Genomic DNA, 288,358 nt, shown 5'->3' on the forward strand with positions numbered 1-288,358 from the left:
CTTGTTGCGGTTGTCAGCAGAGGGGCACACGAACAAATTTTGTGGAGGTTCCGTTTCATTTAGGACATTTGAAGCACACGGTTGAACGAATGAAGATGCTGAAGAATAAGTTGTTTGAGTGGTGTTATAAGTCGCTTGAGTTGTGTTATAACACATGTTCGGATGCTGTGGAAAAATTGGTGAAAGCTGATAATATCTGGCATTCCTCATCACATTCAGTATTTCTATTTTTGCGTAATGTACCTTAATACTTTTATGAATAAATATTAATGCTGTTACTGAATATTATTTCTTCCAGATACCTTGCAACTGGAAATACCTTTCGCTCATTACATTACGAATATCTACTGGGAGCCACTACAATCAGAGAAATTGTGAAGGATACATGCGAGCAGTTGTGGCAATGTCTACAGCCTGTTCATATGGCAGAAAAAACTGAAGATGATTGGAAGATTGTTGCCAAACAGTTTTTAGACAGAACTGACTTTTCAAATTTCATTGGTGCTATGGTTGGGAAACATGTGAGACTGAAGACGCCTGCTGACAGTGGCTCAGAGTTTTATAATTACAAGAATTATTTTTCGACAATACTTTTGCCCGTAGTGGACGCTGACTATTGTTTCACTGTGATAGACGTGGGCTCGTACGGAGCCAATGGGGATTCTAATGTCGTTAAGAAATCCAACTTCTATCAAAAACTGAACTCTAATCAGTTAAACATTCCAAATCCTCAAAACTTACCAGAAGACGAGGAAGGAGAGCCTCAACATTTTAATTTTGTAGGAAATGAAGCATTTGCACTGTCTAGACATATTCTGCGGCCGTACTCGAAGAAAAACCTGACAATGAACAGCTTGTTTTTAATTATAGACATTGTCGTGCTTGTACAATGGTGGAATGTACTTTGGGGATTTTGGCTAACAAATGGAGAATATTTCATCGACCTATGGATGTGGATGTTGGTTTTTCAGACATAATCATGAAAGCATGTTGTATTCTGCATAATTTCGTAATACGAAATGACGTTGTACGAACTGAGGGCGAGTTGTACGAATGCCTTCTGCAAGGCTGTGAGCCTCTAGGAATAAGAGCTTATGCATGTGGTACGCAGATAAGGGATTATTTTGCAAACTACTTTGTGATTCCACAAGGATCAGTATCTTGGCAATATGAAAAATTTAAATTGTTGTAACTGTGATGTCTACATGAATGAATAAAGTAAGTGAACCATGAAATACCTTTGTTAGTCTTTTCTGGTCCAGGCAATTCAGTCCAGTTCTGAATTAGGCTGCAGCATACTTCTCCCCATAGTTTCTCTTTCAAATTGCTATCACTGTATTCTTTTAATTTCCTGTTGTAGAGAGTTGGTCGCTTTTCTACTTCTGCAATTAGTCTTTCTGAATCGACAACACAACTTACAATGTCATCCGTAGCGCAACTCCCGTTATCACACATGCTGCTGACGCACTGAACTTGCGTGTATGCAACACAGAGCGAGAGCGACCGAGTGAGAAATCGCGTCGCTAGTGCGCGCGGGCCCATGCCAGTGCCTGTGAATCATTCCACACCTGCGACAATCGCGTCGCGCGTGAAATAGGGCCGGTTGCGTCTTTTAAGCCGCCGCTACTTTTTTGTCGCACGTGCGCTCGCACCTATTCGAGCCACTGTGTTTCATTCTTGCGACAAATAAATTGCACGACGGAAAATCGCCAGTGCGCGCCTAGCCTAAGGGCCCGGGTTCGATTCCCAGCTGGATCGGCGATTTCCTACGCTCAGGTACTGAGTGTTGTGTTGTCCTAATCTTCATCATTTCATCCCCATCGACGCGCTAGTCGCCGAAGTGGCATCAAATCGAAAGACTTGCACCCAGCGAATGGTCTACCCGACGGCAGGCCCTAGTCACGGGACTGTTTTTAGCTCGAAGGGAGGCAATGGTATACCATCTCCACTAGGGCTTCGCCTAGAACGGTGATGAAGGATATCTGCATCTACTTCCCCGCGTAATGGACTACTCCGACATTGATCTCTGTCGTGTTCCGATATCGTGAGGGTTATCCAGCCTCGGATAGGGTTGTTGCAACTGAATGTGGTCAGCCTACTCACGCTTTGTGGCTACGTAATTGTTATAATTGCTCATCGACGTATTATAACCAGCCCTGAACGGTCCCATACTGTGTGGAAACTGCGCGTGGCTTACATTTGGGTCGAGGCCTTCCGGTATGGCTGTGAGTGACTGCGACGAGCAGTCGACGCGGGCGCCGTCCGGCGGGTGGCAGCTGCACTCTGAGGGACACGAGTAGCCCTCCGTTGGGACCACCAGAGCCAGCAGCAGCAGCAGCAGCGGCGGCGCCGCGGCCACCGTCCTCTCTGCCAGGCGAGACCGCATGCTCGCCGTCACTCTGCTCCTGAAACAAAGGTGCGACACTCTCAAAATGGTCTCGCCTTGGGCAAAACAATTCTCTCCTCTTATACCCAGTCATGTTTCACTGAAATTAGACCATCATCAGTGTTTTTTAATTTTCTGTCTATTAAACAACAAGAACAATTACCTTTACTTTCTGTACATATACACGTTGTCCAGGACGTAAGGTCAGTATTCAGTGATACGACAGGAAAGATCATTCGAAGCAAAGAAGTATAGTAAACATGCACTCTCAAAATACCCGAACATACCTTAAGAGCAGAGAGCATTTCATCTTTGATACTGTGAAATGTACCTCTTCTACTGCAAGATCATTGCTTTCCATTTTTGAGGGATGGTACTATTGAGCAAAACAATAAAAAATAGTCCAGTAAACAAGGGTTCCAACGTGCATACCCTGTGATAAATGGATTGTCAGACCATGATGCACAACTGATTAACTTACAAAATCTAACAGGGTGTACAGTTTGGAAACCATTAAGTAAAAGTATGAGGTCGCTCAACTTGGTATCTATAGAGCACTTCAGAGAAAGCTTAAGAAATGTTAATTGGGGAGATGAGCCAAATGCTAATGACATATGCAACATATTTCTTGATAAATTTATATCCCTTTTTGAACATTGTTTCCCAAAGAAAATTACTAAATGTAATATCATAAACTTTTCAAAGAAACCTTGGATTACTACAGGTATTAAACTGTCTTCAGAATGAAAAAGAAAACTGTATGAGACAGCAAGAACTAGTAAAGATTCAGAAGCAGTTTTACACTATAGATATTATTGTAACATACTGAGAAAAGTAGTAAGGAAATCAAGAAATATGTTTGTTAGAGAAGAAATTAACAACGCCAGCAATAAAATCAAATCAATATGGAATGTTGTTAGAAGGCAGACAGGAAAAGTAACCACTGGAGTAGGTAGTACTACTATTACAGAGAACGAGACCATCCTAACGAACAGTACACAAGTAGCTAATGTATCTACCATTTCTTAAGTGTAGGAGAAAAAATTGGTGAGAACAGTTCAAAAGAAAAAGCCAGGGAGTACATGGAAGAGTCTGTTTTCACAAAATTTAGTCAGATTAAGTTTCTCCTAACAACCTCTTGTGAAATAAGTAAAATTATTAAATCTTTGAAAAATAAATGTTCTGTTGGAGTAGATGACATCTCTAATAAGATATTAAAACAATATGGAGCATTGACAGCTGATGTTCTGAGTCACATATGTAATGCATCGCTAACTCAAGGTATTTTCCCAGACAGGCTAAAATATGCCATTGTCAGGCCTTTCTACAAAAAGGGGGACACTTCAGATGTCAATAATTACCGGCCAGTATTCTTGCTTACAGTATTTTCAAAAATCTTTGAGAAAGTAATGGTATATCTAGTAAATCACAGTTTGGATTTCAAAAACGCTGTTTCACTGAGACAGTAATATACAATTTGACTGTGCACATAATAGAGTCTTTAAATAGTAAAATGTCACCAATAGGAATTTTCTGTGACTTGTCCAAAGCATTTCGTGGTGTGAACCATGTCATTGTGTTACAGAAATTACAATTAAATGGTATAAATGGAATAGCATATGAGTGCTTTAAGTCATACCTACAGAATCTGAAGCAAAAAGTTTCCTTATATGGGTCAAGTGATTTAAATAAGTTTGCCACTTCATCTAACTGGGGTAAAATTACATTAGGTGTTCCACAGGGTTCAATCATGGGTCCCCTTCTGTTCTTGATACATGTGAACGACCTCCCTTCCTATCTGAAACAGGAAGCTGAACTGGCACTGTTTGCTGATGGTACAAGCATCGTTATTAATCCAGTAAAACAGACTCCAATTGAAAATGATACAAATAAACCTGGCCAGAAAAATCACTTGCGGATTCTATCGTATTTCTTAATGAATTCTAAATGTCTGGCCTCAGGTGTGTCATGGAATTTCTGTAGAACGTCTAAGCGCATATGTTTAGGAATCACTGGTAGCCACCTCTTTCCAAACGGATCAAAGTTTTTCCTGCAAAGTAATCCATTAACTACCTGAAACTGTCCTTTCACATCCTCTGACCGATTTAAGGCAAGCATAATTTGAAATATCTTTGCGTCCTTCTTCTGCTCAGCAGAGAGATCCTGGATTGCAGCGAGACAGTCACTATCTTCATCAAAGTCTTGATGGTCTTACACAGCGTTCTTGAGAGACATATTGGTGTTTTCTTCCACTTTTGTATACTATGATAATTTCATACTTTTGAAGACGTAGTGCCCACCTGGCGAGTCATCCTGTTGGATCCTTAAGACCTATCAAAGAACAAAGTGAATGATGGTCTGTAACAACTTTGAATGGCCTTTGATAGAGATACCGCCGAAATCTGCACATGGCCTAGATCACAGGAAGAAATTCTCTTTCTGTTGGTGAGTAGTTTCTCTCGGCTTTTGTAAGTGTCCTAGAAGCATAGGCTATAACCTTCTCTTTTCCATCCGAAATTTTCACCAGGACACCACCAATCCCCTAGTAGCTGACATCTGTGTGTAGTTCTGTAGGTTCTCTCTCATCATACAGACCAAGAACAGGATCAGACTTCAGAGCTTCTCGCAGCACATCGAAAGAATCTTGTTGAGCACCACACCAGACAAATTTAGCATCAGCTTTTAACAACTCTTGGAGTGGCCTGGATTTGATACAAAAGTCTTTGATAAAACAACGGTAATAACAACATAATCCGAGGAAGCTTCTCATATCTCTAATACTTTTAGGAATAGGAAATTCCTTTATAGATCTCACCTTTTCTGGGTCTGGCCGCACATCTTCGTTTGACACAAGGTGTCCAAGTATTTTGATTTCGTTTGCTCCAAAGAGACACTTTATTGGATTAAGTTTCAGTCTGTCTCGCTGGAGACACTTAAGAACGGCCCTCAGTCTTTTTATAAGTTTATCAAATGTCTCTGAGAGCACTATAATGTCATCTAAATAACAAAGACACATCGTCCACTTCAGGTGCCTTAGAAGATTATTCATAATTCGTTCAAAAGTTGCTGGTGCATTGCACAAACCAAACGGCATTACCTTAAACTCATACAGGCCCTCAGGGGTGATGAATGTAGTTTTCTCACGATCAGCCTCATCTACTTCGATTTGCCAGTATCCTGAGTACATGTCCATGGTTGAGAAAAACTTAGCTCCCTTCAGACAATCTAGTGAATCGTCAATTCGTGGAAGAGGATAAACGTCCTTTTTAGTTTTCTTATAAGCTTCCTGTAATCAACACAACTGCCATCCTTCTTCCTGACGAGGACCACTGGTGGCGACCATGGGCTCTGCGAAGGCTGAATGTTGACATTGTTCATCATTTTCTCTACCTCGTTGCGAATTATTCGAGGTTCCGTTGCTGACACACGGTATGCTCTCTGGCTTATTGGTTGATGGTCTCCAGTGCTGTGTAACTAAAGGTTAAAAGTCCTTTAGAATCAAGATTTGGTCAAATGATCGAAAACGCTTTGTTTTTCGCTGAAGCTCTGGAGACGTCACAGACTGGGAGTAAGACGAAGCTATACATGTGTTACAGGAGTGTTAGTCGAAGTCACTAGGCTTTTCCGTACTTTTCCTGCAAATAGTTTAGCTATTTAGTGATGGAAAATGCTTTTACAACTTTTAATTAACAATAGAAAGGAATTTTGTGAACGCTGATAGTGGAAACCTTACGAACACTGATGCGCATATCCTCCACTCATTTAGAGCGGTGATATGTGCAAGGACGGTCATTCTTTTCCTTGCTACCTGCAACATCATTAAACCAGTTCAAAACGAAGGAATTGTGTAATTTTGGCAAATGGGCCCGTATCTTATACAAGTACGACCCAAGGCACAATAAAGTTATTCTCGGCAAATATTAGTGCTGATTTCCGCTATACGAGATACACAGGAGAGATACTGCCAGCACCATGTGTTCCGTGGCGCAACGAGTAGCGCATGTGACTAGAGATACGAAAAAGCACATATTTGAATCCTGGAAGAATCGTAAATTTTTAAAATTTTTACACGTGATATGAAAACAGCGTTAGCAAGAACTCATTGTAGCAGTTGTTTCGGTGGTGGAATGTAATGTATATAGCTTCACGTTAATCTTAGTCTGAGAACTGCACGACTCAGGGTAAATGCATCCACTTTGCCTACTTTGCTTTTTGCTTACAAACAACTACTTTTTTTTTAAGCATTGCTAGTACTGAAGATAACGCCATACTCCCCCAGTACGACGAGTTGTAGGACGATGAGGTTTTGTTTGTGGAGAGATATAAAGCGTGTACAATGTGAGGTAATGGGCGAGTTGTGGCGCTCTGGAAATATTCAAAGTTCAGAGTTGGCGGCCACCGCTCGGGCCGCTAGGCAAGCCGCGGCTCGTTAGCAACGGCGTGATGCCGCACCACGGCCGGACCACTTGCTCCACCGGCCGCGTGGCTGGGAATTCTATAGGGACGCTCAGTCGGTGAAGGAGACACGCCGGGAGCGCCAAAGATAGCGGACTTTGTGAAACCTTACTGGCAGTCATTTCACAGTTCGTATAGAAATTAATAGTAGCCAAATGAATCATGGTACCGCAAAAAGAAACATGTAGATTATTTGCACGACGATTCTGATGGTGTAATCAGATTTTCAATATCTTTATTAGTTTAAAGTTTACTATCTGACGGTAAATTATACAAGTAAAATCCAGTAATGAATTTCCAAAACATAAACGCTTCATCGGATTTTGTTGATTTCCGTGTCTTTAGAAAGCTATCAGTGTAAACCTAAATTGGTATGAATTACAGGAGTTATTGGAGGTCAAAGTGGCCGATTACTATTGATCTCGTCAGGCCATAAGTACTCCACAGTTACACGAAAAAAAAACGGTAGCAGCATGCTTATAAATATATTTATTCATCTATGTCTTTGTTTATATCCGATATATACTATTCATGAAGAAATTGGTTAAATATTTACTCTGTTTTAGAAAGCACAGAGACATTAGGCTACTGGCCTACCTTTTGTTCTATTCCTTTTATATATGTTTATTTAGTTTGTTTATGTACACTCCTGGAAATGGAAAAAAGAACACAATGACACCGGTGTGTCAGACCCACCATACTTGCTCCGGACACTGCGAGAGGGCTGTACAAGCAATGATCACACGCACGGCACAGCGGACACACCAGGAACCGCGGTGTTGGCCGTCGAATGGCGCTAGCTGCGCAGCATTTGTGCACCGCCGCCGTCAGTGTCAGCCAGTTTGCCGTGGCATACGGAGCTCCATCGCAGTCTTTAACACTGGTAGCATGACGCGACAGCATGGACGTGAACCGTATGTGCAGTTGACGGACTTTGAGCGAGGGCGTATAGTGGGCATGCGGGAGGCCGGGTGGACGTACCGCCGAATTGCTCAACACGTGAGGCGTGAGGTCTCCACAGTACGTCGATGTTGTCGCCAGTGGTCGGCGGAAGGTGCACATGCCCGTCGGCCTGGGACCGGACCGCAGCGACGCACGGATGCACGCCAAGACCGTAGGATCCTACGCAGTGCCGTAGGGGACCGCACCGCCACTTCCCAGCAAATTAGGGACACTGTTGCTCCTGGGGTATCGGCGAGGACCATTCGCAACCGTCTCCATGAAGCTGGGCTACGGTCCCGCACACCATTAGGCCGTCTTCCGCTCACGCCCCAACATCGTGCAGCCCGCCTCCAGTGGTGTCGCGACAGGCGTGAATGGAGGAACGAATGGAGACGTGTCGTCTTCAGCGATGAGAGTCGCTTCTGCCTTGGTGCCAATGATGGTCGTATGCGTGTTTGGCGCCGTGCAGGTGAGCGCCACAATCAGGACTGCATACGACCGAGGCACACAGGGCCAACACCCGGCATCATGGTGTGGGGAGCGATCTCCTACACTGGCCGTACACCACTGGTGATCGTCGAGGGGACACTGAATAGTGCACGGTACATCCAAACCGTCATCGAACCCATCGTTCTACCATTCCTAGACCGGCAAGGGAACTTGCTGTTCCAACAGGACAATGCACGTCCGCATGTATCCCGTGCCACCCAACGTGCTCTAGAAGGTGTAAGTCAACTACCCTGGCCAGCAAGATCTCCGGATCTGTCCCCCATTGAGCATGTTTGGGACTGGATGAAGCGTCGTCTCACGCGGTCTGCACGTCCAGCACGAACGCTGGTCCAACTGAGGCGCCAGGTGGAAATGGCATGGCAAGCCGTTCCACAGGACTACATACAGCATCTCTACGATCGTCTCCATGGGAGAATAGCAGCCTGCATTGCTGCGAAAGGTGGATATACACTGTACTAGTGCCGACATTGTGCATGCTCTGTTGCCTGTGTCTATGTGCCTGTGGTTCTGTCAGTGTGATCATGTGATGTATCTGACCCCAGGAATGTGTCAATAAAGTTTCCCCTTCCTGGGACAATGAATTCACGGCGTTCTTATTTCAATTTCCAGGAGTGTATCTAATAATGTGTGTGAGAGCGTGCTTATGGTCCAGCCGTAGGAATATTTATTTAATGTCTAGTTATTTAAATGTAACTCCAGTATTTCGTACGTGTTTAAATATGTTTGTGAGTGTACGTTGGATTGAAGACATGGCGCGAGCGCTCTAGCCAATCACAGCGCTCGTGAATGGGAAGACTGGATTGAAGTTCGGGAGACCAGGACACGAGGTAGTTCTGGAGAGTACCGCACAGGACACGGGAGAAATGCTGGACGCGACGGCGCGAAGGACGCACGGTCGCGGGAAAGACTTGGAGAGTGTGGAGCAGTTTGCGCGTGGTCGCGACAGATAGAAATATTTCTTAGTGCTGACTTGTCCAATTGTGAGATTTCCGTGGCTTCTACAGTGAAGGCGTGGTGTGTGTTTAGAAGCGAATAACTCGCGAGCTATGTTGTTGTTCATAACTACACTCCTGGAAATGGAAAAAAGAACACATTGACACCGGTGTGTCAGACCCACCATACTTGCTCCGGACACTGCGAGAGGGCTGTACAAGCAATGATCACACGCACGGCACAGCGGACACACCAGGAACCGCGGTGTTGGCCGTCGAATGGCGCTAGCTGCGCAGCATTTGTGCACCGCCGCCGTCAGTGTCAGCCAGTTTGCCGTGGCATACGGAGCTGCATCGCAGTCTTTAACACTGGTAGCATGCCGCGACAGCGTGGACGTGAACCGTATGTGCAGTTGACGGACTTTGAGCGAGGGCGTATAGTGGGCATGCGGGAGGCCGGGTGGACGTACCGCCGAATTGCTCAACACGTGGGGCGTGAGGTCTCCACAGTACATCGATGTTGTCGCCAGTGGTCGGCGGAAGGTGCACATGCCCGTCGACCTGGGACCGGACCGCAGCGACGCACGGATGCACGCCAAGACCGTAGGATCCTACGCAGTGCCGTAGGGGACCGCACCGCCACTTCCCAGCAAATTAGGGACACTGTTGCTCCTGGGGTATCGGCGAGGACCATTCGCAACCGTCTCCATGAAGCTGGGCTACGGTCCCGCACACCGTTAGGCCGTCTTCCGCTCACGCCCCAACATCGTGCAGCTCGCCTCCAGTGGTGTCGCGACAGGCGTGAATGAAGGGACGAATGGAGACGTGTCGTCTTCAGCGATGAGAGTCGCTTCTGCCTTGGTGCCAATGATGGTCGTATGCGTGTTTGGCGCCGTGCAGGTGAGCGCCACAATCAGGACTGCATACGACCGAGGCACACAGGGCCAACACCCGGCATCATGGTGTGGGGAGCAATCTCCTACACTGGCCGTACACCACTGGTGATCGTCAAGGGGACACTGAATAGTGCACGGTACATCCAAACTGTCATCGAACCCATCGTTCTACCATTCCTAGACCGGCAAGGGAACTTGCTGTTCCAACAGGACAATGCACGTCCGCATGTATCCCGTGCCACCCAACGTGCTCTAGAAGGTGTAAGTCTACTACCCTGGCCAGCAAGATCTCCGGATCTGTCCCCCATTGAGCATGTTTGGGACTGGATGAAGCGTCGTCTCACGCGGTCTGCACGTCCAGCACGAACGCTGGTCCAGCTGAGGCGCCAGGTGGAAATGGCATGGCAAGCCGTTCCACAGGATTACATCCAGCATCTCTACGATCGTCTCCATGGGAGAATAGCAGCCTGCATTGCTGCGAAAGGTGGATATACACTGTACTAGTGCCGACATTGTGCATGCTCTGTTGCCTGTGTCTATGTGCCTGTGGTTCTGTCAGTGTGATCATGTGATGTATCTGACCCCAGGAATGTGTCAATAAAGTTTCCCCTTTCTGGGACAATGAATTCACGGTGTTCTTATTTCAATTTCCAGGAGTGTAATTACGTGTAGCAGGAATCTATTGTTTCACTGTTGTTTTATTTAATTGCTCGGCCATCGACACCAGTACGTGTTTTGCAGAAATATACAACATTCTCAAAAGTACTTCTACTATCGTACTCATCACTTAAAGTCGTTAAGATAGTACTTGCAGATTTTACTTAATTGCAATCTTCCATTTATAAATTTATATGTTACTTTCATAATTCGCAACTGCCGAGTGATAGAAACCTTCGACCATTCGGTTCATGTGTGTATTCTAATTGTATACTGTAGGCACAGCAGTATTTGGCCTGTAATGCGGCAACTACGTATCCCAACCCGTAGACAACGAAACCAGCCAAAACTTTTGATATTGCAACTCTGAGTCGGAGGGAACGTAGTTAAGGATCACCTCATTCCATTTCATTTATGTTTTTGAAAGCACGCAACAACATGCCAGTAGCATAAACGTGAGGACTGTGCCATTTGTGAGTGTAAACAAACGTCAGTGTCTGAAACAGACTTAACTTCAGCTTATGTAAGACAATGAAACTTCGAAAGCTCAAACAACAAGAATCCTACTTGCACGGTAGGTGAACGTAAGGAAAACATTGTTTCTAATTAAGTAAAAGTATCTGATCATATTAAATAGAAAATGTCTTTTTCAACGTGACGTGTGTTAACAACTATTGCAAATGTAAGCGTATGATAACCTCAAGGAAAATACAATAATACTCTCTTTCTAATCGGTGTTCTTAAGTACTGCAATAATGATTTGGTTTTCATATGGAAGGAATGTGGATTTGTTTTATGAACAAACTAAAATAGCCGGCCGGAGTGGCCGAGCGGTTCTAGGCGCTTCAGTCTGGAACCACGCGACCGCTACGGTCGCAGGTTCGAAGCCTGCCTCGGGCATGGATGTGTGTGATGTCCTTCGGTTGGTTAGGTTTAAGTAGTTCTAAGTTCTAGGGGACTACGACTTCAGATGTTAAGTCCCATAGTGCTCAGAGCCATTTGAACCATTTTGAAACTAAAATATAATTGCAGGCAGATTCGAATCAGTTAATGGCTTTCACCTTTTAATATTCGACAGTCCAGCCCTCTACCAACTGAGCTAAAAGTGATGTGCAAGGAAGCAGCTATAACGATAATTTTTACTAAGAGTTTAATTTCATCGACTGACGCTATCCTTCTTTGTAACAGTGGGAATGCGTATGTCGGAGGTAAATTAAGTTAACTTCAGAGTGCAAGACATTTTTAATTAAACAAGGCAAACTGGGTATCGACGGGATGGCATTTTACCGGTGCAGTGCAACCAACTTATACTCTCCTTCTCATTCTCTGAAACACTCAAAACAATTTTTCAAGAGTTTTATGGATGTATTTGAAGAGTGTGGTACTACACAGCATTTGCAATCCAATTTCCCAAACGTAAAATCCGAAACGAGACACCACGGTGAATTAGCTTTATGACAATAGGAGCAACAAGCTAGCCAGTGACGTCACAGGCATCACAAGACTCGAATGGAGCGTTTTAGCTGGCTTTCAAATTATTTTAATTTCATTTCCGTTTTTAGAAAAGAATACTGAAATTCAAGAAGGAAGAAAGCATGTTATGAATATAAAATGACATAATTAGCTATTTAAGACGATTTCCAGAAAACCGTCAAATACCCTATTCTTTCACATACTTACGACCTGCGTATGTTCCGGTACTAGTTGTTTCACTATGGTACAATTGTGCCCAGGCTTGTTTTCCTCTATATTCACTTTCCGACACTTAATATTAGTCGGTGGTAGAGAATTGTTTCTACACTTACCCCAGTCACTAGTTCCAGCCGTTGATGCTCTTCGCACTTCGTTTTTGCTGACAGGCTCCCTCCCAGCTTGCTACTGACCTCACTACAGCAGTTAGGAAATTAGTTCCCGAATTTCCCGTCCATAGCGCCACTTGTCGTTGGTATTAGCTTATATTATTTATCATTAGGTTTTTATGTATTACTTACTACTCTGCTTATTCGCACTTACATTTTAGTTTATGCCTTATGACAACTGTAGATGTGTAAGTGTTTGTTTTATTATTTTATCCTACTTGGCTTCACCCTGAGACCAACGTTAAGATATGCGCATCATTAGTTGATTAGTTGCAGTTCTGGCATGATGTTTACCCTTGGTATTTGGCTTCTTTATTCAATTTTTGTAAGTATTTACGAGCTCCTTTTAATTAATGTATTCATTAGTGTATTACTTATTGCCTTTGTACATTTTTAGGATCACAGCTGTACGCCGCATGCGTCTTGTTGTTGTCATTCGCAAATAATGTGATAGTTATAACTATGTACCATATTTTATCTTTAGCTTTTAAAAATCTTTAAACTTTTCTTTCTTGATTTTAATAATCCTATCTAAATTCTACTTATTTGTGGTATATTTTTCTGTAAAGCCTTCTGAAGAAGGGCATTAAATGCCTGAAACCTGCTAACAAAACAAAATTCCTTGTATGCAACTGGTTGCTGATAATTCCGATATATTAAGATAATTTGGACAAATAACTTTCATTTACAACAAATTTGAACAAATTACTCATATCACTGACATAAGTACTACGTGTTCACTTCCTTCTAGTACATTTACGATTTTGATTATTGGGAAACTTATGGTCTGTTGCCCTTATTGCTATACTGCTGTGTAATTTCTCCAAATTCCATTTAAAACTACTTCAGACAGTATATCAACATAGAAGAGAGAAAATATTCTGCAAAAGAAGTCAAAATACATTTTTGTGAAGACAGAATTTACACTGGTACTTTAATGTTTGTAAAAATTCTTTGTTTAATATAAGTAATTTGGACGCTGTTGGCCATTTTTAAAGTTTATACTAACATTTTGTACAATGCTATAGACCATATTCCGGTACACAGTTTTAATTTCTCGCAGTTATTCAACACAGAAAAGGCTATGTTTAAAGTTAGAGAAACCATTCCAAAAGAAAGGAGGGTTCAGATGAAGTGCTTGTTCGTAACGAGCATGGCTGGGGAAAGGAGTAGTCCGCTTGCCTGGTTTGAGAACAGTAACAAAGTACCTGACAGGTAGTCGTTTACAGGACAGGTACGACACCAACAACCACTCAGAACAAGACTCTGGTCACACCTTGTGCCCTGTGCACAGCTGTCATAACGTTCTGCTACCTCAGCTGCCGGGAACCAGTCAGATGCGGACGAAATTTAGCGATTTGCAACATGACTATTCTACTTCATTCTTATACTCTTTGTTTCTCAGTGTGGTACTATTTTCGCGGAAGAGTGACGTTAACCGTGAAATAGATTAGGAAAATGATGAGACTATTATGATCCTGCAGAGGGAACTCAATACTGCGCGCTACCAGGGAACGTACTCAGTAGGAACCGCACAGTTGCTGCTACCCGAGCCGTATTATCCATTCGCGTTACGGCGAACCGACAACATTACCTCCCATCCCCTTCTTGCATGCTCAAATTCAGTCTCTATGTTAATCCGATCCAGCTATAACTTTAGCTGCTTTAGTGGAATCATGGGAAATCTAAACCTGTTTTGCCGCAGGCGACTTGAAACCTTAGCTTCTAAGTTTAGTATCTTAGCACTGCACCGTCTCACGAGATAGGTAACAAGAACATTTCACAGGAAACCTCTAACAAGATTGTTGCCTTCGCTGACAACATTCAGTACAGATGAATACTACGAAAACAATGCAACAATGAAACGTTTTTCTGTCAATAGACAGAACATAAGCAATTTCAGCGTGGACTTCTCGAATTAAGGCAAGCGACGGTATGACAACAATTAAGCAGTATACTTTTGAAAAGTTCTTTACATAAATGTGACTCACGTAGTATCAGTTCGGCAATATTTTGTCGTTAGAAGGGCGACAGTGTCTGTTTCACAACAGCAAGCAAATAACCTTAGCTACAATTAAGTCAGCTTCATAACAGTCATACGTAACACACATCGAACAGATTGTTGTCATCTGAGAGGATGTCAGGCACCATGCACTAGTATCAAGTTCTTCAGAAGATTTATTTCTGTGAAATGAAGAATGAGAGAAAACTGTAGATAAGATAAGCGGTGTGCCAATGACACAACTAGCTCATCTAAATCCACGCAAATCTCAGCATTCATAATGACGTTTGCACATCGTATCAATTCCAGTAATGGAACCAGAAATTTGCTGTCTTCTAGTAAGTTGCGAACGATAGCGAAAATCCGCTATTTAGGAAGTATCTTCCCACAAGAGATAAGCATTCCCCCCCCCCCCCTCTCCCCTTCAAACTAATGGAAAATATGTAGTTCTGCAGATAGCAGGAAAAGAGTAATCTCACTGTTTCCGGAACAACGTTATCCGTGCAGTTAGATTTTTCTAGCAAACGAAGTTTCCCAATTTCCGTTCTTTCCCTAAGTCATCGAGGACACATGACTAGATGATGCCTTTGACAAGACCGATATTTTTTCCGCGACTTTCTCATGTGAATAAGAGCTATGTTAAACTCTTACTTTTCTTTTGTGCTAGATTTTTCTACCTCATGGCTTTGAAAGTTGCCTGTTCATTCGCAATTTCATCTTTACCTACTATATTTTGGTTTTAGTAGACCGCTACCGTCATCTCTGCAATATCCTTTCTTCCAGGAGTGCTAGCTCTGCAAGGGTCGCAGGAGAGCTTCTGTGAAGTTTGGAAGGTAGGAGACGAGGTACTGGCGGAAGTAAAGCTGTCAGGACGGGGTGTAAGTCGTGCTTGGGTAACTCAGATGGTGGAGCACTTGCCCTTGAAAGGCAAAGGTCCCGTGTTCGAGTCTCGGTCCAGCACACTGTTTTAATCCGTCAGGGGGTTTCATATCAGCGCACACTCCGCTGCAGAGTGAAAATCTCATTTTGGAGATCTCTGTAATACTTTGGTTACCTCGACTGTACTCAGCTTCGACTAATGCGAATAAGCTCTTTGAGCAATGTATTTGCATGTCCGCTGAGATACTTTCGCGTCTTGAGAAGGCCAGTTTCTCTTTTAGTCAATGGAAAGCCTTTGCGATTTAGGAACGACGAAGTAGCCTAGTTTGAAAGACCTTCCGCCATTCTATTCCGCTCTGTGCTTGTTCTAGTGCTGTTCGGTGTCCTGTGCTGGTTTGAGAGAATCCTGGTCTGGACGGAAGACTAGATTTGTCTGGTGTCGATCTGACCTGTTTTGGAAGTGCTTCATGAATGAAGGAACTGGGTGAAACTATTTGAATTGGCTGCCGTTATGAAGCTTAGGGGAATTAGGTAATCTTGGAATTTTTTTGCTAAATTACTGCACAGTGTATTCGCTATTGCTTTGCGATAAGGCGTGCGGCGGTATTCATCCACGTGGCGAAATGGAGATCCACAGGTTGCTCAATTTCAATTAAATGGAAGCTGACAACGGTGACGATACTGTCCTTTCAATTTGTCGTGCTGTAAAGTCGAAGTTACCACTCTAGCCTGAATTTTAAGAGATGCTATCTTATTAAAAGTTGTATAATGAGAACTTAGCATCCGTTTGCTCATTGTGAAATCGTGTATGTCTTGCTTTGAGGACGAATTTAGGTTCTTAAATTAATTCCATCGTTTTGATAATAATGCAGGCAGATATTAATAAACTTCTCTCTGAATTATTTCTGCATAAACCCCCGTATGATACGGTGCCCTGCTGCTACGGGGTCATGTGCCTTCAACATGTTGATTACAATGATTACCCTTGAAGACACTGATATGCCAGAGGTTATTCACTAAAGTAAGGTTGCAAGTGCGCAACCTCACAAATCATATTTTCTTTTTGTTGGAGGTTAGATTTCAGGAGCTGAAAGATAGGTTAAGGCTAGAGTTCCGGCTTTGCGTGGTCAAATGGTTCAAATGGCTCTGAGCACTATGGGACTTAACTTCTGAGGTCATCAGTCCCCTAGAACCTAGAACTACTTAAACCTAACTAACCTAAGGACATCACACACATCCATGCCCGAGGCAGGATTAGAACCTGCAACCGTAGAGGTCGCGCGGTTCCAGGCTGTAGCGCCTAGAACCACTCGGCCACTTGGGCCGGCTGTTGCGTGGTCACTAAATGTGTTACAGAGAAAACTGTGCACCTTACTGAGATGTTATATGGAAATCTTATTGATAATTTACGTGTTAATTTTTGATGATGCAGCCGGCCACTGTGGCCGAGCGGTTCTAGGCGCTTCAGTCCGGAACCGCGTGACTGCTACGGTCGCAAGTTCGAATCCTGCCTCGGGCATGGATGTGTGTGATGTCCTTATGTTAGTTAGGTTTAAGTAGTTCTAGGTTCTAGGGGACTGATTTTTTTTTTTTTTTTTTTGATGATGCGACACAGGGTGTTCATATATTAAGCTAGTTAGACAAAAGTAACCTTTAATTATGAAAAAGATAAATAACTTACAGAAATGTTTAACACAGCACTGAATGCAGTATTCTTTCAAGTCTTGTTTACAAATGTTCAGTATGGCTACATTTTGTAACACGACAATTGTCCCATCTGCAATCAATTCCCTGTCAAGTCCCATGAAACAAGTCTTGATGTATGGGGACAACTGACTGTGTTATCCGTTTTCGCAGCTCGTCGACGTTTCCCGGAAGCTGAGGGACAAACACACTGTCTTTAATGTAACACCGAGGAAAACCACGTACGCAGATGTCCATTTGGATTAAATCAGGTAATTGTGATGACCAGGATGTTGTTCCACCACGTACAATTCTAGCTGGCACGTTCCTAAGGACAAACGCGACAGCCTCACAATCATAACGTGGTGGCGCGACATCTTTCTCGAAAATAAATTCGGTGCCCTTATCCTGTTGTAACTGCTGCGTTAGATAGTGGTCAAGCACGTCCAGATACGATATGCCAGTTACAGCTGACTCGGCAAAAAAGGACCATAAACCTTGTTACAGCTTACAGAACAAAAAACATTTACCTTAGGCGAGTCCCGTACGTGTTCGATTACGTGTCGTGGTTTCTGATCACACGAAATCCGGACGTTATACCGATTGACATTAGCGCAGGTGTGGAAGGTGGCTTCAACAATGAACATAATTTTGTTAAGAAAATCGTCTTCAGTCTGCATTTTGTTAAACATGTCTACTCAAAAATCACTTCGTTTTTCTTTCTCACTTTCTTTCAAAGCTTGCAACAGTTCCAGTTTGTAGGATTTGAGTGACAGGTGTTACCACAATACCTTCCAATCTTAACACCAAGCATTTGTAGTTCCCAACCTGCGCGTCTCTCTGATTTACCCGGACTATGAATGTAGTTCAGTTGCTGCGGAAGGAACTCCTGGTCGATCCTGACCCAACTTCCTATGTGATACACAGCCATTTTCTGTGAAACGATTGTATAAATTAATAATAGTTTGTCTCTGATACGGTGGCTTGCGATATTTAGTCTTGAATTGTCTCTGAACTGTAGTAGCGGATTTGTATTTCATGAAACTATGAACACCACCGCGCATTTTATGCACAGTTATACGACCCCACGATGACTATCAGAATAAATTATTCGACCATGCCACCTAGCGGGGACGTCGGAAACTAAGAATGTTAGGCGGGAATAAATTCTACATTCAGTGCTACATCAAACATTTCCGTAAGTTATTTACACTTTTCACAATTAAAGCATACTTTTATGTATCTAATTTATGAACACAGTGGATTTCTTTCTTGCTTAGAGCCAATGATGTCAGAGGGGACCGCCACCTCTGGACGCACTGCTGGGTGCTATAAGCAGAAAACAAACACTTACAGTATTTAATTTTTCACGAGTTTCTTGATGAATCATTACGTACTGCTTAGGATTCAAATTATAGCTACGCAAAATCCAGTTCCAGCGTGCATAAATTATATAAGTGTGTGTTTGTGTGACTATTTTGTTGACTGTTGTGGGTCAGATTTATTTCCATTTACATTCTGCGGTTTAAAGATTCGCGCTTAACGCGTAGCTTAATATTTCAGGGATTTTCTGTTCACTGCACATGGGGGTAATTCACTTATTATATCACGAACACAACTTAGTTACAACAGACGAATGACTGGGACCGTATCTTTTGGTTAAGTTTGAAAACCAAATAACACTGCACTTCATAGCAACCTTGCCATGGCGTTCTCGAAATCCTTTCAGAATGTCTTTGTCATTCCTTGTTTCTCAAGATATGATAATTCATTGACTATATGAATGAGTGGTGTCTGTTCCTTCGGACAACTCCGAAAGAAGAGACACCAAGCGTTCATATAACTGATTCTCCTTAATGGACAATGAATCCACCCTCTTCAGTGCGGATGCACAAGTACGTTAAACCTCTGCATTAATCTCAAAGAATAAATCATGGAGAACGTGGACGGAGCCAGCGGATAGGAGGCGCTAGATGGGAAGGTGGGTTGGCCGAGATATTACACGCAAGTCGGCTAAATACTATGTGCGGATGCCGCAGTGGTTAAGGTAACTGGCTGACAAGCAGGCAAACCCGGGTTCGAATCTCGGTCTGGTTCATATTTTCACTGGTCGCCGCTCATTCTGCATAAAGTCCCCGTGCAGCTGCCATCAATAGTTCCTTCCCTTTCCCTTACTTTCTCCCCCTCCACCTTCCATTAACATAATAATTCACTGACGCAAGCCGATACTCTCAAAGCCGAGCCTGAGTTCAATAACTTGTTGGTTCCTATCCCACATAAAAGCCAGTTTTAAGGTGGGTTGGACGTTATTACACCGTCAACAATTGAGTCTTCGTTATCGAGTGGTCGAACAAGGTAAATCAAGTAGGATAAAGTGGAGGCGAACCACTTCCTGCAGAACTGTATATGGAATGGATCAGCGAGTCATACCTTCTATGTTTCCGGATACCAATACGAGAAACATTTTCGTCGCTATCACAGAAAAGTTTCCGGAATTGTTTTAAAAACTCTGAACTGTATGAACTATCAAAATACTCACCTACAAAATATATTTTTTATAATATATTTTTATGTCCTTAAGTAAGAAACTTCTAATTTACGGTAAGTGTCGCTTTTAAGGATATTTTCCACACATTGTTCGGCTTTATTCCAGAAATTCGAGTGCTTTGATGTGTCCCATTACTGTCACTCACGACGTCAGGAATAACGAAATAATTTGCAACATGGATTCAGTAACCAGCTTAACTTCATATCATATTCCCTCATATCAGTTTCATTCTCATCAAGGAGATTTTAATTTTTGATTGCTTACTATCACGCTTCTGTCTCGTGGGCCCCTACCACCACGGCACAGCGCGTCCCCAGGTTGCGGATAGGCGATACGGCCTTCATATATGAAGGGTAGCTGCGAATACAAAAAATAAGCAGTCGCGGACAGCCGGTGGGGAGCAGGCAATGGCGTGATGAACCATCCTTGTTTCTTCTTCTCTTACTATCAAATCTATTCATCAAGAATCAGCAACATTAATGGGCATGGGTCCCTTTGAAGTAAAATATTCCTGAGGTAAACTAGGTTCCCATTCGGATCTCCGGGCGGAACCTACTTCGAAGAGATTCAGGTCGAAAGGAACTTTCAGGTTGGGAACATTGAACGTTAAAAGTTTGAACAGGCCAGGAACATTCCAGACCTTATTAGACGAATTAGATAGATACGATGTAGACGTTACAGCTAATCAAGAAACTCGGTGGCAGGGGGAGGGTAGCATAAAGAGGGGTAACTATATATTTTTCTATGGAGTTTCGGAACAGGTTTCGCAGTATAGAGAAAAGTGCTTCACGCAATCAGAGATATAAGGTTCATTAGTGACCGACTATCAGTTATAGTGTTGTCCGGCAGGTGGAATAGACTAGTAGTAATCAATGTACACGCACCAACTCAGGACACTGAAGAGGTTGTTAAAGACGGCTTTTATGAAGAACTAGATCAACTGTGGGATGAGTTCTCCTAGTACGATACAAAATTAATCATAGGTGATTTTAATGCGAAGACAGGAAAGGAGGAAGCATTCCGGCCTACAATTGGGAAAGAAAGTTTGCATAACATTTCGAATGATAATGGCACAAGGGGGGTTAATTTTTCTGTTTCAAAAGGCATTATTGTTGAGAGCACATATTTCAAAAGGAAGGACATTCATAGAGCAACTTGGGTCTCTCCAGATGGACACACCCGAAACCAAATTGATCATGTTCTTGTAGATCGGAGATGGCACACTAGTATAGAAATGTTAGGACTTTCAGGGGGGCAGACTGCGATTCTGATCATTTTCTTGTAGTTGCCAAAGTTCACCGACTGCTATCTACAGCAACATCAAGGTGTCACAATGCAGAACTTGTTAGGTTCGACACTGACAAGCTAAATGATGAAAACTTTAGAAGGAGGTACACGATAGAAATTTCAAATAGGTTTGATGCTCTCAGGACACACGAAGATCAAGACGAGTATGTAAATAAACAGTGGATAACTGTGAGGAAAAATATCAAAGAGGCAGCGAAAGTCACAATAGGTACAATTAAGAAGAACAGGAGAAAACCGTGGTTTGATGAGGAATGCAAGAAATTGGTAGAGGAAAGGAGAAAAGCGCGATTAGATTGGGATGGAATGGGAGACAGAAACCCAGAAGAGTTCTTGAACTTGAGAAGGGAAGTTGGTCGTAGGCTACGGGCAAAGAAGAGGTATTATTTGAACAATTAAATTACAAAAATGGAAACAAACAGTAAAACAAAAAAAACATTAGGGAACTTTACCTAGACATAAATGGGTATAGGAAGGGGTTCAAGGCTAGGACAAATGCACTTCGAGGGAATACTGACAGACCCCAGTGCTATATTAAGCAAATGGAGGGCGTATTTTGAGCATATATTAAATGTACACCAGGAAGCAGGAAATGAGCAGGCGTACGAAATACATACAGCAGAACCCCAGATACCTCAGCCAACGTTAAAGGAAGTAAGAGATGCAATCAACAAATTGAAAAACCATGAAGCACCAGGATCAGATTGCATAACTGCAGAATTAGTTAAAAATGGGGGACAGAAATTGGTGGAAGTAGTTCACAAAGTGATAACTAAAGTATGGAACTCAGAGGTGATACCTGAAGAATGGCAGGAGTCGATTCTGATCCCAATTTTTAATAAAGGTGACAAAATGGATTGTAGTAATTATAGAGGTATATCGCTATTACCAGTATGTTCCAAAATTTTCTCGAATATTCTGCTAAGCAAGCTTACACCATATGCAGATGAAATCGTGGGGGATTACCAAGCCGGCTTTCGGAGGAACAGATCAACTATAGACCAAATATTCACCCTGCGTCAAATTTTAGAAAAGAAATGGGAATACAATAAACCAGTTCATAATCTTTTCATAGATTTTACAAAAGCATATGATTCAGTATTGCAGTCAAAATTGTACAGAATGCTTTTGGAACTTGGAATACCAAAGAAGTATGTTAGACTTATAGAAGCGAGTTTGAAAAACACAAAAGGTAGAGTATGTGTTGGGAAATTGGAGTCAGAAAAATTTATAATAAAGAACGGACCGCTACTTTTTAATCTAGTCCTAGAATATATTGTACGAATGGCAGCAGATAAATCAGAGGGTGTGGAGTTAAATGGAAATATTAAGATATTAGGGTATGCAGATGATCTAAACATCGTTAGCAATAGGAAACAATCTGTAACAGCAAATGCGAATGCGTTAATCAAGGCTAGTGAAGATGTAGGTCTAAGGATAAGTGAAGACAAAACTAAATACCTGGTTACTACTAGAATGCCAAGAGCAGTAGATCGTGAAATGTTAAGAGTTGGAGACATGCAGTTTGAAAAAGTGAACGCATTTAAGTATCTAGGCGTGGACATCACTTCAAGAAATGAGATTGAATCCGAACTGAAGAAGAGATTACGGGCGGGAAATGCATGCTACTTCTCACTGAATAGATTACTTTCATCACGGATATTGTCTAGGAATCTAAAGATTAGAATATACAAAACTATTATTCTACCAGTTATGCTGTATGGGTGTGAGACTTGGTCTCTCACTGTGCAAAATGAAAAGCCGTTTCGAGTATTTGAAAACAAAATTTTGAGGAAAATTTTCGGAGCAAAAAGGGATGACATTAGTGGAGAGTGGCGAAAACTGCATAACGAAGAGGTTCACGAACTCTATTCAAGCCCTGACATAATCAGTATTATTAAATCACGTAGGCTGCGATGGGCGGGTCACGTAGCTCGAATGGATGAGGGCAGGGCAGCGCTCAGAGTACTGGTAGGGCACTTAGTGGGAAAACGTCCAGTGGGGAGACCAAGGCGTAGATGGGAGCACAATGTGAAGGCTGATTTGAGGAGCCTAGGTATTGAAGGTGAACGGAAGGAAATAGCCCAAGACAGGGACAGATGGCGAAAATACGTTGCTGCGGTAATGGACTATCGAGTCCGGTGTGACAAGTAAGTAAGTAAGTAAGTTACTATCACGCTTACTCAGATCGTATGTGATAGTGTGTGAGTGATGACGTATAAATTTGTATGATTTGTACCTTCAGAAATAACATTATGCTGTTCTTCTCGCTTTGAAACTATTTTTATTTACATATTGGGCATTTATTGTTTCTAGCCCTTAAGGGGGCCAACGGCCTTGCCGCAGTGGTAACACTGGTTCCCGTCAGATCACCGAAGTTAACCGCTGTCGGGCGGGGCTAGCACTTGGATGGGTGACCATCCCGTCTGCCGAGCGCTGTTGGCAAGCGGGGTGCACTTAGCCCTTGTGAAGCAAACTGAGGAGCTATCTCGATTGAGTAGCGGCTCCGGTCTCGGAACCCGACATACGGCCGGGAGAGCGGTATGCTGACCACATGTCACTCCATATGAGCATCCAGTGATGCCTGTGGACTGAGGATGACAGGGAGTGCGGTCTGTACCGTTGGGTCTCCATGGCCTGTTCGGACGGAGTTTAGTTCTTTAGTTTTAGTTTTTAGCCATTATGGAAAAGCGTAAGAAACATAAATGTACCCACAAGGCTAATCCAGAAAGTTAAAATTCTTTACGAAACTGGCTGCAGTTGCTTGCAGATGGAGAATGGTAATTCCAGTTGGTTGCAAACAACTATAGGGATTCAACAAGGCAGTTGCCTTTCTCCATTACCTTTTATTACTGTTATGGATGAAGTGATGAAAGAACTAAAGCAAATCAATAATAAGGACATCAACGCATTTGCACTTGCAGATGATGCAGCAGTTTGGGGTAATACAGACGAATAAGTCCAGGAGAGGCTGTGGAACAGTATTGGCTATCTTAAAGGACAGAAACAGGCTCTCCTTCAGTAATACCTTGTTGTTGTTGTGGTCTTCAGCCGGAAGACTGGTTTGATGCAACTCTCCATGCTACTCTATCCTGTGCTAACCTCTTCATCTCCGAATAATTACTACAACCTACATTCTTCTGAATCTGCTTGGTGTATTCATCCCTTGGCCTCACTCTACGATTTCCCCACCCCCCTCCCCCCACACACACATACACTTCCCTCCAATCCTAAACTGATGATCCCTTGATGTCTCAGAATGTGTCCTAGCAACCGATTCCTTCTTCTAGTCACGTTGTGGCACGAATTTCTTGGCTCACCAATTCTGTTCAGTAGCTGCTCATTATTTACATGACCTACCCATTTAATCTTCAGTATTCCTCTATAGCACAACATTTCAAAATCTTCTATCTCTTCTTGTCTAAACTGTTTATCTTCCATGTTTCACTTCCATACATACCTACACTCCATAGAAATATTATCAGATAAGACTTCCTGACACTTAAATCTATACTCGATGTTAAGAGATCTCTCTTCCTTGGAAATGCTTTTCTTGCCATTGCAAATGTATATTCTATATCCTCTCTACTTCGGCCATCATTAGTTAAATTGCTGCCCAAAAATCAAAATTCTTCTACTAGTTTGTGTCTCGTTTCCAAATCTAATTGGCTCAGTATCACCTGATTTAATCTGAATACATTCCATTATCCTCTTTTTGCTTTTGTTGATGTTCACGTAATATCCCCCTTTCAAGATACCGTCCATTCCATTCATCTGCTCTTCCAAGTCCTTTGCTGTCTCTCACAGAATTGCAATGTTGTCGGCAAACCTCAGAGTTTTTACTTCTTTTGCATGGACTTCAACTCCTACTCCAAATTTTCCTTTTGGTTCCTTTATTGCTTGCTCAGCGTAATCATCAAATAACATAGTGGGTAGGTTACAACCCTGTCTCACTCCCTTCTCAACCATTGCCTCCATTTCAAGCCCTTCGATACTTATAACTGCCTTTCGTTCCCTTATTTTACCCCTGCCACGCTCAGTATTTCGAAGACAGTGTTTGAGTTAGTATTGTCAAAAGATTTGTCTAAGCCTACCAATGCTATAAATATATGTTTGCCTTTCATTAACATACCCTCTAAGACAAGTCACAGGGTCAGTATTGCCTCTCGTGTTCCTACACTTCTCTGGAATCCAAACTGGTCTTCACCAAGGTCGGTTTCTGAAATTTCTCATTGGGTTGTTCGAGTAACGGTGCTACCTACAAAGAAAAGAAAATTAATTTCACTGCTGCCTTCTGAACTGTTCTTTTTTTCCTTAAATAAATTATTTGACATAGATCACAAGGAGGGTTTTTGTGCAGCTGTCCACACGACGAAAATGTTGGTGTGAAGACATCATAAGTATGTGGATACAATCGATAGCAAATAACCGGTACCGTACACCAGCAGCGACTTCGTTCGTTCATCTGCCTGTTTCAAGAAACCATTTGTGGCACAGTAAATTCTATTTTATTGAAACGGCCTTGTTCAAGAACGAAGTTCTGCTCTTATATTGATTCAAATCAATTTATTAATCACTGTAATCTTAACTAACGCTGGACAGGCCTACTCTTTCCGTAGAGTGAGAGTTGCTGTCCGGCGAAGTTGTTTTCACATGTGTGGTGTTCACTGTGCGATCTGGACTGAAATAATCATTATTCTTTCACGTATTCAATACGATAAATTGGAATGTTAAACCAAAGTTAACTACAAGAAACATATAAATTTTTTGGTCGCAGCAATAGTTGATTTATGAGAAAACAGTGTGAACAAATTCTTGCACAGTGGTGTGATATACTGGTAGCAGAGGCTTTCATTTCTGTCAGCTGTCACCCGCGAGGAGCGATTTATGATCATCCTGCAAGTGAGAGGATGGAAAATAGAGCTGTTTATTTAATTTTCTGTTTTCTTATTTTTTATCATATGTAGCCACAACCATGTGGTGAACCACTGAGGACACTGCACCCATTTAAGAATTTGGCTTCTCAATAGTTAGGTAATTTAACAATTACGGCAATATGAACGACACGACGACCTGTCTGATGAACAAATGGAAAATAAATCTGACGGCCAAGATCATCATTAATATCACCATCATTCGGAGAGAACACGGTTACAATTGACAGTTGACTCGTGGTAACCTAGTTTTGTGACATTATATACTAGCCAGAGAGGATTTATGCTACAATTTCTTTTCTAGTGAAACCTATTTTGTTAGTAGATGAAATTATGAGGTGTTGTGTGTCCATCGTTGTGGTTGATTTGAGCGTTGCACAATTGTATTCAAAGAAATGTTCTAAACACAACTAACAAGCTTCCAACTTAATGGCTGGTAGTTGTTTTTATAAATTATCTTTTTCTAATGACTTAATCGTGAATGGGACATTAACTGCGAGTCTTCCTTCCTCATATTTTTTATGATCAGTTGTTACTGCAATAATAATTATTACAATAATTTATGTTAATCGATAAGGGTCATAATCTAGATCTTTCTATATACGAGATAAAAACTGATTCGCAAGTATAGTTGAAGAGGCAAGCGAATAGGCAGCTGTTGATCTGTGTTTGTGGACATAGCTGGTCTAAATATCTTTTTTCAACTCAACGATATGTAACTGAATTTTGTTGGCTTTGATAAAGTGATATACGCAGAACATTCAGAATAGAAAAGGCGTAACATAAAGTAAAAATAAGTACCTTCAGAGGAAATAATTAAAAAATAATCGCTGCTGTACAGTCTGCACAAAGAGCGTGAATAGACCGCTGATTTGTGGATTTCAGATTTCCATTTTCGTCTAAGATGAGACGCAGTCTCTGCCTAGGCAGTTTGGTTTCTATACCTAGTATTCTGCAGACTGCCTGATCATATGCATCGGTAGGTGCATAGTCTTCAAATGTCATCACTTTCCCACTACCCCCAAACAATTTGCATGTGCTCTATGGGGGGAAGAAACTACTAAGACTGAGAGAGTCTGTGATGTTATTTCAGTGATTACAGTAAAAAGTCAAATTTACAAAGAACTTCGCCGTATGAACTTACTTGTCAATATAACATTGCACCCCCTGTGTCCTGGATACATGCTCTGATTTGGTTGGGAAGAGTGTCAGAAAGCCATTGTATCCTCTCCTCAGGCAAACTCTTGTAATTGGTTCTTGATGTCTTGGATACTGACACTGGAACATAGTTGACGTTCGAGCTGGTTTCACATACGATGTATGTGGAACAAATCTGGGGATCTTGCTGGCCACCAAAATATCTACAAAATTACGCAAGCGCTTTACAGAGACACCTGCCAAGTGTGGACGAGCATTGTCCTGTTGAAAAATGGCATCGCCATACAGTAAAATGAGAGGTAACTCATGAAGAAGCAGGACGCCAGTGATGTATAGTAGTGCCCTCAGTCATCACCAGTTGTGACCTTAAGTCATATCTTATGGCTCCCCACACCATCATGCCAGCAGTAACAGCGCTGTGCCTCTCCAAAACATTGTAAGTAAGGGGCCTCTCCCCAGGTCGGCCCCATACACGCCAAATATCTTCATGTGGGGTAGTGCAGAGACAGAATTCATCACTGACCACAATGAGATGCTATTTATCAGCAGTTCATGCTTCCTGGTCACGACACCACACCAAACACAGTCGTTTGTAATGTAGTATTAACAGCAGTGTACACATGGGACGGTCATTTTCTAGTTCGGCTGCCACTAGTCTCTGACCAATAGCGTAGGACGTAGAATGGTGCAAGGAATCCATTACTTGTTATCGAATGGCTGGCGTAGATTTAAAGCGGTCGCGATGTGCCTGGTGCACAATACAACGATCCTCCTTTGTGTGTCCAGACGCTGTCGATCAGAACCGTGATAATGGGTATGACATTTCCATGAGGGACAACATTGGGCCACTCTAACATTCGGATAGCCCACAAATCTGGATACTGCACGATTAGATTTACTGGCCACATGGAGACTCACAATGAGATCCTTTCCAATACACTGCCTCACATGATTATGAGGCCATCTCCATTTCTTTCACAATGATCACTCAATACCGCATAGCTTTCACGCCCTCTATATACCGTACCAGTCCTGGTAAAATATCTAAATATGATCAACACTAACGCCTTCTGTTAGCTGTTCTACTGTTCACTAACCATTTACGTACCCATCTCTGATGCGTACATGTATGAAGCAACAGTGGTACATGTATGAAGTAACAGTGACAGTCGAGGCTTCAGTTTCTTTCAGACAGTGTATATTTGAGAAAGCAAGATGTTACTTGAATCGTTTTAGGTACACGACTTTTAGAAATTTTGGAAGTTTCCACAGCGCTGCAGTGCACAACGGTTTTCTTCTAGGGCCTCATGATGAGGTATTTGCAAAGCATTACTGTGTCACTGAACAAACCCATGACAAAGTAGACAGTTCTTTGAAGCTTCTCCATTTCTTCCTTTAATCCAACTTGGTAGGAGTAGAGGGACTACGGACACACTGGTGCAATGATTTAAAACCTGTTCACTAGGGACTGCACATTGTCACTCCTTCCCTTGTTTTATGACCCTCATTCACACTCTCCCCTCGCACTCGCCTCTAGCCCAATTACCATACATGTGTACAGTGGTCGAGGATAATTTATTACCCTGAAATCCTTATCAGGACAATTTATTACCCAAGCAGAATAATTTCTTAGCTGATGCAGCCAAATCATGTTTCTGGCTGATAGCTGGATTAATTATGGTAGCCCAAGTGGAGTTCTTATATGATAGACGAACCATGTTGGCCATACACATGTGTGAATTAACTGATGACTAAGATCCTGGCTCGCCTCCTCCAAGGTTAAGGAGTCATTAATATGGCAACAATAAGGCAGCACACTTGTGGGCTGTTCGTTATTATTATAGACTAGTGCATGCTAAATTCAGCTCACATGTATGTGTGACAGACTTTTATAAACAAAGTTCACTCTTACTATATAACACTCACTCTTTGAGGGTGTTGTGATTCATGTGTACTCTTTTCCTATGTAAAGTTACACTATGGAAATGTGGCATTCATTTCTTTAAACAAATTTCCTTGTAATATAACCAATTACACTAGGTTTGGCTGAGAGTCTGGAAAATTTGTTTGTTGACAGGATGACTACGGTGAGAAATACTTTGTGGTCACAAAGAATAAAGATGTAAAATGTTAATTTAAAAAGCTTTAAGAGTTCAGAGGCATTACATTTTAGCAAACACCTGTGACTGGGGAAGATCTCATTTTAATAAATACAAACCATTAAATTTCCTCCACAGGTAGGTATCTTTTGGCAGAGTGTATAAAAAATACACATATATTGGTTATTGTAATAGACAAATTTGATTACAGAGCTCTGATCATGTACAAAAATATTCGATCCTGTGTCAGAATTAAATTTTTTGTATCATATTTATCGAAAGACATAATATTTTGCGCACAAAATACACATGGCGCTGCAGTTGTAACATAATCGTTCTGTAGCAGTAAAAAAAAAAAAAAAATATGCATGGACAACGCATTGTCGCTACTGATAATGTTGCATTATGTGACTGATTGGTTGTGGCATACTCGCAAATCATCTGCACTAATATAAATGATCTGGTGGATAACATTGGAAGCTTAAAGAGTATGGTCGTGAATGTTTGTCTAGAAGAAGATAGCAACTGCAGAAGACAGTAGCTGACCTGCAGAGCATCGATAATTAGTACAGAAACTGAGTGTAAGTAAATGTAACCTACTGCACATAAAGAGGCCAATAAATGCAATACTGTACGACTATGCTATTGAAAACAAATCGCTAGAAACAGTAGCAGTTGTAAAATACCTGCAAGTAACCATACAAAACGAGCTAAGAGGAGTGACCACATAAATAAAAATGTAGGCAAAAGCAGACGAAAGGCTCAAATCCAGTGTACTTTGTTTGAAAACATCACCCACACATTCAAGTGAGCTTGAACTGCCATCCACCAATCTGTAATAATAATGGACACCACACAAGCTTGCTAGACTCTCCTCCATATTGTATCACGTAATGTAAGGTGCAGATGTGTTCTAAGCCGTGTTTCCCCTTAGGAAAGCCGGAAAGTGTTGGAATCCTTTAGAACTGTCAAGAGTGGGTGGGCATGTGGCATCATATAGGCCAATATCTTTTGACCAGCTGACACCTTGGTCACCATCTTGGATTGTGACATCATAGTTCCGCCGTCTTTTGACCAGACGCCGTCTTGGATGCCTTCTTCGCCATTATATTGATGTCCTTTTGTTCTTGGGTGAGGGTGAGATAGTAGCTTGGTCATCAGTTAGGTCTATGGGAAATGTGAGTGGTTTGCCACAATTAATTCAGCTATCAGGCAGGGAGACGAGAATATGGTTGCAGCAGAGTAATAAATTATCCTACTTGGGTAATAAATTTTCTCAGTATGGTTCCCAGTGTAATAAATTATCCTGGACAACTATTTATACAGAAGGCAATTGACCTAGAGGGTGACGGTAAAAAGTCAAGAGACAGGGTGACAGGTGGTGGTTCCTACTGCAGAGGTCGTCATTGCAACTGTACATCTATAGTCTTCACACTGGTAGGGTCGCAGACTGTCAAACAACATTCTGTCACTGGTCGAATGAGGAACCTCCTTGTAGAGGTACACTTTCTTACCAGATTTATATGGTTTACCTGGAGAGAAACGTATTGATGCTCACACCTTGTTACTGGATCTAGTGACTAGTATCAGATAATGTGCTCATTGAAGAACTGGGTGTTATTGAGTTATTTACTTCGATTAAACGGCCTAGATGGTTCTCCACTATGCATCTCACAAAAACTGATCTCCAAAAGTGAACTAGCATACCAGCTAGAGGGCACATCACATGGTGCCAACAGTTTTACGTTTATTTCACAACTTTGCTTTTTTTTACTTTCTTTTCACTAAGTTTTTCCTTGTTTTCATTATTTTACTCCACTAAGAAGGTATTAGGGACTATTTTCTAAAAAAAATCCGCATTACTTGGACCTTAATTATGTGAATGTAGTGAACCAATTTAACAGAATAGTCATGTACAGTTCAAATTTATATATTTCATATATTTAACTTAATGAGGTACCCTGCACTCATTCATCTCACACCTTCTTTCTTTCCTCCAACCTTAATCCCATTTAGTATGGGAAAATTTGATAATTTCTATATTATTATTAACTTTGTGTTCGGATGTCTCCTGAGCCGCCAAGATAACATAAGGGAGGAATGTCGCATTAACACCTATCTGTGAGTGATGTAAACTTTATTCTATGTGTTATTGCATTTTATTTGATTGTGTATCGCATTTGCTGAAGAGGAATTTGAGGACCAGCCTTGCATTAGCATAAACGAGTGTGGGAAACCACCTAAAAACCACAGTCTGGCCGGAGTACCAGATCGCGCTCATAAATCCCCCGTGCGGATTCTATACGAGTCTAACTCAGCTCCCTGAGGTAGAGTGATGTGCGGTACGTTATGCAAGTAAGTTGACCCATTCGTTTCACGACAGTTCAAATAAATTACTTCGTGATGGTTCTCATGATTAAGATTCAGTTAATGGTTTAAAATCACAGTGTTCGAAAGAAGTCGCCAGTAAATTTCCTCGTGGGCGCAACTAAGAGATAAAAATTACAAACCAGTAATCATAACATTGGTTTGCTGCAGAATCCTTCAAAATATTCTCGATTCGAATAATATAAACTCTCTTGAGAAGGAGAAGCAAATGTCTACGAATGAGCACGGTTTTAGAAAGCTTCGTTCGTGCGGAACTCAACTTGCCCTTTTCTCGCGTGGTATGTCGGGAACTATAGATAAAGGACAACAGACAGACTCCATATTTTTAGAGTTCTGAAAAGCGTTTGACACGGTGCCCCATTGCAGGCTGTTAAAGAAGGTACGAGCAATTGGAATAGTTTCTGATATATCTGATGGACTAGAAGACTTCTTAAGTAATAGAAGCCAGTAAACTACCCTCGACGGCGAGTATTCACAGAAACGAGCGTATCGTCAGGAGTGCCCCAGGCAAATGTGATAGGAACGTTATTATTTTCTATACACTTAAATGACCTGGCAGACAGGGTGGGCAGCAATATGCTGTTGTTTTCTGATTGTGCTGCGGTGTACGGAAAGGTGTCGAAGTTGAGTGACTGTGAGAGGATACAAGATGACTTAGACAAAATTGCTGGTTGGTATGATGATTGGCAGCTAGCTCTAAATGTAGAAAAAATGTAAGTCAGTGTGGATGAGTAGGAAAACGAACCCGTAATGCTCGGGTACAGCTTTAGACCTGTGCTGCTTGACACAGTCACATCGTTTAAATATCTGGGCGTAAAGTTGCAATGTGATATGAATTGGAACGAACTTGCGAAGATTGTGGTACGGAAGGCAAATGGTAGACTTCGGTTTATTGGGATAATTTTGGAAAAGTGTGGGTCATCTGTAAATGAGACCACATATAGAACGCTACTGCGATCTGTTCTTGAGTACTGCTCGAGTATTTGGGATCTGTACCAGGTTGGATTAAAAGAAGACTTAGAAGAAATTCAGAGGTGGGTTGATAGATTTGTTACTGGTAGATTCGAACAGCATGTAAGATTTACGGATATGCTTCGGGTACTCAATTGAGAATCCCTGGAGGGAAGGCGACATTCTTTTCGAGGAATATTATTGAGCGAATTTAGAGAACCGGCTTTTGAAGCTAATTGCAGAACGATTCTATTGCCGCCAACATACATTTCGCGAAAGGACGACGAAGATAAGATACAAGAAAAGAGGGCTCATACGGAGGCACACAAACAGTCGTTTTTCCCTCTCTCTATTTTTGAGTGGAGCAGGAGAGGAAATGACTAGTAGGTGGTGCAGGGTAGCCTTTGACACGAACCGTATGGTGGCTTTCGGAGTATGTATGTAGAGGTAGATGTAGATAACTGCGAAATGTGTGGTAGTTGCTGATCCTTCCCGTAACGTTACTTCGAATTTTATAAAGCCTTTTACTCGTTATAATCTTTTAATTTCCGCATATTTCTTCATGAAACGTCCAAAACGTCACCTACAAGCATTCAGTACTTGCACTGTATGAACTGTGGGGGCATTTTTATTCTGAAATGAGCAGGATACGAATGTCTCTAGTGTTTAACTGCATTCATCAGAGAGGATTGCCTTGTTCAGTAGCAGTTGTATATTTGATCAATGTCCTGTTATTACGATAAGGCGTGCAGGCACTTTACACATGATACTGATTACGTAAGATGACAGATAAAGATTTGAAGAAGAAGTATTGCGTACCGTTCCTTTTACCAGTCTCCGTTCAGTTGGTCAAATGTGGTAACACATCAACATCAGATATTATAGCACGAGAAAGTGACATACTTTTTTAAATAGTTACTCTTCTGGTTTCCGTCTGACGTAACCACAACATGAACTGAAGAGAATCGCTTCCCCGGTGTCTGCGAATGAATACGATATCGCAGTGAGTGTGTTATTCCGATTACGATGCAATGCTCCTTTGGAATTGCATGCATATCCAAAGGAACATTGCATCGAAATTCGGAATAATACAGGCATTGCGATATCGTATTTATTCACCGACATCGGGCAACCGACTTTCAAATAAAATGTCTCCCCTGTACTGGAATATACACAATGGATTTACGAGTACAGGCTGTAGATGCATGGTTGACGACATATGGAAGTTTTGGTCTGGCAGTGAGTCCTGCTCGGATAGCCAAATGGCAAGGCAACGGCTTGCGGTAAACTGGAAATCCGGGTTCGAGTCCCTGTCTGCGACCAATTTTTAATTGTCGTCATTTCATTATACAGCTGATGGTTATCCATATACGCACTTGCGAATACAAGTAAATCATAACGGCTGTAGTCACCGCAGCGCCTGTTCCTTGGGACACACATGCATGTACATTGCATTGTACTTCGGTACAACGCAGGCACTGCAATATCGTATTTAAATGATTGTCTCGGATTACGTTTAATTATACTTCATAGAAATCTACATGTACTATTACAAATGGCGACGCAGTTTTGCAAAACATGAAGTATCTTTTGTTTGGATCTGAATCCCTCTCCTCCCCCCCTCCCGAAAAAAAAATCGCTTTTGAATGTTCCTGAGTGTACACATTTCGATTCAAATGAACAAGAAATATTTTTTGTCATTAGCGTCACAACACCTTTTTGGGTTTGAATGGAGGTTCGCGGCGTATTTCTTTATAGTTTCTGTACCCAGAGGCTAGCCAAGAATAGCACAGAAGGAAGTTTCATTTGGAGACGTCTCAGTGTTTCACCCTACCAGAGTCCGCCTCCGTAGGGTAGCGCTAGCATTTCCGCTTGTCACGCAGGGGGCCTGGGTTCGATTCCCGGCAGGGGACTGGGTGTTGTGTGTCCATCATCATTGACCCGCAAGTCGCCGAAGTGGCGTCAACTAAAAAGGACTTGCAAATACGGCGGCCGAATTCCCCTGCATGGGGCCTCCCAGCCAACAATGCCATACGCTCATAAGAATCCTGGAGAAGATCCCAGCAGGAAGGCCAGAACACAGAATACTGAATAAGAAACTTAAAGAGCGACACCATAAAAATCGCCAAGAAGCTTTTATTTTCAATGTTGAATAGAGGTGTGGCAGTACGAAATTATTCGTGAAGACTATGTAGAAAGGTTGTCTACAGAAAAGTATCATTGCTGAGTAGCTGTAGAAAACTGTAACTCGACTTGGAGATAAATGCCACTTGGTTTAAAGACTTGGACTCGACTTAAATGCGCATCAGTGTAATATAATCTGTATTAAAGAAAAAAATATTTCTCTGTACCGTTATCGACACGGCTCCTGTCATATCGGTTTAGTATACAGCAGAAGCTGTTATGGAGAGACATGAAAAAACACGGAGGGGTAAAATCGATTTTAGGAATGATAATTAGCAGAGTTCAGTGAGTTGACACAAATTCTGAGGAAAGGAGATCGTGTAGGAGTCTGCCCCTCTTGTTAAGAAGTTCTGTACGAGTGTCTGAGAGGCTCGACAGCCGGTCGTGCGAGAAGACTTGTGGATGAGCTTATGACTATATGAAAATGTTATACTAGCGAAGAGGAAACTGAAATGCGAGTCGGTGGACGGAAGACGACACTGTTCTCGTGAAAAACTGAGGAGCTACTATAGTTTCAGGGAACCACATTAGAGATAATCTTGATCATGTTGAGCACCACAGCTGATAGATTTGAATGCTTAATGAAAACCACTTCAGCTTTATAATATACATTCATTGGGCGATGGGATGTTTCGTTCCTAGAGCATCTTCAGGTTGCCAGTTTTAGTCTTGTCCGTAGAGCTGCAAGGGCTGCCCGTTTTAGCAGATCAGGCTGACAGGAAATAATCTCGAGCAGCCCTTATTGTGCGATGAGCGGTTTCGTTCTTAGAACATCTTTAGGTTGCTCGTTGTACCAGTTCTAGTCTTGTCCATTAAACGCCAAAGGTTGCTCGATATTATTTTCTGTCGGTCTTATCAGATAAAACGAGCAGCCCTTGCAAATGAACAGAAAAGACTAAAGCTGGCAACCTGAAGATGCTCCAAGAGCGAAACAATGAATTATAAAGCAGAAATGGTTTTCATGAACCATTAGCATTACAGATCTACCTCTAACTACGCCTCAGAACAAACTAAGACAATATAACACGCATACAGAGTCATCCAGGAAATTTCTCTTCACTGAGAATGTGGTGATGTTATTGAATCGAATATCTTGGAGATGTTTCTGGATCCACACATTACTGACACTGAATATATTGTTAGTTACCTGGATTGATTGCTTTTCTTGGTATTTTTCCCATTCAAGTTTCAGAATTGTCCCATTCTCTTTCTTTCTCGCGCATTGGAGCATGAGGTCAAACGACACAGTCACTCCTCCCTCAGGTATTCATATTCTTACCTCATTTCGTTTTCATACCGTACCAAGCGACCTACGTGAGAAATGTAGCATACAGATAAGTGAAAACTGTCGAGACGATTATTCCGACAGGATCATATCGCAGCAGCAGTGATCTGCCAGCGCGAACTACTTTACATGTGTAGACAACCTAGTTTGATATACACAAATCCAAGGTCTACCAATGGTCAGTGCAACAATAGAGCAGAATGGTTTTAGGTGGGGCAGTATGAGACGGTTAGTTAGATTAACTGTAGATCCCAAAAAGGAACACAGCCATATCACCGCTGAGAAGCTGCAGCAATGACGAGGAGGCTGTCTTTGGTTTCATAAGCGGGGGTTAGGGTGAGGGAGGGAGCCAAACCGACAGCGCCCGTTGGAGTACGCACATGTAGACACCTTGCGAGAGGTTTGGCTCATCGACGCATACACCAAATTCCCATTTGTCATTAGAATGCCGAATACAATAGAAACGGAAGGAAGAAATGTCTTGCGGAAAATATTTGTCGTTTAAGGAGTCCCAGAAACAGTCGTTTCGAACTGTTGTCCTCAATTCTCATCTAGTATGTTCCAGAATTTCTGCTCTCGAAATGGCGTAACGTAACTGGCAACAGCAACGTTCCACACAACCTCCAATGGTGAAGCCTAGTGGTTTGTCCACACCATTAAGGTGCAGTTATGGGACATTATGTCAGTCACACTCAGTGCCCATATCCGCTTTCCTGGCCTTGTATAAAACCACACCAATCGAGGGACGCACTCAAACAGAACTGCTGCACAGACGACGACCTTGGGCACAGAATTGTGGGCTTGCACCTTTGTGAGTGTTCGAGGATGACTACCAGGCATTATTATAGGCGACTGCGGAGGACAGATGTTGGAAGACAATGGCCCCCTGCTAGTATGGAATGCAAAATGGCTGCGCTCACAGCCAGAGAGATCCACCTGCAGCTAACCACAATCGGCCCTAGAGAGGGATCAGTCCAATTTTAGACGCCACACAGAGACAGGACAAGAACCAGAGGTCCTGTGACGAAGAAGCAGGTCCAATAAGGAGTGGGACTCCTCATCTCTAGCACAAATAAGTCTGTGAGAAATGGAGATGATTGTAACACCAGCACCAACTGACTCCAGTATTATGACGACGACCCTGCCTCAAACAGAGGATATAGCGTAACTGCAGAGCTGAGCTGACATCGAGATGGACATCAAACGCCCAGCTGGCCAACCCACGCACATCCTACCAGCACGGCGATGCTCCTACTGACGATACACACTGGACCCCCAGTTAAAGGAGGGGGGCACATGCTATATCTGTGTGCTCAGATTGAGAAGCTGATAGTATGTAGTATATGCTATCAAAGACATCCTGTGCAGCTGGTAAGAGGTGTCCCTGACCAGTCACATGGGCCTGGCGTCTGACATCATGCTGGAAATGAAACAGGCCAACTTACCAGCATGAACTTACCTCATATCGTGCTGTGCTCTAGAATCTACTTCGTTGATGCTGTGCTTACGTAAATAGGCTGCTTATTGGATCTCACTTATATGTATTGCAAATAGATAGACGCTTATGTACTTGAGTGATGCAGACTACCTGGATTTTTCTCTTGGTGTGCATCTACAACATTACGACTACCCAAAGCTGACTGGTTTTATGAATTTGCATGTGTAACAAAGAGTGTTTGGTGCAGTTTAGCAGGTAGAACACACAGGAAGTGTAGTCCACTCATGAAGAGATAGCTTATAAAACATGCTCCTATGGATACGTGAGTATCACTACTCAGTCCAGGATATTCGCCAGGTAAAATTGACAGGAAATTGAGAAGGCCCCAAACAGCAACGTTCGTCATGGATTCAGCTAACAAATGCGAAAACTTCACGTAGGTACTCATTCTACTCCGGAAGCAAATGCTACAGAGAGGCGTCATGGAATTTATTGCTAAAATTCCAAGTTGATGGATCAACTGACATATTATTACTTCATCAGAAGTAGTATCTTTATGCCGATTCTTGCACAAAGACCATTTTAGAGAAAAAATTCCATGGTGCAAACCAAGAATCTGATTTTGCAGTTTTCACCAACCAAAAAATTTATCTATAACCACAATCAGAAATTTTTATTTGTAATTAACAAATCTGATAAATTAAATTTTTTGAAAATAAGAACCATCAAAACTCATTTGCCTATAATGAAATAGCCAAATTCTCATTTACTCATGCAAAAATTTGCAAGTATAATAAATTTTGTTTTATAAATAAGAACCATCAAATCTCGTTTTCATATAACAAAACACCATATTCTCATTTTCACATACAAATTTAATAAATTGTATTGTTTATAAATGAAAACCATCAAATCTTACCTATCTATATTATCGATTGAAATTTAAATTAAAAATCTCAAAGGTACATTTTTAACTGTAAACGTTTTAATAAAATAAAAAAATAAAATTTTATATCTTTATTTTTATAATAACAAATCCAGTGAGTACCAATATCATCAGGTGAAATTTAAATTAAAAATCTCAAAGGTACATTTTAACTGTAACTGTTTTAATAAAATAAAAAATCAAATTTTATATCTTTATTTTTATAATAACAAATCCAGTGAGTACCAATATCATCAGAAGTATTTTGGTTTTCTATCCCACATTCTAAATTTTTGGGTTCAATAGGTAATTCATAACTAACTACAAAGCCACAAAATGCTTAATTTTTAGTTGATTGACTAATTCTTCTATGTCAAAAATCAGATAAAGGATATGAAATTTTTCAATTATTTCTTTGAAATTTTTGTACTCCTTTCCTTTCTTTTCCATTGATAAATTGTGTCTTTTTGTTCTCCTAATTCCTTATCACCTTTTCTCTTATTTATAACTGCATTTGCAATTGCTGCAGTACCACCAGCAAGTGAACCAATAGTTGCTAAATATGGTAATGCAGCTAATAATAATGGTTAAAAATCCACCTTCCTGTTTTGTTTCTTTTTTGTTTGTTAAATACTCAATAATCTTTTTCACAATATGAAAGTATGTTCAACTGAAAAGTTATTCATTTATATAGATTAAAAAATAATAAAGAATTTCTTATAAACCATAATCCATTTTTATCAACATTTAAAGCCATTTCTAATTTTCGTTTTTATCCTAATGAAGAATTACTTGCATGCATTCATTTGTTTGCAGATAATTGAAGTTTTTTATCTGCTTCATATCTTTTTTATAATTCTATATTATCTGTGTAAAAATCATGCTTTTTACATTCTTCACCTAATGGATTAATTCCTTTATCATGTCTAATTAATGTTTCTTCTAGTTTTGTTTCTGGACCACAATAATTATAACCAGGTAAATGCATTTTAAAGGGTAATTTGTTAATTAAAGTATCAATTAATTCTTTCCATTATTTTCAATTTTCCAAAATTTATGTGGTAAATTATTCAAAAATCTAATTCAATAAGGAATTCCTTTTGGTGCATTAATAATAAAATCACTAAATTTATTTGTTAACATTTGTGTTATTCCTACTGTTTCATTATGATAATTTTTATTTTCAGCTAATTCTTCACCATGAATTACTGTTAATTATCAATTAATTGATAAATATCATCAATTCAAACATATTTGATTGTTTTTTTAAATATTTTTTTACCAAACTTTGAACAACTTTTTCAGATGAATCATTTAAACTTCGTTCTGAAAAATTAGAAAAATAATCTTCAACAATTGCTTTAATCACATTATTATATTTATTTCCTTTACTTGATTTTATTTCATTTGCATTACTTTCATTATATAAGCATTAGATCTGAATAAAAACCCTGGATAATTTTGTAAATCAAGACAATCAAATTCTGTATTTAAATCATGCCTGGTTATTTGTTTCCTGGTTAAAAGTTTCATTAACCCATCTGTTCCTTTGTATTCTTTTTCATCAATTTTTAATTAATCACAACTGAATTCCACTGGTAGTTTTCCAGTATATACAAATTGACCAACAGGTCTAAATCCAAAAACATTATCTTCACTATGGTTAACGAATTCTAACATTCTATGACTTATATTTTTATGTTAATTTTCTTTCTTTTTCATAATTCTCTAACAGACTCTTTAGTTTTTAAACACTTAATGAATAATGACCATCAAATTGTTTAATTGATAGAATATCATTGAAATCTTCTAAATAATGCCATTATAAAGAACCATTTGTTTTTAAACTTATCTATTATTATCATTTGCTTTTAAATCTTTTTCTCCTAATCCCTTATTGCCTCAGTTACCTGTATCAACAGTATCAATAACTGGTTGATCTTCATTTTTATATTTGCACATTCTGTTCTTGGTTGTTTTTCCATTTCTTAAACTCTTCTTTTAATTGTTCCTCTACTTTTCTGCTTCATTTGCCATTTTTAACAATTTCTGTATCGCATTTTGCAAATATTTACTAAGGATAAAATACAGTAATGGTTTTTCTATTGTACATTTAACATTTATTTTTATCATTTATGTTCGAAATTTTAAGTTTAACATTTACATTCAATGTTTATGTTTAATGTTTAACATCAACATTCAAAAATTCTACATCTTTCTCAGTGTTTATCTTCATTAATGTCTATTGCAATAAAAACAAATTTATCTTTATTCCAACATTTATTATATATTTCTTGAAATTGATCAAACTTTAAATCAGCACCAACAAATTCATGTTAAATATGACTTTAATTTGTATAATCTTGTCTAAAAATCTTAAAAAAGTCAAAATTATTTCTAACTAATGTTTTGGTATTTTTGAATACAATGGCTTAAATAAAAACAATCTATTCCTTTGTATTTTCCTCTTGTAAAATATTCTCTAACTAAATCTTGATTTTCAAGAATGAAACCATCAAAAACTACAACTGAATATCTTCACATTCATCTAATGGAATGATTTCATCATTATTTTCAATGAAACTAACAATTTTTACATTAATTTTATCCTAATCTTTTCATATATTTTTATGAATTCTTGATATTTTGGTAGATTTAAATTTTTTAAATAAACATATAAATGATTAATTTTTTTCGAAATTTAACCATCCATTCATTTGAAAACATCCAGGTGCCAAAATATAATTATCAGTCATAAATGTTCTTTTTCCACAGCATCTAGGACCTGTTAATATACACTGAATATAATTTGGTAATAATTAACATGTTTATTTTTTTAATTTCTTTTCTGGAATTCTTATTTTTGGCTCCCAATCTGTCATTTATTTACCTAAGTTTTACTAATTTAATGAGTAGCTTATTTCAATTAAGTGATAATTCATCTGTTCTGAAAAAAAGATTAACTGTTCCAATAAGAGTAACTTATAAAAGCGTTTCACTAGTTGGTTTTTATTCAACTATCTGAACTCAAAGTATTACGTAGAATAATAATAAACTGTACTGTGATGGAGAAACACTAGAAATTCGTAATGTTAATATAGTTTGAAAACCTTTGAAGAATTCATTAATTTGAAAACTCAAAATATTAATATTAAAGTAGATAAAATTTTAAATAGATTTGTTATCAAATATGATAAAAAATTGTACATGGCTATAAAAGAAAATAATATGCAAATGTGGTAGGATTTAATAATCAAACTATTGAACCAAATGAAACAACTGTGCTAAAGATGTTGCTAAAATGTTTCCATTTGAATTAATTAATGTAAACTTTAATTTGGCTGATGGAATATTTGTTAATCATAATGATAATTTTCATAGAGAAAGTAACATTATTGCTTCATTTAAACCTAATTCTGATTTTGGTGGTCCAATAATTCATGAACCAAATCACCCTATAAATATTTTCAATATTTGATACTGGTACTATTCAGAATTGAGAAATACCTATAACTGATGAATATGGTAATTTAATTGACTTCAATGGTGCTTATGTAACAGTTGTTTTAGAAATGAATGATCAAATTTTTCCCTTAATAAATCATGAATGAAATCGAAAGTTACCAATTTTACTCATTTCTGGTTAATTACAAAACAAAAGATAATTTAAATCGTCTGGTGATAAAATTTTATTACTTTTAGATGAGAAATGTAAAATTACTCTTTCAGAACATTATACTAAAATGTTTACAAATGATGATGATAAATTAGATAAAACTGTTTAATAACATTTTATTTTTCATTGTAGAAAAGAAAAAACAAATAAAGATTGTCCAATTCGTGTCATTGAACTTGAATAAATTTTTTAAAAAATTGTTTTTTTTAATTAAATTAAAAATTTCCTTTACTAGAATTTTATAAGTTTTTTAAATAGCTCAACTTTGTTGTTGATTTTTGGTTGTATTTATTTAGAATTTCGTTAGGAAATACTGCAAAATTAAAATCTTGGTTTCCAACCTGAAATTTTTAACCCCAAATTCTCTTTGAGCCGTAACTCTCATCGATATTCGACTTTCAAAATACATCCCAAGAAGACTATAAAGGTGAAATCAAGCTCATATGGAGGCTTTACCAAAAGTCTTACTTTCAGTGCACCATTCATGACCAGAGTGCGAAAAGAGAGATACGATGGTGCTGCATGTAGTACTCGTCTCCATACCTAGTATGGTAGCTTCAGAGCTTGCAAAGGCTTCAGAGTCTTTGCATCAAACATCCAGAGATGAGATCATGTCATAGGGAACAACTTCTGCTGGCCAAAATGTTCACTGATACTTCTCCGTGATGCTAGGAATCTGTTTATTGAATGCACTGGCCCCTAGAGCGAAATTTCACTGAATCAGCAGGGACTGTTATGTAAGTGTGCTACCAACACTAATGAGTGTGTCAAACCAGAGAAGGATATTTTACAACCTCGATCTACCCCCCTTTCACACGGAGATGACTGGATGATTTGTAACACATTGGATATGAGCACTGCAGAGTGCCTATACCCTGGCACCATTTAGGGGCAGAACCATTACAAAGGCACCTAGTGTCGCTCATAAGCATGTTGGTGAACATGTTGTCTTTATGAATGATTTGCTGTGTGAGGACTCTATGCTACTCTCAAATTACCATAGCAGTTTTTCTTGACAGTGGTGAAAGTTACAAATTACAAGTAGAACAGAGAAGATACGCACTGTATGGAAAATTAGCTCCTGTCAATGTAGTATAAAGCGCAATTTAGGTTTTGGACCAAAGTTTAAAGTCATGTGTTTAACAATATAGTTTCCTGCAACAAGATTTCGCCACGAGGTTTCGAGACTACTGCAGGTTATTTAATACTTAGACTACATACCGAATACATGTCGCCCCTTATATCAGTTATCACGGGAATCACTTTGTGAATGAATGGACAAAGCATTGAACATTCATCAGTAATTCGAAAACTAATTGACTGCTATATTCCGTGGAAAAGTAAATTGAGGTTCACAACGAAAAACGAAGTAAAAATAAGCGACCAGCAAGCAGTGTGGAACAGTCTCATCTGCGTCTTATGTTACCTATGTTTCAAAATTACTTATAAATATTAGAGACAGAAATGACACCCAAAATTTTCGGCGCATATTTTGCTGGACGTTTTTAAACAAGTGGAGCAAAAATCATTATCGTCTTATTTTGAAATCAACTGCTGGATATGAAGTCTACTGCTGGATATAGGTCTCCTCTAAATTTTATCGATTGAGGTGGCACAGTGGTTATTACACAGGTCTCCCATTTGGGCGCATGTCGGTTCAAATCCCTGTATGCCCAACAAGATTTCGATTTTCCGTGATTTCTCTAAATCGCTTAAGGCTAGTGTGGGGATCGTCCCTATGACAGAGCACAGCCGAATTCCTTCCCCATTTTCACTTGTGCTCCTCTCTAATGACCTCGGTATTGACGGGACATTAAACACTAATACTCATTTTTTTCTTCCAAACCTTTCGACACTTTACGATCATCAGCGACACAAGTTCATGCTCCTTCTGCATGTATTCCAATGGCTTTATGTCGGTCTTTCCTTACTTCTTGGAACCCGTTAAGGAATCTCCTTCGTCTACAAAGCCCTTATATCCTCTCTTGAGGCAAGCAAGGCTACAACTGTTGTAACTGGTTCCTGATATACTGGATATAGGCACTTGGAAGGAGTCAATGTCCGAGCTGTTTCCACACATGTTGCACCAGGGGCAGATCTGAGGATATAGTCGGCCACAGGAGTACTTCAACATCATGCAGACAGTTCATAGAGACAAGTGCTATGTGTGTGCGAGCATTGACCTGTTGAAAAATGGGCCCACGATACTGTCGCATGAGAGTCAACACATGAGGACGCAGACATTGCAGGTAATCTATTATTTCTTTTCGGATAGCAGGTGCAGATTATGACGTGATAGGTGCACTGTACGGTGATACTCCCTTCTGATGGTCAGATGGTGTCGATTGGGACGTTAACGATGCGTATGCGTGCACTCACTTTCCCATGCAGTCCAACATCGAACCATCACCAAATCCGAATGTCCAATAAATCTGAATTTTGCACAATTCGACCAGCAGGCCAAATGGAGACCCACGATAAGGCCCCTTTCACTGCCAGGTGGTGATAAAGCTGTCTTGCACAAGTACGCGGCGTCTCCGCCTTGTTTACAGTATTACTCATCTTCTGACTCTTTTCATTCCTCTTACATACCATAACAAACCTGGTAACAACACTAAATGCGAACAATAGTAACATATTCCGGTGGTAGTTCTGCCACAGAGAACAGCATCTCTAACATTACTTTACGTCTGACTGTGTCTTCTGGGCGCTTCACTGTTTTTGTCAGGCATTCTAGTTTCAGTAATGAATTGTGAAGCAAGAATACACTAATATTTACACAGTCAAATCTTTGGAAATCGTTAACTGGCTATAAGCTGCTTCATCACAAAATTAACATACAAGTAACAGTGCCAATTATTTTGCTGCTAATCACGATCCTACGAAAACTGTGTAAAACTGCCTTCTTCAAACTATTTATGTACCAGGCGATGAAACAAATATAAACGTGTGTAGTGGATGTATTTTTAAATCATGAATTGGTCTCATGTCCACATCCACAACAACCACTGCCCCTCTGTAATGTTATTACGATAATAAAATTAATATAGAATGTACGAGTACGTTTAGAGGGAACTACGTCCCTGATAAAATCGCGTGCATTTACTAGGCCCAAGATATAAATGGCAATCTAAATCATTGTAATGTTTCGCTTCTTTTTTCGGTGGTTCTTGACGAGATCGTAGATGAAGATTGTAGTTTGCATTACTATGCTGGAGCACGTCTCGAACTGTTCGAACATTTGACGTCACAACTCCAGAAATCTCGAGCTTTACTCGAGCTTCCGGTCGTACGATTTAGCAACTTCTGTTGCTCCTTTTTGTGTTATGTTTCATAGCGTCGATAATACATTATGATTTTTAATCATAAAAATAACCATGAAACACATGTTGCGGTATCTTACAGATTGCACGTCCTATGTAAACACAACCACAAATAAACAAATAAATAAATAATCACAATCACGATTCAATCTAATTCTCGAGCTTTAGTTCCTCCTGTGATCTAGTGACGTCTTTTAGTACTATTTCCGTAACAGATTTTGCCACTGTTATTTATTCTTCCGATCGCATTTGCCATTACATCAATATGATTCATTTCGATTATTAATTATTCCATTCTCAATTAATTTTCTCCCTGTTTTATCTGACTACGGTTTATTTTTTGATCGAAATGCTCGTTTGTAACACATCTGGTAAATTATTATGGTCTCTAATAACTAAATAAAATATTGCATTGGGTGCAGAGTTGGTGAATAGTTTTGAAGAGTAATTCTTCCACCTTTGCACGAAAAAAATCCATAATTGTTTATGTACAGTATCCATAAATACTGTATGAGAATGTTCACATGCAACAGGAAATTGAACGGTGGTTGGATTTGTTGCCATTTCCACCTAAGTTTCACGAAACTGTCAAGTTTCAAGCAGAGCTGTAGCCTGAGCTTGTAACAATATTTTCCTTTCCACGATCACTTGCTCTCTAGCCGAGTGAGAAAAATGTCAAATGATAGTTCGAGAACCTTTTGATACTGTATCAGAATCTGCAGCGTATCGGAAAATCACGAGCTCGTTCCAACGTGTACATCGTATGCCCAGCCCTAATAATGTGTTATTTTGTATAGAGCCGGTGAAATGTAAAGACGTGTCTTGTAGGAGAGAAAGACTTATTACGAACTGCTGAGAAAATTGTAATAAATGTGAGTACTGCTATAAAAAAACTAATCTGCTATTACAAAAAAGAGCTACTAATTTGTCTAAGATGTAATTTATTCCAGAAAGATTAATATCTTTACCACTCACCGATTTTTTTGAGACAGAGGTAAGGTATGAACAATCTTTCGTTGTCACTGTATTACCTCTTTTCTAAAAATAAGTCGTAATCACGCTAAAGGTGGTTATTATGATTACTAATTTAAATTCATAATTTTACCAGTTGCGATTTATCTACTTGGTGTTCTCTGTGTATCACGAAATTATAAATTATATAATAAGGTTTAGATTCGTGTAAGGAGATGAAGTAGTGTGTATTCCGTTTCCAGAGCACTAAAAACCTCGCTGTTGAGACACGTAATTTCACACAATTCTGTTTCAATCGCATGCATTTTTTTGACAAAACTCTGCTTTGCCGTAACATTTATTAAAGCCCAGGGACAATCGATGAATTCGATGGCTTCATCTTTTTCTCTCACGTAGCTATTCTTATGACATGTGATCATTCATGCATAGATGCATTTATCCCACAGGTCTCTGTTCGGTCTCATGTGGTTCACCAATCCGTTCCGTCTGCTAGATGGAGAGGGGAATCCTACAACCCACCTGAAATTCTCAAAAATTTTCAAGTTGGATGGCTGTGGAGTTCATGCATACAGTAATCATAACGTCGGTCAACGTCGCTGGCAGTGTGTATTGGGCAATGGAAAATGAAGTGAGCGTATGGCATCGTTGGCCAGGAGGCCCTATCTGGGGAAGTTCGGCCGCCACATGCAGGTCTTATTTCAGTCGATGCCACATTGGACGACTTGCGCGACGGTGATGAGGATGAAATGACGGCGAGGACAACACAACACGCAGTCCCCAAGTGGAGAAAAATCTCCAACCCGACCGGGAATCGAACCCGTGCCCTGTTGCATGGGAGGCGAGCACGTTACCACCCAGTTAAGCGGGCGGATATTGGGCAATGTTATCTTGGAAGATGGGATGCTTGTTATGGAATTAAAATTGAGACACCTTAAAACAGATTAGGCGTATGGTACTGTCTAGCATGAGAAGGTGGTAATTTTTTTTTACACAGTGTCCTGTTATATCGTATTCAAATTTTTTTACCACCTTCTCTGCTAAATAAGACCATACCGCCTAATCTGTTTTTATGTATTTTTCCCATTTACAAATTCTGAAGATTTAGTAAATTGAAGGTGGAGGGGGAGATACACAATACATAATATGTATCACTGCTGCGGATTCCTCATTGTGTCTGCTCTTCGGACATGTCCAAGAGAACAGATAACACATCTTCACATAAATTCAGAAGGTGCCTCGAAAAGGCGAAATGCGTCAATAAAGCTTCTACTGTTGTTGCAACGCAGACTGTTTTTCTTACTGAATATATATCACTGAGGTTGGTGCAGCATGGCCATGCAGGAGGACGATTTATATAGGTCACCTAAAGTTTCTTTGTCAATAATGGGTTTGATTTGTCCTTAGAGTAAAAGTAGGACGAACGGAATACAATGAAAGTGCGATTCGCAGCATCACAAAATATATACTTCAAGTACTCAGGCGAAATCCTTGAACGTGCAGGCGGTGGTAAAATGGGACAGACATTTCTCATACAAGAAATTGGAGAAGCGTACCGGTAAAACCTATAATATGTACAACAAAAAATGTATGATCGTCCACATGAAAATCAGGCAGTGTAACACAATTCCGAAGGCTAAAGGCTTCACACTCCAACGAAAAGGTGATGTGGAAGATATTCTAATAGAAGAACGCAAAATTCTAGGAAATATAGTTGACCGCAAAAGAACATAAGATTGATACAGGCTACAGTTCCAAAGAGTAACCGAAAAAGTATCGAAACTCGTGGTAGATATCAGTAGAAGACGATCGAAATTGTTTGGGCCTATCCACAAACTACTAATAACAAGAGTAGCTCAAAAAATTTGATGTACATAGAACAGCTGAAAACCATGCTCTGGATCAAGCAGGTCAAAAAGGATTTATAAAAGGCACATATAAGCCCATCAGATATCATCATCAGAAACTCATACAGACAAATAATTAGCAAATGGAAGTACTTCCGGAGAATGACGTCACCAGCGGATGAGGGACAAAGTGGACAGGACAAAGCAAATGAGTCCGTGGAGGAAAAAATGAGAGCTGCTTGGAAACTCCACAGGATAAAATGTAATACTATGCATGATCCGATAGGTCCTATCGCACTCTATATAGACAAAGTGAAAATGGCTCAGCCGTTGAAACGTGAAAGCGATTAGAGCTACTACAGAACAAAAACGTTATCTTTCCATTACACCGACTTCCGGCTGTATGTCTCACTCGCTGTCTCTGACACGTTCCCGAGGTGTAGAGAGGGAACAAGGTGACTCACGCCTCTGAGTCTGAATGACCCAAGCTAAGGCGTGATAGGAGCACCGAAAATATCTCCAGCGACATGCCATTCGAACTGCAAAAATGGACACTCTTCTCACAGTTACTTTAGTGTGTAAGGAAGCTGAGTACTGTCTGTGGTAAGTGACCTATTCACTAGCAGTAATCTCTAGTGCAGCTTCACGCCGGACTTTATTAATCACTAATTTCGTTTGAACAGCGGCGAGATAACGCTCAAGTATGTGTGGCTATTACGTGCGAGAATGAGAACAACCGTCGAAGTTTGTGGGCAATAATTGCGTTGCACCTGACAAGGAATGGATCCGTTTTAATTGTAGATACTTCGCTGAACGATTCGGGCTATTCGGTAATAACTGCAAGAATTTGTTTTCTGTTTACTACATAATATTTTTTGCCTGTAAAGTTGCATAATGACTGGAAGAGCCGGATATTGTACTGGAGAAACAGGTGACACGTCTCACACAACGAGACCTAATGCCGAATTACATAAAATAATTCATGTGGGTAAGTGCGCTCTCTCTCTCGGACACACACACACACAAAATGGTTCAAATGGCTCTGAGCATTATGGGACTTAACTGCTACGGTCATCAGTCCCCTAGAACTTAGAACTACTTAAACCTAACTAACCTAAGGACAGCACACAACACCCAGCCATCACGAGGCAGAGAAAATCCCTGACCCCGCCGGGAATCGAACCCGGGAACCCGGGCGTGGGAAGCGAGAACGCTACCGCACGACCACGAGATGCGGGCCACACACACACACACACACACACACACACACACACACACACACTTGCACTCAGACGTACATGTAAAAGTGCTCTCGGAAAGAATAACTATATTTTACTGTAGGAAACTCTAGACATTTCTGTTTCCACGCAAACTTAGCCTATTTCCCGTGACGAGTTCACTCTAACAGAAACTGTGTAAAAAATAAACGAAAACTCATGCTAGACAAGCAAATTGGCCCATTTTTCTCGGTGAACTGTTATTCAGAACTCCTTAGAACGATGGCTACATAGCCAGTAGCCGTAGAATAAATGAGTATTTCAACGTACCTTAATCAAAACACATTATTCGAAATAACGACGGTCACATCTGGAACACAAGGGCTCGTCTGCAAACACCACACTCGCACTTTATTCGCAGCACGTTGTAACGTACTGCAGTGAATGGCACACCGAAAGGCGACGACACAGAATTCTCGCAAGGAAACGCCCTACCACTGCTGTCTGCAGTTCCGAACACGTACCTCTCTGGCCGATGACCGGCATATCGAACACTCCAGGAGATAAAAGAGTTTACTCCTTATCTCACAGATAACTGCTGCGACGATATCTACCCTGCGTTCTTGGTATCGCCGGTAGTATAGTTGCGTGTAATCCACTTCTGCGTGTTCGGCAATCCACAGCAACAGCTCAGCGGCTGCAAAGGTGAACCGGTTGGAGGAGGAATGGAGGCTCAGCGTGGCGTATTAACTGTGTGAAAGATACTGTATTGCCAGTTTGAATGTCGTATGGGGAAGTAAGCCACATAGTGTGCTAGAATTTAGATTCAGATGTACAAAGTGAAAAGGCAAATTATGTAGAATAAGTATTCAAAAAGCGTAGATTATTTGCCAGGTCCATTTTAGTAGGTTATGAGTCTCTGAAGAACACTGCCAGGAATGTTATTATGTCTGTTAAGTCTTGAAAGCTGCCTGCAACACACGAGGTGTGACTATAAAATAACGGCACTGATTTTGTCACAAAGTAAGTACGCATGCGCCGAAAGATGGACGACCAATAACTGCGAAGCGTGAAGCCTTCTCAGTCGAATGCGGCATTCCTGGCGTCTGTAGACCACCGTGGCCGTGGCCTACTTTTGTGTAAGAGCTCTTATTTTGTTTTACCGGAAAAAATGATAAATGTAATAATTTAGCAATGAATTGTCGTGATGTTCCCCAAGAAACTTGGAGAACCTGCTCCTGGAACCTATATTTCACTAAAAGAAAAGTATGACGAAGCCTTCTTATAACGTACGCGAGTTTTTGAGTGGTTCAAGCGTTTCCATGATGGTCGAGATGACGTTGAACATGATTCACTCCCGGGACGCTATTCAACATCAAAAACAAATGAAAATATCGAAAAAGCGGGTAATCTGATTCAATTTGAGCGTAGGTTCATTCGATCTATTGCTGAAACTGCACTAATTTGCAAACAATGCGTAAGGCAAATATTACATAACCAGTCTAAGTGGGCTGCTTCTGATAAAAAATGGTTCTAATGGCTCTAAGCACTATGGGACTTAACATCTGAGGTCATCAGTCCCCTAGAACTTAGAACTACTTAAACCTAACTAACCTAAGGACATGACACACATCCATGCCCGAGGCAGGATTCGAACCTGCGACCGTAGCGGTCGCGCGGTTCCAGACTGAAGCGTCTAGAACCGCTCGGTCGCCCCGGCCAGCGCTGCTTCTGTGTTGGCAGCGCTGTGTAGCGTTTTGCATTGGATCTCTGACTGTGCTTTCTTTGCAAGAGACTCCGTGCATGTTTGGACTCGTTGTTGGAAGTTAATCGCCAGTAGTGTTGGGCAGTTGGAAGTTAGTCGCCAGCAGTGAGGGAAATACTGTTGGGCACGTGGAGGTGAACAGCCGGTAGTGATGGATGTGGGGAGAGAATAGCCAATGGTGATGAAGTTTAGAGGTTTGAAGTGTTAGCTCGAGCGGACGATCTGGACGTGTGTCCGTCATGGAAATGTAATTTGCCGATGATTATTTGATCTTTTGGAACTGGATGTCACACACGTTTATATATTATATGATTTTTGAACTGGTTGCCACATTATTAAGGTAAATACATTGTTCCCTCCGCAACGAAATCTTTCCTTTGCTAACCACATCCCTATTAGAAGTTGGTGCCTTTAGTAGTTAGAATCTTTTAATTATCTGGCAATATCGACGCTCGCTGTATTGCAGTAGTTCGCGTAATGAAGATTTTTGTGAGGTGAGTGCTTAATGAAATGAGAGTAATTAATGAATAAGAAAAGTTTGAGAACTGTTTGCAGGGCAAGTTCATTAGGTCAGCGTTGTAAGGATAAAGACTAGCAAAGTGACACTTGCATTCAATTTCACTCAGCAGTATAAGCAAATATTTTACTAAGAAGTTTCAACAGTTTAACACGAGAAAAGTGTGTGCGAAGCTGGTGCCGGAAATTCTTACGATCGAACAAGAAAAAGCTCGTGAAAATGCTTCTACTGACACTTTGAATGCCAATGGAAACTCTCCTATTTTCTTGGAAAGAGTGACAACATGTGACAAGTCGTGGTTTTTCACTTATGATACAGAAACTAAGGGCCATTCCGTGACATGGAAGGGCCTAACTACACCGAGGGCAAAAAAAGCTAGTATGGACAAATCAAGATTCGAAGCGATGATGATTGTTTTCTTCGACGTTCATGGAATTGTGTATCTTAACTGGGTTCCTGAAGGTCAAACTCTTAATAAACATTACTACCTTGATGATCTTGCTCAACTCAGTGTGAAAATAAGGAAAAAACCACCCGGATTGTAGAGGAACAAATCATGGGTTCTGCATTATGGCAACGCACCGGCTCATACAGCACTGTGTGCTAAGAGTTTTCTAGCAAAGTACAGCATTCCCGTGTTAGACTAACCACCTTATTCGTATTAACAGAATCTTCCGTCGGTTCTTGATAGAACAACATTATAATAATAAACGAAAAGCACCATATTGTAGAACAAAAGCAAACTGGTGCTTTTCACCTTATTCGCCTGAATTATCAACGTGTGACTTTTATCTACTTCTCCAAGGTCAAATTTGAATTGAAAGGAACAATTTTTCAGTGCGTTAAAGCAGTGAAAGTAAAAGCACCACGCGTCATCAATGAGCTCGTAGAATAGGGCTTCCAGCACTGTTTTCATCAATGGAAAATTCGCTTGGAGCATTGTAGGGATAGAAAAGAGGAGAATACTGTGGGTGTCAATACCTAAATATGTACGTTTCTGGAATAAGATGTTTTACGGCATTAGTCCCGTTACTTTACAGCTACTCCTTGTATGTCAACTTTCAGCGTCTGCTAAGTCGCGAGCATTTGTCCTAAGATAATCTGCGCCCATTAATCGATGTCTACAGTGAAAACAGCACCGCCTGTGCCAGGGCAGCTTGTTCTGTATTCGTTTGGGAACCAAGGGTCTTCGTCTGTGGCTCGCACGATGTATGTAGACGGAGAGGATGGCTAGCGATTGCAGCTTGTTTGTATGTGAACACTTGGAATGAGATTTGCTTACTACGGGCTCTGTTTATGAGCTACAACTTACGAGGTAAAGCACCGCATAACGCAGCTTGACGTTTTATATTAGGACAAAGAATTCACATCAGAACCGGTCCATTAGATTGACACTATTGAAGATGTTTTGCACCGTGGCTCATCCAGTCTCGATTTACATGGACTAGAATTCGTTTTCTGCATATTATTGATCTGAACCATAGGCGAGCCATATAAATCCCTTCTTCATCTGACAGTTATTAGTATTTTCATTGGTTTCTTGAATATTTAATGGGTAAATTCTTTAATGTGCAATGGTGTAGCATGCTAAGCGATTCATGTAAAATTACGTTCTTCCGTGTACTATCAGCCGTGTTTTCAGACGAAATAATCAGTAAATTACACACGGTCGCTCTGAATTTATTTACGCTCCTTTCCATTGTTAAACTGACAGCATCCATTTAACAATTCTACTTAGCAAGCCATGTGTTCACATTCTCCGTAAATTGTATGGTACTAGGGGTTCTACGATGATCGTTTGCCGTCAGGAAACGTATTAATTGACTGAGAGTCGCTTACACAGTCGATACTCATTTATTCAGCAAGATTGCTAGATGCGTTCTCTCAGGATTACACCAAGGTCTCTTCCGAGCAGTTATTGATACCCACTGTCCATTCAGTGTCCCTCTACTATTTAGTATTTTCAGTCTTTGTGTGGTAGAGTATTTAAGACACGATTGTGAGCCAAGCATGCTCATAGCAAATGTTTCGTCTTGGTGTAGCATTTATACATCTCGTAAGCCAGTGATGAATTAACTGAGCCGGCCAGTGTGGCCGAGCAGTTCTAGGCGCTTCAGTCTGGAAACGCGCGACCGCTGCGGTCGCAGGTTCAAATCCTGCCTTGGGCATGGATGTGTGTGGTGTCCTTAGGTTAGTTAGGTTTAAGTAGTTCTAAGTTCTAGGGGACTGATGACCTCAGATGATAAGTCCCATAGTGCTCAGAGCCATTTGAATTTGATTAACTGATAGGAAACTGGATCATTAAGGCGTATTTAAATATTTATTTAAGTCCACTGATTACCGTTGCGGAGAATAAGTAATCCCAGTGTTAATTTGTTCTTAATGTAAGGTAGTCTCGACTCACAGTCTACAGATCAGAATTAAAGCAATTTTCTGTAGACATTCTCACGTATATTCAGAATTTAACAAAAACCAGTGCACTTATAAGCTGTTTTACATGGAAAAGCCACAAAAGCTTCGCAGCTGTTATTTAATTATCAAGGCGACAACGAAATACAACTGGTTCTTATTTTACTTGGTTTCATTGTACTTGTCACTTACATAGAAGCCTCCTCTACACCCTTAGCCATTTCCTTTTCTCAATAGTTTAATAAACAAGTAAGTATTTATTTGAACACATATAATTTTTAATCCTTCTTTTTGATCTATTTCGATTTTAATTTTTCCCTTTTTATTCTTCCGAGCGTTTTTTCCACGAGGGACCCCAAAAGTAACCTTTTTTGTAATTTATTAGTGAGGGATGAGATTTTGTTATATACAAAGAAGTTTTAACCAGTGATATAGCTGACACATGGCACGCCCCATTCTTGGCAAAAGAAATTAATACGTCACATGCATCAACTCTGGACTGAGGATATTTTTGTGATTGGGTGGAAGTCACTGAGTTACGCAAGATTCAATACTTGTACATCTGTTACTTCTCTTTTATGTTAAATGACTAATAAACATAAATAATAATTAATTATGTTTTGCTAATGGCATATCTTTTTTAGTCAGTCATAGTAGATATACAGCAACGGAGGACATGCTAATTAATGTGTTTAGAAACATTATTGTTTGTCTGCAAATATGTTTTATTGCAGATATGTTTTTCTGCAAATTTTCTCTCCCTTAATTTTAGGAAAACGTATCATGTGTAGTTCTGCGCATCAAAGAATATAAAGTATAAAACCAGTTATTCCAGTTTTTGGATATACATATTCATGAAAATTTTAAGTAAAAAAAATCAGAGTTGCTTAACAACTCAGTTCATCTATGTCAATACTTTGTGTTACTGGTAGCCCTGGAGAGAGACAAATTAGTAGGTTACATCCTGTGCTATCTTTATTCAGTAATATCATACTGAATTGTATTCTCCTGTTATCCTCCATTGCAGAAAAGTGTGCCATAGAAATCATATTTCATGCTCAATCTTGATCAGCTTATAGATAAACTGCTTTAGACATTGAGTATTTTAAGTACAGCATCACAGTAAGTAGTTTCTCTCATGAAAGTTGTAAATAATACAAGAGAACCACACAAGTAATAACATCCATAACTAATGCATGTAAGTAATTGCATCCACAATCAAAATACTGGAAGAATAAATGATGTCTATTACTCTTCATAGAAAATGACTACTTTAAAACTGGCTGAATAATGAGACAGAGAAAATGGTTGATCAGTACTCCATGATATTAACTGCCTGGCAGGTAGTACAGCTAAATTTGAAAGTAAACTAAAAAGTTCCTTTTGGGTAGTTCCTTACATTCCTTAGAAAATTTTTGATTTGGAAACTTGCATATTATTTAGTGAAAATGTGATACATTGTTATCTGTATTATTAGACTAAATATCGTTTCTGTTAATAATATGTGAACTCATCTGTACATGGTCAGCTTTCAAGAATGACGTTCCACATCATAATGATATATCGTGCAAAAGGATCCAAGGATCAAATAACTATCTTTTTCTTTTTCAGATGCTTTGTATGTTCGACATTTAATCCGTAGGTCACAAATTATCCATGTAGTACCCTTGAGGCTATTTTTCTATCTCGTTTGGTTGTAGGCTAATTTACACTCGATTCTCCCAAATAGGAGACCATTGTTTGGAGCGGTATTCAAAATTAAGACTGGCCAACCTGTTTTAGGTTTCCCGCTAAGTAATTTGAGCTGAATTCTGTTTTTTTTAACAACAAAATTGTTGTTTCCTCCTCCAACTTATCTAGTGCTCTAATGATTTTGATCTCGACAGGACATAAAATTCAAATCTTCCTTCAAGTGTAAGTATATAGTACAGTACTTGCCTAAGTAGTTGTCTTCAGCTCAGAGATAGCAAGTTCGAGAGCTGGTGGTTGAGGACGTTTTCATGATCAGTTTATGGCGACAAGCGGAAAACAATTGTGCCGTTAAGAACCAGGCCGCAAAAAGTTTCGAAAACACGTTTTAATGTCATCTTTTATGTGTTGAATCTATCGATGCCATCCGTCTGCTTTCGCTCATGATTGACCCATAACATCATCAAGATGACCTACAGAGACCACTGCTCGAAATCAAATCCGCATGAAATGCAGGTCATAATAAGAACTACAATATTTTAGATGACAGAATATTTGCTGGCTACGTCAAATATCTACCGAACTGACGAATTTCAATTTAACCTAGACCTCAGACAAAGGCACTACAACCGAGAATTCTAACAACCAAACTGTCTTCTTCCAGCCTTACTTAGACTTTGGGTTACGCTAAAGATCAGAGAGCCACTACAACCTACATTCCAAAAAAATAATATAGGAGCAATAAAATGTTACCAGTGTACTTCACGGATCAAAGCCAATGTTCACTTTCAGTATGTACAACACATACATTCTACTGTGGCGTCTCTGTGCAGATAGGAAAAACGTGTTTTAACCTTTCACCTTATATTACTAACAGAGAAATTTACTTGCTTTGTTTTTACGGCAGAAGCGCAATGCGTCGCTAAAGTAATCTCGAGAGACCTGCCACGGTCATTACGCTGCAAGTGTACAAAGTAATATTATCCTTCGAAGTATTTGGCCGTTTGGAACCATTAATAATACTACTGATGTTTTCCCCATCGGAATTAGCAAACGCAGGTATGGCTTGCAGGAGGCATAGCGACCGTTGTTCTCATAAATAATGAGCAGAGAAACCAGCAGCAGTTTGATGTTATATCCGGTTTCGTCCGTCACACGCGAGCATCACTTCGCAATCGTTGCTCTGATGGTGGCACGTTAGGAGGTTAACATTACCGTTCAGCGCCAAAGTGAAGCACAAAGACTGTGGTACAAACTAAAAAAAAGGCAATACCACATTACGTAAAAAAACTTAGCTCTATAGAAGTTTAACGTTATCACAGGTGGTTTAGGTGTGAGCTAATGAGGTTTCTATAATAACAACGATAAAGGAAGATACATATGCTGTGATAATCGTGGAGATCCCGGCCCGCTCAGCCGGTGGTGGCAAAATCAGCAGGCAGTTTTCTCTTTTTTTCTTTACTGTTATTTCATTTCCCCACGTCTCATATCGGCGAGGTGTGGGGCTTGGCCTGTCAGACAACCCGCTATTCATCCAATTGACAGCAAGAAATTAAATTAGACGAAGGAACAGGAAACAAGTAGCGGAGATGCTTACACTGAATTTAAAATTTTTTAAAGATGGAAAAATATTATGCAAGTTTTTGGATATAGGATAGATGACTTCTTGCACTGGTAGTTAAAAATAGTGTAATAGAAGGTAAAATGAAACACATTAATCGCACATTTAAAACATTTAAAACACGTTGCCAAAACAGTGATGTCTGAAAGAAGCACTTTCCTGTCACTAGAACCCGGAAGGACCTGCCATGGGAAAAGTTTGGCTGGTGAGGAGGTTAGGAACGTGATGGTATAAGGATGGTGGATTCGTGCATAGCAGCGGTGGGGTAGGAGTAGTTGGTGTGCCAGAAGAGGAGTGGACTAGAAGGGGAGGCGATTGTTGCATATGCCTCGTGGGGGCAGTGTGCAAGAGGTCGAGCGGTCAGGATTTGAAAGTGGGCGTCCAGGGCTGCCGTTAAATAACAAAACATGAGTTTAGGTACAATAAAGAGAATGCATTTCGATATCCGGTGTACAAGGGGCGTGCCTAGGGTCGGAAGTTAGCAGGTTTAGGCCAGTCTAGGGGGTCGAACAATTAATTGAAATGGGCAACGGAAGGAGAAGCGGTTCATGTTAACTTACGTTGGTGGCCGGTCGTGAAACGCAGAGCCAGAGGCTCCGCCTTCCGAAAAGACGTCTGTTATGCTCGAGGTCTGGATTACAAGAGAGAGAAGCAACTGTGTTCGGCACCGCAGAACACTCCAGCGTTCACACACATGATCGGTATCCTGCGCACGCTATTGGCTAAAACCAATGGCGTGAATTCGCTATCGTTTCCCGCAAAATTTACAATTTAGAATTACGGTGTTGATTCTTGGAGCTGTCGATAGTATCTCAAAAAAATATACACTCTTTTGTCAAAAATATGTATACAATTTTCTCTGTGACAGTGTGACCAAGACGGAATGCTATGAGAGAGGTTTCAGGCTGCTTTACATGCATCTCTCTCCAGTACTTGAAACCAGTACTTGAAGCGTCAACTTCGATTCCAAAATTTGTTTTTCACTGAGACGGAAAACGGTTGCTGCCATTTGAATAATGTTTATCACTGCTTCCGATACACATTCTGTTGTCGTAGGTCATGTAATTTTGAGTTAGATTAATGTACGAACTTTTCCTTTTTTCAGGCTACTCGCTTGCTGAAAGATGTACATAGTAGACATCACATAAAACGTATTTCTGGTTAACTTGTTTACCAATTTTCCCGGCTAGATAATTCTGAAACTGTTCTTCCTCGTGTGAAGTCTTATCTACTTGTGTCCAAGTTTTCACTCACAGGAACAGTTGAATCGTTGTTGCCTTGTGACTCATCACAAGTCCGCCTGTGTTCTGGGTAGACGATGAGGAATTAAGTATTCTATGTCTGATAATTGCCATCACGACTGGGACGAAAATACTTTGACAGCAATAAGCTGCAGCAATAACCGGAAACGAACGACTCGAAAGTTACAAGCGAAAAGCGTTCTGTTACCTCTGACAGTGGAATACTTGTACTGTTGTTGCTAATATTGTAGGATAGGCAACTTTCATAGGTGGCAGCGTGGATAAAAGCAATAAAAAATGTCCGGTGAACGTGTGCTCTAATTTGTTCAATAGATGAGATGTGTTTCACATTAGCGAAGATGAACAAGTGCTCATAGGCTCTTCAGGTATGCGTTTCAGAGCCCGTATTTACTGAACATTTTTTTTCGTTTTGGTCCGTACTACCACTTCTGAAAGTTGCATACCATACATACTTAGTAATAACACTACCTGTACATGTATTCCACTTTCAGAGGTATCAGAATGATTTTTTGCTCGTAGTTTTCGACTCGTTCGCTTCCGAGCCAGTGACCTTTACCTCAAAGTGATACATTTATCCGTTTCCATCACATTGAAAGTTTATAATATCATCATGGAATCACCCTTTGTATACATATGCAGAGGGATGAAAAAACAAATGTAGCCGGCCGCGGTGGCCGTGCGGTTCTAGGCACTTCCGTCCGGAACCGCGTGACTGCTACGGTCGCAGGTTCGAATCCTGCCTCGGGCATGGATGTGTGTGATGTCCTTAGGTTAGTTACGTTTAAGTACTTCTAAGTTCTAGGGCACTGATGACCTCAGATGTTGAGTCCCATAGTGCTCAGAGCCATTTGAACCAAAAAATGTATCCACTGTTTAAAAGTCCATAACTGGCAAACTAATTGACGGAGTTGTCTCATATTTGGTAGTGTGATAGTTCGTAGTTCCGGCAATCGCCACACAAGCGTTGTATTGCGTTGTTTTGTTTTGTCAGATGACAGTCGCCAGATAGTCAGTGCTTTGTTCTTAATTGCACCGAGTAACATGGCTGGCGCAAGGCTTACATTCGATGAAAGGAAGTCAGTTTTGAAGTGGTATTTTAAGTACGAAAACATTAATGAGGTTCAACGGCAAAGGCGAAATGAGTATCAAACAGAGCCACCGACGCGTTTAACGATTCGTCGCATTCGAGACAAATTTGAAACCGAAGGCTGTGTTAAAGGTGTATACAAACAACGATCTGGACGACCTGTAACAGTAACAAGTCCAGCTAACTCCCGTCGTGTGTTACAACAATTCAATGGATCACCACAGAAGTCTGTGAGACAGTGTGCCCGTGTAACTGGAGTGAGTCGCTCAAGTGTTCGGTGAATTTTGAAGACAGCAAAGTGGAAGTTCTACATCCCACGATTGCTACACGCAGTGAACGAGGACGACCCAGATCGTAGAATGGAGTACTGCGAGTGGCTTACTAACATGGTCCGCAACGATGAAGAGTTTGCAGAGATGATTGCGTGGTCTGATGAGGCACAGTTCAAACTCAATGGTACAGTAAATCGCAACAACTGCATCTACTGGGCCGCCGAAAATCGGAACGTCCATGTAGACAAAGCCGTGAATCCGCCAGGAGTAAATGTGTGGTGTATGTTGTCTTACCGGGGCTTGATTGGAGCATTCTTCTTTGACGGCACAGTTACTGGTGAGGTGTATCTTCAGAAGCTTCAGACATCCATTTTACCTGCCATTCGAGACTTGTATGGAGACGGAAGAGTTTACTTTCAACAAGATGGTGCCCCAACCCACTACCAAAATCGTGTTAGGGCGTAACACAACGAAAATCTACCAGGAAGATGGATAGGCCGTAGAGGTGCTGTGGAGTATCCACCACGTTCCCCAGACCTAACTCCTCTGGACTTTTACCTGTGAGGAACACTAAAGGACGTCGTTTATCGACAAAAGCCACGCACATTGGATGAATTTCGAGAATCCATCGTACATTCATGTGCAAATATCCAACTGAACACATTGCAGTCAGTAGTTCGTGATGCAGTTCGGCGGAATCGTTTGTGTGTGGATGTTAATGGTGACCATTTCGAACACCTACAGTTATATGTTTAAGTTGCACTTTAACCTACACTTTCACCAAAAATGAGACAACTCCGTCAATTAGTTTGCAAGTTACGTACTTTTAAACAGTGAATACATTTTTTTGGGCCCCTCTGTATTTACAGGCGATGGTGCCTATAACTTTGACCCTCTGTAACGTCGTTAGATGACATTTCCGGATATGTGTTCCTATTCCAAATATTATTTATTCACAACCCTCTACAAAAATGGTTCAAATGGCTCTGAGCACTATGGGACTCAACTGCTGAGGTCGTTAGTCCCCTAGAACTTAGAACTAGTTAAACCTAACTAACCTAAGGACATCACAAACATCCATGCCCGAGGCAGGATTCGAACCTGCGACCGTAGCGGTCCTGCGGTTCCAGACTGCAGCGCCTTTAACCGCACGGCCACTTCGGCCGGCCATCCCTCTACAAGTCCTAAAAATTTGTAACCTAGAATTTCTGAACGCCCTGTATAAGTTCATTGTTAAGTTATTCAGAATGAGGGAAATGTTTATTTGTTTCACGTAGCCCAACAGATCCCTACGGAAATGTATCTTTCCTTAAAATTCGATGCAGCCATATTTTGCAACTTCCCGTAATCATTTCGCCTTGTGGAATTCGAGAAAACCTGCTACCACCGTCTGCCCTTGAATCACAGTTTTCTACACAACACTGCGGCATTCTTCAACACAGACAAGTTGACCAGAGCTCCAAGCGCTAGTAGAAAGCTCTGATGCTCAAGTCGTTACAGGCTCTGAAAGCTGGCTAAAGCCGAAGATAAGCTCAGCCGAAATTTTTGCGAAGAACCTAACGGTGTTCCGAAAGGATAGGATAAACAAGGTTGGCGGTGGTATGTTTGTTGCTATTACAATTAGTTTACCTTGTCGCGAAATTGAAGTGGATAGTTCCTGTGAGTTAGTATGGCCAGAGGTCATTGTTGGAAACCGAAATAAAATAATAATTGGATCCTTTTACCGACCTCCCAATGCAGATGATACAGTTGCTGAAAGGTTCAAAGAAAACTTGAGTTTGATTTCAAACTCGTACCCGACTCATACGATTATAGTTGGTGGTGACTTTAATTTACCCTCGATATGTTGGCAAAAAAAAAAAAGTTTAATTCCGGAGGTACGCATAAAACAACATCCGAAATTCTGCTAAACACATTCTCCGAAAAATTATTTCGAGCAGTTAGTTCATGAGCCCAGGCGAATAGTAAACGGTTGTGAAAACACACTTGACCTCTTAGCAAGAAATAATCCTGAGTTAATAACGAGCATCAAAGTGGATACAGCGATTAGTGAACACAGAGTTGTCGTATCGAGATTGAATATCGTAACCCCCAAATCTTCCAAAAACGAACAGAAAGTACACTTATTAAAAAAAGCAGATAAAAATTCACTTGACGCCTTCCTGAGAGACAATCTCTACTCCTTACAAATTAATGATGTAAGTGTAGACCAGATGTAGCTTGAATTCAGAGAAATAGTATCGGCAACAATTGAGAGATTTATACCAAATAAGTTTACAAACGACGGAGCTGATCATCCTTGGTACACAAAAAGTGTCAGAACACTGTTGCCAAAACAACGAAACAAACATGCCAAATTTAAACAGACGCAAAATCCCCAAGATTGGCGACCTTTTACAGTAGCTCGAAATTTAGCGCGGACTTCAGTGCGATAGGCTTATAACAGTTTCCACAACGAAATTTTGTCTCGAAACCTGGCAGAAAATCCAAAGAGATTCTGGTCGTATGTGGAATATGTTAGCGGCAAGAAACAATCAATGCCTTCTCTGCGCGATAACAGTGGAGATACTATCGAAGACAGTGCTGCCAAAGCAGATTTACTAAACACAGCCTTCCGAAATGCCTTCACGAAAGAAGACGAAGTAAATATTCCAGAATCCGAACAAGAACAGCTGCCAACATGAGTAACGTAGAGGTAAATATCCCCGGAGTATTGAAACAACTTAAATAACTTAATAAAAGCAAGTCTTCTGGTCCAGAACCAATTATGTTCCTTTCAGAGTTGCTGACGCATTAGCTCCATACTTCACAATCATATACAACCGTTCGCTTGCCGAAAGACTGGAAAGTTGCACAGTTCACACCAATATTCAAGAAAGGTAGTAGGAATAATTCACTTAATTATAGGCCCATATCATTAACGTCGATATGCAGCAGGATTCTAGAACATATATTGTGTTCGAACATTATGAACTGCCTCTAAGGAAACGGTCTATTGACACACAGTGAACACGTGTTCAGAAAACATCGTTCTTGTGAAACACAACTAGCTCTTTATTCGCATGAAGTGTTGAGTGCTATTGACAAGGGATTTCAGATCGATTTCGTATTTCTGGGTTTCCAGAAGGTTTTTGACACTGTACCACACAAGCAGCTTATAGTGAAATTGGGTGCTTATGGAATATCGTCTCAGTTATTTGACTGGATTTGTAACTTCCTGTCAGAGAGGTCACAGTTCGTAGTAACTGACGGAAAGTCATCGAGTAGAACAGGAGTGGTTTCTGGCGTTCCTCAAGTTCGTGTTATAGGCTCTTTGCTGTTGGGAGACAATCTGAGGAGCCGTCTTCGGCTGTTTGCAGACGACGCTGTCGTTTATCGACTAATAAAGTCATCAGAAAATCAAAACAAACTGCAAAATGATTTAGAAAAGATATCTGAATGGTGCGAAAATTGGCAGCTGACTCTAAGTAACGAAAAGTATGAGGTCATCCGCATGAGTGCAAAAAGGAATTCGTTAAACTTCGGTTACACGATAAATCAGTCAAATATAAAGGCCGTTAATTCAACTAAATACCTAGGAATTACAATTACGAACAACTTAAATTGGAATGAATAAGCAGAAAAAGATGTGGGGGAAGGCTAACCAAAGACTGCGTTTTATTGGCGGGACACTTAGAAAATGTAACAGATCTACTGAGGAGGCTGCCTACACTACGCTTGTCCGTCCTGTTTTAGAATACTGCTGCGCGATGTAGGATACTTACCACTTAGTACTGACAGCCGGCCGAAGTGGCCGTGCGGTTAAAGGCGCTGCAGTCTGGAACCGCCAGACCGCTACGGTCGCAGGTTCGAATCCTGCCTCGGGCATGGATGTTTGTGATGTCCTAAGGTTCGTTAGGTTTAACTAGTTCTAAGTTCTAGGGGACTAATGACCTCAGCAGTTGAGTCCCATAGTGCTCAGAGCCATATTTTAGTACTGACAGAGTACGTCAAAAAAGTTCAAAGAAGGGCAGCACGTCTTGTATTATCGCGAAATAGGGGAGAGAGTATCACTGAAATGATACAGGATTTGGGCTGGACATCATTAAAAGAAAGAGGTTTTTCGTTGCGACGGAATCTTCTCACGAAATTCCTACCACCAACTTTCTCCTCCGAATGCGAAAGTATTTTGTTGACACCGACCTACATAGGGAGCAACAATCACCACGATAAAATAAGGGAAATTGGAGCTCGTACGGAAAAATATAGGTGTTCGTTCTTTCCGCGCGCTATTCGAGATAATAGAGAATTGTGGAGGTGGTTCGATGAACCCTCTGCCAGGCACTTAAACGTGATTTGCAGAGTATCCATGTCGATGTAAATGTAGATGTAGACACGTTTTGTTAGACTCGTAATTTAATATAAAATGAGCCTATATGTTTCACGCACCCCTACATAGTAAGATAACCTCAGATCAATTCTCCCACTTACCTTCATGCACTAGTTGGTTCTAAAATATCTGCCTTGTACCACGTGAGGTTCAGCTGACCAATGGCTGTGCTCACACATAAAAAGTTGGCTACTTTCTTTATTTAGGGCTTTTTGCCTTTCTGAGTGTGACATCTACAAGCAGTGCCAGGTACTTGGTGCCCTAACACTGCGAACCTCGATCCCAGAAAGTTGAGGATTTAACGTCGAGTGCTGGGAGAACAACACAGGGAAAGGGCCACCAATTACACAGAGGAATTACGTCAGGACTGTTCCGGTCGGTTTTTTCCCTGGAGCCTGCAGAATTCTTATGGCAGGAGTGTACGTGCAGTGCCTATGCGTATGTGCTATGTGTCCTGTGCTAAGGACGGCCAATGTGAAACACTTCCGTTTAATAGACAGACCTCTGCTTTATTGCAGGTTACACTGATTTTGCTGATGTGCCATCTGACATTGCTTAATGTTAAATGAAATGAAGTCAGGAGTCTACTGTGACTGAAAATTTAAGCAACACTTTTAATTTGATGTTGACTAATTTCGACCTTATCGTCATCACCAAGTATTTGAGAGCCTGCTTCGGCAACCTATTGAGGATTTGCCCCTCTGTGGCGCTGGCGCCGGGGCTGCCGGTCACCGCCGATGGCCGCGTGTTGCCTCCCGGCGGCGATGCCACGACAGCATGTTCCCGGGTCTCTGCCGGCAGCGGCAAGCTGAGTTGGGAGCACGGATGGTCGCCCTGGACGCGTCTACTTGCCTGAATCTGGGCGACTGCGTCTCTCTCGAATCCGACCAAGCGGCCAGGATGCCGCAGCGCACCACCGGGACCTGATGGGGTTTCCAGGTATATCTTGCAGGGGAGCCCCGCCTCTTCCTGTTTCGAGATTTGGGCGAACACGCTTGCATGTTTTACTTTACAGGTATTGTGAACAACGCACCTTTCGCTTTTTGTACATATGGAGTATCCGTTAGCTTCTAGCCAGGTTAAGCAAGGTGCTGATGGTGTTCAGCTGAATTATTTACCACTGTGTGAGAAGAAATGGCTGCAAGTGTTACGTGGTGCCGGCCGCTGTGGCCGAGCGGTTCTAGGCGCTTCAGTCTGGAATCGCGGGACCGCTACGGTCACAGGTTCGAATCCTGCCTCGGGCATGGGTGTATGTGATGTCCTTAGGTTATTTACGTTTAAGTAGATCTAAGTCTATGGGACCGATGATCTCAGATGTTAAGTCCCATGGAACCATTTTTGTTACGTGGTGAATTCAGATCTTGTGACTAATAAAATGGGGTTGACGAATATGATTCAGTACAAGACTGAGCTAACAGATACAGTTCCGGCGAGAAAATCAGCTCCCTGTTTGAAAGAATTGAAGAGGCTCGAAGAGAAAAAGTTACAAAAGGACGTCATTCACTCTCCCAAAACACCCTAGGCAACACCTATTTTCTTTGTTCTGAACGCTTCTGGCAAATCAAAACCGGGGGTGCCAAAGACTTCTGGCAGATTAAAGCTGGTGGTGAATTAACGTGAGCTAAATAACAATTTGGTGCTTGGGTCAACTAAGCTGAGCAAAGGATGGAACATGCTGGACGATGGGTTGTGTAGCACCAGTAACACAGCATTCATGGAATCAGAAGACCTCAGTTAGTTTCGGTGTCTGAATTTTTACTTCTCAGAATATTTTTATTTTTACTATTGTTGTATCTTAAATCCAAAGATATTTAATATATGTAAAGAAATTGTGGCTATGGACCAAATTGTAATTAATTTGTTGCTTAGGGGAAGATACTTACAACTCCCAGCCCTTCCACTGTAAGTATTGGTACCCAATAGTTCCCTAGACTCATCTACGAACTGTGTTTTTAGATCTCGTTATCTTGGGTATGTTGATCACGACATATTTCTGAATAAGCTCATACCTCACTTATTATACATGGTACAATGGGTGTAAATGCAGATATATCTTTTGTTGACTGAGGACGGTGTGCTGAACGACATCAAATTTGTAGACTAGTAATTATAGCTATTACAAGTCTTATTTTTTAGGTTGGCTAGTATCTCCACCTACAAGTGACAAAATCAAACCGTTAACGCTTATGCACCGCTGGGTGGCAGGCATTGAGGTGTGGGTGACGGTTTGTCTGTACTGACAGTTGTAGTCCACTTAATGGTGCAGTTATGCCTATGCAGAAAACATCAGCTAGTAAATTATGTGATGTTCGACGCAGAGAAAAAAACAAACGACACCCTGCTGTGTGTACATATTGAGGTACCACGTATAAAAATATCTGTTCTTATACCATTTATACCGTGCATATTGACATTAATACTCGAATTTATTTTCAACAGTTTTAATTGTTGCTTTTTGTGATTCATGATCTCTGTCACTACCTAGTATCGCGAAATTAATCTGCTGTCTGTCAAACAATAATTGTTGAAAAAAATAAGGCTCATTTTCTTCCGCTACAAATAGTACAGAAATCGCATTTTATCAAAGGACTGTGCCTATTGGAATAAATATTTTTAATGTTTAGACGAGTTCAAATTCATCGGAACTTTCGTAACTTAAATTACTGATTCACTTTCTTACACCAGTGTCATGTGTTTTCTCCGTAATTGGTGTAAATTTTGAAGAATCGTACACAGGGATCAAAATCAATTTCTTAGATGTAAGACAACACAGCTAAAAATTGTTTCTTCGTCAGAACGTTGCTCACATTGTTTTTACATAAAAGAGATGTTTTGAATGTAATTATTCTAATGGGAAACGAATATTCACATTTGAACAACCGACTGCTACAAAATTTAGGTTTCACATAGTGACTAAATGTTAGTTGTAAATATATCGATCATAAAAAATGTCTTCTAACTCAAGCTGTTGGCCTGGAATTTGAAGTAGAACAAAGAAGGTATATGTCGTTATTTAGTAGTTAACTGACGTTATTTAAAAGCATATTACGTCATTTCTATCAATATAGAGACAGAAAGATTCTGAAGCCAGGTTTTATGTTAACGAAAAAATCAGAAGTTTGTTACACTGCATGCGATGTAGCAAGTATGTTATAGTAAAGACAGATTTTTATGGTAATTGCATTATATCTGTGGTGTCACCGCCAGACACCACACTTGCTAGGTGGTAGCTTTTATATCGGCCGCGGTCCGCTAGTATACGACGGACCCGCGTGTCGCCACTGTCAGTGATAGCAGACCGAGCGCCACCACACGGCAGGTCTAGAGAGACGTACTGGCACTCGCCCCAGTTGTACAGCCGACTTTGCTAGGAAAGGTTCACTGAGAATTACGCTCTCAATTGTCGAGAAGATAGTTAGCATAGCCTTCAGCTAAGTCAATTGCTACGACCTAGCAAGGCGCCAATTATCCTTTGCTATGTATCTAATGAAGCATATACTGTATCAACAAGACCAATGTTCACCAATTGTGGATTAAAGTTAAGTATTCCAGCAGCTACGTACTTTTCTTTATAACATTCATTACGTATCCTGTTTCAGACCTCACGCCAGCCTGCGTGAGTTTTAACGCGTGCATTTCGGTCTCCTCTCTCAATTAGTGTGCGTAGTGTTGGCTAACTGCCAACACTACAATATCTGAAAGAAGTAAAAAAGAAATCCAGCCAAAGAAGTTTGTTACTTGAAAAATGTTTATCACAAAACAAGAGGACGAATTTCACAATAACTTAGGATTCTTAATTAACATGATGGAAAAAAAACAATAGTTCGTTCCCTTACATATTCTAAAACGTGTTCGCTAAACGTCTGTGAACAGAAGTTGGGAGATCACTGAAACAAGTTCTTCTTTTATAGAATCACACTTATTCGCATTTCTCCTTCAAGCTGATCCTTCACATTTTCGCCTTTTTGTTCGTTGCCTGAATTCGGCTAGTTCGTCGGTCAAGTATAAAAATAGTGTTATACTTTATTGAATAAATTAATGAACTATCACGTGTCCAAACTTCTATAAATAATATCACACGGCATTTCCATGCACTACAGGATGCAAAAATGCCACCCACGGAGGTGGTGGACACGTAGGTTCCGACGTCCAAAGACGCTGCAGAATCCAGCAATATGAAATCACGCGGAAAATCCGGGTGTTTTGTCGTAGACTAGAGGCGTGCTGATCTGTACGAAAGGCACGCCGGCGAAGTGCGTTGCCGCCATTGGTCTTGAGTTGAGCGGCGGCGAGTTGTATGCGGCGAGGGCGTGGTGTGGGCGTGGCTACGTGACGTCCACGGCGTCGTGGGGCTTGTCCGACGCCTCGGACTGGTGGGACTTGCTGCGCTTCTTCTCGTGGTAGTCCTCGTCGTAGATCTGGAGGCCCTTCACGTGGTACCACACGCCCACGTCCAACAACGTGCCCGCTATCAGGAAGCCTGCAAAATCGTGTCTCCTGTTACTTCGTATTGCACACAAAACAAAAAGGTACTGACTACACCATCGTGTTAAATAAACTTTTTTTTTGTACTAGCGATGGAATTGCACTAAAGTCTAGTCAAAATACTTCAAGACGAAGGTAAATAAATGAATCTTTCTTGAATGGTGTTAACTGGTTCTGTGATAGTGGTGATAGTGGATTTTCATCAAAATTAGATAAAAGCACAACATTCAATTTGACACTGTGCAACACCTGATAACCTTATCAACATATGTTCAAGAGAGGAAAATCGGTCTTGCCATATTTGTGAGTGGGTACCCTGACAGCACTTTGTAACACATTAACTTCCTCAAACATAAAAACTCACTGATTTCTACGTTCGTGGGTAACAGCACACTTGAGAGTTTAAAATGTAAAATAACCGAACTTGGGTGGTTTTCTTTCTTTTATTGACATTTTATGAGGTCATATTCTGGGACATGTCGTCATTGTATTTCACAGGAAACAAGAAATTATGGTATATTGGTGCTTCATTGGTATATGAGACGCTGAACTGTGAGCCAGACTGATGAAAACATGGCAGACAAAAATGGTTCAAATGGCTCATCTTTTGTGCGAAAGAACAACGTGGTACAGTGTCACAATACTTCTACACTTATCGGTGTGACTAATACTGTAAAGACTCTTCATTAATAATTCAGATTGTGAAGAAACTGTATTTCGTTTTTAAAAGCTATTTATAAAATAGGGTCCTTTAATTTCTTTTGGAAGGTAATATTTATTTTTGTTGAGCTAACAAACCTAAACTATGGCAGTATACATATTTTCTCTGCCAACACACATTACAGCAGTTAAATGAAATTGGACTCCTTGCCATAAGAGACATAACAATAACTCTATAAGCATTACAGTTAATGCACCATTTTCTTTTCTCCTGCTTCCCTTGGACCTAATCTCTATCTCATATATATATATATATATATATATATATATATATATATAATCTGGTGCATGGTCCACAATGTTAAACATCGAAGCAGACTTCTATGATGAATTGTGCAAAGTAAAACTCTTCCTCGAGTATTTAAGGTGCATAGACTTTGAAAATAATGTAAGAGCTGCTGTAAATGACTGAATCATTTTATAGTGTGGCTGTATGCTTTTCTTCCTCGCTGATATTTCCAAAAGCAGCTTCGGCATTCTAACAGCAAAATGCGTAAAGTGTGCCAGTATTACTTGTTTCATGCCCGTTGGCTTCATGCTGTCTCTACGGTTGCAACAAACATCAAAATTATACTACGAGGAAAGAAAGGAACAAAGAACAGCTTGAAGTATCCGGCGACCTCACCTGCTGCCGTGAAGTTGAGCAGATAGCGCAGCGTCTTTCCGTCATACAGCCAGCAGCTGCCCCTCTCGCCGCAAGACTCTCCCCACACCAGGCATGCTGAATCTGTCAACACAGCAAAAGACAGATTTACTCATGTCCTTTCGTTCCGCCAATGTTCCTGGATTTGTCGTACAATATTTCTCCAGAAGGTTTTGTGACCTTCACTCGAAGTATGAATTTAACTGACTCATACTATCTAATTACTACTATCAGATGTAATCGACCGCATTAATTCGCTAATTAAGGCTCCTATCTCTTTCGTTTCCATAACCTTAGCACACCAGCACTATGCTATATCAAAACATATCTACTTTGTTTTTGTACTGTATCAACTCCAATATGCTACATTTTTTCTGACAATAAAATCGCATAACATCCGTTTATGTATCCAGTATACATACTCCGTTCACGCCCTACATGCCGTATCTCCATATCATTCTCCTTCGATATTACACTTGTCAGTGCGAAACCTTCCATTTCTGCACAGGAATAACACTAATAGCTCATTTTCACCAAAACATTAACAATATCATGACGTGACAACACAAGTTTCATCTTAAAATGCTTAGAAAGGTATTGGGCATTTTCTGACGATACAGTGTTTGGAGCGCTGTATCATCGATTTGTTCCCGCCACGTAACACGTGGAATGTAATTAGCTGTAGGTTTGTTATAATGTTTAGATATGGGAACATTAATTTTATATTTTGTTATTACAACTGTAATACTGGAAGAAATGTTTATTTCTGTTTCATGATACGAGCGGGGGTGTGGCAGTGGCGGAAGGAAAGGTCTTCCCGTCGTCACATAGTCAGAGTTACCGGCCATCAGAAACATGACAACGATGGTCGAGTTCCAAAGAAGACGTCCCGAAGCGACTCGTCCAACCTTACCGTAATAATGGAAAAAAAGAAGAATGTTACAAACTGAAAAAGATTTTGTATGGAATTGATACTGTAAAGATCGAGTGAGTTCATGTTCAGCTTTAGTCTCGAATGGGTGCAAACTTACTCATCAACGTTGTTAATGTTTGCTACATGGCTATTTAGAACTGTGTGATTTCACTGTAATAAAGTGGATAAAAAGTGAAGTAATTAATTTTGATGTGTTCAGTCGGAAAGTTTATATGAAGATAATTATTACGAATTGAGTCTGAGTGGAATACATTGTGGATTAAGCGAAGTTGATTTTTTAAAGTTGAAGTGAGCTTAATGAAGTGGGAGATCAAATTATACTGAATAATGCTATGTTTGGAATATTGAATGCACGGACGTGATATTTTATGGACTATGCATGGAAGCATGTACCCGAAACTGGTCGTGCCAGTAAGTATTGGAGTAAAACGTGACTGAAGCTGAAAAGAGTAATTTATAAACTTTGTTGTAGGTCTCCGACCTCAACCATTCCCATGCAACACAGACAAATTTAAGATTACAATCTTGAATTTATTTTATAATAATTTTATAATAAAAACTGGATTTAACGTTCATGGTTCAAATGGCTCTGAGCGCTATGGGACTTAACATCTGATCAGTCCCCTACACTTAGAACTACTTAAACCTAAGGACATCACACACATCCATGCCCGAGGCAGGATTCGAACCTGCGACCGTAGCAGCAGCGCGGTTCCGGACTGAAGCGCCTAGAACCGCTCGGTCACAATGGCCGGCACAACGTTCATGCTTAGATATAATATTTTGATAATTAGTAAGTGAAAAATGTGTATGTACAAAGAAAGTAGACATTGTCTGTAATGAGTGTGTATTGTGTCAGTTTCTAAAGTGATAAACGCCCGCATTGGTTGAGCTTACCGAGGAGAGCGCCGTACACGACGGGCCCTGGCGCGAAAGCGAGAGCGCACAGCAGGACCTCAGCGAAGCCGATGGACAGCGCCTTGTCCGCCTCTTTCACACACCTGGAAGGGAGAACAACTCTGTGAAGCGAGACAAGAAGAGTTAAGATCCTTACTCGGTCATTTTTATCGTTTTAGTAATTCATAATTTGATGGTCCACTACATGTAGAGCAACAGTTTATGTATATTATTACAGAGTGTTTTGTTATGATGGTAAAGAATGATGCATACGGACATCTCTATATTCGCAATTTTGGTTATGAGAACTTCAAGGTTTGCAGAATGTTTGTTACACACATACAAGCACACGTAAGTAGACACAGGGAAGCTTTCGACAATGTTAACTTGAAATTGTGAATATAGCAGGGATGAAATATAGAGAACGAAAGGTTACGTACTATTCGCAAGTAAACAGACTGCAGTTACGAGAGTCGCAAGACATTTACTTTACTTTTCCGTGTCCAGATCAAATTTTATTTTTCCAGTAGTTAGCCACCGCTACAGCTTTGTCGTTGGCTTGTAGCAGGTCACTAAAACTGCAGGGCTCCGGCAGTAGTCGGCACATGAGCAGATGTGCCTCGTCTTGTACCTCTTCGCATCCGCAAAGAACGTCGTCATCTTTAGTCAGCAGTCCCCACTTGCACAGATTAGTTTTGCATCTGGGTACACCACCCCTCAGCCTATTTAGTGTTCTCCACACTGTATAAGGAAGTTTGATTCCAGGTGCCGTTTGCTCTTTTGGTATTATCTGTAGTGCGGTTTGTTCATTCTCCCATTTACGGACTCTATTATCTTCCTGTGAACCGTCAAGAATCTTGGTTCTTGCAATAAAGCTATTTCTAGACCTAAGCCTCCGAGCCTGAGTGACGTGCCCATTCAGTGGGTGTCGAGAGTCTGTTTCTTTCTTTGTTGTCTCAGCGTCTGCTGCAACCTGCCTTCTGATCTTGGATGGGGCAATTCCAGCAAGTAGGTACAAATTACCCGTTGGTGTGGGTCTGAGACAGCCTGTAACAATTCGCATTGTCTCATTGACACTTACATCAACCTGTTTAGCAGGTGCAGATGCTTCCCATACTGGCGCTGCACAGTCTGCTGCAGAAACACACAGAGCAAGTGCTGATGTTCTCAGTACTGATGGTTGAGCTCCCCATTCATAGTTTGTCAGCCTGCGGATGATGTTATTCCTGGAGCAGACTTTAGCCTTGGTGTTTTGGCAATGCTGCTTGAAGGAAAGCGTTCTGTCAAGTACAGCCCCAAGGTATTTAGGTGTTGGACAGTGCTTTAGCTTCTTACCTTACCATGTAACGTCGAGCTCAACTCCAGCATCTCTATTGCGCAGATGGAAAGCACATACTTGGGTTTTGTCAGGGTTTGGCTTGAGGTGATTGGCGTCGTAGTATTGAGCCAGCTCTTCAAGCGCTCTAGAGAGATTTGCAGGCTATTTCCAGATGTTGCATCAAAATTGGACCCCTAGACCACCACAGCTGTGTCATCAGCATATACGAACAGTCTTGCATCTTGAGGTATAGGTTGATCATTAGTGTACATTTTATAAAGGATGGGAGAAAGTACACTTCCTTGTGGTAAGCCATTCTACTGCAGTCGCTATCTACTGTTCTTACCATTTAGGGAGACATAAAATCTTCGATTCTGCAGAAGACTACCAATAACCATCGTCAACCTACAGTCCGCTGTGAGGTGATATAATTTGCGCAATAGCTTTCTGTGGTTTACCGTGTCGCATGCAGAAGTAAGATCTATGAAAGCTGCTCCCGTTATTAATTTTTTTTCAAACCCATCTTCTATATGTTGCGTCAGATTAAGTATTTGCCCACAACAAGATCTTCCTGGTCTGAAACCGGCTTGTTCCTTTATGAGCTTTCCATCTATAGTTTCTGCCACCCGGTTGAGAATCATCCGCTCCAGTATCTTATAGAGATGGCATAGAAGTGACACTGGTCTGTAATTTTTGGGGTCCTTTATTTCCTTGCCGGTTTTTAGTAAAGCCACCACTCTCGCCTGCCGCCATAATTTTGGAATATTCAGCTCTTTAATACAGGTAGTAACCAGTTTCGAGCTTTGGGCCCAAACTGTTTTATCTGCTCCGTTCTAAGGTCATCAGTTCCAGCGGCCTTATTCAGTTTCATACTCTGAATGGCGTCTTCCAGTTCGGTTGCTGTGAATGAAGCATTGAGGAGTCCGTAATCTTTTTGTTCTTGGGGTATAACTCTTTCTCTTTTCCCTTTGGTTTTCCCATTCTTCAGAAGTTGGCTAACAATCTGATTTGCTGTTACCCCGTTGTTCTTCTGCTGGTGGTCAGTTGGGTCTCCACTTAAGTTTTTCAGTACTTTCCATGCACGTCTGCTGTTTTGTTTCATGTCAAGATTCTCGACTAGTTTGCACCACCGTGATCTCTTATCCTCAGCAATAGCCTGCATTAGGTTCCTCCCCAGCCTCCATCGTATCTTCGCTGAAGGGGTCCTGAGTGAACAGCTTTTGGTACCTGTCAAGTAAGACCTTGCTGCTGCCGGTCAGACCCTGGATGTACCGGGTACGGCAAACCCTTGGGATGTTTTTCCTTGAGATCCCTTTCACTAGGTCGATAAATCTACCATACTCATCTGGTCGAGGAGGGATTTTCTCAATCTCTTCGTCCAATTGCTCTTTAAATTTCTGCCAGTCTGCCTTTTTGAAATTAAACCGTCTTCGGAAAGGCACCTCCTCTGGTTTAACCATGGCATTCACAACACAAATGACGGGTCTGTGTTGTGTGCTTGGGATAGGTTCTTCAACAAGCTTCATGCACTGTGCTGCCAACTTCCTACTCACAAAGATGTCAGGATTATATACCCTTCTCCATCTTCTGCTGTTGAACGATGCTGGCTGTTTTGGGTCATGAATGAGTTGTAGGTCATTAGTGTCAGCCCAGGATTCAAGCCGTACACCATTCTCATCAGTCTCATTATATCCCCATGCTTCACCATGGCAGTTGAAATCGCCCATGACAAAATTAATATGGTCATATGTAAAATTTTTTGGTTCATGGAAAACAAAGTCCACATCCGGTGGTTTGTACACAGACGTCACAGAGAACTTCTGGGCGCGAATGGTAAGTACTTCAATGTTATTTACTTCTGTCATTGCGGCTGATGTTACGTTGAGCCCGGGTCTGATGAAAATCGCCCTCCCATACTTGTCGTGAAGTCTTTCAATGGCCAAATCCATTCCTGCTATTTTAGGTCTGTGGCTGGTGGCTCCCCGGTGTGTTTCCTGCACCAACAATACGTCGCATTTATGCTTATGGCACATGTCTGCTAATGAAACACTCTTATGACTAGAGAATCCCTCAATATTTATAGAGATCGTCACAAGGGGTGGTCTTGATAAAGGCCGTTGCATCTTGATGTTAATTTGGTTTTGGACTTTAACTTGATCTGGTGTTAGAAGGATTAGCCGGTGAAATCTTTCACCGTTTCCAGGGTACGCCCGATTGTGCCTGTCTTCAGTCTTTAGGCTCACAATCTTCTAGGAGGCTCCTTCTTTGTCGCAAGACATGAAAGGAAGCGACAGACACATCTAGTAGCCTGTCAGCATAGTTGGTCAATTTGTGCACTGTGCAGGCAGACCAAAGATAAATTTTTAAAATATATTAATGTTCAGGATGTAAAATAAAAGTTTGAGGTTTTTCGGTGACATCGTAATACTGTCAGACGCGACAAAAGTGTTGGAAGATCGGATGAAAGACGGAAAATTCGAACGGAATTGGCGTTGTCGGTTGCTGTCGCCAGCTATTGCTATCACCCCAGGGCACCGAAATCCAGATACCATTTAGTTTCACACCTCAACCCTTCTGATTGAAATTAGTAATCATTATGGTGTCTCTCTATAGTCCTTCACAGTATCCGCTTGTGGTTGTCAATACTTGAGTCTTATATAATCGAATCCAGTGGTCTCCTGAGTACAAAGCATGTTCCGCAACAGTTAGTCTGTATACTTCTCCCCTTTTACATTTGCCCCTGTGTTTTTGTAGTAATTTTTTACACTGAAGCGCCAAAGAAACTGGTATAGGCGAGCGTATTCAAATACAGAGATACGTAAACGGCAGAATATGGCACTGCGGACGGCAACGCCCATATAAGATAAGTGTCTGGTGCAGTTGCTAGATCGTTTACTGCTGCTACAGTGGCAGGTTACCAAGATTTAAGTGAGTTTGAACGTTGTGTTACAGGCGGCGCACGAACGATGGGACACAGCATCTCCAAAGTAGTGATGAAGTGGGGATCTTCTCATACGACCATTTCACGAATGAATCGTGAATATCAGGAATCCGGTAAAACATCAAGTCTCAGACATTACTACTGCCGGAAAAAAATCGTGCACGAATGGGGCCAACGTCGACGGAAAAGAATCGTTGAAACTAACAGAAGCGCAATCCTTCAGCAAACTGTGCAGATTTCATTGGTGGACCATCAACAAGTGTCAGCGTGCGAACCATTCAACAAAACATCATCGATATGGGCTTTCGGAGCCGAAGGATCACTCGTGTACCCTTGATGATTGCACGACACAAAACTGTACGCCTGACCTGGACCCATCAACACCGTCATTGGAGTGTTGATGACTGTAAACATGTTTCCTGGTAGGACGAAATTCGTTTCAAATTGTATCGAGCGGATGGACGCGTACGGGTATGGAGACAACGTCATGAATCCATGGACCCTGCATTTCAGCAAGGGACTGTTCAAGCTGGTGGAGGCTCTGTAATGGTGTGGATCGTGTGCAATTGGAGTGATATGGGACCCCTGATACGTCTACATTCGACTCTGACATGTGACACGTACATAAGCATCCGGCCTGATCACCTGTACTCATTCATTTCCATTGTGAGCCGGCCGTTGTGGCCGAGAGGTTCTAGGCGCTTCAGTCCGGAACCGCGCTGCTGCTACGGTTGCAGGTTCAAATCCTGCCTCGGGCATGGATGTGTGTGCTGTCCTTAGGTTAGTTAGGTTTAAGTAGTTCTAAGTCTAGTAGACTGATGGCCTCAGATGTTAACTCCCATAGTGCTTAGAGCCATTTGAACCATTTTGCCCATTGTGCAATCCGACGGACTTGGGCAATTCCAGCAAGACAACGCGACACCCCACACATCCAGAATTGCTACAGAGTGGATCCATGAACACTCTTCTGAGTTTAAACACTTCCGCTAGGCACCAAACTCCCCAGACACGAACATTATTAACATTAGTGACCATATCTGGGATGCTTTGCAACATGCTGTTCAGAAGAAATCTTCAGCCCCTCGTACGCTTATGGATTTATGGACAGGGCTGCATGATTCACGGTGTCAGTTCACTTCAGCACCGCCTCAGACATTAGTGGAGTCCACGCCTCGTGTTGTTGCGGCACTTCTGCGTGCTCGCAGGGGCTCTATACGGTATTAGACGGGTGTAGCAGTTTCCTTGGCCCATCAGTGTAGTAACAGCCATGTTCACGCCTCCACAGCTACACGATATTCTGTAAAGGCCTTATTTTCCAAAGATTTTCGAGCATCCTTGCACAATTTTAGGTATTGCTATTTTCTGGTGGGTTTTTGCATGACTGTGAGGGGAATGATATTTTATTTCGATCCGCAGCATGGCAGGGTGTGCATCGGACCTTCGAGAAAGCTTCAACCTCCCTTGAAGATTATATCCACAGATGGGGACAAAAAGTTAGGTTTCAGCAGGAAATTCCGACCACGGCGTAATATCCTGAAATTTTTAGTGTGTGACATTTAAGGCCGTGAAAGTTTACATTTTACACGGTATGGGCAGATTGTTGAGAAGAGGTTGTAAGATGAACTTCAAGAAACGGAAAACAAGGGAAATGGAGTGTAGTAAAATTTAGTCAGATGGTTCTGTGGGCATTAGATTAGGAAGTAAGACCGCGAAGATGTTATGAAAGCAACGTGAAGGCAGTGCGTAGTGAGCGACGTACCGGAACTGCAGCAGCAGGTTGCCAGCGCGGCCTGTGGCGACGAGGAAGCTGGTGAGGCAGTGCAGCGCCAGGAAGGCGCCGAAGCTGGCGGCGCAGCTGGCGGGACACGCCCCCTCCACGGCGTGGCCGCCGCCGGGCCCCGGGATGCAGCTGCACCGGCTGAACGTCTGCAACAGCCGCAGGCACCACCTCACCAGCTATACCGCACTTAGTTTACAGACATTCGTAACTTGAATACACGCATTCGCAATGCATTTGATCTTGTCGCCGTCGATATCGTGGAGCGCACGTGGATTTAAATGCAACACTGACCGCACGTTGTACGTGCCCCTTGGGATGCACAAATTGAAGTGTAAGAATGAGGAAGTTAAACGTTATAAGGTATCATGATAATACCCGCCAGGTTAGCCGAGGGCGCTGCGCGAATGTTGGCGGCAAGGCTCAAGACTGTAATATCCAAGCCAGACCAGGCTTGTCTAGGGGTTCGGAGCAACATACATTCTATTCTAGGCGAATACCGTGACGTAATTTCCCTGACGGAAGCCTGTCGCATGCGAGCGGTGGATTTTGATCGTGCCTTTGACAGGATCAACCATGATTTCCTTGACTCGACCATGCGACGCATGGCGATACCACAGGATTTTATTACCGTCCTCATGCGCCTCCTTCGCGGCGCTTCTTCGACGGTGAGAGTCATTGGCAGGGAGGTGGGAACGATTCCTGTTAGCAGCTCCGTTAGGCAAGGATGTCCCTTGTTCATGATACTGTTTACAATAGCGCTCGAACCATTGATGCAGACTCTTCGACGGACTCTAACAGGCGTCCGACTACGTGTGAGCTCATTCATGTGTCGTACATATGCCGACGACTTGATGATACTCGTCCAGTCGGAGAACGAAGTAAGTAAGGTGGATACCCTTCTTACTACGTACGGAGTAGCTGCGGGAAGTAGGGTCAAAAACCAAGATTATGCACATCGGTCGAGGGCTGGCCGCTTTGCACAGTCCGTTTACGACGGTGGATATCTTGCGATGCTTAGGTGTGTTATTCACCCGATCGCTACGGCAATCAGCGGCGGCGAGCTATCGACGTCTTCTCCAGCACGTCCGACTGCACATTCGCAACAATTCACTCCGAACGCACGACCTGCTGCAAAGGGTGGACTACACTAATGTTCACCTGGCCTCGCGACTGCCCCACCCGGCACAGGTACTGCCAATGCCGCATGGTATTGCTGACAGATTAATGGCGGCCTTTGGATACTATGTCAGCCAAGGAATGTTGTTTAAGATCAAATACGAGACTTTAACTGTCCCATACCATTCTGGAGGACTTAACCTCACGGATGCGCGGAACAAGGCTCTAGCTCTATACCTGCGAGAGACGCTACAAACTTGGAACCAACGGCAACACGCTATCACGTCGGCAACCCTGGATGTGCTTCTTCCCACGTCCTTTGAACCGCCGGTGGTGATAGGCACAATATCGCCCTCTTTTCTCATGTCGCGCGATTCTTTGTTGATTTTAGTTATGTTCAGTTACAGATACCTCCTACAAGACTCCCCACTACCCGTGAGATATATCGATACTTGCGGCGTCATCATGGCAGCAATGTTGTCGAACTTAAATACTCAACGCGAGACTGGCGACAGATTTGGCGAGCTGTCCATACGCCTCTCCTCACCACAGCAGCGCGATCGTCTTGGTATACATTAATCAACCGCAAGACAGTGAACCACCAACGATTGTACGACATTCGCATGGTAAATTCCCCGCTCTGCCTTATATGTGGCATGCAGGACACCGACGAACATCCTTTGCAGTGCGGTGAGGCAAAGGATGTTTAGCGGCTGACGCAACGCATCATGGCCCTCCTCCGACGCAACGACGAATCAACGATCACGACGGACGCTTTATTTTTCCCTGACGCTGTCTTTTTCCCCTCACAAAAAACTTCGGCAATTCGATGGATTGGAGGACACGCATCGCACTACGTGCTCTCGCGGACCTTGATATCGGGCATGGACTATTGGCATTATCTACTAGAACAACACGAAATCATCCGCCGCCACTCTAAATATAAAACGCATTTTGCGAACTTTCTAGGCAGCATTTTTCATAACCCCCCGAAGCGGTGGGGAGTCCCAGGTTTACGTTGTTTCGAGGGATAGGATTTACTCCCTGTGAAGTGACGAGGATGTCACTTCGGCCCTATATTTCTTTCCCTTCTTTTTCATATATGATTTTTATTTTGAGACATTAAAATTAAATGAATAAATAAAATATTATTGTTATTAATAAAAAAAATTATATAAATGTACAATGTTTCCTTCCCGCTCCCTCTCCCTTATCCTGTCAGGAAACGGGGACACTGTGGCCAGGCCTCCAAGTACAACCCCTGCCCACTCTGGCCCCTGACCTACTACACACACACACACACACACACACACACACACACAAAAGAGCGCTAATGCGCTGCTTCCTGGACTCGGGTAGGCGCGCCAGCCCCGGATCGAATCCGCACGGCGGATTAACGACGTGGGCCGGTGTGTCGGCCAGTCTGGATGTGGTTTTTAAGCGGTTTTCCACATCCCGCTAGGTGAATACCGGGCTGGTCCCCACATCCCGCATCAGTTACACGACACGCAGACATTTGTAACACTTCCGCACTATTTCATGGTTTCCACTAGACGCAGACAGCTGGGGTACACTGATTCCGTCCTGGGGAGTATGGGATGGCCGCAGGAAGGGCATCCAGCCACCCCTTTAAATTAACCTTGCCAAATCCGTTGTAACCACGCCGACCCTGCGAACATTGCGGGACAACGGCGCAAGTGAAAGAAAGAAGATATCACGATAATGTTGAAAACCAACCTTGTATAGTTTTCAAATAATAGAAGTCTTATAACGATAATGAAAGGACAAGATACGAGGTGCGATCGGAAATGTTTTATAAGTGTACTGAGGGAGTACGACGGTTCAGATCCGCGTTCTGCTATCCTGATTTAGGTTTTCTATCATTTCCATAAAACGTTTGTGCAGATGCCGGGATAGTTCCTTTGAAAGAGCGTGACCGGCTCCCTTCCACATTCTTCTCTAATCCGAGGTTGTGTTCCGGCTCTAATGACCTCGTTGTCGACGCGGCACTAAACACTAATCTCTCCTTCCTTCTCCTCGTCCCGTCTTACGAGTACCGCTTAAACTACAGGGACGTCCTCTCCTAGGACGATGAACTGATTCTAACACACCATGCAGCCGCTAGGTCGTGTATAGTGAAAGGACAGCACTTGTTCGTTATCAAGTAGAAAAAGCTATGGACAAGATGAAAGGCGACTATCGTCGACAAAGATGGACCGCATGGGTTCTGTGGAAGGAGTCAAAACAACAGACTCAGAAAAGACGACAGAGAAAGTGGCCGAAGCAGTGCTCCTCACCCACGACAATGCGCGGTCCCACCCCAGCAACGCCACGTCTGCAAAGCTAACATCACTGGGGTTCATTGTTGTGCCACACCCACCATTCTCATCACATTTCGCTCCATCTGACTGTGCTTTAGTGAATAACATGACGGACGCGCAGTGAGATAAGAGGTACGCAGAAGGGAACAATGCAGGCAGCTCTGCATGGGTACGTAGTGTCCCAAACACCGGACCCATCAAACAGTAATGGTGTTGCCAGGAAGATGGAAGCTGTGTATTGACGTCTGTGAGGAGTATGGCAGATCCCCTGTACACTGACTCATTCTTATTAATAAATGAGGTACAAAAACTGTTACTGTAAATCTTTTTCGAAAAACCTATGCATGTAGGAGAATCATTCAATAAATAATACCCCACAATTTTTTCTGAGTACATATTTACTCGTAAGAGTTAGTATTTGGTGACAATATCAGTCAAAATTTCTTTTACATGTACTATTTTTCTACACAGTCTCCATCACGTTCCACAGCTTTACACCAGCGTTGTTAAGAGCCTATATTCCTTGTCGATAAAAGCTACTGTCCTGTGCTCGTAGGCTTGATTTCGCGACATGTATTACGCTCTCGTCATTGTAGGTTTCTCACGCGCCGACCTGTACTAAAAACTGCACTCGTGCGATTTTCATTGTGTCAGGAACAGCGGCTGTGGCAGGACATCTCGAACTTTGCTGAGCATGGAGCCCGTTTCTGCACTTCTTGACGCTTTAAGTTTTCTTTGCCCGTCACTCAACATTACTACTATAAACTGCAGTATTACCGTAAACTGTACATAAACTTTTAAAGATGTACACTGAGGTTTCTTTTTCCGCAGCCGAGAATTCAATTACAGCAAGTTGCTTGTAACGAGTTGTAGTGAAACAGCCTACTCACGCCATATAGAGTTCATATGCTTTCCATTGTGTGCCAGCCTAGTCCGCTGTAACTAGCCATGACGTCACGAATGTTGCGCAGTACCTTATAAGTAAAGTAAATAATCTGAAAAGTTAATAGCATGTCAGGATTGATGCTAAAATGATAATGTGTTAAGTTTCAGTTTAGTAAATCTAAGAGTTTTTGAAGTTTGTACGTTTTACGCAAAAACCATCGGCGCAACAGGAAGGAGCTAGAAACTTCAAAATTGATATTCGGATTCCTTTTTCATTGTAATTTAATGGAAACAGCATGCTGGATCTCACAAAGTAATATTTTGGTTGAAATTCATGATTTTCTGTTTTTGTGTACTAAGAGTATGGAAGCAAGATAGATTAAGTAAGTGATTAGATAAAGCTAGGATGTTTAGATTTAGGTATAATGCAGATATTCTATAATAACAAAGATGCGAGAAGTTTCCAAAAGGTAGCTATAAAACTATAGCTGTAGGGTCTCTCCAAAGGGTAAGTTCAGAGCTCATCTACTGCGTGCAGTGCATCTAAAATGATGGTTGTCCATATTCGCAACTACGAATACATTCATGTATTTCATAACGGCTGTAGTCGCCACAGTTTCTGTTCTTTCGAACATGCATGCATATCCGAAGAAGCTTTGCATCGTACTCCTGAGCAACATAGGCAGTTCAGTATCGTACCGAAATTATTTCATGTCTCTGCACCTTTATGGAGTTCATCCCCATAGATTCATTCATTCAATTTCAATGAATCTAATTCAAAGCGCAAAAAAATGGTGTCTCCAGCCATTAGCATGCTGTACCACGGAAGAACAACTATTACGCGCTTTCCGTCTAGCCACGGTGAAACCTACTCAGATTCGTCCAGAAGGGTGATAAATGTGGGTTCAGGCAGCAAGCCTACGAACGGATTTGTTTCATTTATTCCAGTGTATGATCTCAAACTTTTCTTCCCAGACCATCATTTCTGTCTGTGGTAACCATCTTCAGATCTTTAGAAAAAAAATGGGAAACCAAGTACAGCTAATGGATAGTCTACATCCTGTAAACAAACATCTTATAAATTATTGTGTAATTTTGTTAACTCCTTAAACTTGTGCTTGAGAATGTTATCAGTGGTTATCTAAAATTAGAGCAACAGTGTTTCAGAATAAAACGTTCTCAGTTACACGTTTCGTTTTTAACAACTGTAATATTTAATTTCATCTGTGTTTTTACGGTATTTCACTTTATTATTATAAAAACTAATATCACCCTGTAATTCCAGAATAGTTTTACCTAATTACATGCTTTACATAATTGCACTTTATATAATTGTGTGTTGGTGAAACCGTACCCTTGTCAGTTACGAAAAGCAATGCCGTTCACAACACGACTGCCGGCACTGTGGCCTAGATCCCACCGTACTTTTATCTATGTTCGACGACGTCTTGCTGATTTTGTTTGTTTCTCTTGACGATGTCGCCCTATTTTTAATATATTAGGATATACGAGGTGCGACAATAAAGTAATGAGACTTATTTTCTTTGCAAGATGTGGCAACCCTCCAGGCTTGTGTGGGCACAATATCTTTGACTTTGGTCTATAAGCTGTTTCTAGTCCAAGCGGCACATCGATGCAACTGCTCAGTCGTGAGTTGTGCTGTAATAAGTTAACACATGTCTGTGTCTCTCGTCACGGAAATGAAACGGCATAACATTGCGCAGAGGTATGCCATTTCTTTTTGCGTTAAATTGAGTGAAAACGCGACGACAACTTACAGTAAGCTTCAGAAGGCTTTTGGAGAAGAGGTTATGTCAAGAGCTCAAGTTTTTCGTTGGTATAAAATGTTTAGTGAAAGCAGAACGAATGTTGAAAGTGAAGACCACAGTGGACAACCATGCATGCTTGCGTGCTTCTTTGATTCCAAGGGAAATGTTCATAAATAGTGGGTGCCTCCTGGACAGACAGTTAACCACTATTACTACAAAGAAATTTTAGAAAGACTTTGTGAAAGAGTTTTTCATGTCCGTGCCAACATTGCTGATAATTGGATTCTGCATCACGATAATCCCATACTGCTCTGTCAGTACAGCAATTTTTAACATCAAAACAAATTTCAGTACTACCACAGACACCTTATTCACCAGATATCGCTCTGTGCGACTCTCTTCTGTTTCCAAGAGTCAAAACGACAGTCAAGGGACACCATTTTCGAACAACACAAGATGTCTAAAAAGCTGTGACGAGGGTCTTTGAGGATATTACAGAAGATGAGATCCAGATATGTTACCATCAATGGCAGAAGCGCTGGAAAAAGTGTGTGCAATCAGAAGAGAAATACTTTGAAGGAGACAACACTAAACTTGACTAAAACGGTAAGCAGCATTTTTTTCACATCAGTCTCATTAATTTATTGTCGGATCTCGTATTTTGAACAGTTAATGTATTAGGATATATTCTTAACACGTACGATTTGTAATAATATACACCTCAACAAAAATTTGGAATATCACAGAGTTTACTACAAGGACTCCTTATAATACACCTATTGTTGTTTGTACAATTCCTTATTAGCAAAATAAACATGATTCCTTCTGAAAATGCCGGCCGGGGTGGCCGAGCGGTTCTAGGCGCTACATTCTGGAACAGCGCGACCGCTACGGTCGCAGGTTCGAATCCTGCCTCGGGCATGGATGTGTGTGATATCCTTACGTTAGTTAGGTTTAAGTAGTTCTAAGTTCTAGGGGACTGATTACCTCAGAAGTCCCATAGTGCTCAGAGCCATTTTTTTCCTTCTGAAAACAAAAACCATTTTTGTTAGTTACGAAAAATCATTACAAAACAAAGCTCTGTCTTAAGAGTAGATTTTGGGAACAAAGCAGTGAAAGTCCTTATTTCATAATGGTGATCATCAGTCTTTAGTAGTGAATATGTCCTCCCCGCAATCGGACGAGTTCTTTTACTCTACGATATATGCTCTGGATGAGACCATCAAGTTTATTTTGGGGTATGAGGTCCTAATGACAGATTCAGTGAGGTCCCGAAGATTGTCATGTCCCATGCATGCTCCATTGCATTCATGTCCGGGGACTGTGCTGGCCATTACTTTCGGCTAATGTTGTATTTTTGAAGATACCGAGAGACTACTAGAGTACGGTGCGATCTTGCATTGTCATCGACTAGGATGAAGTACTCTGCGCTGTTCAGTCTGAGATACGAATCCTTGTTGCCTCTGAGAAGTCATTTCCAATATTTCTGGCAGCTGATGGAGGGCGCCTGCGAGTCATCAGTTGGAGGAAACGCTCCTGCATCGGTGTTGTCATACGAGGACGACCACTGCTAGGTCTATCGTTCACATTTCCCGTCTCTCTGTAATTTCTCCACACCTTAGTCACATCGCTTTGAGTGACATGTAACCGATAGGAAACATCTTGCTATGAATGACCTGGTAACATCTATATCGATTAAAAGTAGGTTTATACTATGTACCTGGGTATCTGTGATTATGAAGTGTTTGTTTTTCATTACTTAAGGTCATTGATTTGTGACATGAAATTTAAAGTTTGTAATGTATGTATGGAAAAAACTAAATAATGTTTAAAATAATGAAATTATATAATACATGTATGTTTATAAAGAAAACATTGTCCATCGGAAGCTGGTTCATGCTTAGGACACATGTATAACATGAAAGATGTAGGGAAGTCCCTCCGCAACGGAAGTGGCTTGGCGCGATGTAAAAGGTGGTTCTGGCTGTCGAACTGGGAGGCTCCTTGGTGGGAACGGTACGCGGTCAGGGGATAGCCGTTGCACGGTACACATCGTGGGTGCCAAGGGAGGCATTTGGAAGCCGCTTTCCAAGGAATTTTGCCTCGGGTGTGGATTTGGCTGAAGCGTGGTACTCTCGGCAGAAAGGAATGGCTCTAACACAATCAAAATCCATCGCCAAGAAGATATTGTATAGAGCATTCAAACATCAAGAGCCGTGAGTACAGTAGCCGCCACGTTGCTTGCCACCACTACTTCGCCGCTGCTCCACTAACTTCATGTATACAGATACGTATCAGAGCATGGACCAGTTAATTTGTGTGAATGTTTTCAAAAATAATCCAAGTGCTATAAATTTGTGTTTAGAACCATAACTTTTATCCTAGTCATTAACCTATGCAGGACCCCCTCCTAAGTGTTCAGAAACCCGAGTATTCTGTTTATAACGAACTAGTAATTTATTTCTGCGTATTAAATGTGCAAAACATTCACTACCAGACTGTGTAAATGTTACTGTGTAAAATACCTTCTCCACAGGTGATGAAAACGGAACATAAGATAAACATATTTGGAACATAATTTAGCCCTGATTACTCCATGAACGACTTTTTTTTAAGTTACGCAACTCAGTGTTGAATATATAGTTTGAAAAATATAAACATAAACTATTCCAATTGAGGCTAAGAATTAAATTTAGTAGAACTGAATCTTACCATTGAAATAATCATAGAGTTTGACTAGTGAGACAGTATCAGTTTATGGGTCCTCACCATATTTTTCTCACATTAGAAAGATAATTGGAATATTATCGTTACTAAAGAAATCTGATATATTTCTATAGATGGGAGTATAAACAGTGTGGTTGTGGTATCGTTTAATTTTATTTGTGGTATTTATATGTCAATTAAGTCAGAAGCCCCTTCATCTCCAACTTTAGTTCAGTGCCTTCTGCAGTAACATCTCAGTGCTGAGTCACGTAATGATCGTGATTGTAACTGTTATTATTATGAGTGAGGTACAATTTTACCTTCTATGATTACTGGTTTGTGCATTAATAATAACTACTGCTACCCAGTGTGCTATAGAAAGGGAACCTTAATGGAAGTTACTATATCAACTAATATTCATTATTCTTGAACATAATGTTTCAAATTAATGTACCTAATTGGGCTGGCGACCGTTCGATTTTTCATTCGTATATGAACTTTACTGCTTTCATTGTCCCCAAAGTAAAAGCCTGTTTAGTTTTTCTATTAATTACGATGTATTCAAAATTACTGTCCATTACCCTCATCCACTAGACACAAGCGCGGTCAAAATTAAAAATCCTCCCAGAGGGTAACATTGATTTGTCTAACACCAAGCGAGTGGTATAACCTGTAGAAAGTAAAGCCACTATGCTGACTCTAACAAAGTGTTGTATGCGTCTATGTGGCATGTTACCGCGGTGCTGAACACAGACTAAATGAAGCTTGTGTTGAAACTGAGCTGCTCGCTGTGTGCCCCTACGGCAGCGGTATGGTTACATGACTGGTAAACGGCCACAAAGCATGCCAGTGGTAAGCACCTTTCGCTGTATGGGCTCTACTGAATAATGCATGGAGTGCCTAGGTCAGTGAGACCTCTAGTATCGTAGACTACATTTTACCATGGTATTCCAAACTTTTGTTGAGCAGTGTATATTAGGATACATTTTTGACAGGTGTGATCTGCCATATTTTTATTGTATGTATGAAAATAATACTTTTCTTTATGTCGTAATTTGCAAGATGTAGTGTTTCACCGCCACTGTTCAGTCTATACGTCGACGAAGCAATGACGGAAATAAAAGAAAAGTTCGAGAGTGGGATTAAAATTCAAGATGAAAGGATATTAGATTTGCTGATGGCATTGCTGTCCTCAGTGAAAGTGAAGAAAAATTACAGAAATTGTTCAGTGGAATGAACAGTCTAATAAGTACAGAATATGGATTGAGAGTGAATTGAATAAAGACGAAGTAATGTGAAGTAGCAGAAATTAGGACAACGACGAGCCTTACATAAAAATTTGGGATCACCTAAGTACACGAGGTTATGGAATTCCGCTAGCTAGGTAGCAAAATAACCATCGATGGACGTAAATTACAAAAATTATAAATATGTCAAGAAACGTCGCACCACATTGTGCATGATGTGATACTACTTTGCAAGGTGTCTGCAAAATGGGTGCACCGATAGCAGGCTACTGAGCTAAACCAGTGACATGTCGATAGGGTGTGAAAAACCTCTGGGACAAGTTGCAGAAGAAGAAGGTGTCTTCCTTGGATAAATCATCATCGGCATCGAAACCTGCCTCAACTAAGAGTTAAAGCAGACAGTGGCACATTTATTTTTCACACACACTACACTGTGAATAACTGTTGAAACGTGATAGTCTCTGACAAATATTGTCAAACAACAGGCCAAGTAATGTTTCATTGTGAATGCAGAAATTCGTTTCGTGGTCACTTCTTCTCTATGGCTATAACAGCAAACGTCAGACTATCATTCATAAATAGACAGAAAAAAATTAAAAATATGCGGAGGCAAGGAAAGCTGAGATTCTGGCATCAATTAAGGAAAACTAGCATTCTCCTCTTTATTCCACCGGCACAGTTTTGCCAAAAACTAGACTTACATCCTATAGAATTGTTCTAAAATCTTGCAAAAACAACGATCTGTAGTCGTAATATGTCAAGCACCTCGCACTCTAATCTAGAGAAAAAATCTCGGTTGATGCTTTTCTTGGTGATAAATAATCGTCGTGTGTTACCTTGCCTGGTGCAAGCCTTTCCATCTAAAACGCTACTTAGGTGACTTGCTGTTCAAGTGACCAGCTTGGTTGGTCTCACGAGGGAGAATTAAGCTCATTCCAGACCTTTTCACCAGAAACAAATGAAGTTGTCACTGGGAGACAAACCCAGGACCACTACAACTACATCTACGTGGTTACTCTGCTATTCACAATAAAGTGCCTGGCAGAGGGTTCAATGAACCACCTTCATGCTGTCTCTCTACCATTCCACTCTCGAACGGTACATGGGAAGAAAGAGCACTTAAATTCTTCTGTGCAAGCCCTGATTTCTCTTATTTTATCGTGATGATCACTTCTACCTATGTAGGTGGGTGCCAACAGAATGTTTTCGGAATCGGAGGAGAAAACTGGTGATTGAAATTCCATGAGAAGATCCCGTCGCAACGAAAAACGCCTTTCAAATGGTTCAAATGGCTCTGAGCACTATGGGACTCAACTGCTGAGGTCATTAGTCCCCTAGAACTTAGAACTAGTTAAACCTAACTAACCTAAGGACACCACAAACATCCATGCCCGAGGCAGGATTCGAACCTGCGACCGTAGCGGTCTTGCGGTTCCAGACTGCAGCGCCTTTAACCGCACGGCCACTTCGGCCGGCAAAAACGCCTTTGTTTTAATGATTGCCACTCCAATTCACGTATCATGTCTGTGGCACTATCTCCCCTATTTCGCGACAATACAAAACCAGTTCCCCTTCTTGTACTTTTTCGATGTCATCCGTCAGTCCCACCTGATGCGGATCCCACACCGAACAGCAATACTCCAGAATAGGGCGGACAAGCGCAGTGTAAGCAGTCTCTTTGCTAGACCTGTTGCACCTTCTAAGTGTTCTGCAATGAATCAAAGTCTTTGGTTTGCTCTACTCACAATATTATCTGTGTGATCGTTCCAATTTAGGTTATTTGTAATAGTAATCTCTAAGTATTTAGTTGAATTTACAGCCCTCAGATTTGTGCGACTTATCGCGTTACTAACTAAAAGCGATGAGCACTTATACAAGTTTCGTAATTTAAACAGCAACTAGCCACAAGTGTGGTTGATAAAAGTTTGTTTGAATCAAACAATTACAAAACCATTTTCAGATGGCTTTTACAAACTTCCTTGCTTTCCTGCTGCGGCTTCATGTTGTAGTTTTTACTGATTTGCGGTACAAGGTAAACAAAAGGTTTTTCGATCGCAATGCGATAAACTTCAGCTTCATAAGGCCAAGGTCAAGTACTAGAGTGTACCCATAGCTACCTCTCCTGCCTGCTTAACACGACAGTGCTGCCACCCCGGCCGGGTAAGCAGTTCGCTTTGGCGGGCGGTGCTTACCAGCGTGCCGTTGAGGATGGCGCTGTCCTGGCAGCCGGCGTGGCAGGCGGAGAAGAAGGTGGCGGCGCCGTCCGCGGAGCAGACGGGGGCGTACTTGACGTGGGGCCCGCACAGGCAGCCCGCGTTGCACTCCGACGTCATGTTCCACCTGGCAAGCAACGCAAACATTGCCGGAATTTAACAAGCAAACGTTTATACGTTGAAGTGTGACCGTGCAGACACATGCAACTGTTACTGAAAGATGACTTAAAGCTCATTTTAATCATCGGTTCCTGGCTATCTATTATTTCCAGTTTTTGTTTTTAAACAAGCAACGGGCACTCTAATGACAACCTATGTAAGAATTAGAGAATGTACCTGTGCGGTTATAGGAGTAACTGCCCAGTATGCCGCACAGTACCTATCTTAAAGTACACCACTAGCAATTAAAAGCGCAAAAACAAGAAGGCGGCATGCAACAAATGTCAGACTGGAAAGTAGTGTTCTAACTGCTTAGATATGCAGCTGCTCACCATTTTTGCAGAACCACAAGAAACAGATAGATAAGTCACCATCTGTATTTTGTATATGTGGAAAAATTATGCAGCGCGTATCTGATTCGGGAATCGCATTTGAATCTTGTTTCTTTTTGGCAAGAAAATCATGTTATGCTTCGTGTGATAAGGAGATTCATCTACCAGCACGTCTCTAAAGCTGGACTATAGACAGTGAGTACGAGTAAAAGCAACGCTTGCACCACGTGACGTGGATTACATTTAAATGTTCTCCATTAAAATCTTTCATTAGATGCTCAAGTTTGTCAGCACTGGAGGCAGACATTACAGTGTTTCCATTAACAAATGTACATTTTTTACAAGTTTTTTTGCATGAATTTCCTTTGTTTCTGCTTTTTTCACTGTTCCGATACTCTCTAATGAAAAATGGAACGTTCAAAAACAATGGCTCTGAGCACTATGGGACTTAACATCTGAGGTCATCAGTCCCCTAGAACTTAGAACTACTTAAACCTAAGCCGCGCGGGATTAGCCGAGCAGTCTTAGGCGCTGCAGTCATGGACTGCGCGGCCGGTCCTGGCGGAGGTTCGAGTCCTCCTTCGGGCATGGGTGTGTATGTTTGTCCCTAGGATAATTTAGGTTAAGTAGTGTGTAAGTTTAGGGTCTGATGACCTTAGCAGTCAAGTCCCATAAGATTTCACACACATTTGAACTGTTTTTTTTTTTTTTTTTACATACATCCATGCCCGAGGCAGGATTCGAACCTGCAACCGTAGCGGTCGCGCGGTTCCAGACTGAAGCGCCTAGAACCGCTCGGTCACTGCGGCCGGCAGTGTGACGTTGAGATATGTATTTATTCTTTAATGTACCGCATATACTGCCGGAAAAAATTAGTACACCCTTTTACAGGGTTCCATTTCTACATCTACATCTACATGGATGCTCTGCAAATCACATTTAAGTGCCTGGCAGAGGGCTCATCGAAACACCTTCACAATTCCCTATTATTCCAATCTCGAATAGCTCGCGGAAAGAATGAACTCCTGTATCTTTCCGTACGAGCTCTGATTTCCCTTATTTTATCTTGGTGATCGTTCCTCCATATGTAGGTCGGTGCTAACAAAATATTTTCGCATTCGGAGGAGAAAGTTGGTGGTAGGAATTTCGAGAGAAGATTCCGTCGCAACGAAAAACGCCTTTCTTTTAATGATGTACAGCCCAAATCCTGTATTATTTCTGTGACACTCCCGCCCATATTTCGCGATAATACAAGACGTGCTGCATTTCTTTGAACTTTTTCGATGTACTCCGCCAGTCCTGGCTGGTAAGGATCCCACACCGCGCAGCAGTATTCTAAAAGAGGACGGAGAAGCGTAGTGTAGGCAGTCTCCTTAGTAGGTCTGTTACATTTTCTAAATGTCGTGCCAATAAAACTCAGTCTTTGGTTAGCCTTCTCCACAACATTTTCTACGTGTTCCTTCCAATTTAAATTGTTCGCGTAATTGTAATACCTAGGTATTTAGTTGAATTTATGGCTTTTAGATTAGACTGATTTATCGTGTAACCGAGGTTTAACGAGTTCCTTTTAGCACTCATGTGGTTGACCTCACACGTTTCGTTAACTAGGGTCAACTGACACTTTTCGCACCATTCAGATATCTTTTCTAAATCGTTTTGCAGTTTGTTTTGGTCTTCTGATGACTTTATTAGTCGATAAACGACAGCGTCGTTGCAACAGTGCATATGAAGTAAATGAAATGTTTGCATTTACAGATCAATTGCACAAGCGGTTATGAGCGAACACGCTGAAACACGTGGTTTAGCGTCCACGGGCTGCAATGTAGCCGATGACTCCGGCATCCAGTCGATCGTACAGATGGCAAATTCTGTCTTGGGGTACGTTATGCCAGGTGTGCTTCACCTGTTCATGTAGTTCTGGAAGAGTTGTTGAATGACGAGTTGCAAGAGACACATTTCATCCCATCATATCCCACACGTGCTCGACTGGGATAAGGCTAAATGGTTCAAATGGCTCTGAGCACTATGCGACTCAACTTCTGAGGTCATCAGTCGCCTAGAACTTAGAACTAATTAAACCTAACTAACCTAAGGACATCACACACATCCATGCCCGAGGCAGGATTCGAACCTGCGACCGTAGCGGTCACGCGGTTCCAGACTGAAGCGCCTTTAACCGCACGGCCACACCGGCCGACGACTGGGATAAGTCCGGAGGTTTTACTGGCCAGGAAAGTTGCTGCGCCTCTTGTAGAGCACGTTGTTTCACGAGTGGTGCGTGCGCGAGAATTATCCTGTTGGAACAACATGTCATTTTCTTTGCAAGAGCGGCAAAATAAAGAGTCCAACCACACTTTACGCATACCAAACGCTGGTTAGCGACACCTCCAGAAACACCAAAGTATAACGAGGGTTGTAGCTTACCGCAACCCCACACCATAAGGCCTGGGATGGGGCCAGTGTCTTAGACGAATGCACTCTACGTGACAACGCTCACCAGCTTTGCACAGTACGCGCAAACGGCCATTACTTGTGCGCGTCAGAATCCCATTTCATCGCTAAAGACCACTGCGTGCCGTTCCATCTTCCAAGTGGTCCTCTGACGGCACCAGTCGAGCCGTGCATGGCGATGCTGTGGCGTGACTGGAAGGCGGGCTACAGCTGTGTGTGTTCAAAATGTATGTGAAATCTTATGGGATTTAACTGCTAAGGTCATCAGTCCCTAAGCTTACAGACTACTTAACCTAAATTCTCCTAAGGAGAAACACATACACCCATGCTCCAGGGAGGACTCGAACCTCCGCCGGGACCAACCGCACAGTCCATGACTGCAGCGTCTCAGACCGCTCGGCTAATCCCGCGCGTCAGCTGTGTGTGACCGAAGTCCCACTGCTAATAATCGGTTCGCTACAGTTCGTGTTGACACGTCTGGGCTCACAAGCCCTCCTATCTGTGCTGTGGTAGCTGTACTATCTGACTCCGCTACCCTACAAATACGACGATCCTCGTAGGCGTCTGTGCTGAATGGACGTCCATAACCTCATCTACGGGTGTGAGGTTCTTCACTAAATATTAATACCTGCACCGTTGCGCAACTGACGCAGCACATCAGACGTGTGTGGCAATTCTAAGAAAGTACCGTCCAGCCATTCTGAAGGCTACAATTCGACCCCTACCAAAATCGCTCATTTGGCTGTAAGAAGCACGAATGAGTCTCCGTGGCATCGTTTTCTGCTTACTTCAGACGTCAGCACTACACTTAGTTTCCTGACTGTGAGCGTTCCCTATTAAAGGATAGGCACATACAGCGCCCTGGTAGCTATGCCATTGCCCTATCTGTTGGCGGACGACGCTGAAACCATTGTCAGTACATCAGTACATCTACTATCCCTCAGGTGGCATACAGTGCGTTATTTCTCAAGGAGTGTGACATGGACATAACTGAAACAGAGTTTAACGCTGTCTGAAATTCTATGCATTTCAGGCATAATTAATGTTTATACTCATTGCTCTGTTTCAATGCAATGGGGAGGAAGACGGTTCAATCCCGCGTCCAGTCATCCTGATTTAGGTTTTTCGTGATATCCCTAAATCCCTCCAGGCATATGCCGGGATGGTTCCTTTGAAAGGGCACGACCGACTTCCTTCCCCATCCTTCCCTAATCCTATGAGACCGATGACCTCGCTGTCTGGTCTCCTCCCCCAAACAATCCAACCAACTCAACGCAGTGTCAGAATTTTTAAACTGTGTTTGGTTATACCTGCGTCAGCGTAGCAAAGTGGCTAACAGCTAGCAGTAAACAGTCAGAAAATGAGTTTGGCCACGGTTTCTGTTCCGTTCATCAGCGTCATATCGCTCAGTTATCTCAAGTGCTGGTGACCGGAGTCAGCGTCGAACGACAACTGTGGCATGTACCTGATCAGTCGTGATTTGTGCTTGTTACGTCCTTTGTTGCTCTGCGCGATGTCTTACTCTTACGCAATGTGATGTGTGAAGCCATCAGGCTATTACTACCCTACAAAGCAAAATCCATACTGCACATTAACAGGGCACGCGTCAATCCACTCAGCGTGGACACACAAAGATCCTGTCATCGCACCAGCACGCTGGTAATGAACAACAAAGCCCTCTGCATTCTCAGCTATCAATCAATTTCTTACTCTGATCCAATTACAGATGTAGGAGAAGGCCTCATGACTTTATTATCTAAGTAAACTATAGAAATACAACTAGGGACCATTTCTACTTCATAGTGCTGGAAGAAATGGGGACATCAGCTGATAAATAACTTACTATCCTTATGTTATTATTTTATATGCAGCAATCGGCTTCAAAGCACAAATCTTCAGCAGGGCGACTTTTACCAGGACGAAGTATTACTTTGTGACTGCCCCCTTCTGTCGCAGTCAGCATTCCCCATTTTTCGTTTAGTCTTTGTTTCTGACTACTTGTTCACTCTTTATTGTGACCAACAATAACTCTCGTTCGTACCAAAAAATTCGCCTGTGACGAAAGTGCACCCCTACAGGAATAGTGGTCAGGGCACGCGCCCCAGACTCCATACCCTGCATATATTAATAATTTTCAAGTGTATTCGGTCATCATAAAGTATCATAAGGCATCATCATCGCCATCATCGTCATCATCATCATCATCAATCATCACCATCACTATCACTGACACCAAGATCATCACCATTAGCATCACCACTTTTATCACCCCCTTGATCATAACCACCACTAACGCCAACATCAACATCAACATCACTGTCACCACCACCACCTGGAACGAAAGTAACTTCAGCAGTCAATGTTCATTTTTCTTTAAACTTAATGTTTCAAAGTATTATACCTAATTAGGCAGGCGACCGTCGATTATTTCATTTGTATGCATTTTATTACTTCCATTATCTCCAAAACTCAGTCTGTTAGTCTTTCTGTTAACTGCCATAGAAACGAAAATACTGCTCGGTACCTTCTGCCCATTAGGTTAAAACACGGTCAGACCTCATTTGACAAACATTGAATATGATACATTGCAGTAAAACAATGTTATACATACATTTTCATTAAAATAACTTCGTGATTGACCTTTGTCAATCAAAGTGCTGGTTACCACGCGCCAGCCAACCGCAGTTCTTTGTCGTACACCACACACTTGCTGTGTTGCTTGTTTCAAGGTGTGTATGAACTTTGTAACCAACGTGCACACTAGGTGTTCGTGGGCATCTTGTAAGCTATCCCGTGGTACTATTTAATCGATTTATACTCCATTATTATTTGCTGTGGTCTGTCTCGTTGAAAAATAAGGCATCAGTTATTCAACAGTAGCCAGTTTTGAGGGCAAACTTACTCCCAAGGTACATGTGCCGATAAAGTTCTAACCGTGATCCTATTCTACAGCTCAGTCCCTTCCAAAAATTGCTAATGATAATGAAAAGATTGCAATATGCCAACACTTCTGTATGACACAGTTAATTTATTTCACTTAAATTTCAAATATTACGTCCCTATGAAACTTCCTGGCAGATTAAAACTGTGTGCCGGACCGAGACCCGAACTCGGGACCTTTGCCTTTCGCGTTGTTTTTTTTTTTTTTTTTTTTTTTTTTTTTTTTTTTTTTTTTTTTTTTTTTTTTTTTTTTTACAGAGGCGGGCTAGTGCTCTACCATCTGAACTACCCAAGCACGACTCCCGCCTCGTCCTCACAGTTTTACTTCTGCCAATATTTCGTCTCCTACCTTCCAAACTTCACAGAAGCTCTCCTTCGAACCCAGCAGAACTAGCACTCCTCGAAGAAAGGATATTGCGGAGACATGGCTTAGCCACAGCCTAGTGGATGTTTCCAGAATGAAATTTTCACTCTGCAGCGGAGTGTGCGCTGATATGAAACTTCCTGGCATATTAAAACTGTGTGCTTGGGTAGCTCAGATGGTGTCAAGGTTGCCCTCTATCAGCGATTTTGTACGCCTTTTCCTTGGAATCCTTGCTATGTGGACTAAGACAACGTTTGGTAGGGTTGTCCATAGATCACTGCCGATTCTGTTGCACGGCCTATGCTGGCGATGTAGTCATCTGTTTACGTAATGCCGACCGACGATGTTCCAGCTGTTTTGACGTGGGTAGCGACTTATGGTGAGGCGTCGGGTAGCTCCTTAAACGTTCGTAAGTCACAAGTTATGTTCATTGGCACGGTACTTTCCGTGGAGTGCGTTACACCTCTCACCACCGTTGATACCATTCGCTGTTTGGGAATAGATTTTTCGTCTGATCTCCGGCGTTCAGCCACCATCAACTGCCGACGCCTCCTTTTAATGATCAGAGCAGGTCTTATGGACCATCGGCTTCGATCCCTAGATATTCTCCAACGAGCTCGATATGTCACTATATATATCGCATCCCGAGTTCCCCATGTCGCATAAGTTCTACCTTTCCCGCTTACTGTGGCACGTCGCATGTTGGCAGCCCCGATGGCATCTTTTGTCAGCTCTGGGCTGTTGTTCAAAGTTAACTATGCAACCCTTACTCTTCCGCGTGAACGAGGTGGGATAGGTCTGTTTCACGTGCCGAATAGAGATCCCGCCCTATTTGTCAGCTCCCGGATGACGGTATGGACACGTTGCCCAACGAGCCACACTGGTCTCCTCCTGTCGGCATATTCGCCGGTCTCACTGTCAGCGCCAGTGATGATCTCGGATGTTCCGGATTAGTTCCATTATATAAGATACTTCTTTTTTGAACTCAGTTATCTACGCCTCACCTTACCAAGACAGTTTTTACTCAAGACAAGGGCAGTATACAATGTGCTCCAATTAGGTCGTCCACCTTAACCCGACTGAACAAAAGTTCCCCAGGTTGACTGGCGTCATGTATGGCGCGCGGTGTTCGCCTGTTACCTTGACACGAATGTTCAATCTGTCTGGTACCTAACTGTCAATGGTAAGCAAACCAACCAATCTCGCCTTCATCGTCCACCTCACCCAATCACTATCTTCCACGTGTGGAGTGCCAGACAATGACGAACATCAGTTTGTTTGCGGACCTGCGGCGGAGGTTTGGCAATTGATTCCTCGTATTGTGGCTTTTCTAGCGCTGGACATTCCGGATCGGATTACTCCCCTTTCATTATTATTTCCGGAACGTGACTATTTTCCTCGGACAAAGACCAATGCTGTGAATTGGATTCGCGGACATGCCATTCACTACCTATTTGGACAAACTGTAGTTTCTGTACTCTATTTGTGGACATACCTCAATGACTGTCATTATGTCGTTGTCCGTCACTCAGAATACAGACAATTTTTCTGGAACTTCCCTGGGAGTGCTTTCCACGACCCGCCTCGCAGCTGGAATGTGTTAAGCCAAGAGGCCCGCATCTCGTGGTCGTGCGGTAGCGTTCTCGCTTCCCACGCCCGGGTTCCCGGGTTCGATTCCCGGCGGGGTCAGGGATTTTCTCTGCCTCGTGATGGCTGGGTGTTGTGTGCTGTCCTTAGGTTAGTTAGGTTTAAGTAGTTCTAAGTTCTAGGGGACTGATGACCTAAGATGTTAAGTCCCATAGTGCTCAGAGCCATTTGAACCATTTAAGCCAAGAGAGAAGAAGGTTTCCTGTTTGAACCAATGAACATTTCTGAACAACTGAACGGAACACATCAATTTCAAGAAGACGTGACTCAACATACTCGCAGCGGGGTGCAGAAGGCCTCTTATCAATTTCACAACAAAAATAAACACAAAAAAATAAAAATAACAATAAAATTTAGAAAAAGGAAGATTTTGTTTTGTTTGTAAGGATAGCCCTAACCTTGACTTCCCATATTTCCCCTGGTATATAGGCAACTCTCTGGGGAAGGTAAAAAAAAAAAAAAAAAAAAAAAAAAAAAAAAAAAAAAAAAAAAAAAAAGAGAGAGAGAGAGAGAGAGAGAGAGAGAGAGAGAGAGAGAGAGGTAGAGCACTAGCCCGCGAAAGGCAAAGGTCCCGAGTTCGAGTCTCGGGCCAGCACACAGTTTTAATCTGCCAGGAAGTTTCATATCAGCGCAGACTCCGCTGCAAAGTGAAAATTTCATTCTGGATGGGATTTGATAACGGACAGGATACCAAAAACTACTCATCAGTAAATAAATAAAACTCTTGCAAAGATTCTTTTAACAATTATTGTAAGCTTTCATTTCTAATCTGCGTGACGAGTTGAGGCTGTAGTGTCTCTTTTAGGAGCAGGTGGCGGCTGACTCACGAGTGGTGTGCGGGGTCCCAGGCGCCTCGCAGGTCGTCGCTGGGGCAGCCGAGGAACGGCTTGGCCAGGTGGACGGCCACGTCCAGCAGCTCGACGGCGACGTTCCAGGCGGCCAGCGCGCGCGCAGACGGCTTGGCCCGCGAGATGTACACCGACGACAGCACCAGGCCCGCAGCCGTGAAGCCCAGCCCCACAGAGCCTGCGGAAGTCACGTTATACACTCAGGTGATGGGATAGCGATATGCAGACGGCTCCAGTATCGCGTACACAAGCTATAAAGAGGCAGTGCGTTGGCGGAGCCGTCATTTGTACTCAGGCGATTCATGTGAAAAGGTCTCCGTCGTGATTATGGCCGCAGACGGAAATTAACAAACTTCGAACGCGGAATGGTGGTCGCAGCTAGACGGGATATTCCATTTCCGAAATCGTTAGGGAATCCAATATTCCACGATCACAGTGTGCGTGTGCCGAATACCAAATTTCAGGCGTTATCTCTCACAAGGGACAACGCAGTGGCCGGTGGCCTTCACTTAACGACCGAGAGCCGCGGCGATTGCGTAGATTTGTCAGTGCGAACAGAAAAGCAACACTGCGCGAAACAGCCGCAGAAATCAGTCTGGGATGTACAGCGAACGTATCCGTTGGGACAGTGCGGCGACATTTGGCGTTAATGGGCTGTGGCAGCTCATGACCGAGACGAGTGCCTTTTCTAACAGCACGACATCGCCTGAGGCGGGTCTCCTCGACTCTTTACTGTGTCGGTTGGACCCTAGACACCTGGAAAATCGTGGCCTGGTGGGGTGAGTCCCGATGCGCGGACTGTGTTAATATCGAATAGACTGGGTCCTCTGGTCCAACTGAACCGATCATTGACAGGAAATGGTTATGTTCGGCTACTTAGAAACCATTTACAGCCATTTATGAACTTCACTTTACTAAACAACGAAGAAATTTTAACGGGTGACAATGCGCCATGTGAGAACATTCTCGACAATTAGAGCGAATGATCTGCCCGCGCGGATCGCCCAACATAAACCCCATTGAACTTTTATGGCGCATAATCGAGAGGTCAGTTCGTGCACAAAATCCTGCAACGACAACACTTTCGTAATTATGGACGGCTGAAGAGGCAGCATGGCTCAATATTTCTGTAGCGGTCTTCCGACGACTTGTTAAGTCCATGCCACGTCGAGGTGCTGCTTTACCCCGTACAAAAGGAGGTCCGACACGGTATTAGGAGGTATCGCTGACTTATGTCACATCAGTGCTCAGGTAACTATCAGGGGCGAAGCGAGTGGCTGGTCACCTTAGCATTCCTCTTTTGGTGAAGAAAAGAAGGAAGATCCTCTCGGATAGCCGTGGGTGTTAAAGTGGCGCTACAGGGACTGGGATGCAAGCCGGCCCCGCATGAAATGCGCCCAGAGGATTAACGACGAGTCCCGCCTCAGTTGCACGATTCCCAGAAAACATTTACACATTTTCATATGGCTAACACTGTATGCAGAGACTTTGGGGCACACATACTCCATACCGGTGTGCGGGTGTAGGAGGCGGGGGGGGGGGGGGGGGTAAAGGGGTACCGACAGGAAGGGCATCCGGCCACCCCTTAAAAAATAATAATCCCACATCCAGCAGTAACCACACCTACCCAGAAAAGACGCAGGAAAAAGACATAAAAAAAGAAGAAGAAAAAGGAAGGAAGATTATGGATTGCGGCGAGGTCATTAGCGACGTAACACGATGTCGGACTGGGGGAAGGATGGGAGAGGAAATACATCGTCCACCCAAAAAGTTACGAGACTGATTTTATTCTTGGAGTATAAGTGACGTCACCGCAGTAACTACGGTGGCAACCTGAACTAACAACTGTAAACAACAGTCGACCAGTTAGTTGCGAGCAGGCAGTTTTAAGCAGCTAACGTGCGAACGTAGCGTGTCGACGTCGTCGTGTCCTAAATCGCAATGGACCAACATCTGTGACTCAAGTGTTCAGTTCTCCAAAATGTTCTGAAGAAGAGAAAAGTGTGTCCAAAGTTTGTTCAGCACACTTTGAGTCCCGATCAGAAATAGCGATGTGTGGACACCTGCCGCGACTCGATTGATACGCAAAACGCGGATAATTCTTTTTTGCAAAAAATCATCACGGGTGAAGAGATTTGGTGTTATCACTACGAACCTAGCATAAAACGGCAAAGTGCAGAAATTCATATAAAAAGTCAACGCCTTGACTACATAACAGACACTCAAGCCAGTGTGACACGCGAGTTGAACAACATCCCAAAGAAGGACTCCTCTGACAGTTTCACCGGGTTAAACGAACGTTCTGTGCATTGTACTCAAGTGAGGGGAGACTATGTTGAACATCTGAAGCATAAAACCGCCATCTTAACTATTATATAATTTTTATTAAACCAATGAAAAACTTTTTGAACTAACGGTGTAGGCCGCGCACTTTTCAAATTAGCTAAAAAATGCGTGTGAAATCTCATGGGACTTAACTGCTAAGGTTATCAGTCCCTAACCTTACACACTACTTAACCTAAATTATCCTAGGGACAAACACACACACCCATGCCCGAGGAAGGACTTGAACCTCCGCCCGGATCAGCCGCACAGTCCATTACTGCAGCGCCTTAGACCGCTCGGCTAATAACGCGCGGCTCAAATTAGCTACCCCACTGTTTGCGTTTAAGCAACGATGATCGGACGGTCTTTAGAATCTCCAGGCTCTCCGAATGAAATACAGGAAATGTATTCGCAATTGCGAATATTAGCTGCCATCGGCTGTACACTGGAATGACGACAATGAACATTTGTGCCGGACTGGGACTCGAACTTGGATTTACGCGAGCGGTCGCCTTCAGCGCTTCGGCTATGCACGCCTCCCAGAAAGAACATTGAATCTTACTTCTTAATAAAGGCACCGCTATTTCACATTTATTCCCTACACGAGAACCTCAACTCTCAGTAAAAATACACTCCTGGAAATGGAAAAAAGAACACATTGACACCGGTGTGTCAGACCCACCATACTTGCTCCGGACACTGCGAGAAGGCTGTACAAGCAACGATCACACGCACGGCACAGCGGACACACCAGGAACCGCGGTGTTGGCCGTCGAATGGCGCTAGCTGCGCAGCATTTGTGCACCGCCGCCGTCAGTGTCAGCCAGTTTGCCGTGGCATACGGAGCTCCATCGCAGTCTTTAACACTGGTAGCATGCCGCGACAGCGTGGACGTGAACCGTATGTGCAGTTGACGGACTTTGAGCGAGGGCATATAGTGGGCATGCGGGAGGCCGGGTGGACGTACCGCCGAATTGCTCAACACGTGGGGCGTGAGGTCTCCACAGTACATCGATGTTGTCGCCAGTGGTCGGCGGAAGGTGCACGTGGCCGTCGACCTGGGACCGGACCGCAGCGACGCACGGATGCACGCCAAGACCGTAGGATCCTACGCAGTGCCGTAGGGGACCGCACCGCCACTTCCCAGCAAATTAGGGACACTGTTGCTCCTGGGGTATCGGAGAGGACCATTCGCAACCGTCTCCATGAAGCTGGGCTACGGTCCCGCACACGGTTAGGCCGTCTTCCGCTCACGCCCCAACATCGTGCAGTCCGCCTCCAGTGGTGTCGCGACAGGCGTGAATGGAGGGACGAATGGAAACGTGTCGTCTTCAGCGATGAGAGTCGCTTCTGCCTTGGTGCCAATGATGGTCGTATGCGTGTTTGGCGCCGTGCAGGTGAGCGCCACAATCAGCACTGCATGCGACCGAGGCACACAGGCCCAACACCCGGCATCATGGTGTGGGGAGCGATCTCCTACACTGGCCGTACACCACTGATGATCGTCGAGGGGACACTGAATAGTGCACGGTACATCCAAACCGTCATCGAACCCATCGTTCTACCATTCCTAGACCGGCAAGGGAACTTGCTGTTCCAACAGGACAATGCACGTCCGCATGTATCCCGTGCCACCCAACGTGCTCTAGAAGGTGTAAGTCAACTACCCTGGCCAGCAAGATCTCCGGATCTGTCCCCCATTGAGCATGTTTGGGACTGGATGAAGCGTCGTCTCATGCGGTTGCACGTCCAGCACTAGCGCTGGTCCAACTGAGGCGCCAGGTGGAAATGGCATGGCAAGCCGTTCCACAGGACTACATCCAGCGTCTCTACGATCGTCTCCATGGGAGAATAGCAGCCTGCATTGCTGCGAAAGGTGGATATACACTGTACTAGTGCCGACATTGTGCATGCTCTGTTGCCTGTGTCTATGTGCCTGTGGTTCTGTCAGTGTGATCATGTGATGTATCTGACCCCAGGAATGTGTCAATAAAGTTTCCCGTTCCTGGGACAATGAATTCACGGTGTTCTTATTTCAATTTCCAGGAGTGTATGTGCTTGCTGGGCGGGAATATATGCAGTGTACGAGTGCAGGTTGTGACATATGGAAGTTTGGGTCTGGCCGTGATTCAAGCACGGGTAGATGAAGATATTGACCTCAGTATGAGGGTGCTGCAGTGCTGGGGGAGAGCAATGGTGTTCTGGAGCATCTCCCATTCGTCATTGTAGGTTATACAGTGAGCACTCACTAACTTCTGTGGTATCGATATGTATCGCTGACATTAGTGTGATGATTATTGTTTATAGTACTGTACGGTAGCAATGCGAGTCAAATGTGCGAACCATGTGTCACTTGATCAGTCTCCCTACTTCTCTGGGAGAAACTTCTATACTGATTCTGGACCACCGGCGTAGACTATAGCAACAAGTCCCGTTTTCCTCGGAATACCAGCGAAGTATGTGTGTAACGAAAGGTTTGTGACGCTGTGAGCATATTGTAACGGCTGCTTGTTACAACACTTGTGTTGTGGAAGGTGTACATTGGTGGGCATTTGAGAATGAGATCTCTCGTCTCGAAACTAGTTATGAGATAATAAGAACTAGTACTCCTATACGTGAGGAAGGACTATTTCATACTCATCCGCATATATTTCCCGAAGCAAGACGTAACAAACGAAGGCAGACAAATTTCAGGTCATTGCAAGGATACTTAGATGGGCTGTTGGAAATGCTGCTAATGGCTGAAGATGGGGCAGGAGATGATTACATTAAACTTCATGCAACGTCAAACGCGATGCAGCAGATAGCATCCAAGGAAGCCAAGATGCAGGATATTGGCTAAATTTAGAACAAGAAGACTTGCAGGCACAAAAACTGAGAAAAGAGGGCTCCATTTAGGACTATTATTGGAAATTATACTTTTAGCTGATCGATCAAGGAGCTGACGGCCGATATCCAACGGATGTAGAACGATCCACTGCGTCAAATAAACACCGTGAAATCACAGCAGATTTGAATGACAGACACACACAGCTATGTGATGTTATTGCTGCAGGATTGCTGTTAACTATGGTAACGTTTACGTCGACAAAAACAGTTCAATGACCCCGGTAAGTGATGCAGCAGGGATGCAAAGTGATTTAAAGATAAGCTAAGCGAGGTGCGAAAGGACTCCTAAAAGCATCAAAGCAATAGAGGAATAAAATATAATACCTCTGTTATATGAATATATTCACAGACAGCTTTCGATGGAATATCTTGAACAAGTTCTCGCACGTAAGTGCTCATTTTGCTTACAATGAGACACTGGACATGCATTCGAATGACGATGGTTCTATACACTGTTCGGCAATCAAGAACTGGTCTCCCTCCTGGAAATTTTAAGAAATTTAGGGAAACTACGGCAAAACCAGTTCTTGATTTCCGAACAGGGCGGGTTGCTCGCAAATGGACTCGGTAGATTTTCTTTCCATGTCTCAGCTTGTGCCCGTATCTAATGACTTTCGTCGACGCCGTATTGAATCCTGATCTTTCTTCCTTTTCTCGTTTTGCTTACTCTACGTGGAAGTATTTAACTGTATATTTTGAAAAAAGAAATACGTTACGCTACTCGCAAGTGCATAATTGTAATAGTTTTAAATGTATGCGACAAGAAATATCGAAATTCCAGAATGGAATTTTCACTCTGCAGCGGAGTGTGCGCTGATGTGAAACTTCCTGTCAGATTAAAACTTTGTGCCGGACCGACACTCGAACTCGGGACCTTTGGCTTTTGCCGGCAAGTGTTCTAACATCTGAGCTACCCAAGCACGACTTACACCCCTTCTTCAGAGTTTTAATTCCGCCAGTACCTCGTCTCCTACCTACCAAACTTCGCAGAAGCTCTGCTGCGAACCTTGCAGAACTAGCACTGCTGGAAGAAAGGATATTGCGGAGACATGGCTTTGCCACAGCCTGGGGGATTTTTCCATAGTGAAATTTTCATTTTGCAGCGGAGTGGGCGCTGTTATGAAACTTCCTGGCAGATTAAAACTGTGTGCCGGACCAAGACTCGAACTGGCGGAAATGAAGCTGTGAGGACGGGTTGTGAGTCGTGCTTGATAGCTCAGGCGGTGCCGGCACAGTAGCTCAGTGTATTCGGTCAGAGGGCCGATTGTCCTCTGTAATAAAAAAACTGAGTAAAGGAATCAACAATCAACTTGAACGGAAGTCATGTGACGTCCGCCCAGACCAAACGAAACGAACAATACGGAACAAAACTACCAGTCGGGCACGGGATAGCTACCCTCAGTAACAAAAAAGCTGAGTGAATGGATCAACAAAGAACTTAGACGGGTGTCATCGGACGTCTGTCCCGAACAAATTCAACGAACAGTATAGAACAAAATGTGATTAAAAAAATACGGTAGAGCACTTGTCCATAAAAGGCAAAGGTCCCATGTTCGAGTCTCGGTCCGGCACACAGTTTTAATCTGCCAGGAAGTTTCAAATCAGCACATAGTCCGCTGCAGAGTGAAAATTTCATTCTGGAATGTCGATATTTCTTGTCGTACACATTTAAAACTATTACAATTATGCACCTGCGAGCAGCGTAACGTATTTCTTTTTCAAAAATATACAGTTACATACTTTCACGTAGAGTAAGCGAAATGAGGAAACGAAGAAAGATCAGGGTTCAATATGGCGTTGACGAAAGTCATTTGATACGGGAACAAGCTGAGATAAGGCAAGAAAATCTGCCGAGCCCATTTGAAAGCAAGACACCCCGTTCGGCAATCAAGAATTGGTTTTGCCGTAGTTTCCCTAAATTTCTTAAAATTTCCCGGAGAGAGGCCAGTTTTTCAAACTCTATCGATGTTTCCAGAACGAGATTTTCACTCTGCAGCGGAGTGTGGGCTGATATGAAACTTCCTGGCAGATTAAAACTGTGTGCCAGACCGAGACTCGAACTCGGGACCTTTGCCTTTCGCGGGCAAGTCCTCTACCAACTGAGCTACCCAAGCACGACTCACGCCCGGTCCTCACAGCTTTACTTCTGCCAGTACCTCGTCTCCGCAATATCCTTTCTTTCAGGAGTGCTAGTTCTGCAAGATTCGCAGGAGAACTTCTGTAAAGTTTGGAAGGTAGGAGACGATGTACTGGCAGAAGTAAAGCTGTGAAGATGGAGCGTGAGTCGTGCTTGGGTAGCTCAGTTGATAGACCACTTGCCCGCGAAAGGCAAAGGTCCCGAGTTCGAGTCTCGGTCCGGCACACAGTTTTAATCTGCCAGGAAGTTTCTATCGATGTTGTCTGTCGTGATTCTTCACTCTTCGGTCCGTTACAGCTAGCGTTGGGGCCAGTGTTTTCGGCCGGTAAAGACATTCCAGAATCTTTATACCAGTTACACCATGCTAGATGTTGCAGCTGAATTTACTGTGTGAGACATTATGTGGCGAATCTCAATGGGTTTCTCCATGTGAATGCTCCTGCAAACGTTTTTAACACGAATTGCATTCGCCTAATTTTTGTATTCAGAAGTCGTGCAGACAAGAAGGGCGTCCTTAAACAGGCGTATGAGCTGGCGAACTGACCTGTGATGAGGCTGGCCCTGGAGGCGGACTGCCGGAACTGCGTCTCCATGTACTTAGGCATGAAGGTCCAGTAGCCCACGTAGCCGAACATGAAGCACACAGAACTGATCGTGTTCAGCATCAGCACCTTGTTCCGCAGCAGCCGCAGCACAGCTTGTCGGAAGTCTGCACGCAAAGTTCATCACCATCATTACCATCATCATCATTGTTATTGTTACGCTTATGTAGCAGCTAGTGAAACAGCGAAGTAAATCTTTAGCTTCTACAAATATGGTATAATGTTCATGGCACATAAAACTAAAGAGGATGCTAACGGTTGTATCGTCCAGAGATCGCGGTGTCACACCAAAGTCGGAAACGCGAATCGATACCACAGACATTAGCAAGGGCTCGCTGGAATCCGCAACAACCAATGGGAGGCACTCCAGAAGACCACACCTCCTTTTCAGCATAGAAGCGCCCTCACGCTGAAGTCAATATAATGTTAAGGATGCAAGTACTCGGCCCCAGTTCGTCATCTCAGCTATAGCAGTCAACGTCTTCATGTAGAAAAGTGAAATATACTTTCGTAAATGTTGCATTTTGGACTGCGAGACAACATTTTATTAATCTGTGCACCAAGTGATGCTCTCATGGTCAATGACGTAAATTATCAAGCAATCTTGTGGCAAAGAACTGTGTCAAAGTTAACTAAATCTTTTATCCATTTAGGTAATAAAGTGAACTAATATTCCATATGTTCTAGTTTGATGAGCCTTCTCCCATAGCAACCCAAGAACCCACAGTTACAGCCAGACGTAAATAGTTTCGTCGGGTCACAACACTAACAAATGATCTATGTTCCAAATCTATATGATCATAGCTGTAGTAATGTACACTGATTGCATCACGACCGGTTTCAGTAAAAAAAAGTGACACTGCCAACAATCTTCGTAACACATCCTCACAGAATTGTGCCAATATAATGATTCAATAAGTATAATTGTCAGTATTTTAAACATAGCTGCACAATATCAACGGTTCCACGTAATAAAATTATAAACAGCCGACCAGTTGCAATGGATAAAGAATTCTTTACCTAGGTTTCAACAAATTTAAATTTGTCTTCTTCAGAAGGTGGCCTAAGGACGTTATTAATACTGATAATTTACACGTTGCTTTTGTACGCCAATCGGCACATGGTTCGCGCTATGAGCCCCACCTGCCCTGGCCGCAGAGTAACTACGCTGACCGATTACACTCAGTCGGTTGTGAGCTCTGCAACATCCATGTACTAATTTATATTTACGTGACAAACCCTATTTTTAGGGCTATATTTTAATTTTGACAAATGGATCTATGCAGACATTTGTAAAAACGGCGATGATACATCAGTCCATACTAATGTAAAATTGTAAGTACCAGTCGTCGTTCTCATATTTTTGTAATACAAGAGCTCTCTAATTTGTGTTAATATCTATTCTTGACTTAAGTTTCATACCTTTCTAATGTAAGCTATGATGTTCATTGTCCTTAGGTCACCTTCTGAAGAAGACAAATTTAAATTTGTTGAAACCCAGGTAAAGAATTCTTTATCCATTGCAACTGGTCGGCTGTTTATAATTTTATTAAGTATAATTGTCTTAAGTTTAAACGTTGTGTAAGATAAGTAGACTTCTTGAGTCATGACATTTCTTGAAATTTTTTGGTCATTCGTTAACCGACTGTCCGTCTGCCTATCAGTCTGTAAAGATCCATTTTTCTCAGGACTGGATTGACGTATCAAGCTGACATTTATGTCACGTATTAAGGCCTACGGTCCCTTGGTGGCGTAAAAAGTTGATGGTTCCGACCCAATGCAATCAAAAGATACGACCATTTATGTCACAAATTTCGATACTCTCAAACTCAGTCAAAACCTATTCTTCCCGTTGATCTAGACTCAAGAAATGTAGCAAGCTCCTCACTACAAGTAAGGGAAAAAAACTTCAAATTGGTAATTTGTAACTATATCTCACAAATAAAAACTTTTTGTCATTTTTTATCCAACTGTCTGTGCGTCCATCAGTTAAGATCCTCTTTTTTCAGTGGTGGGTAGACGTACATCTTGCCTCTATCGATATCGATAACAGGAAGAAAGCGTCGAGATTCTCGATTTCCTGGGTGGATGAGGCATCTGCATACTTAACTGCGTTTGTGCGGAACCCTCGGTGCATAAGTCCTGTCACAGTTGTCCGATTTTTTTTATATTCAAAATACCCTTCTCCGATGTGCCCATACTGACACTGTGTTAGATTCCACAACATTTCTTTGAAACAACGTCTGAGATCTTCTGTTGATTACGTTAACTTACTACTGCGAGGTGCACTTTACGGCAGTAGCTACTGTAACCACCTTAAGATGGCGAACAGATGTTTCGAGGAAATATTGTAGGGCTTACACTATGATATCCAGCGGAAAACTGGTGAGATATATGTGCAATAGAAATACCAGGACAGCCTGAAAAGCTAATATATGTTTTCTTTTGTTTTTTGAGTCGTCTTCTGACTGGTCTGATGCGGCTCGTCACGAATTCCTCTCCTATGCCAAACTCTTCACCTCGGAGTAGGAACTGCAACCTACGTCCTCAGTTACCTGTTGGATGTATTCTAATCTCTGTTTCCCTATACAGTTTTTACCCTCTACAGCTCTTTCTAGTACCACGGAAGTTATTCCCTGATGTCTTAACAGATGTCCTATCATCCTGTCCCTTCTTCTTGTCAGTTTTTTCCATCTACTCCTTTCTTCGCCGATTCTGCGGATAACCTCCTCATTCCTCATCTTATCATTCCACCTAATTTCCAACATTTCTCATTAGGAAGGACGACGGTTCAATCCCACCCTTCTGGGCATCCTGATTTAGGTTTTCCGTGATTTCCCTAAATCGCTCCAGCCCAATGCCGGGATGGTTCCTTTGAAAGGGCACGGTCGAATTCCTTCCCCGTCCTTCCCTAATCCGATGAGACCGATGACCTCGCTGTTTGGTCTCTTCCCCCAAACAATCCACCCCAATCCAACATTATTCTGTAGCAGCACGTATCAAATTATGCGATTCTCTTCTTTTGCAGTTTTACCACAGTGCATGTTTAACTACCATACAATGCTGTGCTCCAAAGGTACATTCTCGGAAATTTCTTCCTTAAATTAAGTGCTATGTTTGAAACTAGTAGGTTTCTCTTGGCCAGGGATGCCGTTTTTGCCAGTGCTAGTCTTCCTAGGTAGCAGAATTTCTGGACTTCATCTACTTTGTAACCCACAATTCTGACGTTAAGTTTCTCGATATTCACATTTCTCCTACTTCTCGTTACTTTTGCCTTTTTTCTATTTACTCTCTGCTCATATTCTGTACCCATTAGACTGTTCATTCACTTCAACAGAGCCTGTAATCCTTCTTCACTTTCATTGAGGAGAGCAATTTCATCAGCGAATATTATCGTTGATATCCTCTCGCCTTTAGTTTTAATTCTAATTCTACTCTTGAACCTCTCTTTTACTTCTGTCATTGCTTCATCGATGAATACGTATATTGAACAGTAGGGGCGAAAGATTACATCACTATCTTACTTCCTTTTTAATCCGAGCACTTCGTTCTTCGTCTTCTAATCTTATCCTACCCTCTTGGTTCTTGTACATATTGTATATTACCCGTCTTTCCCTATAACTTACTCCTATGTTTCTCAGAATTTCGAACATCTTGCACCATCTGACAATGTCGAACGCTTTTTGTAGATCGACAAATCTTATGAGCATGTCTAGATTTCTTTCCTCTTTTTCTTCAGTCTTGCTTCCATTATCAGCCGCAGCGTCAGAATTGCCTCTTTTGCATCCTTACCTTTCCTAAAGCCAAACTGATCGTTACCTAACGGATCTTTAATTTTCTTTACCACATTTGTCATGTAGTATATTAATGGAATGACAAATTTTCGTGGCATAATAATCTACCACCCGAGAGACTCAGCCCGTGACAGCATTTCGAATTTCTTCGTCGGAGCTATAGTTTTGAGAACCAAGCAACTTTTTGGTGTGAAGGGACATAAGAAAATCACGTGGAGTCAAGTCTGGGCTGTACGGCATATGTTCAAAGACGCCCCATACAAAGCGACGTAACAGGTGTTTGATATTTACCGAAAGACATAACCACAATTTGACTGCATGGCATGCTTTTATTGCACGATCTAGACTTCAGCCTTAGGCCATTTTCAAATATTAGAAATGTCAAAAATCATCTGGCTTGTGTGTTTGATAGGCAGAATGTCGCCAAGCGTTACTGTGCAACGACACGGCTCCGTCAGTGAAGACATTGCATCTTTTTCTTTTTTTTATTGGCTATGCGTAGTGTTCTTTATATCTCACAGTAGGTTTCATATTTGATTGTCTTTTCACATTCCATAATACGGCAGCCCAATCCATTCTGGCCATAACCCTAGGCGAGGTTTATTCGGTTTCTTGGTCGAGGCTTTATCGAGACGGTACACCATTCAACGCTGTGTTCGATAAAGTGCTTACTTCATTCCGGTCTTTATTGCAACGTGCCTGTCTTAACAATAAACTTTTCCCTTGTTCCTTGCGTGTATTGTCCATCTAGGATGACAAAGTTGTTCTTTAGGGATTTCGCTTTCCTGAAAATCATCGCATGACTCACTCGGCATATGTCTGAAGATAAAGGTCAGAATACGCAGGAAATGTCATAGTGATGCCATCTGTGTTTCAGATGTGTAACTAACCTTGAAAGAGATAACAAGCGCCATGCTGCAGCAGTATGCGCAACCGTCACTTATCGTTTCGTTCCAGATGGCAGCAGAATAACTCAGCTACCACCGTTAACAAGACACTACTGACAGCGACTCTTATTGCTTACGAGGGAACCTCCCCATCCCACCCCCCTCAGATTTAGTTATAAGTTGGCACAGTGGATAGGCCTTGAAAAACTGAACACAGATCAATCGAGAAAACAGGAAGAAGTTGTGTGGAACTATGAAAAAATAAGCAAAATATACAAACTGAGGAGTCCATGCGCAAGATAGGCAACATCAAGGACAATATGAGGGCAGGAGCGCCGTGGTCCCGTGGTTAGCGTGAGCAGCTGCGGAACGAGAAGTCCTTCAAGTGAAAATTTTAATTTTTTATTTTCAGACAATTATTATCTGTCCGTCCGACCGTCCGATGGGAGGAAATTGCGCCGTAGTACGGGGACGCTACACCTAAAAGGAAAAATTTGAAAACGTTAAGAACATATGTTTTGACAGAGCACAGGGAAAACTGTGCGACTGTGAAACTGTTGCATTCATTTGTTGCAGTTTATCTGACAAACTCTTTATGTATTCATCACTTTTTTGGGAGTGATTATCACATCTACAAGAAAACCTAAATCGGGCAAGGTAGAAGAATCTTTTTACCCATTCCCCAAGTGTACAAGTTAGGTAGGTCGACAACATATTCCTGTCATGTGGCGCACATGCCATCACCAGTGTCGTATAGAATATATCAGACGTGTTTTCCTGTGGAGGATTCGGTTGACCTATGAGACTGCGATCAAATGTTTTCGGTTCCCATTGGAGAGGCACGTCCTTTCGTCTACTAATCGCACGGTTTTGCGGTGCGGTCGCAAAACACAGACACTAAACTTATTACAGTGAACAGAGACGTCAGTGAACGAACGGACAGATTATAACTTTGCGAAAATAAAGAAAGTAAAAGTTAACTCTTCACTCGAGGGAAGGCTTGAACCAAGGACTTCTCGTTCCGCAGCCGCTAACCACGAGACCACGGCGCTCCAGAACTCACGTCATCCTTGTTGTTGCCTATCATGCGCATGGACTAGTCAGTTTGTATATTTTGCTTATTTTTTTCATAGTTCCACACAACTTCTTCCTGTTTTCTCGATTGATTTGTGTTCAGTTTTTCAAGGCCTATCCACTGTGCCAACTTATAACTAAATCTGAGGGGGGTGCGATGGGGAGGTTCCCTTGTTAGTGATGCGATAGCTGTTCGAACTTATGAAGTGTGTTCTTCGTATGTTTGACCAAATTGAAGTACAGAACTGGAGTTACTCATTAAATTTCTTTGTTAGTACAAGACTCCTCTCCTTGGCAATAGTGAAAGGTTTTGACAGTCTCCAGTCCCTGGGATAGTGTATATTTATCTAGGATATTTCGTTTCGCAGGTTATATCTAACTGCTGAGCTAAGAACCGTCCTGTGGATCGTATTTTAAGTGCAAATGAATGTTAGCTCACTGTATGCGCTGGGTTGGTTGGTTCACCAATGAGCAAGAGAAACATATCATGCCCTGTGCATCTGGAACGTGATCTTGTCTTATACGTAACCAATTACAGATACATATCGGATTCCTGCTACCTATAAACGATGCAATTTCATGATGAGCTGCACAAACTAAGGAAGTAGACCCCATCGTTGGAGCGGCGTTTTTGCATAGTTGGCAATGATTTTGTTCGAATTTGTCGCGCAAATTGGTGCTGAATTTTGATGGAAAAAATAGTTGTATTTTGTAGATCTGCACCTAAGAACCACGCAACGGAACGTGAAGGAGGCCTGCCTATATGATACTTTGCAGCATGCGTTCAATAGAAGGTACACTCGTGATGTGGCTGTCAACGAATTTGAAGAAAGGGAGAACAAACCTGCGCCCTACGACGGAGAATTTAAGCATGTAGCGGCCAGAAACGGTGTCAGCAGTTAACAAACAGTACTCATGTTCTCTGATGGCTACGATACAGCATTTGACGTATTATCGCCTATATGTTATTATCTGGGCCATACATCTGTACTTTACAGGCCGCCGTACGAAGTGTGGCGGGGTGTACATACAGCGTCTAACAAAGAAACTGAAAGGGAAGGCCGGGGCACATTTGCACAGAGCACTTTTACCGGGTACCATTATTGCTAGAACGCGACGGGTAGTGGAGTATTAGTACTACCTTCTGCTGGGGGCTCTCACCAACTTTACGGCGGCAGTTGAATGAACGTCTTAGCCCAAAGAAAAAAATTTGTAATTTTGTGCAAGGTGAGTTAATTTTATTAGTCAAATATCGAAGCTCCTAGGGAGCATACCTTAGAATTGAGAATAGATAAATATATGTTCGTTTACAGGAGATGATTCTACTTTACAAGGAACTTTTGTACAATGCGATGAACGTCCACACATAATAGATGTCATTGTGTGCCTTACTTGGATGATTTGAAAATGGACTGAAAAGATTCGAAACTAGTCATCAGTTAGTAAAGAGGGTTTTTTACACTTGCGTTGAAAGCCTGAAAGTTGCTACTATATTTCTGAACCTATTTCAAACATGGAAATCGGGCACGTTTTCGCAGTTCTGTTGGTGCAGGTTTACGCACTATATTGCATTGCCATTCTAAAGGTATGTTTACACTGGGTTATATGTATCGCAACTTGTATGGGCGTTATATCGATCTGACATGTCGCGACACACCATCTCATATAAAAGTTCACCGGACCTTCCCGTGTATATATGTGTCATATACGTTTTGTATATAGCTGGATCGCGATATACCTGTCAAGTCACAGAAGCTGCGCATGCGCAGTAGCAGTCTTTCTTGATGCCACACCGCCATGTTTGTTTACAACTGCCTATTTGATCCATTGTTGTATTCATTGCGTTTGTGTTGTACCGTTATTTCGTTTCTTCATCCAAAAGGAAAAGCACGCCAGCACAGAAAACCGTAAAGTATTCAACATCGTTTTGGGAAACCATCGCGAATTCCTAACAGGTCTGCATCACCAAATGCACTGATACAAATTGCCAGATGTAAACGCACGATCGCACTTGTGTGACTTGGAAGTAGCGCCCTCACACAAGTCGCGATACACGTCCCGGAGACGTATATACATGTCGTGCATAGTTGTGCCGATACAAACCAAATATATAAACGTACCTTCACACCCCATTCAAGGAAATTTTAAGCCAACGGCAGCTGGAAACGCAATGTAGAAAAATAAAAGCACAGGGCGATAAAAGGTAGAAATTGTTAAAAAAAAGCTGTTTGAACCCAATGAATCTCGAACATATAGAATTAATTCAAAGACAGCAAGGACTAAAAACCAGAAGAAATTGCTAAAAGGAAGAACAAGGAGAAATGTGGATATGCCTACTTCTGATGTCATCTTTATTGTTCTGCTCAAAGGCAGGTTTTCGCATGGTGACCCTCCATGCTCTCCTGTCATCTGCCATCCTGTCCCTCTTCCCTTTATGTCGTCTGTGATCTTGTATCTCCACCTGACTCTCAATCTTCTCTCGCAAATTAGTCCGTCCAAAGCGCCTGTTAGCAAACACTCACCGTTTCAATGAATGTCGCATCCACTTCTTCTTCCTTCCTCTTAAAACCTGCAGCAGTCCAATGTAAAGAATGAAAATTACCTTTGTATTTGTTTCTTGGAATGATACTGGCCCGGCTGTGGAGTGGCGCTTTGGAAGGGAATCCGGTATTACTGCCTAATAAATGTGTTATTGTTACTGATGTCTTCTTGGCACTTTCGAGCATCCCGTTCAGCTCTCTCCTGGGAAATGTGGGAGTCTGGGACCGAACTCTTATAATTTCTACTGGAGTTGTGGATTTACATTATCTACTGACAGTTAAAATAAACATTAAGTACACCTCAGCAGGTGGAGCTTACCTTTGAATGAGGTCTTGGGCAGCTGCTGCTGCTGCTGTTGGAGGTGTGGAGGGGTGGGCGCCCTGGCTTTGCGGCGGGCCGTGGCGGGCAGCTGGCGCGGGAACAGGCACAGCGCGGCGGCAAGCGCAAGCTCCACCACGCCCATCGGCGCCCACGCTGTAACCACGAGAATGGTACTTGTCTGACACCACTTTGCAGCATCCCAGTTAGCTCATGTGCTTCTCCTAGCATTCACTGCCACTACGGAAGAAAGGGACTACTCGAAAATGACGCCTTCATCTCAATTACCATTAACATTAAATAGGACGCACTCTGCTTGTGTCCTGTAAAATATTATTTATTTGATCATGAAGTTAATTTCAGACTCTTAGTCCAGCGTCATGCAACTCCTCAATGTCACAAGCACATATAAAATGACATGCGACTTACGCGCAGAAGATGCATAAAATGATGAGATTTGATTTAATGAAGGCTTTTGTCTGTGTTGACCACAAAATATTATTGCAGAAGTTGGACCATTATGGAGTAAGGGGAATAGCTTACAATTGGTTCGCCTCTTACTTTAAGAACAGAAAGCAGAAGGTAATTCTCCGCAATATTGAGAGTGGTAGTGATGATCAGTCCCAGTGGGGCACTGTTAAGTGGGGCGTTCCCCAAGGGTCGGTGCTGGGGCCACTGCTCTTTCTTATATTTATATAAATGATATGCCTTCTAGTATTACAGGTGATTCAAAAATATTTCAGTTTGCTGATGATACCAGCTTGGTAGTGAAGGATCTTGTGTGTAATATTGAAACAGTATCAAATAATGTAGTTCCTGAAATAAGTTCGTGGCTTGTGGAAAATAATTTGATGCTAAACCACAGTAAGACTCAGTTTTTACAGTTTCTAACTCACAATTCAACAAGAACCGGTATTTTGATCTGACAGAATGGGCATATTATAAGAGAGACAGAACAGTTCAAGTTCCTAGGCGTTCGGATAGATAGTAAGCTGTTGTGGAAAGCCCACGTTCAGGATCTTGTTCAGAAACTAAATGCTGCTTTATTTACCATTAGAACAGTATCTGAAATAAGTGACAGTTCAACACGAAAAGTAGTGTACTTCGCATATTTTCATACGCTTATGTCATATGGTATTACTTTTCGGGGTAATTCTTCTGATTCAAAAAGAGTATTCTTGACTCAAAAACAGGCTGTTCGAGCTATGTGTGGTGTAAGTTCGAGAACCTCTTGTCGACCCCTGTTCAACAGTCTGGGAGTTCTGACATTGCCCTCACAGTATATATTTTCTTTATTGTCGTTTGTTGTTAGCAGTATTAGCTTATTCTCAAGAGTTAGCAGCTTTCACTCAGTTAATACTAGGCAGAAATCAAATCTGCATGTGGAATGCACTTCCTTGACTCTTGTGCAGAAAGGAGTGCAGTATTCTGCTGCATCCATTTTCAAGGAGCTACCACAAGAACTCAAAAATCTTAGCAGTAGCCCAAACACTTTTTAGTCTATAGTGAAGAGTTTCCTCTTGGCTCACTCCTTCTATTCTGTCGAGGAGCTCCTCGAAGAGCTGAAAAATTAAGCAAATTCCAGTGTTACATTGTCGATTTTCTTTATTTAAACTTACGAATTGTCGCCCGAATACGTTACTTATATTTCATTTTATCTGTTTCTACTATCGTGTTATAATTTCATGTATTGACTCGTTCCATGACCATGGAGACTTCTCCTTAATTTGGTCCCACGGAACAATAAATAAATAAAAATAAATAAAATAATGACAATGAGTATTTACAAAGGAAAGTACTACCTTTTTATGGTATGAATAAACGTTTAAGCTGTGAGGTAACGGGGGAGCTGTGGCGCCCTCAAAATATTCTAAGTTTGCAGTTGGCGTGGCCGCATGGGCCGCTCGGCAAGCCGGGGTTCATCAGCGACCGCGTGGTGCCGTACGTTAGCCGGAGCAAGAGGGGCAGCCCCAGCGCGTGGCTCAGGCCGACCACGTGGCTGCGAATTCCATGTTAACGCTGTGTCGCAGAATGAGCTTTGTGTCCATTAAGGAGATTTGTATGCCGCGGAGGGCCAAAGATGGCGGACTTTGTGAAACCATAATCGCAGACGTTACACAGCTCACGAAGAAATTAAAAATAGCCAGAGAAATCATGATCCCTTAAAAAGAAACATGTACATTACCATAATTTGCACGACGATTCTGATGGTGTAATCAGATTTTCAGTATCTTTATTAGTTTAAAGTTTAGTATCTGGCTGTAAATAATACAGGTAACAACCAGCAACGAATTTCCAAAATCTAAACGGTTTGGCCGATTTTGTCGATCGCCATATCTTTAGAGAGCTATTAGTGTAAACCTAAATTGGTATGACTTACAGGCATGTAACTTAAGTAGTACATGAATTATTCGAGATCAAAGTGGCGATTACTATTAATCCCGTCAGGCCATACGTACTCCACACTTACACGAAAAAACGGCAGCAGCATGCTTATAAACATACTTCTCCATCTATGTCTTTGTTTATATACTGTTCGTGAAGAAATTGGTTAAATATTTACTGTGTTTTAGAAAGCACAGACATTAGGCTACTGGCCCATCTTTTGTTTCTATTCCTTTGATAAATGTTTATTCGATTTTTAATGTATTTAATAATGTGTGATAAAGCGTGTTTATGGTCCAGCTGTAGGAATATTTATTTAATTTAAATTTATTTAAATGTAAATCCAGTATTTAGAACGTGTTTTCATTATGTTTGTGAGTGTGCATTGGCTTGGAGACAGGGCGGGAGCTCTCTAGCCAGTCACAGCGATCTTTCCAAAAAGGACACGTGGAGAGACTATGGAAGTGGGGGAGGAGGATCGTTTCGACAGAGGACAGGGGAGTTCTGGACAGTACGGGAGAGAACATGAGAGGGTCCTGGACAGTATGGCGCGATGGACGCACAGTCGCAGGAGAGATTTGGAGAGTGTGGAGCAGTTTGCGTGTGGTCACGGGAGATATATTTCGGAGTGCCGACTTGTGCTCTTGTGTGAGTTCAGTGGCTTCTGAAATGAAGACGTTGTGTGCGTTTAGAAGTGAATATCTCGCGAGCTATGTTGCTGTTCTTAACTAATTACGTGAAGTAGAAATCTATTGTTTCCCTGTTATTCAACTTATATTTTACTTAATTACTGGACCATCGACGCCATTAAGTGTTTTATAGTAATAAAGGGCATTCTTAAACGTACTTCTGCTATCGTACCCATCATTTAAAGCCCTTAGAATAGTACCTGCAGAATTTATTTAATTGCAGTCTTTCATTTATAAATGTCTATATTATGTTCAAATTTCGCAATTGCCGGGTGATAGGAACCTTCGACAATTCGATTCAGGTGTATATTCATATTGTATACTGTAGACTCAGCATTTGGCTTGTAATGCGGCAACTACCTATCCCAGCCCATAGACAACGAAACCAGCCAAAACTTCCAATATTTCAACTCTGAATCAAAGGATACATAGTTGAGGGCCGTTCATCACATATTTCTATTTGAAAGCCCGCAAAGCTTAAAGTAAAATGAAAAATATGCTTTTTTCCTTACGTGGAATTCGTTATATTTAACAAAATATGAAAAGTAAAATTGAATTTATTATTTCAATTTGATATTTGCATGACTGAACTTTACTTGATTGAATGAATAAAGGAAATGTAATATGTCATTTGAAACTAAGCTCGCATGATGTGCACATGCTTCCAAGTACACTGATCGACAAAAATCGCAGCACCTGAAAATAGTGTACAGTAATGAAATTTCAGGAATACATTTGTCTAGGTAATTTATTTAAGTGATTAACATAGCAAGGTCACATGTTAATATAAGAGCGAGATAAGGCACTGGGTATGTGAAATGCTGGTACATTAATAACGGGTGTAGCCGCCAGAATGTTGAATGTGAACGTACTAACGTGTCTGCACTGTGTCATACAGGTGCTGGATGTCTGTTTGAGGAATGGAACACTATGCTTATTGCACTTGCTCGGTCAGTAAGGTGACAGTTAATGCTGTTCGTGGATGACGCTGGATTTGTAGTTGGTTGCGTTGTTTCGGGGAAGGAGACCAGACAGCGAGGTCATCGGTCTCATCGGATTAGGGAAGGACGGGGAAGGAAGTCGGCCGTGCCCTTTGAAAGGAACCATCCCGGCATTTGCCTGGAGCGATTTAGGGAAATCACGGAAAACCTAAATCAGGATGGCCGGACGCGGGAGGATTTGTAGTCCGATGATGTTCCTTACATGCTCGATTGGAGACATATCTTGTGATCGAGCAGGCCAAGGCAACATGTCGACACTCTGTAGAGCATGCGGTATGTAGCCGAGCGTTATTCTGTTGGAAAACATCCCCGGAAATCCCTGGAAAGCTGTTCCTGAATGGCAGCACAACAGGTGGAATTACGAGATTTACTTACACCTTTCCAATCAGGGTGCGTGTAATAATCATGGTAGTGCTCTTGCTGTCATACGAAATCGCAGCCCAGGCCAGGTGTAGGTCCAGTGTGTCTATCACGCACACAAGGTGGTTGCAGGCCCCGAATTAGCCTCCTTGTAACCAACACATGGCCATCACTAGGACCGAATCAGAACTAGCTTTCATCAGGAAACACAACAAACCTCTACCCTGCCCTCCAATGAGCTCTCGTCACCACTGAAGTCGGAAGTGGCGCTGGTTTGGCGTGAGTGGAATGCACGCTACACGGCGCCTGGCTCGGAACTCTCCTTGAAGTAACCGAATTTGTAACAGTTCAGTGTGTCACTGTGGTGTCAACTGCTGCTCAAGTTGCTGCTGCAGATGCAGTACAATGCGCCACAGCCGTGCGCCGAACACGATCGTCTTCCCTCTCAGTAGTGCCACATAACCGTCCGGAATACGATCTTCTTGCGACCGTACATCCTCGTCACCACCGTTGCCAGCAGTCATGCCCAGTGGCTACATTCCTGCCAAGCCTTTCTGCAGTATCGCAGAACGAACACCCAGCTTATCGTAGCCATATTACTCGACCTCGTTCAAACTCAGTGAGGTGCTGATAATGGCGTCTTTGTCGCTTTAAAGTCGTTCTTGACTAAAATCAACTCCCCACGTCCAGTCTCAAAAGTACCTAACGCTCACGACCGTTACAACGTGTATGTAAATCAAACCTGATTTGCATGCTCGCAGTGGCACTACTAGCGACATTCTTATAAACTGGCGCGAAATTCAATAGCCATCATCTTTCAGATGTAGAATTTTCATTTATGTCACGTATCTCGCCGGCCCGTGTGATCGAGCGGTTCTAGGCGCTTCAGTCTGGAACCGCGCGACCGCTACGGTCGCAGGTTCGAATCCTGCCTCGGACATGGATGTGTGTGAAGTCCTTAGGTTAGTTAGGTTTAGGTAGTTCTAAGTTCTAGGGGACTGATGACCTCAGATGTTAAGTCCCATGGTACTCAGAGCCATTTTTTTTGTCACGTATCTCCTTGTTAGTGTTGCGATTTTTTTCATCGGTGCATTTCCAATAACGTCATCTTTCCTTATTAATTGTATGTAGGACGTTAGCGTTTACATATATGGGTGATTTCGTATTAAAGGACGTTTCACGAAGCTCGAATCAGTCTTCTCTCGTCTCCAACTTCTCTCATGTTTGATAACCTAATTGACAAAGCTCTACCTGACTGAACATCATGTACTTTGCTACAGTGCTTGCAGATGATATACACGCTGTTCTGTGCCAAAGGTTCCTGGTCGCCTTTGCTATTGATTAATAAGTAGGCTATGCTGTTGTTACAGTAAAACGGCGCTGTCTAGTTGCGAGACAAATTTTTTTGCAAAGCTATATGAAATTTTTGTCAACATATAGTGTAGCTCATCTATTATCATTAACTAGGACTGCCTGTATCCTGCTTCTCCGATTCTTGTCTCACAAAGGTAGCAAAGTGTCAAGTGTTGTGCAACAGAGTCACAAATGGAAAGGTAAGTAAAGATGACATTGGCCACGTTTGTTGTTACTAACCACGGCGCCTCGTGCAATTTTTCATGAAATATATTCATAAAACGCACTATTTCGGTATGTGGACATGTCCTGATCACTCTCTTCACGAGCAGCTCGTCCTAGGCATCTCATCTGAGCTGCTGCTTTCTTGCTGATGCCTGTGTCGTACACAGCGTCCATCGCCAGAGCTTCCGTGGCGTAAAGCGAAGTCCCACTTGCTACTGCAACCAGAATACACGTACTACCAGCACTGGGCGTGATGCAAGACCAATTAAGCGTCATATAGTACCGCCAATTTACTTCGAAACGTTTAATGGTGGACCCAGATTAATTTTATGCACTGCTATTCGTTTAAAATTAATCTAAATAGTAGTCTGCAGCCTCACTTTGACCAGCGACGCGGGTTTAAGCTTCCCAGTCCTCCAAAGTCAATAATTGAAGTACTGTAAGTATCTAACTTATCTCTGGATGATTCCGAGATCTGACCACTGCAGTCGAGTATGCACACCTCTGACGGCTCATACACCATCTGCAACTGTTTATTAGCAACGTCTGACGATAACCTCCACAATAACAAAACAGGAATACAATTCAACATCAATAGGTGAAAAGATATGCAGAAAGACTCTGCTAATATTTCCACGAGATGCATGGAATTTATTCGCTTCGTTCAGTGAACAGTACCTCCAGCTAGCCAATGGCTCAAAAATGGCTCTGAGCACTATGGGACTCAACTACTGAGGTCATTAGTCCCCTAGAACTTAGAACTAGTTAAACCTAACTAACCTAAGGACATCACAAACATCCATGCCCGAGGCAGGATTCGAACCTGCGACCGTAGCGGTCTTGCGGTTCCAGACTGCAGCGCCTTTAACCGCACGGCCACTTCGGCCGGCCTAGCCAATGGCTCCAGGCTCTAGTTCAATATGCTACTTCCTACCCAGCATTTGCACTCCCACTAAAAATAGCAACAGTTGCCTAGAAAGACAGAAAGGGACTAAACGGATTTCCACGCCCGTACACGGGAATGCTCTTTCTTGTAGTGTTTCCGTATTTTAAAAGTAATTTTGTTGGTCACGAAGGATCATCGGCTCCCAAGGATCAACACCAAATTTGTCGTACATGGCCCCATATATTGCCACCTCAACCCTGCTACTGCTACTGACGGCTGACTTTACGATTTCGTCAGCTCAATGCTGCTCCACGAAATTATTTCGCACTAGCGAACATCCCCGGCTCTGCACGGATGACACTAAGTTTCTACGACCGGTCACTTGTCTGGGGTAGCGGTAATAAGTTATACACGCAAACTCTGCCCCTGAATCAGTCTGTTAATGAAGACCGTACCAAAATCGCTACATTAGTTCCTCAGATTAGCCTTCACGTACAGAAGGAAACTGTGACAGGGGACTTTAATTTATAATATGTGTAATGGGTAAGACAAGAGAGATCTATGTCAATTGATGAAAGGAGAAAATATTAAATTGCAGTAAATGAAGCAGGCGAAAAGGAGTGCAAACATCTGAAAAACGAGGTTGACGGGAAGTGTAAAATGGAGAAGGGATCGATTAGTAGGACACGTTCAAAGGCGTCAAGGTATCAGGTATTTAGTATTGGAGGGAACCGTTGGGTAAAAATTGTAGAGGGAGACCAAAATATGAATACATTAAGCAAATTCAGAAGGATGTAGGCTGCAGTAGGTATTTGGAGATGAAGAGGCTTGCACAGGATATTGTAGCATGGAGAGGTGCATCAAACCAGTCTTTGGACTAGGGAACACAACAAAAACAACATAAGGAAGAAATTACCGTACGTACTGATGTACAGATTCTGGTATTAGTGATTTCATATGCCTCAATGATTCGGTGCAGGTTTTTCAATTGGGGGTCACTTCGGTGATTCGTGTGTCCCTAAGCTACCCCACTTACCCAAGTACCGGAAAGAGAACTATAGTTTAATGTGAAATACGATCCACTTTATTGAAAGGCAAATGCTAGGTTACGAAGCAATTTAAAAATCCGTTGTCTGTCCGAGATTCGAACCTGCGATCTTTCAACTTCCGCCGGCCGCTGTGGCCGAGCGGTTCTGGCGCTTCAGTCCGGAACCGCGCGCCTACTACGGTCGCAGGTTCGAATCCTGCCTCGGGCATGGATGTGTGTGATGTCCTTAGGTTAGTTAGGTTTAAGTAGTTCTAAGTCTAGGGAACTGATGACCTCAGATGTTAAGTTCCATACAGCCTAGAGCCATTTTTTCAATTTCCAGACACGCCCTTTACCGCTAGACCGCCAGAACGTCAAAGATTTTTGTCAAGCTTCCCTGCTGTTTGCAGTTTCAGCGGCTGCTTATTGCTCTCCCCGCCAGATACCACCTGCTGTGTAGATGCCAATCTCCAGATCCCATCATTGGCACGACACGTCACTCCAAACACCATTTGAATATGCAATAGTTATCAATACGTGTATTATACGCTCGTTATTACTTTGCAGTAAGAAATTGGGTACACAAACCTACCTTACGAATCAGTCTATCTGTCATTGTAAACCACATCAAAATATCTACAGTAATTGCTGAGATTAACATTCACCTACAGACGGAAAACGTGGTGAAGTAATTGCAATTTCGTGCTTCCGCTACTGGAACCTTTCTAGAAAGTGGTATTTCCTGTCAGGAGTGTCAGAAAATTTTTCCATTTTTGCAGTTATCATTTATGACTTTGCAGGGATGAAACTGATTTCAGAGGTACTGGCTATCCGAATAGTTTTATAAGCTCCGTCTTTTTAGCGCTTAAGAAAATTCTCCACCGCGCACACCCTGATAGCGGGTATATCCACATGGAGTGCCATGGCCATCTTCTCTAGGGAGATCTCTATCTCTGATCTATGTTATTTACGTTAAACGCCGGTTCCAGCGCATTCGTCTGTTTTCGATCCTAGTGTACTATGTCCCCTGCACAGTGTCGTGGTCCATCCTTTCACTGTTCGCTTCTTCCAATTGTTACACTGAAAGTCTTACTGAAGCAGCTGAAAGTTATTAAATGGTCAGCTGGCATTTTCCAGACCATTCCTATATTTACCACATTCCCTATATTGGTGTGGGATTCCCGATACCCTAAAGGTATCCAGTTATTTCCAGTTTTTCACCAGTATGCCCCTGCCGCTGGCTCCATTGTAATCTATGGTTTTAACGGGGATATATTCGGCATGCTTTCCATCCCACCAGTTGGTGTGCTGCTAATTCTGCCTCTTGTGGCTAAGAAGACCAATCTCTGCACCTTGCCAAGCTACTTAGCAGCTACCTCGTTCCATCACACTGTAATCTCACAAATTATCGTAGGTCTTTTTACATCGGCCTATACCCGGATGTGCTCCTGGGCTTTAAACCACAGTTTTTTCGACAGACTCTTCTAGAGCTCATAAAAACATCTTTCATCTTGGAGCATAAACTCCTTACATGAGGCGTCAATGACAGCATCCAGGTTTATCTCTTGATAATTCATTACCCCTCGCTGAGAAACTTAAGACATGCTTGCTTGTGAAGTTTATTACAGCAGTTTGCTTGGGACGGACAATTAGTCATGTTCCCTGCATCAGCACTGCACAAATTTGCCAAGTGTATTACTATGCCTTTTCTTAACATTTATTACTGCGTACGAACTCTCTGCTTGCACTGCCTCTTGTGTATATATTATCTTCAGCAGCAACTCTTGTCAGTCCACGTTTCAGAACAAATTTCTATGTTATCTGAGTAATCATTTGGTTGTAGTCCACGTTAACATCCTACGGTATCATCATCATGATGTTTGTTCCTGATAATAATCATAATCCAGTTACTAATTTGTAAAATTACTTCGCTGTTTTGTCATTCCTAAATTAAAGTAGTTCATGAATGACGCATGCTTCTAGTTGTATTCTAGCAGTAATGGCTAGAGGACAAATGTAAGGAGCTAGAGGCATATTTCACTAGGGGTAAGACAGGTATTGCCTACAGGAAAATTAAAGAGACCTTTGGAGAAAAGAGAACCACTTGTATCAATATCAAGAGCTCAGACAGAAACCCAGTTCTAAGCAAAGAATGGAAAGCAGAAAGGTGGAAGGAATATATAGAGGGTCTATACATGGGCGATGTACTTGAGGAAAATATTATGGAAATGGAAGAGGATGTAGATGAAGATGAAACGGGAGATATAATACTGCATGAAGAGTTTGACAGAGCACTGAAAGACCTAAGTCTAAACAAGGCCCCGGGAGTAGACAATATTCCATTGGAACTACTGACGGCCATGGGAGAGCCAGTCCTGACAAAACTCTTCCATCTGGTGAGCAAGATGTATGAGACAGGCGAAATACCCTCAGACTTCAAGAAGAATATAATAATTCCAATCCCAAAGAAAGCAGGTGTTGACAGATGTGAAAATTACCGAACTATCAGTTTAATAAGTCACGGATGCAGAATACTAACACAAATTCTTTACAGACGAATGGAAAACTGGTAGAAACCGACATCGGGGAAGATCAGTTTGGATTCCGTAGAAATACTGGAACACGTGAGGCAATACTGACCCTACGACTTAACTTAGAAGACAGATTAAGGAAAGTCAAACCTGCGTTTCTAGCAGTTGTAGGCTTTTGACAATGTTGACTGGAATACTCTCTTTCAAATTCTGAAGGTGGCGGGGGTAAAATACAGGGAGCGACAGGCTATTTTCAATTTGTACAGAAACCAGTGACAAGAGTCGAGGGTCATGAAAGGGAAGTAGTGATTAGGAAGGGAGTGAGACAGGGTTGTAGTCTATCCCCGATATAATTCAATCTATATACTGAGCAACCAGTAAAGGAAACAAAAGAAAAATTTGGAGTAGGAATTATAATCCACGGAGAAGAAATAAAAACTTTGAAGTTCACCGATGACATTGTAATTCTGTCATAGACAGCAAAGGACCTGGAAGAGGAGTTGAACGGAATGGGCTGTGTCTTGAAAGGAGGATATAAGATGAACACCAACAAAAGCAAAACGAGGAAAATGGAATGTAGTCGAATTAAATCGGGTGATTCTGGGGAAATTAGATTAGGCAATGAGACACTTAAAGTAGTAAAGGAGTTTTGTTATTTGGGGATCAAAATAACTGATGATGGTCGGACTAGAGAGAATATAAAATGTAGACTGGCAGCGGCAAGGAGAGCGTTTCTGAAGAAGAGAAATTTGTTAACATCGAGTATAGATTTAAGTGTCAGGAAGTCGTTTCTGAAAGTATTTGTATGGAGTGTAGCCATGTATCGAAGTGAAACGTGGACGATAAATAGTTTAGACAAGAAGATAATAGAAGTTTTCGAAATGTGGTGCTACAGAAGAATGCTGAAGATTAGATGGGTAGATCACATAACTAATGAGGAGGTATTGAATAGAATAGGGGAGAAGAGAAATTTGTGGCACAACGTGACTAGAGGAAGGGATCGGTTGGTATGACATGTTCCGAGGCATGAAGGGACCACCAATTTAGTATTGGAGGGCAGCGTGGAGGGTAAAAATCGTAGAGGGAGATCAAGAGATGAATACATTAAGCAAATTCAGAAGGATGTAGGTTGCAGTAGGTACTGGGAGACGAAGCTTACACAGGATAGAGTAGCATGGAGAGCTGCATCAAACGTCTCTGGACTGAAGACGACAAGAACAACAACAATTCCAGTCTCAGTCTTCCTCTATAGTTTTTACCCTCCACAGCTCCGTCTAGTCCATAGAAGTTATTCGCTGATGTCTTAATGGATGTCCTATCATCCTGTCTCTTCTTCTTGTCTAATCATTGGAGCTAGTGATAGTTCCATATGACTTTCAATAATCAATTAATTTAATGGGTTACATCCTCAGCATAGTGTCCTAGGCTCTGTGGATGTCAGTGGACAGCCTTGGTAGTTGGTACACGCCGGGTTAACTCACCGAGCCACCAGGCGCCGATCCAGCGCGGGTCGTTGCTGTCGATGACGGGCGTCAGGTCCGGGGCGACGTACTGGCGCAGCGCGTAGGACGCCAGCACGTAGCCGAGCGTGGGGCCCAGCATGCGCAGGCACTGCGACACCGCTGCAGGCAGATCATAATCTGTTACCTTCTTGATGATACAGTTGTAAATTGTAGAGAACAAAAACAAAAAGAGTTACTCATTCTAGTGAACAGACAAAAAAAGCACTCCGTCTTTAGGCCACGAGTGGCCTACCGAGACCATCCGACCGCCGTGTCATCCTCAGTGGAGGATGCGGATAGTAGGGGCGTGTGGTCAGCTCGCAGCTCTACCGGTCGTAATGATGGTATTCTTGACCGAAGCCGCTACTATTCGGTCGAGTAGCTCCTCAATTGGCATCACGAGGCTGAGTACAACCCGAAAAATGGCAACAGCGCCTGGCGGCCTGGATGGTCACCCATCCAAGTGCCGACCACGCCCGATAGCGCTAAACTTCGGTGATCACATGGGATCCGGTGTACCCACTGCGGCAAGGCCGTTGCCTAGTGAACAAATAATGTCGCCAAACAAACCACTGCTTAGGTGGAGTAAGCACTACGTTGATCATCTGTGACAAAACTGTTTCAATGACTGCCACTGAAATCTGAAGATATCCATTGTGAGTTTACTCTTGTACGTGTTGAACCAGGTGGGCGTATCTCTGGGACCGAGAGTTTCTAAGGAGTGTAGAGGAAGTAATGGAAAGTTGAATGTGAAAATCGCTCCGTGACGTGTGTATCGCCAGAGAACTCTACGGGAACGAGCGGGAATGCATTAGAGTTCAGTCCAGCATACAGTTTCAGTCTGCCGCATGTAATCGAAATGCCCGCTTCAAAAATCTTTAATTTATCTGAAAAATCACAAAATGATGCAATGCTGCCTGTAAGCATCACAGAGAGTTATTGAAAGGTCCTCGATCCGTGGATGTTTTGTATCTTTTTAGTACCAAACAAACTGTATCACACCACAAAAAAAAAGAATTTTGCTTTTTACTGTACCAAATTATTCACATACGTACATTCTAGTTCATAGTCCTGTTCTTCATCTAACTGAATATTTGTACACCATAATAATAGCTGTAGCTGTGCGTCGGCGGACACATTTGTACTCCAGTAAGCATATTAGAATTACTAATTTAGAGAAGCTTATTGTATTAGTGTTTGCATCTACGTCTGGTTAACATGTATAAAGTGATACTTTAGTAAACATCAGATTACGTTCGGAAATCTTTTAGTGATTAGGACAAGAGCATTTTACTGCTTGTATTGGAGGAGACGCACACAGCAGTCAGTCGCAGTCCCATTAGCTTTTATTAAGCTTGCGAATCTAGATTTCGGCTATGAATAGCCGTCATCAGTGCATTTTCGTTAGAATTTAATAGACTCGCGGCAGTTCATGTCTCCACATATTCTTACAGCTGTATAGGCACGATCGTACTTCTGCCTGTACACCTGTAAGAACGTATGGAGACGTGTACTGCCACGAGTCTATTGAATTGTAACGAAAGTGCACTCAATTTGGTTATTTACAGACTAAATTTAGATTTACAAGCATAATAAAAACTAATGGGACTGTGACTGCTATGTGCTTCTCCTTCCTCGCAATCTACGGTCGCTGTGCACAACGGTTCCTGATGGAATCAAAATTGGTTACTTCTTATATTCTTATTTCCATAAGAAATGATGGATTATGTGTAACTATCATAACATAGTAGTTAGGCAGTCTAGCCTAAAACCCTACTAACACCCCTCCGTCTTTTGGTATTTTCTCTTCAGGGTGGCGACTTCGTTCCATCAAAATATTTTCCACAGCTCTCATGGTTTTTGCAGGTTTAAATGCCAAATATCTCTGAACAAATTTCTAATGCACGTAAGAGGAAGTTGTACTGTTCTAGTTTTCATGATAACAAATAATTTTTTTGAATAACGGTGCACTTACCAGTGATTATTCCGAGTTGAGGTTGGATTTACAGTTTTGTCAGTAATTCTTTAATTTATAAGCTCATGCCGCCCTTGGAAATTCATTCGTTACTGTTGTCAATTACCATTCTGTGCCATGCCATGAAATTGTGCAATAACCTCAGGTATACCAGAAATCCTCTCAGTAACACGCTTCGAACTTTCGTTGCAGAAATGTGTTAACAATATTCAGACTAATCGTTGACTTACAGCAAGGAACAGCGAGAAAGGCGGCAAAGTACTACCTTCCATCTAATTAAGTAAAAAAGACCCGAAGTCTGAATATACAGCGATTATAAAACATGCATATTCAGGTACGATCCGTATTTTTTTCTAAAATTAAAAAAAACCTTCGCTCTTATGCGAATGATAAATTCACACCTTTACAAAATTCTCACACGCACTTTACAATCCGTGGGCCTAAAATATCGCATAATAGGAAATGTACCTGGAGCCCGCGAACCTACGCACAATGACCAACGTTCCCGATGTGAGCTAGCTTGGGTGGCCACGATCGAGCGAGAAATATTACAAACCGAGCGAGGTGGCTCAGTGGTTAGCACACTGGACTCGCATTTGGGAGGACGATGGTTCAATCCCGCGTCCAGCCATCCTGATTTAGGTTTTCCGTTATTTCTCTATATCGCTTCAGGCAAATGCCTGGATGGTTCCTTTGAAAGGATACTGCCGACTTCCTTCCCTATCCTTCCCTAGTCCAATTGGACCGATGACCTCGCTGTCTGCTCTCTTCCTCCAAATCAATCACCCAAATAATACAACAATTCATAATGCTTTTTCTAGCTTTCCTTAATCGAGCCGGCCGCGGTGGCCGAGCGGTTCTAGGCGCTACAGTCTGGAACCGCGCGACCTCTACGGTCGCAGGCTCGAATCCTGCCTCGGGCATGGATGTTTGTGATGTCCTTAGGTTAGTTAGGTTTAAGTAGTTCTAAGTTCTAGGGGACAGATGACCTCAGAAGTTAAGCCCCATAGTGCTCAGAGCCATTTGAACAATTTTTTCCTTAATCGACTCCACCACCGACTTACTCCGAAGCAGAATCTCAAAACAGTCTGCAACAAATTGACTCAGAGCACTTCTTTCCATGAATCAACAGTTCAAGTTCCCTAGAATCTCTCAAAATTCTTTGTCATTTCCATGACTTTTCCAGTAAATTCATTTTGCTTCAGAATTACAGATTTTCTAGGTTTTTAGAAACGTCGTCACGCTACTTTTGATTTTGTGTATCATATTCAATTATTATCTTAGACTAATAAATAAAATTAAACACACAATTCAGTTGTTCCGTTATCAGTAGCTACAGTGTAGAATTATTGATTTACTTTTTCTGAACTGGTATTATTGAACACACCAACTTGCAGATTCTATCGTACAGAGATGACGAGTTAGACTCACTATCTTTCTATGTCTGTCAACATCTCAAAAAGAAGGAAGGGAGGATTAACTGCGATTAGCCGGCATTGTAGTGTAGGCATCACACACACAGAATTTGTTAATATATCAACGAGAATAATCGTTTTTGAAAATATAATTGGATAGTCAAAAATATTACCAAGCGACGACAGGAGAAACACGTATAAAAGTTAAGGAAGTGTGCAAACTTCGGAGCCATTGGTTTCCTCTTCTAGCAGAAGGGCTGAAGGGGGAAGAAAAAGGGATCAAGGAAAAGGACTGGCGAGGTTTAGCAAATGGGGAGAAATATGGAAAAGTCGCCCAGAACCCTGGGTCGGGGGAGACATACCAGCCGGGGTAAGAAGGAAAGACTGATAGTTGGGCACTGCACCTGACGGTGTTTGAAAACCTGAAAGTTTGAAGGTGGAAGATATAGTAATAAGCAAGATAGGGATTACTAACAACATGTTGCGCAAAGCAAGAGTGGAAAGGTAAGTGCGATATACGTAGTAGAGCTGGGGGCGGGGATAAACAGACAGGTCAGGAAATAAAAGATATATAAAAATATTTTAACTTCTAACCTTCTATCTTTTCCCGAGACCCACCTATAAGTCTGATGAGCACAGAGAGGTGAATCGGGCATGGTCTTATTAAAGGGGAACTCCTTGCATTTGGTTGGAGCAATTCACAGAACCCATGGATATTTTAAATAATCGGTCGGGAATTTAAAACACTTTTCTCCGAATATGAGGATGGTTCTGCCCTTCCCCCTCTCCCTCCCACCACGACACGATACTAGCACCGTGTAATTTTGCATATATATATATATATATATATATATATATATATATATATATATATATATATACTGCACGAGCATTCGTATCTCTGTAAATCTGCTGTTAGTGTACTTTAATTTACAACAAATCCATCGAAAACTTTTGCTTGAGTACCTTACCAAAGGAAAGAAGAAAGAAATGAGGGTTTAATATTCTCGCGACAATGGATCTCAAGCTAGAATTTGACAAAGATGGGGAAGGAAGTCTGCTGTGTCCTTGCCAAAGAAACCATTCCACCTTTAACGTAAAGTTTTTGAGGATGAATGTGGAGACCGTCGAGAAAATAGACAGCCAGGATTTTAGATATGAATCATCGCTGAATACGAATCCAGTGGCTTTACAAATACTTCATCTTTCTTGCAGTATGTTATGGATGATATCATATGCGTTGTGGAGTTAGAATTGCCGTATTTTGCTTTAATAATGTAGAAATAATGTCTTTCTGTGAACTGTGTAGTTAGAACCTTTTTGAACTGCTAACAAAAAATTGGTATTTAATGTTTGTTTTAACGTGATATTGTAAACTTGGCACCTGAAGTATCGCAAACACAACAAAGCATAACCACTAATGCCGAGGCATGATTAGATTCAAGGTTAACTAAGGTCCTAAATGTCTTCATTAAGTTATAAACTCAGATTTGATTGAAATCTTCCGAACTATATTTTTTTGTTATCTATTAAGAGCTGTCTAAGACTACCGTTTCTATTAGGTACCTCTATGTCATAGGTTACTGCAGTTCCAACACAGCATCTTCCAAGTCCCTGCTCAAAAAATTACATCCTAAAACGTTTCAACGCACCATCTCAATAAAGTGTACTGATTCTGTACTATGCTATGTTACATACTTTGGCCAGCATTATTTCCACTGCCATCTATTGCAAACTAATGGTGAAATCGATACTAGGTACAGAACCCACACCTGAACAGAATCCACTGCTGCACTTCCACTTCCCAACCGCATTTCAGTTGCTCCATGTAAAGCAAGGATGAAAATAAAGAAGAATCTTATTCCATTTGTAGTATCTGACTGGGGGGTGGGAAGGAAAATTGTCATTTGGGGCAGCGAAGTTCAAACTTCAGTCTATCCATCCAGATTTAGGTGTATTTGGACTTTCCCTAAACTACGGGAGTTTTTTGGGAAGTAAGGTCCCATCACTCACAAATGGGAACAACTGTGAAAATCGAAAATGTTTTATTTGCAACAGTTAGTTACATCTGCCAGCTACTTCTCTACATACTCACTGTTCCAACTTAGACATATGTCGTAGCGTTGTACCAACCGCCCAATACCCTCCTCATTGAAGGTAGCCACCTGGGGTTACTATGGGGGAGTCAGTTACGAGCTCTATTGTGGGTGATCAAACACTTCCCGTCAAAAACGCTGCAGTAGCATCTTAATTGCCCTTCAGAGTGCAGCAGAGAATTGTTATGAAGAAGGAAACTATGACAGTTGGTACGTTGCGCAGGCAGTAGGACAACGGGCGAAATCTCCCACCAGGTGCTCATGCTTGGTGGAAGACACTGTTTTTTAGGTATCATTACGTTCTCAATGTGCGTGAAAAGAGCGACGTCACAGGCATACTTAAGACACTACACAACACATCTGTGCAAAGCTTTATCGGATTTTCGCTGTGGTTTCCATTCCGCACCGATAGGACCTTACTTTCCGAATAGACCTGGTATTACTCGTATATGGGCACGTTTATTTAATTAACATGGCCACAGCCAATTCCTTTTCTCATCGCACCCAACCTGAGCTCTAGCAGAATTGGTGAAGGAATATCCCATATAGCTGGCAGCTCTGTTGCCAGCTTTCAACTACGAAGAGGAAATGGCTGCAGACGACAACTATTGCCACTATAGAGCCGCAGAAAGACTGATGTGTTGCCATGGAGACGTATACAAAACATCATTACTTGATTGGTTGAGGTGATCTCCCGAAGCAGTCCCGCCAACCAAACTGCCACTGTCAAGGGACCTTCTCTTCCATGATGCTCCCTTACTACTGGCACACCATACTGACACCGAATTTAAGGCTCCCTGAATGAAGAGAGATTGTTCACTGGCCTAGACAAAGGACACAAGAAGTGGCAGGCTGCGTTTCCTTACCGAGCAGTATGGGCGACTGGCTCCTGCGCGCGTTGTCGTCCATGTAGGCGATCCCCAGCGTGTAGTAGAGAGAGTTGCCGACGCCGGTGAGCGCGTTGGCCAGGAACAAGATGGCGGCCGGCGCCAGCGACGCCGCGCCTCCGCGCTGCCCGCACGACTCCGCGTCGCTGCCCTCGCCCACCGCACCGCAGAGGCTCGTCTTCGTAGCTGCAATCATGCCTGCTCTCTTATCTCCATGGCACGGTAAATTTGCAAATAACGAGCTACAGAATTCAGTTACCTAAAATAATATTTTTAGTAAGGTTAGGAGATGCCATTGCACTTCTATCAGAGATGCCAAAGGAATGTAAAATCAGTTAAACGGAATGTAGAGTAAGGTGCAGTAATTTGGCAATATTTTCGAAGAGACGTATCGTTTTATTAGAGAAAAATAACAAAAAACGTTTTAATTAATTTTATTAAGTAACTGCTTACACGAACCCCATTTTATAAACGTATTACACTCTTCTTGTTATCGGCACTGCTCATAATCGCAAGCTTCGAGCATACACAGGAATGTAATTTTGCAATAGGTAAGGTCATTCGGCAGTAGCGGTAAGGTAACTTAGCAACACAAAGTTTCATTCATCCTACTGCATCAGTCCTCATCTTCAGAACTTGAATGTTCACAACAATTGTCACGTAAGTAAACACCTTCCTTAGTCGTTTTTTGTTTTGTTTTGGCAGCTGCCATGGCAGGGTACGAAGCAAAAAGAGCACTGTGTCCATCATGCACCTGTTTCTCTGTTCATGTCAGTTACGTGTGTGAAATACTTGGCCGGCCGGAGTGGCCAAGCGGTTCTAGGAGCTACAGTCTGGAACCGCGCGACCGCTACGGTCGCAGGTTCGAATCCTGCCTCGGGCATGGATGTGTGTGGCGTCCTTAGATTAATTAGGTTTAAGTAGTTCTAAGTTCTAGGGGACTAATGACCACAGCAGTTAAGTCCCATAGTGCTCAGAGCCATTTGAACCATTTTTTTGAAATACTTGTCTCCATCAATATTTGCTATAAACATCTTGCATAAAAGTCTAGCACTGACGTAGGAGCATCGTTTACAGTCGTCCAAATGAGTAACCCAAGATGGAGCTCGACTGTCGTAACGCTAAGCGTTGACTTCCTAAGGTCCCTGTCGCCAATACTTCACAAAATAAGTAAGCCAAATTGTTTATATATCACCATAGCCCTCACTGCACCTATTGTGTACAAATAAAATGTACGAGGGTGAGTCAAATGAAAACATTAATTTTTTTTAAAATATTATTTATTGTGCAGAAGTAGTAACAAGCGGTATCACTTTTCAACATAATCTCCCCCACGCTCAATGCAAGTCCTCCAGCGCTTACAAAGCGCCTAAATTCCTTTAGAAAAAAATTCTTTTGGTAGTCCGCACAACCACTCATGCACCACGCGGCGTACCTCTACATCAGAACAGAACTTCTTTCCTCCCGTTGCGTCTTTGAGTGGTCCAAATATATGGAAATCACTCGGGGCAAGGTTTTGTGAGTATGGTGGATGAGAAAGACACTCAAAATTCAACTGTTGCACAGGCAGTGTGGGGTCTTGCATTGTCATGTTGCAAAAGGACACCTGCTGACAGCAATCCATGTCGCTTTGATTTGATTGCAGGCTGCAGATGATTTTTTAGGAGATCTGTGTATGATGCACTGGTGACAGTGGTCCCTCTAGGCGTGTAATGCTCCAAAATGATGCCTTTTTCGTCCCAAAAGAGAGTCAGCATAACCTTCCCTGCTGATGGTTCTGTTCGAAACCTCTTTGGTTTTGGTGATGAGAAATGGCGCCATTTCTTGCTCGCTCTCATCGTTTCCGTTTGGTGGAAGTGAACCTAGGTTTCGTCCCCAGTAACGATTCTTGCAAGGAAGCCTTCACCTTCTTGTTCAAAGCGCCGAAGAAGTTCTTCACAAGCATCATCACGTCGTTCTCTCATTTCAGGAGTCAGCTGCTGTGGCACCCATTTTGCAGACACTTTGTGAAACTGGAGCACCTCATGCACAATGTGGTGTGCTGACCCATGACTAATCTGTAAACATGCTGTAATGTCATTCAGTGTCACTACGCGGTTTTCCTTCACTATAGCTTCAACTGCTGCAATGTTCTGTGGAGTCACAACTCGTTGTGCCTGACCTGGACGAGGAGCATCTTCCACTGAAATCACACCATTTAGAGAACTTCCTGTTCCATTTGTAGAATTGCTGCTGTGACAAACATGCATCACCAAACTGAACCCTCATTCGTCGATGAATTTCAGTAGGTTTCACATCTTCACTACGCAAAAACCGAATAATAGAACGCTGTTCTTCCCTGGTGCAAGTCGAAAGTGGGGCGGCCATCTTTATACTGATACTGCGACGGTATGTGTGCATCTGCACTACGCTGCCACCTACAGGCCATTCTGCACGCTGTTTGTAGCACGCTTACTAACTTAGAGGACAACGGCGCGAAATTTCGATTTGTTACTCTGCTCAAGCGTCAAATGTGCCACACAACAGTAAGTTGTTTAGTCAGCGCATACTTTTGATCGCGGGAGAGCGCAGTTGTAGTGCTACTAATGAACACATTGTCATGCCATGTGTCGGAAAAAAACAGGAAAACTACTCTGAATGGGATCATCGCAACCAACTTTTAACAAAATACAGCTGAATTACCTATACGTCGAAATTGCCTTACCTTACGCTATTATGTTTCGGAAAGAGGTTATAACATGCATATCAACAAAAGCAATAGAAGGGTGTTGGAACGAAGTCCAATGAAACCAGGAGATGCTGAGAGAATTAGATTACAAAATGAGGCACGAAATGTAGTAGACGAATTCTATTTCAGCAGCAAAATATTTGAAGATGGTCGAAGTAGTCAGGATATAAAAAGCACACTGGCAATAGCGAGAAAAGCGTTCCTAAAGAACTACAAATTTTTAAACGTCTGATATACATTTGACTGCTAACAAGTCTTTTTACATCGTACTTGTCTGAATGATAAACTGCAATGTGGTGCTACAGATGAATGCTGAAAACCAATTGGATAGATCGAGTAATGGATGAGGTGGCACTTAATATAATTGTGGAAAAATGAATTTATGACTCAACTTCACTAAAAAAAGGGATCGGTTGATAGGGTACATCGTGAGGCATCAAGGAATCGTCAATTTCATAAGGGCAGGAAATTTTAGAACTAAATGACAACAAAAGCAACGCAAGTTAACAATTCACGTATTTTCCTTTATTTTAGAGCATCGAAAAATTTCAAAGAAGAGCAGTTCTTTTCGTAACATCGCGGAGTACGGAACAGAGTGACACGGTTATGATTTGCGAATTGGGGCAGTAGTCACGAAGACAAAGGCATTTTCTGCTGCGGCGAGATATTTTAGCAAAATTTCAATCACTTACTTTCTCCTCCTGAAAAAATATTTTGTTGACACCCACCTACAAGGAAGAAATGATCATCGTAAGAGAAATCGGAGTTCTCGCGGAAAGAATTAAGTGTTCGTTTCTCCTGAGCACTGTTCGAGAGCGGAACGGTAGAGTCTGCATGTGGTTCGGTGAATCCCTACCCTGGCACTTAACTGTGAATGCAGTGTAGTCACGAAGATGTAGATTTAGATACGGGAGGAGAAGTTATTCCGTTTCTGTTACTTGACGCACTTGGTAAGATGCACCTGGCGCTTAACCATTAGTTCGTATTAAACTTTGGCGATTAATTTTTATCGCTTTTCGCGACATTCGTTGAAACAATGAGGAAATAAAATTAATTGTATATGTCTTCATTTTATATTATAGAAGGCCATACATAGCATACTCTACTCAATTAGCGAGCACTTAATTGGCTGAATTTATTGTTATCCGATGGAGGATCACCTGCCGTGTCTTCATGAGACACGGCAGAGGTGCTTCATATTTGATGCAATACAGCGGTGCAGAGGCGGATTGTCATGACCTGTTCGATGCTACTCGTATTTCTACTCTCGTCTTCTGATAGTACTGATGATGAAAATTTCCTCATTCAGCTGGATTCACGCCAGATACCAATGTGTCGACCACTTTATCGATACTGAGTGACAAGTGATCTCAGACAGAACGCAAGAAGCAACTGGTCGCTTCGAAACATCAAGTGTCTGACTTCGTTGGACAGCCACAAAAGTTATTAGCGTTACGTTTCTTCAGGGTTCAACCGCTTACTACTCTTCCAGAGGAACAGGTGAATGTCAGAAGTTTATGCGCATTGTGCATCATTCGAGGGCCTGATTCGAACAGGTGATAGTAGTTTACGAATCTGCCGCTCGAGACCAGCTGTATGCAGAATACACTTGATGTGGCGTGCAGTGCTAGTAAGAAAAGACATATACCTTAAACTATGTAGGAGACGTTGGGACAAACTGACGAGCGGGACAGCTTGAGTAATAACGTAATTCATATTTCTACGTTATCTACATCTACATCTATATCTACGTGATTACTCTGCAATTCACATTTAAGTGCTTGGCAGAGGGTTCATCGAACCACAATCATACTATCTCTCTACCATTCCACTCCCGAACAGCGCGCGGGAAAAACGAACACCTAAACCTTTCTGTTCGAGCTCTGATTTCTCTTATTTTATTTTGATGATCATTCCTACCTATGTAGGTTGGGCTCAACAAAATATTTTCGCATTCGGAAGAGAAAGTTGGTGACTGAAATTTCGTAAATAGATCTCGCCGCGACGAAAAACGTCTTTGCTTTAATGACTTCCATCCCAACTCGCGTATTATATCTGCCACACTCTCTCCCCTGTTACGTGATAATACAAAACGAGCTGCCCTTTTTTGCACCCTTTCGATGTCCTCCGTCAATCCCACCTGGTAAGGATCCCACACCGCGCAGCAATATTCTAACAGAGGACGAACGAGTGTAGTGTAAGCTGTCTCTTTAGTGCACTTGTTGCATCTTCTAAGTGTCCTGCCAATGAAACGCAACCTTTGACTCGCCTTCCCCACAATATTATCTATGTGGTCTTTCCAACTGAAGTTGTTCGTAATTTTAACACCCAGGTACTTAGTTGAATTGACAGCCTTGACAGTTGTACTATTTATCGAGTAATCGTATTCCAACCGATTTCTTTTGGAACTCATCTGCCATACGGATGCTTTTAACACTTCACACGATGAGAGACTAACAACTTGCACAGTGAAGCCGCTGCCTGCGGTCCAGTGTGTTGTCTGATGGTACAAGTCTCAAGATATTACATGAGATCTTGTGATACAACGTGTAGGATACTTGGTTACGCTCTGCTGTAGATTACTACCTCAGACAGTATGCGTTCCACAGTCACTGTATATTCATGTTTCCTTTAATCCTATTCCAAAAATCAAAAACATTTAACATAAGGCGACTCGGAAGTTGAATGGGTCCAGATGTCGGCCTTGTCATGTAATAAGCTATGCTTCTTACAGTTACATTCGTTAATGAGTTCGCAGAAAGTGAGATCCACCTTTATGACTGTTTTGTGTTTAACGAATGTCAATTTGCTGTGCCGAAAAATTCAGATCTTCTTCTCGTTACGGCCTATACCGAAACTGAAAATGCTCCTGCTCATATTACAGCACTTACGACCTGCCAACGTAAACTTTTAATGAACCTCCTGATTGCATTAGGCAGAGCAAACTGAAGAAGCGAGACGTTGAACAAATAGTGATCCATTAAGCCAAAACAAATAGGAAAGGACACAGTACCTAAAACGTAAGCATATTAAGAAGCTCAGCTATGAAATTGATGTCGATTGACAAGGATTTGCACGGGATGGGACAAAAATGTTTGAAGCAACAAGGAAAAACATCGAAATAAACTGTAGTGCAGTGCCCTGTACTCCAAGAGAGTGGTAGACAGCCCAGAGAATTTTAACAGCACACATGGCTGCAGAGAAATGCTGTCTTCGATGGAGGATTTGTGTGTGCTTTTATAAAATCAGAAACATTTATTTTTAGTTATTCATCATTTAGTTTATTTAGTTTAATAACTCTTGCAGCAATCGTTTTTGCAAACAAAATTACTGCAGGTCCGCCTGCTAAGCAAACAACTGTTTGTTGACATACAACTGTAACACGTTCAGCATCTTCGATCCATATTTATTGTCTATTCTTTTTTCAATTCCGTAAAATGTAATAATGTTGTAAGCGATAATTATTCTAATGAAATTAGACCTAAACACAGTTTTTGTCTGTTGTTGTCATTAATTTTTTACATTCTTGTTTTGTGTAGGATCCTCTGCGCAATAATGAATACCAGTAACTTGTCATCTGCATTTAAATGATATTACTGCAAGTCTGGTTGGTGAGTTAATATATCATTTTATCTCTGAACGTAATTTCGTTGTGCGAAAATATTTTGCAGATGTGTTTGCCGATTGCTTACAGATAGCTTCCGAAAATTCTTTCTCATCTGGACTCTCAGCTGTTGCTGAGATGCACGCATAAGCACTACTTATATTTCGCGGCATTTCATTCATAAATGACTCTTTCCCACTTCACAAAACACAGAATTAATGTTTCCGCTGTGAGTCCAGTCTCTATCGATGTTCAATTGTTCCCAAATAAGTTTGCACGCGGGCGTCCTCTCGTGGGTGTGTGCGTGTGTTTCCCCAGATCTGGTAAGCGTACAGATATCGACCTGTCTTGATGTATCGAATCTAGCTTTACGCTTCTTTGCTACAGCGTAGCGGCATCGCTAACGGGGATGCCCCATTGTTCCAGAAGGGACAGCCTGGTGCCTGGAGATCGTTTGGCGCAGAGAGATGAGTCAGTCACGCGAGGGCTATTAGGCGAGGAGGACGCGTATGTATGTGACAAAAACGATTGCGATTAAATTAATAATTTTGAAACACAGGATTAATTTCGTCTCGGGAAGCTGTTGTATAATTAAAAAAGAATCAGCAGTGGTAAACTCTGTGGTATCACGTACCAAAACCACCCTACCAGCGTCTCAAAGCTGACAACGGAATTGCAAGTTTCCGTCAGACGCCGACAGCAGTTGCGTGGGATCCGGCGGACCCAATGGTGCACACTCGCTGAGTCTCGCCTCCCGCGGCTCCATACAAGTGGCGTCTGCCACCGCTCGGACAATAGTGAACACCGAAACATCCTGAAGAAGATCCCAACAGAGAGGTCGAAACGTCGATTACTTTAGAAGGAAATATGACGCGGTCTAACAACCCAGAATTTAACTTTAGTGACAAAGGCGACGAATACCTGCAGACTTACATAAAACTCAAATGAGCTCGTGACAAATAAGTGATTGTAATGATGAGTGCGATCAGAACAAGTAGGGACGCCATATTGGAAATTTAAGTGAAATAAATTAACTTTATCATACAGAAGTGTTGACATATTGCAATCTTTTCACTATCATTAGAAAATTTTGGAAGGGACTGAGCTGTAAACAGCATAGGATAATAAGTAGGGCATGTGTTCTAGGACTACAGTCAGAACTTTATCGGCACATGTACCTTGGGAGTAAGTTTGCCCTCAAAACTGGCTACTTTTGAATAACTGATGCCTCATTTTTCTACGAGACAGACCACAGCAAGTAACAAGAAGTATAAATCGATAAATAGTATCGAGGGATGGCTTACAAGGCGCCCACGAATACCTAGTCTGCACGTTGGTTACGAAGTGCATACAAGCTTGAAACAAGCAACACAGCAAGTGCGTGGTGTACGTCAAAGAACTGCGGTTGGCTGGCGCGTGGCAACCAGCACTTTAATTGACAAAGGTCAATCACGAAGTTATTTTAATGAAAATGTATGTAAAACATTGCTATACTGCAGTGTATCACATTCAATGCTTGTGAATTGAGGTTTGACCATAAAAGATTTTGATTCTTACAGTTTTCAACATGGCTGTTACTCAGCACTCGTATACTACACTCATGCTCATAAATTAAGGATAATTGCAGAATGTGGTGCCACAAAACGTGGCACTATACAAAACTGGCGCTAATAGTATAGGCACATATGGAACACACACGACACAGATCTGTTAAGTCCACGGTATTGGTGAAACACATGTGCTACAAAACGCCACTGTTTCTTGCGCATGTACCCCGACGTCAATATGGAATATGATAACCATGCACACGTACACAGGCCGCACAACGGGTTGGCATACTCTGGATGACATGATCGAGCAGCTGCTAGGGTATAGCCACCCATTCTTGCACCAGTGCCTGTCGGAGGTCCTGAAATGTCGTAGGGATTTGAAGACGTGCAGTGATACGCCGACCGAGAGCATCCCAGACGTGCTAGATGGGATTTAGGTATGGAGAACAGGCAGGCCACTCCACTCGCCTGACATCTTCTGTTTCAAGGTACTACTCCATGATGGCAGCTCGGTGGGGCCCTACGTTATCATCCATCAGGAGGAAGGTGGGACCCACTGCACTCATGAAAAGGCGGACATACTGGTGCGAAATGACGTCCCGATACACTTGACCTGTTACAGTTCCTCTGTCAAAGAAATGCAGGGGTGTATGTGCACCAATCGTAGTCCCACCCCACACCATCAAACCACGACCACCATACAGGTCCCTTTCAAGCACACTAAGGGGTTGGTATCTGGTTCCTGGTTCACGCCAGATGAAAACCCGGCGAGAATCACTTATATCTGGACTCGTCCGAGAACATAACCTGGGACCACTTTTCCAATGAGCATGTACCGTGTTCTTGACACCAAGGTTTACGGGCTCTGCTGTGACCAGGGGTCAGTGGAATGCACCTTGTAGGTCTCCGGGCGAATAAGCCACGTCTGTTCAGTCGTCTGTAGACTGTGTGTCTGGAGACAATTGCTCCAGTGGCTGCGGTAAGGTCCCGAACAAGGCTACCTGCAGTACTTCGTGGCCGTCTGCGGGTACTGATGGTGAGATATCGGTGTTCTTGTGGTTTTGTGCACTGTGGACGTCCCGTACTGTAGCGCCTGGACACTTTTTCTATCTGCTGGTATCGTTGCCATAATCGCGAGATCACACTTTGTGGCACACGGAGGGCCCGTGCTACGACCTGCTGTGTTTGACCAGCTTCCAGTCGCCCTAGTGTTCTACCCCTCATAACGTCATCAATATGTGTTCTTTGAGCCATTTTCAACACACAGTCACCGTTAGCACGTCTGAAAACGTCTGCATCGTACTCTGACATGCACCAACAGATCTCTGCGAATGCGGACTGCTGACAGCGCCAATGTGCAAAGACCGCAGTTCAAATGCACCGCATTGTCATACCCTGAGGTGATTTAAACCCGCAAACCGCCCACCAGAGCGTTGTTTCACCATGTATCTGCATTATCCTTAATTATGGGCATGAGTGTAGTTTCAACATAGGTCTGTACAGCCAACCAGTTGCACGTAATTGATAGGTACATTGACCTAGGTTTCGACACCTGTTAGGAGTGTCTTCATCAGAATGAAATTTTGATAAATGGTAAAATTACATTGCTGAAAAGCAACGTTCATTATTTAGAGCAGCTGATGTTCCCAGCTAGGCAGACGTGGGAAAGGCTATAACGTTTTATTTCACTTTTGACTTGAGCATATCTCCGTCCGAACAGGCCTTGGAAGGCCCAACGGTACCGACCGGCCTCCGTGTCATCCTCACAGCCCAGGGGCATCACTGGATGCAGATACGGAGGGCCATGTGGTCAGCACACTGTTCTCCCGGCCGTTGTCAGTTTTCGTGACGGGAGCCGCTACTGCTCAGTCAACTAGCTGCTCAGTTTGCCTCACAAGGGCTGAGTGCACCCCGATTGCCAACAGCGCTCGGCAGACCGGACGGTAACCCATCCAAATGCTAGCTCAGCCCGACAGCACTTAACTTCGGTGATCTGACGGGAACCGGTGTTACCACTGCGGCAAGGCCGCTGGCTGACTTGAGCATAGCTGTTCTAAAATCTGACCATTGCTTTTTAGCAATGTAATTTTACCATTTAGCGAAATTTCATTCTGATGAAGACTCCCCCAGTAGGTGTCGAAACGTGGGTCAATGTACCTTCCAGTTCTGCGCAACCAGTTGACTGTGTAATCCTGTAGTGGATCTTGGTTCTGTACGAATGGTGTGAGCACGGGCCTGCCAGCGCGACAGCTGGGCGCGGCGACTCACCGGCGGTGGTGCCCCCTCCGGAGTGCAGCGCGGTGGCGACGACGTCGGGCGAGCCGTGCTCTACGGTGAGCCGCAGCGCGTCGTGTCCGGGCCCGTAGAGCGCGTGCGGCAGCAGCCGCAGCAGGCAGGAGAGCGCCACCAGCAGCGTGCCGGCCGCCACCCAGCGCGGCCGGTGCCCGCGGCTGCCCAGGTAGCTCAGCGCCAGCACCGACACCGTCGAGGCCATCTCGGACGCGCCGTAGATCAGACCTGCCGGCAGCCCGAGCGCTCAGCCTCCTCCGTCCGCAGCCATCTCGTGGCTTCTGGCGAGTAACGTACGGGTTTGTCCTCTTGACTATTGCAGACGCCACAGCCGATTTTCGCTGTTTGGGGAAGGGAGCTTTCTCTAGCCACGAGATAGTGACTGTTTTAAAACTGTATGTTAGTGTAACATTTTTTCTCAAAGTGATGCAATACTGCAGTCTGGGTGCTAGGGCGGATGACTTCACATCTTTGTTGTACGAGCCAAAGGCATAGGTGAGACTACTCTACTGCATTGCCTCCTTACTTAGCTTGCATTTATCGCGAATCTCTTGCCCAACGTAAAGTCCCGAGTGACTCGAAAAAAGCGTAGTTGACGCCTGTATATAAGAAGCATAGAAAAATTCTCGAACATGTTCTCAGTTCGAATATAATGAATTTCCTTGAGACAGAGAAGTTACTGTCCATGCATCAGCACGGCTTTAGAAAGCATCGCTCCTGCGAAACGCAACTCGCACTTTTTTCACATGATATCTTGCGAACCATGTATGAAGGGTATGAGACGGATGCCGCATTCCTTGACTTCCGGAAAGCGTTTGATTCGGTGCCCCACTGCACACTCCTAACTAAGGTACGAGCATATGGGTTTGGTTCCCAAATATGTGAGTCGCTCGAAGACTTCTTAAGTAATAGAACCCAGTACGTTGTCCTCGATGGAGAGTGTTCATCGGAGGTGAGGGTATCATCTGGAGTGCCCCAGGGAAGTGTGGTAGGTCCACTGTCTACATGAATGATCTTTTGGATAGGGTGGATAGCAATGTGCGGCTGTTTGCTGATGATGCTGTGGTGTACGGGAAGGTGTCGTCATTGAGTGACTGAATGAGAATACAAGATGACTTGGACAGGATTTGTGATTGTTGTAAATAATGGCAGCTAACTCTAAATATAGATAAATGTAAATTAATGCAGATGAATAGGAAAAAGAATCCCGTAATGCTTGAATACTCCATTAGTAGTGTAGCGCTTGACACAGTCACGTCGATTAAATATTTGGGCGTAACATTGCAGAGTGATATGAAGTGGGAGAAGCATGTAATGGCAGTTGTGGGGAAGGCGGATAGTCGTCTTCGGTTCATTGGTAGAATTTTGGGAAGATGTGGTTCATCTGTAAAGGAGACCGCTTATAAAACACTAATACGACCTATTCTTGAGTACTGCTCGAGCGTTTGGGATCCCTATCAGGCCAGATTGAGGGAGGACATAGAAGCAATTCAGAGGCGGGCTGCTAGATTTGTTGGTTTGATCATCACGCGAATGTTACGGAAATGCTTTAGGAACTCGGGTGGGAGTCTCTGGAGGAAAGGAGGCGTTCTTTTCGTGAATCGCTACTCAGGAAATTTAGAGAACCAGCATTTGAGGCTGACTGCAGTGCAATTTTACTGCCGCCAACTTATATTTCGCGGAAAGACCACAAAGATAAGATAAGAGAGATTAGGGGTCGTACAGAGGCATATAGGCAGTCATTTTTCCCTCGTTCTGTTTGGGAGTAGAACAGGGAGAGAAGATGCTAGTTGTGGTACGAGGTACCCTCCGCCACGCACCGTATGTTGGATTGCGGAGTATGTATGTAGATGTAGATGTAGATGACTGAGTGTCTCTGTAAATGGACATGAACCCTGTCATTGGTAGAAAACTTCAGAGCCCGACGCGCCGATTACGCTCGCGCCTGATTGGCCCGACCGGCGCCGAGGAAGCAGAGAAGCCCATGGTCCAGCGGCTATAAAGATGCGGACGAGACATGAACCCGACACTTCGCCTGAAGATGGCGGCCGGCCGGTGTGGCCGTGCGGTTCTAGGCGCTTCAGTCTGGAGCCGCGTGACCGCTACGGTCGCAGGTTCGAATCCTGCCTCGGGCATGGATGTGTGTGATGTCCTTAGGTTAGTTAGGTTTAAGTAGTTCTAAGTTCTAGGGGACTGATGACCACAGATGTTAAGTCCATAGTGCTCAGAGCCATTTGAAACATTTTTTTTAAGATGGCAAGTAAGAAACTTGCTGAAACGTTGCTGGAAAACAACACATCGACTCGGCGGTCAACTCGAGAAGATTTTATCACAGTAAGTACATGGTGTTTCCACAATATTCTGAAACAAGCAATATTGTAAATACGTTACGTAAATATGTCGGTCGAAAAGCAGCTAACAAGAATGTTACTCTATGGGGGCTGGAGTGGGTGAAAGCATGCAACAGCACATAGTTTGTAGCACACACAACCAGGCGGAAGGTTGCCTAACACAGAAGCATGAGATATGTGGCGGACAAGGCGACCAGTGAGACCCCAGAATACCGAGAGGCGACAGACACAGATATTGTATATACAAATAAACGATGCACCGCGAAGGAATTATCTGAATGGGCGGAAATCCGTAGATCTATTCTACATGTGCAAACAAATGATAACAATTTCAGAAATCTGTACGATTTATTCAAGAGAAAGACCTTCACAAATTGGGCAAGTCAATAACTCGTTGGTCCATCTCTCGCCTTTATGGAAGCAGTTCTTCCGTTTGGCACTGATCGTCAGAGTTGTTTAATGTCCTCCTGAGGTATACCCTGCTAAATCCTGCCCAATTGGTGCATTCGTTGCCAAAATCCCGGACCCTGCCTATATTTCTCCAAACTTTATCAATTAGGAGGAGATCCGACTACCTTGCTGGTTAAGGTAGGGTTTGAAAAGCACGAAGAAAAGCAGTGGAAACTGTTGTCGTGTGCGGGCGGGCATTTTCTTGCTGAAATAGAAGCCCAGGATGGCGTGCCATGGAGGCCAACCAAAGGGGCGTAGAACATCGTCGACATAACGCTGTGCTGCATGTGTCCTACTTTGAAAAGAAATGGCTCTTCAAACCATCACTCCTGGTTTTCGGGCCGCACGACGGGCAACAGTCGTGTTGATATCCACCAATGTCCGGGGCCTCGTCAGCGGGGTTCATCACTGAAGCCAATTCTTCTCCAATCAGATTCCAGCTTGAATACGTGTCTGGAGACGCCCAGGAAATCAACGGAGAACCAACCTGACTGTCACCCACCATACTGCCCGACAACCAGGAGTAATGGTTTGGGATGTCCCTCGTTTTCATAGTAGAACCCCTTTGGTTGTCATCCGTGACATATTTACAGCGCAGTCGTAGGTCGATGGTATTCTACGTCCCGTTTTGTTACCCTTCGAGGCAAGCCATCCTGGGCTTATATTTCGACAAGACAATGCTGCCCATGCACAGGGAGAGTTTCTATTGCTTGTCCTCTTAATTGCGAAACCCTACATCGGCCAGCAAAGTCGCCAGGTCCCTTCCCAATACAGAACGTTTGGAGCATGGACGGGGCCTTCCAACCTGATCGGGATTTTGACAATCTAACACGCCAGTGGGACAGAAATTGGCACGATATCCATCAGCAGGACATCCAACAACTCTATCAATCAATGCTAAGCAGAACAATTGCTTGCGTAAGGGCCAGACGTGGACCACCGCGTTATTGACATGTTCAGTTTGTGAAGCTCTTTCTCTTGACTACATAATCCAATTTCTCTGAAGCTGTAATCATTTGTTTGCCTGCAAATGTTCATTACGTCTACCGATTTGCGTCCCTTTCGGATAATTCCTTTGTGGTGCGTCGTTTTCTTCGCTTAGGGTGTAAGGCTGTTTGTGTGTTTTTCTTTACCTGATGCTGCAAGTGGATATTACCTGTGCACTGCAAATATTCAATAATACAAAGAAACTTCTATATATAAAATAAAATTAAATTGCATAAAAATCCCAATTATAAAGTAATAATCGCATGGGAAATGTAGTATACTGGTTCTTATTCTTCCTTGCTAATTTTAACGTGTACAGATAATTCCGCTGTATCTGATAGTATTGGTTTATTAAAAAAGGTGTATATGTATGTACAAACAATTTTTCAAAGTACAAAAAAACTTTTGTGAAAAATAGCTTTGCATTTATTTTATAACTAACGATAAATTTAAAAAAAAAATTGTTACTGAATATATGTAAAAAATAATAACAAAAAGAAAAAAATTCTGTCAATAAACCATGAAGTATTATTTGGAAAAGGACCTAACCCCTTCACTTCAGAGTGCACTACGCTCATGCAGCTATGCTGGAGAGACAAAAAGTCGGAAATTATTTCCAATAATTCAGATATTAATTTATTATTATTTGTTGCTATCACTAAGGTGAAGAGATCTCGTATCATGATGCTCATACAGGAGGCGAGTGGGGGGGTTCCGCCATTTTAATGTCTTACCATTGGCTCAGTGGAAAAGGGGGTAGGGCGAATATGACCTACATTTTCCCACCAATTTTGTGTCATGCTATTGCCAAAGATATGTGGGTGGGGTGTGGGGTATCAGGTTACATACTGACCCTTACTGTACACACACAAATGCCCAACAGGTATGGGCAGGGTATCGAGTTACATCCTCACCCTGAGGATAACAATCCTAATCGTCTCGGGTGGGTGGACAAGCTGGCGGGGGGGGGGGGGGGGGAGGGGGAGGGAAGGAGCAGAGGTAGCTGACCTTGACTATACCTCACACAATTGCTTCAGGTGTAACAAGATCTCCTCTACCCCCTGATGTCTTATCCGTGACGTTGAGATGAGAAACTGTATATAACAGGTTTTGTGGTTGAACTGGTACTGCCCCACTACTTACATCTTCTCATAATCCTGCTAATTGGGTTTTGGTCATGGCCTACTATGCTTTTTTTTTTCCTTGATAACAGGTATTGTTGTCCATTGTGTGTGTGTATGTGTGTGTGTGTGTGTGTGTGTGTGTGTGTGTGTGTGTGTATCTGTTTGCTTACCTGTGGTCCTGCTGGGGATGTTGAACCTCTTCTCTAGCGTGCTGATAGTGCCGACGAAGTACGAGCCGAGCACGAAGGAGGACATGCCGAGCAAGCCGTGTAGCACAGCATAGGCCTTATCGCTGGCGAGCGGCTGCAACCAGCGCGGCGCCCACGATCCCAGGCCACAAGAGGTGGAGACTACCCCAGTGCTGCTGCACAGGTCCGCCGCCGTAGTCTCTATCCTCACCTAACAACAGGTAGCGTATCAACTCACACTACAGCTGCTTCAAGGTACTGCGGTTCAGCTGTCAACTAGGCTACGTCAACTTAACGCTACGAGAAACATATTAAATTCTGCAAAAGTGTTAATCTTCGTGTACATTTATTTAATCTATTATGAGGGGGGACCTAAAAGAAACAAGAAATCCTCCACTTCTGAGGGAGAGGCAGCTATGAATTCTCTCCCAATTATGGGCGTAAGTAGATATGTCGTCCCACTCTTTTCCACTGCGTGGCAAACAATGTGAAGCACCAACAAGGGGACGAGAAAACGAATGAAACTGCACTGGCTGAAAGGGTATGTGATGTTGTTTCAGTGATTACGCAATCGAATCATATTTATGAAGAACTTGCCAGTACGAGGCCATTTATCAGTACGATGTTGCCTGGATGCAAGCGCTGATTTGGTTGGTAGCAGTGTCATAAAGCCATTATATAACCTCTCCTGAGGCAAGCTTGCCCAAACTGTTATAACTGATCCTTGATATCATGGATGGAGTTGACGTCTGACCTAGTCCCTCAAATATTCTGTTGGGTACAGATCGGGGGACCTTGCTGGCCATAGGGATACAACATCACACACAGGTCATCCTGATACGTGACACGTGTGGATGAGATTTCACCTGTTGAAAAATGGCACCACGATGCTATCTCATGAGAGATAACACATGAGGATGGAATATGTCCCTGACGTTCTGTTGTGCCGTCAGGTTTACCTAAATCACTATGAGTTGTTACCCTGACGTCATACAATATTTGGCTACACCATGACGTCACAAACAGCTCCACTGTGTCTCTCCCAAACATTGGAAGAATGGAGCCTCTGGCCAGGTCACCCTCATACTCGCCAGCGATGGTCATTCAGAGTAGTGCAGAACTCCAATTTGCTGAACACAGTGCAACGCCGTTCATTCACAGTTCATACTTCCTAGTCATAGCATCCCTGCAGACGCAGCTGTTTGTGTTGGGTGTTACCGGCAGGCTACACATGGGACCGTACCTCCCTAGCCTGACTGCTACTAGTCTTAGACGAATGGTGCGGAATGATACAGAATTTGTAGGGAATCCATTTCGTGTTCTCGGATGGCGGGTGGAGATGTTAAGGTATTATGACGTACTTGGTGCAGAATCCTCCCTTGTTGTGGTCAGACGTGGTCGACTGGAATCTTGACAACGTCATTGATGCCCTCACGTTCCCATGCACTCCAACATTGCGCCACTGTCACAACCGAATGCCCCATGAATGTGAACAATGTATGATTCAATCAGCTGGCCAAATGGAGACCCACAATGATGCCCATTTCAAACTCTGTCAAATGCAGACAATGCCGTTTCACACAAATACGCAGCATCTCCTTGTCCTTCACAGTCATCACTCAACATCTGATGCTGTTCACACCCTTTATGTACCCCACCCTACTCAAACAACACTAAACATGAACAGCTTTAATGCACTCCTCTGGTGGCCATTCTCTGCGTCAAAGAGAATTGCATCGCTGATCATTTACATATCCAGCGATGGTGTGCATGTGTATGAATTTATGTTGAGATCTGACCATGTCCATTTTTGTCAGGCAATGCACATAACTGAATCAGCCCAAGAACTATGTTATGATGGGTATAGAGAAAATTCACTGCCTCTCAAATGAGAGATAGTTGTCCACTCAGTAGTTTTTTGATAGCTTCAAGACAAGTATATTTTATTAGGGCGTGCAAAACAGATTCTTACATATTATTTATATAATAATGGATTACATAGCTCTTGACTTAATGATACTAAATTACATCCTTCAGTAAATAAATGCAGTGTTATCTGTTGAATTGGAAAATAAAGCTAGGAAATATCCACGAAAGATAGTTTCACTGATTAATCATTAATGTTAACGGTTGCTGAAAAATAAAAATTTGAAATATAAAAAGAAATGAGAACGACTGTAGTAGTAATACGGATATCAAGAAAAACGACTAGTAAAAAGTACCACTGATTAATGATATGTAAAGGGTGGAAACATAGCATAAACTTTGAAAAACCCTTTTTCCAACTTTTGTACTTGAGCCACTTGGTTTGCTTACAAAGCTCCAAATCTTATCATGTTGATGTACTTTGTAGGCTTACAACTGGAAGCATATGGAGGAAGGTGGGTGATAGAAAAGTTCGTTAACCTGAAGTTTCAGCATGGGTTGCTTCTTCTTCCATTACAATGTCGTTCGTAGAAATGCTGAAATGTTTCAACACAGTACAAAAGTTCAATATGAAGGGCAACAAACGGGTGCTACTATACCAGATAAGTTATCACAGTTATGATAGTATCGGTTATATTGTGAAAACTTTTCTTTCACAGTATTGCACTGTTCACACATTATCCCAGTACATAAAGTGGGATCACTGTTTGAGCTAAACCATACAAGACTATCAATTGCTTTTTCATGAGTGGTAACAAGTTCCTCCTATCGTGATAATCACTTAATTCGTTTGTAAATATCAAAATAATCTAATCACAGTGCACGTATAATACACAGCACAGTATTTCCATAGTTAATTCCCATGATAAAGTTCACCGTTCAAACACATTGCTCATTTAATAAAACGTGACTAATGTATGCGAATTTAAGTCGCAACATGCACAAATTGTCTTAAATGGTGCACTGAAATATACTGTTCTGCAAGTGTGTGACATAAGCACATATGCACCACCGAATGATTGCCATTTTACCACTTAAATAAACCTTTTGACTTCGCTTCCAGCCTCTGCTCAGATGAGCAAGTCAGCTTTCTCCATCTCTCTGTATTGGAGGATCCCAACAGTCTCTGGATTTACGTGGTAACTACCACCCACCGTGCACCAAACAAACAAATGTGAAACTGACAGTGTGTTACCGATAGCTGAATCGAGTGGCATGCAGCTTACGACTCCTTACATTAGTTTCCTGCCTTGTTTTATTAAATGCAATTTGGTATGATCAAAACCTTGTGTTTTTTCTAAGTTATATTTTGCTGTATCCATGGTTGTCACATATGTCTTACGTCACAGCCGCTGGCCATGCAGCCTTAGGAAAAACAGATGCTGTAGCTTCAACTATCGCCTGTGGCGCAGCCCCCAGCCACACAGTTGTGTATTGCGGGTTGCCGCTTTTCTAGTATGCCAGCAATACAGCCATAGGATATCACACGTCCAACAGCTGCCTCACAACCAGGTGGCACTACGTTCGCTATTTTCAGCGCTGCTATTGTTGGCACTATCCCGCCTCCACGGGATAGATACCATCACCAGGCTTTCTCGGTATCCTTCTGCCTGATGGCTTTATAGCGCACCACCCGGCCGCTCTCTGAGCAGTAGACATTGGGAGTTCACAATTCACGGTTCTCTGGGTTTAATGGAGACAGAATCATGTGGTCCCTCAATCGGAGTTTCTTTACTGAGCGTGCAATACACTCCAGGCTTTACACAGGCCACATCTGTAGCCCACCAATCGGAGATCACTGTCTCACTTGCCACTTCCAAACCACTGAGTCATTGTGAGTGCCTCAATCGTGGACTATGTCAACGCACAAGCACTTTCTGGATATGTAAGTGACGCTCTATTAGGACAGACCAATGGAAGGCAATGATTACAACTAACATAAACGATACAGCTCATATCTTCTAAGAATACTTTACGATATTTTTTCAGAAGACTAATAAAGTTCGACTGTTCTTTGGCCACCTCGGTGCATACTTACCTTAGTAAATTGTAACATCTACTGGGGATGGACTACACCGGTGGAAAAAAAATTGCAACGTCAGGAAGGAATTGTGTGGTACAAACAAAAGTTGGTAGGCGTGCTTCTACATCTGAATTCAAATTTCGCGCCAGTCGCTTAAGAGTGGCGCTAGTAGCACCACTAAGAGGATACAAATCAGGTTTGCTTTTAATACATGCTGTAACGATCGTCAGCGTTAGCTGCCTTTGAGACGGCATTAGGTGAATTGATGTTAGTCAAGAATACCATTAAGGCGACAAAGACGTCCCCAGCAACTCACTGAGTTTGAATGAGGACGTGTTTACGGCTACGAGAAGCTGTATGTTTCTCCTGAAACATTGTTGAAAGACTTGGCAGTAATGTAGCCAGTGTACATGATTCCTGGAAATTGTGGCGGTCGCGGGAACACCAGGCTCCAGACGGCCACGTGGCACTACTGAGAGGGAAGACCATCGTGTTCGGCATATGACTCTAGCGCAACGTATTGCATCTGCAGCAGAAATTTGAGCCGCAGTCTGCACCACAGTGACACAACGAACTGTTACAAGTCGGTTAACAGTTCCGAGCCGGACACGCTGTAACTGTACACGTCTTAGAAGCACTGGACCTACACCTGGAGATATAGTCTGGGGTGTAATTTCGTATGACACCATGCGCCATCATTGCAAATTTGTACGTCAGTTTGGTGTTGTGCTGCCATCCATGAACAACATTCCAGGGGGTATTTTTCAACAGGATAACGGTCGTCAACATACCGCTGGCGAAACTCAGCATGCTCTATTAAGTGTTGACATATTGCATTGGCCTACTCCATCACCAGACCTGTCTCCTATAGAGCACATATAGGATATCAAAGGGCGACAATTTCAGCGTCGTCCACAAGCAGCATTAACCGTCTCTATATCGATTGATCCACCAAAAGGAAAATGCTTGGAAGTCCATTCCACAAACTGACATCTGGCACCTTTACGAATCAATGGACTTTTGCATGCTTGCATTCAACATTCTGGCGGTAACACCGGTTATTAATGTACCAATATTTCACAGTGACAATGGATTATTTCGCGCTTGCATTAACCTGTGATCTTGCAATGTTAATCACTCAAATATGTTATCTGGGCAAATGTATTCCAGAAATTTCATTACTCTACATTAACGTTTTTTAGTGATTTGGTATTCTACTGTTTTAGTCTTAAAGTGCTTCATTCGAAGACTTGATAACAACTCAGAGTTCCTACCTCGTCTTCGAATGAAGCACTTATGAAACGATTTGAATTCACGAAATCCAGGGATATATCGCACTGCATGGCATTATTGTTTATTTTGAGAGATGCATATGGGGCCTGAACACGGCACAATGAAATGCCTAAATTGGTAGTCTTCAAAATAAAATAAAATAGCACGGCTGTTGGAGAAATTCATTGACATTGCCAATTACTTAACCAGTCGATGTCCCCGTCCATGCTGGACCAACAGAGATACGATATTAGGAGATATCCCACGATCTTTGTCACCTCAGTGAATTTATTTATGTTGAGTGTCAACTGCTTGTCCATGCACCAATTGCAGACCATCTACTGTTCATCCTAGATTTCGCTACGACATCTTGGCGTTGCAACTAAATCTGCGACGATGCTGTTTCTTTTTGTAGCAAATTTCTAACACAGCTACCGAGTCACGGCCGGTCAGCCGCTGATGGCATGAATTTCCGCTTCCTCCGCTCACCGTGTTGCCTTTGAGAGCAGTCTACATCTTTTGGGTGTATAGTGTAGTATTTGTGCTGAATGATGAAAGAAGGGAATGTGTTGTACCTGGTGCTGATACATAGCCTACTGCTCTCCAGTAGCAGCAGGGGGGACCACTGGGATCAACGTCCCAATCCAACGGATTGATCACCATAGTGTCATATACCTTCACTTCGTGTGACACTGCGGAGGGGCTTCGAATTTAGTTCAGAACATTGGCGTAAAATATAGTAATCAGGATGTTTACACCATCACCTCTTCTCCCTTTGGCGGCAAAATACTGATGGTGAAAATTCCTTCCTGCTTCAGGAATCGGAATGGCTACCTGCGAGTCGTGCACTACACCACAGGCGTACGTTACCGACATCGGCTTCGAATGCGCGTTTCAACAGTAATGGTTGCCGGATACGTGATGGTGCCATGAGTTTTACCCAGAAACGAAGCAACAACTGACACTATGGAGCAATGCTCCTCGCTCTATCAAACAAAGTAAAGTAGGCGAGAAACAATGTAAAACGATATCGATTTTCATTTTCAACCTGAATGGTGCAGAAACTATGAATTTGTCTTCCTAGGTTGCATATTTTACCAGTGTTAACACTTTCAAATACTAAAGAGATTGCCTGAGGCACTGTGAAAGACAACGGTCTGCGTTGTGGCGATCAACAATTGGCGCCTCCATCATAACAGTGCTCCCCTTCGCACAGAGAAATACCAGCAGCCTTCGATTTCTGGGTACAGAAATGGTGAATAAAAATCACAGGAGACACAACGTGGCGTAACTTTGGACTTTTGTAAAATATGATTCCATCAACGTGAGAAACGTTACGAAAAGTGAATACTGTGGAGGATCAATAATGTGTAAGAGAACAGTGAAGGGCGAAGCGTGTAATCCTATAATACTCGTTATTTTGGCTTCTTCCTTGTGAAAAAGATTGTGTAAAGTTGTTACTTTAGTAGCCCGAAGCTTATTCAACATAAGTACGCTACGTGACTAATATAATAAGGGAAGATGCTGCCATACGAGTTTTATTTCTTACCAGCAGCTGATCCTCTGAGGTCACAGGACTTTTGTCTGTTGCTGTTTAAATATACGGGGTGGTCAGCAACAATCTGAGAAGCTTCTAATGGTGTTGCAGGGTTGGTTGTGCTGAGAAGTCAATGTTAAGAAAAAAGATCGAAGTGTTGTCTCGTTTCCGAGTTTATTAGCACTGTAGTCAGTCAATCAGGCCGTTGCGCGTGCGAATTCAGGCGCCCCGCCAGATACAGTTAGCGCCAGCTGTTCTCGTACCGTAGAATCGTAGATAATAGTGCACGAGATTGCTCAGCCTTTTAGTCGGGTTCGATCCTACGTCCAGTTTTTGTATCTCTCTCTTGAAGGGTTTTAGAATACCAAAAGAAGAACACATTTGTCGACACAATCTCTGGCGGGCCGCTTGAATTTGTTCGCGCAGTGGCCTGGTTAGGTAACTTCAATGCTATTTAACTCAGGAACGGCATAACGTATCGAATTTTTTCTTAACAATTATTCTGAGTACAGCCTACCTTCCAACACACAATTTCTCAGATTTTCTGGCTATCCTATATATTTTGGCTTTATTCGTCATGCAGCGTGCGACTGCTGACATTGATCTGTCACTCATGAAACTATATTGCAGTGCGTAATGAAACTGGATTTCTTGCATTTAACTTGCGCTACGAAGTTGAAAGTTGTGTTACACCGAGACGTCCCTACGAGATATTATCAAGATTCACAGTGCGCATGTGGACATTTGTTCACCAATAGTTGCGTCCGTAGTATTAACGCTTCAAAGCAACAGATGCCTTGTTGTTCATCAAGAAATTTCTTGGAGGAATTTGAAGAGAAAGGCTGTTTGTGCTCAAAACAAGTAGGATACGAAGAACATCTTTTGGAGTTGTACATGAGAACACGTGACGGAGACGCAAGCGCAAGCGTAAGCTTTCTGCACACGAGGGATGCTATGAATCTGAAGTTCCGAAACTAAGTTGCATTCTGTGTAAGTCTTTATGAGTACGACTTTGGATCACCCTCAAAAGGCCTTCTTCTTCTTCTCCTTCTCCTTGTCCCTACAACTGGCAGGCAGCATTGTGTTTTAACGTTCCCCGACTAATCGTGTTGCTGTTTGCTGATATGAATTGTATCTTCTGACGCCCTCTACGAATTATGATAATAGCATTCCTTTTACTCTCACAGTTTCCCACCAAGACGAGTGAAGTAAGAAATTTCCGATATAACTGCTGTGACGCTCTTCAGTTATTGCCATTAAAGGTTAGTTTTTTCTGCGTTTCTCCGTATCTCCTCATAGGTTCTTCTACTTGCCCAGAGAACGAAAGCATTGCGTTTCAGCACCACCTTTGGCGTTGCTTTCAAAACGATTCAAATGGCTCTGAGCACTATGAAACTTAACTTCTGAGGTCATCAGTCCCATAGAACTTAGAACTTCTTAAACCTAACTAACCTAAGGACATCACACACATCCATGGCCGAGGCAGGATTGGAACCTGCGACCGTAGCGGTCGCGCGGTTCCAGACTGTAGCGCCTAGAACCGCTCGGCCACTCCGGCCGGCTGGCGTTGCTTTAATCGCTTCTTTCCTCCTTCAGGAAGATCCAGATATCTGATCTACTTGTTGCCACGCACCGAACAAAAACTCTTCACGAAATCTTTTTTCCACTTTCGATGAGATAAAAAAAGAAATCAGCAAAGTACACTATTTACCAAATACTTCTTTGTCTTCAGAAATAGTAGGGCGGTAACTCTAAAGACAGAATTAAAAAATTTAAAATTTGGAGAAAGCAAACCCAATTCATTTCGCGACACACACACAGGGTTTGTAAACAGTCTTTTTCTGTAAATGGAAAATAACGAAAATTGGCTGTTAAAGATTCTGTGGACAGGCTAGGCGCACATTTTATACAGAGGAATGCAGGGAAATTCTTGTGAACATAGTACCTATTGGTACAGTCTAGCAGCGGAAATAGATGTTCCTGGTCAGCACTCCACAGGATGCCGCTGGTCTGCGATCTTTTGCTAATTGGTCATTAGAGGCATCCGTACGATCATCCGTCGTTAGCCGGTGGTATCGCGTAGGTCATGTACCTCGTGGAAAGGTCACCACTTGAAGCACTTCTGGCAAGTGGCGCTAATCGACTCTCAGAAAGCGCACGCCGCGAAGACCATCAACTTTGTATCCGCCTCAGCTACACGACAGCGAATGGAAGTGGCGCAGAATGCTCACGTAAATTATCACACATATTATTGTGATGTTCATCTTTTAAGAGACCTAGAGAGAGAAGTTACACATGAGTAACTGCATAATTTTTAGGATCCCTGCGGAGCAGTCATCGCTGTAGGCTGCTTGATATCTCAGTGTCAGTGAAACACCTGGTATCCGGACGATAAACATCCGAAATCCTGACAGGTATTACGTGACACCTACCAAGCGTAAGTACCTACTTTATTTTGGCCATGCTTCAGTTTACTCTCACGTGATACAATAAAACTACTGTCATCAACGTGCAAAAGATTGTGAATAGTTCGGTTTAAGTCAATAAATTCTACCACTCTTTTGTCACCATATTCCATTTATTCTCTTTTCCTTTTCGTCAACTGAAATCTTGCCTTTAGTACTTCGGTTCTGGGTAATTGATTACTACCAACCTCTATTACCAACGTGAATAGCTTGTCGACTAGAGGAATCGTTATCGTCCATCTCGAATCATAACAACGATGAGCGAGGAACTGTTCATCAGTTCATTTCCTACTTAGGGTTATGTCAACAACACCTGTTCAGCTATCGCTCTGGGGTTCAGGGAATAACTTTCTGTACGAATACTCGTGCTAATTATAATTCACTGGTTATAGGGGTTGTCATGGGTTCAAGAATGCCGCTATTCGCCGTTAGAAGAATGGGCACACGTCGTCTGGAAAAAAAGTTTTCGCTCATGTTGGTACACAAAGATGGTCGAGTACGAGTGCTTCAGAAACATGTGTGCCAATGTGAGGAAAGCTTAGAATGGATGGAATAGGGTCACATGGGATGTCTGGTCATCCCTTAGAAGCAAACGATGCAAGATCTCCGGCAGAGCTTATGCCGCCGTTCTTTTCCTACCAATTTCCAGCCCTTGACAGAAAGTAGGTATACCATTCACTAGCTACGGAAATGTGTCAAAATATTTCTACTTTAAAGACATGAGGGTTTTTTGCTAATGCTAAGTATCTCGTAACGCAGACATTGTTGAGAAAAAATGAGGTACAGTCGAGATGGATATGGGTGTCTTATGACTTACTCCACCCTAAATGACGCAGCTTACAAAATCCTCGTTCGAGCAATACCTGAGTATCTCTCGTCTGTCTGAAATCCGTACCACGTAAGGTTAATAGGTAAAGGAGAGAAGATTCAAAGAAGAGTAATGCGTTTCGTTATAGGTTCTTTTATTAGGTATGGAAATGTCATGAAAAAACCCAGCGAATTCCAGTGTCACATCCTGAAGAGAGGCGCTCTGCATCACGATGTGATTTACTCTTAAAGTTCTTCCTAGAGGAGTCCACCAACATATTTCTTCCTCCTACCTGTACCTCACAAAAAGACAAAGAAGATAAAATTAGAGATATTCGAGTTCACATGGAAGCTTGCCAACATTCGTTCTTCTCACGAGCCATTCGTGACCGGAACAGGAAAGGGGGTAAGTGACAGTGGTGCACAAAGTACCCTCCTCCACACACCGTATTGTGACTTTTGGAGTGTGGATGTAGATCCCTGCGAATTTTGGGTACCGATACGTACGGTATCTTTATGAGACGAGTAGCTGCAGTGCACAGTGTGATAATTTGTACTACGTGCAATTAGAATCTACTGTAGCGGTCACCGCGAATTAGACACAGGTAGCACTAAGAAACTGCAGCTGGGCGACTTGCCTGGTGCAGCGGTAATAAATTACATACACAAATCTTTCTCGTGAATTCGTCTATCTGTTAGTGAAAACTGCAACAAAAGACCTACAGAAGTTCCTGAGATTAACCTTTACATACAGAGACACAAACGCTGCACGGGATTTTAATTTACTCGTATAAATGTATAGTCCCCCTTGCCGGGGTTAGTTGACCTCATGCGTCAATGATACAGGTATATGACCCGAAAGTGCAATGACGACAGAGGGGCATCTGTGGGGAGTACACACAAGCGTATGATTCCTGAAGAGGGACACAATCTTTTCAGTAGTTGCAGGAACAACAGTATGGATGACTGATCTGATGTTGTAATGTTAGTCGACATGGTCTTTCTGTGCTTGTACTGCGAACGACGTAAAGGAAGGGGAGACTACAGCCATTATTTTGCTCAAGGGTATGCAAATCTTCTGTGTGGTCAAATGATAGTGATCTCGTACTGGGTAAAATATTATTTAGTTATAATAGTCCCCCGTACGGATCTCCAGGCGGGAACTATTCAGAAAGAAACTTCCTGGCAGATTAAAACTGTGTCCCAGGCTGAGACTCGAACTCGGGACCTTTGCCTTTCGCGGGCAAGTGCTCTACCATGAGCCACCCAAGCACGACTCACGCCCCGTCCTCACAGCTTTACTTCTGCCAGCACCTCGTCTCCTACCTTCCAGACTTTACAGAAGCTCTCCTGCGAACCTTGCAGAACTAGCACTCCTGAAAGAAAGGATATTGCGGAGACATGGCTTAGCCACAGCCTGGGGGATGTTTCCAGAATGAGATTTTCACTCTGCAGCGGTGTGTGCGTTGATATGAAACTTCCTGGCAGATTAAAACTGTGTGTCAGGCCGAGACTCGAACTCGGGACCTTTGCCTTTCGCGGGCAAGTGCTCTACCATGAGCTACCCAAGCACGACTCACGCCCCGTTCCTCACAGCTTTACTTCTGCCAGTACCTCGTCTCCTACCTTCCAAACTTTACAGAAGCTCCCCTGCGAACCTTGCAGAACTAGCACTCCTGAAAGAAAGGATATTGCGGAGACATGGCTTAGCCACAGCCTGGGGGATGTTTCCAGAATGAGATTTTCACTCTGCAGCGGAGTGAGCGCTGATATGCCTTTCGCGGGCAAGTGCTCTACCAGAGCACTTGCCCGCGAAAGGCAAAGGTCCCGAGTTCGAGTCTCGGCCTGGCACACAGTTTTAATCTGCCAGTAAGTTTTATATCAGCGCACACTCCGCTGCAGAGTGAAAATCTCATTCTATTCAGGAAGATATCGACATCAGGAAAAACGAAACTCGCATTTTATGGATCGGTGCGTGGAATGTAGATCCATTAATCGGGTAGGGAGGTTAAAGAATTTAAAAAGGTACATGGATAGATTGAGGTCAGATGTAGTGCGATTAGTAAAGTAGTGTGGCAGGAAGAACAGGATCTCTGACCAGGTGAGTAAAGGGTTAAAAAAATAGGAATTATGCACGAGGACGCGATTTCGTATGATAGCAGAAACACTCTAGTGGTTATCCCACGCACCCGGACTGCATGTCTACAGATCTGTAGGTCAGTCTGGTGTTTCATCCTCTGCCACTCATGAGCATCATACCAGGATAAAACTCGCCCATACACCGCTTTTGTAACCCAACATGCTCTACAGAGTGTAGACATGCTGCCTTGGCCTGCTCGATCACCAGATATGTCTCCAGTCGCTCACATATGGGACATCATCGGACGGCTGCTACAGCTTCATACACAAACGGCATTAACCGTCCCTGTATTGACCAAGTGAAACAGGCCTGCAACTCCATCGTACAAACTGACATCCAGCACGGTTAGAATACAATGCGTGGACGCTTGCACGCTGGCATTCCAGATTCTGGCGGTTACACTTTTTATTAACGTACCAGGATTTCACATTTGCAATGGTTTACCTCACGCTTACATTAACCTGCGATATTGCAGCATGAATCAGTTAAGTACGTTACCTAGATAACAGTATTTCCGAAATATAATTGTTCTACATTAATCATTTTTTTGTGTTGCGATTTGTTTTCAGGCACTGTATACGGAAATTTTGTCAGAAACATCCATTGGCTTTAGTTTTAAATTATTTGATTCAGTCTGCATCATTATCCTATAGAATTTTATACAACTATTTTACCCATTTTTTAAATTTTTGGTTATTATGTTTCTTTATTTTTTTCTTTAACGTGTCTGCCTATTAAGTAAGGGTTTGAGAAACAGTTATGTATTGTGTGCACGAGCTTTGAAGCAACGGTGCATGACCAACCTGTTAGACAACACGACCAGTCAATCAGACAAATAATTAGGTCACGCATTGTCCATACCGACAGCCCCATAATTAAACCGTCGGCTTTCTCATCCGTCTGTCGGACGGGATGAAGACATTAACGGCGGCGACTCCACTGATGTTAGTGTTGTAGCCTTTGTGCTGGCACAGGATTTTATCAGATCGCTCTTTTGTCTCTCAGAAACGACCATAACAATAAAAACTCGACACGATTCTGCACACACACACACACACACACACACACACACACACACACACACACACACACACGTGACTGTCATCCATGCGTAGGATACACATTTATAATTTCATTACAATAACGGAAAAGGTAATAGCTTCCTACAGAAGTTCATTGGCAAGAGTGAGTAAGAATCCGATCTTATTTCCGAAGCTCAACGCTGGGAAAGAGATTCATTAATTTTGTGGGGATTTTACACTTTTATGAAACAACTGATGCTTCAGTAACCAAGCAAGTCACGAAATGAAACTTAATTTTTTTGGCGGATAACATAGCAAGGACTCTTGGCAGCAGATGGCGAAGCCGGCAAGTCGCTTGAGGGAATAACTTAAGCACTCCAAATATAGTATTAATGGAAAATGTGAAGGCTTTGGCATAGACAAAACTATGCTACCAAGAGCAACTTCATTACTTTTAATTTTTATATCATTCTTATAGTCGTATGAGGTAACAGTCGTCGTGGCTGGGCTCCTCAAGAGAGCATCTTCTGCAAGTGTCCTACGCCTAAAAGGACTCAACTGACGTAAACTATATGGTGAGGTTAGGAAACAAACGTGGAAATATCAAGCATTTGTTTTCGGGCTAATACACCTTTTACCAGTAATGATCCGAAATCTGAAATTTCTAGAAGACAGATATGAATCTAAGAAAGCATGTACAGATATTCAGTGTTGTCGCGATGGAGCCTTAAGATTACAAGGATGTGGCAAATGCAAGTGACCATACGTAAATAAAACAACTACCAACACCCACTCTTGGGTCGCGATGTCAAAAAATGATTTTCCCTTCATAATAGTACGCTTTAAATTCTCTTAGACAGAAGAATCAACATTACATAGTTATTCCTTTGACAACATCTTTGATATGAAACCTCTTCAATCTCTCAAGGCCAGAACATCTGCTAGCGAACCTAAATTGAAAGATCTATCATTTTTGAAGTTTTGGATGAAAAATACAACGTATTACACACAGACTACCGTGATTCAATTTCGCCGTTGCAGCAAAACTTGTTCGTTAAATTTTTTATTCATCTTCTTATAGTTAACACAGTGGACTTGCTTAATTCATTTTACGTGAGAGTAATTAGCTCACATGAGTTTTGTTCATTGCGCAAAGAGTTTATACAAATTAAACTCCTGTCTAATACGTTCACAAACGTTTTTCACTTCTCCTATAAAATACAACTCTTTTGAATTTCATGCAGTACCATGTCAGCATCTTAAATTAATAGCAAACCAGGTGCCTGATTGATTTCAGAAAGTACAGGCCATTCAGGAACAATATTAGGTACGTCTTTCCTAGACTTAAATTACAAATGTATTTATACTGTTTGTATACGACCATACTCGAAATCAGAGATACATGTCATGATTCTGGACTGTATGTCGAAATTATCCCACCAGTTGTGCAAGATATGTGAGACAAAAGAAATATCCCCATACTTCAGGAAGAATGTTATAAACTCAATTCCAAAAAAAAAAAAAAAAAATAGTTGTAAATCTCAGCGCACTCCGCACTATCAATTTAATAAGTCATGAGGGTAAACTATTGACACAAATTACTTACATAAAAGTGAAAAACTGATTCAAGCCGATCAAAGGGAAGATAGCTTCGGTTCCAGGGAACATGCGAGGCAATATTGACCTTACGAAGTACCTTACAAGTTAGAGTGAAGAAAGGAAGACTTAAATTTATAGTATTCGTAGATTTAGAAATTTTAACGGAACACACTGTTTGATTTCTGAAGTTAACAGAGAGAAAATGTAGAAATCGAAAACTTATCTACAATCTATACAGAAATCAGACTGTAGTTATAGCAGTCCAAGGATATGAAAGAGAAACTAAATTGTTAAGGCTTTCGTGGCCACTTGTTGACAAATTGGCCGTTGGCTTCTGTCTCGGGTTCTTCGGCCGACGTTTGTTTCATGATTTTTTCGATATTTCGCCAGTACGAGTTGCTGGCATTGTCAATGCTTTACCTCCATTGCTGATGGTGGAGTAAGTCGGGCTCGCGGACGCAGATTACCGAATATGTACCTGGCGCGTGAGTTTTGCTATTTGGGCAGCAAAATACTTCACGGTGGTCGAAGTAGAGAGGTTATCAAATGCAAACTGGCTATGGCGGGGAAATAATATCTACAAAAGAGGAATTTATTGGCATCGAACATAAATCGAAGTGTTTGGAAGTCTTCTCTGAATGTATTTGTCTGGAGTGTAGCCCTGTACGTCAGTGAAACGTGGACAGTAAGCAGTTGAGAGTAGAAGAGACTACGAGGTTTTGAAATGTGAGGTTGCAGAAGAATGCTGATGATTCGATGGGCAGATCTAGTTGACTCGAATTTGGGAGAAAAGTAGTTTGTAGAACTTCTTTAACAGAAGGAATCAGTCGGTAGGACACATTCTATGCTATCAAGGAATCGTCGATTTGGCAATAGTGAGAAGTGTTGGGAGGTAAAAATTGCAAAGGGAGATCAAGGGGTGGATGCAGTTAGCAGGACATACGGATGTGGGTAGCAATAGTTATACGGAATTGAAGATAGGATAGACTAACGTGCAGAGATACATCAAACCAGCGGACTGACGGCCACAACGACAATAACAACATATTGAAAACAAAATTTTAGTTTAGTTTTGCTTAATTCAGTAACGGATTTCTGAAATATATGTCATACTGTTATCCGAAGACTAGTTTTCAGCTTACTTAACGTAACTAAAACGATTAAGTATTCCCCATTTGCAAATGGGGACTTTTTAGCGTACAATTACTTAGAGTCTGAAGCAAATTAATCGGAAGCTCATCCACATTCTAAATGTTAGAACCCATTCTGGCAGTACCTGTGTGTGAATCACCACACCATTTCGATCGCTTTAGTGTTATACTTCAATTAGACTCACCATCTGCTGACGTCGTTCGCGACTGAGGGCGCTGTCTAGGACCGATGTCATACTAACGACACAGTACATGATACCACCACGAGTTGAGATGTGGACCTCACAGTACCCAACTTGTCTGTCGTAGAAGCTCAAGCAGACAAAGTTCGCATCATCCATGACGCTCTGTATACGTCAGTGGAGTATTTAGCCGGCAAACGCTAACTGCATCCATGTCATTAGTGGCTAGTCGACGAAGAGTAACAGGCCAGAATGATTCAAAGGCCCTGACCTTAAGATTCATTTCAAGAGTAACAGTACTGACTGACGGCATTACTCGTACAATCGTACGTACGTTTAGTGTCTACTTCAGACACTTAGATCGGCTCTATCGTTTGGAATCGGCAAGTAGGCAAGATAGCGAAAAACAAATTCAGAGGAGTACTAATAGGATCGTAATACGTCAATATAACTTATTTGTGTAAGAGAGGTCCTCAGAGAACTTAAACAGAAATCTTTGCAAGACAATATCTCACGAAACCCGGTTGGATAAATATAATATAGAGAACCCATAATAGAGGAAGTGTATGAAAAAATTCTACGAGGTCAGAAAGTCGGAGCACAATAAAGTGGAAACGATGAGGAACGAAACTAATCGGTCCTTTCAAAAAAACTTGCTGGCATTCGCCATAAGTGATTAGGTAAATTACGGAAAACCAAAATGTGGATGGCTGAAAGGGAATTCGAACCAGCAGTCTTCCGTATACGAGTATAATGCCTTGCGCCATCTCTCTCTGAGAATACGTATGACAATTACTACGAACTCCCATTATTGGCAAACTCTTTTTCTACTTTCTTGAGTGGAGATTTTACTAAAGTATATTTATCTCATTGGAAAAGGACACATTTGAAAAGTGTTGCACCAATATTAAATGGTGCACAAATCTTCAATATAGTACTATAATTCATTACCTACTACAAAGTAAATAGGCCACTTTGTCTTTGCAACTTTTAGAAGCAGAAATTCGCTTCGAAACATAAAACGAAATGACTAAGCGAGATGGCGCATTGGTTAATGGCCCTGGACTCGCATTTGAGAGGAGAAGGGTTCGTATCCTCTCCGGTCACTCATACTATCGTTGTATGTGTTTTTCTTAAGTCAGATTGAGAGACAGATACTTTGAAAAAGACAGCCGATCCCTTTCCTCGTTCTTGTCCAAGTTGAGCCAGTGTTCCGTTTTTAATCTCTAGGTTGTCAGCTGAGTGTTAGACTACAATATTCCGCCCTCTCTTAAAAATTGATGTAATAGTTGTCGCCTACGGAATTAATGGGGATAGAAGACGGCAATACTTAGGAGATTAAAATCAAATAACAATGAGTAAACTGCAATGTATCTTACAGTTGTTGTGGTTTTCAGTTTGATACATCTATCCACGCTAATCTATGCTGTGCAAGCCTATTTATCTCCACGTAACTATTGCAATGTGTATACATTTGAACCTGTTCACTGTATTTAAGCCCTGGTCACCCTCCACAAATTTTACACGTCCTCCCCCCCCCCCCCCCCCCCCCCACTTTCCATTACCACACTGCAATTCCTTGATGCCTTAGGTATGCACTATAAACTGATCCTGTCTTTTAGTGAGATTGCGAATTTCTTTTTCACCCAGTTCGATTCAATGGTTCTTCATCAGTTACTCGGCTCACCCACCTAATTTTCAGCATTCTTCTGTACCAATACATCTCAAAAGCCTCTGAACTGGTCACTGCCCGCGTTTCACTTCCGTGCTAGGTTACGTTCCACTCCAATACCTTAAGAAAAGACTTCGTAACACTTAAATTCATGTTCTAGGGGACTGATGACCTCAGATGTTAAGTCCCACAGTGCTCAGAACCATTTGAACCATTTTTTTAAAATTCATATTCCATGCTAATAAATTTTACATTTCCAGATACACCTTTCTAGCAATTGCCAGTCTGCATTTTATATACCCTCTACTTCGGCTATCGTCAGTTATTCTGCAGTGCAAATACGGAAACACAACTACTTTCAGTGCCCCATATCCCAACTGATTTATATCAGCATTGCCTGATTCAATTCGAGTATGTACCGTTACCATTGTTTTATTTTTGTTGATGTTCATCTTACAACGTCTTTTCTAGACGCTGTCCATTCCGTTAAAGTGCTCTCGAAAGTCGTTTGCCGTCTGTAACACTATTACGTCAGTGTAAATCCTAAGATTTCCCCCCTGAGCTTTAATTCGCTTTCCAAATTTCTCCTTCAGGCAGTTTGGAACTAGAGTAGTGCTGGATGTTTCAAAATTTTTCATTCCCACAGATTTGCCCCAAACATAAGCTCTTCGTAAGAGTAACTGTATTGTATGCTACCATAGGGTGGCCAATATATCTGTGAAATGGCGTTTTTTTAATAAATGTACGCACTTTTTCCTTGAAGCCTATAATATTGATGCATATTCTTTTTGACAACGAAGAGCAATGAAGTGGGGATGGAAAAAACCAACCGATTAAAATCGATACTAGTATAACCAATATTTTTCGATTTTTGTTTGGCTACGGTTATAACAGCTACTTTTATTTCTCCTGATAACAGCTTCTAAACACAATTTTTTTGGCTTGGTAGGTAGTTCTGTGGCTTCTGAAGGATTACTACTGCCTTTGAATGACATCGTTTCAGATGAAAGGAATGTACTTATATATCGACACAAGTGTTTATGAACAGATTCGGCAGTAAATGTTGGTCAATGGATTATTTCATTATTGAAATTTTAACTAATGCCTTGTAATTGTTCTTAATAAATGGTATATTTTGCTTACTGTCTAATTATTCAGTTTACTTTTTTGAAAAAGCATTTTTGGTTTAGTCAGTAAAAAGTCAATTGTAATTAAATTCCCATTAAAAAGTAAAAAATATATATTTCATTAAAAACTACTTCTTCAGTTGAAATAATTAAACAGAAACAACGCCAAAAATTTTATACAAAAACGTAGTATTAATCTCTCACTTTTGTGATATAATGAAAGAGAAACGGATTTATGAGAACAGTGACAAATGAAAAACTGAACAACTCATTCATAGCTTAATAAAAACATAAAGTAGCTGCCTGTGTTTCCAAAATGTGCCTTTATCTGCTTGTAGCCCTTAAAAATAGACAATTTAACGCGAAAAAAACCGTTCTGCAGTCTCAGTTTTACGCTTTAGCACTGACCATTCACAATACCAGTAAGTGGTACGATCCTCGATTGCAACATGGTTTTTGAACAGAAATATAAAAAATTAGAAACGCTGGGAGAATACTAGAGAACTTTTTTGTAGTTCTCAACCCCTCAATACTTTTCGAGCAAGGCAGCGAACAGTGGACGGACTAAGTTCTTTTTTAGTTACCTATTTATGCTGATATTTTGATTCTACGTTTGCTTCAACATATAATGCGAAATTGTTCAACCTTTGTTCGATGTCTACGTTTATTGCTGTAAATAACAGAAATTAAAAACCGATAATTGGTTATCAAACAGTGGAAAATCCAGGATGGAAAGTAACAATATTTTGAAAGGAAAGTAGCTACTCACCATATATTGGAGATGCTTGGTCGCAGATAGGCACAACAAAGCTTTCGGCCAATAAGGCCTTCATTGTGGCTTCAGCTGCCAGAGGTTGCAGTCCTGTTTGTGTGAGTTGCATTTGTGTGTGTGTGTGTCATCTGTTTTCGACAAGGGCCTTGTAGGCCGAGAGCTTATATTTCGATAATTGTTTATTTCAGAAAGTGCTTATTTTGAGAATTTCCTTCGATAGTACTGCACAAGATAGTAAGCAAAACGAGGATAATGGAATGTAGTCGAATTAAGTCGGGTGATGCTGAGGGAATTAGATTAGGAAATGAGACACTTAAAGTAGTAAAGGAGTTTTGCTATTTGGGGAGCAAAATAACTGATGATGGTCGAAGTAGAGAGGATATAAAATGCAGACGGGCAATGGCAAGGAAATCGTTTCTGAAGAAGAGAAATTTGTTAACATCGAGTATAGATTTAAGTGTCAGGAAGTCGTTTCTGAAAGTATTTGTATGGAGTGTAGCCATGTATGCAAGTGAAACATGGACGATAAATAGTTTGGACAAGAAGAGAATAGAAGCTTTCGAAATGTGGTGCTACAGAAGAATGCTGAAGATTAGATGGGTAGATCACATAACTAATGAGGAAGTATTGAATAGGACTGGGGAGAAGAGAAGTTTGTGGCACAGCTTGACCAGAAGAAGGGATCGGTTGGTAGGACATGTTCTGAGGCATCAAGGGATCACCAATTTCGTATTGGAGGGCAGCGTGGAGGGGAAAAATCGTAGAGGGAGACCAAGAGATGAATACACTAAGCAGATTCAGAAGGATTTAGGTTGCAGTAGGTACTGGGAGATGAAGAAGCTTGCACAGTATAGAGTAGCATGGAGAGCTGCATCAAACCAGTCTCAGAACTGAAGACCATAACAACAACAACAGTACTGCACACTTTGAGACGTAAAATCGGCTCTCGTAAATAACTTATCACCAAAGCAAAAGAAAACGAGTGCGAGCTTACCCTGACGTCGGCTTGCGGCAGCAGCGCCTTCTCCTCCGGGGCGTCATCTGTGGTCAGGTTGGCCGCCTCTTCGCGCAGCAGGCTGCGCACGCAGCCGTTCTGGGGAATCCCCCGCGAAGCCACCATTTCCAACTGCGTCATCCTCACCAGCAGCTGCCGACGCTGCTTATGGTCGGACTTCCCTAAACACACAGATTCTTTACACACTCTTAGGGCTCGTGACTGAAGAGTTTATTACTTAGTCCAAGGTTTCTTTTTAGACACGAGATAATGACAAGTGGCAAGTGTTAGTACACTACTGGCCATTAAAATTGCTACACCAAGAAGAAATGCAGATGATAAACGGGTATTCATTGGGCAAATATATTGTACTAGAACTGACATGTGATTACATTTTCACGCAATTTCGGTGCATAGATCCTGAGAAATCACTACCCAGAACAACCACCTTTATACGTCTGGGCATCGAATCAAACAGAGCTTGGATGGCGTGTACAGGTACAGCTGCCGATGCAGCTTCAACACGATACCACAGTTCATCAAGAGTAGTGACTGGCGTATTGTGACGACCCAGTTGCTCGGCCACCATTGACCAGACGTTTTCAATTGGTGAGAGATCTGGAGAATGTGCTGGCCAGGGCAGCAATCGAACAATTTCTGTATCCAGAAAGCTTGTAAAGGATCTGCAACATGTGGTCGTGCATTATCCTGCTGAAATGTAGGGTTTCGCAGGGATCGAATGAAGGGTAGAGCCACGGGTCGTAACACATCTGAAATAAAACTTCCACTGTTAAAAGTGCCGTCAGTGCGAACAAGAGGTGACCGAGACGTGTAACCAGTGGCACCCCATACCATCACGCCGGGTGATAAGCCAGTATGGCGATGACGAATACACGCTTCCAACCGCGATGTCGCCAAACACGGATGCCACCATCATGATGCTGTAAACACAACCTGGATTCATCCGAAAAAAATGTTTTGCCATTCGTGCACCCAGGTTCGTCGTTGAGTACACCATCGCAGGCGCTCCTGTTTGTGATGCAGCGTCAAAGGTAACCGCAGCCATGTCCTTCGAGCTGATAGTCCATGCTGCTGCAAACATCGACGAACTGTTCGTGCAGATGGTTGTTGTCGTGCAAACGTCCCACTTTTTTGACTCAGGGATCGAGACGTGGCTGCACGATCCGTTACAGCCATGCGGATAAGATGCCTGTTATCTCGACTGCTAGTGATACGAGGCCGTTGCGATCCAGCACGGCGTTCCGTATTACTTTCCTGAACCCAGCGATTCCATGTTCTGCTAACAGTCATTGGATCTCGACCTACGCGAGCAGCAATGTCGCGATACGATAAACCGCAATCGCGATAGGCTACAATCCGACCTTTATCAAAGTCTCCTCCTTACACGAGGCATCACAACCACATTTCACCAGACAACGCCGATCAACTGCTGTTTGTGTATGAGAAATCGGTTGGAAACTTTCCTCATGTCAGCACGTTGTATGTGTCGCCACCGGCGCCAACCTTGTGTAAATGCTCTGAAAAGCTAATCATTTGCATATCACAGCATATTCTTCCTGTCGATTAAATTTCGCATTCTGTAGCACGTCATCTTCGTGGTGTAGCAATTTTAAGGGCCAGTAGTGTATTTGATCTTGATACGTCGAAAACATGAGGCCCTTTATCATTCCCTAGCAAAATCAGAACCGGCGTATTATGTCTTACAAGAAAACATCACCAATTTGGTGTCACATTTTAAGGAGTGGGGGAAAAAAGGCCACTTGCAAGATGTCAGCCTCAGCAATCGATCCCGTGTGAAAATTTAGGCCATAATTCTGATAGTGCACGTTGTGACCTGAAATCACAGGTTTTAATTTCTCACGAACACCGGTAGCTTGTCATTCGCTCCGCCCACAGTTGCTGCATAATGTCGAGTGCGAAATACTGTATAATGGGGTGAGTACAAGGCTTGTGTTCATAATATCGGTGAAGGAGAAGCAACAGAGCTATATACATAAATGCCGAGACTGCCAATGATCTCTTGTCTACAGCTGCACAGCAAGCCTATCGCTTACGGGAATCGGTGAAATGCTGCAAGTAATGAGTGTAATGGGTAAGAGGCATTACGAGTACATACGTAATGTGTGGATAGGTTGACAATTTGGGTCTGACAGAAGGCGTGCTTGAGTAGTCCGTGTATTCGCAATGACCACTGTGTCCGGATGGCGCATTGGTCAGTGCATCTGCTTAGTAAGTAGGAGACCAGGTTTGGAATATGAGTGTGGCACAAATATTCAACCTTACCCATTGATTTAAATTACTGCTCAATTGTGGGCGAAGTCTGTAATTCCTTGCCGGCCGCTGTGGCCGAGCGGATTTAGGCGCTTCAGTCCGGAACCGCGCTGCTGCTACGGTCGCAGGTTCGAATCCTACCTCGGGGATGGATGTGTGTGATGTCATTAGGTTAGTGGTTTTAAGTAGTTCTAAGTCTACGGGACAGATGACCTCAGATGTTAAGTCCCATAGTGCTCAGAGTCATTTGAACCATTTAGAATGAGTGCGTTATTAAAAATGTAGCGTAGCGCTATATAGTTATTAACATCGCTGTCGTGTGTTATTTTCTTTGGATTGTAAAGCTGACACTGTTGCTTAGGTTTATACTGTATATGAAGTTGATATACACTCCTGGAAATGGAAAAAAGAACACATTGACACCAGTGTGTCAGACCCACCATACTTGCTCCGGGCACTGCGAGAGGGCTGTACAAGCAATGATCACACGCACGGCACAGCGGACACACCAGGAACCGCGGTGTTGGCCGTCGAATGGCGCTAGCTGCGCAGCATTTGTGCACCGCCGCCGTCAGTGTCAGCCAGTTTGCCGTGGCATACGAAGCCCCATCGCAGTCTTTAACACTGGTAGCATGCCGCGACAGCGTGGACATGAACCGTATGTGCAGTTGACGGACTTTGAGCGAGGGCGTATAGTGGGCATGCGGGAGGCCGGGTGGACGTACCGCCGAATTGCTCAACACGTGGGGCGTGAGGTCTCCACAGTACATCGATGTTGTCGCCAGTGGTCGGCGGAAGGTGCACGTGCCCGTCGACCTGGGACCGGACCGCAGCGACGCACGGATGCACGCCAAGACCGTAGGATCCTACGCAGTGCCGTAGGGGACCGCACCGCCACTTCCCAGCAAATTAGGGACACTGTTGCTCCTGGGGTATCGGCGAGGACCATTCGCAACCGTCTCCATGAAGCTGGGCTACGGTCCCGCACACCGTTAGGCCGTCTTCCGCTCGCGCCCCAACATCGTGCAGCCCGCCTCCAGTGGTGTCGCGACAGGCGTGAATGGAGGGACGAATGGAGACGTGTCGTCTTCAGCGATGAGAGTCGCTTCTGCCTTGGTGCCAATGATGGTCGTATGCGTGTTTGGCGCCGTGCAGGTGAGCGCCACAATCAGGACTGCATACGACCGAGGCACACAGGGCCAACACCCGGCATCATGGTATGGGGAGCGATCTCCTACACTGGCCGTACACCACTGGTGATCGTCGAGGGGACACTGAATAGTGCACGGTACATCCAAACCGTCATCGAACCCATCGTTCTACCATTCCTAGACCGGCAAGGGAACTTGCTGTTCCAAGAGGACAATGCACGTCCGCATGTATCCAGTGCCACCCAACGTGCTCTAGAAGGTGTAAGTCAACTACCCTGGCCAGCAAGATCTCCGGATCTGTCCGCCATTGAGCATGTTTGGGACTGGATGAAGCGTCGTCTCACGCGGTCTGCACGTCCAGCACGAACGCTGGTCCAACTGAGGCGCCAGGTGGAAATGGCATGGCAAGCCGTTCCACAGGACTACATCCAGCAGCTCTACGATCGTCTCCATGAGAGAATAGCAGCCTGCATTGCTGCGAAAGGTGGATATACACTGTACTAGTGCCGACATTGTGTATGCTCTGTTGCGTGTGTCTATGTGCCTGTGGTTCTGTCAGTGTGATCATGTGATGTATCTGACCCCAGGAATGTGTCAATATAGTTTCGCCTTCCTGGGACAATGAATTCACGGTGTTCTTATTTCAATTTCCAGGAGTGTATTATGTACTCCTATTACTTACCTCTTGTTCGCGTAAAGAAGATGCTAAATTTTGGCCCAAATTTTCGCTTGGGATCGATTTCTGTCGCTGATGTCTTGCAAGTGTAACTACAGGCTGGAGTATCAACAACATAAGGAAAAAGACAGATTGCTACTCACCGTAGGAGGTGACACGTTGAATTGCAGACCAATGTCAGAGATGGCGGTAATGTGCGTGAGAAGTATGCGTGCTTGTGCGAAAGATCGTGTGAGTGTCTCGTTTTCTGAAGAAGTCTTTGGCAGAAAGCTAAATATATATCAGTCTTTTCGTTGTGTCTGCTTGCAACCCAACGTGTCATCTTTACAGTGAGTAGCAATCTATATTTATACAGTTGGTATCTTGCAGTTGTGCCTTTTCCTCTTTAAAATATGAGGTCAAGTTGGTGATGTTTCCTTGTTGGAGAAGGAGGAACTGAAAAGGAACGTTTCTCCTTTTTTTTACATTAGATGTGTGACTCAATATCAAATGTCACGCTCTTGCGGAATCAGCCCGTGAGTCCGCGAAATAGGCGCAGCTGAATCTATGCCGTCGTCATCCCAAGATATTTCGCAATGCGCAATGCTTTGAAGAGCCCCGTCATTAAAAAGTAACCCAAGTGAGACAAAGAGTAGCTACGTCGACAGACGCCACCGGCCTAGCGGCCCCTGAGGTGCTGAAGACACAGAACCACGTTATCTCCGATGTTCCTTTTGGGTCGATGCCAGCACAGCTGCCGTATCTCATCGTCGCTGTAAAACGTCACAAACGGCACAGATGTCTGTCGTGTTTACTACCAGCCAATGTCTCGAAGAGACTTCGTAAGTCCTGGTGGCTACTGTCTGGCTATTTTCTAATTTCCTGATTGCTGAAATTATGCACCTGGTATTTGTACAGATGCAGAAACGAATTAAGCCGTTCAGTGGCTGTATATGTTGATGGGGTAGGAACATTCATACTGCGCCGCAGCGGGGCCCTGCTGGAGGCGACCTCTGTTACCTTCTTGCGGTTCCCAAGCACGAAGTGCCAGAATGGTACCTATACAGTGAGGGACACAGTACAAGGGACTGAGTCAATTAATGTTGCAGTGTTACGTTACATAGAAATGAAGTGAGAGCATGAAGCACGAAACCAATACTTAGCCCATACGGCTCGAAAATGATTAGTGGAAGGTCGAATTCAATAATTCAGTTACCATCTTTCGGGAGGATGCCTTTCAACAGTCTGCTACCCATACACTCTATGCTGCTATTTGAAGGTGATAATAAGATTGCCCGAGTTTCTCATTCAATAAAAGGGTGAAATAATGTAGATACACGGTGGCAACCGTGAGAATACATTATGTTAGCTATATTAAAATGGCGTTCATCCCTGCAAGGAAATAGACAAATCTTGTTACCAGTCGACATGACCACAGAAAACCCAGTGCAACAAAAGTTAATCCAGTTTTTCTTCCCTTTTTCCATTTTGGCTTTGAATGAAACAATTTTGTAAGTATGTGCTACCATTGTTTATAGCCAAAATTATAGAATGAGTTTCGTGAAGTGCCAGCGCCTAAGTGATAAAGATAAAGACTCGCCCAACAAGACAAGAGGTTGCAGTTGGACAGCCGGCCGGAATGGCCGAGCGGTTGTAGGCGCTTCAGTCTGGAACCGCGCGACCGCTACGGTCGCAGTTCCGAATCCTGCCGCGGGCATGGATGTGTGCTATGTCCTTAGGTTGAATACACACACGTCCAGCGCACAGAAACGAATTATTGAATTAATTTTAACTATTGTTAATGAAGTCGCAGGTATTTCCATATCTCAGTTTTATGGTTTCCGTTTGGAGTTTGCTAGTCTCCCATCTGGCGTCTTCCCATGTGGCAGATACGAAAATTCTCCCTAGAAATGGCGGATCCCGGGGAAATTAAATAAACTAGAACAACGGGAGGAAAGATCTCGAAGCTGTAGAGAAGGTAATCTGTGTAGGGCAAATCAAATCTGAGGTAAAATCAGCTGCGACAGAAGCCGCATCACTGTTCTTATCCTGCACAGACTTTCCGATGTTGCCAGGGGACTCACAGAAAAGTTTAAATACGGAGGTTATCCAGAAAGTAACAGACCTTTCGGTCCATCATAGCGGTTTACAGGAGTACAGCCCCCGTCTTGGTGCCATAACTTTCCTACACTCGGTACGCATCCAGCGGTGGTAGCGTGTGGTCTGTGTCTCTGCTACTTTTCGTCTGAAGTGTTAAAATGTGTGTTTCATTAGAAAATCCCGCCACTTACGAAGTGTGCTCCGTGATTACAGTTTTTGTTGGCAAAAGACTACAGACCAGTTGAAATTTATTGCTATCTTTGTGAAGTGTACGGAAAAGGAATAATGAGTGAAAGACGAGTGATGCAGTGGTTCATTCAGTTTAGAGAAGGCCGTACCAATGTTCACTACGAGGACCTCACTGGTAGGCCTAGCCTTGTGACTGAGGAACTGGCGATGAAAATCAGCATCAAAATTCGTGAAAATCGTCGCTTCACGATTACGGAACTTTCGAACCATTTTTACCAAATTTTACGGAGTTTGGTACATGAAACTGTGACGGAGAAGTTTGGTTACCACAATTTTTGTGCTAAGTAGGTTCCCAAAATCCTGACGGAAGACCACAAAGAACGGAGACTGGCTGCAGCACTGACATACGAGAAGAATGCTAGTAAAATTATTGCTCGAGCGTAACTGGGTGAAGCATGTCAACTGTGAAACAAAAAGGCAGTAGATGGAATAGGGATACAAATTCTCCCAAGAAACCAAGGAAACGTTTGCAAATAATGTCAGCAAGAAAGATCATGGCACAACAATTAACTCAGAGAGGTATTGCGAAACACAGACATACTTAAGGCGGGCCATACAAAACAAGTGTCAGGGAAAACATAGCGTGAACGTTTTGTTTTTTTATGACAAAGTACGTCCACACGCGGCCAATTGCATCTGAGAGCTTCTACGGGGTTTTGGATAGGAGGTGTTTGATTATCCACCATACAGATGGAATTTGGCGCTAAGCGACCACCACCTCCTCCCAGAAATGAAGACATGGCTCGCTAAACAACGCTTTGATACTGACGCCGAACTGAATGCCGGTATAAACCAGTGGTTCCAATCGTAGGCGACTTATTTCTACGGAGACTGTACTGAAAACCTTGTGCCATGGTATCATAAGTGCCTCAATTTGAATAGCAGTCAGTAGAAAAATAGCTTAAGAGTGTAACTTTAAAACTTATGTAATAAATATTGTTAATTTTTTCGTAAAAATCGACTGTTACTTTCTGGGTAGTCCTCGTAGCAACATTGAGTGTAGGAGATCTGACACATGATGAAACAGAACTCGAAGATCGAATTTCAAAATTATTGCGGGGTATGACAAAAATTAAGAACTGCTTCTGAAGTCTCCATTTGGTTCTGGTAAGCGTTAAAGAACAAAATACATTCGTACTCCTTTGTAAACAAAAGAATAATAATGCAATGTCGTAAGGAGGACAGAGGATACGTCTTCATATAGTCTTTGTATTCTACGGAAGAAAGACTAATTCAAAATACTGATGAATTTTTATTCCTCGAACTCATTACGCTGTAGTAGCAAGATGAGAAGTGATATTCCCACGGTGTACCTCCTATGTCCGCCTCCTATGGCGGATATGAGGGCGCGGGGGGGGGGGGGGGGGGGGTTGGGGACGTCTCCTCAATGCTCACTGTCTTGCCGGCGGATTTCGAACGAAATGCACCAACTCTGGAGTTTACAGTTCCAGTTTAAAGAACGAAATTAAGAAGTTCATTTACCCGTTCTGAAGTTTAAGCAACTTCTGAATGGATGACGCCAACGTCACAGGATTTCATATGCAGCAAATGAAATGACTTAGACCACAGATCCCTACAGTGCTGAGGATTACGAATATTCCACGTTTACAGGATCAAACTCCAGTGGGATGTGATAGGGTACATTTGATGAACTGCTTGCTCCTGCAGTCTTGATTAGAATACCGGTTGTCGTTGTATAACAGTGAAGAGAGTTAATACAGAGGTTTAACGACAATCATTCTTCCCAAGCGCCTTACGCTAATGGAACCGTGAAGGGACAATTAGATAAATGGCATCAGAAGTACATTCCGCCACACTTGCTGCGTATTCATCTGGAGATACTGCACGTTCTACGTCTTCTTATCGCATAGAACTCCATTGTAGCGTGCCTCATGCGATTGGCCTCTTGAGTCACCTTTATGATTGAATACCCTATTATTCTGAGTAACCCAATAAACATTTCTGAGTGATACAGTGAGTTACGTAGAAGCCACTAGCTCAGTCTTAATAGGTTGAGTCAGCCCCTGCCCCCACCACCTAAACGCGTCACGCCAGCACAGCACGCAGTTGGCTGATTGCGTCCACGTGCGTGCCTCTGTTCTCGTAACGCTGCTGATGGGGTTCTTCCTCGCGCCTCTCCACACGGCCAATCAGCCGCCACGGCGGGAGTTACGCCGCGACCCATTCACGTTTGCCGCGCGCGAGAGGCAGCTTGCTCTGCCACCCGCCAACGGGTCAGGCGTCAGTGGACAGGCACAACGCTACACTTTCATTTTGCCACTTACCGTCCTCCATCATCAATACACCATCGTGCTTCTTCCGCAACACTGTCTTTATTTTGGCGCATATTGTACCCAACGGTGTGACTCTGTACAAGGACGTCAGTGAAACTAGTCAACCTCATCGGGAGTTCGTACACGTGGCTATGCATATCGGGATAGTTCGCAACATCTCTTACGAGTTATACAGTGGATCTTTTCAGCGACAAATACTGCCCTTCAAACAATGAATTCTTCCATATAAATCTGACTATACTGTAATGTTCTTAGGTACCATTGCGTTTGATCACTCAACTGAGTGATCGGTGATCACACTGCCATCGGTTCGAATCTTACCCACAGACAATGGTGGGATTTGGATTTGTATATGTTATACGTACAAATTGGCACTTTAAGGATACTCTACTACATGGATAACATAGAAACTCGTCGTAAAACATTCGAGGGCGTGCTGAAAAGTAATACCCCCGAATTTGTTACCTGAAAACTCTTAAAACATTTTAAATAAAACAAATGTTGGTTGGTTGTTTGGTCTGGTGGAGGGGAACAAACAGCGAGGTCATCGGTCCCATCGGATTAAGGGAGGGTGGGGAAGGAAGTCGGCTGTGACCTTTCAAAGGAACTATCCCCGACATTTGCCTGAAGCGATTTAGGGAAATCACGGAAAACCTAAATCAGGACGAGCGGACGCGGGTTTGAACCTTCGCCCTCCCAAATGCGCGTCCAGTGTGACTGCAAATGTTATTAACATTCTACATCGTTATTCTTTATGTCTACACATTTATTTCTCAACACAGTTACCGTGACGACGAACACATTTCTCCCAACGAAAGACCAGTTTGTTGATATCGACATTGTAGAATGATTTTGGAAATTTGTGGTAAGTTCCTATGGGACCAAACTGCTGATGTCATCGCTCCTTAGGCTCACGTACTACATAATGTAACTTAAACTAACGCCAAGGACAACACACACACACACACACACACACACACACACACACACACACACACACACACGACTCGAACCTCCGACGGGCGGAACCGAGCGAACCGTGGCAAGGCGCCTCAGAACGGTTTTGTTGCAATGTTTCCACTTTTTTGCGACAAAACGTTTCATATTAAACGTGGTTAAGGCTGTTTTATTTTGACAGAGATTTGGGGAAATTTCGGGTAAAATTGAACTTAAAATGGTAACACTATTATTTATCACAGGTATCAATCGATGTATGTTTTATGGCCTCACCGACTTATTAAAGAGGATTCCCTCAAATTCTTATTGCATGTAATCTGTCTAATTTTAGCTTATTGTATTTATTGTACTGTCACAGTTGTTAAGGGCGAGATCAGACTTCAATTGTATTATACCTACGGTAATCGCACGAAACGCAGACCGATTACTCCGGGTGTGTAAAGTATAAAGGAAAACCCGATACGCCGCAGCGTGATGTCGGGAGGCGGCAAGGGAAATGTTTTCGTGTTTATCTTCAAGGCTGACAACCCACAGCCATGCGCGTCTCTTTCCAATCATCTAGAATGGGAAAAATAGTACATGTAAGTAACAAGGATTCGTGAATGTGGATTATACAGACTCTCATCTTCAAACGTGGTACTCATCTGCAGGAACGAATATTAAATTAAAATAAAGCTGTTGTAATACTATGCTATTAGTAATGTTACAACAGTAAGGTCGTTGACGTTGGCTGCCATGGGCAAAAAAGTTGTCGTCTCGAAGTGGTTCAGCATGTGACAGTTTCTTTGCGTAGTTGGCCAGCTTCTCGTGCGGGTATTGTAACAATTAGTTTGATTTTAATTCTGCATCGCGAAACAATAGCAATATAATATTCGATTAAACATTCGTTTGAGTGCTGTTATAACTAAAATTTGAAGAAAATGACGACCATGCACCTACATCGTCTCAAGATTTCGGATCACAGTAAATAAAGAAAAAAAAAATGGTGACAAATTTACAACTTCTTGGTTGGAGCATTCCGATTTTAAGACTTGGCTGAACGGATCTGACAATAAAAGCTTATAGTAAAATTTGTGCTAGTGATCTTGTGTGTGGAATGACTGAATTATTAAGACACAAAAAAGTGCCAAAAACTCCAAAGAGATGGGTGTTATATCAGAATGTGGGAATAAATCAACATTTTAACCAAAAATCTGCCTCATGCCACTAAGGTGTCAGAAGTAGAATTAAAAATATGAGAATTTCTTCCGTAACAGGATCTACCTATTTCATTAGCTGATGACTCTGTGGCATCGCACTAATACGAAACTTGTTTCCAGAGTCTAAATGTTTAGAAGATGTAAATCTAGGAAAGCAAAAAGTAAAAAATATTTTACGTCAAATCACAGGATCGACCCATAAACAAGAAATTGTTGATTTTATGAAGAACCATTACTCTCATTTACAACAGATAAGACAACAGGTCAGGCTGCGGAAAAGCAGTACCCAGTCATTAGAACATTCTTTAACGGTGTGACAAGAAAAGTGTAATGCAATTTTTTTGATATAATCGATGAAATTGACGGGAGGGCAAAAGGCATCTTCCAGACAATAAAAGGTGAATCTGCAAAACAAGAAATACCACTTCTTCACGTCTTCATATACACAACGGATACAATGAACGTTATGATGGAAACGTACAATTCGGTTCAGGCCTTAATAAAAATGAAATGTCACATACTGTCTTTGTAAGGCGCTCATATCATTTAATTCAGCTTGCGACATCACATGCCTTCCACAGACTATCTAATTTAGAAGATTTGTGTCGTAATATACCTGCATACTTTCATATGAGGCCAAAGGGAACAGAATAGTCAAAGCAGTTTCATGATTTTCTGAGGATTGATGATCATAATTTACTTTCTGCGTCTAATACGAGACGGCTGTAATTTAAAGTTTGTATCGATAGGGTACTAGAGCAGGACGATAACCTGAAGTTATTTTTCACGAAAGCAGTTTCTGACGATTCTTCTAATACCCACATATTAAAGACTCTATCTTGAACAGTCTTAAGAACTCGTTTAGTACTGCGTTATTGCACTTCACGAGTTACGTGCCCTCTGCAACCAACGATTTTAATACCTTTCTTCAGTCATAATCATCACAATTTTATATACTGTCTGGGGTGGTTCGAAAGAAGTTGTAAACTGTTATCTTCAGCTTTGTCAAAAAAGTGTACTTGAGCCCTAGATCAATTTTAAACAGCCTTATGAAATTGGATGTCACTAAAACAGAAATTCACCTAAGTAACGGCCATATTTATGTTGTACTGGAAGCATATGCGATACTGGAAGATTTAAAGACAAAAGCACCAGTAAAAGAAATGAACAAATTTTATGCAAGAAACTTCAAAGCTCATAGTGGCAATTTTATTTACGAAAATCTCAAAGTCGGCATTTCATTTATACTACTAGTTTCATCTTCAAATACTGAGGTATAAAAATTATTCAGTGTTCTCAAAAATGTAAAAATAGACTTAACAACGAAACACTTATCGGGTTGCTTTATACAAAACTGGGAATGCTAGTAAACAATTGATCAATTTTGGAGCCCAACAGTGGCAGGATAAACGCAGCGAAAATATGGAAAAGTAATGTTTCGGCTTCTGATCCCGTTTATCTGTGAATGTTTTGTGTACTGTACTATAGGTATTTTATGCTGTTAAATTCGACATATAATATGTTGCTCATTATTATAATTATACGGCCTGAATCTAGGAATTTTTAAGATTTTTAGGATATTTTAGCGATAATTTCGAAAGAAACCAGGGTAAAACCAAAATCGTAACTGGAAACATTGCTTTTTTGACGGAGCCGCAACCTCACCTCTGCTTGCACCACTTCTTCACTATCAAAATGAGGTACTTGAAGCTGTTCTTTAATGTCTGGAAGGGTGAAAATCGGATGGGGCCAAATCGGAACTCCATATATACACTGAAGAGCCAAAGGAACTGTTATAGGCACGCGGATTCAAATACAGATATATGGTAACAGGCAGAACTCGGGCTGCGATCAGCAACGCCTATATAGGACAACAAGTGTCTTGCGCACTTGTTAGATCTTTTACTGCTACTACAATCGCAAGTTATCAAGATTTAGGTGGTGTTATAGTCGGGGCACGAGCGATGGGACACAACATCTCCGAAGTAGCGATGAAGTGGGGATTTTCCCGTTCGACCATTTCACGACTGTACCGTGGATATCAGGAATCCGGTAAAACATCAAATCTCCGAGACCGCTGCTGCCGGAAAAATACTCTGCAAGAATGAGACCAACGACTACTGAAGAGAATCGTTTATAGTGACAGAAGTGCAACCCTTCCGCAAGTTGCTGCAGATTTCAATGCTGGGCCATCAGCAAGTGTCAGCGTGCGAACCATTCAAGGTAACATCATCCATATTGGCTTTCGGAGCCGAAGGCCTAGTCATGTACCCTTGATGACTGCTCGACACAAAGCTTTACACTTCACCTGGGCCCGACAACACCGACATTGGACTGTTGACGACTGGAATCATGTTGCCTGGTCGGACGAGTCTCGTTTCAAATTGTATTGAGTGGATGGACGATACGGATATGGAGACAATCTCATGAATTCATAGACCCTGCATGTCAGCAGGGAGTTATTCTAGCTGGTGGAGGCTCAGTAATAGTGTGGGGCGTGTGCAGTTGGAGTGGTATGAGACCCCTGATACGTCTAGATACGTCTCTGATAGGTGACACGTACGTAGGCATCCTGCCTGATCACCTACATCCATTCATGTCCATTGTGAATCCCCACGAACTTGGGCAATTCCATCAGGGCAACGCGACACCCGACACGTCCAGAATTGCTACAGAGTGGCTCCAGGAAAACCGTTCTTAGCTTAAACAGTTGCGCTGGTCACCAGACTCTCCAGACGTGAACATTATTGAGCATATCTGGGACGCTTTGCAACGTGCTGTTCAGAAGGGATCTCCACCACCACGTACTCTTACGGTTTTATGGTCTGCAGGATTCATGGCGTCAAATCCCACCAACACTACTTCAGACATTAGTCGAGTCCATGCCACGTTGTGTTGCGGCACTTCTGCGTGCTTGCCGAGGCCCTACATGATATTACGCAGGTGTACCAGTTTCTTTGGCTCTTCAGTGTAGGATCATCGATGACGGTGTACCCAGTATCGCAGATGACACAGCGCTCGTGTGAGGTGTAGCGTCATCATGCTCTTCATGCTCCATGGGTGGACGAACTCTTCTGCGGTTAGGAATCGATTACAGCACACTCGAACATAATTAAGTTGCGCACCGCCATGTTACACGATACAATTCGGAGCCCTCTAGCGTCAGATGGTTGCAGCTTGCTCAGAGAATCGCGAAACTCCACAGAACGATATGCGTGGCATGTACTACATGAAATGATATTGAGAACAGAATAAAAATTTGGAGACATTACTTTTTGAGCACGCCATCGTACCGGCCACTCGCTAGAAAGAGCACAGTCGTCGCTTTGGATAGACGTGGATGGTGTAGAACTGGTAACAGATGGCCATTTGACCCGTCACTCCTGACGTAAGCTACGGCAGTGAAGTTCTGCGTGTTAATCGGAATCAGAGTAAGTATGATGGATCGCAACAGAATGACAGAGAGGCGTGTCGTGTTTCACGTGCCCATAACCATACCGTGAATCAAGTTTCCCGATTTGTTGATGTATCAACGCGGATTATTGCACGTGTCCAACTATAATACTCTCAGCCATGTAACAAGGTGTAAGAACCGAGCTCCAAGATCAGCTACCGGAGGCGACTGTCGTCTCGTAAACGACAATGGGTAAGGCCATTGCTCACGGCGGTACATGAAATTGCACACCCTAAATCGACCATATGGCACATAAATGGAGGCTTGTAATATGGTCGGACGAGTCACGATTTCGCCTCTTTTCAAACGATGCGAGACGTTGAGTGCAAGAGACGCCACAATAATGTGGTTAACCCTCAGCGTGTGTAGGGTGTAGTTCCGGCCTGAGGGGACTCTGTGATGATTTGAGGGCGATACTTTCAGGATATCGTAATCATGAACCAGGATGTTCAGTTCAACAGTTCCATTGACTAAGTGTTTGCATTTCTCCTATACCTTCTTCTATATCTTATGTTGTGGAACTCCACTCTCCCAATATGACGACAGTCATGTTCGCAGAGCTACTTACATACTTCACGACCTTGGCGACCAGTCAAGCGCCGTATGGCACCTTGACAGTGTTGCTAAACCAACCGATTTTAATCCCACGGAAAATTTCTGGGTCTGTGTGGAACAGTGGATGGATCGTAGCAATCAACAACCGACCTACCTCGTAGCTCTAGGGATTCTAATCATCAATGGATGGTTTCAAGCGGATATGGACTTTCTTCTCGCCAAACGGATGCCTTTACCGAAGCACACGGTGATGTGTCCTGGGGATGAGTAATTTTTTGTACTAGGTGTTTATACACTCCTATCCATTACAACTGCAACACGATCGATGTGGAATGCAACGGACGTCAGATTGGCAAGAAGTGTACTACACGCTTGGATATGCAAATGATCAGAATTTCAGCGCAACCGTAAAAGCAGGTAGGAGTAATGCCACGCGTTCCTTTTTCTCTCCTCAGTGCCTGATAATTGCTCCAGTCAGAATCAGCATAGCAACAGCGAATTTTCAGTGAGATTTGCAAAGCGTGTGACGTAAAGCAAACAGCGACAGTACAAAGCTTAGTAACGACCGAGTTTTCACTGATAAAGGGATTTGGTAGTCTCAGTCTAATGCGTCGAGCCCTAACCTCTTTATTCTTGGTGCCTCGGAAGTTGATGTTCTGCGGAGATTATTGTGAAGATGACCTTGAATAACAATAAGAGGAATCAGAAATTGTAGGTGGAAGCGCAGTAAGGTTCCTGAGAGCTGAAAGTGTTCGGTCAGTACTCATCTGCCACACGAAAAGGCGAAAAGAAACAAAATATTCTTCTCCTATGAACTACAGAGAACTGCTGAACATATACTCGAAATTTAACGCATGGGCTACTGTTCATGCAGATGAGTCACCATTACTTTTATTTCAAAAATTTATTATTTATCACCATAATAATCTCTTTTGCAATTAATAATCAAAACAGCAATTATTGAGTGTACGTTCACATCAAATTTCTAGAAACTATAGAATCACAGATCGTATTCTAAGTACAATCCTAATGAGATATCTTAAGCACAACGGCTTTCTCCACGCCAACAGTATGAATTACGAAAATATCGGTCATGCGAAACTCCAATCTCGCATTTCTCACACGACATCCACATAGCCACATAGCGAGAGTCACGTACAAGCAGCATTTTTTTTGAGTTCTGAAAACCCTATCGCTCGGTACAACCCCAACACTTATTAGCGGGAGTACAATCATACACCGAGGTTACAAAAGTCATGGAATAACTTTTAATATCGTGTCGGCGTAGTGAAGCAACTCAACGTCGCATGGACTCAACAAGTCGTTGGAAGTCCCCTGCTGAAGCATTGAGAAATGCTGCCTCTACAGATGTCGGTAATTGAGTGTTGCAGGATTTTGTGCACGAACCGACCTCTAGATGTCCCATATTTGTTCGATGGGATACACGTCGGGTGGTTTGGGTGACCAAATCATTCACTCCAGAAGTCAGAATGTTCATCGAACCAATCGCGAACAATAGTGGCCGGTGACACGACGTTGCTATTTGGAAACAGGTAGTTCATGGCTGCAAATAGTCTCCAACTATCCGAACGTAACCTGTTCCAATTAATGATCGGTTCGGTTGGACTAGAGGATCCAGTCCATTCCATAGAAATACAGCCCACATTATTATGGAGCCACCACCAACCTTGTTGACAACTTGCGTCAATGGCTTCGTGGGGTCAGCGCCACACTCGAACCCTACCATCAGCTGTTACCAACTAAAATCGGGGCTCATCTGACCAGGCCATGGTTTTCCAGTCGTCTAGGGTCCATCCGATATGGTCACGAAACCAGGAGAGGCGCTGAAGGCGACGTCGTGCTGCTAACAAACGCAATCGCGTCGATCCTCTGCTGCCACAGCCCATTAACACCAAATTTTTGCGTCGTTCTAACGCTTATGTTCATCGTACGTCCTACATTCATTTCCGCAGTTATTTCACGCTGTGTTGCTTGTCTGTTAGCACTGACAGTTCTACACAAACGCCGCTGATGTTGGTCGTTAAGTGGAGGCCGTCGCCCATTGCTTTGTCCATGGTGAGTGATAATGCCTGAAATTTGGTATTCTCGGCACACTGTGACACTTTGGATCTCGAAATATTAAATTCCCTATTTACGAAATGGAATGTCCCATGCGTCTAGCTCCATCTTCAGATCTGAGTTCAATCTTTCACTTCCCGTGGTGCGGCCATAATCAGGTCGAAAACCTTTACACGTGAATCGCCTGAGTACAAATGACACCTCCGCCATTGGACTGCCCTTTTATACCTCGTTTCCACCGCCATCCGGATACGTGCATATCGCCATCCCATGACTCTTTCTTTCAGCTCAGTTTTTGAGGGTTAAATGATATTTGTGATTGGATTGAGGATTTCTTTGCAGGAAGGGGACAGCATTTTATCTTGGATAGAAAGTCATCGATCTATCCAGAAATTCAAGCGTGTCTCAGACGATTAATATGACTATCTTGCTGTTCATGTCGTATATTAATGACCTGCCAGACAATATTTAACAGTAATATCAAACTTACCAATTATCTATAATGAAGTGCTGAGTGAAAAAAAAGCGGAAAAAAACATTGTGAGATCGTGATAAGATTTCAGTTGTGCGAAGATCGGCAACTTGCTTTAAATGTTCAGAAACGTACAATTTTGCTCTTTACAGTGTTAGAAAACGTAGCTTCCGTTGAACAAAATATCACTAAATCACAACTGGATTAAGTCAACTGATAATAATTCCTGGGTGTAACAGTTTGTGGGTGTATAATATGCAGTTATCACAAATGCTCAGTCGTAGGCAAAACAAGTGGCAGACTATAATTCATTGGTAGAATACTTGGAAAATTGAGTCGGTCTGCAAAGGAGATGGCTTACTGAACGCTCGTGCGACCAGTCTTAGAATACTGTAACAGTGTGTGAGACCTGTATCAAAGACAGGGGATACTGAACGTATTCAGGCAGCGCAAACTGTCACAGATTTGACTGATGAGGAAGCGGCCTGGAGATGCTGAGAAAACCGGAATGGCAGACGCTTTCAGATGGACACCATCAGTGCCGTGAAAGATTAGTTACAATGTTTCAAGAAACAGTATTAAGTCAGGAGTCAAATAATATACTACAGCATGCATTCCCATAGATCGCTCCCGTAGTGACAGTGAAGACAAGATCTCTGCGTGTTCATTCATATTTATGCATTCAATCAAGCCACACTCTATACGCGAGTGGAACTGGAATACGTGGTACAAAGTAATGTATCCTCTTCTACACATATCAAAAAAAGTTTTGCATCACCCCGGTTTACAGAACTCTTGATGATAGACGTTGACTGTGGATATCATATCACGGACACAGGCCCTTTCACTTTTCATAGATGTCACTAAACCCGCCCACGGATGTACACAACCATGCATGAGCAGCGCCTATTAGACGGAAGGGGTGCGACAGCCGATCAGTTCCAGCAGGAAGGAGGTACACGGCGCGTGTTGTCGGTAGTTCAACCATGCCTAGACGGTAAATACTGCGGTTCGATCGCGTCCGCATCGTTACTTTGTGCCACGAAGGGCTCACAACAAGGAAAGCGTCCAGGCGTCTCGGAGTGAACCAAAGCGATGTTGTTCGGACATGGAGAAGATACAGAGAGACAAGAACTTTCGATGACACACCTCGCTCAGGCCGCCCAGGGGCTACTACTGCAGTGGACGATCGCTACCTACAGATTATGGCTCGGAGGAACCCTGACAGCAACGCCCCATGTTGAATAATGCTTTTTGTGCTGCCACAGAACGTCGTGTTACGATTGAAACTGTGCACAATAGGCTGCATGATGCGCAACTTCACTCCTTACGTCTACGGCAAGGTCCATCTTTGCAACCACGAAACCACGCAGGGCGGTACAGAAGGGCCCAACAACATGCCCAATGGACCTCTCAGGATAGGAATCACGTTCCCTTCACCAATCAATGTCGCATATGTCTTCAACGAGACAATTGTCGGAGACGTGTCTGGAGGCAACACAGTCCGGCTGAACGCCTTACGCACACTGTCCAGCGAGTGCAGCAACGTGGAGGTTCCCTGTCGTTTTGGGGTGGCATTATTTGGGGCCGACGTACGCCGCTGGTGGTCATGGAAGGCGTCGTAATGTCTGTACCTTACGTGAATGCCATCCTGCGACCGATAGTGCAACCATATCGGCGAGGCATTCGTCTTATGAGCGACGGTTCGCGCTCCTATCATGCACATCTTGTGAATGACTTCCTTCAGGATAACGACATCGCTCGACTAGAGTGGCCAGCATGTTCTCCAAACATGAACCCTATCGAACATGCCTGGGATTGATTTAAAAGGGCTGTTTATGGACGACGTGACCCACCAACCACTCTGAGGGATCTACGCCGAATCGCCGTTGAGAAGTGGGACAATCGGGACCAACAGTGCCTTGATGAACTTGTGGATAGTATGCCACGACGAATACAGGCAGGCATCAATGCAAGAGGACATGCTACTGGGTATTAGAGGTACCAGCGTGTACAGAAATCTGGACCACCACCTCTGAAGTTGCCGCTGTATGGTGGTACAACATGCAATGTGTGGTTTTCATGAGCAATAAAAAGGGCGGAGATGTTTATGTTGATCTCTGTTCCAATTATATGTACAGGTTCCGGAACTCTCTGAACCGAGGTGATGCAAAATATTTTTTGATGTGAGTATAAACTTCTTCACTACGGTTTGCGGTGTATCTATGTAGATATGGATGCACCTTGAATCCTCCAAAGACAGACCGTGAATTTTGCATCTGTATGCAAGCGAAGGGGAACAGCCGTGGCGTGCAGCTCGGATTCCAATAGTGGGAGAGGATCTGATAAGCACTGTCAGCGGTTAGCACGTCCTTGAGGAGGTACAGCACGAACCTCGCAATACCTCGGGGAAACTGGACTTCCCCGACAGTCACTGTGCTCCAGCATACCTACTCCGGTTTATCGTGGAGCAGGTTTCCTCGAAAGCGCAGCGGCTCAAAGCAGCAAACACGCTAACACCGTGTGAGGAGTGGTAGGGCACAGCTGCGTGTTCAGACGTAGAGACTGAAGTTCTTATTAGTCTCTAACGTCATTTTGATCACTGACGATAATTTTTTCCAGCGTTGTAAGACAGATTTAATTTAGAGGAATGACTGGTAGCTGAACACAGAAAATACTTGCTTCCTTCGCGATCGGAAAATAACGGTTACGCTATCACAAATGGCATTCCGTTCGGTTATATCGATAATTCGCTTCCTTTTACTAATTTTCTCCCGTAAGCAATTCTGTCCTCATTATCTTCATCATCATCATCATCATCATCATCATCATCATCATGGAAACAAATGGCGGATAAATGCTGAATAAATGCCACCATCAGATTTCTCCAGCTTTATGGACATTAAGTATGAGCATCACGGACGCTCCTATATGTTTTCTGATGTATCGCCACGAACAGAATGACTTCTTCTATATATTCCGAAAACATTGATCATGTAAAACCCAACTCGCACTTTTCTCACATGTCACCCCTAAAGCCATCAATCAAGGCACTGGAGTAGATGCACCATTTCTCAATTTCCGAAAAGCATTTGCCTCAATACCTCGCCTACTCTTATTATCAGCAATATAATCGTAGAGATATCAATCAACATTTGTGACTAGATTAAACATTTTTCGGCAGGGAAGGTATAGCACATTCTCTTAATGTTTTCTTTTGTGGAGAGTCATCGGCTGTGCCCCAGGGAAGTCTGTTGAGACTCCTGTCGTTGTTTTATTTATTTATTTATTTATTGTTCCGTGGGAGCACATTTAGGAGAAGTCTCCATGGTCATGGAACGAGTCAATACATGAAATTATGACACGATTGTAGAAACAGATAAAATGAAACAAGTCGTTAGTTTAAATAAAGAAAATCAAGAACGTAACACTGGAATTTGCTCAATTTTTTATCTCTTCCAGGAGCTCCTCGACAGAATAGGAGTGAGCCATGAGGAAACTCTTCAGTTTAGACTTAAAAGTGTTTGGGCTACTGCTAAGATTTTTGAGTTCTTGTGGTAGCTTATTGAAAATGGATGCAGCAGAATACTGCACTCCTTTCTGCACAAGAGTCAAGGAAGTGCATTCCACATGCAGATTTGATTTCTGCCTAGTATTAACTGAGTGAAAGCTGCTAACTCTTGGGAATAAGCTAATATTGCTAACAACAAACGACGTTAAAGAAAATACATACTGTGAGGGCAATGTCAAAATTCCCAGACTATTGAATAGGGGTCGACAAGAGGTTTTCGAACTTACACCATACATAGCTCGAACAGCCCGTTTTTGAGCCAAAAATACCCTTTTTGAATCAGAAGAATTACCCCAAAAAATAATACCATATGACATAAGCGTATGAAAATATGCGAAGTATACTACTTTTCGTGTTGAAATGTCACTTATTTCAGATACTGTTCTAATGGTAAATAAAGCGGCATTTAGTTTCTGAACAAGATCCTGAAAATGGGCTTTCCACAACAGCTTACTATCTATCCGTACGCCTAGGAACTTGAACTGTTCCGTCTCGCTTATAACATGCCCATTCTGTCTGATTAAAATGTCAGTTCTTGTTGAATTGTGGGTTAGAAACTGTAAAAACTGAGTCTTACTGTGATTTAGCATCAAATTATTTTCCACAAGCCACGAACTTATATCATGAACTACATTATTTGATAATGTTTCAATATTACACACAAGATCCTTCACTACCAAGGTGGTGTCATCAGCAAACAGAAATATTTTTGAATCACCTGTAATACTAGAAGGCATATCATTTACATAAATAAGGAACAGCAGTGGCCCCAGCACCGACCCTTGGGGAACGCCCCATTTAACAGTGCCCCATTGGGACTGAACATCATTACCACTCTCAATATTGCGGAGGATTACCTTCTGCTTTCTGTTCTTAAAGTAGGAGGCGAACCAATTGTAAGCTACTCCCCTTACTCCATAATGTTCCAACTTCTGCAGTAATATTTTGTGGTCAACACAGTCAAAAGCCTTCGTTAAATCAAAGAAAACACCTAACGTTCGCAACCTTTTATTTAATCCGTCCAAAACCTCACAGAGAAAAGAGACTATAGCATTTTCAGTTGTTAAGCCATTTCTAAAACCAAACTGTACATTTGACAGCAAATTATGTGAATTTAAATGCTGCAGTAACCTTGTATATACAACCCTCTCGATAACTTTAGCAAACACCGATGGCATAGGAATAGGTCTATAATTGTCAACATTATCCCTGTCTCCCTTTTTATAAAGTGGCTTCACTACCGAGTACTTTAATCGGTCAGGAAACCGACCTCTCCTAAAGGAAAAGTTACAGATATGGCTAAGTACTGAGCTAACATAAGTGGAACAATACTTCAGTATTCTGCTAGATACCCCGTCATATCCATGACAGTTCTTGGTCTTTAGTGATTTAATTATTAACTCAATCTCCCTCTTGTCAGTATCATGGAGGAGCATTTCAGGTAACAGTCTCGGAACACTTTTTTCTAAGAGCGCTATATGATTCCCTGTTGGGACTAGGTTTCTATTTAGTTCACCTGCTATATTCAGAAAGTGATTATTAAGTACTGTACATATATGCGACTTATCAGCAACACGGACATCCCCACTACGCACTGATTCTATATCCTCGACCTGTCTCTGCAGACCAGCCACTTCCTTTACGACTGACCATATGGTTTTAATTTTATCCTGAGACTTAGCTATTCTATCTGCATACCACATACTTTTTGCCTTCCTAATAGCTTTTTTAAGCACCTTACAATACTGTTTGTAATGGGCTGCTGCATTTAGATTTTTACTGTTTCTAACGTTTTGATATAATTGCCACTTTGTTTTACAAGATATTCTTATCCCTTTAGTCAGCCACCCAGGCTGCCTGTTTGTGCTAGTACCCTGTTTTGAACGTTCTAACGGAAAGCAACTTTCAAAGAGCACGAGAAAAGTCTTGAGGAAAGCATTATATTTATCGTCTACTGTATCAGCACTATAAACATCTTGCCACTCTTGTTCCTTGATAAGGTTTACAAAGGTCTGTACAGCAACTGGATCAGCTTTCCTAAAAAGTTGGTAACTATATTTAACATGTGTTGCAGCACAAAAATCTTTTAGACTTAAAATTTGTGCATCATGATCTGAAAGGCCATTCACCTTTTTGCTAACAGAATGCCCTTCTAATAATGACGAATGAACAAAAATATCGTCTATGGTTGTTCTACTGTTCCCTTGCACTCTCGTTGGAAAGAATACGGTTTGCATAAGATTATATGAATTAAGGAGGTCTACCAGCATCCTTTTCCTTGCACAATCACTTATACAATTAATATTGAAGTCACCACATATAACTAACTTTTTGTATTTCCTATAAAGTGAACCAAGAACCTCCTCTAGCTTTAGCAAAAATGTTGTGAAATCGGATTCTGGGGATCTATAAATAACAACAGTAAGAAGTTTAGCTCCACTAAATTTAACCACACCTGCACAACATTCAAACACCTTTTCAGTGCAGTACTTTGAAACATCAATTGACTCAAATGGGATACCGTTTTTCACATACATGGCTACTCCCCCACACCGCAAAGAGCTCCTAGAAAAGCTGCCAGCCAACCTGTATCCTGGTAAAGGAAGCCTCTGAATTATCTCTCTACCGTTCCACTCTCGAACGGCACGCGGGAAAAACGAGCACTTAAATTTTCCTGTGCGAGCTCTGATTTCTCTTATTTTATGGTGATAATCATTTCTCCCTATGTAGGTGGGTGGCAACAGAATGTTTTCGCAATCGGAGGAGAAAACTTGCGATTGAAATTTCATGAGAAGATACTGTCGCAACGAAAAACGCCTTGATTTTAATGATTGCCACTCCAATTCACATATCATGTCTGTGACACTATCTCCCCTATTTCGTGATAATACAAAATGAGCGGCCCTTCTTTGTACGTTTTCAATGTCATCCGTCTGTCCCACCTGATATGGATCCCACACTGAACAGCAATACTCCAGAATAGGGCGGACAAGCGTGGTGTAAGCAGTCTCTTTAGTAGACCTGTTGCACCTTATAAGCGTTCTGCCAATGAATCGCAGTCTTTGGTTTGCTCTACCCACAATATTATCTGTGTGATCGTTCCAATTTAGGTTATATGTAATTGTAATCCCTAAGTATTTAGTTGAATTTACAGCCTTCAGATTTGTGTGACTTATCGCTCAATTGAAATTTAACTGATTTCTTTTAGTACTCACGTGAATAACTTCACAATTTTCCTTATTCGGGGTCAATTGCCACTTTTCGCACCATACAGATATCTTATCTAAATCATTTTGCAAGTCTTTTTGATCATCTGATGACTTTACAAGACGGTAAATGACAGCATCATCTGCAAACAATCTAAGACGGCTACTCAGATTGTCTCCTATGTCATTAATATAGATCAGGAACAATAGAGGGCCTACAACACTTCCTCGGGGAACGCCGGATATTACTTCTGTTTTACTCGATGACTTTCCGTCTATTACTACGAACTGTGACCTTTTTTGACAGAAAATCACGAATACAGTCGCACAACTGATGCGATACTCTGTAGGGACTCAGTTTGGTTTGAAGACGCTTGTGAGGAACGGTGCTGCCTCTATAGTCGTCCATAACTGCTCAAGTGTTGGTGGTGCAGGATTTTCTGTCGTCTCGATTATCTCCCATAAATGTTCGATGGGATTCCTATTGGGCAATCTAGGTGGCCAAATCATTCGCTCGAATTGTCCAGAATATTCTTCGAATCAATCGCGAACAACTGTGCCCCGGTGCCATGGCGCATTGTCATCCATAAAAATTCAGTCGTAGTTTGGGAACACGAAGTCCATAAATGGCTGCAGATGATCTCCAAGTAGCCGAACATAACCAGTTACGTGAATGATTGGTTCAATTGGACCAAAGGGCCCGATCCATTCCTTGTAAACACAGCCAACATCATTATGGGGCCATCACCAACTTGCACAGTGCTGTGTTGACAACTTGGGCTCATCGCTCCGTGGAGTCTGCGCCACACTCAGCTCTTATCAACTGAAATGGGGACTCATCTGATCAGACCACGGTTTTCCATTTGTCTGGGGACCAACTGATTTGGTCCTGAGCCCTGGAGAGCGCTGTAGGCGATGTTGTGCTGTCAGCGAAGGTACTCTCGTTGGTCGTCTGCTTTCGCAGCTCATTGACGTCAAATGTCGCTGCCCTGTCCTAACGGATATGTTCGTTGCACGTCTCACATTGGTTTCTGCCGTTATTTCACGCAGTATTGTTTCCTTGGTGGCACTGATAACTAGACGCAAACGCAGATGCTCTCGGTCATTAAGTGAAGACCATCGGCCACAATGTTGTCCATGGTGAGAGATAATGCTAGAAGTTTGGTATTACCACACACTTTTGACTCTGTGGATCTCAGACTATTAAATTTCTCAGAGTATTAAATTCCCTTGTGATTACACGTGAGTATAGCTCCACCTACCATTCCGCCTTCGTAGTTTGTTAATTTCCATCGTGCGGCCATAATCACGTTGGACACCTGTTCACATGAACCATCTGAGTGCAAATGACAGCTCGGACAATGCGCTGTCCTTTTGTACTTTGTGTACATGACATTACCGCCATCTATGTATGTGCATATCGTTCTCACGTGACTTCTCTCTCTCTCTCTCTCTCTCTCTCTCTCTCTCTTTCACCTTAGTTTTGGGCTAACAGAGGGTATTATACGCATACAGCGAAGGGCAGCACGAATGATTATACGACTGCTGACCTGTGAGAGATGCTGAAGAAACTGAACTGGCAGGCACTTGAAAATAGACGAAAACTATCCCCAGAAAGCCTACTTACAAAATTTCAAGAGACAGCTTTAAATGAGGACTCTAAGAATGTACTAGATCCACCTATGTATCGCTACCGTAGGGATGGTGAGGACAAGATTATATTACATTTTTATTCCATACATGTATCGAACGGCAAGAAGCCATAATAACTAGTAAAACGGGATGTACCCTCAGCCATGCACTTCAGTGGTTCCAGAGTAACATTCGTCAGATCGTCCTCTCGATCTTTTTTTCATATTAACTACCCAATGCACTGGCTATACGCCGGCCGATGTGGCCGAGCGGTTCTAGGCGCTTCAGTCTGGAACCGTGCGACCGCTGCGGTCGTAGGCTCGAATCCTGCCTCGGCCCTGGATGTGTGATGTCCTTAGGTTAGTTAGGTCTAAGTAGTTCTAAGTTCTAGGGGACTGAAGACTTCAGTTGTTAAGTCCCATGGTGCTCAGAGCCATTTGAACCACTGGCTATACGTCTCGTCCATCTATATTTTTCCGTACATATTCTAACACAGAAACTCAATTGACACGCTGGTACACACACATACACGGAAACAAACTGACGCACAGAATTGGGAACATCTTCAAGAAACAAGGAATAAAAAAAGGCATGCAAAAAGTAACTCTATATAGAAATGTTTATAAAAGGAAGATCACATAGACATGTACCAAAAAGGACAGACGGGCAGCGCTTTTTAAAGAAGGGATACAAAAGAGCATGGAAATATGGCACCAAATATTCAACATTTTCAGAACACCTCAGGCAAGGAAACCACCACCCCACCACAATAGAAAAGGACATGAAAATAGTTATATTCAGAAAGAACAAACATCTCTGAACCTACAAGAGAGCTTACAAATTCAAAAAGCAATAATAGACAAGAACCACACAATAAATGATCATTCAAACATCAGCAGTCAGACGATATTTAAACTAATAAAACGTATTGTAGAGAAAGAACAGCGCCCTGAACACTAGAAAATGACTTCTGAGCCAAAAATACCATTTGAAAATGGGAAGAGTTAGCCCAAAATATAATGTAGTACGTCATAAGCGAAAGGAAATAAGCAAAGTAGACTATTTTTCATGTCAAACTATCAATTACTTCAAATACTGCTCTAACAGTAAAAATGGCAGATCAGCTTTTTGAACAAGATCCAGCACATGGGCTTTCCATGACCGTTTGCTATCTATCTGTACATCTAGAAGTTTGAAATATTCAGTCCTAGTAATCATATGCCAATTATGTGTCATTAGAACGTCAGGTTTTGTCGACTTGTGTCTTAGAAACTGTAAAAACCTAGTATTACTGTGATTTAGCGTTAGTTTTATTTTCTACAAGCCGTGAACTTGAACTGCACTATTTCAAACATGCCAAGGTTGAACACAACGTCCCAACGCCCTTTACTACCAAGTTAGTGCCATCAGCAAAGAGACATATTTTGGAATCATCTATAATACTAGAAGTATACATTTGTATAAATAAGGAACATGAGTGGTACCCTGGGACAGCCCCCGCCCAATTAACCGTGCCCCAATTGAACACCACATCATAGCCAGTCTCAATACTATGGAGACTCACATTTCCACTGTTTGTTCTTAAAATATGAGGTGAACCAATTATGACCTACTCCCACATTCCATAATGGCCCAACTTCTGGACCAATATTTTGTGATCAACACAATCAAACGCCTAAGTTAAATAAAAAAAGGCGCCTAGCGTTCTAAGCCTCCCGTTAAATCCATCCAGCACCTCACAGAGAAAAATTAATAGCATTTTCAGTTGTTAAACCACTTCTGAAACCAAACTGTACATTTGACAGCAAGTTATGTGAAATGAAAGGATCAGTTATTCTTACACACACAGCCTTTTCAATAACTTTAGCAAACATTGATGGCATAGAAATAGGTCCAAAATTGTCTAAATTACCCCTTCCTCTCTTTTTATAAAGCGGCTTTACTAATGAGTACTTTCGTGGTTCAGGAAATTGACCATTCCTTAAGGAAAAATTACAAGTATGGCTAAGTAAAGGGCCAGCATGTGCAGCACAGTATTTCACTGTTCTGCTAGATACTCCAACATATCTATGATAGTCCTTAGTCTTCATTGATTTAATCATTGACTCAATCTCCCCCTTGTCGTTATCAAGGAGGAATTTCAGATATCATTATCGGAAAGCCATTTTCCAAGGGAGTTATATGGTTCACTGTAGAAACTAAGTTTTTATTTAGTTCACCAACTACATGGGATAGCCAAAATAATGTGAACACCAGTACTTACTTGGGAATGGTTTATTAATAAGTTGTTGGGCCCCCATCTGCCCGTAATACAGCTGCGATTCTTCTTGGAATACTGGCATATAATGATTGTATAGTCTCCAGTGGAATGTTATGCCTTTCTTCGAGGTTCTCTTCAAACTCCTGAAGCGGCGAGGGAGGCGGAAATCTGCCCCGCAGTCTGAGCTCCAATACCGCCCACAAAGGACTGTGCTGGCCAGGAAAGACGCTGCAGATCAGTTGCATGCTCCTCATACAACGATTACACTGTCCTGGTTGTGTGAATGGATGCGTTATCGTCCTGAAATATGTCATCATTGTTGGAGAACAACATTTGAATAATGGGGTGCAGCTGATGTCCTAAAATGTTCACATAATCTTTGGCGGTAACACGGCCTTTGAGAGTAATGATCGGACCAGTAGCATACCATGATTTGGCTGCCCACACTATCACACTTCCCCCTCCATGTTTAACCATTGGAATCAAGCAATCAGTATTGCAGGCTTCTTTTGGCTTTCTACAGCGTAAACCCGGCCAATTGCTGGAAATAAAGAAAACGTTGAGTCGTCGAACCCTATGACATGTTTCCACTGATCAGCCGTCCAGGATTACGCTCCTGATGCCATGTTTTACGCTTCTCTGCATTGGTTGTCGCCACTAATGGTTTCGGTATAGCAGCTCGTCCGTGAATATTCGATTTATGGAGTTCTCGGCATACAGTCTCCACAAAGACGGCGTCTCGGAGATGGCTATGTAGCTCTGCAGTCACTTTAGATGCCTCAGTGTTGTTTTGACACAATACGTGTTAGCGTACGACGATCTCCATCATTTAGATTTGATTTGGGCCCACTGTTACGTTTACACGATGATGTCTTTCCATGTTTTGTGTACGCTGTCATGAGTGTTGAAACAGTTGGTCTTGAAACACTCAATAAGTTGGCTGTCTTGGTTACCGATGCTCAAGCTAATCGGGCCCCTATAATCTGATCTCTTTGTAACTGTATTAGGTCTTTCATTGCACGCCGACCTCGGCCTCTGAATGGTAATACGAAGTGTGCACTACTGGTAAACAACCTGCACTGATGCCTAGTCCGTACTGAACACGCACAGTCCAACGCGACACATGCCTTACCTGCATTGTTGACCGTCAAACACAACCATCCCATCAGTACCACTGCTGACATTTTTCCTCTCTCCTGTATGTTAAGAAAGTGATTATTAAATATGTACATACATCTGATTTACCAGTAACAAACATTTTTACTGCCCACTGGCTTTATTTCCTCGACCTTGCGCTGCTGATCAGACACTTCCTTCACGACTGGTCAAATGATTATAACTTTATCCTATGGGTTAGCTGTTTTATTTGCGTAACACACACTCTCTTTGCCTTCCTAATAACATTTTCAAGCACCTTGCAGTACAATTCGTAATGCGCTACTATAGCTCGATTGTGATACCTTTTCACATTTTGATATAATTCCCGTTTTGTTCTAAATAATAACCTTTCCCACTATTACTGCTAGTACCCTGTTTTGAAGTTTCTAATGGAAAGCAACATTAAAAGAGCATGATAAATGTGTGAATTATGTGTGAAGGAAATAATTACATTTGTCATCTAGGTTAGTAGTACGACAAACATCGTGCCACTTTTGCTCCTTAACGAGGTTTCAGAAACTCTCTATTGCCGTTGGATTAGCTTTTCTACGTAGTTTGTAATTATACATAACATTTGTTTGAGTCCAAAACCCTTTTGGTGCTAAAATTCGTGCATCATGGACTGAAGGGCCATCCATCCTTTTACTAAGAGAATACCCATCTAGTAATGAAGAATCAATAAAAATACTGTCTATTGTTGTGTTACTGCTACCCTGCACCCTAACTGGAAAAAATATAGTCTGCATCAGAACTTACGAACTTAGATCTTCCAACATCCTTTTTCTTGCACAATCAGTCCAAAATTAATACTGAAGTCATCACATACAACTAATTTGTGGTACTTCCTACAAAGTGAACCAAGAACCATCCCTAGCTTGTGATGAAATTCTTTGAAGTCAGAATTAGGGGACCTATAAATAAGTAAATTAAAAGTTTAGTTTCACTTAGTTCCACTGCCCCTGCGCAACATTCAAATATCATTTCAGCATAGTGCTTTGAGACATATACGATCTGAAAAAGAATACTGTTTCTTATGTACATTGCCACACCCCCACTCCACAAAGAAATCCTTGAAAAACAGCCAGCTAATCTGTATCCTGGTAAAGGAAGCCTCTGAACTGCCACATTATTTAAGTGGTGCTCTGATAAACCAATAATGTCAGTAAATATCCATAAGCAGTTCACTAACTTTAATACCTCTTATATTTTGATGAAATTTGCTAATTCCTTCACTACTTGGATATCTGACTTTCTCTAAACTGGTTGCTTTGTTAAAGAAGCTTCCTTCAAACAGGGATGCATATCAGCTGACTTCAATCTAAAAGGGGTGCAGCTGTAATACCAACTACTACAGGGGTTTTCCCATGAATGATCCCGGCACTGCCAACCACACTCTGACCTATAAGCTTTTCGAACCTCCCCTGCCCATACCTATTGAGTTGTAGGCCATGCCTGGTGAAACCCGTTCTGTTGATAGACTCATGTGGCACCACTACAATGTGAGCCATGTCCTTCGCCATCAGTGCCTATCGTGAGCATTAAGATAAGGCTGATCATGTCGCTGAAACAGTTGCACGAAGTGCACATTTGTGCCACCAGTTTGTGTAGCTATCGTTTTCAGGTCACCATCGTCATACTCCCCGTCCATATCAAAACCATTTCCAGATCCACCGAAAATCAGTACCTGATCCTCTTTCGTAAAAAGTGCAGTGTCGAAGACCCAACACATACACGTGGAAGAACGAGAAAAATGAAGGCGATGAGTAACGACAAAAATTAAAATTGTTTATAGTAGTATGTATAGCACGAGAACTTTCATGATCCTAGCTTACAAAATTGTAAGACAAAAAGACCATATCGTTAAAGTGACCACTGAAGATGCTTTACAATAAAGCGAAACGAATGTAGTTTTAATAATACTTTCATTACAGCTGCAAAAGACGGTATTTAAAATATGATTTTTGTTACCTGAGAGTATAATCATCCAGTAATTGAGAGTGAGAGCACTGACTACCTTGAAAAAGACGTTACATATAATTTCAAACATTACGAGAATGTACGCATAACAAAATAATGAAAGGTGCAGTAAAATCTCCGCATCAGGCATGATTTTTTAATTTATTGGTACTTTGCTAATAAATCTATACGCAACATATTTTGCAGACAGTGTCCACCTATACCAATGGATGTACCTGCAAAATTATATCATTGTACGAAATATGACCTAATAAACATTGAGCCGCGTGAAGACGAAATGACACGGTGAAATTCGCTGAAGATACAGGTGAAATACACTCCTGGAAATTGAAATAAGAACACCGTGAATTCATTGTCCCAGGAAGGGGAAACTTTATTGACACATTCCTGGGGTCAGATACATCACATGATCACACTGACAGAACCACAGGCACATAGACACAGGCAACAGAGCATGCACAATGTCGGCACTAGTACAGTGTATATCCACCTTTCGCAGCAATGCAGGCTGCTATTCTCCCATGGAGACGATCGTAGAGATGCTGGATGTAGTCCTGTGGAACGGCTTGCCATGCCATTTCCACCTGGCGCCTCAGTTGGACCAGCGTTCGTGCTGGACGTGCAGACCGCGTGAGACGACGCTTCATCCAGTCCCAAACATGCTCAATGGGGGACAGATCCGGAGATCTTGCTGGCCAGGGTAGTTGACTTACACCTTCTAGAGCACGTTGGGTGGCACGGGATACATGCGGACGTGCATTGTCCTGTTGGAACAGCAAGTTCCCTTGCCGGTCTAGGAATGGTAGAACGATGGGTTCGATGACGGTTTGGATGTACCGTGCACTATTCAGTGTCCCCTTGACGATCACCAGTGGTGTTCGGCCAGTGTAGGAGATCGCTCCCCACACCATGATGCCGGGTGTTGGCCCTGTGTGCCTCGGTCGTATGCAGTCCTGATTGTGGCGCTCACCTGCACGGCGCCAAACACGCATACGACCATCATTGGCACCAAGGCAGAAGCGACTCTCATCGCTGAAGACGACACGTCTCCATTCGTCCCTCCATTCACGCCTGTCGCGACACCACTGGAGGCGGGCTGCACGATGTTGGGGCGTGAGCGGAAGACGGCCTAACGGTGTGCGGGACCGTAGCCCAGCTTCATGGAGACGGTTGCGAATGGTCCTCGCCGATACCCCAGGAGCAACAGTGTCCCTAATTTGCTGGGAAGTGGCGGTGCGGTCCCCTACGGCACTGCGTAGGATCCTACGGTCTTGGCGTGCATCCGTGCGTCGCTGCGGTCCGGTCTCAGGTCGACGGGCACGTGCACCTTCCGCCGACCACTGGCGACAACATCGATGTACTGTGGAGACCTCACGCCCCACGTGTTGAGCAATTCGGCGGGACGTCCACCCGGCCTCCCGCATGCCCACTATACGCCCTCGCTCAAAGTCCGTCAACTGCACATACGGTTCACGTCCACGCTGTCGCGGCATGCTACCAGTGTTAAAGACTGCGATGGAGCTCCGTATGCCACGGCAAACTGGCTGACACTGACGGCGGCGGTGCACAAATGCTGCGCAGCTAGCGCCATTCGACGGCCAACACCGCGGTTCCTGGTGCGTCCGCTGTGCTGTGCGTGTGATCATTGCTTGTACAGTCCGGAGCAAGTATGGTGGGTCTGACACACCGGTGTCAATGTGTTCTTTTTTCCATTTCCAGGAGTGTATATGTACAAAGATGTGTGAAGTATGTTAAATGTGACATATGAATCCGCGGGCAAAGCAGCAGGCAAACGGCTCCTTCTGTACACCTGCGTCGATTTCAAACAAACTTGGCATACATATTACTATCTGATAAGAAATAGTGTGGGGTAAGAATAAGCAACTTGCTGTTGGGGTGGAGGTGATAACGTGGAGAGAGAAGGGAGAGGAAGAAGTGGGTAGACATAGAAGGGGAAGAAGAATATTTACACATGGGGAGCAGGAGATAGACGGAGATTCGGGCAGGAGGAGACGGACCGAGAGAGAGGGGACGAAGAGATGGACAGAGGGGGGAGAGCAGTAAGAGTAGTAGGTAGACGTAAAGGGGGAGGAGGAGGTGGACGAATAGAATTGGATTAAGTAGGAGCACATACCCGGGAACCGACCAGTATACAGCCAGTTTTCATAAATGATAATAATTACTTCTTCTGCACCAGTCTGTTAGTTGGTCCACGTGCTTCTTTCCTTATCTCTCCTAGTACTTCCCAACGCGTGTGTCTCCTATGCTCGCTAATCAGCCCTCAATATTTGAATGATTTCGCATTGAGAATTCACGTCTCACCTGACATAAAACACACCGATTATAAGCTATTAGATACAATGGAATCTTAGTTTTGAAAACTGCCTACATTACCAAAACCTGTGACTCGAGTTTTATTCTTGTGATTACGCCGCGCGGGATTAGCTGAGCGCTCTAGGACGCTGATCCCGGCTGATCCCGGCGGAGGTTCGAGTTCTCCCTCGGGCATGGGTGTGTGTGTGTGTTTGTCCTTAGGATAATTTAGGTTAAGTAGTGTGTAAGCTTCGGGACTGATGACCTTAGCAGTTAAGTCCCATAAGATTTCACACACATTTTAACATTTTTTTGCCATTTTTCTGTTCAAATTGTTGATTCTGTGTTATTTTAGTCTTATTACAATACTCTGATGTGGCAAAAAATTGTCACCACCTGCCTGATCCTCAGGAAGGCAATACACAAGCAATTCTGCGTTGCATGTATTCGAAAAATGCTTGGCAGCCAGAATGAGATTTTCACTCTGCAGCGGAGTGTCCGCTGATATGAAACTTCCTGGCAGATTAAAACTGTGTGCCGGAGTGGAACTCGGGACATATGCCTTTCGCGGGCAAGTGCTTTACCACCTGAGCTACCCAAGCACGACTCACGCCCGGTCCTCACAGCTTTACTTCTGTCAGTACCTCGTCTCCTACCTTCCAAACTTTACAGAAGCTCTCCTGCGAACCTTGCAGAATTAGCACTCCTTAAAGAAAGGATATTTCGGAGACATGGCCTAGCCCCAGGCTGGGGGATGTTTCCAGATTCGCAGGAGAGCTTCTGTACAGTTTGGAAGGTAGGAGACGAGGTACTGGCAGAAGTGAAGCTGTGAGGACGGCGCGTTTCGTGCTTGGGTAGCTCAGATGGTAGAGCACTTATCCGCGAAAGGCAAAGGTCCCGAGTTCGAGTCTCGGTCCGGCACACAGTTTTTATCTCCCAGGAAGTTTCAATGCTTGGAAGGTTTATGGAGGTATGTGGCACCAGATGTTTGCGGAGAAGCAGCGCAATTGTAGTAGATTGCGAGTCGGCGTGTTGAGAACCAGGAGCCGGGGCCGCATTGGGTCAAGATCAAGCGAATTTGGCGACCAAGACGCCGAGAGTTCACTGTCATGCTTCTCAGACTAATGTAGCTCGATTCTTGCCTTGTGACGCGGACGGTTATTGTGCTGCAAGATGCAATCGCCATCGGCGAAGACATCAAGCAGGAAGGGATGCGTGTCGTCCGTCCGCAGTAATATTCACGTAGTCCACAGATGCCATGGAGACTTCCATTACTGCCACAGGTCCCACGCATGTCAATGTCCCACACAGCATAATACTGCCCCCACCGAATTGCGTCTGTGGTGCGGTGGGTGTTCGGAGCAGCTGTTTTCCTGGATGAAGCCACCATACTCGGACACTACCGTCGACATGGTGTAAGAACAAACGTAATTCATCCTACCAAGCGCCACGTTTCCATTGATCCACGGCCCAATTTCGACGATCCCGTTCTCACTGCAATCGCAACTGACGGCTTCAAAGTGTTCAAATGGCTCTGAGCACTATGGGACTTAACATGTGAGGTCATCAGTCCCCTAGAACTTAGAACTACTTAAACCTAACTAACCTGACATCACACACATCCATGCCCGAGGCAGGATTCGAACCTGCGACCGTAGCTGTCGCGCGGTTCCAGATTGAAGCGTCTAGAACCGCTCGGCCACACGGGCCGGCCCAACTGACGGCGTCTTTGGGTCAAAGTAGCGGGCGCTTGGGGGTCGACTGCTGCGGAGGCCCGTGTCCCAGAATGTACGCTGAACGGTAAACTCCGGTACACTTGTGTTTGCACTAATATTGTACTGTCGTCAGATCGGTTACACATCCGCGCCCATCCTGCTTTGCGGAGCGGACAGCCATCCGACGAGGCGTTGACGTATTTCAACCACATTGCATAGAAGCTAATGACAGCAGCACGCAAAAAGCCGGATAGGTTCGCCGTTTCCGAGACAGTAGTTCCCAGGCGCAGGACCAGAACAATCTGCCCTCTGGCAAAGCGGCTTATGTCAGAGGATTTCCCCATTTGCGGTTCGTATCGTAGATAGAATGGTTCTGCATTCGCCTGTGCTCCGCATGTGCACTTTCCTTATTGCGTCACGCTTCCATAGTGCCACCAGGTGGCATTCAGTCTCGCAGTGGACCTAGTCAGTATGTTTCGTCTCGTCATTGTAGATTATTAAGCCTACATTCAAACATCCTCCGTTAAATTCTTCCAGCCGTTGTTGAAGGTTATCTACCAAAGAGTATTATATGATCAACAAAATGAAGGTGCCTTAATACGATTCAATGATTTTCCCAGTGTAAGGATATGAAGCCCGCTTTATTTTGGTACATGCAATTTCTGGCCAGGCTTCCCTTTCAGTCCTGAGTATCTCTCTATCCTCAAGAGAGGCTGACACAGGCTGATTTTGTTGAAACTGAATAAAAGGCTTTCTCAGGATCTTTCATCTCAATCAAAGCGACAGTTCCTACCTATTTTTCCTTCTCATTTCATCCACGATCTCCAGGATGTGCACCTGTAATGCCATCTTATTCCTTTGCTTGATTAAATCGTCTATTTAAAAAAAAACTTTGAATCTTTAACATCTAGGTAGAAAATGTACTACTTTTTAAGAAAGAAAATAAATTTCCCTAATGAGTCTACGATCATTGTGGACACCTGGTGAATAAAAGCTTTAGATCGCTTAATATATTACTTTATTTGCAACATCGTTTCGGCTACTACCTTACGCAGATCTTTAATCAAGATTAAAAGAGCAGAAGAATGAGGGTGTTTGTAATACTTTAACAAACTATAAAGAACGGGAACTTTAAAAAATTTTAAAAAGTTCACTCAGCATACCTTAGAACTTGTAAAACAACTTTCAATGTCATTGTTCATTGTCAAATAATAAATTATGTTTAATCTATTAAACATTATTAAAATTAAATTATCTTTGACCGGGGCATCAACAGACAACTTGCGACAATTTTTTTGTACGATGATTCAAGTGCTAGACGATAAGTGGCACTAGTGCTGTGACATTACTTTTATATTCCCTCTCTTCCATTTATCCAGTTCATACATATAAAACACGATTGAAATGGTTACAGTTGCACAGTCATAAAATTGACTTTTGATATGCCAGCAATAAAAACATCATGCCGAGTTCACCTAAATATGACGACTACCGGTTGGTTATAATTAAAATAATTAAACTGACACCGTTTCCAATGCTGCAGTGTGGGCTGTATACTTCGCAGGACGCTGAAACATCGTAGGTACGTTCATTAATCGGTGCACCCGCAAAGTATGCTGAATAAATAAAAGTTCCACTTTCTGTCACCAGGAGAAAATATGGCGCTGTAAGCAAAATGTTAAACGTTTATTGTTCTGACGTTAGTAAGCTGTTGTCTCTTGCGACGCGTGTTGATTTCTTTTGTGAAGAAGATGCTGGTGTCAAGGATTAAGAAAGCAGAAGTTTTCGGTACGAAACGCAGTGGCTATTGAGAACAAAGACGGTGCTTTATCTGAATGGCATCAACAACAGCGCTGCATTGCGGGAATATCGTCAGCAGAAAGGGGTGCGAAGAGGTTCCACGTCAACGAATGGACTGAAGAATACGATCAAGAAATATGAAGAATCAGGTGAATTATGTGGCGCAGCAGGGAGAGGGAGGCGAACCAAACCCATGGCAGTTGTTGATGAAGTTGCTGTAGCTATTGCCGACCGTGCAGCACATGCCCCGAATTCTGTAGACAGTGCTCGAACTGTCTTACGGGAATGATCTCTCCCCTGGTCGACAGTTTAAAAGATATTGCGGTCTATTTTACACTGGTATCGCTACAAGATTCAGAATGTGCACTAAAGGAAGCTCCAAGAGGCTACAACGTCGTGACTTCGCCCTTTTTTTTTGGCACATGTGAAAATGCATGACATGTGGCCAGGAAATATTCTTTGGACGGACGAGCGACACTTTACACGATGCTGTGGACCCACAGAACTGTCGCATATGGTGTTCTATTCTGTCACATGTTGTACTGGAACGTCCACTGCACTCATCTTATGTGACTGCCTGCTGTGTTTTCACAAGCTCCTTCATATGCTGTTGGTTTTTCTTCGAGGAGTTGACACCTCGTGGGGCCTGTTAGGTGTACAGTGACATGTGCACTTTGTAAGGACCTCCTTGTGCAATATACGATTCCAGATTTGCAAGAATGCAACAGTGTCCACACCACTATTTTCACGCAACATGGGGCGACATCACATATCGCTTGCCAGGTGAAAGATTTGCTTCGAGAAACCTTTGGCAACGACCGCACCATCTTTGGGCAATTTCAAGATGTATGGCCTTTCATATCCCCCGGCCTAAATCCATGTGACTTCTGGTTGTGGGGATGTCTGAAAGATCTTGTCTATTAGGGACGTACCTAGACGCTTCCTGATCTGTAGGGTAGCATACGACGACATATCGCTCTGATTTCACCTTATATGCTGCGAGCAACTATCGACCGTGCTGTGTTAATGATACATGCGTTGCTGAGTCGGGAGACCATACTGAACACATGTAACTTGTTATCATAACCTTATAAACGTGACAGAATCACCGTCATCATATGTCTGATCGTTCATCCACTTTTTCTGCACCCACACCAAATTCTGACTGCTTACAGCGCCATATTTTCACTTTGTGGCAGAAAGCGGTACTATTATTTTTTTGAGCATACTCCCCGAGCGCACAGACTAATGAAGATACCCACTACGATGTTTCAGCGTCCTGCGGTGTATACAGCCAGCACTACAGCATTCGGAACACCGTCAGTTTAATTATAATTACCTAGTATTTTTCATTATAACTGCTTTACGAACGTCCAACGAACAACAAATATCTGAGATAATGCGTACTGATTGATTTAGAGTGGAACGACCACTTAAAACAAATCGCAGGAAATGCAAATAGCGGTCGAGAATTTGTTGGAAGAAAGTACAGTCCACGCACAGGGGAGGTAGCTCGTCAAATCCTCGTTCGAGTTATATTTGATATTAAACTTCCTGGCAGATTAAAACTGTGTGCCCGACCGAGACTCGAACTCGGGACCTTTGCCTTTCGCGGGCAAGTGCTCTTGCCCGCGAAAGGCAAAGGTCCAGAGTTCGAGTCTCGGTCGGGCACACAGTTTTAATCTGCCAGGAAGTTTCATATCAGCGCACACTCCGCTGCAGAGTGAAATCTCATTCTGGATATTTGATATTGTTCGACAGTGTGATAGAATTGCTAGATGGAAGACCAGTTTACGTCACAGGTTCGTTCATCAAGCTCGAAAGTGTCACGGAGATGCTGAGGCGACTCCAGTGGCAGTGACTACAAGGAAGTCATTAAATGTAAATTGATAGTCGAGCAGGGAAAAGGAAAGGAAAGGGTAGGGCTATTGACGTCAGCTGCATCTGGACTTTACGCAGAATCAGCGGCGAGGTGTAAAAATGTTTGCCGGACTGGGATTCCAATACACGATCTCCTGGTTACAAGCAGCTGCGTTAACTACTGCGCCACGAAGACACAGAGTTTACAGCAAATGCGCGGACTGTCTCGGCAGCCCCACCGAGCGCCACCTGTCCACAGTCCTGCGATGTCGTCAGTGCTCGCTACTGTGAGATTCCCGCAAAAGGTCAGACACAATCGTGCATCCGCATTGAAGATGCTGGTTTCGTTGCCCATCGAAGCGAAACAATTATATAAATGCCATATGTCTGTTCTTTCGGACATGTCCAAACGAACAAATACCACCTATTATATAAGAAAGTCGTTGAGCAACACGGTACATTTTATTGTTAAAATTCCGAGAGCGTACGTTCCGAGAATAGTTCGGCAGTACACAGCTTCCTCCTTCGTATATTTCGCGAAAAGACCATGAAGGGAAATTTAGAGAGATTTGGGCTTACACAGAGGCGTAGCTACCATCAGTCCTCCCATACTACAGGAAAAAGGGGAGTGGGGCAGGTGTCTGTGGTGCACAAAGTAACCTCGGTCGTAAGAGACCACACGTTCGCTTGTGGAGTGCAGATGTAGATGTACGTTTGTAAGCCAAAACATTATGACCACTGCCCACCGCAACGTTGGAAGACGCCTGGTGACGTTGCGGACACGTGACACTGTAACAAAAGAATGTAAGCGGAGTAGACACGGACGGGGGATCACCCTAGCTAAGATGGGGAAATGGGGACATTGGGATAGGGCAGATTATTACACACATCAAAAAAAGTTTTGCATCACCCCAGTTCCCAGAACTCCTGAAGATAGATACTTATATATGGATATGGTGTCTGTACTTTCGGACATATCCATATATAAGTATATAGTTCTGGTAGTACCGGCCATGACCTTCTTCTTCTCTGCGGATGCACACATATTACCCGAACTCTTACGGGACTTGGTAAGAATGTCTTCCACGGGTAATGAGTGTGTTGGGTAGGGACACTACGAATGTAGTGTGTGGACATACGAGGTGAGACTGTGGGTCTCGCGGGAGGCGTGCGCGAGATAGTCGCTGCATTTACACTATCCTCTGTACCCTCGGTGGCTCAGTCGGGTAGAGCGTGTGCCATGTAATCAGAAGATCCCGGGTTCGCGTCCCGGTCGGGTCACACATTTTCACCTCTCCCCGTTGATCTACCGGTTGATCAAAAAGTCAGTATAAATTTAAAAACTGAATAAATCATGGAATAATGTAGATAGAGGGGTACAAATTGACACACATGCTTGGAATGACATGGGGTTTTATTAGAACCAAAAAAATACAAAAGTTCAAAAAATGTCCGACAGATGGCGCTTCATCTGATCAGAATAGCAATAATTAGTATAACAAAGTAAGAGAAAGCAAAGATGGACGACCAACCACTCTGAGGGATCTACGTCTAATCGCCGTTGAGGAGTGGGACAATCTGGACCAACAGTGCCTTGATCCACTTGTGGATAGTACGCCACGACGAGTATAGGCATCCATGAATGCAAGAGGACATGCTACTGGGTATTAGACGTACCGGTGTGTACAGCAATTTGGACCACCATCTCAGAAGGTCTCGCTGTGTGGTGATACAACATGCAGTGTGTGGTTTTCATGAGAAATAAAAAGGGCGAAAATTATGTTTATGTTGATCACTACTCCAATTTTCTGTACAGGTTCCGGAGCTCTCTGAACCGAGGTAATGCAAAATTATATTTGGAAATTTGCGCTCTGGTCTTATGGGACCAAACTTTTTAGGTCATCGGTCCCTAAGCCTACACACTACTTAATCTAATTTAAACTAACTTATGCTACGGACAACACACACACCCATGCCTGAGGGAGGACTCGAACCTCGGACGCGGGGAGCTGCACGGACCGTGACAAGGCGCCTGAGACCGCGCAGCTACCGCAGGCGGCAAACTTTTTTTTTTAATGTGTGTATTAAGCAGAGCCCGTAACGAGTATCTCGAAAACGGCGAAGCTGGTGGAATGTTCACGTGCTACTGTCATGAGGGTCTGCGGAAAGGGAAAGAAAGACAGTGAAACTACCACTAGGCGCTAAGTAGTTGGACGTCCACGACTCTTCACAAAACGTGGAGTTCTGAGGCTTATCTGCCCAGTAAAGTAGGATAGACAGTGATCTACAGCATCATTGCCGAAAGAGCACAATGCTGGTGCACGCACAAGTGTTTCGGAGAACAGCGTTCATCGTATTCATCGTACATGGTTGAATAAGGAGCTCCGCAGCAGACCACCCCAATGTGTTCACATGCCACGAAATAGTGGGCAAGGGACCATAGGGATTCGACCGTCGATCAATGGAAACGGTTCAGCTTTTCGGGTGAATCACGTTTTGGCTAGGTCGATGGCTGCCTCCACAAACGCCGTCATCGAGGTGAACGGCGGCTCTGAACGTGCAGCGCGCCACGGACGCAGGCTGGTGGGACCAGTATTGTGATCTGAAGACATTCTCGTGCACTTGCATGGGGCCTGTGGTAGTAATCGAATTCATGCTGACAGCTGCGAACCACCTGCATCCCTTCAAGCGTAATGTCTTCCCCGTCGGCGATGCCATCTTTCAGCAGTATAATTGTCCGTGTCTCAGAACCAGACCGGAGCAACAGTGGATTGAGGAGCATTATAGCGAACGCACGTTGATGTCTCGGTGACCAAATTTACCTGACCTAAATCTATGAAACCTATCTGCGTCGCTATCGGGAGCCATCACGGCGTACGCGAATCAGCGCCCCATTATTTACGAGGATTACACTATCTGTGAGTAGACATCTACTTGCCTCATACCTCCATAAACCTACGAACAAACTATCGGATACCTGATGCTCAGAATCAGTGATGTATTTGATTTCATAGATGGACAAACTAGCGACACTACTGGCCATTAAAATTGCAACAACACGAAGATGACGTCCTACAGACGCGAAATTTAACCGACAGGAAGAAGATGCTGTGATATTTAAATGATTAGCTTTTCAGAGCATTCACACAAGGTTGGCGCCTGTGGCGACACCTACAATGTGCTGACATGAGGGAAGTTTCCAACCGATTTCTCATACACAAACAGCAGTAGACCGGCGTTGCCTGGTGAAACGTTGCTGTGATGCCTCGTGTAAGGAGGAGAAATGCGTACCATCACGTTTCCGACTTTGATAAAGGTCGGATTGTAGCCTATCGCGATTGCGGTATATCGTATCGCGACAATGCTGCTCGCGTTGGTCGAGATCCAATGACTGTAAGCAGAATATGGAATCGGTGGGTTCAGGAGGGTAATACGGAACGCCTTGCTGGATCCCAACGGCCTCGTATCACTAGCAGTCGAGATGACAGGCATCTTATCCGCATTGCTGTAACGGATCGTGCAGCCACGTCTCGATCGCTGAGTCACCGGATGGGGACGTTTGCAAGACAACAACCATCTGCACGAACAGTTCGACGACGTTTGCAGCTGCATGGACTATCAGCTCGGAGACCACGGCTGCGGTTACCCTTGTCACAGCATCACAGACAGGAGTGCCCGCGATGGTGTACTCAACGACGAACCTGGGTGCACGAATGGCAAAACTTCATTTTTTCGGATGAATCCAGGTTCTGTTTACAGCATCATGATGGTCGCATCCGTGTTTGGCGACATCGCGGTGAACGCACATTGGAAGCGTTTATTCGTCATCACCATACTGGCGTATCACCCGGCGTGGTGGTATGGGGTGCCATTGGTTACACGTCTCGGTCACTTCTTGTTCGCATTGACGGCACTTTGAACAGTGGACGTTACATTTCAGATGTGTTACGACCCGTGGCTCTACCCTTCATTCGATCCCTGCAAAACCCTACGTTTCAGCAGGATAATGCTCGACCGCATGTTGCAGGTCCTGTACGGGCCTTTCTGGATACAGAAAATGTTCGACTGCTGCCCTGGCCAGCACATTCTCCAGAGCTCTCATCAATTGCAACTACTGGTGAATGGTGGCCGAGCAACTGGTCGTCACAATACGCCAGTTACTACTCTTGATGAACTGTGGTATCGTGTTGAAGCTGCATGGGCAGCTTTACCTGTACACGTCATCCAAGCTCTGTTTGACTCAATGCCCAGGCGTATCAAGGCCGTTGTTACGGCCAGAGGTAGGTGTTCTGGGTACTGATTTCTCAGGGTCTATGCAACCAAATTGCGTGAAAATGTAATCACATGTCACTTCTAGTATAATATATTTGTCCAATGAACACCCGTTTATCATCTGCATTTCTTCTTGGTGTAGCTATTTTAATGGCCAGTAGTGTATTAAGCAGGTGGTCATAATGTTTTGGGTCATCAGTGTGTGATTTACTCGCCTTTCCTCAAGTTCTTTTACCGTATGGTTGATGCGGACTAAATGCTGCGAATTCTTCTTCACAGCTTTGATTTGTTTACACCTATGTATTATTGCAGACAGCTAGTGGCATCACTGATCCAAAACCAAAGCCTTCATTTTCTTTTAATTATTAAAATTCACTTCTTTTGTACCTAGAACCTCGATAACAGTATTAAATATTCCGTTCAGGTATATTCAGTTGATATCTGTGAGAAATTCGCTGTCTTATGAAACCAATAAAACACAAGATGCAATAGACGAAATGACTCATTTGTAGAATTTAGTGCTATTCGACTTATTTTTCGCTTTCTATTACGTACAAAAATATCTGTGTAATGAGCACAACAGTGAATGCATATAGCGCCACAAGCAGAAAAGTTAGGCTCTGCATCACTTTGTTTAAATTGGCAAAAAAACCAATCAGAATCCAGCAGCAAGAAGGAAAATGCTTCTTCTCAGTAAACTTGCGCACATTGAACCACCGATGAAGGAGCAGGATACAAGAAAAATAGAAAACAGACAACTGAAGTATGCGAGAAATGCCAAGAAACCGCGTAACGGGAATAGGGATTGGTGCCAGAAGCACATGGCTGATAAATGTGCAGTCGCCTCGTCCTTGAGCTGCCGGGCTGCCGGCCGACCTCAAGGAGACGGGGTTCCCCGGCGGCTGCTGCGCTCCACACTCACCGGTCTTCGCGAGCAGGTTTTTCCTCAATGGCCGAATGACTCAGCGCCGAAACGTTCAGCTCGCACGTGAGCAGACACGGGGATCTGGCGCGTATGTAGTAACGCACGCAAATGTACATGCGAGGGCTCTACATTAGCACCCTAAGAATACTAAACTGTTTCTTTTGAAATCACAAGGTACCTTACCACAAACCCAGCCCTTCGATGAGATTTGAGAACGTTGAGGATCAATTTTGTTTTAGTTAATGGAAAAACTGTAGGCGGTGCTAAACTGGTACTGTATAACAGTTGTACTATTACTTGGAATTTTCAGATACGTTCGAGAAACTCTCAGTCGAAGAAAGCAGCACCTTTTTTTCAACAATAACTCTATTTTTTCTGATAGTTCTACTGTTACCAAGTACACTCGTCCACTCGTGTAATTCTTGGTGTTCACTAAAATATGTGGTTTCTTAATCGTAAACGAAAATGAACATCGAGGTGTAATGCTTATCGAGAACATTATTGTGAATTTATGAGGAATGATATTACTTGCATCCAGGGCCGTTTCTATCATTAGGCAAGACTAGGTGGCCGTCTAGCCAGGCAAAATTTTAGAGTCGGCAAAATGGAAGGAAAGAGCCAGTGCCTTTAGACATACTCAATATCCGTGCGTCACCAGGTTTCGAACACGGACCCATGTTGAATGAATGATCAGAAGCCAACCGCTTCGACCACTTTGCCACTACAAAGGCTAATAGAAGTCGTAGAACTCTGAACAAAAAATTCAAAGAAGGCGTCATTTATTTATTTAATCACAGGAAAGTGAATGCCGAAAAAGATGAGATTTATTCCTTATTCTAAAAATATTTCAATTACAACAGAAACTAAATAACACCACGATTGTGCAGATGACCCATTTTGATGCTTCAGCACGTCTCCAACCAGAACAGAATAATTTCTAAATTCATGGAAGAGTTCATTCGCGCTCGAAAATAGATCCACATCTTTGTTAGTCCCTTTTCTGGTAATTAAATAAAATTAGTAATTAATATGAAATTTGGTTTGCACTGGTATATTCAATTGAACTCTAGTTTAAAGTGTTCAGTACATTCTTCCTATGTCAAGTATTTTGGGAAATTACAAAAACAGAAGAAAAAATTAGAAATTGAGGACATTTGTTGCCCTCAATCAGTTTTAGGAAACTGAGGACAAAGCGTGAAAACTGAGGACTGTCTTCAGAAAATGGGGACATCTGGTCACCATACTAAATGATTAAAAATATGACAGCTACCATGGCGCCAGTTCGTCACTTAAGGGCGCTCGTGAAGCTTTGTCTTAGTTGCCAGCAGCTCTCATGGAGTGGGGCAGTACTGAAGGAGAGGGTAACGCTCAGCGAAATGCCTCTGCAGATGCGACTGCCTACCTGTATGCCCTAAGATCACGAGGAGTTCCATTATGCTGAGGATTATCTCTTGCATTACTAAACTTTCTTTCCAAAACCATTCCTATTGAACACCTGACCTACCTGAACGCTACCTTTGGTCTGACACTTCTCGCGTTCCTGGACCATATGCTAGCCACCCAGAACGGTCGGATTCGAATGGAACAACCGTTTAGGCATAAAAGGCAGTACCACAAAGGGTATCAGCATGGACTAGTTGGTGCAAAGTCGCCCAGATTCCGCCCTTACTTTCCTTTCACCTGCATGAATCTAGTAACAATGTCGGCACTCACGATGCTGGGAAGCTACAAGCGTGTGTATCTGAATTTTCCGTAGTGTGAGCCAAAGGCTGAATGAAAATCTGTCTAGTACAAAATGTGTGAAAAATAGGTCAATTACAGGTATAATCGCAGCAGCAGATTCAGAGGGCTGAATTGTCTACAGAGGAAGACTGTAGCGGTGTGGGTCTGTGCAAGTGTTCGTTCTTGTAATTGTGTTGCGCACCGTGATCAGCTAACACAGCATTTACCCACCACGCCGGTCCCAGTACGCTGACACAACCCCTTGCTCACTGACCAACAGCACTACCGCAACCCGGGATGCTTCGGTGGCCTTGTGGAAAGTGAAGTACGTGACACCTGGGGCGTCATTTCAACAAGAAGCCCACCCTAATGCGTAACACTAGCTGTCCAACCAGCAAGTGGCATCGAATAGTCGACCGCTGCAGACTGGGCTAGCGTCGAGACGGTCGATGCTCACCTGCCATCCACTGGAGCAGTTATCTCCGTCTGCCATGCAAAGAGCCCAACAGCAGCAACAGTGGGTGACGGGTCGAACTGAGACTGTTTTAATAGTTGATCAGCAGGGCGTCCGCTGAAGGCTGGATTTCATACCCGGACATCACCACAGCAGAAGCACACCTTCGCGGAAGCGTAGCCGCGCCAGGCCACCGCGCCAGATCGCCGTAACAGCACTTCACACAGTTCCGCAGCCGCCGCTCAGGAATGACGTCCACGCGAGGTCGCCACGATGCTGGGTCGTTCTGGGCGTAGTGACTGCAACCATCTTCACGACGAAGCATTGGCCCCCCACCACCTTCCCCCCCGGCCGGAGAGTGAACGCAGAATACGGTGGCCGGTGCGCAATGACCAATAACTTACGTCAGAAGCGCTGGGAAGCTTCATTCATTTGTTCGGAAGGGAAGGCCGACGTTGTTTGCCCGCATTTGGCAAGATGAAAGAATCGAGGCGCCCGCCCTGCAGTCTTTCTCAAACGGTTTTACAGAAACTATTCGGCAAAAAAATATCATTTTTGCATTACTTATGTAATACCCCCTTACAAAAACTAGTGAATTACTGTGCTGATAGACCTCTTACGTTATTTGATTTTCAAACAGCTGAGCAGAACTCAACGTACTCAGACATTTCTCTCTTAACTTATTCTGATCAACACTAAACTGACACACAATAAGATTTTCACTCTGCAGCGGAGTGTGCGCTGATATGAAACTTCCTGGCAGATTAAAACTGTGTACCGGACCGATACTCGAACTCGGGACCTTCGCCTTTCGCGGGCAAATGCTAAGGCTGTGAGGACGGGGCGTGAGTCGTGCTTGTGTAGCTCAGATGGTAGAGCACGTGCCCGCGAAAGGCAAAGGTCCCGAGTTCGATTCTCGGTCCGGCACACAGTTTTACTCTGCCAGGAAGTTTGACACATAATATTTTTAGCGCAATACAATCTGACTTTCAATAATCCCTACAAAAGAATGGCCCTGACTAACAATAACTTATACCTTTCATGAATCACTTACCTCACAAAAATCGTCGTTACTCTGCCAGCTAAATAAAAGATTCTAACTACTGAAGGCACTAACTACAGATAGGCATAGTTAGCAAATGAAAGACTTTGATAGAGAACAAACAACGTATTTACCGCAACAATATTCAAAAGTCATCATATATATATATATATATATATATATATATATATATATATATATATATATATATATCTCAGTTAATGATATACAGTATTACAAATTTACTCCTGATGGACACACGTCCAGACCGTCTGCTCTCAAAATTCTGCCATGTCTCTCCCCACATCCACCACTGCTGGCGGCTCACCTCCAACTGCGCAATGCTACCCGCTGTTCATATCCAGCTGCCCAACACTACAATAGCGAATATTCCAACAATGCCAACCAGCCACAGACTGCACACAGCACAGCCAGTGATTTTCATACAGAGCGCTACGTGACGTTACCAACATAAAAACCTAAACAGCCTACTTACAATTTTAGCTTTGTATGCCAGCTTCATGATGAAGTGCCCATCATTTCGTTAATGGTCGTAGTAATTGTGATATTTTAATTTAAGTAACACACTGCGTGAAATTCGAAAAAGTTTCCAATGAAAAATAGTATGTTGCTGCGTATGAAATTTAGCTAAAATACAGTTTTTTTCTTTATATTTGTGTTGAGGTCTCTGTCACCAATATCGAGAAAAATGATCTTATTTAGCTCATTCATTTACGAGTGCGATGAAACCAGAATGAAATATCCGTAACATTCTGCGTATCTCACGAAGGGTTTGAGATATCGAGATGAAATTTTGGCAAATGAAAAGAGGAGAGTATTTTTCCAAATTGTCATTACGTGAAACTTCATTATCTGTCGTGTTATTCCACTAACCATAGTCTTTATACGAAAGAATGTAATTTTTAAGGGCTATTGATAGCTGGTCAAGTGAGAAATAGTGTGTGTTTTGAAACAAAGTAAGTAAAGACATTACATTTTTATTTTTGTACCGATGTTGTGCTCTTTCATAAGCTATTGACCTTACTTCGAGAGCCACTTTTTCACAATTCTCTCGCAACTGCGACTGCACAACATTTAAGTGAGGTGACATTGTGTAAACTCTACTGTGTTTTGGCAAAACAAATAAATTTTAACTTGGCAACGAGAAAAATCGACGATTTAATCCAAATTCGCCACTCATGACGTTTCACTAAGTATTTCGGATACAAAATAGGTTTCTAGTCAAACACTGTGCGATGTGAGCCATATTTTGTATTACTCTAGAGCACTACCTAATAAGTTAATGGTTCTTATAATGGCGTCGCCGTCGATCTACACTGACGAATTTTGCTTGAGATGGCAAGAAGCGTCTACTCATCAGATAAAGAAACGATACATATATGATTACGCCATAGTCCGTTGTAAACCGCGTGAATGAATATGCAGCATAAATTTTAATAGGATTATGTAAGAACTGAAAGCTAGTCGAAACTAAGTTGTCATCGATCTAAAAGGTAGGCTTGAACATGATAGTGTTTTAATAGTCATTCACCTGTTGGAGGTAAAACTAACATCCATTTCCTCGAAATTTGAGTTGATTTACGTGACACTAACAAAGCTACTTACAGTGGTTTGTGGACTCAGCACGCTCTAAGCCAAAATCACAAAAATTGGCGGGAAGGCACATGTGCATCTCTGCTTTTCCGTCATCAATTGGCTCGTGAACAACACTGACCATTCCTGACCTGTATCGTTACTGCCGACGAGAAATGGTGAGTTTCCGCCAACACAAGGAAAAGAAAGGAGTGGTTGAGCCCAAACAAAGCAGCAACACCGCTTACAAAGACCTGCATGCATCCACAAAACGTAATGTTACGCATCTGGTGGAACAGCAAAGGTGTGGTGTACCACAAATTCCTTATCCCGGGCCGGCCGCGGTGGTGTCGCGGTTCTAGGCGCGCAGTCCGGAAACGTGCGACTGCTACGGTCGCAGGTTCTAATCCTGCCTCGGGCATGAATGTGTGTGCTGTCCTTAGGTTAGTTAGGTTTAAGTAGTTCTAAGTTCTAGGGAACTGATGACCACAGCTGTTAAGTCCCATAGTGCTCAGAGCCATTTGAACCAACCTTATCCCGGGGTGTGAGGTGTAACCATCACTGCTGACATTTATCAACGACCGAGACGTGTAGCAGAGCAACGACAAGGAGGACTGCGTGAAGCGATGCTATTCCACAATAACGCCCGCCCGCATTCTCCTAGACTGAAAAAAAAGTCTGTACAGAAGTGTGACTGGGAAGTCGTTCCACACCCATCTTGTACATCTGATCTTGAGCCCTCAGATTTTCACCTTTTCCAGTCTCTATTTAATAACGTTCAAGGAACTTCGTATCCGGATGAAAATGTGTTCAGAACATGGCTTGACGAGTTCTTCTCTTTAAAACTACATGATTTCTACAATCACTGACTCGAAAAGTTACCCCATCATTGGCAGACTGTTACAAATAATGAAGGAGAATATTTATTGATGACCAAAGTCTTTTATGGTGAAACGCTACGAACTTATGCACCAACCCAATAGTTACTGGATCCACATAACCACATGCGATTGCAGATATGCCACCACGTAGTTTGGTTTCTAAGACACTGAGAGATCTCGTCGTAAAATGCGTGATTAATGAGTCACCGGAAGTACATTACCAACGTTCCCTGGGTTGCAGTTGAAACCAATACCGGTATCTTAATCCTGAATAACAGCTGTTTTTCGGTACAGTATTTCTTTGGTTTCGGATATAACAAGATTTGATTTATTATTTATTAATAACTTGCCAAACCCCATCTACCAAACTGCCACAAAATATGCTAAAATTTTGGGGTTTTAATTTAATTTTTTTTTTTAAAAAAGAGGAGCAATTTTTATTTCCATTGCTTTGAAATATTGTGTTATTATTGAAAACGGAAAAAGCGATCAGTGCTGTTTTAATAACAACACCAACAATTAGAAACAAGCAATTAAGACATAAGAATCGGTACCACGTTGCTGAAACCATAACGTATGTGTTGCATTGTGGTGTAGGCTATTATACGATGCACGTGTCCGTGCAGTTTTGTAGACTTGTTCCCACCTGGTCTATAGAGTAGCTTCTCTCTGCCGTCGCCGGGCGGTGTTTTCGTTTGAGAATGACTTCATCCCTGATCTTGAAGTATTTTATGAAGTTAGGTAGCAATGAAGTAAAATGTTCCATGTACTTTACAAGATTGGACAATAAATAATGGCCAGTGGATTATGTCATTATTGAAATTTTATCTACTGTCATGTAACTGTTGCTGGTAAGTGTTATATTTAACCAACTATCTAAACTCCTGAATTGAATTTTTTGATAGAACATTTTAATTTGAAGTCAGTCGTACTCAAATTCGCCATAAATAAAAATAGTTGACTATAAAACGAGTCTTTTAATAGAAATAGAACACTACAAATATTACACAAAAGCTTACTATTGGTCTACCATTTCTATGAAATAATAAAAGGGAAAGGAAATTAGTAATAAAGTGAAAACTTAATAATTCATTCACAGTATAGACTAAAAATAGAAATTGGCTCATCTGCCGCTCGTGTCTGCATAAAGGGCCTTCATCTTCTTGTAGGCCTTGGAAAGCACAATTTAACTCGAAAAACTTTCTACAACTAGATATACCAGCAATAAGAAACCAAAAATCGGTTATTTCAGAAACTGGTTATTGTGAGCGGTTTTAACAATCTGGTTAACCTGAGATGAAAAAGCCGGTGTAACCGAAAACCTATTGTTTCAGCGATAACCGCTGTCCCTGTGTACTTACGCCGCAACGTCCTTTACAAACTTCGGAGCATTACTCCTTCATTTTGAGGCATTTTACTGTTTACTAGCCTGGATATGGAGGGTTAATCTTCCAAAATTTATAGCATTGTTAATAAGAGACACTGACACAAAGGTGGAATTTTATTGGTGCCAGTTATAGTTACAGAGTACATTACGAGCAATGCGTCTTTTTGAGAATGCCTTTAAGTCTTGAAACACTTCCGTTCGTTAGGAATGTTCATTTCATATTTATGTACTTTAACTTTTTGCTCCTTCACTTCGAGACATGTTAATGTTTACGTTTATTGGCCTGGGCAAGCAAGATCAGTCCTGCGAAACAGGTAGCATTGTTAACAAAAGACACTGCCACGAAAGTGGAAGTTTATTGGTGCCAGATTCAATTATGCTACAAATATACATTACGAGCAATGCATCTTTTTGAGAATACCTTTGAAACCTGAAACACTTCCGTTCGTTAAACTTATTCACTTCAAGAAACGGCATTCGAAAACTCGAGATGAGTCTATTACAGTGATAACGCTCGTTAGCGGTGACGTTTAAAGTTTGAAACTTTTTGCAACATCCCAGAAATGCACCAAAACTGATAGGAAAGGTGGGCGGCGGACTCGTTCACTGCGTTGTGACCACCGCGTAGTATGGCTCTCACGCACGACTATGTCGTTGTACGCAGCCTCTCGTGTGCTTACGCGCTTCCACGAAATCTGTTCGCTTCAGCACAAGAACATACTCACTTAGGAAGTAGTTTTACGAAGTCTCTTATAATATGCTAGAAGACAGCATATAGCCCCGTTTACAAGAATACAAGATTTGTGGTTGACTTTGTGTCTAGGCCGTATGAAGTGGGACCAAGATGAAATACGTTTTACGATATCGGCGTCGTCCTGTCTTTTTGTGGTATATAACAACGTTGCGATGCTAGTTGACATACAAATTTTGCACGAAGTCGACATCAGGGAAGATCGGTTTCCATTCCAGAGAAATGCAGGAATACGCGATGCAATACTGACAATACGGCTTATCTTAAAACATAGGTTAATGGAAGGCAAATCTATGTTTACAGCATTTGTGGTAGAGAAAGCTTACGGCAATGTTGACTGGAATACTCACTTTGAAATTCTGAAGGTAACAGGTGCAAAATAAAGGGAATGCAATGCTATTTGCAGCTTGTACAGAAGCCAGAGTCGAGGTTCGCTGCAGTGAAAAACTACTTGCTTCAGTATCTTGCTGATTCAAGAAGGGCTAAACATACAACAGAATTACATATACTTCTGCGTCTTACCATTTGACATTTTGATTTCTTGAACAATTTATGAAAGAAAGGGTGTATTATGTATTACACAAGTTTGTGTTTTCATTCAAATGACAAAAAATAGAAATATGTGTTTTACTGGCTGTAGCGCTAACATTGCCAATATTTAGAAAAATAATGCAATAAGATACAATTTTTCAGTTGTTTTACTTTTAACCCTCAACTTAATATTGTCAAAACTCAAATCTGCACAATTAAGGATAGCATCATCTTACATTTCTGATCGCAGAGACACAAGCCCTTGACGAAAATGACATTTATCTGTAAAGAATAAGCAAAAGCTATGCGAAATATTCACGTAAAACACATCTGCAGTAGACGATTTCGTACGAGAAAGCAGGCGTTGCAATTCGCAGCAGTTCTAAGAAACAGATTTGCGCTCATGTTCAAGAATATGGCAAAAGGTCTGATGAAATGGAGAAATAGAAAAGATTCCGTTAAAAAAGTTTTGTGTTGCAGATTCGTAATATTCACAACAACAACAACAGTGAAACCTCTTTAATTCGTTTAGAAAATTGTCCTCAAAGTAAAAGTTAATTTTGAAAGTATTGTTTCCCTAATAGTAATTGTGTACTCTGAAGGAAATAAGGGGTACACGTAGTCCCAACAGCGATATCAGTTAATCTCCTCTGGTAAACCTTGTTATTGCGTCGCAGTCCTCTTCCACAAAGACAAGAAAGGGCGTCAAGTGACTGAAACAGATATCGTAACGGGATGGAATCGTCCAGCAGTGGAAGCATGGCGCTATGTAAACAGCTGCTGATGCCGTGATGGCGGCTGAACCTTCGAAACGGGAGGAATTCTCGGTCGATTCTAATCCAAATGTGTCGATTTCCCCCCTTTTTTTTGCTATTTTAGGAAAATAATTCATCGAATCCTTGAAGGATTTCTTGTATTTCAACTGATTGTTTCAGTGATTCTTGTCAAATGTGAAGAGGAACAGAAGGAAAAAGAAATCATGTGTTGAAGCATTTCAATTTTATATTTTTTTGGATTAATTACAACAATAACATTATTGTTGAGATATTATTAACGTTTTATATCTCTCACATGCATCTTGCCACGATAATTCCACAAAACTAGCGTTGTTATCATGCCTAAAGTCTAACACACGACTTTATAGCATGTATTACATCTAAGTTCCGAAATCTTGACCTGGCCCATTCCCTATTACTTTCACGAATGGAAGCACCCACGTAATATTTAAATTCCCTCAGTTTACCGTCACTCGCAGACGCACAGAATACACCTGGCGTTCATATGTCTATGGCGTTTTGTCCACTAACAACTTCTCCAATTCCCAGGATCAGACGAAGAAAAGAAAGGAAGATTAGGTTTTAATGTCCCGTCAACGATAAGGTCACTAGAAAAGATGCACAAGATCATATTGGCGAAGGACGGGGTAATGAAATCGCCTTGCCCTTCCAAAGGAATCGTCCAGGCGTTTGCCTGGATGGTCTGACAGGTATTTGATTCCCCGCCCTTTGGAATACGAGTCCAGTGTCTTAGCAATGCGCTAAGTCGCTCGGTGTTTCTGACCAAGCCTACTAAGAGGCTTCCGTTGGTTGTAAGGCCACATGCCGGAACATGTATTCCCAATCAGAATACATCTACTAGTTCACTGTGCTTAACTGAAATGAATCGAGATCTACAGGCGTTTTGTCCACTAACAACTTCTCCAATTCCCAGGATCAGACGAAGAAAAGAAAGGAAGATTAGGTTTTAATGTCCCGTCAACGATAAGGTCACTAGAAAAGATGCACAAGATCATATTGGCGAAGGACGGGGTAATGAAATCGCCTTGCCCTTCCAAAGGAATCGTCCAGGCGTTTGCCTGGATGGTCTGACAGGTATTTGATTCCCCGTCCTTTGGAATACGAGTCCAGTGTCTTAGCAATGCGCTAAGTCGCTCGGTGTTTCTGACCAAGCCTACTAAGAGGCTTCCGTTGGTTGTAAGGCCACATGCCGGAACATGTATTCCCAATCAGAATACATCTGCTAGTTCACTGCGCTTAACTGAAATGAATCGAGATCTACAGGCGTTTTGTCCACTAACAACCTCTCCAATTCCCAGAATCAGGCGAAGAAAAGAAAGAAAGATTAGGTTTTAATGTCCCGTCAACGATAAGGTCACTAGAAAAGATGCACAAGATCATATTGGCGAAGGACGGGGTAATGAAATCGCCTTGCCCTTCCAAAGGAATCGTCCAGGCGTTTGCCTGGATGGTCTGACAGGTATTTGATTCCCCGTCCTTTGGAATACGAGTCCAGTGTCTTAGCAATGCGCTAAGTCGCTCGGTGTTTCTGACCAAGCCTACTAAGAGGCTTCCGTTGGTTGTAAGGCCACATGCCGGAACATGTATTCCCAATCAGAATACATCTACTAGTTCACTGTGCTTAACTGAAATGAATCGAGATCTACAGGCGTTTTGTCCACTAACAACTTCTCCAATTCCCAGGATCAGACGAAGAAAAGAAAGGAAGATTAGGTTTTAATGTCCCGTCAACGATAAGGTCACTAGAAAAGATGCACAAGATCATATTGGCGAAGGACGGGGTAATGAAATCGCCTTGCCCTTCCAAAGGAATCGTCCAGGCGTTTGCCTGGATGGTCTGACAGGTATTTGATTCCCCGTCCTTTGGAATACGAGTCCAGTGTCTTAGCAATGCGCTAAGTCGCTCGGTGTTTCTGACCAAGCCTACTAAGAGGCTTCCGTTGGTTGTAAGGCCACATGCCGGAACATGTATTCCCAATCAGAATACATCTACTAGTTCACTGTGCTTAACTGAAATGAATCGAGATCTACAGGCGTTTTGTCCACTAACAACTTCTCCAATTCCCAGGATCAGACGAAGAAAAGAAAGGAAGATTAGGTTTTAATGTCCCGTCAACGATAAGGTCACTAGAAAAGATGCACAAGATCATATTGGCGAAGGACGGGGTAATGAAATCGCCTTGCCCTTCCAAAGGAATCGTCCAGGCGTTTGCCTGGATGGTCTGACAGGTATTTGATTCCCCGTCCTTTGGAATACGAGTCCAGTGTCTTAGCAATGCGCTAAGTCGCTCGGTGTTTCTGACCAAGCCTACTAAGAGGCTTCCGTTGGTTGTAAGGCCACATGCCGGAACATGTATTCCCAATCAGAATACATCTACTAGTTCACTGTGCTTAACTGAAATGAATCGAGATCTACAGGCGTTTTGTCCACTAACAACTTCTCCAATTCCCAGGATCAGACGAAGAAAAGAAAGGAAGATTAGGTTTTAATGTCCCGTCAACGATAAGGTCACTAGAAAAGATGCACAAGATCATATTGGCGAAGGACGGGGTAATGAAATCGCCTTGCCCTTCCAAAGGAATCGTCCAGGCGTTTGCCTGGATGGTCTGACAGGTATTTGATTCCCCGTAATTTGGAATACGAGTCCAGTGTCTTAGCAATGCGCTAAGTCGCTCGGTGTTTCTGACCAAGCCTACTAAGAGGCTTCCGTTGGTTGTAAGGCCACATGCCGGAACATGTATTCCCAATCAGAATACATCTACTAGTTCACTGTGCTTAACTGAAATGAATCGAGATCTACAGGCGTTTTGTCCACTAACAACTTCTCCAATTCCCAGGATCAGACGAAGAAAAGAAAGGAAGATTAGGTTTTAATGTCCCGTCAACGATAAGGTCACTAGAAAAGATGCACAAGATCATATTGGCGAAGGACGGGGTAATGAAATCGCCTTGCCCTTCCAAAGGAATCGTCCAGGCGTTTGCCTGGATGGTCTGACAGGTATTTGATTCCCCGTCCTTTGGAATACGAGTCCAGTGTCTTAGCAATGCGCTAAGTCGCTCGGTGTTTCTGACCAAGCCTACTAAGAGGCTTCCGTTGGTTGTAAGGCCACATGCCGGAACATGTATTCCCAATCAGAATACATCTACTAGTTCACTGTGCTTAACTGAAATGAATCGAGATCTACAGGCGTTTTGTCCACTAACAACTTCTCCAATTCCCAGGATCAGACGAAGAAAAGAAAGGAAGATTAGGTTTTAATGTCCCGTCAACGATAAGGTCACTAGAAAAGATGCACAAGATCATATTGGCGAAGGACGGGGTAATGAAATCGCCTTGCCCTTCCAAAGGAATCGTCCAGGCGTTTGCCTGGATGGTCTGACAGGTATTTGATTCCCCGTCCTTTGGAATACGAGTCCAGTGTCTTAGCAATGCGCTAAGTCGCTCGGTGTTTCTGACCAAGCCTACTAAGAGGCTTCCGTTGGTTGTAAGGCCACATGCCGGAACATGTATTCCCAATCAGAATACATCTACTAGTTCACTGTGCTTAACTGAAATGAATCGAGATCTACAGGCGTTTTGTCCACTAACAACTTCTCCAATTCCCAGGATCAGACGAAGAAAAGAAAGGAAGATTAGGTTTTAATGTCCCGTCAACGATAAGGTCACTAGAAAAGATGCACAAGATCATATTGGCGAAGGACGGGGTAATGAAATCGCCTTGCCCTTCCAAAGGAATCGTCCAGGCGTTTGCCTGGATGGTCTGACAGGTATTTGATTCCCCGTCCTTTGGAATACGAGTCCAGTGTCTTAGCAATGCGCTAAGTCGCTCGGTGTTTCTGACCAAGCCTACTAAGAGGCTTCCGTTGGTTGTAAGGCCACATGCCGGAACATGTATTCCCAATCAGAATACATCTACTAGTTCACTGTGCTTAACTGAAATGAATCGAGATCTACAGGCATTTTGTCCACTAACAACTTCTCCAATTCCCAGGATCAGACGAAGAAAAGAAAGGAAGATTAGGTTTTAATGTCCCGTCAACGATAAGGTCACTAGAAAAGATGCACAAGATCATATTGGCGAAGGACGGGGTAATGAAATCGCCTTGCCCTTCCAAAGGAATCGTCCAGGCGTTTGCCTGGATGGTCTGACAGGTATTTGATTCCCCGTCCTTTGGAATACGAGTCCAGTGTCTTAGCAATGCGCTAAGTCGCTCGGTGTTTCTGACCAAGCCTACTAAGAGGCTTCCGTTGGTTGTAAGGCCACATGCCGGAACATGTATTCCCAATCAGAATACATCTACTAGTTCACTGTGCTTAACTGAAATGAATCGAGATCTACAGGCGTTTTGTCCACTAACAACTTCTCCAATTCCCAGGATCAGACGAAGAAAAGAAAGGAAGATTAGGTTTTAATGTCCCGTCAACGATAAGGTCACTAGAAAAGATGCACAAGATCATATTGGCGAAGGACGGGGTAATGAAATCGCCTTGCCCTTCCAAAGGAATCGTCCAGGCGTTTGCCTGGATGGTCTGACAGGTATTTGATTCCCCGTCCTTTGGAATACGAGTCCAGTGTCTTAGCAATGCGCTAAGTCGCTCGGTGTTTCTGACCAAGCCTACTAAGAGGCTTCCGTTGGTTGTAAGGCCACATGCCGGAACATGTATTCCCAATCAGAATACATCTACTAGTTCACTGTGCTTAACTGAAATGAATCGAGATCTACAGGCGTTTTGTCCACTAACAACTTCTCCAATTCCCAGGATCAGACGAAGAAAAGAAAGGAAGATTAGGTTTTAATGTCCCGTCAACGATAAGGTCACTAGAAAAGATGCACAAGATCATATTGGCGAAGGACGGGGTAATGAAATCGCCTTGCCCTTCCAAAGGAATCGTCCAGGCGTTTGCCTGGATGGTCTGACAGGTATTTGATTCCCCGTCCTTTGGAATACGAGTCCAGTGTCTTAGCAATGCGCTAAGTCGCTCGGTGTTTCTGACCAAGCCTACTAAGAGGCTTCCGTTGGTTGTAAGGCCACATGCCGGAACATGTATTCCCAATCAGAATACATCTACTAGTTCACTGTGCTTAACTGAAATGAATCGAGATCTACAGGCGTTTTGTCCACTAACAACTTCTCCAATTCCCAGGATCAGACGAAGAAAAGAAAGGAAGATTAGGTTTTAATGTCCCGTCAACGATAAGGTCACTAGAAAAGATGCACAAGATCATATTGGCGAAGGACGGGGTAATGAAATCGCCTTGCCCTTCCAAAGGAATCGTCCAGGCGTTTGCCTGGATGGTCTGACAGGTATTTGATTCCCCGTCCTTTGGAATACGAGTCCAGTGTCTTAGCAATGCGCTAAGTCGCTCGGTGTTTCTGACCAAGCCTACTAAGAGGCTTCCGTTGGTTGTAAGGCCACATGCCGGAACATGTATTCCCAATCAGAATACATCTACTAGTTCACTGTGCTTAACTGAAATGAATCGAGATCTACAGGCGTTTTGTCCACTAACAACCTCTCCAATTCCCAGAATCAGGCGAAGAAAAGAAAGAAAGATTAGGTTTTAATGTCCCGTCAACGATAAGGTCACTAGAAAAGATGCACAAGATCATATTGGCGAAGGACGGGGTAATGAAATCGATTTGCCCTTCCAAAGGAATCGTCCAGGCGTTTGCCTGGATGGTCTGACAGGTATTTGATTCCCCGTCCTTTGGAATACGAGTCCAGTGTCTTAGCAATGCGCTAAGTCGCTCGGTGTTTCTGACCAAGCCTACTAAGAGGCTTCCGTTGGTTGTAAGGCCACATGCCGGAACATGTATTCCCAATCAGAATACATCTACTAGTTCACTGTGCTTAACTGAAATGAATCGAGATCTACAGGCGTTTTGTCCACTAACAACCTCTCCAATTCCCAGAATCAGGCGAAGAAAAGAAAGAAAGATTAGGTTTTAATGTCCCGTCAACGATAAGGTCACTAGAAAAGATGCACAAGATCATATTGGCGAAGGACGGGGTAATGAAATCGCCTTGCCCTTCCAAAGGAATCGTCCAGGCGTTTGCCTGGATGGTCTGACAGGTATTTGATTCCCCGTCCTTTGGAATACGAGTCCAGTGTCTTAGCAATGCGCTAAGTCGCTCGGTGTTTCTGACCAAGCCTACTAAGAGGCTTCCGTTGGTTGTAAGGCCACATGCCGGAACATGTATTCCCAATCAGAATACATCTACTAGTTCACTGTGCTTAACTGAAATGAATCGAGATCTACAGGCGTTTTGTCCACTAACAACTTCTCCAATTCCCAGGATCAGACGAAGAAAAGAAAGGAAGATTAGGTTTTAATGTCCCGTCAACGATAAGGTCACTAGAAAAGATGCACAAGATCATATTGGCGAAGGACGGGGTAATGAAATCGCCTTGCCCTTCCAAAGGAATCGTCCAGGCGTTTGCCTGGATGGTCTGACAGGTATTTGATTCCCCGTCCTTTGGAATACGAGTCCAGTGTCTTAGCAATGCGCTAAGTCGCTCGGTGTTTCTGACCAAGCCTACTAAGAGGCTTCCGTTGGTTGTAAGGCCACATGCCGGAACATGTATTCCCAATCAGAATACATCTACTAGTTCACTGTGCTTAACTGAAATGAATCGAGATCTACAGGCGTTTTGTCCACTAACAACCTCTCCAATTCCCAGAATCAGGCGAAGAAAAGAAAGAAAGATTAGGTTTTAATGTCCCGTCAACGATAAGGTCACTAGAAAAGATGCACAAGATCATATTGGCGAAGGACGGGGTAATGAAATCGATTTGCCCTTCCAAAGGAATCGTCCAGGCGTTTGCCTGGATGGTCTGACAGGTATTTGATTCCCCGTCCTTTGGAATACGAGTCCAGTGTCTTAGCAATGCGCTAAGTCGCTCGGTGTTTCTGACCAAGCCTACTAAGAGGCTTCCGTTGGTTGTAAGGCCACATGCCGGAACATGTATTCCCAATCAGAATACATCTACTAGTTCACTGTGCTTAACTGAAATGAATCGAGATCTACAGGCGTTTTGTCCACTAACAACCTCTCCAATTCCCAGAATCAGGCGAAGAAAAGAAAGAAAGATTAGGTTTTAATGTCCCGTCAACGATAAGGTCACTAGAAAAGATGCACAAGATCATATTGGCGAAGGACGGGGTAATGAAATCGCCTTGCCCTTCCAAAGGAATCGTCCAGGCGTTTGCCTGGATGGTCTGACAGGTATTTGATTCCCCGTCCTTTGGAATACGAGTCCAGTGTCTTAGCAATGCGCTAAGTCGCTCGGTGTTTCTGACCAAGCCTACTAAGAGGCTTCCGTTGGTTGTAAGGCCACATGCCGGAACATGTATTCCCAATCAGAATACATCTACTAGTTCACTGTGCTTAACTGAAATGAATCGAGATCTACAGGCGTTTTGTCCACTAACAACCTCTCCAATTCCCAGAATCAGGCGAAGAAAAGAAAGAAAGATTAGGTTTTAATGTCCCGTCAACGATAAGGTCACTAGAAAAGATGCACAAGATCATATTGGCGAAGGACGGGGTAATGAAATCGCCTTGCCCTTCCAAAGGAATCGTCCAGGCGTTTGCCTGGATGGTCTGACAGGTATTTGATTCCCCATCCTTTGGAATACGAGTCCAGTGTCTTAGCAATGCGCTAAGTCGCTCGGTGTTTCTGACCAAGCCTACTAAGAGGCTTCCGTTGGTTGTAAGGCCACATGCCGGAACATGTATTCCCAATCAGAATACATCTACTAGTTCACTGTGCTTAACTGAAATGAATCGAGATCTACAGGCGTTTTGTCCACTAACAACCTCTCCAACTCCCAGAATCAGGCGAAGAAAAGAAAGAAAGATTAGGTTTTAATGTCCCGTCAACGATAAGGTCACTAGAAAAGATGCACAAGATCATATTGGCGAAGGACGGGGTAATGAAATCGCCTTGCCCTTCCAAAGGAATCGTCCAGGCGTTTGCCTGGATGGTCTGACAGGTATTTGATCCCCCGTCCTTTGGAATACGAGTCCAGTGTCTTAGCAATGCGCTAAGTCGCTCGGTGTTTCTGACCAAGCCTACTAAGAGGCTTCCGTTGGTTGTAAGGCCACATGCCGGAACATGTATTCCCAATCAGAATACATCTACTAGTTCACTGTGCTTAACTGAAATGAATCGAGATCTACAGGCGTTTTGTCCACTAACAACCTCTCCAATTCCCAGAATCAGGCGAAGAAAAGAAAGAAAGATTAGGTTTTAATGTCCCGTCAACGATAAGGTCACTAGAAAAGATGCACAAGATCATATTGGCGAAGGACGGGGTAATGAAATCGCCTTGCCCTTCCAAAGGAATCGTCCAGGCGTTTGCCTGGATGGTCTGACAGGTATTTGATTCCCCGTCCTTTGGAATACGAGTCCAGTGTCTTAGCAATGCGCTAAGTCGCTCGGTGTTTCTGACCAAGCCTACTAAGAGGCTTCCGTTGGTTGTAAGGCCACATGCCGGAACATGTATTCCCAATCAGAATACATCTACTAGTTCACTGTGCTTAACTGAAATGAATCGAGATCTACAGGCGTTTTGTCCACTAACAACCTCTCCAATTCCCAGAATCAGGCGAAGAAAAGAAAGAAAGATTAGGTTTTAATGTCCCGTCAACGATAAGGTCACTAGAAAAGATGCACAAGATCATATTGGCGAAGGACGGGGTAATGAAATCGCCTTGCCCTTCCAAAGGAATCGTCCAGGCGTTTGCCTGGATGGTCTGACAGGTATTTGATTCCCCGTCCTTTGGAATACGAGTCCAGTGTCTTAGCAATGCGCTAAGTCGCTCGGTGTTTCTGACCAAGCCTACTAAGAGGCTTCCGTTGGTTGTAAGGCCACATGCCGGAACATGTATTCCCAATCAGAATACATCTACTAGTTCACTGTGCTTAACTGAAATGAATCGAGATCTACAGGCGTTTTGTCCACTAACAACCTCTCCAATTCCCAGAATCAGACGAAGAAAAGAAAGGAAGATTAGGTTTTAATGTCCCGTCAACGATAAGGTCACTAGAAAAGATGCACAAGATCATATTGGCGAAGGACGGGGTAATGAAATCGCCTTGCCCTTCCAAAGGAATCGTCCAGGCGTTTGCCTGGATGGTCTGACAGGTATTTGATTCCCCGTCCTTTGGAATACGAGTCCAGTGTCTTAGCAATGCGCTAAGTCGCTCGGTGTTTCTGACCAAGCCTACTAAGAGGCTTCCGTTGGTTGTAAGGCCACATGCCGGAACATGTATTCCCAATCAGAATACATCTACTAGTTCACTGTGCTTAACTGAAATGAATCGAGATCTACAGGCGTTTTGTCCACTAACAACCTCTCCAATTCCCAGAATCAGGCGAAGAAAAGAAAGAAAGATTAGGTTTTAATGTCCCGTCAACGATAAGGTCACTAGAAAAGATGCACAAGATCATATTGGCGAAGGACGGGGTAATGAAATCGCCTTGCCCTTCCAAAGGAATCGTCCAGGCGTTTGCCTGGATGGTTTGACAGGTATTTGATTCCCCGTCCTTTGGAATACGAGTCCAGTGTCTTAGCAATGCGCTAAGTCGCTCGGTGTTTCTGACCAAGCCTACTAAGAGGCTTCCGTTGGTTGTAAGGCCACATGCCGGAACATGTATTCCCAATCAGAATACATCTACTAGTTCACTGTGCGTAACTGAAATGAATCGAGATCTACAGGCGTTTTGTCCACTAACAACCTCTCCAATTCCCAGAATCAGACGAAGAAAAGAAAGGAAGATTAGGTTTTAATGTCCCGTCAACGATAAGGTCACTAGAAAAGATGCACAAGATCATATTGGCGAAGGACGGGGTAATGAAATCGCCTTGCCCTTCCAAAGGAATCGTCCAGGCGTTTGCCTGGATGGTCTGACAGGTATTTGATTCCCCGTCCTTTGGAATACGAGTCCAGTGTCTTAGCAATGCGCTAAGTCGCTCGGTGTTTCTGACCAAGCCTACTAAGAGGCTTCCGTTGGTTGTAAGGCCACATGCCGGAACATGTATTCCCAATCAGAATACATCTACTAGTTCACTGTGCTTAACTGAAATGAATCGAGATCTACAGGCGTTTTGTCCACTAACAACCTCTCCAATTCCCAGAATCAGACGAAGAAAAGAAAGGAAGATTAGGTTTTAATGTCCCGTCAACGATAAGGTCACTAGAAAAGATGCACAAGATCATATTGGCGAAGGACGGGGTAATGAAATCGCCTTGCCCTTCCAAAGGAATCGTCCAGGCGTTTGCCTGGATGGTCTGACAGGTATTTGATTCCCCGTCCTTTGGAATACGAGTCCAGTGTCTTAGCAATGCGCTAAGTCGCTCGGTGTTTCTGACCAAGCCTACTAAGAGGCTTCCGTTGGTTGTAAGGCCACATGCCGGAACATGTATTCCCAATCAGAATACATCTACTAGTTCACTGTGCTTAACTGAAATGAATCGAGATCTACAGGCGTTTTGTCCACTAACAACCTCTCCAATTCCCAGAATCAGGCGAAGAAAAGAAAGAAAGATTAGGTTTTAATGTCCCGTCAACGATAAGGTCACTAGAAAAGATGCACAAGATCATATTGGCGAAGGACGGGGTAATGAAATCGCCTTGCCCTTCCAAAGGAATCGTCCAGGCGTTTGCCTGGATGGTCTGACAGGTATTTGATTCCCCGTCCTTTGGAATACGAGTCCAGTGTCTTAGCAATGCGCTAAGTCGCTCGGTGTTTCTGACCAAGCCTACTAAGAGGCTTCTGTTGGTTGTAAGGCCACATGCCGGAACATGTATTCCCAATCAGAATACATCTACTAGTTCACTGTGCTTAACTGAAATGAATCGAGATCTACAGGCGTTTTGTCCACTAACAACCTCTCCAATTCCCAGAATCAGGCGAAGAAAAGAAAGAAAGATTAGGTTTTAATGTCCCGTCAACGATAAGGTCACTAGAAAAGATGCACAAGATCATATTGGCGAAGGACGGGGTAATGAAATCGCCTTGCCCTTCCAAAGGAATCGTCCAGGCGTTTGCCTGGATGGTCTGACAGGTATTTGATTCCCCGTCCTTTGGAATACGAGTCCAGTGTCTTAGCAATGCGCTAAGTCGCTCGGTGTTTCTGACCAAGCCTACTAAGAGGCTTCCGTTGGTTGTAAGGCCACATGCCGGAACATGTATTCCCAATCAGAATACATCTACTAGTTCACTGTGCTTAACTGAAATGAATCGAGATCTACAGGCGTTTTGTCCACTAACAACCTCTCCAATTCCCAGAATCAGACGAAGAAAAGAAAGGAAGATTAGGTTTTAATGTCCCGTCAACGATAAGGTCACTAGAAAAGATGCACAAGATCATATTGGCGAAGGACGGGGTAATGAAATCGCCTTGCCCTTCCAAAGGAATCGTCCAGGCGTTTGCCTGGATGGTCTGACAGGTATTTGATTCCCCGTCCTTTGGAATACGAGTCCAGTGTCTTAGCAATGCGCTAAGTCGCTCGGTGTTTCTGACCAAGCCTACTAAGAGGCTTCCGTTGGTTGTAAGGCCACATGCCGGAACATGTATTCCCAATCAGAATACATCTACTAGTTCACTGTGCTTAACTGAAATGAATCGAGATCTACAGGCGTTTTGTCCACTAACAACCTCTCCAATTCCCAGAATCAGACGAAGAAAAGAAAGGAAGATTAGGTTTTAATGTCCCGTCAACGATAAGGTCACTAGAAAAGATGCACAAGATCATATTGGCGAAGGACGGGGTAATGAAATCGCCTTGCCCTTCCAAAGGAATCGTCCAGGCGTTTGCCTGGATGGTCTGACAGGTATTTGATTCCCCGTCCTTTGGAATACGAGTCCAGTGTCTTAGCAATGCGCTAAGTCGCTCGGTGTTTCTGACCAAGCCTACTAAGAGGCTTCCGTTGGTTGTAAGGCCACATGCCGGAACATGTATTCCCAATCAGAATACATCTACTAGTTCACTGTGCTTAACTGAAATGAATCGAGATCTACAGGCGTTTTGTCCACTAACAACCTCTCCAATTCCCAGAATCAGACGAAGAAAAGAAAGGAAGATTAGGTTTTAATGTCCCGTCAACGATAAGGTCACTAGAAAAGATGCACAAGATCATATTGGCGAAGGACGGGGTAATGAAATCGCCTTGCCCTTCCAAAGGAATCGTCCAGGCGTTTGCCTGGATGGTCTGACAGGTATTTGATTCCCCGTCCTTTGGAATACGAGTCCAGTGTCTTAGCAATGCGCTAAGTCGCTCGGTGTTTCTGACCAAGCCTACTAAGAGGCTTCCGTTGGTTGTAAGGCCACATGCCGGAACATGTATTCCCAATCAGAATACATCTACTAGTTCACTGTGCTTAACTGAAATGAATCGAGATCTACAGGCGTTTTGTCCACTAACAACCTCTCCAATTCCCAGAATCAGACGAAGAAAAGAAAGGAAGATTAGGTTTTAATGTCCCGTCAACGATAAGGTCACTAGAAAAGATGCACAAGATCATATTGGCGAAGGACGGGGTAATGAAATCGCCTTGCCCTTCCAAAGGAATCGTCCAGGCGTTTGCCTGGATGGTCTGACAGGTATTTGATTCCCCGTCCTTTGGAATACGAGTCCAGTGTCTTAGCAATGCGCTAAGTCGCTCGGTGTTTCTGACCAAGCCTACTAAGAGGCTTCCGTTGGTTGTAAGGCCACATGCCGGAACATGTATTCCCAATCAGAATACATCTACTAGTTCACTGTGCTTAACTGAAATGAATCGAGATCTACAGGCGTTTTGTCCACTAACAACCTCTCCAATTCCCAGAATCAGACGAAGAAAAGAAAGGAAGATTAGGTTTTAATGTCCCGTCAACGATAAGGTCACTAGAAAAGATGCACAAGATCATATTGGCGAAGGACGGGGTAATGAAATCGCCTTGCCCTTCCAAAGGAATCGTCCAGGCGTTTGCCTGGATGGTCTGACAGGTATTTGATTCCCCGTCCTTTGGAATACGAGTCCAGTGTCTTAGCAATGCGCTAAGTCGCTCGGTGTTTCTGACCAAGCCTACTAAGAGGCTTCCGTTGGTTGTAAGGCCACATGCCGGAACATGTATTCCCAATCAGAATACATCTACTAGTTCACTGTGCTTAACTGAAATGAATCGAGATCTACAGGCGTTTTGTCCACTAACAACCTCTCCAATTCCCAGAATCAGACGAAGAAAAGAAAGGAAGATTAGGTTTTAATGTCCCGTCAACGATAAGGTCACTAGAAAAGATGCACAAGATCATATTGGCGAAGGACGGGGTAATGAAATCGCCTTGCCCTTCCAAAGGAATCGTCCAGGCGTTTGCCTGGATGGTCTGACAGGTATTTGATTCCCCGTCCTTTGGAATACGAGTCCAGTGTCTTAGCAATGCGCTAAGTCGCTCGGTGTTTCTGACCAAGCCTACTAAGAGGCTTCCGTTGGTTGTAAGGCCACATGCCGGAACATGTATTCCCAATCAGAATACATCTACTAGTTCACTGTGCTTAACTGAAATGAATCGAGATCTACAGGCGTTTTGTCCACTAACAACCTCTCCAATTCCCAGAATCAGACGAAGAAAAGAAAGGAAGATTAGGTTTTAATGTCCCGTCAACGATAAGGTCACTAGAAAAGATGCACAAGATCATATTGGCGAAGGACGGGGTAATGAAATCGCCTTGCCCTTCCAAAGGAATCGTCCAGGCGTTTGCCTGGATGGTCTGACAGGTATTTGATTCCCCGTCCTTTGGAATACGAGTCCAGTGTCTTAGCAATGCGCTAAGTCGCTCGGTGTTTCTGACCAAGCCTACTAAGAGGCTTCCGTTGGTTGTAAGGCCACATGCCGGAACATGTATTCCCAATCAGAATACATCTACTAGTTCACTGTGCTTAACTGAAATGAATCGAGATCTACAGGCGTTTTGTCCACTAACAACCTCTCCAATTCCCAGAATCAGACGAAGAGAAGAAAGGAAGATTAGGTTTTAATGTCCCGTCAACGATAAGGTCACTAGAAAAGATGCACAAGATCATATTGGCGAAGGACGGGGTAATGAAATCGCCTTGCCCTTCCAAAGGAATCGTCCAGGCGTTTGCCTGGATGGTCTGACAGGTATTTGATTCCCCGTCCTTTGGAATACGAGTCCAGTGTCTTAGCAATGCGCTAAGTCGCTCGGTGTTTCTGACCAAGCCTACTAAGAGGCTTCCGTTGGTTGTAAGGCCACATGCCGGAACATGTATTCCCAATCAGAATACATCTACTAGTTCACTGTGCTTAACTGAAATGAATCGAGATCTACAGGCGTTTTGTCCACTAACAACCTCTCCAATTCCCAGAATCAGACGAAGAAAAGAAAGGAAGATTATTTTTTAATGTCCCGTCAACGATAAGGTCACTAGAAAAGATGCACAAGATCATATTGGCGAAGGACGGGGTAATGAAATCGCCTTGCCCTTCCAAAGGAATCGTCCAGGCGTTTGCCTGGATGGTCTGACAGGTATTTGATTCCCCGTCCTTTGGAATACGAGTCCAGTGTCTTAGCAATGCGCTAAGTCGCTCGGTGTTTCTGACCAAGCCTACTAAGAGGCTTCCGTTGGTTGTAAGGCCACATGCCGGAACATGTATTCCCAATCAGAATACATCTACTAGTTCACTGTGCTTAACTGAAATGAATCGAGATCTACAGGCGTTTTGTCCACTAACAACCTCTCCAATTCCCAGAATCAGGCGAAGAAAAGAAAGAAAGATTAGGTTTTAATGTCCCGTCAACGATAAGGTCACTAGAAAAGATGCACAAGATCATATTGGCGAAGGACGGGGTAATGAAATCGCCTTGCCCTTCCAAAGGAATCGTCCAGGCGTTTGCCTGGATGGTCTGACAGGTATTTGATTCCCCGTCCTTTGGAATACGAGTCCAGTGTCTTAGCAATGCGCTAAGTCGCTCGGTGTTTCTGACCAAGCCTACTAAGAGGCTTCCGTTGGTTGTAAGGCCACATGCCGGAACATGTATTCCCAATCAGAATACATCTACTAGTTCACTGTGCTTAACTGAAATGAATCGAGATCTACAGGCGTTTTGTCCACTAACAACCTCTCCAATTCCCAGAATCAGGCGAAGAAAAGAAAGAAAGATTAGGTTTTAATGTCCCGTCAACGATAAGGTCACTAGAAAAGATGCACAAGATCATATTGGCGAAGGACGGGGTAATGAAATCGCCTTGCCCTTCCAAAGGAATCGTCCAGGCGTTTGCCTGGATGGTCTGACAGGTATTTGATTCCCCGTCCTTTGGAATACGAGTCCAGTGTCTTAGCAATGCGCTAAGTCGCTCGGTGTTTCTGACCAAGCCTACTAAGAGGCTTCCGTTGGTTGTAAGGCCACATGCCGGAACATGTATTCCCAATCAGAATACATCTGCTAGTTCACTGTGCTTAACTGAAATGAATCGAGATCTACAGGCGTTTTGTCCACTAACAACCTCTCCAATTCCCAGAATCAGACGAAGAAAAGAAAGGAAGATTAGGTTTTAATGTCCCGTCAACGATAAGGTCACTAGAAAAGATGCACAAGATCATATTGGCGAAGGACGGGGTAATGAAATCGCCTTGCCCTTCCAAAGGAATCGTCCAGGCGTTTGCCTGGATGGTCTGACAGGTATTTGATTCCCCGTCCTTTGGAATACGAGTCCAGTGTCTTAGCAATGCGCTAAGTCGCTCGGTGTTTCTGACCAAGCCTACTAAGAGGCTTCCGTTGGTTGTAAGGCCACATGCCGGAACATGTATTCCCAATCAGAATACATCTGCTAGTTCACTGTGCTTAACTGAAATGAATCGAGATCTACAGGCGTTTTGTCCACTAACAACCTCTCCAATTCCCAGAATCAGACGAAGAAAAGAAAGGAAGATTAGGTTTTAATGTCCCGTCAACGATAAGGTCACTAGAAAAGATGCACAAGATCATATTGGCGAAGGACGGGGTAATGAAATCGCCTTGCCCTTCCAAAGGAATCGTCCAGGCGTTTGCCTGGATGGTCTGACAGGTATTTGATTCCCCGTCCTTTGGAATACGAGTCCAGTGTCTTAGCAATGCGCTAAGTCGCTCGGTGTTTCTGACCAAGCCTACTAAGAGGCTTCCGTTGGTTGTAAGGCCACATGCCGGAACATGTATTCCCAATCAGAATACATCTGCTAGTTCACTGTGCTTAACTGAAATGAATCGAGATCTACAGGCGTTTTGTCCACTAACAACCTCTCCAATTCCCAGAATCAGACGAAGAAAAGAAAGGAAGATTAGGTTTTAATGTCCCGTCAACGATAAGGTCACTAGAAAAGATGCACAAGATCATATTGGCGAAGGACGGGGTAATGAAATCGCCTTGCCCTTCCAAAGGAATCGTCCAGGCGTTTGCCTGGATGGTCTGACAGGTATTTGATTCCCCGTCCTTTGGAATACGAGTCCAGTGTCTTAGCAATGCGCTAAGTCGCTCGGTGTTTCTGACCAAGCCTACTAAGAGGCTTCCGTTGGTTGTAAGGCCACATGCCGGAACATGTATTCCCAATCAGAATACATCTGCTAGTTCACTGTGCTTAACTGAAATGAATCGAGATCTACAGGCGTTTTGTCCACTAACAACCTCTCCAATTCCCAGAATCAGACGAAGAAAAGAAAGGAAGATTAGGTTTTAATGTCCCGTCAACGATAAGGTCACTAGAAAAGATGCACAAGATCATATTGGCGAAGGACGGGGTAATGAAATCGCCTTGCCCTTCCAAAGGAATCGTCCAGGCGTTTGCCTGGATGGTCTGACAGGTATTTGATTCCCCGTCCTTTGGAATACGAGTCCAGTGTCTTAGCAATGCGCTAAGTCGCTCGGTGTTTCTGACCAAGCCTACTAAGAGGCTTCCGTTGGTTGTAAGGCCACATGCCGGAACATGTATTCCCAATCAGAATACATCTGCTAGTTCACTGTGCTTAACTGAAATGAATCGAGATCTACAGGCGTTTTGTCCACTAACAACCTCTCCAATTCCCAGAATCAGACGAAGAAAAGAAAGGAAGATTAGGTTTTAATGTCCCGTCAACGATAAGGTCACTAGAAAAGATGCACAAGATCATATTGGCGAAGGACGGGGTAATGAAATCGCCTTGCCCTTCCAAAGGAATCGTCCAGGCGTTTGCCTGGATGGTCTGACAGGTATTTGATTCCCCGTCCTTTGGAATACGAGTCCAGTGTCTTAGCAATGCGCTAAGTCGCTCGGTGTTTCTGACCAAGCCTACTAAGAGGCTTCCGTTGGTTGTAAGGCCACATGCCGGAACATGTATTCCCAATCAGAATACATCTGCTAGTTCACTGTGCTTAACTGAAATGAATCGAGATCTACAGGCGTTTTGTCCACTAACAACCTCTCCAATTCCCAGAATCAGACGAAGAAAAGAAAGGAAGATTAGGTTTTAATGTCCCGTCAACGATAAGGTCACTAGAAAAGATGCACAAGATCATATTGGCGAAGGACGGGGTAATGAAATCGCCTTGCCCTTCCAAAGGAATCGTCCAGGCGTTTGCCTGGATGGTCTGACAGGTATTTGATTCCCCGTCCTTTGGAATACGAGTCCAGTGTCTTAGCAATGCGCTAAGTCGCTCGGTGTTTCTGACCAAGCCTACTAAGAGGCTTCCGTTGGTTGTAAGGCCACATGCCGGAACATGTATTCCCAATCAGAATACATCTGCTAGTTCACTGCGCTTAACTGAAATGAATCGAGATCTACAGGCGTTTTGTCCACTAACAACCTCTCCAATTCCCAGAATCAGACGAAGAAAAGAAAGGAAGATTAGGTTTTAATGTCCCGTCAACGATAAGGTCACTAGAAAAGATGCACAAGATCATATTGGCGAAGGACGGGGTAATGAAATCGCCTTGCCCTTCCAAAGGAATCGTCCAGGCGTTTGCCTGGATGGTCTGACAGGTATTTGATTCCCCGTCCTTTGGAATACGAGTCCAGTGTCTTAGCAATGCGCTAAGTCGCTCGGTGTTTCTGACCAAGCCTACTAAGAGGCTTCCGTTGGTTGTAAGGCCACATGCCGGAACATGTATTCCCAATCAGAATACATCTACTAGTTCACTGTGCTTAACTGAAATGAATCGAGATCTACAGGCGTTTTGTCCACTAACAACCTCTCCAATTCCCAGAATCAGACGAAGAAAAGAAAGGAAGATTAGGTTTTAATGTCCCGTCAACGATAAGGTCACTAGAAAAGATGCACAAGATCATATTGGCGAAGGACGGGGTAATGAAATCGCCTTGCCCTTCCAAAGGAATCGTCCAGGCGTTTGCCTGGATGGTCTGACAGGTATTTGATTCCCCGTCCTTTGGAATACGAGTCCAGTGTCTTAGCAATGCGCTAAGTCGCTCGGTGTTTCTGACCAAGCCTACTAAGAGGCTTCCGTTGGTTGTAAGGCCACATGCCGGAACATGTATTCCCAATCAGAATACATCTACTAGTTCACTGTGCTTAACTGAAATGAATCGAGATCTACAGGCGTTTTGTCCACTAACAACCTCTCCAATTCCCAGAATCAGACGAAGAAAAGAAAGGAAGATTAGGTTTTAATGTCCCGTCAACGATAAGGTCACTAGAAAAGATGCACAAGATCATATTGGCGAAGGACGGGGTAATGAAATCGCCTTGCCCTTCCAAAGGAATCGTCCAGGCGTTTGCCTGGATGGTCTGACAGGTATTTGATTCCCCGTCCTTTGGAATACGAGTCCAGTGTCTTAGCAATGCGCTAAGTCGCTCGGTGTTTCTGACCAAGCCTACTAAGAGGCTTCCGTTGGTTGTAAGGCCACATGCCGGAACATGTATTCCCAATCAGAATACATCAGCTAGTTCACTGCGCTTAACTGAAATGAATCGAGATCTACAGGCGTTTTGTCCACTAACAACCTCTCCAATTCCCAGAATCAGACGAAGAAAAGAAAGGAAGATTAGGTTTTAATGTCCCGTCAACGATAAGGTCACTAGAAAAGATGCACAAGATCATATTGGCGAAGGACGGGGTAATGAAATCGCCTTGCCCTTCCAAAGGAATCGTCCAGGCGTTTGCCTGGATGGTCTGACAGGTATTTGATTCCCCGTCCTTTGGAATACGAGTCCAGTGTCTTAGCAATGCGCTAAGTCGCTCGGTGTTTCTGACCAAGCCTACTAAGAGGCTTCCGTTGGTTGTAAGGCCACATGCCGGAACATGTATTCCCAATCAGAATACATCTACTAGTTCACTGTGCTTAACTGAAATGAATCGAGATCTACAGGCGTTTTGTCCACTAACAACCTCTCCAATTCCCAGAATCAGACGAAGAAAAGAAAGGAAGATTAGGTTTTAATGTCCCGTCAACGATAAGGTCACTAGAAAAGATGCACAAGATCATATTGGCGAAGGACGGGGTAATGAAATCGCCTTGCCCTTCCAAAGGAATCGTCCAGGCGTTTGCCTGGATGGTCTGACAGGTATTTGATTCCCCGTCCTTTGGAATACGAGTCCAGTGTCTTAGCAATGCGCTAAGTCGCTCGGTGTTTCTGACCAAGCCTACTAAGAGGCTTCCGTTGGTTGTAAGGCCACATGCCGGAACATGTATTCCCAATCAGAATACATCTGCTAGTTCACTGTGCTTAACTGAAATGAATCGAGATCTACAGGCGTTTTGTCCACTAACAACCTCTCCAATTCCCAGAATCAGACGAAGAAAAGAAAGGAAGATTAGGTTTTAATGTCCCGTCAACGATAAGGTCACTAGAAAAGATGCACAAGATCATATTGGCGAAGGACGGGGTAATGAAATCGCCTTGCCCTTCCAAAGGAATCGTCCAGGCGTTTGCCTGGATGGTCTGACAGGTATTTGATTCCCCGTCCTTTGGAATACGAGTCCAGTGTCTTAGCAATGCGCTAAGTCGCTCGGTGTTTCTGACCAAGCCTACTAAGAGGCTTCCGTTGGTTGTAAGGCCACATGCCGGAACATGTATTCCCAATCAGAATACATCTACTAGTTCACTGTGCTTAACTGAAATGAATCGAGATCTACAGGCGTTTTGTCCACTAACAACCTCTCCAATTCCCAGAATCAGACGAAGAAAAGAAAGGAAGATTAGGTTTTAATGTCCCGTCAACGATAAGGTCACTAGAAAAGATGCACAAGATCATATTGGCGAAGGACGGGGTAATGAAATCGCCTTGCCCTTCCAAAGGAATCGTCCAGGCGTTTGCCTGGATGGTCTGACAGGTATTTGATTCCCCGTCCTTTGGAATACGAGTCCAGTGTCTTAGCAATGCGCTAAGTCGCTCGGTGTTTCTGACCAAGCCTACTAAGAGGCTTCCGTTGGTTGTAAGGCCACATGCCGGAACATGTATTCCCAATCAGAATACATCTGCTAGTTCACTGTGCTTAACTGAAATGAATCGAGATCTACAGGCGTTTTGTCCACTAACAACCTCTCCAATTCCCAGAATCAGGCGAAGAAAAGAAAGGAAGATTAGGTTTTAATGTCCCGTCAACGATAAGGTCACTAGAAAAGATGCACATGATCATATTGGCGAAGGACGGGGTAATGAAATCGCCTTGCCCTTCCAAAGGAATCGTCCAGGCGTTTGCCTGGATGGTCTGACAGGTATTTGATTCCCCGTCCTTTGGAATACGAGTCCAGTGTCTTAGCAATGCGCTAAGTCGCTCGGTGTTTCTGACCAAGCCTACTAAGAGGCTTCCGTTGGTTGTAAGGCCACATGCCGGAACATGTATTCCCAATCAGAATACATCTGCTAGTTCACTGTGCTTAACTGAAATGAATCGAGATCTACAGGCGTTTTGTCCACTAACAACCTCTCCAATTCCCAGAATCAGGCGAAGAAAAGAAAGGAAGATTAGGTTTTAATGTCCCGTCAACGATAAGGTCACTAGAAAAGATGCACAAGATCATATTGGCGAAGGACGGGGTAATGAAATCGCCTTGCCCTTCCAAAGGAATCGTCCAGGCGTTTGCCTGGATGGTCTGACAGGTATTTGATTCCCCGTCCTTTGGAATACGAGTCCAGTGTCTTAGCAATGCGCTAAGTCGCTCGGTGTTTCTGACCAAGCCTACTAAGAGGATTCCATTGGTTGTAAGGCCACATGCCGGAACATGTATTCCCAATCAGAATACATCTACTAGTTCACTGTGCTTAACTGAAATGAATCGAGATCTACAGGCGTTTTGTCCACTAACAACCTCTCCAATTCCCAGAATCAGACGAAGAAAAGAAAGGAAGATTAGGTTTTAATGTCCCGTCAACGATAAGGTCACTAGAAAAGATGCACAAGATCATATTGGCGAAGGACGGGGTAATGAAATCGCCTTGCCCTTCCAAAGGAATCGTCCAGGCGTTTGCCTGGATGGTCTGACAGGTATTTGATTCCCCGTCCTTTGGAATACGAGTCCAGTGTCTTAGCAATGCGCTAAGTCGCTCGGTGTTTCTGACCAAGCCTACTAAGAGGCTTCCGTTGGTTGTAAGGCCACATGCCGGAACATGTATTCCCAATCAGAATACATCTGCTAGTTCACTGTGCTTAACTGAAATGAATCGAGATCTACAGGCGTTTTGTCCACTAACAACCTCTCCAATTCCCAGAATCAGGCGAAGAAAAGAAAGGAAGATTAGGTTTTAATGTCCCGTCAACGATAAGGTCACTAGAAAAGATGCACAAGATCATATTGGCGAAGGACGGGGTAATGAAATCGCCTTGCCCTTCCAAAGGAATCGTCCAGGCGTTTGCCTGGATGGTCTGACAGGTATTTGATTCCCCGTCCTTTGGAATACGAGTCCAGTGTCTTAGCAATGCGCTAAGTCGCTCGGTGTTTCTGACCAAGCCTACTAAGAGGCTTCCGTTGGTTGTAAGGCCACATGCCGGAACATGTATTCCCAATCAGAATACATCTGCTAGTTCACTGTGCTTAACTGAAATGAATCGAGATCTACAGGCGTTTTGTCCACTAACAACCTCTCCAATTCCCAGAATCAGGCGAAGAAAAGAAAGGAAGATTAGGTTTTAATGTCCCGTCAACGATAAGGTCACTAGAAAAGATGCACAAGATCATATTGGCGAAGGACGGGGTAATGAAATCGCCTTGCCCTTCCAAAGGAATCGTCCAGGCGTTTGCCTGGATGGTCTGACAGGTATTTGATTCCCCGTCCTTTGGAATACGAGTCCAGTGTCTTAGCAATGCGCTAAGTCGCTCGGTGTTTCTGACCAAGCCTACTAAGAGGCTTCCGTTGGTTGTAAGGCCACATGCCGGAACATGTATTCCCAATCAGAATACATCTACTAGTTCACTGTGCTTAACTGAAATGAATCGAGATCTACACCAGAGTTGAATTCAAACATGCCGCCATACCTTAGGATAGACGACGTAAAAAATTAGAAAAAAAAATTGTTAGACATTTCCGAAGCACCCGTTACATCCCGTGTCACACTGCAGTTGCGCCACCCATACCTCGAATATTCCTTGGCGTAGCTTGTTGACGGTCGCGGCCCGAATCCACGAATTGGAAGATGCGAGGCATTCGGGACAAACTGTGCAAAGCTTTGCTCTGCGCCTTTAATAGAAAACTTGGCGGAACCGAGGGTCGGTAGCCTCGCTTTGACCCGCCAGACAGGGTTAAACTTCTCACAACACCCAAGGCAATAATTAATACCCTGTAGCAATCCAACCACTTTCCAAATACTGAGATGCGACCACTGGAGTGGTCTATAATTTTCAGAGCGAACAAAAACATCCTTTCTCTTGCAACCGAAATCTGACCCTTGCGAGCACAGTAGCAGACGGGACTACCACGCACACGTGGGGAAGATGGGAGAAAATTCCCTCACCATGGTGAAGTTAATATCAATTATTTCGGAGTTGCCATGAAAATATCAGCAAAAGAACGTGATCAGACTCAAAATGAAAATTACCTAAAATCCAAACTGCCGAGGTCGATGGTCGCACATTCCATTACTAATGACAACGATGCTGACGAGATTAACTTACTCTCCCCTTTAACTTAATGAGGAGCTCATAATCGCGGAATGCCTCGGTACAGTGGGTGCGCGGTAAAGAGATAGCTCATGCAGGTGTCTTTTACCACGCGTAAGATCGAATGCATTGAGATAGGACTCGCAAGCCAGTGGTAAGAATACGGATGTGTACGCAGAGCTATCACATGTGAGCACCAACATACGTAGCAGCCCAACAGAGAGAAACGACAAAGGAGCTGGGATGGTACTTACAGCATATCGCGAGGCTGTCAGCGGTGCTGGCAGCTGCTAACGTTTGTCAGCTGTCGCGGGCCACTGAGCGATAACAGCGCGCGCGCGCCCCAGATACCGAGCAGCGGCGACTGCGCCGCGCGGCTCCGACGTCTGAGTCAACAGGGGCCGAAGTCCGGCCGTCGGCATCTCCTGGGCGAGGGCCGCTGCCGCTGCTTTTGTTAGCGTGAACCCTAACTCCACTAACAAAATTTTCTGATGTTGATCAGGGATATTTTCTATTCTGATATGGGGCAGCCCTGGTCACAGTAGGCGCCCTGGAGAGCTATAAAGGCGGCGTCAGACATGTCGCATTCGGCGAGCACTCAGCAAGTGGTAGAACGCCGAGTAGTGGAGTCGGGTTGACAGATGCTACCAGAGCAAAGTTGTTGGTTTCTCGTCTTTTCTCGCACTGCCTCGGTCTTCCGTGGCACATCACAATGGGCGGATAGCCGTTTTAGACGTGCTCGTGAACGATGTACCACACCAACTCCGTTCACAACCGTTTCTCATCTGGTTCTTGTGTGAACAACGCTCAAAACCTGAAACTTGCCGGCCGGTGTGGCCGAGCGGTTCTAGGCTGTACAGTCTGGAACCGCGCGACCGCTATAGTCGCAGTTTCGAATCCTGCCTCGGGCATAGATGTTTGTGATGTCCTTAGGTTAGTTAGGTTTAATTAGTTCTGAGTTCTAGGGGACTGACGGCCTTAGATGTTAAGTCTCATAGTGCTCAGAACCATTTTCGCTACGGTCGCAGGTTCGAATCCTGCCTCGGCCATGGATGTGTGTGATGTCCTTCGGTTAGTTACGTTTAAGTAGTTCTAGGGGACTGATGACCTCAGAAGTTAAGTCCCGTAGTGCTCAGACCCATTTGAACCATTTTTGAACCTGAAACTTCCTGGCAGATTGAAACTGTGTGCCGGACCGAGACTCGAACTCGGGGCCTTTGCCTTTCGTGGGCAAGTGCTCCACCAACTGAGCTTCCCAAGCACGACTCACGCCCTGTCCCCACAGCTTCAATTCCGCTAGTACCTCGCCTCCTACTTTCCAAACTTCACAGAAGCTCTCCTGCGAACCTTACAGAATTAGCACTCCTGGAAGAAAGGATATTGCGGAGACATGGCTTAGCCACAGCCTGGGGGATGTTTCCAGAATGAAATTTTCACTCTACAGCGGAGTGTGCGCTGATGTGAAATTTCCTGGCAGATTAAAACTGTGTGCCGGACCGAGACTCGAACTCGGAAACATGTGAGGACGCGGCGTGAGTCGTGCTTGGGTAGCTCAGCCGTCGGCCATATATCGCCCCCGTTAGCGTATGTGCGCACGTTCATCGTGGAACAGAGTTACGTTCGAGAGCGTTTACCGACGACCCGACAGTCGACATCGAAGGACGTGTATCATCTGCTTCTTCCACAGATCGCCCGGAATAGGGTGGAGCGGAAACATCCAGCCGTTAATTGGCACATGGTGTGGCGCACGGTACACCACCCCCACCTCCCTACAACAGCCAGATCAACATGGTACATTGTAGTGAACCAAAAATACCCTACGAATGATAAAAAGTACGCAATACGTTTGGCGGATTCGCCCATGTGTCAGCAATGCGGCGTGCTGGATACGGACGACCATCGGCTGGTCTGCGGCGAGGCATTGGCTGCCTGGACTCTCGCAAGGAAGATAATAACGTTCATGCGGCGCACTATCTATACAGCAGTCTTTTCACGCATAATATTTCTTCCAGAGGAATCGTCTTTTCCGCGTCATAAGACGAACGCAGTGGCGTGGATCACAGGTATAACGGTCAATTACATCTATAGAGACACGCGTCTGAACTTACGTACTGGATTACTGGCAATACTTGCAAGATGGACATACAAAACTGTTACGGCTACAAAAGTACAAGGATTGGTATGCCAATTTCCTAGTAACGGTTTTTGCGGACCCGCCATATACTTGGGGTGTGCCGGGTGCGCAAAGATGAGCGGCCGTGCTGTTGTTGTGAAGCCGACCAAGTAAAGTGATCAGCTAAGAACAACTATGCGAGAATGCGACCTAGGAAAAACTAACGCTTTCCCAGTTAGCAATGGATGTGCTTCAAATTTTGTTTTCATGTCTATAAATACTTTTCTTTCGGGTGCCGGAGGTGGCCCCACTCTGACCTTGTTGTTATTTCACGCAGCAGGGTAGGACGGCACCGAGGTTTCTTCCAGGACAGTTATAATGTATAAGGAGGTACTAGTAAGATAGGTTTCTGTTTCTCCTACCTTCCTTACAAAAAAAAAAAAAAAAAAGAACGTTGGTAGAGCTCTTGCCCGTGAAAGGCACTGGTCCCGAGTTCGAGTCTCGGTCCGGCTCACAGTTTTAATCTGCCAGGAAGTTTCGTATCAGCGTACACTCCGCTGTAGAGCGAAAATTTCATTCTAGCTCATCACCTAATTATGCATTATTGAATTTATTCTCGTGAGCATGTAATCAAAATACTTGTGCAGCAAACAGTTTCATCGGAGGGTGCCCCCCTGTTATGTCGCTCTTAGATATGGATCGAGGAAAAAAGTGTTGTCGCCATCCCTCCATGTTAAGCTGACCTAATTCTGGAATTGTTTTACCCTACATTTTGCGTTATATACATCTTTTCGCCTTTACAAACCTTCCCATAACAGTTGTTATCTCCTGAATTTAAACATTTTTGGAAGGTGACTGTCAACAGCCGTCAAGTAATGTATAAAATGCGTATTTGACCATCAGCTGCTTTTATTTTAAAGCCAAATATCAACCGCTTTCAGTCTTGGACCATCTTCACGGATAAGTGTTAAAATGGTTTAAGCCACCACATTACATTACTTGTTACTTAAATAATGTGTAGTGCATGCTATGAACTTCAATATACGACACAGGACTTTTAGAAGTACACATACGAATATTAAATGTACACAGAGCACTACTGAAGAGAAGATCAAGAATATAAGTAACCCCCAATGGTGGTAATACTGATAGTCCTGATCTTCTCTTTAGTACTGTTCTATGTACGTTTACTATTCGTATGCGTACTTCTAAAAGTCCTGCGTCGTATATTGATGTTCATAGCATGCACTACACATTATTTAAGTAACAAGTAATGTAATGTGGTGGCTTAAACCATTTTAACACTTATCCGTGAAGATGGTCCAAGACTGAAACCGGTTGATATTTGGCTTTAAAATAAAAACATCTGATGTTCAAATACGCATTTTGTACATATCCTGAATTTGTCCTCCGACTTCTTACAGTCTGTGTCATAACTGTTCTCAGTGTAGGTTTACCATCTCTAGTTGTCACTGTGCTAGTAATACTGCTTAAAACGTTTAAAAATTTTGTTATTGGTTTTATTTACTGTTCCACAAACGTTACAGACGTTCTTTTTTTTAACTATTACATGTTCGTTACCTACGTTTCTTTCCAAAAATTAGAGGTTACGAATTTGATTACTTATTTATTGGAAACATTATTATTCCTGCACTGCACGTATCACATTCATTAATTCTTAGCTCATTATATAGGTTTTGTGAATAGATTGAGTTAAGGATGAGAATCTGGATCACATTAATGTTTGAGAAATCTGAGAAATACTTTTCATAGTTCGATGTTAAAAGACTGGAATGCCTCATCAGATTTGGCTAAATAAAGAGGAAGACAATTAGAAAAGCGACACCATCTGTCTTCTGATTTTTGGTTAGAAATCACAAATCTTTTGGGCTGTTATCAACAATGCTATCACTTCTAGTTTTCTCATTTGCCTTAGTGTCTGTAAAAAGAGCTAAGTAAACAGATAAAAAAGTCGTTATTTATACTTGTGTAGCTTATAAAATGGTTCAAATGGCTCTGAGCACTATGGGACTTAATTTCTGAGGTCATCGGTCCCCTAGAACTTGGAACTACTTAAACCTAACCAACCCAAGGACATCACACACATCCAAGCCCCAGGCAGGATTCGAACCTGCGACCGTAGCGGTCGCACAGTTCCAGACTATAGTGCCTAGAACCGCTCAGCCACCCCGGCCGGCGTAGCTTATAAAACTTTGTGTATGAACGCATGGTCTCGCAGCTGTGTGACTGAATAAAATCTACTCGGGTGCCAGCCATTCCAGTGTGTTAAATATCCACTAGCTTTCGGCTAAGTGCACCTAAGCCATTGTCAATGGCTGAGGAGCATTCGCCCAAAAGCTTGTGACTATATAACCACTTGACACAGCTGGAAGCCCAATAAACTTCGTTCTGGAATCGCATTTTCTATAAAAGTGCCATGAAGATGCGTTAACTCAATTCTTCATGCTCAAGCATAAATAAAAGGTAACAAACCATCATTACTATTAAAGCGAACTGCCTATTAACCCTAACATCAATGACTGTTGCGTGTATCCGAAATATGACTAAGGACCCAGGATCTTTCCGGCCACAGGTTCACTATACGATGGTAACAGCATTTCCCTCAAAGCCGTCTGAGAATGTTACAGGCACAGAGCTCTGTAAACATTTAGAAGCGCCGTTACGTAACGTACAGAACACGTGAAACAGTTCTGCATGAGCTAAGTAGCGACTGCATTGTTTAGCCGAGCTCGCTACATTCAGCGCCAGACCTCGTGGTATGGCCTAACCTTGAGAGGCAGTTCGTCATCAAGCACGGTTGCCATCCGTCCCGATGTATTGGGACCATCACCGTTATGGACCTCCTTGTCCCGCCATCTCGACAAGACCCAATTTTGCCCATATTTTGTAGAATACTTTTACTAACTTGACTCAAGTACTGAATTAGCGCAACATTAAATTCAGCCTCTGTTATTTTTATTTACGTCAACAAGTTTATGTTGACAAGGTCGCCTCACAGATGGCGTTGCATGTTGCGTACTTTTTATCGAATGTGCATGCACCTTCTAGATCCAGCGTTATCATTCGAGAAAATACCAGATTTCTTCTCACGCCCGGGTCCCGGGTTCGATTCCCGGCGGGGTCAGGGATTTTCTCTGCCTCTTGATGACTGGGTGTTGTGTGATGTCCTTAGGTTAGTTAGGTTTAAGTAGTTCTAAGTTCTAGGGGACTGATGACCATAGATGTGAAGTCCCATAGTGCCTAGAGCCATTTGAACCAGATTTCTCTGATAGTACGGGGCTGGAGCTACTTCAGCACCGCAACGCGGAAGAATCGGGCAGTTCCCATTTGAACAGCGGTTTAAAAAGACGAACATATTTTCTAAACGTAATACGAACTACGAGTTAGAAACGTTTGAAGTGTATAGAGCGTGAAGTGTATAAGTGACGTGTACTTCGAAGACTAAAATGTTACTGTCGACTGTTTACCGTCTAATACACTTATTTTATCACAGCTCGCTAAAATGCTTAAGGATGGGAAGAGATTTCCGGAAACCACTTGACACGGTGTGCCATTGCAGGCTGTTAACGAAGGTACGAACGTATGGAATAAGTTCACAGATACGAGAGTGGCTCGAAGACTTCTTAAGTAATAGGACCCAGTATGCTGTCCTCGACGGCGAGTGTTCATCAGAGACAAGGGTATCGTCAGGAGTGTCCCAGGGAAGTGTGGTAGGACCGCTGTTGTTCTCTACGTACATAAACCATTTAGCGGACAGAGTGGGCAGCAAGCAATCTGTGGCTGTTTACTGGCGATGCTGTGGTGTACGATAAGGTGCCGAAGTTGAGTGACTTAGACAAAATTGTTAGTTGGTGTGATGAATGGCAGGTAGCTACAAATGTGGAAAAATATATAAGTTAATGCTGGTGAATAGGAAGAACAAACCTGTAATGTTCGGTTACACTAGTACTGGTGTCCTGCTTGACACACCCAAGTCTTTTAAATATCTGGGAGTAACGTTGTGAAGGTATGTGAAATGGAACGGGCATGTGAGAACTATGCTAGAGGAGACGAATGGTCGACTTCGGTTTATTGGGAGAATATTAGGAAAGAGTGGTTCACTTGTAAAAGAGAACGCATACAGGACCGTAGTGCGGCCTATTTTTGAGTACTGCTCGAGTGTTTCAGATCCTCATCAGGTCGGATGGAAGGAAGATATCGAAGCAATTCTGGCTGCTAGATTTGTTACGGTAGGTTCGAACAACACGTGTTACGGAGACGTTCGCGAGCTCATATGGGAATCTCCGAAGGGATGGCGACGTTCTGTTCGATAAATACTATTGAGAAAATTTAAAGAACCGGCATTTGAAGCTGACTGCTGAACTACAACATACATTGCGAGTAAGGATCATGAAGATAAGATTCGAGAAATTGAGGGTTACACAAAATCACATAGACAGTCGTTTTTCCCTCGCCCCATTTGCGAGTAGAACAGGAAAGGAAATGACTAGTAGTAGTACAGGGTACCCTCCACCACGCACCGTATGGTGGCTCGCGAAGTATCTGTGTAGATGTAGATGAAAGTGTCACTTTTCGGATGATAACACAAAAGAGTGTAAAAAGGATGTACGGACCAGGAAGCGTAGTGTCAGATTTGTAGCTGTTTCAGTAACTCATGGAGGCAAGGCAGATGTCAGGCATCACATTTCTACGAAGAGTCTTACAAAGAGATTCGCGGTAGCATCGATATCAAAACCTATTTCTACATTCATGATTAAAGAAAATATCGAAGAAGAATTGCTCGTTGCTGCTGCAGAACTACCAACAAATGGTTCAAATGGCTCTAAACACTACGGGAATTAACACCTGAGGTCATCAGTCCCCTCGACTTAGAACTACTTAAAACTAACTAACCTAAGGACATCACACACAGTCATGTCCGAGGCAGCGCGGTTCCGGACTGAAGCGCCTAGAACCGCTCGGCCACAGCGGCCAGTCAACTACCAACAGCTTATAAAGTTGTCAAGTATCATCAGTCCTTCATTTCACTTGATTATACCGCAAAACTGAAGGCCGCGATGTATCCTGACTCCAAAGTCGTCGCAAAGTGATCTATAGCCAGGACCAAAGATACAGCGATTGTTTAAAAAAAAAAATTCTCGCATCATACTCCGTGTCCGAACGCATAAAACAGTTGCTAGAAATTTCATTTTACAGCAGAAGCACAGACGCATCGAACCATAAGGATGAGAAGCTGTTTCCTCTAGTTGTTCAATGCTTTTCTGAAATTGACGGAATCCAACAGAAGCCGTTGAAGTTTAATTCGCTGAATAATGAAACATTGGAGACAGTTGCAAAGTCTTGTCTAGATACTTTAAGACAACCGGAAATTCTATTAGATAAATTAATCGATTTTTGTGCGTCCAGCCCCAAATTAAAGGAGAACTAGGAAAAAAATGTAGAAGGAATTCGTGCTCTGCCCATATTCTCCACAATACTGTATCAAGCGCTGCCGGAGTGTTAACTGTCGTCATTGAAATAAGCGTCATGAAAATATTTAATTATTTTCGATATACGCTGTAAGGACAGAGAAGCTGAAAGAATTCTGCTTGTAGGTTGATGTCAATAACCAGACTCTTCCGTCTCACTCAAAAACAGGGTGGCTTTCGTTATGCCCGCAGTTGAGAGAATTCTTATGCTTCGAATTAAATTAAAACAAATTTTTGACGCCGAAACCAGGCCATCTAAAACAATTTCAGACTTTCTCAGTAGTGCTATTAGTGAAATCTACTTCATGTTTCTGCAGTCGAACTTGGCTGTGTTTGCAAACAATATTAAAAACATGGAGAAGAATAAATTCTCGATAAATGAAACATGAAGTAATCGACTCTCAAAGACGACTGAATGAAAGAAAGACTACCAGTTTTATTGGCATGTAAACCAAGACGATTATGAAAAGGCCACTTAAAATAATTTCAGATTTTTTCGGTAATCCTGTCAGTGAAATTTACTTCACGTTTCTGCAGCCAAAATTGGCTCTGTTTGAAAATAAAAAACTTAAAAAGCATGGGGAAGAATAAAGTCTCGATAAATGAAATAAAGAATAATCGACACTCAAAGATGTCTGAATGGAAGGAAGAATGCCAGTTTTATTGGCATGCTAACCAAGATGAATTTGAACAAATTAAAGAAAGAGAATCCTAACGAAGAAATTATTTCATTTCGAAATATGAGGAAGAAACAGTGACTTTCTATACTACTCTATTTGATTACTTAGAGAAATGTGCTATTTATGTTAATAAATACCAAGTATTTTATTCGATGACGCTATTAGAAACCCTTGTTGAAAACGCTATTGTATACCTGACTAAATATGGTTTGAAGATTTCAGGCGATATTTGTTTTCAGGGATATGTGAATTGAAGAGCTTTTTAGAAACTAAGCATGAGTCGAAAGAATGGAAGTCCAAATACTCCGTGGAAGAAAGATGGCTTTACTTTCTTAAGGAAACCAAAAATCCTGAACGTGAATGCCAACTGCTAAAACTATGCATCTGTTTTCTATATGCGTGCACAACGCCGCTGTCGAAAGAGTATTTTCACTGACGTCGGCCCAGTGAACTGGTAAAAGAAACTGACTGCTACCAGGGACTGTGGAATCAATCTTACAGTGCCAGTTTAACTACAAGCTGACTTGCATGGAGTTTTATAACTACGTGAAAGGGAAAATAACTTGTTGAAAAAGGTGAAATCTTCCGAAAATTATCGTGTACCATCTACTTCTGCCTCAACATGTTCCGTGTAATTGTGTTCCAAATAAAAAGTAATTATATTAAATAAATTTTTTATTTCATTTCTACACCCGCATCCTGACGAGGTCCCAGCTAGACACGGCAACCACTCAGAAGGTGTACAGCTAAGTGCGGAACGCTGCTTAACAACTAGCAAAATTTATCTGGACAACATACAGCTTACCGCTACCAACGTAAACACACAAATAATGTTTTTACGCATACTGTTCAATTATACACAGCCAAACGCACACGAACTGCTCTGCAAATCTAATTTAAGGAACAACAAAATAGTTCAACTGGTTCCAGAGGCTGAAATATTTATGAAAATGAAGGGAATGAATACTGGGTTCAGACAATAATTTTTCTGTGCGGAACGCTGCTTAACAACTAGGAAAATTTATCTGGACAACATACAGCTTACCGCTACCGACGTAAACACACAAATAATGTTTTTACGCATACTGTTCAATTATACACAGCCAAACGCACACGAACTGCACTGCAAATCTAATTTAAGGAACAACAAAATAGTTCAACTGGTTCCAGAGGCTTAAATATTTAAGAAAATGAAGGGAATGAATACTGGGTTCAGACAATAATTTTTCTGTGCAGTTCCAGAGAGCTGGCTATGAAGCAGGGAGTGGAGAGATTCCCAGTTGGTAATAACTGGAATTTGTCTTACAACCAAGAAAACCTCTGGAAAACCTTGATCGGGATGGAAATTGCAACAATTTCTAAACCGTTGTTGGGGGAAATGGGGTTTCACACAAAACTGCACACCCTAATGGGTGCGCTTGTAGCTGTTTGTTAGTGTTAAAGTGAGGATTGATAATCTTCTCGATCTGCACTGCAGTGTACCTCACATCGTCGAAATAGTCGTTTTACGTATTGACATTTTCTTTAACTTTTTGTCCACTTTCATCGATGAGGCAAGCTGACTGAGGTCTGAAGAATTTGTAGAAGGTTATTGTTTTTTGATAAATCCCAAATTAAAATCGCATTGATTGTCATCATATTTAAATTTGTCAAAAATCAGGTTTCTGCTGGAGTTTGTATTCCCTGACTTATTATTGGCGCTTCCCTTCAGCCCTAATTCTGTCAGCACTTCATCTTTTCTCCTACTTCTGCTCATTTTTCCTCCAGTGACAATTTCTGCAATCTTTTTCTTTAGAATGTGCAAACCCAGTGTACTTTAGTCTCTTCAGGAAAGTTACTGTTGCCTTCACTCTTTCAACCAATTATTCTTTGCCCGGGCTACCCGCTTAATTTTCACCTGTATCTCCACGTTCTTCATTATTGCCCGAGCAGTGCTGAATAATTGCAAAAGGCCTTGCCGCAGTGGTAACACCGATTCTCGTCAGCTAGCCAATTTAAGCGCCTTCGCGCTGAGCTAGCACTTGGATGGATGACCATCCGGTCTGCCGAGCGCTGTTGGTAAGCGGGGTGCACTCAGCCCTTGTGAGTCAAACTGAGGAGCTACTTGATCGAGAAGTCGGCTCCGGTCTCGTAAACTGACATACGGCTGGGAGAGCGGTGTGCTGACTGCGTCCCTCTTCTATCCGCGTGCAGTGACGCCTGTGGGCTGAGGGTGATACGGCAGCCGGTCGGTACCGTTGGGCGTTCATGACCTGTTCGGGTGTAGTTCAGTTTGAAGCACTGAATAATGAAACTGCAAAAAGGCATTCTATAAATATTCTTCTTACATCTAATCTCACTGCTTAGGTTATCAGTATTCCTTGTATTCTTATGACGTCTTCCTTTTCGCTGACGTCGTTTGCCTTATTTCTTCGGCGTAACTATCAATTGTACACATATAGTTCCTTGTTTTACGTGTTGCTTTGTGCTCCTAGCGTATTTTCAATGCTTATCTTGGATACATTCGTACGCATCTGAACGCTTCACCAGTTTGTCTTAATGACTTCATTATTTTCTCATTTTCTTCACTTTCTAAGCTAGCACATTTATTTATTTTCTCTGTCTCTCCCTCTCTCCTTTTATTCCGTCTACAAATTCAAGGCTTCTTCCTCAAGTCTTTCAATATAGATATTAAACACCTCTTCAATTAACCAACTGAAACTAAATTGTGAAAGTTCTACTCCAGACAGTCTATTTTCTTTTTCAGTGAGAAACTCACTGATGATCCAAAACGTTATGACTACTGACCACAGCGGGACTGGTTGCGTTGCGTGCACGTGTCGCGGTAAGGAAACAATACAATGCGGAGGTGAGACGAACGGGGAACCATTCTAATGTCGATACGGCCTGAAAATAACGGGGCAGTTGGTTATGGGCCAGCTTCTGGCTGCCTGCGTGCTACTGTCGCGAGCATATATAGAGAGTGACTGATGGACGATGAAACTACAAATAGGCGGCAAGTAAATTGTTGTCCAGGCATAATCACAAAACGTGGAGGTCGGAGACTTTCCCACTCTGTAAAGCGCGACAGTCGGCGACATATGGCAGATCTGCTAACAGAGTACAAAGCTGGTTAGGTACAACTGTTTCGGAACTCACCGTTCAACGCACATTGTGGAACATACGCATCCGCCGCTGTCGACCGCTACGTGTTCCCATGTTCACCCAACGACAGCATCAATTACCACTGCGGAGGGTACGGACGGCATCATTGAGACCAAACCTTGGATCAATGAAAGAGGGTTGATTGACGGGATAAATCATACTTATCGTTACACCATGTCAAATGTCGTATCGTTATACGCCATCATCCAGGCGAACAGCTTCGAAACATGCACTGTGCCATGGGCGCATGCCAGTGGGGCAGTTTTATGACATGAGGCTGCCATGAAATATGTAATAGTAATCCATGGCACCATGAAAGCCACGAACTAACCGAGCATTGTTCGAGAAACGCCAACCGCCGATATTTGGAAAGGAGCATACCCTTCAATTTTCATGGAATAACTGCAGTAAGTAAGTTACGTCGATTACAAGAAATGCGTTTGAATAACCCCGATGAATCAGAGGCTGAGACGGTTCTGCGACCGTGTGGGCTGCAGATTCCTCGACTTGCGCCATAGGGTGGTGGGGTTTCGGGTTCCGCTGGATAGGTCAGTAGTCCACTACACGCAGCAAACGGCTACACGGGTAGCAGGCGTTGTGTGGCGTGGACTGGGCGGTTTTTTAGGTTAGATGGCCTCGGGCAAGTACAGAAAGGGCAACAGCCTCAAAGGGTGCGGGGCAAACTCAGGACATGCGGGGACCAAGCAGCAATGGGTATTGTAATTGTAAACTGTCGAAGCTGCATTGGTAAAGTACCGGAACTTCAAGCGCTGATTGAAAGCACCGAAGCTGAAATCGTTATAGGTACAGAAAGCTGGCTGAAGCCAGAGATAAATTTTTACAAAGCCACAGACGGTGTTTAGAAAGGATAGATTGCATGCAACCGGTGGTGGCGTGTTTGTCGCTGTTAGTAGTAGTTTATCCTGTAGTGAAGTGGAACTGGATAGTTCCTGTGAATTATTATGGGTGGAGGTTACACTCAACAACCGAGCTAGGTTAATAATTGGCTCCTTTTACCGACCTCCCGACTCAGCAAAATTAGTGGCAGAACAAGTGAGAGAAAATTTGGAATACATTTCACATAAATTTTCTCAGCATGTTATAGTCTTAGGTGGAGATTTCAATTTACCAGATATAGACTGGGACACTCAGATGTTTAGGACGGGTGGTAGGGACAGAGCATCGAATGACATTATACTGAGTACACTATCCGAAAATTACCTAGAGCAATTAAACAGAGAACCGACTCGTGGAGATAACATCTTGGACCTACTGATAACAAACAGACCCGAACTTTTCGACTCTGTAAGTGCAGATCAGGGAATCAGTGATCACTAGGCCGTTGCAGCATCCCTGAATATGGAAGTTAACAGGAATATAAAGAAAGGGAGGAAGGTTTATCTGTTTAGCAAGAGTAATAGAAGGCAGATTTCAGACTACCTAACAGATCAAAACGAAAATTTCTGTTCCGACACTGACAATGTTGAGTGTTTATGGAAAAAGTTCAAGGCAATCGTAAAATGCGTTTTAGACAGGTACGTGCCGAGTAAAACTGTGAGGGACGGGAAAAACCCACCGCGGTTCAACAACAAAGTTAGGAAACTACTGCGAAAGCAAAGAGAGCTTCACTCCAAGTTTAAACGCAGCCAAAACCTCTCAGACAAACAGAAGCTAAACGATGTCAAAGTTAGCGTAAGGAGGGCTATGCGTGAAGCGTTCAGTGAATTCGAAAGTGAAATTCTATGTACCGACTTGACAGAAAATCCTAGGAAGTTCTGGTCTTACGTTAAATCAGTAAGTGGCTCGAAACAGCATATCCAGACACTCCGGGATGATGATGGCATTGAAACAGAGGATGACACGCGTAAAGCTGAAATACTGAACACCTTTTTCCAAAGCTGTTTCACAGAGGAAGACCGCACTGCAGTTCCTTCTCTAAATCCTCGCACTAACGAAAAAATGGCTGACATCGAAATAAGTGTCTAAGGAGTAGAAAAGCAACTGGATTCACTCAACAGAGGAAAGTCCACTGGACCTGACAGGATACCAGTTCGATTCTACACAGAGTATCCGAAAGAACTTGCCCCTCTTCTAACACCCTTGTACCGCAAGTCTTTAGAGGAACGGAAGGTTCCAGATGATTGGAAAAGAGCACAGGTAGTCCCAGTCTTCAAGAAGGGTCGTCGAGCAGATGCGCAAAACTATAGACCTATATCTCTGACGTCGATCTGTTGTAGAGTTTTAGAACATGTTTTTTGCTCGCGTATCATGTCGTTTTTGGAAACCCAGAATCTACTCTGTAGGAATCAACATGGATTCCGGAAACAGCGATCGTGTGAGACCCAACTCGCTTTATTTGTTCATGAGACCCAGAAAATATTAGGTACAGGCTCCCAGGTAGGTGCTATTTTCCTTGACTTCCGGAAGGCGTTCGATACAGTTCCGCACTGTTGCCTGATAAACAAAGTAAGAGCCTACGGAACATCAGACCAGCTGTGTGGCTGGATTGAAGAGTTTTTAGCAAACAGAACACAGCATGTTGTTCTCAATGGAGAGACGTCTACAGACGTTAAAGTAACCTCTGGCGTGCCACAGGGGAGTGTTATCGGACCATTGTTTTTCACAATATGTATAAATGACCTAGTAGATAGTGTCGGAAGTTCCATGCGGCTTTTCGCGGATGATGCTGTAGTATACAGAGAAGTTGCAGCATTAGAAAATTGTAGCGAAATGCAGGAAGATCTGCAGCGGATAGGCACTTGGTGCAGGGAGTGGCAACTGACCATTAACATAGACTAATGTAATGTATTGAGAATACATAGAAAGAAGGATCCTTTATTGTATGATTATATGATAGCGGAACAAACACAGGTAGCAGTTACTTCTGTAAAATATCTGGGAGTATGCGTACGGAACGATTTGAAGTGGAATGATCATATAAAACTAATTGTTGGTAAGGCGGGTACCAGGTTGAGATTCATTGGGAGAGTGCTTAGAAAATGTAGTCCATCAACAAAGGAGGTGGCTTACAAAACACTCGTTCGACCTATACTTGAGTATTGCTCATCAGTGTGGGATCCGTACCAGATCGGATTGACGGAGGAGATAGAGAACACCCAAAGAGGAGCGGCGCGTTTCGTCACAGGGTTATTTGGTAACCGTGATAGCGTTACGGAGATGTTTAGAAAACTCAAGTGGCAGACTCTGCAAGAGAGGCGCTCTGCATCGCGGTGTAGCTTGATCGCCAGGTTTCGAGAGGGTGCGTTTCTGGATGAGGTATCGAATATATTGCTTCCCCCTACTTATACCTCCCGAGGAGATCACGAATGTAAAATTAGAGAGATTCGAGAGCGTACGGAGGCTTTCCGACAGTCGTTCTTCCCGCGAACCATACGCGACTGGAACAGAAAAGGGAGGTAATGACAGTGGCACGTAAGGTGCCCTCCGCCACACACCGTTTTGTGGCTTGCGGAGTATAAATGTAGATGTAGATATTCTAGTAAGTCGTGATGTGGTCTCTCTCTCTTCACTCGATTCCCTTGTCTGATTGGTTTGACGTTGAATTAACGAACCTATTTCGACGTATATTGACTTCCAATTACTTTTTATTCACTGCTCGGTACTATGAGCAGACAGATGGGGTTGCGACGGCAACTCCGTTGTCACCTATTATTGCTAGTTTCTTTCTGAAACACTTCGAGGAACGTGCCTTGCAATCGTCGTCTTTGAAACATGAAACTGTGTTTTTTGAGATACGTAGATGATACTTTAGAGGGCAGTTATAAGATTCGAGAGTCACGAAAAGGAAACAGTGCTTGAGAAGGGAGTGAGACAGTGTTTTAGCCTATCCCTAATGTTATTCAATCTGTACACTGAACAAGCAGTAAAGGAAACCAAAGAAAAATTTGGAATAGGAATTAAAATCCAGGGAGAAGAAGTAAAAACTTTGAGATTTGCCGATGACATTGTAATTCTGTCAGACACAGCAAAGAACTTGGAAGAACAGTTGAACGGAATGGACAGTGTCTTGAGAGGGGGACATTAGATGAACACCAACAAAAGCAAAACGAGGACAATGAAATGTAGTCGAATTAAATCAGGTGATACTGAGGGAATTAGATTAGGAAATGAGACACTTAAAGTAGGACATGAGTTCGTTATTTGGGGAGCAAAATAACTGAGTGTGGTCAAAGTTTAAGTGTCATGACGTCTTTTCTGAAGTATTTAAATGGAGTGTAGCCATGTTTGAATGGGAAACATGGAAGATAAACAGTTTAGAAAAGAAGAGAATAGAGGATTTCGAAATGTTGTGCTACAAAGGAATTTTGAAGATAAGATGGGCAGATCACGTAACTAATGAGGAGGTACTGAATATAACTGAGAAGAAGAGGAAATTATGGCACAGTCTGACTAGAAGAAGATATCTGTTGGTGGGACACGTTCTGAGGGATCACCAATTTAATACTGGAGGGAAGCGTAAAAATCGTAGAGGGAAACCAAGAGATGAATACACTAAGCAGATTCAGAAGTATGTAGACTGCGGTAGTTACTCGGAGATGAAGAGACTTACACAGGATAGAGTAGCATGGAGAGCTGCATCAAACCAGTCTTAAGACTGAAGACCACAACAACAACAACTTTAGTAAATTGGCCTCATGGGAGTGAGAATTTGAACGACTTTTTAGAACACCTGAACTGAATCCAAACGAATATTTACTCCACAGTGACAGTGGGAAAGGATGGCTGTCTTCCCTTCCTTGATGTGTTTGTCAGGAGGAAGGCTGACGGCACGTTGGGACTTGCCGTTTCTAGGAAGCCCCCTCACATTGGCTTGTATCTACAGGCTGATAGTTTTCACCATCTGACTCAACGTTGAGGGAAACTTCGTACCTAAGGTCACAGGACCCTTGTCATCTCGCACTCTGAGAGTTTGCCAGCTGAGTTATCCCATTTCGAAGTCACATTTCGGCTTAATGCTTACAGTGAAAGACAGATTAGACGTGCGTTGAGCTATCGATCAAATGCACACTGGGTGAGTGATGATAATATCTGTTGTCACCGAAGTCTACAGCGTTTCTGCCTTACGCAGGGAGCATTTCGAATAGGATTGGTAGTATTTTGCGGAAATATGGTGTGAAGTGTGTTTTTCGACAACCATCTAAGATCAGGATCCTTTCAGGTTCCATAAAAGATGATCTCGATTTTTGTAAGACGGGTGGCTACCGTATCCCTTGCAGTTGTGGCGTACCATATATTGATCAGACTATCAGGACTGTGGAGGACCGATGTACTGAGCATAAACGTTACACACACTTACAACAGCCGAGCAAATCCGCACATTGCAAAACATTGTCTTGTCACCGGTTATCCTTTGGAATATTACAACACGGAAATGATTCAAATGGCTCTAAACACTATGGGACTTAACATCTGAGGTCATCAGTCCCCAAGACTTAGAACTACTTAAAGCTAACTAACCTACGGACATCACACACATCCTAGCCCGAGGTAGGATTCGAACCTACGACCGCAGCAGCAGCGCGGTCCGGACTGAAGCGCCTAGAACCGCTCGGTCACAGCGGCCGGCTAACACGGAGATTCTGGCATGCACTTACAGCTGTTGGCGTAATTGTTATTAAGGAAGTTGCCGAAATTAAATTAGCAAGTAACCTTACAAAAAGAGAAAGTGGTTTTTGTTTTAGTTCTACATGGAATCCTGTTCTCTCCCTTCTCAAAAAAAGAATCACAGAGTTAATGCTACCATTCCCGTTGTTACTAATTTTACTATCGACAACTTCTGATGTCGATCGTCTTTGGTTTGCGATGGCGCTAGTGTTTACAGTATCTGTGAGTGTTATCTTTCCGTAATTTCTCTATTAACCGAGGATTTAAATTCCCTTGCACAGCGCTTACTTGCTGCAGTTAGACCTAGAAAATAAAGGGTGTGGTGCTCCTGGCAAAATATCGGCGGTTGTCGACGACGCCACCCGGCTATATTCCTGAAAGTTATTTTAACACTGTATACACCGGGAGAAACTGGGGTCTAAGTGAGGCTCCTTTTATGCTTGATGCTTTCTCCGACAGGGGAAACAGGTTAATCGTGTAACAAGATCAGAATCACGCTAAGTGGTTTAAGAACATGAAAGTGAACTCACATTGCTGTCTTGGCCACCATGTTCACCTGACCTGTATCCTATGGAACACATATGGGACATTATTGTGCCCCAGCTCCGCTTCCACATACCACTGGACTATAATTTACGGAAACTGCGAGAACTCTGGTGTAGATGAATGCTACTGCAAAACTACCAAGGATTGTCGAATCCTCGGCACGCAGAGCCATTAATGTATTGCGTTCGAAAAGTGGATCAACACTCCGTCAAGCGGGTGGCCATACTGTTTTTTCTCATCAATGTGTTTTTGCAATATTTAAGCTTAAACATGACGTTGCTCTGTCGAATTCATCATGCAACAATTGATTAGTTCTTTGGTAAATGCGATACAGTTGAACATTTTAACGGCTGTTGAAACATACCCTTACAAAAATTTATGAATTACTGTGCTGGTAAACCCCTTACGTTATTTGATTTTCAAACAGCTGAGCAGAACTGAATGTTCTCAGACATTTCTCTCTTTACCTATTCTGATCATCACTAAAATGACACACAATATTTTTTAGCGCAACGCAATCTGACTTTCAATAATGCCTACAGAAGAATGGCCGTGGCTAACAATAACTTATACCTTTCATGAACCACTTACCTCACAAAAATCTTCGTTACTAGAACTGTTGCAATACAGCGAGCGCCAATACTGCCAGCTGAATAAAGGATTCTAACTACTGAAGGCACTAACTACAGATAGGCATAGTTTGCAAATGAAAGATTTTGATAGAGAACAAACAGTGTATTTACCTTAATAATACTCAAAAGTCATCATATATATATCAGTTCATGATATACAGTATTACAAATTTACTCTTTCTGATGGACACACGTCCAGATCGTCCGCTCTCAAACTTCTGCCATCTCTCTCCCCACATCCACCACTGCTGGCGGCTCACCTCCAGCAGCTCAACGCTACGCGCTGTTCACATCCAACTGCCCAACACTACAATAGCAAATATTCCAACAATGCAAACCAGCCACAGACTGCACACAGCACAGTCAGTGACTTTCATACAGAGCGCTACGTGGCGTTACCAACATAAAAACCTAAACAGCCTACTTACACTATAGATGTATTGTTACCATCAAACTTACGTTCTGAATGGTGTTCAGACATCTGCAGAATGATGGCGAGAGACTGCATTTCCTTGCTCGACAACTAAAAATGTCGCAAGATTAACTGTAGTGATTTGCAGTACGTACATTTTATTCCTATACTAGCTGCAATTTATGGTGTTGTCTCGATCAGAATAGGTCGCACGGTTGATAGGATGGGACCATTCTCCCTTCCAGATAACACATACAGACGCATATTCAATTAAACGTACGATGCACGCAGACAGGTTAAAATATGCCATTGTCAGGACTCTCTACAAAAAGAGGACGCCTTGCTTACAGCATTTTCAAAAATCTTTGAGAAAGTAATGTACTCAAGAGTGGTTAGCCATCTCAGCAGTAATGGGATACTTAGTAAATCACAGTTCGGATTTCAGAAATGCTGTTCCACTGAGGCAGCAATATACAATTTCACTGTCCACATAACACAGTCTTTAAATAGCAAAATGTCACCAATAGGAATTTTCTGTAACTTGTCCAAAGCATTTGATAGTGTGAACCATGACATTATGTTACAGAAATTACAATTCTATGGTGTAAATGGAATAGCATATGAGTGGTTTAAGTCATACCTACAGAACAGGAAACAAAAAGTTTCTTTGTATGAGTCAAGTGATTTGAATAAGTTTTCCACTTCATCTAACTCGGGTGAAATTACATTAGGTGTTCCACAGGGTTCAATCATGTGTCCCCTTCCGTTCTTGATATATGTGATCTGACACTGTTTGCTGATGATACCATTATTAATCCAGTAAAAGAAACTCCAACTGAAAATGATACATATAAGGTCTTTGGAGAAGTCATTAATTAGTTTTCTGCAAATGGGCTTGCTTCAAACTTCGAAAAAATACAGTACATCCAATTTTTTGCTGCAAAAAGTAAAGTTCCTTCAATAAATATAACACATCAAAAGATGTCAGTAGACAGGGTAGTGCATACGATGTTTTTGGGTGTACATATAGATGAGAATCTTAATTGGAAAATTCATGCTTTGGGCCTTCTAAAGAGACTAGGTTCAGCAATTTTTGAAATCAGAATAATTACCAATTTTGAAGATATAGAAATTAGTAAGCTAACATACTTGGCATACTTTGCATACTTTCACTCTCTGCTTAAAAGAAAGTGGATAGAATAATGTGTGGGGTTCATAGTCGCACATCTTGTAGGCATCTTTTTTAAAAATTGGGAATTCTCACAATAGCCTCACAGTACATTTACCCACTAATGAAATTTGTGGTCAACAACATGGACCAGTTTAAAAATAACAGTGGCGTTCAAGATTATAATACCAGAAAAAAGAAAGACTTACACTATCCTTCACTCAATCTATCTTTGGCACAGAAAGGGGTAAAGTATGCTGCTATAAAATTTTTTGACAAATTACCAGATGAAATAATATGTCTGACAGACAGCAGTAATAGCTTCAAAAATAAATTAAAATCATATCTCCTTGACAACTATTTGCATACCATAGATGAATTCTTGAAGAGGAATAAATAAATCTATAAATATAGTGTATGCATGTGTGCCATTTAAGGGAATGGGTTAAATAACAGAAATATTAATCTTTAACACTGTACTGTAATATATAATATAAAAAAATCTTGTTTCATATGTGCATTTCTTGTGCACTTGACACGTTCTACATCATAACCGCCACCGTACCGTGTGATTGATCAATGGAACACACAACCAACTAACTAACTAGTGTACCGTATAACAAATTAATTAACCAACGATGCGATAATTACGAGTATTATTATTTAAATAAAACATGTCAAAATGAAAATGTTACTTAATTTAATAAGAAATTTTATTTTTATTGTATGCACATATTATATTTTAATTTTTTCAGAGCACTTGCTTATACACAACATTTATAATTGTATTTTTCGGACTATAAATGAATAAATTTTGAGGTGATCCAACAAGTGAGAACGCGATGTACAACGGGTCGTGCGAAAAACATGATTCCCTTAAGTTAACGCCTCAATATCGGAGTGTCTGGCCATGTGTTTTGATGATAGTCGTCCTGTAAGCCAACTATACTGGAAATTGCTATCTCCTTAAACCGAAGGGCAGTGTAAATATCGTCTGCTCTTTTTCTTTGCCAGTCATTAGGCTTCGATGATATTATTCTGCAGAGCATTGTTCCGTTACACAGTTTCGGCGAATCTAGATTCTGCAGTAAAACATTTGAACTTACTCGATCTCGGAACTTGAAGAAATTTTGCGAGAATTTAGTCTTACACATCGTCGAGGACGGAAATATAAAACTTTTTGAATATTTTAGAATTTTCTGTGAGATTAAATTTTGGAACTTGCTAGAAAATTCTAAAACAATTTTTAGACGTTGTTCATAAACACAGTGTGTGAGAAAACGGTTTTTGCCACTCACACTTACCCACTTCCAACCACCGCGACCTAATTCCCTTACTACCGGCCGAAGTGGCCGTGCGGTTAAAGGCGCTGCAGTCTGGAACCGCAAGACCGGTACGGTCGCAGGTTCGAATCCTGCCTCGGGCATGGATGTTTGTGATGTCCTTAGGTTAGTTAGGTTTAAGTAGTTCTAAGTTCTAGGGGACTAATGACCTCAGCAGTTGAGTCCCATAGTGCTCAGAGCCATTTGAACCATTAATTCCCTTACTAGCAGCGGGAAATCAAGAACTATCTACCACCGCAACCGGCAGTTCGTTCATCGAAGGGAATCTGGATGCGACTTGTGCCGTCAATCGGTTTTGAATTGAGTTACAATGGCTCGAGGAACTTTTCCATTGAAATGAGCGTGCTTCGGCGGCTCATCACAGCCAACTACACGTCATTCAAACTGAGCATATCTAGGAAACCATGTACCAATATCTAGTAAGGAGACTGCCTACACTACGCGTGTCCGTGCTCATTTAGAATTCAGCTGCGTGGTGTGGCATCCTTACCAGATACTACTGACGGAGTGCATCGAAAAAGTTCAAAGAAGGGCAGCACGTTTTGTATTATAGCGAAATACGGGAGAGAGTGTCACAGAAATGATACAGAATTTGGGCTGGACATCATTTTAAAAAAAGGCGTTTTTCGTTGCGACGTAATCTTCTCACGAAAGTCCACTCAGCAATTTTCTCCTCCGAATGCGAAAATATTTTATTGACACCGACCTACATAGGGAGAAACAATCACCACGATAAAATAATGGAAATCAGAGCTCGTACCGAAAGATATAGGTGTTCGTTCTTTCCGCGTGCTACACTACATTGGAATAATAGGGAATTGTGAAGGTGGTTCGATGAACCTTCTGCCAGGCAGTTAAATGTGATTTGCAGAGTATCCATGTAGATAGATGTAAGAAAAACGACCCTTCGGCACAGCTTCAAACTCTCATAGTGAATTAATGGCGACTATTAAATAATCATAGTTCAGAGTGGTTCCCCAAGGTTTTCCATTTCTGATGTAATAAATGCCACGACGGACCACCGTCGTTTTAGTAGACGAGTCCGTATCCTGGGTTCAGCATCACGATAGACGCAGCCGTGTGTAGAGGATCCGATGAGAACGAACATTGCCAAACGGGACCGCCACCTGGTACAAAGGAACGGAGTGCCATTTTGTACACAAGACGATCTTCTCTGGTTCTAGTAGCTGGTAATTTACACAGTAACTGTTACCCTTCTGTCACGTAAAGGCAGGCGGCTGTGCCCAATCTGCGATGTCTCCCTGATATACACAAACGGGAAAAAATCGTAGTACCAAAATATAATTAATGTAGAGTAGTGACATTTAGGGAATACATTTATCTAGGTAACATATTTAAGTGATTAACATTGCAAGATAGCAGGTTAATGTAAGCGCGAGATAAACCACTGAAAATGTGAATTGCTGATACATTAAATAACCTGTGTAACAGCCACAATGTTGAATGAAAGGATGCAAACGTGCGTACATTGTGTTGCAAAGGTGCCGGATGTCAGTTTGTGGTATAGAGTTCAATGCCTGATGCACTTGGTCGGTCAACACAGGGACGGTTAATGCTGTTGGATGACGCTGGAGTTGTCGTCCGTTGACGTCTCATAAGTGCTCAATTGGAGACAGATCTGGTGATCGAGCAGGCCACGGCGACACTCTGTAGAGAATGTTGGGTTACAACATCGGTATGTGGGCGAGTGTTATCATCTTGGAGAAGACCGCCTGGAATGCTGTTGATGAATGGCAATACAACAGGTCGAATTTGCAGCGAGTGTGTGTGGGGTAGCCACGCCAGAACTCCTGCAGTCATATGAAATCGCACGCCAGGTGGGGTAGGTACAGTGTGACCAGCAAGGAGACAGTGTGTCCAACGAACACACGACCATCACTGGAACCGATGCAAAATCAGCTTTAATTAGAAAACACAACAGACCTCCACCCTGATCTCCAATGAGCTCTCGCTTGAAACCACTGACGTCGCAAAAGGCGATTATTTATCGTCAGTGATATGCACACTACAAGGCATCTGAATCGGAGCTGTCTTTGAAGTAAATGATTTGCAACAGTTCGTTGCGTCACGGTGGTGCCAGCTGCTGCTGAAATCGCTGCTGCACGTGCAGTACGATGCGTCAGAGCCATATGCCGAACACGATGATCTTTCCACTCGGTAGTGACACAAGGCCTTCTTCATCCCGATCTTCCTGCGACTGTAAATTCTGGTCACCACGGCTGCCAGCAACCATGCGCAGTGGTTACATTCCTGAAATATCTTTCGGCAATATCGCCAGAGGTGCATCCAATTTCTTGTAGCCCTATTACACGACCTCGATCAGACTCAGTGAAGGCTTGATAGCGGCGACTTTGTCGCCTTAAAGGCATTCTTGATTGACATGAACTCACCATCCCCAATCTGAACGATAGCTAACGCTCATGACCGTTACAGCGCGTATTTAAAGCAAACCTGATTTGGATTCTCATAGTGGCGCTACTAGTGTCACTCTTACACGAAAGTGGAGTAGACATCATCTTTCAGATGTCGCACAACCCATTCCTGGTGTTGCGATTTTGTTCCTTCAGTGTATTTGAACAAAATAACGCCAGACCGCATGTTGTCTCAGCTGTTCTGATCAATCTGGATACAGGAGATGTTCGACTGGCGCACTGGCTTCCATGTTCTGCAGATCCTTGACCCATTAAAGCAATTGGTCGTGGGTTGCTGAGGGACTGGCCTGCCGCCACTCACCAGGCTGTATGATTCACGAACTCTTGGCATAAAGTTGCAGTAGAATGGGATGACGTACCCGTATTTGTCCTCCAAGCTCACTCCAACTAGAATTCCAGACGGATTGGAGCCGTTGTTGCTGCCATACCTGTGTACTAAATGGTGCCCCTTTTTATCCTCATATCGTCTACAAATTTAATAATGTATTCTTTCTTCTATACTGTCCACGCACAAGTGAAATTATCAGAATGAAATTTTCACTCTGCAGCGGAGTGTGAGCTGATGCGAAACCTCCAAGCAGATTAAAACTGTGTACCAGCCCGAGACTAGAACTCAGGACCTTTGCCTTTCTCGGGTGAGTGCTCTACTGACAGCTACCGGAGCACGACGCACGACCAGTCCTCACAGCTTCAATTCTGTCAGTACCTCGTCTCCTACCTTCGAAACTTCACAGAGGTTCGTCGTACGTCCCATATTGATTTCTGCATGTATTTCTCACAGTATTGCTTGTCTGTTAGCACTGAGAACTCTACGTAAAGGCTGCTGTTCACGGTCGTTCAGCGTAGGCCATCAGGCAATGCGTTGTTCATGGTTAGAGGTAACGCCTGAAATGTCGTATTCTCGGCACTCTCTTGACGCTGCGGATCTCGGAATACTGATTTCCCTAACGGTTTCTGAAGTGAAGCGTCCCGTCCGTCTTTCTCCAATTACCACTCCACGTTCAAAGGCTGTTAATTCGCGTCGTGCAGCCATACTCACGTAGGAAACCATTCCACTCGAATTAATTGAGGGCAAATGACAACTCCTTTTGTACCATGTGCACGCGATGCTGCCGCCATATGCATATGAGCATATCGCTGTCCCTTGACTTTCGTCACCTCAGTGTGTAACGTAGTTTCTTCCTCTCAGATAATTCGTAAAATCAATGAATTATATTTACTCGTGCCCTACAGCACACACTTGCAAAGCTCTGCAATTTGTAACAGTCGTTCGCTGTTTGGACGCACGCGTGCAAGCCATGCCATTATTTAACTTAAACTAGTTTACAATCAACTCTTTGTTCCGTTATTTGACTACTGTGTACGGCTTTGTCTGGTAGATAAAACAACCATTTTCTTCTCGTACTAACAGTTATAGCCATAGAGGACCCACTGAGATAGACGACACCGATAAGCACTCGCTTCCGGGATACGGGGAGTCGATCCAGCCCCGAGTGGAATCCACCTCGCTTATTAACAACAAGGGCTGGAGAGCTAGCTAACCTGTACGTAATTTTTGGTGGTTTCCCACTTTCTTCTACGTGAATAATGGGCTGGTTCTCACGTCCCCACCTCGGATATAAAGTAAGCAAATAATTCGAAAATGTTACCACACGTCAATATGAGGTCTGCATTAGGTGCAGACAGATGGATAGATGGGGTACACAGATTCTTTACCAAAGGGGGGGGGGGGTGGGGGTGCAATTTTAGGCCAGTCTCCTTATACGGCCACTTCACTTCAGCTTCCGGTTCTCTGTTTCTTCCACCGTAGCGTATTACATTCTCACCACCCTTTTTCGTCAATTTGTCTTCTTTTGCAGTCTCGATAATCGACAACTTCTTGTCATTAAATCAGTTTATACAGCTGCCAATCTTCGTGGCTCCTTTTGCGTCATTGTCAATATTTATCCTTCCCAGTGTAACATACTTTGAATGATACTCCCTTTCAATCTTTTCTTTGTCGCCTTCGTAATTGTTTACGACAGTAAAACAGAACTCATTTGAATTTAATTTAATTTTTCCTGAGGCGTCCTTAGAGAGATTTCTTTCTTATTACGTCCCTCTTTAGAAAGTAATACATTGTAATACTTGTATTCCTCCACCTGTTACATATTTTGTTTCACTGAAAGTTACTCTGGGTCCCTCCTTTTTATGTACAAACGAAACCCAGTACGAACAGTCCTCGGAAGATCCAACAATACCTACAGACCGCCGTGTCGTCGTCAGCCGATAGGCGCCACTGGATACGGATAAGGAGGGGCATGCGTTCAGCACACTGGCCCCCTTACAACCCCCTCCCTCCAACACCGGTCGTTGTCATTTTTCTTGGTCGGAGCCGTTACCTCTCATTTAAGTTGCTCCTCAATTGAACTCACAAGGGCTGAGTGCACCCCGCTTGCCAACACCGCTCGGCAGACCCGTGCAGTCACCCATCCAAGTACTAGCTAAGCCCTACAGCTCTGTGATCTGACGGTAACGGTTGTTACCACTGCAGCAAGGCCGTTTTCGGTAAATTTCTTATGAAATATTGTGTCACAGTATTCAATTGCTACGATAACCTGCTAGTCCGCAAGTATATAAGCGAAGTATATAAAAAATTGTCTTCCTCTATCTTCACTCACGTTCTCCTACACTTCCAGAATTAGCGATAAAGTCGTAGCTGAATAAGTGTAAAGGTATCAAGAACCAGAAAAGAGATAACAGCAGCGCCAAAGTTGTTTCACATTTTCAGTGAAATTATTTTACAATAAAACATAGCGCTTGTCTCAATTTAAGTTTTCGTTTTCGCTACTGCGATTTGCATTTGTAATACGACACTATTTACAAGTAAAAGTATTGTTATGTTATGTATAGTGAAGCATATGCAACAAAATATTCTGTGGCCATTGAATCATTCTGAACAGAGACACAGCTCTAATTCAGCTCGAGTCGAAAGTACATGTGACAACAGTCCGATACGACTTTCAGTTAACTACAAAACGAGGAGGAACAGGAGGAGGAAGCTGAAATGTGACAGTAAATAAGCATAAGGTGCTGGCGATCTAGCCAAGAAATTACCAAATGCTGTACATGGATGGGCACCTAAAGTAGTTAATACATAGGATTAGTAATAAATAGGATAAGCAACTTTATTTCTCTACTAACAACCATTTGTGTGTGTGTGTGTGTGCGTGCGTGTGTGTGTGTGTGTGTGTGTGTGTGTGTGTGTGTGTGTGTGTGCGCGACTGGCGGTCAACGGCTCGAAGAAACCATTCCGAGGTATTCACCGTCAGTCACATTCGGTGATGGTACTAACAAATCTCACCTCTATCCTACCTTCTTTTTACATTCTTCTTAAAAATAACAAAATTTATTTGTATTTCAACCTTAAATTATTATTATTTTGAAAAATACCGGTCTTCATAAATGTTGTAGATAAAACAAAACAAAAGAAAACTCTAAAAAGATGAAAAACGAAAATTGTAAGATGTACGACCTGTTTTAAGCATCAGGTAACAAGTATATAATTTTCAATAAAGAAATAAAAAATAAATATCTACAGAAACAATGAAAATCGTGTGCGCTCCAAGGTCCTCAGTATTTCATCGAGAGGCTCGTGAAATGATGCCAGTAAGTAAATGTATTTGTGAGTGGTAAAAAAACTTACCAGATCAAACCTATGCTTCACCGTTCTCAGTGGACAGGGTAAGCCACACCAGTGACCCGGGATCACGCAGCGCAACGAGGCACTTGTAGCACTTTTATCACGGAGGTCCAGACGCAGCCGAGCACGTGGGCTACGAGGAGGCGGGCGGGCGGTGGGCTACTGAGGTTCCCCGGCGAGGAGCCGGCGAGATGAACCCGGGCTCCTGCGGTTCCGCGAATTACTCCCACCACCCGCACGGCCACTCCTTCTCCCCACTCCTTCCCACTGACAGCTGCGGGAAGCGAGACCGGGAGTAGGCTCCCATCAGACGTGCTCCGAACTGGGGTGCTGGAGCGTCACTGTTGCCTACGTGGAGTTATTGACGTCACTGCTGTTGCTGACACGGTGTTACTGACGTCTCTCCCGCCGTTGCACTGACGCTTCTTCTCCCATGCGTCGTCTGACTGAGGATATCTTGCACCTTAGAGGCCACGAGGCAGCAGGAAATCCCCGGAAAATTGCGGACGCACCTGTTGGCGGCGGTACTGGCGGAAGCAGGCGCTGAGAAACGGATATCTCCGACGATTCAGGGCAAGCGAAACTGGCAAGGCTTTTGCACCAGAGTGTGGCAACAGAAGCGGAAGAAAGTTGGTTTTCAGGCAGTGAATTTATATGAGGTACTTCTCGGGTCACTGGCACAACCATTCTTTAGACAAGTACAAAAATGGTTCAAATGGCTCTGAGCACTATGGGACTTAACATCTATGGTCATCAGTCCCCTAGAACTTAGAACTACTTAAACCTAACTAACCTAAGGACATCACGCAACACCCAGTCATCACTAGGCAGAGAAAATCCCTGACCCCGCCGGGAATCGAACCCGGGAACCCGGGCGCGGGAAGCGAGAACGCTACCGCACGACCACGAGCTGCCGACGGACAAGTACAGAAAGACTTGTGAAAAAGGGCACCATCAAACTTGCACAATGAAATTGCCAACGACTGACTCATTGTTAGTATTTCTCAATATGGCGCATCAATGAAAAAGAGAGATGGTTGAACTGCAATTGCGTCAAGATAGCTTTAACAACTATTCTCCCATCATGAAATTAGGCGATAAACGAGAGTCACCTGAATCAACTGTGTTCCTTCACGTACTGTAGTAATATGTAAAGTGATCAATGGTGGTTCGAACATGGAGTAATAAGAATATTCAGATTTTCATCCTCTAATGAAAGGGAAGCAGTGGTTGGGAAAGGAGTGAGACAGGGTTGTAACCTCTCCCCGATGTTATTCAATCTGTACATTGAGCAAGCAGTAAAGGAAACAAAAGAAAAATTCAGAATTGGGATTAAAATCCATGGAGAAGAAATAAAAACTTTGAGGTTCGCCGATGACATTGTAATTCTGTCAGAGACAGCAAAGTACCTCGAGAGCAGCTGAACAGAATGGACAGTGTCTTGAAAGGAGGATATAAGATGAACATCAACAAAATCAAAACGAGGATAATGAATTGTAGTCGAATGAAATCGGGTGATGCTGCGGGAATTAGATTAGGAAAAGAGACGCTTAAAGTAGTAAATGAGTTTTACTATTTGGGGAGCAAAATAACTGATGATGGTCGAAGTAGAGAGGATATAAATTGTAGACTGGCAATGGCAAGGAAAGCGTTTCTGAAGAAGAGACATTTGTTAACATCGAGTATAGATTTAAGTGTCAGGAAGTCGTTTCTGAAAGTATTTGTATGGAGTGTAGCCATGTATGGAAGTAAAACATGGACTATAAATAGTTTGGACAAGAAGAGAATAGAAGCTGTCGAAATGTGGTGCTACAGAAGAATGCTGAAGATTAGATGGGTAGATGAGGTATTGAATAGAATTGGAGAGAAGAGAAATTTGTGGCACAACTAGACTAGAAGAAGGGATCGGTTGGTAGGGCATTAAGGGATCACCAATTTAGTATTGGAAGGCAGCGTGGAGGGTAAAAATCGTAGAGGGAGACCAAGATATGAATACACTAAACAGATTCAGAAGGATGTAGGTTGCAGTAAGTACTGGGAGATGAAGAACCTTGTACAGGATAGAGTAGCATGGAGAGCTGCATCAAACCAGTCTATGGACTGAAGACCACAACAACAACAATACCAATGACTTTACTATTCTATTCGCCGTTTTCCGTTCCTATAATTCCTTTGATATATTTGTACTCTTTTTCTCCACATTCTTTTCTTTACATCTGTTTTAGTAGCTTTACCCATTGTACAGGGTTATTACAAATGATTGAAGCGATTTCACAGCTCTACAATAACTTTATTATTTGAGATCTTTTCACAATGCTTTGCACACACACACAAAAACTCAAAAAGATTTTTTAGGCATTCACAAATGTTCGATATGTGCCCCTTTAGTGATTCGGCAGACATCAAGCCGATAATCAAGTTCCTCCCACACTCGGCACAGCATGTCCCTATCAATGAGTTCGAAAGCATCGTTGATGCGAGCTCGCAGTTCTGGCACGTTTCTTGGTAGAGGAGGTTTAAACACTAAATCTTTCACATAACCCCACAGAAAGAAATCGCATGGGGTTAAGTTGGGAGAGCGTGCAGGCCATGACATGAATTGCTGATCATGATCTCCACCACGACCGATCCATCGGTTTTCCAATCTCCTGTTTAAGAAATGCCGAACATCATGATGGAAGTGCGGTGGAGCACCATCTTGTTGAAAGATGAAGCCGGCGCTGTCGGTCTCCAGTTGTGGCATGAGCCAATTTTCCAGCATGTCCAGATACACGTGTCCTGTAACGTTTTTTTCGCAGAAGAAAAAGGGGCCGTAAACTTTAAACCGTGAGATTGCACAAAACACGTTAACTTTTGGCGAATTTCGAATTTGCTGCACGAATGCGTGAGGATTCTCTACCGCCCAGATTCCCACATTGTGTCTGTTCACTTCGCCATTAAGAAAAAATGTTGCTTCATCACTGAAAACATGTTTCGCACTGAACGCATCCTCTTCCATGAGCTGTTGCAACCGTGCCAAAAATTCAAAGCGTTTGACTTTGTCATCGGGTGTCAGGGCTTGTAGCAATTGTAAACGGTAAGGCTTCTGCTTTAGCCTTTTCCGTAAGATTTTCCAAACCGTGGGCTGTGGTACGTTTAGCTCCCTGCTTGCTTTATTCGTCGACTTCCGCGGGCTACGCGTGAAACTTGCCCGCACGCGTTCAACCGTTTCTTCGCTCACTGCAGGCCGACCCGTTGATTTCCCCTTACAGAGGCATCCAGAAGCTTTAAACAGCGCATACCACCGCCGAATGGAGTTAGCAGTTGGTGGATCTTTGTTGAACTTCGTCCTGAAGCGTCGTTGCGCTGTTATGACTGACTGATGTGAGTGCATTTCAAGCACGACATACACTTTCTCGGCTCCTGTCGCCATTTTGTCTCACTGCGCTCCCGAGCGCTCAGGCGGCAGAAACCTGAAGTGTGGCTTCAGCCGAGCAAAACTTTATGAGTTTTTCTACGTATCTGCAGTGTGTCGTGACCATATGTCAATGGATGGAGCTACAGTGAATTTACGAAATCGCTTCAATTATTTGTAATAGCCCTGTATTGTCTTTTTCTGGTTCTCGTCGCGCAGGTACCTCGTTCCATTCCATTTTGTTGCCCTCTTTCTCCATGTAGCTTTCTCATGTAGCCGTACCAAAACTTCTGATATTTCTCTATTCAGTTAAATCGTCTTTGTTTAATTTCATCAGACCTGTTTCGCACTTTTGGTGTGGTAGCTTAACATTGCCTCAGGTAACACTTCTCCACACCGCTAATTCTTGATTTACATTTTTATCTAATTCTTCTATTCCACAAGCAAAAGTGTTTCTTAACACGACCTAAAAAGGAAATGTTAGTCTTGTTCGTGATGTTAACGTACTCTAAATCATAAGTCTCAAGTTTTCATCTTCTAGACATTAACAGCAGATCACAATCGGGGGAAACTGATATAATGAAGCGTACGATGTCAGTTCTATACCACATTGCTAATGAGGTACTTGATCTACAGAGCTAAATTGCCAAATTACAAAAATTTCAGGTTTGTTTATGAAGTTGACGTAAAGTCTCAAGACAATAACCATCCTATAAATTATTCACTAAAAAGGTCCGAAAACATAATTTTGAAATAGATTATCATACCAAAAATATGTAATTTAATTTCAGTTTGATAATGATCTGTTTCAAGGAAAGCAAGTGTACCTATGAATTCGCCAAATCAGTTCCATAATGCATTCAGCACATTTAATTATTCACTAGTTAACGTTTGATCACCTGATAGCAACACCGTATATGACTTCACACAAAATTGCGATAGGCATAAAAAATGTAATTTTGTCGAAAGTAGAAATATTTTCCGAGGCAAGTACTTTGGACACTTTAATTGCTGTTCTAACGTTTTTTGCACTTTTTATCATATCAAGTATGGTTTACGGACTGTTTGAGAACCAGCAATGCACTTTGTTCACTTCTCTTCAATGTTTGTAAGTACCAGATATTAAATATGTAAATTAATTTGATAGCATTATCCCAGAATATTTTAGAACAATGAAATTCATTATAAATACTAGCGCTCGGCCCCAAAGATAGTCTTCATGTAGATTTCCAACGTCTTTCACATTTATCCTAGCGAAAACATGTATACGCTCTTTGTTACGCAATTGTTATCGTGATTGGAAAGCTGTGGAAGTGCTTTGGAAAGAGGTGATGTGAAATAGCGGGAGTAACTATTATGACAATGTCTTCACTTTCTCATCTCAGTAAATTCTCAAAAAGATTAATTAATAGGTTTCTCTTTCGCTATTACTACCACCCAAGGACCACACAAATAATCCTGAAGACGACTTCCATAAAAGGATTCGAAAAGATGAGCATTTTCTTCACTGATATGATACTATTCACTGTATCCATAAATTCACATATCTTAGTTGCTATGTTAAGAAGGTGCAAGATGAACATCTATTTAAACTTTCTTTACTTAAACAGTTGGTACAGAATCTATTTCAAACTCTAGCCATAGAAGTTCTGAACTAAATGGTTCCTCATTAAAATTGCATCAGTGAATGTTACGAAATAATGAGGCTTTACTTATTGTGTGCTTACGTGTATTAGAAAGAATATATCATTAATCACGAGGTGATTAGCGGTGTACAGGGTGGGAATTTACTACACGGAGCTACAGGAATTTCACTTTGCAATCATGGCTCTAACCCAAATAAACATAAGCTCGGACTGAAGTTTGTTGATAGATGCTCTTACGTTATTCCAGACTGCTTCATCTCGACGCTAATAGTCTTAGATGGTAGTGGTTTACGAGTGGTGGTGTGCCAGACACTCGGCAGTCTATATTCATTTGTTTTCAGTGGATGAGAGATTTGGAGAACGTACTGGCTTGGACCTGTCGACCACCCTCTGTGTTGAGGTAGGTGAGGACAGAGCGGGAAACATCCGGACTTGGGTTATGTCATTGAAAGCTAATGTCATGGGGACTGCGACGCCACATTCTCCATGGGTTGGAAGGTATTATCACCATATCAGAATTAGACTAATTAGAGATTAACAAGTCTTTGAGACTAACAATGATATTAATTAATTCGATTAGTGAATTTACATTTGTTACGAGGGCGAACGAAAGATACCAAATACGCAATGATGTCACGTTGCAGAGGTATTGCCAGTAAATTTTGCTGGCCGTAGTTTCAGCTAATGCAGAGAATGGTAGTTTTGCCCAAGATGGTGCTTCTAGCTATAAGGGAGCCCTTTGAGCTGTTTAACGCTCCTTCGTGCATTAATACAATGGAGAAGCGCCACAGAATAGTTTCTGGCCGTTATATGAAGGTAGTGTCAGGCAACTTACTCAAGAAAGCACATTGCTAAAAACAGTGTATCTAGGTTGACTATGCAGGAAGGTAGTTTTCCTTGAAAGCGAGATGTTAAATAACCCCCTCAGCAAGGGCTCTGCCTCACTGGGGACGCGACTTCTTCTGCCGTCAAGAAGCGTTTCTATGGCTGGCACAGTCAGTCCCCAGACATCACTTTTATCCAAAAATGGTCTCTTGTTTCGATATGCAAGAAGGAAGGACAGTTAGCGCTTAACAACTAATCGATGACAAGGTAACGAGATCAGTACGGGGTCTGACTCAGGAAAGACGGGGACAGACGTAATCAGCCATGTCATTGTCAAATGAAGCACTCTGGCACTTGTCTTAATTGATCTGGAGAAACCACAGGCAACCTAATCCTGATTGGCTGGGTAAGGTTTTGAAAGTTGGTCCTTCCGAATACGAGTTGCTAGAACTAATTTGATTCTCTGACGCCTTCTTTTGTAACCTGGTAGTAATCTTCTGCAAGTGGTAAAACTTTGTTCTCTGTGATTTGTGTATAAATTTTCCTAATTCCTGAACATGCTTCACGATTAAAACATCGAGTAAATAATTTTGATAGGTAGTTTATTCTTTCTACAGTACTTCCACATGTATTCTAGAAACCAGAAACGGAGCAACTACGAATCTAATGTTTACGGCTGCGTACATTAGAAATCAAGGTTCCACTGTCAATCCGGTACTATATCGGCTTCCTTCCTTCCCGCATTGTTCCGCAGGTATGACGACAATGAGAACACCTGCGCTACGGTGACTTCTTCGTCGATTCTTTCTCTCTTACTGAGGCGTGCTGGAATGAAACAAGTCGTATGGATATTGAGGGTACAATCTTGCTGTTTGAAAGTAGAAGTGACAGGGCGAAATGACCGACTGTCGGGATCAGATGGACTCTAACGAAACTGTTCTTTGTGACATTGTGTAATATATAAAATTCAATGACGTATTGTACTCAACTGCAAATGTGCTCCACTAGAGGTAGACTTCGATGCTATGGTCCATGCATATGACGAAAAGGATACAAAGTTCGTCCAATGAAAAGAAAATGGTTACATACTTGTTCATTCCACCCGCACCGTAGGAAAACATATGTGCTCAGTCAGATGAGAACTAGGCACAGAGCAACACACTCTTCTCTCAGTGCAAACAGTTTGCGTAATCCTTCAGTCGTGGCAACCCACCTTTATGGGCTAATAGTAAGTTGTGTAGCCAACCAGTAATTTCCCGTAACTTTTTCGAGGATTCCTACAGATTAATTTAAAAAATAATAATCATTTAGAGAATATACTTCATTCTCGTGACCTGTTTTGTTCTACTGTCGTCGCAGACTCGATAACTTTTTGAAGGTTTGTGTATGTTAACGTAATTGTTAGACATTCTCTGAACAGAGATTACATATTAAAATAAATTTACAGCAGTTTTCAAGAAGGTCTTATACACACACACAAAAGTAACACGTTCACAAACGAATGTATAAATATACATAGACGCATACATATACGTGCATAAATACATACATACACATTCATCTTTATAAATCTATATTTTACAAGAGCAATATTCCATGCTTACAAATCAGTCATTATCCAGAGGGGTCCAAAAAAATGTATCCACTGTTTAAAAGTCCATAACTTGCAAACTAATTGACGGAGTTGTCTCCTTTTTGGTGAAAGTATAGCTTAAAGTCTAACTTAAAGATATCACTGTAGGTGTTCGAAATGGTCGCCATTAACATCCATACACAAACGGCGCCGCCGAACTGCAGCACGAACTACTGGCTGCAACGTGTTCAGTTGGATATTTGCACACGAATGTACGATGGATTCTCGAAGTTCATCCAATGTGCGTGGCTTTTGTCGATAAACGACGTCCTTTAGTGTTCCCCACAGGTAAAAGTCCAGAGGAGTCAGGTCTGGGGAACGTGGTGGATACTCCACAGCACCTCTACGGCCTACCCATCTTCCTGGTAGATTTTCGTCGAGATACGCCCTAACACCTGGGGCACCATCTTGTTGTAAGTACACTCTTCCGTCTCCATAAGAGTCTCGGGTGGCAGGTAAAATGGACGTCTGAAGTTTCTGAAGGTACACCTCACCGGTAAATGTGTCGACAAAGAATCCCCGGTATGACAACCCACTCCACACATTTACTGCTGGAAAAATTCACGGCTTTGTCTACACGGACGTTCGGATTTTCGGCGGCCCAGTAGATGCAATTGTGGTGATTTTCTGTACCACTGAGTTTGAACTGTGCCTCATCAGACCGCACAATCATCTCTGCAAACTCTTCATCGTTGCGCACCATGTTAGTAAACCACTCGCAGTACTCCATTTTACGATCTGGGTCGTCTTCGTTCACTGCGTGTAGCAATCGTGGGATGTAGCACTTCCACTTTGCTGTCTTCAAAATTCGCCGAACGCTTGAGCGACTCATTTCAGTTTCACGGGCACACTGTCCCACAGACTTCTGTGGTGAGCGAGTGAATTGTAGTAACATACGACGGGAGTTCGCTAGACTTGTTACTGTTACAGGTCGTCCAGATCGTTGTTTGTGTACATCTTTAACACAGCCTTCGGCTTCAAATTTGTCTCGAATGCGACGAATCGTTAAACGTGTCGGTGGCTCTGTTTGATACTCATTTCGCCATTGCCGTCTAACATCATTAATGTTTTTGTACTTAAAATACCACTTCAAAACTGACTTCCTTTAATCGAATGTAAGCCTTGCGCCAGCCATGTTTACTCGAGTAACTAGGTGGAACTACGAACAAAACACTGACTATCTGGCGACTGTCATCTGACAAAACAAAACAACGTAATACAACGCTTGTGTGGAGATTGCCGGAACTACAAACTATTACACTACCAAATTAGTTTGCCAGTTATGGACTTTTAAACAGTGGATACATTTTTTTGGACCCCTCTGTGTAATAATGGTCATGCTCAACTGTTGCGTAAGTAGCGACAATAACGAGAATCCACAATTATGATTGCGGACTCGTCCACTCGCTCTCCTCTCTACCCTGACACAGTCCAGTTATACCGAACAACAAGCTCAAGTGACGAGTTTTCAGTTAAACGGGCGGCGGTGTAGCGTCGAGAGTCAGTCTCCGAGCTTACGGAGGCGGCGAGTTCACAAAAGCCGTCATAGGGCACGCTGGCTAGTTTAAAGTTAGGAAAGGGGAAGGGGGATTTTCTGTGCTTACTGCCCTTTCACGCTCTTTGAGAGCATGTCACTGCAAAATTTTCGGCTGTGATCTTTGCTTTATCAGCTGAGTTTTCAGCTTCCCCCATTGCTTGCACAAGGGGCATTCAGTAAGTAATGCAATATATTCTTTCCTAGGCCAATTTCGGTTGAAAAAAATCAGGATTTTGTTATGGGACATCGTGGAAAATTCCCACTTTAGCACCTATAGTTACACGAAGTTTCGTAGCCTTCGAACTGTAACGGAGAAGCGTTCCAAGCAGAGAGCTGTCATGGAGTTCCCTTTGGCGGAAAATCAGAGCATCGCAGGTATTCACAGGTGCTTGCAGAATGTCTAAGGAGTCCTGGCAGAGAACAAAAGCACGGTGAGCCGTTGGGCGAGGCATCTGCCATCATGGCAACAAAACTGTCCGATCTCCAGCGGACCGGACGGTTGTACACAATATGACTCCTGTATTGTTGGAAAGTGCGGACACTCTCATTCGAGGTGATCGACTTATCACAAAAACCTCGCTGCTCGACTGGACGTCTCAGCAGTATTGACACACTCGTCCACCAGTGTGCCTTCTGGTTTCCTCGCCGTCTAACAGAAGACTATGGAAACATGGGTTCATCGCTTCGAACCGGAAACAAAACGGCACTCCATGGAGTGGCGCCACACCACCTCTCCTGCGAAGAAAAATTTCAAAGCAGCACCCTCAGCCGGCAAGGTCGCGGCGACCGTCTTCTGGGACTCTGAATGGGTTATTCTGTTTGATGTCCTCCCTCATGGTGAAACCATCAACTCTGAAGTGTACTGTGCCTCTCTGAGCAAATGGAAAAAAACGGTTTCAGTGCGTTCGGCGCCGCAAAAATACAAACGAACTTCTCTCGCTCCATGACAACGCAAGGCCTCATACAAGTCTGCGCACTCGACACGGGCTCACAAAACTCACTGGACTGCTTTTCGTCATCCTCCCTACAACCCGGATCTCGCACCATCCGAATTTCATCTGTTTGGCCCAATGAAGAATGCACTCCGCAGGAAGCAGTACGTGGATGCGTGGGAGGTTACTGATGCAGCAATACGTTGGTTCCGACGTCCAGTGATGCTCTGCAGACATACAGCCCTCCCGCCGCCTTCTTCCCTCCCCCCTCCCCCCGCCAGTAAAGTGGAGTAAAGCATTAAACGGAGATTATGTTAAAAAACGAGGTTTTTTAGCCACAAGAGTGGGGAATATTATGGTATATTGGAATCCTGAATAAAACCAATCTCCTTCCAGAAAAAAGTGTTACATACTTGTGATACCTGAGTTTCTCCTGGCGTATACAGCTTTCAAATAACTTCCGGGAATTCGGCCAGGTAACACTTTCAGCGGTCGCTGAAAGTGTTACCTGGCTGAATTCCCAGAAGTTATTTGAATGTTACATACTTATTGAACGCCCCTCGTACGAGGGAAAATAAAAAAAAAATTGAAAGCTGTTGTTTATTTCAGGTTGGCGAGTTGAGGATGGGGAAAACCACACACCTGTTGCTAGGAGCGGAGATCTTTAGCGTTTACGGTGAAACACTCGGTTTGTACCAATGACGTATGCGTAATGGTATGGAAACCGTTTTTTCGTTACGATACACGTCACTGAGGCACGACCTCCCCCGGTGAGCGATTTCTGTGACAGATGGAGGTGCTGTGCGAGCACAAACGATTAACTAATAACATGCGTTCGACCGGCTGATCCATTTAAAGTGTAGAGAAACAGTACGACAGGCGAGGAAAGGCTGACATCACAACTGCCAAGAATGGATGTTTTACAGTTGTGACACTCATCACGATGAGAAACTGAAAGGCAAGATAGTGTATCGCCAGCGGCAGCAAAGCTGGTCTCATGCTACCATGTCTGTGTACGCAAACGTTTTTCTTTAGCCACTGCTATTTCAATTTTTTGAAAGAAACTTAGAAACTTGCTTCATATGACTTCCTCTAGAGACGTTTTTAAACTCACTAGTGATTCACTTACGATCTTTCTAAACACTTGAGGTTTTCTGTGAGAATGTAATCAGCCGAAAGCATTGTCATGTTAAACATATCCACGACGATCCAATTGATAAACATTTGCTTGGGTCTAAATACGCCACGATGCAGTCAATAGAAAACTCTCCCGAATGGAATTTTAAGACCTGCTGACCCCACATCACTAAAGTTTTCTTAATAAATGGTGAATTCCAATTCTTTGGGAGTTGCAGTGCTTAAACGCTTTGGTTACACATTGATATTAAAACGTGTCAGTAGTTCTACGATGGATTTCCCGTAGCTATGTAACTCTGGTTTCTGCTGAGTCCTCAACGATAACTTTGCTGTAGTTGCATTTTCACCTGTTGAGTATGCAATTGTCCTCTATCTGGTTACAACTGGTAACATATCTTATCATGCCCACTATGTCCCAGATAAATTAGCCCGCTGTAGCTGAAATATTCCTCATGTGTTTTCCGAGTGATCTAGTGCTTTTTGAGTGATCCTTATCAGACGAAATAATGTAGGACGTTGCAGACAATAAAAATGAACTGCGTCATTCGTCCTGGAATCGTTCAATAATTTTCACGTGGAAGGTTCCCCTTACAATGTTTGTAGAACAATGTGGCAGAAAAAGCCCTTGGCCCATTTAAGAAATTATACCCAATTTTTTTCTGTAAGTACGAGTACCTAGAGAAACATCGGAAGTGTGAATTAGGAAATCGTGAAGGACAATATGACTCCATTACTTCTAACAGGTATCCACGTCTTAAACTCTGCTCCATATCGCACAGACAGTTGACTGCAATACGTATAACAAAACTGGAGTACTAATGACTGGTTGCTGTATTTGTTTCCCGTATTTCATATATGAACAAAATTACGAAGTAAACGAACATCACTGCCGTTCGGACAATGCCCCATACGACGTGCAACCCTTTGGGATGGATAAATGTTTCTGTAATCGTAGCCATAAGTTCTGTTAGATCCAGTGTTGCGTAGGTGGTAAGTTACGTGAGTCTTCTGCACCTCGGCGACAATTCGTTTTTTTTTCTGGATCATTCACAGATTTTTTAAACTCACGTCATATAAGGTTCCGCTTAAAATACTGATATCACGCTACCAAAACGATAAAGTTTGACGTAAGTAATTCTTTCCTTTATGAATTCAGGCATACCTTCAACAGCCGGAGCAAAATTTTCGTTTCATTACGTAAAATTCTCATAAATAGTGAGTGTTGTCTATCGTATAATATGTAGGTAATGGTTCTTGCATCGACTTTTAAATGGTATAATATCATACTCTGGAATTGAAGAACGCGGTCACAACGGAAAGCTGTGTAGTCCTTACCCCTCCTTACTTTGTTGCTTGTGCGTGCGCCGCACAATACCATTTGAGTTGTGGTCTTGGCACTGAGTGGAATACATGGTAGTGTGGCTGTTAAAAAGTAACATATTTGTGACTATGGAACCCTTCTCGTGAGCGTAGTGCAAGGGGTTCAATAACTAATGCAACTCATTGTGGTTCCAATACACCATATTACTCCCCAATGTTTTGGCTACAAAACCTTATTTGTCAACACAATCTCCTTTCGTTCAACCGCCTTACCCTATAATACTCGATAAATTATGGGATTTATATCCGGTTGACACATCTAATGTATACGCATCTATACGCATCTAATGTATGCACAGCCTTTTCAGCAACATGCGGTATTGAAATGTAACATGCGACCATGAGTGAGGGAAGAAAACGGCATTTTACTGTTTAGCAGGAAACAAGAAAATAAAGAAAACGAGGAAGCTGTTACTGAGTTAATGCATACTTGATTGTAGCAAACTGGCACGGTGTGCCTTCCCGCATGACATCATTACCTTTCCGCTCAACAGAAAAGTTGTGCGTCAATGGGAAAATGACTGGCTGGAAGTGTAAAATAAACCTGAGTTCGTTAAAGCATGGCGTACAAACCTGTTCGCAGTCACAAAAGATCACTCGAGTAATTTCTAAGAATAACACACACATGCCCTTTGACAGACATGGTGCCTCCCTCTGTGGGAGGAACAAATATCCTGCATCTCCTGAGGCAGAAGAGTTCCAGTCTGGGTCATTTCAAACACTTATGTTTAATGTGCCTACAGTGGTGAATCTCAATGTCCAGTTGGGAATCGAGCCTTCATTTTAAGTGGTAATTAGAGAAGTGTGATGAAAACACTGAAGATACATGTGGGGCTGGACACCTCCCTACAATAAAAGAACAAACAAAGGATTATGTGCTACGCCCTAACCCTGTTATTCCTCTTTTTAAGTATATGATCTGCCAACCGCTGTATTTCAAATGATTCGTAACCTTATATTATGATTACTCATGTTGCCTTATTTTAATATTTGTTAGAGTGTGTCGGTTTCGACGTTTTACGTGAGCTTACTTTCTCTCTCTACATCTACATTTACATATATACTCAACAAGCCATTTCCTTTTCTGTTCCACTCGAAAACGCAACGAGGAAGAATTGCTATCTGAGACGCGATATTTGCTGGTGTTAAGCAAAACGTGGAAGGGAGGACCCACCAATGTAACTTTCTTTTCACACGACCTGTTTAGTTAAGAATATATAATCATAAATTTGTTTTCTTTACAGATTAACAAATTTGTGAAATGAATAAGCTTTTACAAGAGAAATCAAAAGAAGAACAAGGTCACAATAATTACAAGGGCCCGGACCTGCAGCCCGCCCGTTATCGGGTGAAACAGCGGTGTTTACTACCGAGCTGTACACAGTTTGTCTTATTAAATGTCCTTGTGCAACACAAGAAAACACATCAGTAATATTGATAAGAGTGTTTCAATTACTCAAACAAATGACGTAATTTTTTTAAAATTTGGAAACTATGTCGAAAGGTCCGGGGTTAAGATGCGCACCTATGCTTAAAGGTTCAACAAATTAACAAACAAGTATGACAATGATAAGGCTTGCTTCAAAGCGAGCAACCTTTTCATTTCAATTCATCTCAACTCTTCCCTTTTAACAATCTTATTCTGACTAAAGCCCTGGTGACAGATGGCTGTTAATACGTCAAACACGGTAGCTGAGTAGTCAGCGCGACAGAATGTCAATCCTACGGGCCCGGTTTCAATTTCCGGCTGGGTCGGAGACTTTCTCCGCTCAGGGACTGGGTGTTGTGTTGCCCTAATCATCATCATGTCATCTCCATCGACGCGCAAGTTGCCGAAGTCGCGTCAGATCGAAAGACTTGCACCCAGCGAACGGTCTACCCGACGGGAGGTCCTAGTCATACGACATTTTTATCTCAAACGTTAAATTGCTTCTCAGTTATGAAGGCCGCTCTCTGATGGAACGTTTTAAACCATTACGTATGAACACTTATTAGAAGAGAACTCACTCGGCGAGACCACAAGATCCAAATAAAAATACACCAATAATGACACGGTCTTTCAAAGACAGGAACGCACAGCTTAATACAACAGGTAGTTTAGATTAGGTCAAATAAAATAACAATAACGGAATTGAACCGGTTAACATCTAAATCTAACCACAAGACCGCTGTTTGTTTAAC

The 288,358-nt window shown here is 42.9% G+C and overlaps 1 protein-coding gene and 2 pseudogenes across 1 annotated transcript; 1 reads left to right on the forward strand and 2 right to left on the reverse strand.

The window, feature by feature from the left end:
- Positions 1-23,381: 23,381 nt before the first annotated feature.
- LOC124555999 lies at positions 23,382-23,499 on the forward strand (annotated as a pseudogene).
- A 44,747-nt stretch (positions 23,500-68,246) lies between these two features.
- LOC124550158 (solute carrier organic anion transporter family member 74D-like) lies at positions 68,247-174,369 on the reverse strand. The gene is made up of 14 exons (XM_047125290.1): positions 174,277-174,369; positions 170,015-170,196; positions 149,308-149,536; positions 144,205-144,453; positions 134,034-134,240; positions 127,661-127,801; positions 115,723-115,878; positions 107,051-107,215; positions 99,135-99,333; positions 90,394-90,541; positions 78,137-78,303; positions 72,119-72,222; positions 70,270-70,371; positions 68,247-68,919 (listed from the first exon to the last, which is right to left on the reverse strand). The coding sequence occupies exons 2-14, from the start codon at positions 170,153-170,155 to the stop codon at positions 68,765-68,767; spliced, it is 2,163 nt and encodes a 720-aa protein (XP_046981246.1). The 5' UTR covers positions 170,156-170,196; positions 174,277-174,369; the 3' UTR covers positions 68,247-68,764.
- On the reverse strand, positions 143,853-143,970 carry LOC124552540 (annotated as a pseudogene).
- Positions 174,370-288,358: the final 113,989 nt, after the last annotated feature.

This window comes from Schistocerca americana, chromosome 1, assembly GCF_021461395.2.
Source record: "Schistocerca americana isolate TAMUIC-IGC-003095 chromosome 1, iqSchAmer2.1, whole genome shotgun sequence".
NCBI lineage: Eukaryota > Metazoa > Arthropoda > Insecta > Orthoptera > Acrididae > Schistocerca > Schistocerca americana.

Excerpts from the sequence above, each read along its gene's own strand:
- LOC124550158 (XM_047125290.1), bottom strand. The coding sequence starts at position 170,155 with ATGACGCAGTTGGAAATGGTGGCTTCGCGGGGGATTCCCCAGAACGGC. Across the intron at positions 134,241-144,204 it reads CGGAGGGGGCACCACCGCCG|CTACGAAGACGAGCCTCTGC; the intron begins GTGAGTCGCCGC and ends GCATGATTGCAG. Across the intron at positions 90,542-99,134 it reads TGGGACCCCGCACACCACTC|GTGGAACATGACGTCGGAGT; the intron begins GTGAGTCAGCCG and ends GTTGCTTGCCAG.